At 38.0% G+C, this 288358-nt stretch overlaps 5 protein-coding genes and 1 long non-coding RNA gene across 6 annotated transcripts in view; all 6 read right to left on the reverse strand.

The window, feature by feature from the left end:
• Positions 1 to 1811: 1811 nt before the first annotated feature.
• Positions 1812 to 27103, reverse strand: LOC118812735 (intestinal mucin-like protein). Its single transcript, XM_036577842.1, has 19 exons — positions 26873 to 27103; positions 23163 to 23353; positions 20248 to 20392; positions 19828 to 20069; positions 18069 to 18252; positions 17554 to 17758; positions 12635 to 12810; positions 12478 to 12547; positions 12252 to 12373; positions 12020 to 12051; positions 10662 to 10821; positions 9672 to 9776; positions 9495 to 9535; positions 9035 to 9157; positions 7799 to 7897; positions 7562 to 7690; positions 7389 to 7428; positions 3878 to 3995; positions 1812 to 1983 (listed from the first exon to the last, which is right to left on the reverse strand). The coding sequence occupies exons 1-19, from the start codon at positions 26898 to 26900 to the stop codon at positions 1812 to 1814; spliced, it is 2382 nt and encodes a 793-aa protein (XP_036433735.1). The 5' UTR covers positions 26901 to 27103.
• A 7728-nt stretch (positions 27104 to 34831) lies between these two features.
• LOC118812736 (mucin-2-like) lies at positions 34832 to 139682 on the reverse strand. The gene is made up of 32 exons (XM_036577843.1): positions 139538 to 139682; positions 139068 to 139121; positions 138870 to 138923; positions 138516 to 138777; positions 137479 to 137596; positions 136034 to 136121; positions 135822 to 135925; positions 134515 to 134728; positions 133919 to 134044; positions 131659 to 131776; positions 131089 to 131227; positions 130872 to 130976; positions 130608 to 130674; positions 130340 to 130474; positions 130089 to 130253; positions 129849 to 129943; positions 128284 to 128410; positions 56447 to 56702; positions 55129 to 55178; positions 54929 to 55032; positions 50773 to 50924; positions 50485 to 50623; positions 50101 to 50208; positions 49787 to 49966; positions 49375 to 49614; positions 47478 to 47634; positions 43613 to 43735; positions 35993 to 36137; positions 35848 to 35888; positions 35566 to 35730; positions 35202 to 35311; positions 34832 to 34849 (listed from the first exon to the last, which is right to left on the reverse strand). Exons 1-32 carry the CDS (start codon positions 139614 to 139616, stop codon positions 34832 to 34834), a joined length of 4038 nt encoding a protein of 1345 aa, XP_036433736.1. The 5' UTR covers positions 139617 to 139682.
• On the reverse strand, positions 83992 to 103469 carry LOC118811863 (intestinal mucin-like protein). The gene is made up of 18 exons (XM_036576407.1): positions 103335 to 103469; positions 101369 to 101525; positions 100944 to 101185; positions 97497 to 97680; positions 96969 to 97197; positions 95714 to 95889; positions 95557 to 95626; positions 95341 to 95462; positions 95121 to 95152; positions 93132 to 93291; positions 91930 to 92034; positions 91753 to 91793; positions 91293 to 91415; positions 90419 to 90517; positions 90182 to 90310; positions 89971 to 90010; positions 88161 to 88278; positions 83992 to 84340 (listed from the first exon to the last, which is right to left on the reverse strand). The coding sequence occupies exons 2-18, from the start codon at positions 101415 to 101417 to the stop codon at positions 84157 to 84159; spliced, it is 2103 nt and encodes a 700-aa protein (XP_036432300.1). The 5' UTR covers positions 101418 to 101525; positions 103335 to 103469; the 3' UTR covers positions 83992 to 84156.
• A 26482-nt stretch (positions 139683 to 166164) lies between the features above and the next one.
• Positions 166165 to 235580, reverse strand: LOC118812737 (mucin-5B-like). Its single transcript, XM_036577845.1, has 46 exons — positions 235512 to 235580; positions 233851 to 234061; positions 233111 to 233236; positions 232392 to 232509; positions 232167 to 232305; positions 231882 to 231980; positions 228198 to 228264; positions 227158 to 227292; positions 226905 to 227069; positions 226668 to 226762; positions 226416 to 226542; positions 223941 to 224196; positions 223708 to 223754; positions 223513 to 223616; positions 222840 to 222991; positions 222488 to 222626; positions 221824 to 221931; positions 221505 to 221684; positions 220442 to 220681; positions 219784 to 219940; positions 217739 to 217861; positions 198369 to 198454; positions 197625 to 197781; positions 193347 to 193544; positions 192868 to 193142; positions 192203 to 192297; positions 189387 to 191926; positions 183878 to 184092; positions 180679 to 180847; positions 180317 to 180558; positions 177823 to 178006; positions 176866 to 177067; positions 176497 to 176672; positions 176340 to 176409; positions 176097 to 176218; positions 175870 to 175901; positions 173962 to 174112; positions 172365 to 172405; positions 171564 to 171714; positions 170209 to 170249; positions 169748 to 169873; positions 168310 to 168408; positions 168070 to 168201; positions 167905 to 167944; positions 166830 to 166947; positions 166165 to 166640 (listed from the first exon to the last, which is right to left on the reverse strand). Exons 1-46 carry the CDS (start codon positions 235572 to 235574, stop codon positions 166469 to 166471), a joined length of 8685 nt encoding a protein of 2894 aa, XP_036433738.1. The 5' UTR covers positions 235575 to 235580; the 3' UTR covers positions 166165 to 166468.
• A 14344-nt stretch (positions 235581 to 249924) lies between these two features.
• LOC118811878 lies at positions 249925 to 252070 on the reverse strand. Its single transcript, XR_005007506.1, has 4 exons — positions 251940 to 252070; positions 251728 to 251767; positions 251019 to 251142; positions 249925 to 250345 (listed from the first exon to the last, which is right to left on the reverse strand). It is a non-coding gene; the product is annotated as an uncharacterized LOC118811878 (long non-coding RNA).
• Positions 252071 to 285494: 33424 nt separating this feature from the next.
• LOC118811865 (intestinal mucin-like protein) overlaps positions 285495 to 288358 on the reverse strand; it is a 21268-nt gene continuing 18404 nt past the window's right edge. The window contains exons 18-19 of the mRNA XM_036576409.1: positions 285861 to 285978; positions 285495 to 285730 (exon numbers count right to left, since the gene is read on the reverse strand). Of these exons, the coding sequence (XP_036432302.1) occupies positions 285559 to 285730; positions 285861 to 285978 (290 nt within the window). The 3' untranslated portion in view covers positions 285495 to 285558. The remainder of the gene's footprint in view (positions 285731 to 285860; positions 285979 to 288358) is intronic.

Genomic DNA, 288358 nt, shown 5'->3' on the forward strand with positions numbered 1-288358 from the left:
GGCCTGGAGACGTCTTCTCATTCGCCAGCTTCCTGTTCTGATTTTCCCGTTCCACCTTAAATAGTGTCTGAGGCTCCAGAATGTAACTGCTGCACCATTTAAGGTGGAACGGGAAAATTTGAACAAGAAGCTGGTGAATGAGAAACTGACTTCAGCTTCACGACTTTGTAGGGTTTCACAGTTTTTTCGTTGTAGATTAAACGTATCAGGACACCAGCTGGAGTGATTATAAAGGCAAATAAATCCATTAGGCTCCAAATCATCAAAGTTCATCTGAAATCTCTCTCTTTGCCTTTTTGTTAGCTACTATCTAGATGAGATGTTCGCTGATGTTCAGGGTTAAAGGTTGCATTAGCAATTATATATTAACTCAAGTGTTTAAGACCATTTATTGTTAAAACTGTGTTAGAATTATGAGCAAGAGCTTTATTTTACTGCAAAGGATGATTATTTTAAATTAAAAATCTAATTCTGCTGTGGAACCGCAACAGGGCAGTAAAAGAGCCGCATGCAGCTGACCCCTGGTGTAGATGATGGCTGATGAGGGCCTAGTATGCATGTGGGTTTTCTCTGGGAGATAAAGTTGGGGGTGTGAGTTTATATTTAATTAATTATGTGGGTTTTATTGTATTTTGTTTTTCATAAACTCTTCAGATGTCTGGTTCCTATCACCACCACTATGAACAGTGAGTTTGCCTTTAAAGTATGGAAACAATAAAAAAATGTACAGAGCATGCATTCCCAAGGAATGGCTTTGGAAAACCTTAGTTTGCAGTCTCCGAAGCAGTGACATAGATAATCTTACAGATGGTAAAATTAGAAAAGAATAGTACAGCCATAAATTCTCACTTTGAAAAGAGGGAGAAAACAGGCTCCACTCCCTAACTTAACTGGCTTAGAAGCGCAACATACTGAGACATGAAACATAAAAGCAAGACACACCATGAAGAATAAAGAATATAGCCAGGCTGCAGTCCAGCAAAAATCGTGGGTCTCTGTTCGCTTCCTAACAAACCTTGCCTCAGTTCACTTATATAATAAGCTATAATGTCATACAACATGTTATACTATGTTAGACATGCATTATGGCTTCACCAGGTTTTTCACTCTACTGTATGTCTACATAATGTCCCCTTTCCAGGTGTGCTGTGTGATAGCTGCAGCAAAGTGTTGTTCCTGTACATTTTTCAGATTTTTCTTTCCCAGATTCATTTTTTCATTACAATGAATGCTGCCAACATTAAGAGCATGATGCTGTCCTGGGATTCAGAAATTCATAGATAACGAAGTGAGGATAATCTGCCCACTGAGGAAATCACATGGATATGTAAGTGGATTAAGAAAGTCTGCATGTAGGCCTTCTTTGACATTTTATGTAGCGATAACATGTTGAATAAAGCTAAAATGTACAAATATACTACTAATTTAATCAGCGCATGATAGAATTTTGAATTTATATAATTCTGTAGTTGTGTAGAAACATTGTAGAAGATCCTTCACACCTAACAAACTGCACTGCACACCATCACTGATGCTGTTTGATTTTATTTTGCTCATTGATCAGAAAAAAGTAATTACGTATTTCATAAGAAGACAATATTGAAAGAAATGGAATATATGACCATCACGACCAATAGAGTAAACAAAAAAAAAACAGGACCCTGTTGCCTAAGAATAGAAGAAATGAATTAATTACATCATTTGATGCGTTACTTGGATTCAATTCAACAAAGTTTCAGTTGTAATTTTGTAAGTTAGTGGGAAGTCTATAGAAATTAGTTGGTGAAAAATTGGAGAACTGAAATTTTTAATCACTGCATTTTTTGGCACTCTGTCACATGGCAGCCACACTCTTCAACATAAGTGTAGGTGTGATTGAACTGGCGCTGGTCAGGACAGTTCATCTTCACCTGCTTGCTGCTGGTATGCAGCTCCTGACAGCAGGAGCACCGGTGCACCATGCTGTTAGCTGCCATCGAGTATCTGCACAAACAAGACAGACACAGCCATCAGAACAGGAACAGAAATGCTGTATTGTACAGAAGCACAATAGACCATTGAAGTTGTGTTGTCATGCTCTTATGCCCATATAAGGAAGTCTGGGTCTAAAAGGAATATCTCTGAGAAAAACAGAGTTTTTGAAAATTGTCTCTGTCACATCCTGTGATAATCAAAAACGTTCCAAAGCCAATATGTTTTGTCTTATGAACCAAAAAGGGTTCTTCTATTGTAACAAGCCTGACATTCTTCAGATTGATGGAGAAACCAGGGGTTCCTCTACCGCTTCGATGTCAAGCTTGTAACAATAGAAGAACCATTTTTGGTGCTATATTGAACCCTTTTCAAAAAAGTATGTTCAGCATGTACAGCATGTTCTCCATCAATCTGAGGAACCATTTTACAATGCAAAGAACCCTTTAATCATGGGAAGGGTTCTTTGAGTGTTCATTGTTCTATACTATTTTCTTTACTAAAGAACACAAAGAGGTAAAAAAGAAAGGTAACAATTCGTCAGAACATCACCACAGCCCACCTTTCATGTAGCTTAGTGACACTGATTGCGCAGTAGCTTTAGCTTCCATGTAGCAATATTAATATGAAGACTCTTTCACAACCTCATAATTCAGAGGATCCAGTGATATTCGGGGAAAAAAAGTGTACACAGGGCAAAACATATCGGGTTCTGAATGTTTTTATTTAACATGGTGCGATAGACGCAATTTTCTAAAAGCCCATTCTTTCTGGCCATAGAGAAATTGAGCTTGGACCCAGACTTTCTAACATAGCATAACATGGACTACAGAATGACGTACGACTACCATGGTCTATCTTGAACTACCTAGCAGGCATTAAAGGGCTCATATCATGGACAAATGAATTTTCCTCACCTATTTTAAATAAAACCGTTTATGTTAGTATGTAAACATATAGTTTTAAATCATACCATTCTCTACCCAGTCCGTACAGTCTATGTATGACAACTTCCAAACCTGTTTGGAATTCAGTGTTTTGATGTCAGTCAGCACATTTTTAGCTGAATTTTAGCCCCACCCATTCACACTTTAGTTATAAAGAGTATTTCAATCAGGACTGCTTTTTGAATAAGACAAATTACAGGGCAGCCAATCAGAACTCAGACCATATACATAATCAGTCTTAAAGGCACAGTAACACAAACAGCCTGTTTAATTCTAAGGGATGGAGAGAGGTTGGAAAATGGTCATGTAAAAATGAGTGATGACTGTTTTTGATACTGTTTTGGTTGTAAGTGGACCTCAATGGAAAAAAACCAAAACCACAAGAATATATACAATAATACAAGAATAAATAAAATGGGTTCTTTAAAGAACAGCAATTCAGCAAAAAATAAAATGTACACAATTTCCCACTTACCCCATATATAGTCAATCAGGTAAGGTATGTTTGGAGTCCAAATTTCTTTAGAACTGGAGCTATGAGGCTATTGTTACTAACAAACACTAGAACTGAATAGTCACCCAAATAGCCCAACATGTTTCTGCAAAAACACATCCCCAAAACTTCCCTCAACCTGCTCAAACTGCATGCATGTATTGATTAAGATCCTCACAGAGTGGTCAATGTGTTTGAGAGCACAGTATGACTTCGTGTGTCATTTCAGACACTAAGGCTGGTATTCACAAAGCAGGAATGATATTGGATCAGATTGACAGTTATTGTCACAAATACTGTTTGTAGATCAGCACTCCTGAGGTGGCTTGTGAATTCAGGCATGTCTCAGCCAATAGTCTCCCTTTCCTGCTTTACAGTTTTACCTGTTCCTATACCTCCATTTCAAGTGTGTGTGTGTGTGTGTGTGTGTGTGTGTATGTATATATTTCCAAGTGAACACACTCACATTGAGCTGGTGTCACAGGCGCCGGAGCAGGAGGTTATCTCCACAGAACCTACAGATGTGCAGTTATTGACCACCAGGTAGGTGTTGTTCTTCTGAACACGGCAGCTCTGAATCTCACCTGAGAGAAGAAACGCAGGTGTATTATAGTCAAAAGTACTTAAAGGTGCCAGCATAAAATAATACAACATAATAAAAGCAAGACACTTTCACACATACTTAATGCTTCCAAAGTAGTTTAATAAAGCAATAAACCACAAGAAGCCATGAATTTACAGTTAAGGGGTGTTGTTAGGTGTTGTGTGCATCACAAAAAAAAAAAAAAATCTGCAAGACCTCAAGTGCTTTACTGCTTTATGGCAACAAACTACAATATGGTAAAATACACCAAAATAAATAATTACATTTTTAATTTGGCAATAATTTAATTTTAATAATAAATTTAATAATAAATTTAACCTTCTATCAAGCAATGGAGTGTTTTAACATAAGACAATAGTTGTCAAGCAACAAAACAGCCAAAGATTACCCTGAATTTTATTAACATAATAATAATAATAATAGCAATGTTTTTATTAATTTGGCACATTGATACATTGTTTCACAATGGCTTCAGAACTATCTGTTTCATAAATTCAATGTTTAGACCACACAGTCTTTGTCAGGAGTATCCCTGATGAAGCCTTATGAAGACTGTCTGGGCACAAATGAACTCGTACTTTACTAAAGGGTAACCAAATGCACTGCAGAATACTTCAGTTTAGTTGTTTGGACACCCCTGGTCAAATTATGTTTTGTTTATTGTTGAAGTCCCATATGTCAAACACAAGGCCTGTGGGCCAGATCAGATCTAGCCTGCAAAATTATTCAGATTTTCTATTAATATTAGCCCATTTCACAATGTGTTACACTACAATTCCCAGCATGCCCTGCAAAGTAATATGCACTCACACACTCCCCCAACAACAGTCTATGGGAGAGCGGTTACACCCCAGTTCTACCACACCAGTCATATTACCAAATGCACTAGCTGCAGTTCAGCTGCAGTTCAACCAATATCAACACTTGACTCAACAACTCAGAAACTGATCCCAGAAATTAAATGAACTGGCAGCAAAGAAAAGATGCCAGGTGTGTAGATCAAGCACACAGTTACCTTTAAAAGACCTACCTCCTGGGGACATTAAATGTATTTTATATATAAAAATCTGCAGGCCAGAGAATGTGTATGTTTCTATTCATTTTAAGTAGCGTTTTGTTATAGCCTTTCAAGGTTCACAAAAAGTGTCTATATTTTGCTGTTAACATTTTAGTGTATGCTAAATAAACAATGGTCATTTCAGGTTATAGCAAAACATTGTTTAAAGATGAAAAAAAACAGCCTTTTCTGGCCCACAGATTTTTTGAGAATTTTTAATATGGCAGTCCAGTTCTAAATGAGAATAAGTCAACACATCCTCTGCAGCAGGGTTTCTCAACCTGTGGGCTGTGAAGCATCCTCTTGTGTTTTCAGCAGGAGGCAGTACTTTGTACTGGGCCAATAACATCACTTTAAGTAATAAAAAAAATTAACTTTATTTAAAAATCTAAAAGTCAGACGTTTTCAAATTATAACCAATTACAGAGATGTACAAATAAAAATGTTTCAGTAGCAGGCTTAACTAAACTTAATTAAACGTCTTCAGTTTGGGACAATGTAGACGCAGGCGTGCGCCAGAGAAGTTCCTCAGGTTGCTTTCATTTACCTTGTTTGGTGAGGACCTTCAGTTCACTGCTGGAAGCGCGTTTCGTGATCAAACGAGGGAATTCATTAATAGAGCTGGCTTTCCTTCTTTTCTAGATGCACTTTCTTGGAGTCGTACAGTCAGTATAATCTACCTGTTTTAACTTCAGACTCTTTACAGACTCTTATTTGATGAGTGTTAAACTCAAATGAATCAGCCAGTGGCAAAGAAGCAGATATCAAGTAAGATTTATTATTATTGTTGATTGTAACGACACTAATCCAAAGGCCCACTGAGTGGACTGTGGTGTGGCTATTCAAACTGTGGTTTGGCTAGACCAAACAATTACTCTTGTGGCAGTCGTGGGCTGGAGGTTAGGGAACCAGCCTTGTGACTGGAAGGTCACCGGTTTGATCCCCTGAGCCAACAGGACATGACTGAAGTGCCCTTGAGCAAGGCACCTAACGCTCAACTGCTCCCTGGGCAGCATGGATAGGGCTGCCCACCACTCCGGGCAGGTGTGCTCAATGCCCCCAAGTGTGTCTGCGTTCACCGGCATGTTTGTGGGTGTTTCACTGCACAGATGGGTTAAATGCAGAGGTGAATTTCCCCGTTGTGGGATTAATAAAGGGTAACTTTTTTTATTATTATTTTTTTTTATTTTGGCAGACTCTGCCATGATGTTCATGCTGGGAAAACCGAGCTACTTCTTAAAGCAAGCTAAAGAGTCATAGTTGTTGATGTGTGATGTGGGTGTTTTACTGCACAGATGGGTTAAATGCAGAGGTCTAATTCCCCTGTGTGCAAACACAGTTGGTCAGTGGTTCTAAATTCTGAGCCAGTGGAGTATTTTCAGTGAAAACACAATGAACTACAGCTCCAAATCACACTGCAAATTTTCCTTGTACATTTCTGTTCCCTCACTCTTTTTTATATCACTGCAACCACAAGTATTTATTTATTTATTTATTTATGTTTACATGTTATAGTTTTTAACATTAACTGTAATTTTGGTTTCTGCGATTGAACCGGTCTGATCCTTTTCATGCCCTTATTCTCAGGTTTTCAGTTTCAGCATTTAAAAAAAGAAAAAGAAAATTGCATTGAAAAAAGTTGATTTTAGTTTTCCGGTGGGCCACTATGCTTTGAATGTACGAACAGGTGGGCTTTGGGTGGAAAATTTTGAGAACCCCTGCTCTACGGAGAACACACTTCTGCAAATTCTAATGCATAATTACTGTTTACATGCTGAATTTTACTTATTGGGAAAAAATAAAACAAAATGTGGCCTGTGCAAAAGTTATGAAACATTTAATATTTAAAGTTTTATTTTTTTTCAACATGTTAGATGCAAATACATTTATACTGTGCACTATAATACACAGGAAAACGTCATATTTATCTGTAGAGGATATGAACTTATTTTCACTCAGAAAACAAAACATGTAATTTGACCAGGGGTGTGAAACTTTTGCATATAACTGCATATTCAGATACACACAAACATTAAAGAAAGAAAATTGTATATGTTCTGTTCTAATACTACAAAATGTCTGTATTCCCAACAGAAGGAGAAATGTGATTATGTATTATTCTGACATTATACTGTGTTAATAACATTCAGGAAATGACTGATTAGGGTTAGGATTATATATACTATGGACAGTTGGATATTGATATTAGTTAACACCATTATTTGCACCTTTTTGATAAACAATTTTGTTTAAAAAACCTGGTTAGTAATCAGTGAAAGATAGAGAAATGGAGACAAAGAAAGTTTATCATCTTACAAGTTTTGCAACATCCGTCTGGTGTGGTTGTCACGGTGCCCTTGAGAAAAACAGTGCAAACATTGTAATTATTGACTGCTATGCATTTCTATTAGTATTCCTTATAATTGTGGAAAATCAGATTACCCCTGAGTAAATGGCTTCTGAATAACAAATTAGATGGATAAACTCACGTTTATGCATTTTTCTGGGTTAAATGCTGGGCACGAAGAGATGATCACCACCAACTCAAATGCGTCATTGACTTTAGTGCAATTATATTTCACACACTTCTCATTTGGAGGGGTAAAGGTCTTTCCAACCTGAAACAGTATGAGAGACAGAAAGACAGGAATGATGATGCTGCAATAATGAATGGGCCATAAATGACTTATTGAATTTAATGTAAAATCTCATTCTGCTGACCGTACCTCAATCGTGTGTACTGTGCTGTTTGGATCTGTATAAACACAACGCTGCTGTTTACATTGTCCACAGCATTTTTTTGGGTCACGTTCATAGATAAAGCCCTACATAAAACAAAAATGCAACAATTTAAATAAAACACATTTAGTAGAATGTTAGTGTAATTATTTTCTGCACACCAGAAGCTGTTTAGGACACTATACATAAATATTTGAATTTCATGAAAGCTGAATCTAAAGCAAAATAATAAATGCATTTTTCCTGTGGTGAGTTTGTAGAAAAATGGTCCATTCTAGAGAAACGGGCAAGTTTGATTTCTAAATTATTAGTGATTGAAACCAGGGGTCATTGCACAGCAAAGATAGCTGTTTTTGTTTATGTTAAAAAATATACTATGTAATGTTGATATTCCTAAAATGGGAATACATTTTCTTTAGGTACTGTTTTCTGTTTGTACTATCACCCTGTGTGTATTTCATGGAAGTAACCAGAAAATACTAGTTTACAAAACAAATACTGGTCTGGATCTTAGCATAAACCCGTTGTAAAATAGTAAACTTGTAACAATAGTCTTTCGGTGTTTTTCAACTGTTTAATGCTTTAAAGTGCTTTTGTTACTGCCATTGTGCACAGTTCTGATTAGCAGGCTTAGTGCTTGAATCTTGAATCTTGTAACGTCCAGGTTTGATCCTCAGGGTTCAACACGTCACCTTACTAAATGGTAATGGAACCCTTAGTCACAGTTACCACCAGCGATAACAACACCATAATCTGAACATAAACTTAAGTCGATATTTATTATTCCTCAAATGTTACTCATTGAAGCAGAAATTCTGGAAAAAAGTTCAGATTCTTTCAACTGATACTACATTTGTTAATTTTATTATGATTTGAGTTTGACGGAATGTTACTGTACTTACATTCTTGTTTTGTGGAAAGAAAAAACACAGTTTACGTTTTATATTGTGTTTGTCTTTTGTTAATAAGTAGTCAGAAGTACAAATTAAAACCTGTTGATACAGAATGTAAATCAAATGTAAATGTAATCCCTTTTTCCCCATTTGAATGTAAAAATACTATTAACAATCACATCAGCAGTCATTCCTGGCTATACTGCTGTATCAATATTACTGTTATTCAGTAAGTTCTATTGCCTCGGTTAAAGCTTCACTTATAAAACAGATACAGTAAACCAAATGTTCTGGTGACTCTGAACTGACTACACAGGTTAGACCCGTTACCTGAGAACAGGTCGTGTTACAGATCACAGGAGAGCAGTTTGGAGTTAGCAGTCCAGTCTTGGGGTCCACGGTGGAACCACAGCTGCAGTCCTTACAGATGTCTACTGGGATTTTAACTCCAGGCTATAAATGGATATGACACAGTCAGCTATCAGTGATACAGTTTTGTAAGTCTCTTTACTGCATGACTGCACCGCCAATCTGGAGAGATGAAGATTCTCTGCAAAGCACACAATTTTGCTTAACTGCTCATCACATGTCAATGAGGAATCCAATCCATATGTTACTGAATTCATAAAGGAAAGACGATGACCCTTACCACACAGTTTGCACAGTCCAAGAGAAGACAAGAGGACACAGAGGACTACATTACCCAAGAAGCTTATCTCATGCTTATTCTGTACAAATGTTACCATGTCAGTATGCAAAGTTAGAACAACAGACAAAACATAAATCTTACCCAATATTCTGTGCCATTAAATACACAGACTGGCTTGGGTCCTGATAAAACAAACAGGCAGGTTGAAAATAATTGCAAATATACTTTAGCAAATGTCTTTAAAGATTAAATGTCCTAATTAAGTGCTCAGCTAAGGCTGTAGGTGATTAAAGCAGAACCTGTGAGACTGTGACTTACTACAAGAGAAAGTGGGGCAACAATCATCCACAGTCTTGTTTTGTACCAACTCAAATCCAGTTTCACATTTTACTGGGGCACTGGGGCACCGAGCAGGATCACACTCTGTTAGTGAGAGAGGGAGAGGGAGAGAGAGCATGCATAATCTTTATTAGTATAAGTAACACTTTACTTGGATAGCACCCTGTAAGTGCTTAAAATGCATTTAACTTATATTCAACAAATTATCCGTTATCTATTATCTATACATCTATTATTATCTATTCAAGTCACCCTTAATTTTCTCTAACCCTAACCCCAACTGAAAATTTAAACCTAACCCTAATCCTAATACTATTCACTTACACTTAGTCTGAGTTTATATGTAATGTTGATGATGGTTGAATAATTTAAACATCTATAGATCATCTGTTGGAGGCTATGCAAAAAAAGTGGGACCATATTTATAATTTATTTCAAAATATGAATATTGAACTTCCTTGGTAACAGCATATAGGCCAATATGTATCCTTCTCCATGTATTTATGAATTCTGCGTTTTGCCTGATAATTTACAGATGGAGTCAAATGTTTAAAACTCAAATAAACACCAGATGTTATTACTACTCATCATTTTGATGTAGATCTAATACAGGAATACTAGTTACTAACTACACAAATGTAAAAACATTAAAGTATAGTGAAATTATGTATTATTTTAGAGAAAGACTAATTTCTAAACATTTGTTTAGATATTAGAAGAAGAAAAAATCAAGTAATATTTTTTTCCTGTTTTGATAGATTTTCCCTATATTACGACAGCAGGTTCACAGCTTGATGCTGGTGACATGGCTAATCCTGACAATGGGAAAGGTACACACCATAAACTTTTTAAGGGCAATCATGTATGCATATTAAGGTATATAGTGTGTTCTTAGTATTTTTATTTTAATTTATTTAACATCAAAACTAGTTTTCACTCTTTTTAATTAAAAAATAAGTCATCACTCACCACAAGTTGGACAGCAATGGTTGCTGGTTGCTGCCTTCATTGCATAGCCAGTTTTGTTACATGGTCCTACGGCTGGACACTGGACACGTTTACACAATGGACCCATGGTCTCTGCACTGCATTCACAATCTTCACAGTTCATACTCCATTTGTCTCCCGGCTGCAGGAGAAACATGCGATGAGCGTATACAAAACATTCTGTTTAATTACTGTGTTTCTAATTTACAAGGCGTGAATTCAAGCAAAATGTGATGTAACTTGAAATGAGTTTGCAATTCTGTTCATGTAGTGAAACACTGAAGCTAGGAACAGGTTATTTTCCCTGTATTGTTTACCTTAAACAAAGTAAAATGAAAATTATTCTCCCACATCTCTGTGTCCCTGAGTATTATTTGTATATCCAGTACAGAACAGATGTGTCGTTGATATAACAGAAAGCAAGTCACCATTTCATCAACGTTTCTAAAATAGTGAATGCGTTTACATGCACTTAACAATCTGATCATAATCGCATTTCTGCAGTTCTCTGATTAGTCAAATGGTCATGTAAACAGCATACTCCAATGTCTTAGATCTGAGTAAGGTCTAGAAATCCAATTAGGAAAATCCAAAAAAGAGAGCTGGATATTAGCTCAGTAATCAGATTTCTCAGTGCATGTATACTCTGACTCTGAAAACAGACCGCGGTAGCGAATATAAGCAAGGAACATTCAATACAGCACCCACAAGATGGCAACAAAACACTTTTGGAGTGAAGCTGAAACCAACTACATGCCTGACAAAATGAAGGATTTACATATTCTTCATCTTCTAGATTATGTATGTTTATATTTTCAGGAACAGTGTCTCGCTGTTTTAAAACAAGCCATGGCATGAAGCATGAAGTACATTTATGTCCTGCCTTCTTCTGTGAGTTTGTTGGCCAGGTGCAAGGCAGAAATCCGATTACTGTCTGACTCATGTAGACCCAGGGGTTGGGCTGGGGGGGTGATTACCCATTTCATGTAAATATATTGATGGGATTACTGACAAAATCTGATTTTCTGCTCCTACACGGCAAAAATCTTATATATAAAACGTTCTAAAACATCCCACCAATATGCCAGTGAGGCCTATGCCACAGGCCAGCTCAGATTTCTTTACAGTGGTGGTAATAGGAACCAAGGATTGTGATGTCTATGAATTTGCAGCACATTTTATTATTTTGCAGAGCATTTGTAAACTGCATTACTTATGTCATTTTCATGAAAGTGTTGTCTACGTTTGCAGCTCCTTTTTTTATTTGCAGTTCATTGGGTCTTCTCAGCCACCATATTGAGCTTCACCAAAGAAAAATCCAAACTGTGTAGTTAACTCACCTTCCTAGGCAGTCCATCAGGACCTACACAACCTAAGACACAGAAGAAATACATTTATAGATACATTTATAGATAGTTATACAGGAAAATCTTGTTAAAAGCCCAGGATGAAGAGTTTATGTTCAGAGATCAGTCTAGAAACATAAAAGAGAAGAAGCTGCTTTTGTATTACAGCTTAAAGAACTGCATTGGTTATATTATGGATCAATTATGAGTCACAGTATTAACTTACCACAGAAGGGTGTACAAACGCCTGTAGCAGCGTTAAACAGAGTGGTGCCGTTAGGACAGAAGCATCCTTCCTTGAATCCTTGACACACCTGAGACTTACAATCTACAAACTTGTCATTGTACCTGGATTATGGGAAAAAAGAGAGTATGATGAACCATCAGCATCAAAATATGAACATTAAAATAATACTGTAGTGATTAACTGATTATTATAACTGCTCTATTACTTTGAATTGCAGGTTTCTTCCACAACGGGCCCACATGCCTGGTAGACTTTAGGACTGGGACACTTGTATTCTATAAAAAGAAATGAACACTAATGAACACAAGCATCTGTATTTTGTAAGCCAGTATTTAATGACAATTATATTTACTGCTCCTCACCACAAAGTCCATTAGTGGAATTCCTCCAGTCCACACATACAGACATCTGAGCACACAAGGCAGCATAGCTCTGCAGGCTGTAGCAGCCAGTGGCATTCTGCATGTTGCACACATCATATTTACATGCCTTATAGAAGTTTTCAGGAGGATAGAATGGGTGGCACTGTTCAAACACCCTAGAAGAGAAAAAAAAATCATGATACAGAACAAAAACAAATCTAGTTTGACTGTAGGAATTATAAAGGCTTTTAACCATTTCACAAATACTTTATAGACATATTATAATCAAGATTGGGAGGGTTGCTTTTACCCCTTAAATGGCCAGGGCTCACTAGTTGGCCAAAAGATTTATTACACACTTTTATAACCTAAGAACAACTTAGCCAGTTTGCACTTAAGTTCCTTTAGTAACTTAATAATAAGCCTTAGTATGTTATAAGCCTGGGATTTTTTTCGGGTAAAAAGTGTTAACGTGCTGCATTAAAGTAATGTAATCTGATTACTTTCTGTTACTTTTGGATCACTTATCTTTTTAAAAGTCACTAATCTTTATAATTAAATACAGAAAAGAGAAAAGTAAGACAACTGTAACTTAACACGATGAAAAAGGAAAACTATTTTTATGAAGCAAATGATAAAAAAGTAAAGTGACTTAATTGTCTTGTCCTTTGATTTGGCAAATACAGCTCAGGCAGGATTTGAACCAAGCATCTTCTGATTGGAAGGGGGATGTCTTCATGGTCAGCCACAAAAGGTCTGTGGCAGGACTGGTTTCTTTGAGACATTTTTACAGGAGCAAAAAGGAACCAAACACCATTTTAGGAACTAGTTCCCAACTTTCAGTAATTGTTTTTATTGAGTAATATAATTGAAAATGAATTCATAACACACTATTAGTTTGTAATTTTTGCACGTATGAGCTCCTGTTGTCTCTTATAATTAGACAATCATTGATGTATTTGTAGATTAGGAAAGAATAAGCCAGGTGGAAGCCTGGTGGAAAGCATGGCTTTCAGAAATGCTCTTGTGATGTGCCTCCCCCTCTGGTGGACAGAAAAAATATATATCACCTGATACCATGATCAAGATATGCTCAAATGAAATTAAAGGATTTCCTGTAAAATTAAGCAAAACACATATATCTGCAACACGTTAAGGCTCGTTAAGATGTATGATTTGAAACAATTGTCATGTCTTAATTTTAATCTTAGAGAGGAATAATTGCATTTTAGATTATTGGCAGTACGTTTAGTATTGTAAGAGCTTTTCTTTCAGAGTTTCCTCAGCTGATTATTGTCAATGTAAGTATTAATTTTGGTCACAATCAGGGCATAACTGACAGGATGTTGGTCCCTTGTGTCAGAATAGGCCAGGTCAAACTGATTGATTCATAACTTGCAATAATACTGTGCTTAAAAGGCAAGATTTTTAAAATAGTAATTGACCATGAAACTTCGTCAGTTGTTTTGAGACCAAGTTTGAGACAATGCAAATAACTTTTTAGGAATAAGTATGAAAAAATCAGTTTTCAAACTCTGATGATTGACAGATAAACAATAGAGGTTTTTAAAAAACTTGTATTTGCAAAATTGTCAGGCTCGGCGGAATACATAAAATTCAGAAACTTTCTTTGCCACAAGATAGATATTGCAAAGTCTATGACTGTATGTATGTATGAACTCATAATTTGCATTTAATGCTGAAGCTCTCTGGTGGCCGGAGTTTATCCTGCAATTCCTGATTCTGTGGCTATGGTAGGTTTGAATCAAATTTAAATATTTCCTGTGCAATTTTGGAACATACATATAATTGCAGATTTTTTGATGTTAATAAGATGTGTAGTTTGAAACCATAAATTTCTCTTTATTTCAATCACAGAAAGATATAATGACATTTTAATAAATAAGCACTATATGTACTGTATGTACTGTAGGGGCCTAAAGGGATCAATTTAAGTGAAACTTTGCATGCTTCCTCAGAACATGGTAATGTATAATTTTTTCCCAAGTTTTGTGACATTCAGATGAAGATGTATGAATTTATAGCCCCTTAAGTCACCAAAACCAGGCCGAACAGACTGACTGATGTCTCGTAGCCGAAGTAAAGATTTTTAAAATAATTATTTACCTACAGACTTCACAGATTGTTTTAAAACCAAATTTAAAACAATTTGATTAAAATTCGTAGACAAGTTGTGGCATGCGCCCGCCCCACGGGCAACGACGATGACGGCTGCGAGAGCCGGCAGGAAGGTGGGGCCGAACATCCAGCGGCGACGAGCCTCGGCGAGGACGCCAGGGAGAGAGCCGCGAGTGGGGAGGGGGCGGAGCGCAAAGCCCAGGCTCCCCCGAGTGACGCGAGTGATGGCGGGAGGAGGAAGACGATGACGGTGCCGGCAACGAGAGGCACCAGGGCAAAGAGCGAGTCCGTGTTATGCAGCGAGGCCGCTTCACTACATCTCACGTTCGACCTGGGCAGCTGAGCTGCAAGCTGGGTGCGGTGACGGGGAGGCGGAGCGGCGAGCTCTCGTTCCCTCTCAGCTCTGAGTGCCTTTTAAAAGAGCTGAGAGGGAACAGAGAGGGAGAGAGGGGTCCAGCTGGAGGCAGGGTTCAGGGCTGCAGCAGCCATTTCTTTAATTCAAACCAAACAAACAATACAAAACACCAAAACCTAGGCTGGCCACTTTTCAGTGGCTTCAGTCCGCTAGACTTTTCAGTCTTCTTCAAAATAAGCTTTTCAGCTCCTCAGTCTCTTGCTGCTGCTGCTCGTCCCTCTCTCCCTCTCTGTTCCCTTTCAGCTCTTTTAAAAGGCCCTCACGCATCCCCTGAGCCGAGAGGGAACGAGAACTCGCCGCTCCGCCTCCCCGTCACCGCCCCCAGCTGGCAGCTCAGCCGCCCGGGTCGAACGTGAGATGTAGTGAAGCGGCCTCGCTGCGTAACAGGGGGCGGGGTCCAGGCGGCGGAGCTCGGGACTCGCTCCTTGCCCTGGTGCCTCTCGTTGCCGGCACCGTCGTCGTCTTCCTCCTCCCGCCGTCACTCGCGTCACTCGGGGGAGCCTGGGCTTTGCGCTCCGCCCCCTCCCCACTCGCGGCTCTCTCCCTGGCGTCCTGGCCGAGGTTCGTCGCCGCTGGGTTTTGGGGGGGGGCGGGCGCATGCCACTCTAGTTCAAACAGCTCATTTTGCAGAGAAAATAAAAAGAATGTTAATAAAATTGTATATGATAAAATGCCAGTCTCAGTAAGGCATGATATGAAGTAATTTATTTTTATGTAAGATAAAATTTAAAGGACATTGTAATTTATATTGAATAGCGCCACCTCATGGCCAATTGAGGTCAAGATTTCAAGATTTAGGTTTAATGAGAATTGATCAAAGTAAGCCCGATCCGTAGCCACTTGTGTGAAATAAGCTAAACCTGTGGGGGGGTTGTTTCGACATGTGATCGACATGTGGCAGCCATACTGTTTACAAATGTCATGTTTTTAGATAAGTGTTTAGGGTTAGGATCTTGTACATAATTTGATATCAGTTTCATGGGGATAAGGTGAAAAAAGTAGGACAAGTGCACAAACATAAGGTTTTTCAAAAAATGTAAAATATCTCAAATTTTTCCGGGGGCCGTTTTTGATGAGTCAGGAAAGCAGCACCAAGAATTATGTCTGTAACCCTCTCAGTTTAAGAAGTACAGTCGAAATTTTAAAACTCTATGCTGTAGCAGCCCCTTTAGGCCAGTTGGTGTCATCTTGTGTGCTTGAGTAGCAGGAGGGTGTTGTACATAATACATAATGTTTTGTCCAAATTTTGTCACAACAAAAATTTAAGGAGGTATAGGAACATGCCAGGACAAACAGCTTGATTGAGGTCTTGTGGCCATTCTGTGCATTAAGGTCAAGATTTTGATAATTATACAGCAATTCAGCATACAAAGTTTCAGCTCAATTGACCAAGTGGTTACTGAGAAACAGTTTTTTGGATGGCCAAAGCAATTCTGATCTGTAGCAATTTCTGTGAATTGAACTAAATTCCATTTAATTGGCACATGGTCATACTGGTTACAGATATCAGTATTTAAAAATAATTCTTGACCTTCAGACTTCTGACTCCTAAATAATTTGAGACCAATATTGCGTAGATATTTTGAAAAACCTCAGACTAGTAGAAAAATGTAGATGACACATATTTTGCCAGTTCCAATGGAAAATGTGTGGGTGGAGCTAAATATAACAAGAGTAGCATTGATGTGGAATAAACCAAGAATTAAGTAGAAGCAAGAATTTTGAATGTAGGCCTCACAATTCAGGAGATATGGGCCAACATGTAAAATGTTGCTCTATAGCACCAGCATAAGGCCAATCGTGTTCATTTCACTTGCCTGAGTAGAGGGCAGGATTGTACACCTACCCTCCAAGCTTGGTGTTTGGATGACTTATGGTGTCTCCTCCCAAATCAATTTTAGGGCAGAAAAAGAATTAGAAGAAAGACCTAAGCAAAAACTGGCTGAATAAATGACGTGAACTGCTGCTTGTTTTTCAGATTTCTCTGCTGGCCGCAGCCCCACCTATTCCCAAAATAAATAACTTCCAATGTACACAGTTCATGTGACATGTTCATCATTCAAATGGGCAAAATTCAATAAACGACGAATGTTTGTGTTTATGTGATTTAAACGTAATCCTGCCAGTAATCATCCTATTTTTTATGTTTTCTGATTACTGTCTTTTTTTTACTGTGTACTTTTTAGTGAATAGATTTACCTTTTTTGTACTCTGATTACATAACACCATTACATGTATTTTGTTACCACCCAACCCTGATTGTAATCATAGTAGAAAACTGTCAGATTATTCATTAAATACATTCATCTGGACCTTTCACAATCTTGATCTGTATATGTGAATCATATAAAGCTGAATATCTTACTTGCTGAGGATGATTTTGCAGATAAGAGGGTCACATATTCCAGGTGTGGTTGTAATTGGGGTTGGGGTTGGGGTTGTGGGTGTGGGTGGAAGACAGGGTTGTGTGTAATTGTTTGTCACAGTCCAATTCTGTGCTGTCGTTTCACATGCCTGAATTTTACCACTACGTAGTCTGCAGTCATTATTTGTGATGTTGTCACAAACACCTTTCAAGACAATTCATTAAAAACAGTTAAGGAAAACTGCAATTCTGCTATCGAAATATATATGTGTAACAAAATTTTAATAGGAAGATACAAAAGAATGAAAAATAACCACAACCACATAAAATACCACAAGTACAAATAGCTGTAGATTAATAATGAAGTGTCACATCAAATCCCACCCAGCCCCCATAATAGTGTCACATCATGTCACATAAAATATCATTATTAATTACCGTTATATCACATAATCCAAATATGTGAAAAAGCACATACTGTACATAGCATGTTGCAGACCTGTAGCTACACTTACCACACTGTCCCTCAGTGTTGTTGTAGAATAAAGAAGATGGCAGGTTGATTACAAAATTCAGGCCTGCAAAGTCAATCTGAGCTTTTATAGCAGGGATGTCCACAGTCATCTGGATCCCAGTAGTGGTTATTCTGAAGTCTGAATTAGAGTAAGCTGGGATTGTCTGTACACCATTGACAAATACCTGGTACAAAAAAGAAGAATTTCAGGTTACATGGTTTTATTTTCTTACACACTGCAACCAAAGATTATTTGATTGAGGACCATAATGACTAACGAATTTTTCTCAAATTTGCAAATACATACAGCTAATTCAGAAATATATCATTACTGTCATGCAAAAACTTTCCATCTCCACTTTTATCACTTTTTGTGCCATTTGAAAACTCCAGTTATCCTTTGAATTGTGCCAAAATTTTGTGAACAAATCTACAGAAAGTCCAAAATTACTTGAAAAAAAAAATGTCATTTTCTACCAACATTTTCTAGCCTCCTCTTCCTTATTTGTTGCATGCTAGTTTTCATAGCTGTGCCTCTATTTTTGTGCCTGTTTTGACAATGACTCCTAGAAATGTCCACATATATAACTCTGTACATGCATATATACATATATAACTCTGCAAACTTCAGGTTGAACACATGCACAAAATTGAGGTTGTTCATTTCAAGTGTTTCTTTTTTTTTAAAGTTACAGCTATTTAGTGTTCCTCATAGTTACTATTGTGTGTGATGTTGATGCAGTTCAGATGCAAAGTATCAGATGTAGTCTTATATCCTTATTACCGTACAGAAGTAGGAACAAGTAAGAAATTTGTATGTAATGTAATTTTTCTGGGCAGTAAAGATTTATTTACTATTTCTTTCACAGTAGCATTAGAATAAACACAAATAAAGAAATATACAGTTAATTGTGATTTGATGTGTATGAGTGTTTTAATTTAACCATTCCAAACCTTTCTTAGAGGAAGGTTGGTATTTACGGTTAGCATCCAATACTTGTTTCAGCTTATAAATCCTTCATCAGGAAACATGAGATTAATTTTCATAGCTATGGTTATGAAGTGCAGTTTTACATTTCCATTCCCTCTGAAAATCAAAACTCTTCAAAAAAGTAAATCAATAAAAAAACTTGCTTTGTCTGAAGTAAGAAACTTGGGTGTAATTTTAGAGTCTGATCTTTGTTTTATCTTGCATGCAAATGCAGTCACTAAAATTGGCTGATCATAACAAAAACAAGAAGGAGAGTGCACATCATTCCTGTTTTACTTCTTTTTAAATCTGTAAATGGCCTAGCAACCACAGAATGTCTCTCTGTTTAAGATCAAGATGTGCCACCTGAAAAGTGCTCTATCAATACAGCTTATTATTATTATTGTTGTTGATATTATTATTAAATGGTACACATACAGTATAAATCCATTAATGTCTTGTCAACTTACACAAAATGTCTGGCTAATGTTTGTCCTGTGGTCAGATTCAGGTTGTTTATGAACTGGTTGTAGATGGTATGATGGCCTATTTGATGGCCTGTTACACCAACAAGGTTGATGTCCCTTAGGAGTGGTTACTCATTGTATGGTATAGTATATAAAGCAGTTCTCAAACCGGAACACCCAGGCAGTCCAAATTTTTCCTCCCTATATTTTGCAAGTAGGGTTGGAGCAAAAATGTGGCCTATAAGGGGGGCTTGAGGTCCAGTTTTAGAAACACTGAAAAGAACTCTCAGTAAGGTTGTCATCAGTTTGAGTGAGAAACTTACTTTGTTCACAGTTGGGTTTCTTGTCTGTATCAAGTCGATTTTATATGATTTATAGTATATGGTCAAACTCTCAGGACAAGCCAAGTTATGGACAGTATTGCAGAAATAGTTCTTGATGTGGACACTGAAGTTGTACTTCTTGATGATCTCCTGGACCAACACATATGTGCAGTTTCCTTGGAAAGCATAATACTGTCCATCAAAAGTCACATAATGTGGGTCTCCCCAACCCATGCATCTACCTGTAGTTTCAGAAAAAGAACAAAGTTACAATGCATTCAAAGTGCAACTTGCTTTTCCTTACACAGTCTATATTCAGTATTTTTACTTACTTTATATTTGTAAAGTATTCATATTTTTGAGATTTCACAATATCTACTTAATGTTCAGTATTTTAGTGAAAGATGAGAAGAGACTCACATGGACATTCATAACACCCATTCTCAAGCTTCACAGGAAGCATTTTATTTGCACAAACTGGGGGAGTTGGACTATTGGGGATTTCTGTGATTAAACCATTTACACACTTCCTAATCAAACAGTTCTCAGTCCAGGTTTCTCCATTCTGTTATGGAGGATAAAAAAAAAACAAAGTAAACAAATACAGTTGTCTTATCAATTATAATTCTATGACTAAAAATTACAATTACTGTCCTGATTATTGAATGCTATTTTTTGTCAGGCACATCTCAGTGCATTGACTGTTTGACTACAACCCCATTTCAAAGAAGGTGGGATGCTGTGCAAAATGTAAATAAAAACTGAATGCAATGATGTGCAAATCAATAAACCCTATATTTAATTGAAAATGTTACAACATGTCAAAATATACAACATATACAAATAAAATATACAAATAGACAACGTATCAAATGTTGAAACTGAGAACTTTATTGTTTTTTGAAAAATGTATGCCCATTTTGAATTTGTTGCTGGCAACACATTTCAAAAAAGGTGGGACAGGAGCATGTTTACCACTGTGTTTCATCACCTCTTCTTTTAACAACACTCTGTAAGCATTTGAGAACTGAGGAGACCAACTGCTGTTTTGATAGTGAAATGTTTTCCCATTCTTGCTTAATATTGGATTTCAGCCGCTCAACAGTTCGGGGCCTTATTTGTCATATTTTTTGTTTCATAATGCACCAAATGTTTTGCATGGGTGACAGATCTGGATTGCAGGTAGGCTAGTTTAGCACCTGGACTTTTTACAGAGCCATGCTGTTGTAATATGTGCAGAATGTGGTTTGCATTGTCTTGCTGAAATAAGCAAGGCTTTCCCTGAAAGAGATGTCATCTGGATGGCAGCATATGTTGCTCCAAATCATGTATGTCACTCAGCATTAATGGTGCCTTCACAGATGTGTAAGTCACCATGCCCACCATGCACTAATGCACCCCATACCATGAAGAATACTGGCTTTCTGTACGCTGATAACAATCTGGATGGTCCCTCTCCTTTTAAGCCCGAATGACATGGCGTCCATGATTTCCAAAGGTATTTAAAAGTTTGATTCGTCAACAGGACAAAAAACAGGACACTTTTCCACTTCATCTCAGTCCATGTTAAATAAGCTCTGGTCAGGGGAGACAGTGGCACTTCTGGATCCTGCTTATACCTGAAGATCATGGCCAGCCAATATTGGTTTTTGGCCTTGTACCTTGCACACAGAGATTTCTCAGAATTCTCTGAATCTTTGAATGATATTATGTAGTATAGACGATAAAATCCCCAAGTTATTCGCTGTTTTACATTGAGAAACACTATTCTTGAATTGTTGCAGTATATGCCCACAAAGTCTTACAGAGTGTGGTGAACCCCTCCCCATCTTCTGAAAGACTCAGCCTCTCAGGGATGCTCTTTTTTATGCCTAATCATGTTACTGACCTGTTTCCAATTAACCTAATTAGTTGTACGATGTTCTACCTGGTGTTTTTTTAGCACTGCCAGTCTTTTGTTGTCGCTGTTTCAACTTTTCTGAAATGTGTTGCTGGCATCAAATTCAAAATGGGCATTTAATTAAAAAAAAAAAAGTGCAATCTCTCAGTTTCAACATTTGATATATTATCGTTGTACTACTTTCAATTAAATATAGGGTTTAAATGATTTGCAAATCATTGCATTTTCTTTGTATTTACATTTTGCACTGCGTCCGAACTTTTGTGGAAATAAGGTTGTACTATTTTAAATGAAAATATATAAAAAAAACTAGATAGCTTATCTTTGCAATTTCATTTATTTCACATGATGTAACCTAAAGATATCTAATCAAAATGTGATTGGACAGATTATCAACTACCACATGTTTGACTTGTCCAGGAGTTGTATATTTTTAATGCACAAACCCACAACTGATTGGCGAACTGGGATACACAGGAGACATCTTGGATCTCGTTTCATACTGCACGCTGTCTGACTGAAAGAATGTCTAAATTTAAATACAGTTGTACAGATTTTCTAAGTGAAAATAAGTTCCTCTACACATCCTCTACAGGAAACAAAATTATAATTATTTGTTTGCTAAATTTAAAAGTGCCACAATCTATGCACAGGCCAAATTTTAAAGACCCCTGTCCTCAAAATGTTTTTTTTTAAGGTTAACTCCTCTGGGTGGTTTGTTATGGTTATACAGACTCATTTTTGTGTGAAATGTGTTAGCATAGCTTAGAGTTCAGATTTTTCTATTGACAAAATCTGAACAAAAGCTATTTATCTACCTAATAAACTGTCAAATGTGCCATCTAGTAGCAGGTAGCATTCTACTGCAGTAGCTTAGCATGATACAGCTTCACATTTAGATAGAAATAGCTAAGGGATCTCTCCTATTGCTTAGGACTGAAGAGAAGCTGATGCGAAGACCTAATGTGTTTGATTAACTTTCAGGATAACTACAAAGTGACAGAAGAATCAACCAATCATGTTTTCGTTTAAAATGAGTGGGACCAATTTTGAGAGAAAAAACTTCACTCTAGGCCTTTTTGAAGTCCCAGATACGTCTCTGACTGTGAAGCAGCATCCTAATCAATAAGTTGTTAGAAACTGAAAACAGCAGCGGCAGCTAAATACCAGAGCTCACTACTGAGTCACTGTGAAATTGTTTCAAGATAAACTACATGCTAATATTTATGTCACAACCTTAAAGTAAAATATTGAATGTCTTTTAGAGGCTTCAGATGTCTGTGTTTAATCTACAACAGTCAAAATGTTCATGAAAACTATTGTTAGCTTAACTCTAACAAAGCACTACAATTCCATAGAGCTATTAGAAATTATCATTATTATAGAAGAGTTTTGACATTTATGGTCCAAATTCTCTAATGAATTCCTGAATTACCTTTCTTGGTGGATTGAGGTCTGTGCAATCATGAGCAGTTGTTGAAGGCCTTGTAGTAGTAGTAGGTTTTGTTGTAGAAGGGGGAGCAGTAGAAGGGCAAGGTTGTGCATCCTTGTGAATTTTGCACACGGCATCACAATAAGCAGTGAAACACCACCCTGTTCCATCTGTTTCATTATAGATAAAAGACTCTAGATATAGAATTGGATAAAAATTAAATAATTAATCACTCATATGTGCTAGAGCTATGTGAGCAGATCATGACAAAAATAAAAAGATTTCCATTTTCTTGTCTCTCATATAATTATAGATACAATACTTAATATATGATGTAAGTGTACAAGTCTGTGTCCTTCTAGCACCTAAAATCTTAAGAACTTTGAAATGGACCTTTTTATTTATTTATTTTAGTTAATTCATCATCCATCCATCATCTAAACCGCTTATCCTTCTGGGTCACGGTGGGGTGCTGGAGCCTATCCCAGCTGTCATTGGGCGGAAGGCAGGATACACCCTGGACAGGTCGCCAGTCCATCGCAGGGCAGACAGACAGACATACACATTCACACACTCACTCACACCTAGGGGCAATTCAGCATGTCCAATCAGCCTAACTGCATGTCTTTGGACTGTGGGAGGAAACCGGAGTACCCGGAGGAAACCCACGCAGACACGGGGAGAACAGGCAAACTCCACACAGAAATGACCCTGGTCACCCAGCCGGGAATCGAACCCAGGTCATTTTTGCTGTGAGGCGACAGCGCTACCCACTGCGCCACCGTGCCGCCTTAATTCATCATGTGATTTAAAATGTAAAATTCTTGTTTTTAAATAATTTTCCATCAAAATCAAAGACTTTTGCCTACCTCTAAAACATTTTCTATTTTTTAGCGAAATAGATGAGATAAAATAATATTAACCAATAATTTAATGTTGTGTTTTATATTCCTCCTCCTAGCCTAGCAACAGCAACATGGTTAAGAAGTGCTTAAGAAGATCTGGTGGCTCAAAACTTTACATTTTGTAGAGGGTGAGATATTTGATAACTCAAGGTTGTGTTTGAGGCATTTCATCCTGGGCTGTTTGAAATTTTGTGTAGCGGAAATGGGATTCACAGTTACTACTTCGGCTAATACATTTTTGCAATTCATTTTTTTTAAACAAACAGTATTTGAATATGCCAGTAAGAAGATACTTTGTATTAGTGCCAAGCTAATGGTACACTTTCCCACACTGGGTTTAATAGTACTTAGAGCAGCTCAAGTGTAAACACATTTTGTACTTGTCAATTTTTCAGTGAATCTCTATTAATATTAACATTAAAAATTCATTAATTCCTAACTTTCAATATTATTGCATGAATCTCTTAATTATCTGCCAACTCCATGCACGTTTTGCATGCAAATTTTCATTATAAAATCAAATACTAACAGATATAATCAAGTAATTTTCACTCAGAAACATGTCCTGGATACACACCTGCAAAACCTCGATTTTTGTTAGAATATTAAGACCTGATTTAATAAAGGTTTGAGACCAGTGCTGCATGAGTTGCTAAGATTATCAAAGACAGAAGCTTGTTGATTGGGTGAAGCAGCTAAACGATGAGCTTTCACTGAATTTGTATTTTAACATACTACAGGGAGTTTCACTCGAAAGAGGCCCCGAATATTCTGTTGTAACTCCCGAAGCAAAAAAATACGCTACATACCTTGACGCGCCGCTCAATACTGTACACCACCATCCTGATGAGAAGTCGAGAAGTCGAGTGACCGAGTGAAGGGGTACCGGGCTATGCACCCGGAAGTTGCAAACGGAGGTTAAACTTTGCAACGGCTGTCCGGCGCCTACCTCACCGCTCCGACGCAGGGGCACCCGGCTTGTTCGAAGCTCCATACATTGAGGAGCACATATTCGGAATATTCGGGGCGTCTTTCGAGTGAATCTCTCTGTACCACATAGCCTGTTTATTTTTAGGGACCCAATAGAATTTTGATTTTAAGACATTCAGGGGGTCAAAGATCTTAAGGGGTCCTGGGCTGTCCGTTTTGGGGGTTTGCCTAACGAATATGCAATCTTTGAGAGTGAAAAATATATGAAGGTGCTGATGCAAAGAGCTGAATTTAGCACGCAAAGTTTCAAAGTAATTTTGAGGAAAGCATGTGTGTGAATTAATAGCAGTGAGGGTACCAAACGCATGTGTTTCGCACCATGGCTGTCTCTGTATTTTTAATGCCTAGTCTAATACGTTTAGCGTTTTAATTTAAAATGATCATTTATATACATAGTTGCTAAGCTTCAGATCAGTGATTATACTAGCTTGCTCACTGATAAAACGTGATTAAAAAAGTCAGGCTTGTGAAACAGGTAAATGGAAACTCCTAAGAAATTAGAACCATTGTAAGCTTTTTAAACAGAAACAAATATTGTCCCTTTTCATAAATGAGATGTGTCATAGGCTATTCATGTACTGTAAGTAAATTTCATCAAATCATTTATTTGATCAGCACACTAACAAATAATTTCCAAAGTTTTATTACATTCAGTTTTTTGTTATTTTTGACTTTCTTTTTTGTCCATCAGTTGTTCTTTAGTTTTACCCACTCTGCTGACTTAAAAACTTCAATAAACACTTCTTTGAAATCCAAACTCGTTATCACTACTGAGAACAGCCCATGTAAAAGCCTCTTTTAAATACTGTTTTCACCTGTTCTTCCACCTGTCATCCAGAAGAAGAAAGGTGATAGAAGATGAGCAATAGTGTTTTTAAAACTCTTCTTTTATGTATTAAATCTTTAGAGGAAGACAGTGAGTGATATAATTCTCACTGTTCATACAATTTCATGTGAGTTATAACCGTTTTTGAGCACCAAGCAGGCCAGAACTAACTAACTGTCTGGTGCTAGTCTTTATGTGCTTGTGGACTGCGTGCTTACAAACTGTAGCTCACGTGCGTGGACTGGCTTTTTTCTGCAGAAGCAAGGTCAGACAGTCCCCACAGCGGCCGTGTGGGTCTTCTGCTGAAGATTTTCTTGTTCACCATTGCGCTGCTCAGCCAAGAAAAAGAAAGGGCCTCGAGTGCTCCTCTCCTCCGGCGCCACTAAACTGTAAGTTGTTTCTTTCTGAACTTAAAGAAGGGCCTAGTTGTTTAGCCACACCACCCTCGAGCATTGCACAGGCCTGCAAAATTTTGTTGTTTTTGGTGTGCGTAAAAGAGAGAGAGTGTGTGTGTGTGTAGGCCCATGCTGGGCTTTGCTGTTACTCAGTTTGGTTATGTATAATGCAAATAGCTTATGAGCTTTGACTGCTTTTATTCTTCACTTCTGGAATAGAGCAACTTTCGGTCATTTCAAGTTATAGACAGCACTAAGAAGGCTTTAGACCACAGCTTGTATTTGTTATTTGGGGTGTTTTTCTTGTCTTTGTAATAATTTTATTGTTTTTCTCAAACACCTGCTTGTTCTTTTTTATTTTTTAATTCACTGCACTTTCTCTAATTGACCTCAGCCTGAAGCAAGGGGGGGGGGTAAAGCCACAATAATTTCACTTTATTAATGTATCTGGTTTAGTCATTTATTTATGACAATTTCTAGTTTCATTTTGATGTTAAATAAACCTTATACCTTTGTTCTAATATTACAAACCTGTACCTCATTCTCTAAATTTTAAACCTCTTTTTGGAGCTTAGAGGGTAGGAGTGCTACACTTGCCTGGGAGAAAACTGTTGTGTCTAAACATGCAGACACATTGTGTAGTAGTGTTGAATTCACTGGATCCTGAAGAAGGTGATGTGGTTACTACAGGCTTTGTCCGTACAAATAATGTTTCTCCGGTTGTAGTTGATGTGCTCGCTGAAACAGGGGTAGTTGAGGGGGTTAATGTAGTGTTTATCTTTGTTGTTTTTGGCGTTGAGGGGGTTAAAGGGGTGGTGATCTTTGTTGTTTTGGGTGTTGAGGGAGTTAATGGAGTGGTTGTTTTTGTTGTTTTTGGCGTTGAGGGGGTTAATGGGGTAGTTATCTTTGTTGTTTTTGGTGTTGAGGGGGTTAATGGGGTGGTTAACTTTGTCGTTTTCAGCGTTGAGGGGGTTAATGGGGTAGTTATCTTTGTTGTTTTCGGGGTTGAGGGGGTTAATAGGGTGGTTAGTTTTGTTTTCGGGGTTGAGGGGGTGAATAGAGTGGTTATTTTTGTTGTTTTCAGTGTTGAGGGGGTTAATGGGGTGGTGATCTTTGTTGTTTTGGGTGTTGAGGGGGTTAATGGGGTGGTGATCTTCGTGGTTTTGGGTGTTGAGGGGGTTAATGGGGTGGTTATTTTTGTTGTTTTCGGCGTTGAGGGGGTTAATGGGGTGGTTATTTTTGTAGATTTTGGTGATGAGGGGGTTAATGGGGTGGTTATTTTTGTTGTTTTTGGTGTTGAGGGGGTTAATGGGGTGGTTAGTTTGGTTGTTTTGGGTGTTGAGGGGGTTAATGGGGTGGTTAGTTTTGTTGTTTTTGGTGTTGAGGGGGTTACTAGGGTGGTTAACTTTGTTGTTTTCGGCGTTGAGGGGGTTAAAGGGGTAGTTATCTTTGTTGTTTTTGGTGTTGAGGGGGTTAAAGGGGTGGTTATCTTTGTTGTTTTCGGCGTTGAGGGGGTTAATGGAGTGGTTATTTTTGTTGTTTTTGGCGTTGAGGGGGTTAATGGGGTGGTTATCTTTGTGGTTTTGGGTGTTGAGGGGGTTAATGGAGTGGTTATCTTTGTTGTTTTTGGCGTTGAGGGGGTTAATGGGGTGGTGAGTTTTGTTGTTTTTGGTGTTGAGGGGGTTAATGGAGTGGTGAGTTTTGTTGTTTTTGGTGTTGAGGGGGTTAATGGAGTGGTGAGTTTTGTTGTTTTTGGTGTTGAGGGGGTTAATGGAGTGGTGAGTTTTGTTGTTTTTGGCGTTGAGGGGGTTAATGGGGTAGTTATTTTTGTTGTTTTTGGTGTTGAGGGGGTTAATGGGGTAGTTAACTTTGTCGTTTTCGGCGTTGAGGGGGTTAAAGGGGTAGTTATCTTTGTTGTTTTTGGTGTTGAGGGGGTTAAAGGGGTGGTCATCTTTGTTGTTTTTGGCGTTGAGGGGGTTAACGGGGTGGTTATTTTGGTTGTTTTCGGTGTTGAGGGGGTAAATGGAGTGGTTATCTTTGTTGTTTTTGGTGTTGAGGGGGTTAATGGAGTGGTTAGTTTGGTTGTTTTTGGTGTTGAGGGGGTAAATGGAGTGGTTATTTTGGTTGTTTTTGGTGTTGAGGGGGTAAAAGGAGTGGTTATTTTTGTTGTTTTTGGCGTTGAGGGGGTTAATGGAGTGGTTATCTTTGTTGTTTTTGGCGTTGAGGGGGTTAATGGGGTGGTGAGTTTTGTTGTTTTTGGTGTTGAGGGGGTTAATGGAGTGGTCAGTTTTGTTGTTTTTGGCGTTGAGGGGGTTAATGGGGTGGTTATTTTTGTTGTTTTTGGTGTTGAGGGGGTTAATGGGGTAGTTAACTTTGTCGTTTTGGGCGTTGAGGGGGTTAAAGGGGTAGTTATCTTTGTTGTTTTTGGCGTTGAGGGGGTTAAAGGGGTGGTTATCTTTGTTGTTTTCAGCGTTGAGGGGGTTAATGGGGTAGTTAACTTTGTCGTTTTGGGCGTTGAGGGGGTTAAAGGGGTAGTTATCTTTGTTGTTTTTGGCGTTGAGGGGGTTAAAGGGGTGGTTATCTTTGTTGTTTTCAGCGTTGAGGGGGTTAATGGAGTGGTTATCTTTGTTGTTTTTGGCGTTGAGGGGGTTAATGAGGTGGTGAGTTTTGTTGTTTTTGGTGTTGAGGGGGTTAATGGAGTGGTGAGTTTTGTTGTTTTTGGTGTTGAGGGGGTTAATGGGGTGGTTATTTTTGTTGTTTTTGGTGTTGAGGGGGTTAATGGGGTAGTTAACTTTGTTGTTTTGGGCGTTGAGGGGGTTAAAGGGGTAGTTATCTTTGTTGTTTTTGGTGTTGAGGGGGTTAAAGGGGTGGTCATCTTTGTTGTTTTCGGCGTTGAGGGGGTTAACGGGGTGGTTATTTTGGTTGTTTTCGGTGTGGAGGGGGTAAATGGAGTGGTTATCTTTGTTGTTTTTGGTGTTGAGGGGGTTAATGGAGTGGTTATTTTGGTTGTTTTTGGTGTTGAGGGGGTAAATGGAGTGGTTATTTTGGTTGTTTTCGGCGTTGAGGGGGTTAATGGAGTGGTTATCTTTGTTGTTTTTGGCGTTGAGGGGGTTAATGGGGTGGTGAGTTTTGTTGTTTTTGGTGTTGAGGGGGTTAATGGAGTGGTTATTTTTGTTGTTTTTGGCGTTGAGGGGGGTAATGGGGTGGTTATCTTTGTTGTTTTTGGTGTTGAGGGGGTTAATGGGGTAGTTAACTTTGTCGTTTTGGGCGTTGAGGGGGTTAAAGGGGTAGTTATCTTTGTTGTTTTTGGTGTTGAGGGGGTTAAAGGGGTGGTCATCTTTGTTGTTTTCGGCGTTGAGGGGGTTAACGGGGTGGTTATTTTGGTTGTTTTCGGCGTTGAGGGGGTAAATGGAGTGGTTATCTTTGTTGTTTTTGGTGTTGAGGGGGTTAATGGAGTGGTTATTTTGGTTGTTTTTGGTGTTGAGGGGGTAAATGGAGTGGTTATTTTTGTTGTTTTTGGCGTTGAGGGGGTTAATGGGGTGGTTAGTTTGGTTGTTTTGGGTGTTGAGGGGGTTAATGGGGTAGTCATCTTTGTGGTTTTGGGTGTTGAGGGGGTTAATGGGGTGGTGATCTTTGTGGTTTTGGGTGTTGAGGGGGTTGATGGAGTGGTTGTTTTTGTTGTTTTCGGCGTTGAGGGGGTTAATGGGCTGGTTAGTTTTGTTTTTGGCGTTGAGGGGGTTAATGCAGTGGTTATTGTCGTTTTCAGCGTTGATGGGGTTAATGGGGTGGTGAGTTTTGTTGTTTTTGGTGTTGAGGGGGTTAATGGGGTAGTTATCTTTGTTGTTTTTGTGGTTGAGGGGATTAATGGAGTGGTTATTTTTGTTGTTTTTGGCGTTGAGGGGGTTAATGGGGTGGTGATCTTTGTGGTTTTGGTTGTTGAGGGGGTTAATGGAGTGGTTATTTTTGTTGTTTTTGGCGTTGAGGGGGTTAATGGGGTGGTTAGTTTTGTTGTTTTTGGCGTTGAGGGGGTTAATGGAGTGGTTATTTTGGTTGTTTTCGGTGTTGAGGGGGTTAATGGAGTGGTTATTTTGGTTGTTTTTGGTGTTGAGGGGGTTAATGGAGTGGTTATTTTTGTTGTTTTTGGCGTTGAGGGGGTTAATGGGGTAGTCATCTTTGTTGTTTTTGGTGTTGAGGGGGTTAATGGGGTGGTTATGTTTGTTTTTGGGGTTGAAGGGGTTAATAGAGTGGTTATTTTGGTTATTTTTGGTGTTGAGGGGGTTAATGGAGTGGTTATTTTTGTTGTTTTTGGTGTTGAGGGGGTAAATGGAGTGGTTATTTTTGTTGTTTTTGGCGTTGATGGGGTTAATGGGGTGGTGAGTTTTGTTGTTTTTGGTGTTGAGGGGGTTAATGGGGTGGTTAGTTTTGTTGTTTTTGGTGTTGAGGGGGTTAATGGGGTAGTTATCTTTGTTGTTTTCGTGGTTGAGGGGGTTAAAGGGGTAGTTATCTTTGTTGTTTTTGGTGTTGAGGGGGTTAAAGGGGTGGTTATCTTTGTTGTTTTCAGCGTTGAGGGGGTAAATGGAGTGGTTATTTTGGTCGTTTTTGGTGTTGAGGGGGTTAATGGAGTGGTTATCTTTGTTGTTTTTGGCGTTGAGGGGGTTAATGGGGTGGTGAGTTTTGTTGTTTTTGGTGTTGAGGGGGTTAATGGGGTGGTGAGTTTTGTTGTTTTTGGTGTTGAGGGGGTTAATGGAGTGGTGAGTTTTGTTGTTTTTGGTGTTGAGGGGGTTAATGGGGTGGTTATTTTTGTTGTTTTTGGTGTTGAGGGGGTTAATGGGGTAGTTAACTTTGTCGTTTTTGGCGTTGAGGGGGTTAAAGGGGTAGTAATCTTTGTTGTTTTTGGTGTTGAGGGGGTTAAAGGGGTGGTCATCTTTGTTGTTTTCGGCGTTGAGGGGGTTAATGGGGTGGTTATTTTGGTTGTTTTCGGTGTTGAGGGGGTAAATGGAGTGGTTATCTTTGTTGTTTTTGGTGTTGAGGGGGTTAATGGAGTGGTTAGTTTGGTTGTTTTTGGTGTTGAGGGGGTAAATGGAGTGGTTATTTTTGTTGTTTTTGGCGTTGAGGGGGTTAATGGAGTGGTTATCTTTGTTGTTTTTGGCGTTGAGGGGGTTAATGGGGTGGTGAGTTTTGTTGTTTTTGGTGTTGAGGGGGTTAATGGAGTGGTGAGTTTTGTTGTTTTTGGCGTTGAGGGGGTTAATGCGGGTGGTTATTTTTGTTGTTTTTGGTGTTGAGGGGGTTAATGGGGTAGTTAACTTTGTCATTTTGGGCGTTGAGGGGGTTAAAGGGGTAGTTATCTTTGTTGTTTTTGGTGTTGAGGGGGTTAAAGGGGTGGTTAACTTTGTTGTTTTCGTGGTTGAGGGGGTTAATGGAGTGGTTATGTTGGTTGTTTTTGGTGTTGAGGGGATTAATGGAGTGGTTATTTTTGTTGTTTTTGGCGTTGAGGGGGTTAATGGGGTGGTTAGTTTTGTTGTTTTTGGCGTTGAGGGGGTTAATGGAGTGGTTATTTTGGTTGTTTTCGGTGTTGAGGGGGTTAATGGAGTGGTTATTTTGGTTGTTTTTGGTGTTGAGGGGGTTAATGGAGTGGTTATTTTGGTTGTTTTTGGTGTTGAGGGGGTTAATGGAGTGGTTATTTTTGTCGTTTTCGGCGTGGAAGGGGTTGATGTGGTCGTTGTTTTTGTTGTTTTTGGCGTTGAGGGGGTTAATGGGGTAGTTATCTTTGTTGTTTTTGGTGTTGAGGGGGTTAATGGGGTGGTTATGTTTGTTTTTGGGGTTGAAGGGGTTAATAGAGTGGTTATTTTGGTTATTTTTGGTGTTGAGGGGGTTAATGGAGTGGTTATTTTGGTTGTTTTCGGGGTTGAGGGGATTAATGGAGTGGTTAGTTTTGTTGTTTTCGGGGTTGAGGGGATTAATGGAGTGGTTATTTTTGTTGTTTTCGGCGTTGAGGGGGTTAATGGAGTGGTTATTTTGGTTGTTTTCGGTGTTGAGGGGGTTAATGGAGTGGTTATTTTGGTTGTTTTTGGCGTTGAGGGGGTTAATGGGGTAGTCATCTTTGTTGTTTTTGGTGTTGAGGGGGTTAATGGAGTGGTTATGTTTGTTTTTGGGGTTGAAGGGGTTAATGGAGTGGTTATTTTGGTTATTTTTGGTGTTGAGGGGGTTAATGGAGTGGTTATTTTGGTTGTTTTTGGTGTTGAGGGGGTTAATGGAGTGGTTATTTTTGTTGTTTTTGGCGTTGAGGGGGTTAATGGGGTGGTGAGTTTTGTTGTTTTTGGTGTTGAGGGGCTTAATGGAGTGGTGAGTTTTGTTGTTTTTGGCGTTGAGGGGGTTAACAGGGTGGTTATTTTTGTTGTTTTTGGTGTTGAGGGGGTTAAAGGGGTAGTTATCTTTGTTGTTTTTGGCGTTGAGGGGGTTAATGGGGTAGTTATCTTTGTTGTTTTTGGTGTTGAGGGGGTTAATAGAGTGGTTATTTTGGTTATTTTTGGTGTTGAGGGGGTTAATGGAGTGGTTATTTTGGTTGTTTTTGGTGTTGAGGGGGTTAATGGAGTGGTTATTTTTGTTGTTTTTGGCGTTGATGGGGTTAATGGGGTGGTGAGTTTTGTTGTTTTTGGTGTTGAGGGGGTTAATGGGGTAGTTATCTTTGTTGTTTTTGGTGTTGAGGGGGTTAATGGGGTAGTTATCTTTGTTGTTTTCGTGGTTGAGGGGGTTAATGGAGTGGTTAGTTTTGTTGTTTTCGGGGTTGAGGGGATTAATGGAGTGGTTATTTTTGTTGTTTTTGGCGTTGAGGGGGTTAATGGAGTGGTTATTTTGGTTGTTTTCGGTGTTGAGGGGGTTAATGGAGTGGTTATTTTGGTTGTTTTTGGCGTTGAGGGGGTTAATGGGGTAGTCATCTTTGTTGTTTTTGGTGTTGAGGGGGTTAATGGAGTGGTTATTTTGGTTGGTTTTTTGGTGTTGAGGGGGTTAATGGAGTGGTTATTTTGGTTGTTTTTGGTGTTGAGGGGGTTAATGGGAGTGGTTATTTTTGTTGTTTTTGGCGTTGAGGGGGTTAATGGGGTGGTGAGTTTTGTTGTTTTTGGTGTTGAGGGGCTTAATGGAGTGGTGAGTTTTGTTGTTTTTGGCGTTGAGGGGGTTAAAGGGGTAGTTAACTTTGTCGTTTTGGGCGTTGAGGGGGTTAAAGGGGTAGTTATCTTTGTTGTTTTTGGTGTTGAGGGGGTTAAAGGGGTGGTCATCTTTGTTGTTTTTGGCGTTGAGGGGGTTAACGGGGTGGTTATTTGGTTGTTTTCGGTGTTGAGGGGGTAAATGGAGTGGTTATCTTTGTTGTTTTTGGTGTTGAGGGGGTTAATGGGGTAGTTATCTTTGTTGTTTTCGGCGTTGAGGGGGTTAACGGAGTGGTTAGTTTTGTTGTTTTCGGGGTTGAGGGGATTAATGGAGTGGTTATTTTTGTTGTTTTTGGCGTTGAGGGGGTTAATGGGCTGGTTAGTTTTGTTCTTGGCGTTGAGGGGGTTAATGGGGTGGTTAGTTTTGTTTTTGGCGTTGAGGGGGTTAATGGAGTGCTTATTTTGGTTGTTTTTGGTGTTGAGGGGGTTAATGGGGTGGTGAGTTTTGTTGTTTTTGGTGTTGAGGGGGTTAATGGGGTAGTCATCTTTGTTGTTTTTGGTGTTGAGGGGGTTAATGGGGTGGTTATGTTTGTTTTTGGGGTTGAAGGGGTTAATGGAGTGGTTATTTTGGTTATTTTTGGTGTTGAGGGGGTTAATGGGGTGGTTATTTTGGTTGTTTTTGGTGTTGAGGGGGTTAACGGGGTGGTGAGTTTTGTTGTTTTTGGTGTTGAGGGAGTTAATGGGGTGGTGGGTTTTGTTGGTTTTGGTGTTGAGGGGGTTAATGGGGTAGTTATCTTTGTAGTTTTTGGTGATGAGGGGGTTAATGGGGTGGTTAGTTTTGTTGCTTTTGGTGTTGAGGGGGTTAATGGGGTAGTTATCTTTGTTGTTTTTGGGGTTGAGGGGGTTAAAGGGGTGGTTAGCTTTGTTGTTTTTGGCGTTGAGGGGGTTAATGGAGTGGTTATTTTGGTTGTTTTGGGTGTTGAGGGGGTTAACGGGGTGGTGAGTTTTGTTTTCGGTGTTGAGGGGGTTAATGGAGTGGTTATTTTGGTTGTTTTTGGTGTTGAGGGGGTTAATTGCGTGGTTAACTTTGTAGTTTTTGGTGTTAATGGGGTTAATGGAGTGGTTATTTTTGTCGTTTTTGGCGTTGAAGGGGTTAATGGGGTCGTTGTTTTTGTAGTTTTTGGTGATGAGGGGGTTAATAGGGTGGTTAGCTTTGTTATTTTTGGTGTTGAGGGGGTTAATGGAGTGGTTATCTTTGTTGTTTTTGGTGTTGAGGGGGTTAATGGGGTGGTTATGTTTGTTTTTGGGGTTGAAGGGGTTAATGGAGTGGTTATTTTGGTTGTTTTCGGGGTTGAGGTGCGTAATTGGGTAGTTATCCTTGTTGTTTTCGGTGTTGAGGGGGTTAATGGAGTGGTCAGTTTTGTTGTTTTTGCTGTTGAGGGGGTTAACGGGGTAGTTATCTTTGTTGTTTTCGGTGTTGAGGGGGTTAATGGGGTGGTTAGTTTTGTTGTTGGCGTTGAGAGGGTTAATGGGGTGGTTATCCTTGTTGTTTTCGGCGTTGAGGGGGTTAATGGAGTGGTCAGTTTTGTTGTTTTTGCCGTTGAGGGGGTTAACGGGGTAGTTATCTTTGTTGTTTTCGGTGTTGAGGGGGTTAATGGGGTGGTTAGTTTTGTTGTTTTTGGTGTTGAGGGGGTTAATGGGGTGGTTAGTTTTGTTGTTTTTGGTGTTGAGGGTGTTATTGGGGTGGTTAATTTTGTCGTTTTCGGCGTTGAAGGAGTTTCCACTGTCCTTGTTGGAGTAGTTTTCTTTGTAGGTGATGTGCTCCCTTTAACAGTTGTTGTTGACGGCCTTAATGTGGTGGTTAATTTTGTTGTTTTCCATGTTGTTGTTCTTGCTGTAACAGGTGTGGTTGAAGAGGTTAATGTAGTAGTTGCTGTTGTTTAAATTAATTTTGTTTGTCATTGTGGCATGCGCCCGCCCTCCAGGCCCCGACGATGACGGCTGCGAGAGCCGGCAGGAAGGCGGGGCCTGAACATCGAGCGGCGACGAACCCCGGCGAGGACGGCGGGGAGAGAGCCGCGAGTGGGTGGGGAACGGGCGCATGCCACAGTCATGTATTTAGCTATTTTTCTGAAGTGCACTACTTACCAGGTGTTGAGAAATCAAATATTGTGGTTGAAACTGTAGTACTGATAATAGGGATGGGGGTAGGTGTGGGGCATGTAAACATCTTCCTGTTAATTTTTCCATTGAGTCCACATTCAGCAGAGATACATGTTCCATTCCCATCTGTTGTGTTGTATAGTACTTTTCCTAAATCATCAGAATGTTGACAGTGACCAAGCACAACTGAGTCAGTTCAAAGCAGAACTTGCAATGTGTCTGGTAATTGCAAAGTCATAAAAACTGTTCTTTGTATAGTTTACTGACCTGTTTCACTGTAACATGAAGTACCCTGTAAGGAGCAGGTGCTTTACAAAGAATGATTATTTATTGTTAAAAAATATAAAAAGTGACACTGCACATCACAAACACTTTACGTGTGAACAGAAAATTGTTTGAGTTTGTGCAATACCATTTTTTGCAGACTTCTGTAGATATTTCTTCTCCAATATTGTAGTGCTGATCATTCATATAGCAACCACAGTAAGGTTTTGAAACACATTTCATGGTTTTCTCATCCAGGTATGGCCTTTCTGAGGGGCACTTGGGAAAGCATCCTAAGGAAAAAAAAAATGATGATCAAGATGATTAAGAGATGATCATAATACATCCTCCATTTACACTTGCAACACTCCACCTTAAAGGAAGCAGCCAAACTGGGATAAAATCAATAGTGAAATGCTGCTACAGAAGTTTGACATTTGACATTTTCAAGAAACTAACAAGTTTTCTTCATGGTGTATATTACTGTAGATCAGCTGCTCCTCTGTATATGAATTATAGTGTGTATACAGTTTTGAGTGAATTCTTGTGTGACCACCTTGCTTTTGTTTAAACTTATATGCATTTTGTATTCACTTACATTAGTTCCACCTCTCAGAGACCAAAAGAATTATGTTACAAATTTTGACTCAACTGTGGTAAAGTCACATGTCTGTATTTTTTTTACACTGCTTTCATTTTTGGGTTTCTGATAGATACATTGTCTGATATCCAAACAAAAATTCAAGATCTGTTTACTTTTCCACCTACCAAGTTGTCACCATAGTACAAATACAAGCTCAATTCCAAAAAAGTTTGGCACTGTATATCAAATGCTACAGAAAAAAACAGTGACTAGTAAATTCTGTTTGGCCTGTATTAAATTGAAAACGGTACAAAAACACCAAATTTGATGTTGTATTCTCATGAAATTTATTAAGTTGGCTTGAAATTTTTCATTCTTTGTAATCTTCTTCTTCTTCTACTTCTTAATTTATGCTCATATTTTGTAAACTTTTCTTGGTCCACAATTTTTGATGTACAACCACCACATCTTGCACAAATGTTCCTCATATACGGGAATAGTGTGCTTGTGCTTTTTGGGCCGATCTGTTTTCCGTAAAACTATCGTTCAAAGATGAAATTTTTCCCATAGGAAATGAAAGGTGTATTGTTTAGAACATTAGCTGTAACTGCCACAAGTGATATCACAATGCACATCTCTCACACAGACACTTATACACAGTACACACAGACTTACACGCTTACAGCCTAATGCCGAGCAATAACAGTAGTAATGACCGTAATAATGGCAGTAATAAAAAACTAAAATGGTAATGACACAAATAAAACAGTAATAAAACAGTTCTAAAAAATAAAACAGTGAGAACAGTAACAATACACACTCAACACACCCAACACAGGTGTGTTGAGACCATACAGAACACACACACTACACACTCAACACAACACAAACACCACACCGTATCAACCGTTGGACACTGTATCAACTGCCTAGCAACATCTAAGCAACACTTTAATAACCATTAACAATCTTCCACCAATTTATCATAATTAGCTGGCTCTTGACAAAGTCAACTTACAGTTCTTCGTAATCTTCTTCTTTTTATTATTATTATTCTATGTTCAAAAAATAAAATGTTTCTCGTCCTGCAGTTTTCGAGCTAGAACCACAAAACTTTGCTGGATTGTAGGGCCCATACCCAAATAGTGTTCTTGTGTATTTCTAAGCAATCTGACGTAAGGTTTTCGATCAGTAAATTTAAGGTGGCAGTGAATTTAAGACACCAAATTTAAGGTAGCTGTAAATTTAAGGTGGCAGTATATTTAAGGTACCACTGAATTTAAGGTGGCAATGGATTTAAGATATTGGAAAATTTAAGGTTGCATTGAATTTAAGGTGAACAAATTTAAGGTGGCAATAAATTTAAGGCAGCAATAGATTTAAGGTGGCACTGAACTTAAGGTGGAACTGCATTTAAAGTAGCACTGAACTTGAAGTGACAGTGAATTTAAGATATTCTTAAGATAAGAATAAATGTAAGGTGACAGTAGATTTAAGGTAGCACTGAATTTAAGGTGGTGCTGAGTTTAGGGTGGCAGTGAAGTTAAGATATTGGTAAATTGAAGGTAGCAATAAAATTCAGGTAGCACTGAATTTAAAGTGGCAGTAAATTTAAGATAGCACTGCATTTAATGTAGCACTGGATTAAAGGTGGCAGTAGATTTAAGGTTGCACTGACTTTATGAAGGCAGTAAATTTAAAGTGGAAATTAATTTAAGGTGGCAGTAGATTTAAGGTAGCACTAAATTTAAAGTGGAAGTGAATTTAAGGTGGCAGTAGATTTAAGGTAGCACTGAATTTAAAGTGGCAGTGAATTTAAAGTATCAGTAAATTCATGATGGCACTAAATTTAAGGTGGCAGTGAATTTAAGGTATCAGTAAGTTTGAGGTGGCAGTAAATTTAAGGTGAAAAGTAGACTTGAACGTCCCAAACATTCCACCAGCCATTTCCTATGGGAAAAAATATCTTTGAATGATACTTCAAGCACAAGCAACCTAATAGTGCCAGTAATTTAAGGTGTTAAGAAATTTAAGGTGGCAGTGCATTTAAGCTAGAATTGAATTTAAAGTGGCAGTGAATTTATGGTATTAGTAAATTTAAGGTGGCAGTAGATTTAAGGCAGAACTGAAATTGAAGTGGCAGTAAATTTAAGATATCAGTAAATTTAAAGTGGAAGTAAATTTAGGGATGCAGTAGATTTAAGGTAGCACTGAATATAAGGTGGCAGTGAATTTAAAGTATCAGTAGATTTATGATGGCAGTGAATTAAAGGTATCAATAAGTTTAAGGTGGTAGTAAATTTAAGGTAGTAGGATATTTAAGGTGGCAGTGAATTTTAATGTGGACGTGTATTTAAGGTATCAGTAAATAAAAAATGGCAATGAATTTAGGGTGTCAGTCAATTTAAGGTAGCAGTGAATTTAAGGCATCAATAAATTTATGGTGGCAACGGATTTAGGGTATCAATAAATTTAAGGTAGCCGTGAATTTAAGGAATCAGTGGATTTAAGATTCCTGTGTATTAAATAGCATAGGAACCACCTGAAATGCAGTGCCACCTTAAATTTACTGCCACCTCATATGTACTTCCACCTTAAATTCAGTGCTACCTTAAATCTACTGCCACCTTGAACTCCCTGCACTTTAAATGTGCTGTCCCCTTAAATACAGTGCCACCTTAAATGAAGTGCCACCTTAATTTCACTGCCACCTTAAATGCAGTTCAACCTTAAATACAGTGCCACCTTAAATGCAGTGCCAGCCTAAATACACTGCCACCTTAAATTTATTGATATGTTTAATTCAGTGCCACTTAAATGCAATTCCACCTTTAATGCAGTGCCACCTTAAATTCACTGCTAACTTAAATGCAATTTCACCTTCACGTCAGTGCCACCTTAAATTCAGTGCTAATTTAAAGGCAGTTCCACCGTATTGTATGAAAACTATACATCGGATCAGTCCAAAAAGCACAAGCGCACTATTCCCGTATATGAGTGATGTTTTTGCAAAATTTGGTGGTTGTTTGTCAAAAACTGCGGACCGTGAAAAGCAGATTTGAATGTCCTGAACATTCCACCATTCATTTCCTATGGGGAAAAATATTGTCTTTGAATGATACTTCAAGCACAAGCAACCTAATTGGGCATAGGTCCTAAGAGCCTGCAAAATATTTTTCAATCCAACTTGACGCAGGAAGAAGAGGTCGTTTTAAGTACAGTTCCAGTTAAATCTGCTGATCTTCTGATTTTCTCCTCTGTTCTTCTACAACAGCAGTCAGAAGGTTTGTCACGTGGCCAAAAACTATCCGGTAAGCCTTGTTTATGAATGAGCAAGCGTATTACTGTCATGCTATTTACTCATCACAGTACATCTGGCAGTGCTGTTTATGAATCTGGCCCATTGTGTTTAAATTGTTTAAGTTTTTTTGCTGATGCATTTTTTGGTAAAGTGCTGAGCCTCAATCCATCCTCGCTTGTAAAGGACTCTGCCCTCCTGGATGCTTCTTTTATACACAAGCATAATCCCAACTGTTTTGGATGTTTTTTGAATATTTGACAATATTTCTAGTCTTAAACTTCCCCCTCACAACTTTTTTGGAACATGTTGCAGACATCAATATTAGAATGAGTGTATACTTACAAAAAACAATAATGTCATTGCTTTCCTGTTTCTATTTGCTTTTCATATACTGTCCTAACCTTTTTGAAAGTTAGGTTTGTATGTTGTTCTTGTAGTTTTACCCTTCTCATTATTAAAACCGATCAATTACAACAAAATTCCTGTCCCTTGGAGAACTTGATGATGAGACTTTAGCTGACTATTTAAATCAATAACACTCTGAGTACATTGAGAAAGAACAGCATATTTTCTAAGCACAGACAATGGCATTTCACTGTGCATTAGGAGCTATTTGAGCACAAGTCACACTGCTCTGAGAAAATTTACCTTTTCATTTTTTTTTATAGACACAGAAATGTATGTATTTTTGTGGCTTCATGAGGAGATCATAAGTTCAAATTCTGGCAATGTCACAGTCATCTGTGGTTGGGGCTGCAAGAGAAGGGAGCACAGCCCCACATTGAGTCCATGCAACAGAAACTGTGTTATTTACCAACTGAGAGGCAGTACTAAAAATGTTTTGTAGCATTCAGACAAAGGCTTTTCAATTGTGGGGTGCACTGCATCTCAGGCTTAAAAGGTAGCAGGATGTGGTTCCTAGGGGTGGAATAACACTAGGCATGCACCAATCATGAATTTTTAGGGCTGATTTTGATTCTGATTCCTTTTTGAGTCTTTTATTCATCTGAAGCTCACATATGGGGTAAATGAACAAATGAAACACACTAGCACATTTCCAGTATTTTCTATCATCCAATCTTTTAATATATACAACAGTATTTGCTCTTAAATGGGCAAATTGACATTTAAATATTTTTTTTTTACATTTTAAATAAGTTGCCTAAATAAATAACATGAATCCAATAAAGCACTAAATTGAAAGTAAGAGTGCTTATCTCTGAGCATGCAGGATGAGACAGGTACTGAAAAACAGCATCGCAAGTTTATTTTGCAGCCTGTTAGGTGTAGTAAATAGTTAGGTGTAACTATTTACAAAATCAATGCTGATTGTTTGTTCTGTACTGCAGTGCAAAAGTTATGGCGAAAGCTAGAGATGCTGAGTCACCAAGTCCGTATGTGTGACGTTAATACATAAAGTCGTATGATTGGGCCAGAAAAACTCCTTCTATATTGGTCTTACTGAATCTTAGTCCAGCTTTCGATACTGGTGATCATGAGGTTTAAATGAACTGTTTTGAATATTGGGTTGGCCTCTCAGGCACGGTTTTACAATCATAGTTGATGAATAGCCAGTTTTTGGTTTCACTGGAAAATCCTTCACCATAAAATGTTAACATTTGTTGTTGAGAGCCACAAGGTTCAGTTTTAGGGCTTTGCTTCTTTTCTTTGCACGTTACCTCTAGGTGATGTCATCAGGAAATATGATATCAATTTTCATAGATAAATGATAACACGCAATTATACATTTCCATTTCTTCTAAGAAAATCAAGACTGTTCTAAATCAAGAGAAAACTGACCTGAACTGAAATACTGATCCTTGGTACTAAAATTCAGAGAAGGCTGCTTTTTGAGAAGCTAGGTTCTTTCACTTCATATAATAGTGTTGGGTCGTATCCCCTATTTTACCTTCAAACCATCTCCCAATATTACCACGGTATGCAATATATAGTATTACTGGGGCATGGGCGGGAGGGAGATTGAAAGTGGTATAAGTGACATGAAATCACTTACGATGCTTTTTTGCCATCTCATCTTGCATTGCTTCGAAACTGGAAAAACAAAAAAAGGATTTGCTTTACCTGCTGCTGCGAATTTAAGTGATCAGATTGTCTTTTTCTGGCTCACCTAATGTGAAGCCTGACTCGGCAGTATCAGAGTGCTGGACGTCAGGCTGAAGGGAAAAAAGCTGAAAATGGAGTTCTGGCTCAGTTTGACAGGTTTAGATACATATTTACTATGTTTAGTCTCCAAGTGACGCTGTAAATTGTTGGGTTTCATTTGAAAAGGCCCCTGAGAAAACAGCACAGAGCTGTAGGTACTCATTTTCAGCTCTTGTGCACATGAAGCCCAGCGCTAAGTATTCACTGCTGTATTTTCTCTTTGTTCTGGTTTTGCTTTCACTGCAAATACATCAATAGCTAAAACATTAATAGCTTATATTTTGACAGAACAATAATGGGCTCAATATAAATATAACACTATTTTTGCAAATAACAAACAATATGTGTTATATATTTAAAATGATTTTGATCAAATGTTTGTATTGTGACAACTTTTTGTGTTTAAAAAAACTGCAGTATCACCATGGTCCACTGGGATTGAAAACCATATGTTTGTATATATTTAAACAAAATCTGTTGGTTGATCCTTTCTTAACTGAATATTATTTGTTTGTTGATGTTCATAGGTTTGAATGATTTGATTATTACTACTACTACTACTACCACCAGCTGCATTGCCTGCATCGTTACAGAATGCAAGTCCAGTGTAGCTGTCGTTATCATTGCTAGTTGGCAGGTTAGCAAGATAGGCAGTGACACACCTGTTATGTGTGTTTGATACAGAACTACTACTGAACTTCTGTGTATGTAGTAGTGTTACGATATTGATATGGAATTCAATTCAGTTTGTTCAACAGTATTAAACACTCTACACATCAAAAGTGGCTTGTGCATGCAGAGGTGAGCCTCGATTCTTACAGAAAGTAAGAATTTTGCGCTAGGAGTAATAAGAAACAATGCAATCCAAATGCATTCACAAGAAATATACAAAACAGATCCCAGAGCAATATAATTCCCAGATACACTGTCTTAAGAAAAATCTAAAAAGCCTTTATTAACACATGGCAACATATATAAAAATGTGCTGATGCATTGCGGCCTACTCAGGCCTTCATCAGGACACAAAAAATGGCATGTCCACTTTGTTGCACCCATGCTCTAGGAACACCTGTTCTTTTGCTTCATCGTTGTGACCCCTGCAGCGCTTCTTCATTTTTGTTTCTTAATGACAGATTTAGTTTTTTGTCCATTTTAAAAGTTTTGGGAGTACAGACACATTTTGCTAAACCCAATTTTGCATCATACTTTAGGGGCTGCAGAACTGAGGTGGCAAGTGGGGTTCAGCTCAGATTGAGCTAACTTTTTTTTTTTTTTGTCTCTGTGCCCTGCATATGACCCTTAAGAAAGGCAGGGTTATTCTTGTCCTGGATAGCGACCCAGCACAGTTTGATGATTTTACTGTTTTAATATACCAACTACACCAGACAACTAACAGATGAGTTGAAACCAGAGTTTTTGTACAGGGAAACTATCAGGCCCTCCATGACTGCCACTGGGAAGTCTCTGGCTTTGAGCTAAATATGGACTATGAGCTAAAACGTATAGCTTTTTTTATTACAAATATAATTAAATACATTGAAATGTTGTGTTGTAGAGGCCAGTTTTATATAGTATAGTTATTCACATGCTGATATGTTCAGACCTACTAAAACGACTGTTGTCTGTCCTATTGCTGGTGCTGAGACTGAAATCAAGTAATGAGAAAGAAATTTGAAAAAGTGTGCAGGACATTTAAAAAGGAACAGCTAGCAAAGCCTTACCTTCTACTAGAGTTTGATTGAAGCAGTCTCCTGAAGGATTACTGCAGGTTTTCACACACTGCCCACAGGGTTTATAGTGCCATTCACAGCCATCAGGTGAGTTATAGTAGTCACAAAACAAAGCTGCAAGAAGGATTCACACCAGTTAGTTGCTTGCCAAGGCAAGACAACAAGACCCTGCACCAGCGTCGTATAACATGATTTTAGTACAGATTTAGCACATCTCATTACACACTTCATTCCATTTTTATGCCATATAAAACTAGATTTGCATTTCCTGAAGAAACAGTTACGTTTTGGATAATAACGTCAAATGGTTGCACTGGAATTAACCCTTCACTGTTGACCATTGTGCAAGTGTTATTTAGCTGAATAAATCTGCCCTTCAGCCTTTGCAGATTGAGCCAGAACGGAACATAAATCAAGAAGAAAATACTGATGATGGCAACATTGTGTATCATCAAATAGATTTAATCAAATAAATAAGCATGATAAAGCCGAGAGTGGGGCAAAATGTATGGTCTCTGTGCAGCAGCTGAACAGATGAACATGCCTTAAAGAGCTCCACTATCATTTTTACTGAAACTGACTCTTGTACATCAGTGTTTCTCCATTAACTGAGAGGAAGAAGCGTGATAGCTCATAGATTACTTTTGTTTACCTGTTCAAACATGGACCACTTATCCCTTCCAAAAGACTACGAAAAGGTTCAGAACTAAACAGTGAAGGTGAGGAGAGTGATGCCTACTGGCTCAAACTGCTGCCACTTTGAGCCAGTAGGTTTCCTCATCAGTTACAGTACTGCTAAAGTGTCTACCAGTGTGTTTATATCGCCATAGTTTGTGGTCATCTTTATGGCTGCATAGACCACCACTACACTGCAGTGGTACCATGACAACCACCTTGGGGGCAAATCACCACCACAATTGTATTTCTGGAAAAAAAATATAATGCAAGACTTTTATTTTGTATAGATGGATATTGAAAACACATTCCATTTACACTGGTGTTAAATGTGGTCAGTTTTCTCTGACCACCTCTGAACATGGTTTGAGTGACCTGATCATATACCACTCATAATCAGTCCTGAGGTTGTTTACACTTCGCTTTTCATGCGGTCAAGTGAAATCCGAATGTGATCTTATCACCAAACACACATAGTGATGCAAGGTGTAAACAAGCCCTAAATGTATTATTACACAAAACAAACTCTATTGTAGTAAAGGTACCTGAGAGCACAGAGTGGATTAACTCTTCATTTTCATTACTTCAAAACAAATCATTTCCTTTATGAAAGTGTGACCACATTCAGTTTTAAAGAGCAAAAATGCATGCAGAGTTCTCGGCTTGTCTAAGTCTAGATGAAGCACACATGACATCAATCCTCAGGTGTTCCCTCAAAAACTGAAACCTCATACTGAACCTCCACACTGATTTCAGCATGTAGCTTCACTGTAGGTCAGTGACTGTAAACTGTATTGTCTTTCATTTTTTCCCTATTTTGATAACTGTGTTTACTTACAGGCCAACCATATCAGTCATGTCTAATAAAGGTGTGGCTTCTTATAGTAAATATAATATTGGTGTCATTTTAAGAACATATTTTAATAGTTTAGGATATTCAGGATACACTACAATTAGGTCTACAGGGCTTACTAGATGGGGTTCCTTTTAAACAAGGAAATGTTTTAAAATATCTAAAAATAATACAACCCCATTTCCAAAAAAGTTGGGATGCTGTGCAAAATGTAAATAAAAACAAAATGCAATGATGGGCAAATCATTTAAACCCTGTATGAAATTGAAAATAGTACAAAGACAACAAATCAAATGTTTAAACTGAGAAATTTTATTGTTTTTTTGAAAAAATATGCCCTTTTTGAATTTGATGCCAACTACACGTTCCAAAAAAGTTGGGACGAGGGCAACAAAAGGCTGGTAAAAAACACAAACACCTGGTGGTCGATTGGCAACAGGTCAGTAACATGACTGTGTGTAAAAAGAGCGTCCCAGAGAGGCTTAATCTTTCAGAAGTAAAGATGAGGAGGGGTTCACCACTCTGTGAAAGACTGCTCAGGCAACAATTCAAGAATAATGTTTCTCAGCATAAAATAGCAAAGAACTTTTGCTTCTCATCATCTACCGTACATAATATCATTAAGAGATTCAGAGAATCTGGAGAAATCTCTGTATGTAAGGGACAAGGCCGAAAACCAATACTGGCTGGCCGTGATCTTTGGGCCCTCAGGTGGCACTGCATTAAAAACAGACATGATTCTGTAGTGGAAATCACTGCATGGGCTCAGGAACACTTCTGAAAACCACTGTCTGTGAACACAGTTCATCGCTGCATCCATAAATGCAAGTAAAGACTCTAAAACGCAAAGAAGAAACTGTACATAAACAGGATCCAGAAACAATGCCATCCAGACGACGTCTTTTTCAGGGAAGACCTTGCTTATTTTAGCAAGACAATGCCAAACCACATTCTACATGCATTACAACAGCATTGCTCCGTATTAAAAGTGTCCTGATGCTAAACTGGCCTGCCTGCAGTCCAGACCTGTTACCCACTGATAACATTTGGCACATTACAAACTGAAAAATACGACAAAGAAGACCCCTAACTGTTGAGCAGCTGAAATCCTATGTTATGCAAGAATGGGAAAATATTTCACTTTCGAAACTACAGTAATTGGTCTCCTCAGTTCCCAAACACTTACAGAGTATTTTTGAAAGAGGAGGTGATGAAACACAGTGGTAAACAGGCCCCTGTCCCAACTTTTTTGGAATGTGTTGTTGGCATCAAATTCAAAATGGGCATATATTTTCCAAAAAACAATAAAATTTCTCAGTTTCAACATTTGATATGTTGTCTATGTAGCCTTTTCATTTAAATATAGTGTTTACATGATTTGCACATCATTGCATTCTGTTTTTATTTACATTCTGCACAGCATCCCAACTTTTTTGGAAATGGAGTTGTAGAAAGCATGTCTATAAAACAGTGTATGATAAGCAATTTGATTGTAGCAAAGAATTGCGTTAGTAGAAGAAAAAGAAAAAGATCTAGCTTTGCATTTCCTGAAGGAAATACAGGGCTTGCAAGGCAAGAAAACATCGTGAAATAATATTTGTAAGGAATGAGTCATGGATCCAAATGTAATAAAATTAGAAAGAAAGAAAGGGAGAAAGAAAGCAAGGAAGGAGGGAAGAAAAAAGAAAGAAATGAAGAAAAAGAAATGAATCAAGGAACAAACAGAAAGAAATTAATGAAGGGATGAAGTAAAAAAAAAAAGAAATCAAGAAAAGAAATAAAGAATGAATGAAAGAAAGTAAATGAAAAAAAAGCAACGAGTCTAGCATGAGGTTTAGAAAATTAGTTAATTAGTTAAAGTTAATAAACACTGAAAAAAACTGAAATCAGATGCTCTAAAGGATGGAGGAATAAAAAAGAGGATGAACAAAGAGCTGAGGAGGTTAAAAAAAAACATAAAAAGGCTGAAAGGGAGAACAGCAGAAGCGCTTTAATTAAGCCCAGCCAATCAGCCTCAGGCATTATGACATCTGTGGTGGCACCTGTAATTTAAACTGTCCCAAGATTCCACCGTACTAGTCTATGGGAAAATGATCAATTAAAATATATCAACTACAGTATAAAGGCTATGAATAACTTTAAGATATGTCTAAGATATGTATTAATTGCATTAGAAAAATAAAAATAAAAATAAGAATAACAATACAGTGGTTGCTCTACAAGCGCTGTAATAATAGGGATGATATTTTTATTTTAATAACTGTGAATTACAAGTAAAATGTACTCTTTAAAAGAGAGGCTATTACTGAATTCTTTATTGAGACTCACGGCAGATGGTTGGGGTCCTCCACGATATGCAGGCTCCCTTCTCGTTGCATGCTGCAGCATATGCGGCTACGGCAGTGCAGAAACACTCACAGTCTCCACCGCTGTCACATGCACATGTGTCTTGCACACATATATCGTAATATTGAGCTGGATCCACCTGAGAGGAGAAATTAAAAGTAGAATAACTCACAAAACAAGATAATCAGCATCTATAAAATTGTATACATTTTTATTTGTAAAATGTGACATTTTCACATGTGTCTTCTCCATTTTACGAAATGTTTAGGAACATGATCTGCTCTATATGGCATTTGTGAAATGCCAGGATACTCTTGTCCATGCCATACAGAGTAGTGGATAATGAGGGGAAACAATGTCCATTAAGAACAGTGTCAATTTATATAAACCTTCACACAGTAATACAAGTAACCTTGTATCTCCAAAATGGTAACTTTACAGGAGAAGGAAAAAACCTACTTTACTTTTAATGTAAGTCAATGAAACCAGACATTTTTCCAAGTCGTTTCGGGCAGTTTCTTTTAGTCAATCCATCATGAAATTTACATACAATGTAAAGGGTATCGGGTATTTTTAAATTATGTCAAAAACTGAAAAATCGGAGATACAATCAAAAATGGAGATACAAGGTTTTCTTCTGACAACAGTGACATAAAAATAAACAGGACTTACTGGAGCAGCAGTTAATTTTGTTTTTGTAGCATAAATTAGAAAATCTTTAAAAGCGGCCTCTTGCTCCACTATAAAGGCAAGAAGCCCCCCAACATGAGTAAGCACCATCGTGAATCAAGCATCAGTTTTACATCTAAGTTTTACAAAATAATTTGTCAAGTCATTTTTAGTCTTTGCACCTTTCAAGACCTTTTATTAATAAAAGTGTAACACAAATATATTTTTAAATGAAGTTAAAATTGCCTTAATGCTATATGTCAAAAGACAAATTAAGGAAAATTTAAACACTGAAATGTCCGTTCTGATAATTAAATATTTATTGTGTGCATCATTACATAATTAATCATTATTATTATTATTAATTATTATTATTACAACTACGATTACTGACAACAATAATAATAACAATTTAAACAGAGCACTTTCATTCAACATTGTGTGTTTTTAGCATTCAATGTTTCATTTGAGCAAATAGTTATTAGACATAACAAATCAGAAGTGGATATAACTCTGCTGAGCTGCAAAACTCAAATACAAACTCATCACCAGTAGGACGCCTAAAAATGTTGCCTTATTCTAGCTAATGATCACCAAAGCTGTATGAATGCTACATAGTCAGTGAAACAAATTTGTACCTTTATGATGAAAATATAAGTAAATAATATTTCTGAGGCAATACTGTAAAAGGGGGCCTTATAACCCATGTCTGGGTGGTCTTCTTCCCCTAAAGGTCTAACTTTACATTTTCACTTTGAAAGAAAACTATTTTTTTTTTTCTGAAAACGAAATGATACCCCTCCCCCGATCATATATATTTTTTAAACATTCTGTATATCTGCATATATAAAAGTGCACTCTTTGTTCTAAAGTAAGCAAAATTGTATCTGGGTTACTGTATTTGCTTAAAAATCATTGTAAGTTGATGTCTAACGCTAAAGATTTTTAGCTTTCCGTTGCTTTTGGCTTTTCTTAATGTTTTTTTCTATTTCCTGTTGTATTTTCAAATGTATTGTGTCTCCCTGATTCCTTGGTATTATTCAACTTATCATTCAACTTATCACCTATTTATCTCTCTCTCTCCTCTCTCTCTCTCTCTCAGCATCAACATTAAAAGGTTTAATATATTTAATTATTATTATTATTATTATTATTATTATTATTATTAAGAATAATAATAATATTAATAATTAATATTAAAAGTACTCACTATGGAGTGACAGGGACTGAAGACATCACTCTTGATAATACTGCAGTGCTTGACGGCCCAGGTTTGACGGTGTGGTCTCATATCGCAGGGGCTGCTGACACTGCTGGCTTTGGGGCATGAAGGAGAAACTCTCCAGCTGTTTCCAAATTCAAGTGGCTCCACCACTTCCTCCCCACCACGAGTCACAAAGTCATTTTTACCGTTACCATCATAGTTACCACACAGTCCGCATAATTTTCTCTGTTATGGGGAAAAGAGTGGGATGGATAAAACAAATGAGTATGAATGACAGAATGAAGCAGAGTACTTATGAAGAAATAATGAAAAAGATAAACTGATGAACAAAACATGTTTAAATCCATAAATGAATGAATGAGAATAGGCATACATTGGTGATGTTTTTCTTACTTACCTTAAATGAAGGCTTGAGTTTGATCATCAGGCTTGTCTTCTTGTCCCAGAACAGAACCAGACCATGACTGGTCTCAATTACAAAGTAAATCCCCACAGTGTAGAATTTATATGGAATCTCTGTGCTGTTATCATGAATAACATCTTTAAGATTCTCTTCCGACAGCAGCAACTCTTTGTTCTATAAAGATAAAAAAAAAAGTTTAACAATATTTCAAGGTTACTGATTTACAGTTCAGAAGGCTTTCAATTAATAATGTTAATAATAACACTAAAATGCAATGATGCTAAAAGGAAGCTGTGTGATAACCTCACCCCTAGAAAGATTTTAATAGATTTGGAACAGGTGGTCCCGGTTGTGCCACAGGGGATATTTTCTGTGATGACACGGAATGAACCATTGAGGGTGTTGCTGCAGTAATCCTGCAAGGTATAATGTCTGATTTGTTATTTTGTACGGCATACTGTATGAAATGAATGAGTCAAAGTACAGTACACTGCATCATTTTCAAATTATCAAGCAAAGATTCAAAACTGAGTTTGACAGTTTACTCTCCACAGCTGTCCTGCTTTGTTGCAGGATAACTGCAGATTATGATGAAGAGATTAATCAAATCTATTTTTAACAAACTGAGTGACACAGAACTTGAAATATCATGAAAATGGAGAGTTGCAGGAGCAAAATCATGGAGGACACACCTGGGCCAGAGTGTATTCACAGTCTCCACTGAAAGAGTATCTTCTACCATCAAAGGTTATGTAGTGACCATCGCCATAGATGGTACAAGTGCCAGGACACTCCTTACGTGTGCAGCTCCATGTTCCACCCTTACAAGAGCTGAAATAACATAACACAAACAGCATGTTACAGAGAGGTTGTAACACAACATGTAACATGACTGACATTATTTATAATATGATTCTCGTAAGATTTGTAAGGTCAGCAGTAAAATAACGCATCAAGGGCACCACATTAGCTTTGCTCACCAAGTGTTGCAGACTTCTTTAACAGTCTGTCCAGGTTGGTAGAAGACTCCATTGTGAACACATGTACAGTTCTCTTCTTTTACACATCCTCCTTGTCCATCAGCCAGTAGACCATTTGGACACACACACCCTGATGTACACTGTGTGCTCACCTGTGACCCACAAAACACAAAGAAAGATTCAGAAGGTTTATAACTTACAATTTACACTCACTATAGACTCTGACAGTTCTCTTCTTCCCTCTGTTTGAAAACAATAACTAAAGAAAAGCAAAACTGAGAACAATCTTTAACCTCTGAAACACATTTCTAGCAGGAAATGGATTCATTCTGGAACTTTAACTCAATTAATGCTATAGTTAAAAACATGTCAGTTGTGCTGGGGGTATTTTGCTATCCTTTAACTCTATCTGACTGTGATCTAATTACTTATTGCAGAGAAGAAGAAAAAAAGAAAGAAAGACAAGAAATGTAATGTCAGTGCACAATTATAAAATATAAACAAATTCATAATCCAGAAATCCTGTAATTGCTGTAAGTGCATTCCGACCTAAAACTAGCATTTAATATGTTGTTTGTCTTGGATTTTATAGCACAGCATTGTATCTCTTAGCCTTATCAGTGTCACACAATGTTTTTATTTATTTATGGTTCCTCTGTAAAATACTGAGCATGCATTACAACAGGCATTCCCAATCACAGTCCTGACAGCCCCACACTATGCACTGTCCCTCCCGCACTTCCACAACAATAACGTCTCTGTTCATGATGGTAAAAATGGTGGGTATCAGGAAGCTGAAGGTTCATTGTTACTATGAATTGATGATGCAGAGATGATGACATGGCTCAGTGTAGGGTAGTAGGGCAGTCCAGCTCAAATGTAGCTCAATAATAATGAAAAAAATACCAGCCTGGACACAAATGTTTCACTCAAATGTCCAGTTCAATCACTCGTTCAGCACTTATATATAACTATTAAATAATACTAAGAAGTCCCATTGTAGGGAAGCGATTTTAAATCATAACATTTTTGTAAGTTATATTGTCTCTACACTTACAGCAGCAAAGTGCCTCAAAATATAACTAATTTTCACAGCTCTGAAATAAATACATACAGACACATTAAATAATGGGACACTTTGTATAAAAGATCCTAAATGTTTTTAGTTTGCTTAAAAAAACATTTATATCTATATGCAATGCTATGCTAACTCATCCTACTCACCAGAAGCATTAGTGCATCACGCTCAGCATAGCAGTGAGCCTTAGCTGGCGGAAAATTAAAAGTGGGGCTGCCCAATGAGGGTCAGACAGCCCCATGCAAGAGTAACCCTCAGTGTCATCACTGCCGCCAGGAAGGGCAATCAAGGGTAAGTGTATCTGGCAGTTGCTGGTGCTATGCTGCCTGCGCAAAAAAGTGCTGGGTGTGGTGCATAGAATGGCTTTTGTGGAGCACTTTGGGGTGGGCAAGACTTCGAAATGACTGCGGCAGAGATTCTACTGCCCAGGCTGCCGCTTGGATGTGAAGCTTTACGTGCACTGCTGTGAAAAGGGGCCACCACAGCTGTCACACGTTCCGTTGAAACCCCTCTGCTCTAGTGCCCTGACGGAGAGAGTAGCCATTGACGTCCTGGGCCCCTTTCCCATCACTAAGCCCAGGAACCACTTTGTGCTTGTGGCCCTGGATTATTTCACTGGTGGACTGTTGTTATTCAAAAGGACAGACTTACCCTGTACCAGCCCAGTCAACGTAAGACCATGCTGGGCCATGTGCCATAGAATCAGGGGCCTAGCCCTGAGGAGGAGATGGAAGCCAGGGGGGCCAGGGGGCGTGGCACCCTCAGTGCTTGTGCTGACCAGGACAGTATACATGCCTTCCAGCTCACCTAAAGGACTTTGTTCAAGCAATATGGGTCATCAGAAAAGCTGACCTCTAAGGGGGGAGCTTCGTGGCATTCTGCCACTGGCTGTGCATTTGGCATTTTGGGGCTATGCAAATAAAGTTCAGGGAAATTGGGTGTATAGCCCATAAAGAAAGGCCTAATTGTGTTTTTATGTTGTTGTTCCTTAGTTTGAGTATGTGGTCTTATTTCTTATCTGGGTGTGTGGGTTGGTAGCTTTTTTGTGTCCTGGGAGGGAGGGTCACCAGTGCCATGAAGCCTTTGGTTTGGCTTTGTAACCTCCCAAAGAGATCCATGCATGTATGTTCCATTTTCCACTCATTCTCAAAAAACAAAGAAAAAAGCTCTTCTTCAGAGCGTCACTACGTTATGTTTGTCCTATTTTTAATTATATCAATAAATTATATGGTTTAAACAATTTGTACATAATTGCATTCTGTTTTTATTTACATTTTGCACAGTGTCCTAACTTTATTAGAAACAGAGTTGTAAATCAGATGATCACTGTGAATCCCTGTGGTGCTCAGTTGATCCTGACTGCTAGCAGTCAGTAGTAGCTCCTACCTCAGTTGTTAGTCTATTGGGGATGTGCAGCACTTCAAATTTAAAGCAGAGGACCACTAGTTTCAGTTACTGTGTTACTGGCATGTTCAAGAAAGCAGATTGTAAAGATAACAGCAATTCTGTCTTTATTTAACAGAAAATAGATGTCAGAGACACATTTTAACCCTTTCAACCAGAAAAAGGAGCCAAATTGAGGTAAGCTACCTTGCTAACTTTATTAGCTTTATTAGCTTTAGCTTGTTGTCCTCATCTGACAAATTATTTCTTCACTTGAGAAATTCATTCTCTCCACTGTTATGATGATTGTAAAGCAGTCATGGTTAGTATGGTTACAATAACATATTCAACTTCCTAGCAGCAACAATAGCTGGTTTCCTTCGCCAGCTCGTAAAAAAAAAAACAGTCCAACCGTTTTAGTTCCTCTGAAATTGCAGATATGTCAGTATAAATGTAGTGAATAATGGGACACTGCTAAAGCAGGCAAGTAGGCATGTTTACAACAGATGAAGTGATGGTTAAATTTTTCATTTTGACTGGAGTGTCCCTGTATGGACACAGAACGGAAGCTCCAAGTGCAAAACACATGACTTAATGTTGCTATGTTACGTTTTTTTCTGTGTATTTATTATTTATATTTTATTTTTATATTCTTATTCTAATTACTATTAATTGTTTGCTGTTGTGTTTGTGATTCACAGTTGGGTTTTTTGTTTTGGTCATGTCAGGCCAATTAATCTGAGTCCTGTCCAGTCTATTCATGGATTTCAATGAAATAATTCAAGCAAAAGCTTCAATTTAAATCAAGCCACCATGCACAATTCTAAAGCTGTCCCCAGTTGCTTGTTTTGTTATAAATTAGTATTGCTACATTTCCAGAATTCAGAATAATTAATGTCTGAATACAGTATAAACATTTATTACAGTTATACTCACTGTTATACACATTACCCCCAAAACCTCAGAGAAAACTCACTTTTTACTCAACATACACACACAGCAGATATGAATACACATCAACCATGAAAATAGAAACTGTGTGGCAAATCGCAGAGCACTCTCTGTCCAAATACAATATACAGCAACCACTGAATAAACAAAATTTGATTACCCATAAATTTTAATTATGTACAAGAAAGAGAAATTTCCTCAAATTTCTGTACTGTTACACGATGTACAGTACTGTAAAAACCAAGACAAATATAAAATGTTCATGTATGTAAAGTGTACATAAAAACCAATACCTTCACCAAACAGCCATGAAGTAGCACCCAGAGTGACAGACTCATCACTGCCATGACTACTGAATGAGATCTTAATTAGGGTGTTTGACAAGACCTAAAAAACTCATTGGATAATACCTCTGAAATTTTGTATGGATGTACAAACTAATTTAAAGCTCTTGCTTGGTTTTTCTTTTCATGGAAATCCATGATTTGACTGGACAGGGCCCAGGTGAGTTGCCACTGAATATAAATATTTAATGGTGGATGGTCACAAACACAAAGCACTGTTACAGATGGTGCGTGACATGAGACTATTTCAGGTAGTTTTAGAGTTGTGTGGGATGGACACAACGCTACAAAAAATAAAAACATAAATGATCTACCTATTCATCCATCTGTTCACACACCTATTTATCCACTTGGCAGTATATTCATGCATTCATCCCCTACTGTCTGTGGATTTACTTACACACTGGTCTGAGTCCAGCCTCTGGCAGCTTTTCTGGCATTCGATCCCTCTGGCTTCAGGTCCAGCATTCGAGCAGTTGAAGAAGTACGTAGGAGCTTCGCAGGCTGAAAGAGAAAATAAACATAAAACTCAAAACATCCTGTCAATTCCAGGAAACACAGTCCATGAATCAACTTCTACATTAGGAAATTAGTGCTCACTTGGAACTTGCGGCTGCCCGATGCAGTGTAGCTTGCCATGAGTGCATGTGCTGTGGAAAGACAGAATAACATCTAATTAGAAATAACACATTCTAACAGTTAAGCTGATCTGTGTTTATTTACAGGTATATTACACCAAGAATTACATGTATTTTGCATCTAGAATGTATATATTCTGCATTGTGTGCTCTAGTATGCAGTATGTTACTGAATTTGAAAGTTTGATGCATGTTAAACATACTTTTGACAGGGATGCCTCAACAGAGAATTATTATTATGTGAGATTTGGGGATTTGGAAACTTCTCTGTTGGAAATGTGTTATTGCAGACAATGCTCAGAACATTTTGTAATGTCGGCTGTGCTGCAGAATAGGGTTGGGTGGTGTAACGGGTAAGGTATACTGCGTTGTTTTAAAATGATGCAAATATTTCAGAATGATGTGTAAAATTGTTATTCCATGTCTGAACAGCCAAATGAACACATTCTGCCCATTTTTATTGGTGTAGAAGCTCACAGATAGGTAGTGCTGATAGAAAGAGGGAAAACATCAGAACTACGAAAAATATTTAAGCATGGTAGCAGCTCAGCGACAACGAAGAGCTTCACACACTAAAGAACAAAACTGATTTCTGCTTCCAATCTAATGCCAGTCACTCAACTTTACATTCTCAGATATCCTCTAAATGGGTAGCAGTGCCCAAGGTTTAGTGCCCAACGCTTCTTCTGACCCCTTCCCCAAGCCAATGAATCTGGTGATTGTGTGTTGAAAAAGTATTTTAAGAGAACTTGGTGAAGGATGCCTCTTCTGAGGATATAAGTGAATTATCCACTATTGTCATTATACACTGATCAGGCATAACATTATGACCACCTCCTTGTATCTATGCTAATTGTCCATTTTATCAGCTCCACTTACTGTATAGGTGCACTTTGTAGTTCTACAATTACAGACTGTAGTCCATCTGTTTCTCTGCGTACTTTGAAAGAAGGAGGTGGTCATAATGTTATGCCTGATCAGTGTATCTTTATCAATATAATGTTGATTTGCAATAGAGATCTAAACATCAAGACAGATCTTCTTTTTGAGCCTGTGTGCCTAACGTTAATATGTAAAGATCTATAATGTGGTCACAAAATCTGACCAAACACCTCTGATTTTGAATGATTATTTCAGGCTTTACAGGGTGACTCACAGCAGCGCGCACACACACACACACCATATTTTAGCATGTTTACCTCCTGACTCAGTAATGCTACTTCTTTCAACTTTACCCAAAAAACCTCTAAAAAAGTGCAGCTTTAAATTCATATTTTTACCATGTAGTCCCGTCCTTGGTGATGACCTGAGAGGCGGCAACAATCTGATTGTTGTGGTAACAGGGGCAGCTGGAGGCAGGCACACACTCGCCTTTGTCATTGAGGTAGGTACCCTTGGCACAGCCACAGCCATCCACAGGTGTGTAAGACACCTGACAGGTGTAGTCATATCCACTGAGGGAGCGGCAGGTGGTCCCACAACTGCTTAGGCTGTAGTAGTACTCCATATTGCCTGGACAATCTGCGGAGAACCTACCTGCACAAGACAAACATGAGAAAAACTTGTTTATAGTTAAAAAATTCAAAGGAAAAAATTCTTCAACATTTCAATTACTGCTTTAAGTGATGATAAAATACTGATGAAAATGCAACAAAATTTGCAATAAATTTGCTTTATCAACAAGTATTTTGAACCTGGTTAGGATGACACTTAACGCTAGAAGTGTTCATTTATTTTTACAAGAAAATAAATAAATAAATAAATAAATAAATAAATGTAACTGAAATTTGTAATCATGGTGTCCACGTCTGGTTCTGGTCTACGACCCTAGAGAGTTTAATGTTAACACACATGGCTCTAATATTCTAATATGTCGATATTTTCAGCAGATTTGTTTGACAGTAATGAGTATAGATGTTTTCTGCGTTTGATTTTGCTCATTATTGTTGTGTTTCTCAGTTATTGTGTTTCGATGGTCCTTGTTCTTCATCTTATTCCTTACCTAGAATCTTTGTTAATTCATACCATTTGCCTTTCTGTTCTTTCTAACTTAGTGTTTCTTGTTAGTTATCTGTATCTGTTTTCATGGATACCCCATGTTCGTTCCATTTCTGTCTACTCATGAGCTCCTGCTCCTACTCATGAAAGAGTTTATACATGCATCTTACCTCCATGCCTTATTACCAATTTAAAGCTGTATATCCACAATTCAAAATGTAAAACAGCAAACTTATGGCCTTAATGATAAACACATGAAAAGTATGCTATTAGATTTGAAGTTACTCTTAATAGCAAGATGTGCTGTACTCAGTTTAACGGGGGCTTTGATTCTTTTTAAACTGTTTGGAATCTCACCACAGGTGGCGTTTCTCCAGCCGTGGAGCCGAACACCTTTGGCAGCACACGCATATACGTAGGAGGACACAGCTGCACACATGCACTCTTCACTTTTGGCACAGTTGCATGTATCATAAATACACCTCTGCAAAAAATAAAGCAACACAGTTTAGTTCATTAATAAAATTACTCTAATATCATCTATGCATATATTGTATTATTATGCAGGGGCGTGGGAGCATTAGGGCCTGAACCCATGGCCCGTTTTGCATGGTTTTGCAAACATAGCAGCCACAAAAATGGTTAGTATTTCCTCTTAAAAATGAATACCAGATAATTGATCCCAGAAAAAGATTTGAGGCTACTGAAAACATGTTTAAGGCTATAGCTCAATATTCCCCCTGTGCATATCATCTTACATCTTTGTAGTCCTTTGGGTTGACTTCAGCATGACAGGGTGAAAAGACTCCCTTTGGTTTAGTAAGCATGTTACACCATTCCCTGGCATATTTCTCTGAAAGGGCACAGAATTTGAAACTTTTGAATGAAATCGTTTCATGTAAATTTCATACAGAAGCTGCTTTTACATTAATTTTGGATACATGTACATTAAAATGTTGAAAAGGTTTAATCGTGTACCTTTTTCCACACTCATACTACATGGATTTTGTTGACTGATACTCATGTCAAGACAGTTGGACATAGCCTTCCATGTGTTGGCAAACGTTGCACCTGTGCCCTCTGTTAGTCCTAATTTTGTTTTGAAGTCGTCTGTCTGGACATCGTTAAAGTTCCCACACAGACCTAAAGGCAAAGATATGCATTATCACCAGAGGTTTCACCTTCTGAGAAAGATGAAAGATTTTCATAGTGCTTCAGGAAACACACACCGCTCAATGTTCCTTTCTTTTTAGAGCTGGCTACTATGTACACCTGCATGACTGGAACCATTTGGATCACCAGCCGAAGGCCTGAAGCATGAGCGATGATGTAGAATGTAGAAGGCTTAAAGACTGTGACATCATCTGAGACAAAAATAAGAGAATAATACTTCAAACACCACAGCTTTTGCACAATCAATGGTCTTTCCCGTCTAGTGTTTCTTCTTAATCTAGAAATATGCATTGCATTATGCTTTAACACGCATTATGAATTTATCGTGATGTAAAAATGGAAGGCATTTTTAAGAAAACTCACCATTTAAAATGGGAAGCTTGGTTGCAATCTCATTCACAAGTACAGAGCCACTGGATGAGACAGTAACCTGTTTATTTAAGAGAAATAATTAAGAAGTATTTGTTATTTATACTTTGTCTGATGTTAAATATTTTTTAATAGATAAATTCTCATAGACAATAAACATTGTATTTATTGTTGCAATAACTACCCAAAAACCACAATAATTTCATTACTTTGGCACAATAATAACTTCTTTTAAAAATACACTGAATACAAATGAGTTATTCAGACAGTAGTGCAATACACAATACACCAAGCAATTTTAAAACAATTTTTTTCTGTTATACCTAAAGTTTCACATGTAAAACTAAGTAGATACTTTGAAATACTTACAGAAGTTTCTGAAATGATGAACTTCACATCAGTCAGACATGTTTCAGTTTCTGTCTGCCCACACTGCACCAGATGCCCCAGTACTGTCACATCATTTATTTCATCCTGAAAAGAAAAGTATGTTTCAAACATCTGCTATCACTAGTATTTGTTTTACAGTTTAGCCACATATCTTTAAGCTGTATTAGTCTTAAGGCTATATTTGTGACAACACCACAGAGGTCATTTAGGCATCAAAAGCAGTTTTACGCAAATTTAGTTAAAGTAACCTTGGAAAGAATGTAGTAGCAGTTTCCATGAAAGGTGTAAGCTTTGCCGTCATATGTGGTGATATGAGACCCTCCTTGTATAGAGCAAGTGCCAGGGCAGTCCAGGTTCACACAACTCCACCGCCCATCAGAACACACACTGACGTACAAGGGGGGTGGGGGGGGGGCGTGGGGTTGGGGGAGAAAAAATAAAGACTTAAGCCTTTAAAGTCAACTTCTCCTGTTTAATCTCTGATCATAACGTGATTTCTCAATGCTTCTGTTTCATTTATTGAATATAAATGTAATCCAATAAAATGTAATGTAACAATCTAATGTACTCCGCACACACATATATATATATATATATATATATATATATATACTTACCATTTTTGACAAGTCGTGTTGTATGACTGCCCAGGCTGGTATACTTTTCCACTGTGGATGCAGGGACACTGAACAACTGGGATGCAGCCATTTTCCTCAATATCATTAAACACAGTTCCTATACAGTGAGATACATAATCAAGAATTTATATAATTTACTGGACAGTATTTACAGTTGCTTGCTGTGGCAGGTAAACTACATAAAAGAAAAGCAAGTGTTTACTGAACAACTTTATATTCTGTAAACTTAAGTAATAAAGGTAAAGCAAATCTTTGTTGATTCCATCACTTAGGAATATAGTTGTACCCTTGTGTCTCTGTGAGGCTTGTGGCACGAGATAAGGACTTGTTTGTGCCCATCCCCAGTCTGTCCTACCAGACATGGCAACGGTCTAAGTTACAGTAATCAGAAATGAGTATTTCCATCATTGTATACCTGGGTAAAGGGTGATCATTCAGGAACCTTTACAGCTTTGGGCCTGACTGAGAGCGACTCTTGCTGACGTCATTAAGATATGCATGAGCGACGCTATCTTTGTTGACTGAATCTCACCAGTGACACTGTGTTCAGTTTTGTTTCTGAATCATTTCAAGTCTGGATTATAATAGTTTGATTTGTAATGATGAAGCAGCAATTGTATATGTAGATTGTCTAATTTACATATAATTTGCATACAAATATAACTGCTTTGACCAAGTGTATGTTAGATGGGAAAGGCACCTGTGGATGCTCCCACTCTGCCTCTGCAGCTGAGTCTATTGAGCAAAACCATATCTTTCACACGATACAATTTTCCATTTTATTTGTGTGTTACTGCTGTTTGTGAGTGGACGTTACCTGGTGGGCAGAAGCAGCCATCACTACAGTGTGTACTGCAGATTAGGCTCCCCTCTTGGTTAGAACAGGTGTCTTTACATGGATTCCCACATTCCTTGTGCTCCAGGTTAAATGGACACTCTTTACCTATAAAGAAGAAACACAGGAGATAATATTAACACTAAAAAATTGTCTTGTCAGTAAGAGGCACTTTATTGAACTTTAATTTGTCACTTGTTTAAACGTTCTTAGGCATTGATGTTGAATTTTTGTATAGGAAAATTCTTTATTTAATGAAATATGTTGATAATGATTTTATTCTGGTTGTACCCTTCATGCTAAAGGTGTTTAATCTTAAACTTAACCTAAAACTGTTCTCTACTTTAGACCTTAATGCTGCTTTTAGCACAGTAAATCTATGACTTACTGCTCTACTATCTGTAGCACCAAACCTTGAGACTACTTTGTATGACAGAGGCAAAGCAAGATATTATTCGAATCATGAAAGAGGTCTTAGTTAAAATATTAACTATGTATATTAACACAAATAAGTAAGATGTTAAATAAGCTTCAGTGGTGATCAGCAGTCTGTGCTCCACCCTTTAACCTGCAGCTTGTTTCCCCTTTTATTATTGAACTGCTCATAAGCCACTTCATCTGTGACTCCAGTTGCACAGCCTGATGCATTCCTATGTGTCTGTTGCATTTTTCAGGCTCCTTGTAGAATTGTATGTCTTGTTTTAGTTTGCTCTTGCCTTTGCTTACTGTCTTGTCTAGTCCTAGCTTATTGTTTCTGCCTAGCCTAGGCCCTTTGTCCTGCTTTACAATCCCTTTGCCCATCTTTCAGCTCAGCGAAACACCTTCCTTTGTGTCTGCTCTAGGCTGCTTTCCTTGTTAGATATCTTTGTGTTTGTTTTATATTTTGTCTTGTCTTACCACTAGACTAGTCCTTAGCATGAGCTTCCTGTCAATCTCACTAGTATTACCTGTTTAATGTGTTTACCTTGTTAGCATTTGTATTAGCTCAGCCAGTCCTAGCCAGCCTTACATTTCTAGGCCACAGTCTCTTGGCTCTTATTATGTCTTGTGATTTCCACTTGTATGTTGATCATTAACTCTACTGCAGTAGTGTCCATTTCCCTATCCAGTCTTGATTGTTACTGTTCTTGGTCCCCTTGGATAAATCATTTCCTGCCTTGAAACCAGATTTACGTTAATTACTGTAATACATACCACACAGCTTGTGGGTCCTCCAACTCTCCGGCTTGCCCCCAGCATGCGCACACTGGCGTGAGAACTCAGATATTGTGTCACACACACACGCCTGGCTGCTGTTACACAGACACATGTCTCTAACACACGCTTTTACAAACGCCTCAATGGGCAGCAGTCCGTCACAGCTACTGAAGGCTGGATGAGAGAGCAGCTGTTTACATGAGGTTGTCTGAGAAGCATGGAAAAATTTGGTAAGATCAAAACTGCTGGAAATCAAATTTAAGGTTAATTAAAGACTTTCTTTACAGGCAGTGCACAAGGCCTAACTCCTTAAACCCATGACTTAATATTAATGAATCTCAAGGCTTCAGTTATTGCAAAGGTCTCCTATTTTGCACTTTTAGTATTGTACAGAAGCCCATGACAAAAAAAAAGTGCAGTTACATGCAAAATTTTGAACACCCCAAGTAATTTTATGTTTTATTCAATAGGTTGAGCTCAGCTCAGCTCATAAACAGTAATTGTGCATTAAAAAGTTCAGAAGTGTGTTCTCCGTAGAGGATGTGTTCACTTGTTTTCACTTTAAATGAAAATCAAATGTCATTTGACCGGGAGCACTCAAACCTTTGCATGTGACTGTATAACAACCATTAAAATTTCATGACAGTCATACCTGGGACTGACATTTACTTGTCTGGAGATCAATCTCCTCACATGTCTCTGTGGGGGCATCCATCTTCCATTTATGTTCTGTTAGTTGCGCACCTTTTATAGTGGACATGAAAATGTTTTTATTTTTTATTCTTTTTCTGTTTTTTTTTTCTTATTTACAATTGGATTTGACTCACCATTTTCAATTAAATCACTGTCCTTCAATCCATTGAAGTCCCCACACAGTCCACAGGTCTGATTCCTGTACTTTATGGGGATCTCAACCTGAGCAGACATATTATAGTACACATATGATTCATAAAGCTTGTTATTCATTAATGTCTAAATACAAAAAAGCATAGAACAAGTAATATTAACCCCTTAGTTACATTCACAAGATTGTGATGATAACATAATATTGGTTTACACACTATAATAATCTAAAATGTATGCTAAGTACTATTACTAAGTACAAAGTACTATTTCAAGACTTTATTTTACTATTAAATCTTGGACTGTCTATTTCACAGAATGTGATCAGAGCACACCTTTTCTCTTCAACACAAAAGCAGATAATTGAAAAATGGGATCATTGTGTATACCACGATGAAAAAAATGTAATACCATATTTAAAACAGACAATAAATATATGACCCAGTGCCTTGTATGTCCCCCTAAAGTTTCCCCAGTTAGAGGGCCAAAAAGTAATCTTTGATGTATTATTAGTGCATTTTAAGGGGACCTGCTTCGTGGCCCTTAGATCTGTAGGATCAAAAAGTTCTGCAAGTTAGAAGCAATGAATGTACAGACAGACACAAACTCACTTGAGAAAACAAACCAAGCTTATATTTGTTCAAAAGATCATATTTTTAAATAATTATGTGATTCACCCAGTGGTACCAGAGAAAAAAGAAAGTAAGGAGGCACTTATATTCTATTTGATTGATTACAGATATTTAAGGGTCAGAGCAATAAACTACAGGGTCACAACAAGTAGGGTCCTGGATACAATGATTTAAGTGTGATTAGAGCTGCAATTCTTTTTTCATTGCCAAACTTTAGATTTGACTTTCTTTACAGGAATACAAGAGATGCAAAGTGGCTCTACCTGGGGCTGGATACTGTAAATACAAAAAAGAAAAAAAAGGATGCAGGCTTGCGGAGAAGCTGTCAAAGACATTCCAAACTTCCCTGTTAAATTCCTCTGCGTTTACCTTACAGAACCAAACAGTTCAGCTTTTGCAATGTTTATTACCCGTTTGGAATGTTTCCCTATTTGAATAGATTGTGACATGTAAGTTTAATATCCTGTTCAGCGTTTATCTTTGCTTCTCACTGTTTGTATGTAAACACTCTTTCCTTGAAGATGCGCTGTTTGCGTTTTATCTCTGAGACTCTTAGCAAACTTTCCGTCATGCTAGAAAGTTCTGACACTGAGTGAGAGATCAAACACCCAGAGTATGTGAGCGGTGTGGAATGGGAGTGGAGTGGCATGATTTTGCTTGGAGCGTTTTTTCAGAAAGTCAGAGCATCAGTATTCTTTCTTGCTCTGAAAATGCTCCAGTATCACTCCACCCCGCGCCCCAGACAGTCCTTTTTCTCCACAATGACTAACTCTGTATGACAGTGGCAGTGACTGCTACAGTTTGCACACCACAGCCATTCATACACAGCGTCTGCACTGCGGAGCTGTTCAGCAGACCTGCACTGGAAATTCTCACTGACTGGAACAAAGTTCTACATTCTACAGATATTACATAAAGTCAGTCTCGTGTTGTCCGTTTTCCTGCACGAATGAAACAGAAGATGGTGTTAAAAGTATGTACATTTGTTTACCCTCTGCAGTTTTCTAGTTTGTGACTATACCGTTATTTCAAACTTGGACCTGTCGAAAAAAGCCTATGTGTCACAGAATGTTTACCTAGTTTTTCATTCATTAATAGTTTTATATACATATATAAATAAATAAAGTGTGTAGTGTTTTGTCTATACATTCAAGACATAAACATCACAAGAATTAATCATATGAGTGGACATGAAGCGGGCTTTCTCTGACATGTGAGCGAGGAGCAAATGAGGAGCGGTGAATAAATCATGTGGAGTGGTGCTGGAGCTGAGCGAGTACAGAAATGCTTTGAGCAAGGAGCGGAAACGCCTGCCACTCCACTCCATTCACATGCTCTGCAAAAAACTACTAAAGCTTCTCTACAGCTGTTATCGATCTCTTACTTTTAGAGCATCAAATATACTTGCAGACAAAACAATTGTATGTCTATACATTGGCTTTGCAAGGAAATTTTATGCATGACTGAACATGGTTAAGATCACAAAATATGATTTTCCTAGATCAGATCGGAATTAGGTGCTAAAATTAGAAGCGTTAGACTAAATTGCTGTGTCTACTGGACTTTTAATCTTATTGTGCACTATGTATATGGCATGTACTGAAATGGAAATAAAAACATCAACTGTACCGAGAGAAAGTTGTGTTGATCCCAAAGGACTGTAATTTCCAGTTTACTGGAGCTTATCTTAACGTAACTTGTCGTTTTCTCAATCCGAACTCCATACTGATAATTTGGGATGGCCACTCTAATAGGACAAGAGGAAAATATTAGAAGCATCACACACTCAAAGGATAAGTAGCTCAGTTAGAGAAAGTCATTTCAACTCTTAACTGAAGGCTTTATATTAAGCAATAAATGCATTAGACAGAGATTGTGATGAAATTCATACAAATCAGAGCAACCATTAAAACACCATTATGTCACTAATAGCCTTAATTATAGAAAACATGCATTCATTTTCAGGACAGACACTTACAAAAGACAGTGCTTATTCTTTTTCACTTTTCTATTTTCTTTTATGTATACTGTAAAAAATGTAAATTTACAGTGTATTATTGGCGACTAGTTAGATTACTTTCATAGTAATTTGCTGCACCATAGAAATAACTTTAAAAATACAATGGCATTGTTCACAGTCAGCTGTATTCAATAGCCAGTAATTTACTGTACATTTACAAATAAAAAAGATGACTGATTAATTCAACCAGATCAATAGATGTTATTTTTTCTTGAAAATCTTAAAAAAGTACAAGATAAACTAAACTAAAAGACAGTATCACTTAGCACACTTATGCAATTTGCTGTGTTATAACAAACAATATCTCAAGATGAGCTGATTTCAACACTTTTTTCTTTAAATTTAAATTAGGGTTAAATACTGTGAATTTCTGGCAATAATGAACAGTGTAAGTTTGAAAGACACTCACGTCTGGTCATTCATAGTAATGTTGCCCTGAAGAAGCTTGACTACAACCCCGTCTATCTTTATGGTGAAGGAGCTGATGGTGGGGAGATTTTTGATATACTGCCTCCTCATTTGGATGTTAAAGTCAGTCTTGGTGCTGTCACACAGGGTGGTCAGTATGTAGTTGCAGGTGTAGGGCAGTTGGAAGAACTGTCCATCAAATGTACTGAAGTGGAAGTTTCCCCATGTGCTGCATACCTGCAGGTTGTGATTCACGTTGATTCCTGATGAAACAGTAACATATTCTCTTAAATGCTGCCTTCAATAACCATTAATGTAATGGAGATTTGGGTTAATATTGTAGGAATATGTTTACCATAAAGACTCTCATAGTTATCAGCTGCGATCTTCATTGTTGGCAGTACAGACACCTGGGGCACTTGGTGGGAGACAAAACAAACCAATATACTGATAAAATAATACTTCACATTGTAACCTACTTTAACACGATCTTATCTTTTTTACTAAGTTGTAGTATGGAAGCATTATTTGATTAGTTCAGTTAATTAATAACACATACACTGTAATACATACCTGTGATTGGGATCATCTCTGTTGTAGAGGCGTCCGGAAAATAAGTCAAAATTTGGTCAAAATAACAACAATAGCAACAGTGATAAAATTCATTTAAAATGTAGCTCAACATGCTTTGCCAAAGGGAAAAGACAAGCATAAGAGAAAACCAGGGTATTAACAAACACTATCTCATGACATAATTTAGAACTTTTTCTGATGTGCTTACATTGAGATAAAATCACTATGACTGACAAACATTAAAAATTTTACAAAAATCTGCTGTGTGGTTTTCTATTATTACATATTAAGCAATTATGTAATTCACTTAATGCTTAACAACAGAAAAGTGATAAACTGCCACACCAATAAGTAAATACTTATGTAAATACATAAAACAACACTTAAAAGTTATTTTATATTTTAGAGTTCTGGTGCAAATTATAGTCAACAGTTCTACCATGTATTTCTAACCTGTTTTTTGTGCTGAAAGTCCATTTAGTAATGCAGCCACACTCAGCACCCACACTCGCAGCATGGTTAGGGTACCCATGGGTGCCAGGCTGTATGTGAGAGGCTGCTGTTCCCTCTCTCTGCACTTTATATGATTTTGGTGAACAGTGATAATGATCTCAGGGCAGTGTTGACTTTAGACACACATTGTTATCTGATGATCTGTGACAGCTCTGAATCAAATAAATATTGAATGTATAGAAAGTTGTGTTTAAGATTAAACATGAACTAGGTAAACTCAGTGTTTGACAAATGTTCCGTTTATCCATGATCATCATGGTGTTTGAGACCATCATAGGTACAGAGTGTGTTGGTCTAAGACACCAAGTCACCAGTTTCAGAAAAGCTAGGAACCAGGTGTTCCATCATTGTCAACTGATCTTAGCTAATAAAGAGAACTAATCAAGAAACTGTATTTATATTTTCAATCTGAAAAAAATTATTCAAGGCAAGTATGGCTTTGTACAAATAATGTTTTGCACCGATAAATAAATGAATAAATAAACAAAAAAACCTCACTACATACTGCACATCTAGTTTAATTTTTGAGTAAGCTTATTTAAGCTAATTTAAATATAAAATAAATAGGTAACATGCTAATTAATCTCATCGTTTAAAAACATTTTAAAACTGTGTAATAACTGGAAAAGAGCATAAACAAGGATTATTTTTGTGACATTTTTTATTAATCATCTCACTCCCTTTTATGCAGTTGATGACTTAACTGAGCTTTTATTTTTATACACTGGCTCAGAAATGTCCCATGTTGATCCTAGGCTATTTTAATCTTAACTGGTTGACTAATGCATCTGAAATATGTGGTACCCTCACTCTCTCACAACTCATTACTGAACCAACTCAACCAAACATAAGTGACTCCACTAACTCTACATATTAAATTTTTTCCAACAAAATGACAAAATTACTTCTGTAGGTGCATTTGACCTCAGTTTTGGTGATCACCACCCTATCAGATGCATTAGAAACACGTGCATGAAAAAGTCATGCGCTCAGATGGTGGTTATAAAAATAAATTTTTAAAACAAGTTTTTCTAAATTATCTAGCACTCAGTGGTATTAATGAGATGTCAGAAATCCCAGATAACTTGCCACTACATAATTTTGGTAAAACTTATGGTCGCCAATATGCATGCCCCTTTTTACATTTTCAGAATTCAGGATAGATCTAATCCCTGGTTCACTTCTGAAATTTCATCTTTGCTTAAAACAAGAAACAAAACTTGGGCCCTCACCAGACAAACTGGGAACAGAGACAATTGGCAGCTGCAGATAAATGTACCTCCTCTGTCAGAAAAGCACCTATTATCTTAACTTATTTACAAATCTTTCAGTTAATTCCTTTGAGTTCTGGCAGGCAGTTGTTTCATACATGAACAAATCAGTGACCCTTTGGTGAACGATGAACTCAAGTCATTTCTCCATGTGAACTCTGTTTTGCATACCTACCAATTTGGCTTGAGAAAAAACATATCACCATATCTGCTACACTTGTTCTAAATGACATTCCTACTGCCATAGACATAAAGAAACAGTGTGCAGCCATTTTTACTGATCTTTTCAAAACCTTTTTGACTTTTTTGCTGACAAGAGCGGACAAATACAGCTTATGAGCTCTTATAATTTGTTATGAACAGTACTTATAATGCATTATGTTAGCAATTCATAATGCATAATAAGCATGGCTATAACGTGCAATGCATTTTTATAAATATTTATAGCCATGTTTGTGGTGCCTTATGAATGCATTAGAATGTTATAAATGTGTTTATAGAAGCTTACAAACGTGACATTCATAGAAAGTGTTACCAAAAATTCATTGTGCTTTCAAGAGATTCCAACACTTATTTTAGCACTTTGAAAATCAGCACCCTGAGTGTATCCAACACTGAAAGAGTCACTGAATATAAGTACCTTAGGTACCAGGGGTAGATGAAAGATGTACTTTTAGACGTGATATTAATAACTTTGCAGGCAAATTGAGAGAACTTGAGTTCCTGTGTAAACACAAAATGTGTTTCTGATGGTTGGTCCTCTCTAGCTGTATGTCAGGAAACACACTGGCTTCTGTATATTTACAAAGCGCTCACTGGCCATACACAATCACACATCACATCAATGCTCGCTGTGAATAACAGAAATTGTCAAACTCTCTTCAGTGATTGATTCACCCTTCAGGTGCCGGGAGTTTTTACTGAACTGGGAAGATCTGATTTTAGCTACAGTGCACTAGTGAGCTGGAATTTACAACAGACAACAGAACTCTCACACTTTCTCTGCAAAGTACTGCTCCAGTTATCTGAGCATACCAAATGTCTCTTTCTCCTCTGTTTTTCCTGTGTTGACCTGGTTTGTGTTTTTTGACTCAGATTTTTGCCTTTGTCCTTTTTTGTTCTGTTTGCACTTTGTGATCTCTTTTCTGTGATGGTTTTTCTACTTGACTTTTGTTTCAACTGCTCTCTGGATGTTTCTACTAACTTTGAATTATTTGTTTTTGGTTGTGAGCTTGGCTTGTTTTGTGAGTTTGGATTGTCCTTTTTACATAAAAGCCTCAAAGCTTCTTTTTAACAGTGTCTCATGGTATCACTCGACCATTTTTCACTTTTAATATCTAACCCCTAAAATTCAGCCTGCACCTGTTCTATTTGATCTAGGTTAGTCCTTATTTAATTTTGGTATGTTTTATCATTTTGATTTTATTTATTGTTATTATTCTTACAAAAAAGACAGGATGCTGTACAAAATGTAAATAAATACAGAATGCATTAATGGGCAAATATTTTAAACCCTATATGTCATTGAAATGAGTACAAATACAACACATCTAATGTTGAAACAGAGTCTTATGCCCATTTGGAATTTGATGCCAGCACTACCTTCCAAAAAAGTTGGGACAGGGGCAACAAAAACTGGTAAATTTGTATAATGCTAAACTCCTTCTTTGTTCAAGAATAAGGTTTTTAATAAATCAAAAAAATATCAAATAAAAAAATCAAATAGTGGATTTCATCATCTATGGTACATTATATCACTGAAAGACTCAGAGAATCTCTGTATGCAAGGGACAAGGCCAAAAACCAATGCTGGATGTCTGTGATCTTCAGACCCTCATGGGACACTGCATTAAAAAAAAAAAACACAATTTCTTTAGTGGAAATTACTACATGGGCTCAGAAACACTTTTAAAAATCACTGCCTATGAACACAGTTCATTGCTGCATCCACATGTAAATTAAAACTCCTCCATGCAAAACCAAACCATATATAAAGAGGATCCAGAAACACCAGCGCCTTCTCTGGGCCTGAGCTCATTTAAGATGGAGTGAGACAAAATGGAAAAGTGTCACGTGGTCCAATTAATCAAAATTTTAAATTCTTTTTGGAAATCATGGGTGTTGCGTCCACCGGGTTAAAGGAAAGGGACTATCCAGCTTGTTATCAGCACACACTTGGCATTGATCACTTACACATCTCTGAAGGTCCCATTAATGATGAACAGTATATATAGGCTTTGGAGCAACATCTATTTCAGGGAAGGCCTTTCTTAATTCAGCAAGACCACAACCACATTCTGCACATATTATAATAGCATGACCCTGCAAGAAAGGGGAAAAGAGTGATGTTAATCATCATTCATGTGCACATGTTAACCTTAACACCACTAATAAATATTGGAGTAGGTTTTTTCACATTAACACACAGAATTTTGATTTTCAGCGGACACTAGGCAGTCGCCTGCCTTTGCCTAGTGCTGTTGTTTAACTTACATGTAAACAACTGAAGTTTAGTTCCCTACTCTTCCTGGAATCCAGAAAACAAATTGAAACAAATTAAAAATTAAATGACAACGAAATTACCGAATATTGCTTCTTTTTGTTTGTAAACACAAATGTTCTCATTAAATGTTTGGAACACAGAAAGTGCTCCAAACATCCAAAGTACATAAGTCAACAAGTCACACAGTCCTTCAAGTATCTTGATTAAACCACTGTGCAACCCGATTTGGTGGTAAGTGGTTTTGGAGTGTCACCAGTGTCTGTTTCTATCTGGGACACAATGATGTGGGTCAAATCTGGGAGTTTGCCTGTGACTGGGGACCACTGACTCTGTTTGGGATTGTATCTGTTTGGGGTGTTTGCCTCAGGTGTTTGCAGCTTCTCTAAATGACACCAGCAGAGTCTAACTCAAATAACTCTTGGACCTTGAGTTAATGGGCTTCACCACCTTGCCATTTCTCCAGATGATGTGAGGTTTAACTGGTTGTGTTCTCACACAGTCACCCTGCTGTAGCATATCCAGATCCCTGGGTGATCTCTTGTTTTAGGCTCTTTGGCATTGGTGATTTTGTTTCAGTTCCTGCAGTGAATGCATGCTTGACTTGTGGTTGTAGCCGGCTGATTTTTGTTGGTAAAAGTGTTCTTATGCAATGACTGAGCAGCCTTTGAGCTAGGCTTATATGCAGCCCTTGTGTTGAGGTATTTAAATGGTCCAACAATGCCAGGTAGGAGTCCTGTCTTACAGCTTTGGCAGCTTTAATAGCCGATTCTGCCTTGCTGTTGCTCTTTGAATAACCCAACGATGAGCTATGATCTTGATGGGTCAGCTGTCTCAGGATTGGACAGTTGTCAGCCACAGAACTTCCCCAATGGCCTTTGAACAGCTTTAACATTGGCCATCCTGGGCATGTCTGTTATGGCACTGTCCTTTTCTGCGTCAATTTTCAGACCATGAGCTGTCAGCAGGAACCCCATGTATGGAGCTGGCTTTTGTCAACATTTAAATTGATGGATTTTTCTCTGTATCAATTTAGAAACAGCTTCAGTTTTTCATCAGAGGTCTGGGAGAGGTCTGAGAGTATGTCCTCATTAGTTGGTAGAGGAAAATGACTACACTTCAAGGCCTTGTTCAGTGGTCTTAGATCAATGCACAATCTTGGTCGACTGTTGGTATTCTGTACAATTACCATACTACTAATCCATTTTATACTTTTCTCTACAGGCATGCTTATTCTCCTCCTCTGAAGGTCCTTTAGCTCCTCTTTCAATGGTTTCATAATGGAGACTGGGACTCTTCTCTTTGGGGCTTTCACAGGTTTTACAATGTGGTCAATCTCATGCATTCCGCCTCCAGGCAGCCATCACCAGCAAAGGCATTCCTGAATGAAGAGTTGGTCCAGTGACCACTGACGTTTTGCATCATAAAGATAAATTCCTTGTGTGTAACATATATCATGGAATAAAATAATTCTGTTTCTGTTATAAAATAATTCTGATTGTTCTCATAATGCATCTTTATTTCATGGCTTTGCTGGGTCTTTTGTACAATGACTAACTACCACCTGAAATTCCAGGCGGTACAATTTCTGATTTCTTGGATTTCTTAATTTCACTTTGAATTTTCTCAGTGGGCTCAGTTTGCTTTTGTACATCAGGAGCACAGTCTGAGTTTTCTCAGTTTTCATGTCAGGATTCTGCAGACTTACAGGGATGGCATTGCAACTTGCACCACAATCAGTCTGTAACTTAATGAGATCTTTGCTTAAAAGCATACCAGCAAATAGCTTACATTTTCTTTTTCAGTCTCTATTTGCAGTATTAGTGTCTGCTCCATTAATGCTATGTCCTCATAATCATCACTGTTCTGTTCTTCAATGTTGTGCACAGATTTCTTATGCCTTTGTTCAAACGTGGACTTACACTTACCTGCAAAGTGTTTTGCTTTCCTGCACTTATCGAAAACCAAACACGTGTTTGCTTTTCTCATGTGATTTTCCACAGAACCTGCATGAGACCGTATCTTTAGGCTGGTTTTGGCACACTGCCCTTTTTACTGCATGTATCTTCCACAACTGTTCCTGAAATAGTTTTGTTGTTTTCACAACAATTCTGCAGCTCTGCAAATATGTATGCAGTTATCCTGCATCAGATTTTTCACATCTGCCTTTCTCTCAAACCTGAGTTGTTTTTGCCACACACAATCCTATCACACATGAGTGAATCTCTAATTTCTCCAATACTCTGAGGTCTGTCATGTCGCCATGAGGTCTGTCATGTCACCAGCTGCCTGATTCCTCAACAGTCAATCAACAATTTCATTCATGCTTGGGTTGCAGTGTTTGTCAAACTTTTCAATGAGCACACACACCGTTGCTGGCTTAAATATCCAACAACTCCTTCCTGCTCTCACCGATGAGGTAGCAGAACAATTTTACTTTATTCGACTCCTCTGTGTCTCCCATGGTAAGATCCAAGTATGGGATAGATTCAACCCACCATAACTCCGACAAATTATCAGAGTCCAAAAACGACACTGACTAAGGTTTTGGTCTTTGCCTTGAGCTGCAAGCTTCCCTGTGCAACATGATACTAAATGACAATGTCTTCATTCTTTGCGCTCCAGTCAGCTGAATTCTTCTTCCCTTTTTCTCTTTCTCATGTGAGGTCTCTTACTGGCAGAAAGTAGCACTCTTCATGGCATACAGCAACAATGTGGCAGTAAACTGCACCAATGTGGTGTCTTTTTGATAGGGTGACTGGCTATAAACACATCTGAACTGTTGTTTTAATACTGGTAGCATTTTCTGACACTGTGATTTAGACAAGTCAGATTCTAATTCACCAGTTTCCACCTTAAATGGTGCAGAAGTTACATTCTGGTGCTTCCAGCCAATGACCACTCAGGCACCATTTTAAGGTGGAACTGGAAAATTTGAACACGAAGTTGGTGAATAAGAAGCTGACTTCAGCTTCATGTAATTTAGGCTAACATTAGCTAGTTAGGTAATGTTAGCACTGTGTGTAATTAATTTAAATTACAGCTAAATTAAATAACATACTAACTAACTGGCCAACTAAATTGTCTGTTTACTTAGCTTAGCGACACTAACGTTACCATCATGCTCCTGATATAGTCAAATAAGGAAACAGTCTCAACAAACAACTAAACCAGGTAAGCTGGGTGAAATTCATAGGACATGACATGGTTTTTGTGATTTGGATAGTTGCTTTCAGCTAAACATTTAGTGAAAAGCAATTTAGTGGTGTGTTCTTAGAGACCTGTTGTCTAGCTAGTACTGGTAGGAAACTCTTGTTAGCTAAATATTTACATGGTGCTATATTAACATACAAATGAAAGACTCAGAAATGTCATTTTATTACTGAGCCCACAAGAATTTACAAACAATGTGAAATCTACATTGATTACAACAGTTGACTAATGCTACAATCTTGTGACCGGCTATGTTACTAAAGCGGTTTTGCCCCCTGGCTGCACATGCACCCAGCAATGCTTGTAAACAGGAAACCTGTCTATAGCTCCACTTAGATCTGGCATTTTTGCTAAACATGAGGTCAGTGACCATTTGTGAGAGACATAATAGGCTATTAGCTACATATGTCCCTTTCTACTCTGTGATTCTACATAACACAGCAAAAAAACCCCAACAAAACAATGCATTTATTTTTTATCCCAAACTACCCTATGAATTTGAATGCTCAATTAAGTACACCAAACTATTTCAAGCCATTTTCAAATGGATGTACGCATAGCACATATAAAGTGCAGACAATTAGGTAATTTTTGTCATTTTTCCCGTTTGCCTTCTGTTTGAGGAACATCATCTTGTAGACTTTGTAGTTCTGTCCAGAATACATATTCAAAAGAACCCTGACGGCTCTTTAAACATCACTCACCGCTGCCCTGTAATGATGGTATTACAGTCATGATTAGGCAGAACTTACTGTAGTGCCTCTACTCCCTAACTGAAGCAGTAAAGAGACACTAACATTTTCTAGGTTCGAGAAGCGGTATTGAATAACTCACAGAAGAAGTTAAGGTGAAGTTGAACAGTTAACACCTTAATTGCCTCACAGCAATGAGACAATCCATACAGTGCTGAATTTGAATATACAAAAAAAAATAGAGTTCTTTAGATAAATAAACAAATAATAAACAGGAAAGTGGAATAAATCTCCCTTGAGAACCCTCAACAATGTTCTCTTAATTTGAGGTGTTCAGGATCCAAAGAGTTCAGTTCTTGTCCTGCTGTGTGTGTCTTAAATGTATCACTACCACGACTACTTCTGCCCAGGTTGGGCGAGTAATGTGCACAGGTTCTTATCTGGTGTTAGATAAACAGTTTGAGCTATCCAGACGTATTTTGTGAACAAGTCCTATGGTAGCCCACACCATTTCCACGACCATCCACACTCTCACTGGGCTGAGCTCACTATCACACAATTCTTCAAATTCTATCTGTAGCTCAAAACAAACCAACCTGCACAAATGGTGCAAAGTCATCATTTTCTGGTATGTTTATAACATGAGATCTCGTTAACTTCTTTTCCTAATTTAAGAACATCTTGTAATGTATAAACCACAATAAGGATATACTTTGATTACAATGAACTGAATTCTCTCTTATCAAGGCATTGATTTTTTTTTTTTTAAATGGAAGAATAACCATGTATTACCATACATGACAACAACATTGGAATTTTAACACTGACAAATGAGTTACTTATAGATTTTTCCACTTTTTATCAGTAAAATGTCCCCTTTTATCACATTTTATGCATTGGTTTTAATATATTACTGTGGAGAAGGGGGCGTGGCCGAGCGTCGAATGCGGGACGGAGAAGCCGGTCGGGCTGAACCAGCGGGCTAACTAGCTGATTATGCTCACCTGTGCCTTGTTTCTGCCAGCCTACTTATAGGTAATCTCTTCCTTCAGTAGGCGGCAGAGCCCAGAGAGAGAAGGAGACTACCGGAGGTGTGAGAGCTGAGCTAAGGGTGCTGAATTGACCTGACCTGAGCGGTCAGGAAAAGGTGGACAGAAAGGACTGAGAAGTCCCAGCGAGCGTCTTGTCTGTGTGGGCTGAAGAAGCCGAGTATTTTGTGTTTTTTTGTATTGTGAATAAAAAGCTCTCCATCTCCACACCTGCCCCACAATTACATTTCAAAATGAATTGGAATTAAATTACTACTAAAAACATTTATTAATATGAAAATTCTAATAACCAAAATCAGTTCAATTGCAATGTAGCTGTACTACAGCCATTAAGTATGTTAATCCCACTAAAACTGTGTGATTTTAATGTAAAGAAAGTAAGTGTAGTGTATGTTTAATGCTTCGCCATGTTATCAGTGGTTCTACTAACCAAATTAGCCATTAGCTTAGCGATTACCGCTAGCTAGCGATTAGCATCAGCGAACTTTTTAGAGCACTGTTACAGTGATAGAAGATGCACCAAAGTACATTAGAAGCGTTAGACAACACTCATAACTCAGATTGATTTTTATATCACCTTTTCTTTAAAAAACATCTGAATTTAACAATATGGTGTATTCTTCCTTTACAGTGCCTAGCTAAGTTTAGCAAAACAGAACTTGTGCTTCAACTCACTGGAGTTTCAGACACTTAAAACTCGACAGAAAACTGGCTGCCTCACATTTACAGCTGGAATTCTGATAAAAGAACAGCTTATTAGCCTTTATACTGGAAATACACTAAAATCTAGGACTATTTTGTGGTATTTTGTTAGTCTGCAGCACGTTCTAGGAAGAGCACTCCAGCCGAACACAAAAAAAATAACCGATGTAGCTCTACCGCTGTAGATGCACAGTGTGTGGCGCCTTCATTTGGTGACAACATGAAACTACACCTCTAAATGACATGGGGTTTTAGTAGCTCCATATTTCATATGGGTTACATTATGTTGCTTTTATAAGACCCATGTCTCTCAATGAACGCGTTTTCTGCTTTATTTCACTATTTTAGTCCTATATTTGAGGAGGCTATGGGGAAGATGACATTGCTTCCTTAGAGAGACGTCCATCCCTCAATATACATGTAGTTGTAAAAAAGAAAGAACAAAATGCAGTAGATCAACACTAAACCTGGAGAACTCAGCTAAAGACCTGAGCCCTAAGACTTGTGGGAGAGACATGCTAGATTTTACAGGGTGCCCAAAATCTTTGTCTTACTGGACCAAAGGGCAATATTAATGTTAGTAATGTGATATTCGTGATTATGGCCTGACAGCTGAGGGAGCTTTTAAAAATGTGTAACTGTTTATATGGATAACTGTTTAAACGCTCAATGGCTCTCCATATGTTGAGGAGCCATTGAGCATTTAAACAGTTTTGACCATTGCAAAACCTCTAGATCGGTCGTAATATAAACTGGGGGCTCGTCCTCTTTTTGGTGATGTGCTGGTGTATGTAGGGTCGAGACGTTCTCATTAAATACATTTGTTAGTTTATCATCTTTATATAGCTGATTTATTGCAACTCGCAGAGTATTGTGATATTTTGGTGAACCGTACTGAGCTTAAGTCTTAATTTTGTCTTAATAAGTCTTCTATCTATGGACTGCTGGTGGAGAGGGGCATACTTCTTGAGAGGCCTTGTCCTGTTTCAGAATGTGTGGGTGTTGTAGAGGAGGTCAGCTTAGCGGCCAGGGTGGAGGCTGGGCTGTACCTCTACGCATAGATCCCGTAAGCCTGCCAGTAGTAAGCATTAATCCAGCTTTGATCTTTTGGTTGAAGGAGCTAGAACTGGAGCTACAGTGACAGTTAAACCGTGCCTTGGGGATGGAGGCCGAGAAGGCTGTGAAGCTGCGACAGCTAGAGTTGGAGGCAGGAAACGCTGGGCAACCTGTTCCTTTCCCACGCACCTCTGTTTCGCACCTCTGCTCAGCTGTGGAGCGTCCAGTGCCTTCACCATGCTGACTTTGATGTGAGTAAACATATTAAGTTGGTCCCAAAATTTAATGAATCCCAAGTTTTGTTGCTTTTGAGCGAGTTGCTATGGCGCTACGTTGGCCGCGTGGAGTTTTGCCAATTCTGCTCCAATGAGTATTTGTAGGAAAAGCTCAAGAAGTGTATTCTGCTCTACCTGTTGAACAGTTTGGATTATAAAGTGGTTAAATCTGCTGTGCTACGTGCGTATGAACTTGTTCCTGAAGCATATAGACAAAAGCCCAATCAAAAACAGCCAACCACATATATGTAGAATTTGCTAGAGAGAAGAGACATCTGTTTAATAAGTGGTGCTATCTTCTTTTTTTTGGGGGGGTGGGGGGGGGATTCATTCTTTTAGAAGATTTTAAGAGCTGTTTGCCTGAAAAGCTTGTTGTGCATTTAAGTACAGCAGAGGTTTTCTAGTCTTGCTGACGCTGCTGTTGCTGCTGATGAGTTTGTGACTCATATAAGTGTTTTTCCTGTACTGGCTCACAATGAGATGACCAAGTCTAAAACTTTTCGTAACTTTAAGTCTGATCCAGCCTTGAAAAATCAGCATTATCGTAAAAGTACACCTCCACATTCTAGGGAAAACGCTACTGATAAGCAGCCTGTTACCATTCTTAAAGATATGGGAGCAGCTCAGTCTTTTATTTTAGATTCTTAGTCGGTCAGACGACACATGCTGTGGTTATGATGTACTAATTCAGGGAATCAAACTTAGTCATGCCTCTGTTCTAACTCCATATATTTGTCTGATTTCATTTCTGGTGAAGTTAAGGTTGGAGTTTGGTCTCAGCTGCCTGTTGTTGGTGTGACATTTATACTAGGTAACGATTTAACTGGTGGAAAGGTAACTCCTGTCCCTGAAGTGATTAGCGGGCCTAGTGTAACAGCTGGAGAGGATGTTTTGCATCAGAAGTTTCCTACTGTTTTTCCTGCATGTGCAGTAATGCGTGCTCAGGCATGTAAAGGTAGTGAGTTGAACTGGTGACATGTTTATAGCTGCTGAAACTTTGCCCTCAAAGTCAATCCAAGTCAGAACTTGTATGCTGTGATTTTCCTGTAGCTGAATCTACTCGCAATTTGGATGCAAATGATTTGGATGTAGACTGTATAGCTTCTCGAGATTTTCTTGTTGAGGCTCAAAAAGCAGATCCTTCTTTGGTTAATTGTAGGCAAACGAGTGTAGAAAAGTCTTCTACTGGTGATGAGCCAGTGGCTTATTTTTTTATAAAGTTTACTGCTGTGTAAATGGACATCTTCACCTCCTGCTGATTTAGAGTGTAATGCTGTCTGTCAAACTGTTGTTCCTAAAGTGTCGACAGGAAGTTTAGCTCATGGTCATTGTCTAGCTGGACATCTTGGTGTCACAGAAACTTATCAGCATATACTACAACATTTCAATTGGCCTGGATTGAAAACTGCCATAGTTAAGTACTGTAAATTTTGTCATATGTGTCAGGTGGTGGGAAAGCCCAACTGAACCATGCCTCCTGCACCTTTGTACCCAGTCCCATGTAAAATCCTTTTGAGAGAATTCTTTTTGGATTGTGTGGGTCCTTTACCCCGAACTAAGTCAGGGAACCGATTTTTATTAACCATCATGTAAGCTGCTACTCGCTTTCATGAAGCCGTTCTTCTTTGCACTATACGAGCAAAAGCCATTACTAAAGCTTTACTTAAGTTTTGCTCTACCTTTGGGCTTCCAAAATATATCCAAACTGATCAGGGGTCAAACTTCATGTCCAAAATATTTGCCCAGGTTTTGCAATGTTAAACATAAAGTTTCAAGTGCTTACCATCCCGAGAGTCAAGGAGCTTTGGAGCGCTTCCATCAAAGTCCATGTGCTGAGTTAGGAAATGAGTGGGATGCAATGTTGGTGCAGAACAACAGGGCCTTAATAGCATCAAAAACTCGCTGGCAGTCAGGAGTCCAAATAAAAGATCAGGCGATAAAAGCAAAATTATGACAAAAACCCCTAAAATATCCAACCATTTCTAGGAAACCATGTAATTCATGTTTTTAAACAGTGTAATTCAGCATCAGCTTAAGTATTCACCAATAGAAAAAGAAATTTAGACTTTGTTGCTTGCGTTGTAGGCTCAAGCTCACAGCCTGTTCAGGTGTTCACAGATCACTATTCACTTGTGATTCTGTCTCGCATGTATAACACTGATCAAAGGCTGATGCGGTGGGCTTTGCTTGCTTAAGGTTACTCGTTGGAGATTCGGCACAAGAAGGGCACGAATAATAAAATGGCTGATGCTCTTTCTTTCTCTTTCTCTTTCTTTTGTGTGTGTGTGTGTGGGGGGGTGTTACATCCCTAGGATGTATGTTTTTGTTTTGCTTGTTTCTCTCCCACTCGCTCTTTCTCTTTCTCTCTTGCTTATTAGGAAACTGTCCACTGGTGCGTGTGATTGGCTGGAGTCCCGTGACAATACGTGCATCTGATTGGCTGGCTGCGAGTGCATGGGGGTATTTCTTCCATGGCTGACTTCCTTGAGGCTCACCTCCATGGCGGCTTGGTGCGAACATTTTTGTTCAGAACTGCAGCTCAGGTAGGTTTGTTTTATGGCTGGTGTATCGTTTGTTTTCTCAATGTATTAGTTTAGCTCTCACCATGTCTTCTGCCCAGTTTACTTCTACTGTTTAAATTGTCAGGAGAAAACATTGGGTCAGGGACTAGTCAGGGTGTTAGGGAAGACAATGTATTTTTGTTTCTTTATTTTCGTGTACATAACCTTATTCTCTAAATTAGCCGGACTGATGATCTTTGTTGTTTTCGTCACTCTGACGTTCGTCCTGTGTTTGCGTACAAAACAGCAGCAAAAGAAAAGAACACAGCTTGATCTGTTCAAACTCTCAGTGGCCATCTTTTGTATTCTTTATGTTTTGACAGTTGCAAAACCCCTAGACAGGTCATAACAATAACATTACAATATATACAGTGCCCTCCACAAATATTGGTGCCCCACTAAACATGAGCAAAGCAGGCAGTACAAAACATTCTTTATTGCTGATCCTTTTGATGGAGTCTGTGATACCATGGCAAACTGTAGGAGCTTGTGTAAGTTAGTCCTTGACAGCAGAGGCTTGCTTCTGGTAACCCAAACAACATGTGGTAATATGGATATTGTTTGTGGTCTGTGAGATATTCTGACCCCATGACCTAACTAATGTCTGCAATTCCCCATCTGTGATCCTTGCAGATCCTTTGTCCACTCGAACCATCTGTCTCAATGTGTGGGGTCAGTATAGCAATACATCCTCTTCCTGGTAGATTCTTAACATCTCTCATGGTTTTACACTTCTTAATTATAGCCCTGGTAGTGGAAATTGCCTTTTTAAATATTTAACTCTTTTCTTGTAGTCATTTCTTGATTTGTGCAGCTCAACATCCTTTTATTGTTATTTTCTCTGGTCTTTGTCATAGGGTGGCATGACTGAGGGAATTTGGCCTCTCATATATATTCCCCAGTGAAATAGGATGACATTGCTGACCATTTAAGTGTTCAGGTGAACTTAAAAGCATAAAATATAAATGAGAATATACTTCAATTAGATTTCACTCTTAAGAATTTCTAAGGGGTGCCAATAATTGTGATTTAAAAAAGTAATTATTTCAAGACTTTTTTTTTTTCTTTCAATCAATATACCTTAAATAAAGGTTACATTTTTGCTAATATTTTGAATGGAAGATCAATAAAGAATAAGTAATTAAGAATATTTTTTGCATCTCATTTTGCTGATGATTAGCAGAGGTTCCAATATTTGTGGAGGGCAGTGTACAGTGCTGTGAAAAAGTATATGCCCCTTCCCAATTTTTTGTATTTTTGCATATTTATCATCAAATTACTTTTAATATTAGGCAAAGATAATCGAGGTAAACAAAAATGGTGTTTTTAAATGATGATTTCATTTATTGAAGTAAAAATGCTGTTCAGGCCTATCTCGCCCCTTGTACAAACTACTGACGACCAAAAAGAACACAAAGTCATCTAAATGACCCCCCAAGACTTTTGGGATAATATTCTGTGGACTGATGAGTCAAAGGTGGAACTTTTTGGAAGATATGGGTCCCATTATGTCAGGTGTAACGCAAGCACCGCATTCCACCATGAGAACATCATACCAACCGTCAAACATGGTGGTGGTAGTGTGATGGTCTGCTTTGCTTCTGCAGGACCTGGACGACTTGTCATAATTAATGGAACTATGCATTCTACTTTCTATCAGAAAACTCCTGAAAGAGAATGTGCACCCATCAGTTTGTGACCTAAAGACAATGATCCAAAGCACACAGGCAAGTCCACCTCCGAATGTCTCTAAAGTAACAAAATTAAGGTTTTGGAGTGGCCAAGTCAAAGTCCTGACTTAAGTCCCTTCCAGATGCTGTGGCAAGACCTTAAATGGGAAGTTGATGCTCAAAACCCCCCAGTGTAGCTGATTTAAAACAACTCTGTAAAGAAGAGTAGGCCAACATTCCTCCACAGTGATGTAAAAGACTCATCACAAGTTATGACTAACATTTGATTGCAACTGTTACTGCCAAGTGTGGCACAACTAGTTATTGGGTTTAGGAGCGCCATTAGCAGGGGTGAGTTTCTGATGGGACACACTCTCTTTATGAGGTGGATATGAATAGCAGTAATAATAAATCTAGAATAGGTATGAGTGACTGATTGAGTTAGTGGGTGGTGGTAGAAGCTGAAGCAGAACAGCACAAGTCCATGTGGAGTTTTTGAAAGCAGACTTTGTGAAAGTAGAACCTCATATTTTTCCTCATAGTCAGAGACTTACAATTAAGTGTTTTAATCTGTTCAAAAATGTACTCTGTGTACTTAGTTAATGCGTCTTTTGGTCATGCACTACTGATATCAAAGTTCTTATAGAAAAGTCTGTCTATTTAACAGCCACCATGACAATGCTCATACGAGACTGAAGTCTGCTTAGTCACCATAACAACTTTAAATTGTTAAACTTTAAATTGAATTTAGGACAGATGCTATTACCGAACAACAATTCTGAAGTTCATAATCTTATCCATTAACTTCAGATGAGAAAACAGTATTTCAGAAACATCCTAACCAGACAAAACGGCCTAAATTAAGATTATCCATCATAGTGCACCCCCGTGTTTGAAGAACTTTGTTCAGCTGTGCTCTGAGAATCAGTGTAGGGCTACTAGCTCTACTTCCATATATATATTATATATTATATATAGTATAGTATACTACATATAGTATAGTATACTATATGTAGTATAGTATATTATAGCTTATATATAGTATTCTTATATAAGCTGCCTCTTTTGCACAATCTCACTTTTCATTCAGAGCTATTGAACAATGAAATGCACTACCTGCTGATTTGAAAACGTGTTTTTAATTTAAGACTTACAGTAAAACAGAGCAAAAAAAGATTACAAGAAGTTTTGCATTAATATATTCAGACTCTGTTATGTGTGCTTTTTTTATTAGGATGGCGAATATTGTATAGATGATGGTTGATTAGGGCCTAGTATGCATTTGGGATTTCTGGGGGAGATAAAGTTGGGAGTGTGAGTTGGCTATATATTTAATTAATATTACTGGTTTTTCATAATTTTGTATAGTGTATTGTGTTTTTCTATTAGTCATATGTTTGCGTGCCCAGGGACTGCAAATGGAAATTAGCTTATTAGCTAACTCTGGGGCAAAACATCTGTTCTGTTTTGGGATTCATGTTTTTTGTGCAAGGTCTCTGACAAAATTAACATAATAAACTAAATAAACTAAACATACAGCCCAACTAAGTTATTCTTCTAGATATTATGGGTTATAGAAGTGTGTGGAAAAATATATATTAAAAAATTATATATTATATATTTTTATATAGAATTATATATATTATATATGTATAATACTTAATTTCATGTTATAACGCAGCATGACACAGTATCTTGCTATGGAAGCCCAATCTCAACTCCTCAGAAAATACGTGTTTAGGCTCAAGATACTCATAAGACCCTAACAATCACAAAAAGAACCACAACTTCAATGTAATCTAAAAGGGGGGAAATATAATCGCTAAAGTTTGGTAAAATGTGCGAAGAGGTATGAAGAGGGGTTGAGTCTCTTTGTCTGCTTATGGGCGGAAGAGCTCACCAAATCCACATGACCACGTTCCTGGAAGTAAAATTTCTTTTCGTGGAATACACAGAGGAAAGCTCATTAATAGTCATTAAGCTTCACACACAATGGCGTCTGATTGGCCGAGCAAAATGCAGCTCTGCTACACGTCCTTTGTAGCATCTTCAGTAACAGTGGTCTACAGAGAAGCCTCCCCTGTGTAGAAACATTGTAGAAGATCCTTCACACCTAACAAACTGCACCGGACACCATCACTGATGCTGTTTGATTTTATTTTGCTCATTGATCATAAAAAAAGTAATTACAATTTTCATAAGAAAACAATACTAAAAGAAATGGAATGTGTGACTGTCATGATTGAGTAAGCAAAAAAAAAAAGACCCTGTTCCCTAAAAATGAAAGAAATTAATTCATCACATCATTTGATGTGTTACTTGGATTCAGTTTAACAAAGTTTCATTAACAGAGGTAATCACAGTTAGTGGGAAATTTCTAGAATTAGTTGGTGAGAAGTCAGAGAGCTGAATCTAATAATCACTGCTTTTTTTGTCTTTGCACTCTGTCACATGGCAGCCACACTCTTCAACATAAGTGTAGGTGTGAGTGAACTGGCGCTGGTCAGGACAGTTCATCTCCACCTTCTTGCTGCTGGTACGCAGCTCCTGACAGCAGGAGCACCGGTGCATCATGCTGTTAGCTGCCATTGAGTATCTGCACAGACAGGAGAGACACAGCCATCAGAGGAATGGAGAGAGAGGAACAGAAGTGCTGAAAAAAGCTACAAATGTTTTCTTTGTGTGTGTGTGTGTGTGTGTGTGTGTGTGTGTGTGTGAGTGAAATTCAACATTCACTACAACAGACCACTATAGTCGTGTCGTCATTCTGTGGTTGGTGCCATGCTCTTATGCCCATATAAGGAAGTCCAGGTCTAAAAGGAATTTCTCTATGAGAAAAATGGATTAAGCTTTTGAAAAATTGCCTCTTTTGCATCCTTTGATAATCAATAATGTTCCAAAGCTGATACATTTTGTCCTATGAACATTTTTCTCTCAAAAATCACCAGATCCTCTGAATCATGAGGTCGTTAAAGAGTTGAAATATGAATATTGCTACATGTAAGCTAATGCTACTGCGCACCAAATTAACGTCATTAGACTGGCAACCTCCTTAAAAAACGTGCAAACCAGAACACTTTGCCAGTTTGGTAGTGTATTTCCATGCTGGTGAAAAAGAAACTAAATTAACTAAAGAAGCCTTGTAGTTTTAACCCTGGTAGTATTTTGTTATTAGTATTATTAGTTTTAGCCTATTAATATATCCTACCAAGAAGTTTTATTAATGGGTAGACCTATAAATATGCCCTACGGTAGAACATTTTGAGAAGCACAAGTGACCAGAACACCACCATAGCCCACCTTACTTTCTTGTAGTTTAGTCATCTCAAATTGATGCGCAGTAACTTTAGCTTCAATGTAGCAATATTAGTGTTAAGATTCTTTAACAACCTCATAATTCGGAGGATCCAGTAATATTCAGGAGAAAAATGTACACAAGACAAAATGTATCGCGCTCTGAACGTATTTATTTACCACAGGGTACAACAGAGGAGATTTTTCGAAAACTCCATTAATTTTTAATGAATGAGTTCCTAATACAGGCATACCATGGACTACAGAATGATGCACGACTACAGTGGTCTATCTTGAACTGCGTAGCAGCCATAAAGTCTATATATGAAAACTTTGAAACCCATTTGGAATTCACTGTTTTGATGTCAGTCAGCACACTTTTAGCTGAATTTTAGCCCCACCTATTCACACTTTAGTTATAATAAAAAGTATATAATAAAAAGTATTTCAATAAGGACCACTTTTTGAATAAGACAAATTACAGGGCAGCCAATCAGAACTGAGACCATGTACATAATAAGTCTTAAAGGCACAGTAACACAAACAGCCTGTTTAAGGGTTCTAAGGGATGGAGAGAGGTTGGAAAATGGCCAAGTAAATATGAGTGAGGACTGTTTTTGGTACTGTTTTGGTTGTAAGCAGACCTCAGTAGAGACAAACAAAACTACAAGAAAAACAATGCAAGAATAAATAATATGGGTCCTTTGATTTGGCAAAAAATAAAATGGACACAATTTTCCATTTACCCCATATATAGTCGATCAGCCAAGGTATGTTTGGAGTCCAAATTTCTTTAGTTTAGACCTGGAGTGATGAGGCCAACGTTGCTAACAAACACTAGAACAGATAGTCACCCAAATAGCCCATGTTTCTGTAAAAAGACATCTCCAAAACTTCTCTCAACCTGCTCAATACGCATACAGGTATTGATCACACCTCACTGATTGTCAACGTGTTTAAGAGCACTGTATGACTTAGTGTGTCATTTCAGACAGCACTAAGGCTGGTATTCACAAAGCAGGAATCATCTTGGATCAGATTGACGGTTATTGTCACAAAGACTGATTCTAGATCAGCACTCCAGGGGTGGCTTGTGAATTGAGGCATGTCTTAGCTGATTGACTACATCTAAGGTAAGTGGAAATTTGTGTACATTTTATTCTTCACCTATTCATTACTTTAAGTCTCCCTTTCATCAACATAATTGCTTAATCAAAATAGAGTCGAGCGGTAGAAGTTGGGAGTTGAGAGCAGAGAATTCCAGATGACCCTGTCCCCCGCAACTTCCTCCAGCTCATTCCAGGGGACTCTGAGCTGCTCCCAGTCCAACTTGTAGATATAATCCCTCCAGCGGACCCTAGGACAATCCCAGGGTCTGATCTCCCACCAGGAGGCGTCCAGGTGGCATCCTGATCAGATGCCTGAACCACCTCAACTGGTTTCTCTTAATGTGGAGGAGTAGTGGCTCTACTCTGAGCTCCTTCTGGATGACCGAGTTCCTCACCCTGTCAAGTAGAGTCTAGCCTGTCACCCTGCAAAGAAAGCAAATTTCCACCACCTGTATTCACAATCTCATTCTTTTGGTCATTACCCACAGCTCATGACCTTAGGTCAGGATTGGGATGTAGACCAACTGGTAAACAGAGAGCTTTGCCTTATAGCGCAGCTCCCTCTTCACCACTACAGTCCGGTACAGTGACTGCATAACTGCTACAGCCTGTCCCAGTCTGCGACCCATCTCTCGATCCCTCTTCCCGTCACTCATGAACAAGACCCCGAGATACTTAAACCCCTCCACCTAGAGCAGGTCCTTTTACCCTTACCTGAAGTGCGCATGCCATCCTTTTCTGGGCTAGGACCATGGATTCAGACTTGGAGGTGCTGATCTGCATACCAACCGCTTCACGCACAGCTGCAAACCACTCCAGTGAGTGCTGGGGGCATCCATGTGAACCAGCCAAAGGACAACATCATCTGCAAATAGCAGAGACGCCACTCTCCGGCCTCCACACATAATGCCCTCCTACCCTCAGCTATGCCTTGACACCCTGTCCATGAATATCACAAACAGCAGTGGAGACAAGGCACAACCTTGGCGGAGTGCAACACTCATACTGAACGAGCTTGACTTAATACCCAGTATACCAACACAACTCTCAGTCTGCAAATACAGAGATTTAATGGCACTGGGTAATGACCCTGGCTCCCCATACTCCTGGAGGACCTCCCACAGGATATCTCAGGGTATGCGGCTGTAAGCCTTCTCCAAGTCAACAAAACACATGTAGACTGGGTTGGCAAACTCCCATGCCCGCTCAACAGTCTGTGTGAGGATGAAAAGCTGGTTTATTGTTCCACCGGAGGTGGGAGACACCTAAACAGGAGCCTCTACTCATTGTTCCCAGTGCACCCTCACAATTCGTTTGAGCCTACCGGGTCTGATAATCAGTCCTCCCTACCGTCTGATCCAACTTACCACCAGATGGTGATTGGTTGACAGCTCAGCACCTCTCTTCACCTGAGTGTCCAGAACATGTGGTCCCAAATCAGATGAAAAGACAACATAGTCGATCATTGACCTTTGATCTAAGGAGCTCTGGTACCACATACACTTATGACCATCCTTGTGCTCGAACTTGGTGTTCGTTATGGACAATCCATGCCAAGCACATACGTCCAATAACAATTCACCATTCGAGTTTAGATTGGATAGGCTGTTCTTCCCTATCACCCCTCTCCAGGTCTCCCAGTCATTGCAAACATGAGCGCTGAAGTCTCCCAGCAAGACTATGGAGTCCAGGCACTTGCCGAGGAACACTACTCCCGGTAATCCTCTCCGGGGAGGGTACACAATCTCTTGTGTCCCTTTGTCATGGAGGATTTTGGATCGAGGTCTAGTCTATAGTCTGTGTTTTCACTTCAGACCTGTTCGCCTTGGGAGACACTACCAGGAGCATGCTACTCCAGACGACTTAGCTCTGAAGATCCCTAGACCACTCAAGCCCTTCCGCCACGTCAAGGATCCAGGAAGGCCACTTTCCTGCTTTACAATTTTTATCTGTTCCTATACCTCTGTTTAAGTGTTTGTGTGTGCTTATGTGTTTCCAATTGAACACACTCACATTGAGCTTGTGTCACAGGAGCCGGAGCAGGAGGTTATTTCCACAGGATGTACAGATGTACAGTTACTGGTCATTAGGTAGGTGTTGTTCTTTTGAACACGGCAGTTCTGAATCTCACCTGAAAGAAGAAACACAAGTGTATTATAGTCAAAAGTACTTTCAGGTGTTAGCATAAAATAATACAACATAAGAAAAGCAAGACACTTTCACACATACTTAATGCTTCCAAAGCAGTTTAATAAAGCAATAAACCACAAGAAGCCATGAGTTTAGAGTTAAGAAGTGTTGTTCAGTGTTGTGTGCATCACTGAAAATCATATTACTGCAAGACCTCAAGTGCTTTACTGCTTTATGGCAACAAACTACAATATGGTGAAATACACCAAAATAAATAATTACATTTTTAATTTATAATAATCATAACTATCATTAACCTTCTACCAAGCAATGGAGTGTTTTAACATAAGACAATAGTTGTCAAGCAGCTAAAGATTACTCTAAATTTTAATAACATAATTATAATAATGATGTTTTATTAACTTTGCACATTGATATAAAACTAAACTGATTTGCATTGAATGTTTGAGTGTCACATTTTAGGACCAGAAGTATCTGTTTTCTGAATTTAACTTAGACCATACAGTTTCTGTGAGGAGTATCCCTGATGAAGCCTGATGAAGGCTGTCTGGACAAAAACTAATACTTGATATACTGGGTAACAAAATGCACTGTAAAATACATTAGATCAGTAGTTTGGCCACCCCTGGTCAAACACAATGCCTGTGGGTCAGATCAGGCCCACAGCACAATCCTATCTGGCCCGCAAAAAAGTATTTAGATTTTTTTATAAATATTAGCCCATTTCACAATGTGCTGCACTACGATTCCCAGCATACATTGCAATGTAATGAGCACTCCTACACTGTCCCCCAAAAAACAGTGTATGGGAGAGCAGTTACACCATAGTTCTACCACGCCAGTCATTTCTTCAAACGCACTAGCTGCATTTCAGCTGCAGTTCACCCAATATCAACACTTCACTTAGCAGCAAACTGGCAGAACTGACAGCAAAAGGTGCTAAGTGTATCAATCAAGCACACAGGCAGGTTTAAAAGACACTTTACACTTCTGTTCTAAGTGAGAATAATGACAGAGAACATCCTCGACAGAGAACAAACTTCTGCGCATTTTAATGCACAATTACTGTTTATATGCCGAATATCGCATATTGGGAAAAAATAAAACATAAAAGGTGGTCTGTGCAAAAGTTATGAAACGTGATATTTGAAGTTTTATTTTTTTCAATATGTTAAACTCAAATGCAAACACATTTATATTGTGCACTGTATTTTGCTGGAAAAAAGTATTTAAGTTTGTCTGTAGAGGATATGAACTTATTTTCATTCAGAAAACAAAACATATCCTTTGACCTGTTGTGTGAAACTTTTGCAAACAACTGCATATTCAGATACACACAAAGATTAAAGACAGAATACTGTATATGTTCTGTTCTAACACTACAAAATGCCTGTATTCCCAACAGAAGGAGAAACGTGATTATGTATTATTCCATTTCTGAACTATAGGTAAAACCTATCTGATATAGTCTCAAGGAGCAGTCTGGACATTGTACTGTGTTGTTAATAACATTAATGATTGATAAGAGTTAGTATTATGTATACTATGGACAGTTGTATATGGAAATTAGTTAATACCATTATTTGCACCTTTTTGATGAGACATTAATGTTTATAAAAAAAACTTGATTAGTAATCAGTGAGAGAGAAATGGAGACGAAGAATCATCTTACAAGTTTTGCAACATCCGTCTGGTGTGGTTGTCACGGTGCCCTTGAGAAAAACAGAACAAACATTTTTATTATGGATTATTATGCATTACCTTTACATTCCTTATAATTCTGGAGCATCTTGCTATTACACTCTTCAGAATTCTGGAAAATCTAATGCAGATTACCCCTGAGTAAATGGCTTTCGTATAACAAATTAGTTGGATAAACTTACAGGTACGCAGTTTTCTGGGTTAAATGCTGGGCATGAAGAGATGATCACCACCAACTCAAATGCATTATTGACTTTAGTGCAATTATATTTCACACACTTCTCATTTGGAGGGGTAAAGGTCTTTCCAACCTGAAACAGTATGAGAGACAGAAAGACAGGAATGATGATGCTGCAATAATGAATGGGCCATAAATGACTTATTGAATTTAATGTAAAATCTCATTCTGCTGACCGTACCTCAATCGTGTGTTCTGTGCTGTTTGGATCTGTATAAACACAACGCTGCTGTTTACATTGTCCACAGCATTTTTTTGGGTCACGTTCATAGATAAAGCCCTACATAAAACAAAAATGCAACAATTTTAATACAATATTAGCACAATAAATTTAGTAGAATGTTAGTTTAATTATTTATTGCATAACAGGAGACGCTTATATAAATACACCAATCAGGCATAACATTATGACAGCCTCCTTGTTTCTACACTCATTGTCCATTTTATCAGCTCCACTTACTATATAGGTGCACTTTGTAGTTCTACAATTACAGATGGTATTTCATCTGTTTCTCTGCACACTTTGTTAGCCCCCTTTTACCCTGTTGGTAAAGGCTGGTGTATGTAGATTGTATCCTTCCCTGCCTGAATATTTGTTGTCTAAATCAACTTTTCTAAATTTCAGGATTAGTTCACTTGTTTAAGTCCTTTTCAGTCCTGCTCTTAATGTTACTGATCGAAATCAGAGGTCACTGCAAACCGAAGATGTTTTTGTTTATGTTAAAAAACACTGTAGCTACATGTCTTCTTTGTCTTTACATGTAATGCTGATATCTCTAAATTGGTAACAAATTTGTAAAAATACATTTTCTTTAGGTACTGTTTTCTCTTTGTACCATCACCCTGCGTGTATTTCATGGAAGTAACCAGAAAATACTAGTTTACACAAAAAATATTGGCCTGAATCTTAGCATAAACCTGGCTATACTGCTGTATCAATATTACTGTTATTCAGTAAGTTCTATTGCCTCAGTTAAAGCTTCACTCATAAAACAGATACAGTAAACCAAATGTTCTGGTGACTCTGAACTGACTACACAGATTAAGCCCATTACCTGAGAACAGGTGGTGTTACAGATCACAGGAGAGCAGTTTGGAGTTAGCAGTCCAGTCTTGGGGTCCACGGTGGAACCACAGCTGCAGTCCTTACAGATGTCTACTGGGATTTTAACTCCAGGCTATAAATGGATATGACACAGTCAGCTATCAGTGATACAGTTTTGTAAGTCTCTTTACTGCATGACTGCACCGCCAATCTGGAGAGATGAAGATTCTCTGCAAACCACACAATTTTGCTTAACCGCTCATCACATGTGAATGAGGAATCCAATCCATATGTTACTGAATTCATAAAGGAAAGACGATGACCCTTACCACACAGTTTGCACAGTCCAAGAGAAGACAAGAGGACACAGAGGACTACATTACCCAAGAAGCTTATCTCATGCTTATTCTGTACAAATGTTACCATGTCAGTATGCAAAGTTAGAACAACAGACAAAACATAAATCTTACCCAATATTCTGTGCCATTAAATACACAGACTGGCTTGGGTCCTGATAAAACAAACAGGCAGGTTTGAAATAATTGCAAATATACTTTAGCAAATGTCTTTAAAGATTAAATGTCCTAATTAAGTGCTCAGCTAAGGCTGTAGGTGATTAAAGCAGAACCTGTGAGACTGTGACTTACTACAAGAGAAAGTGGGGCAACAATCATCCACAGTCTTGTTTTGTACCAACTCAAATCCAGTTTCACATTTTACTGGGGCACTGGGGCACCGAGCAGGATCACACTCTGTTAGTGAGAGAGGGAGAGGGAGAGGGAGAGAGAGCATGCATAATCTTTATTAGTATAAGTAACACTTTACTTGGATAGCACCCTGTAGATTATTGCAAGATGCTTAACCCACATTTAACTTACATTCAATAAAATTATTAATTATCTATTAATATTTTATATTCAATTCACCTTAAATTTCTAACCCTAACCCCAACTGAAAACTTAAACCTAAACCTAAACCTAACCCTAATCCTAATACTGTTTACTTTTTCTTAGTTTATAAGTAATGTTGATAATGGTTGAATAATTGGAATAGTAACATTATACTGTAGGGTACTGTACATAAGGCTGTGTGACACCTACACAAGCATGTCTTGACAACTGACATGCAAAGTTAGCAACCTTTGATCAAAATTGAATTGAATGATGTCTATTGGAAAAAGCATTTATAAACATTTATGTAGGATTATGTCAGTTGTCTAGACAAGCTTGTGTAGGTGTCATGTAGCCTTGTGAACAGTACCCTACAGTAAAGTGTTACCATTTGAACATCTATAGATAACTTATTGGAGGCCATGCAAACAAAGGGGGACCTTATTTATAACTTATTTCTATGTATGTTTGAATTTCCTTGTAAACAACAGATAAATCTATATGTATCCTTTAAGAAACTATTTTACCTAAACCATTTATTTATGAATTCTGCATTTTGCCTGGTAATTTACAAATGGAGTTTACAATGCAAATAAAACACCAGATGTTATCACCACTCATCATTTTGATGAGGATCTAATTTTACTTACTAACAACACAAACAGAATAAAATGAAAGTATTGCAAAATTATGTGAATTGTTTTGGATAAAGACTAATATAAGTCACAAAATGTGTTGTGTAAAAAAAAAAAGTAATAATTTTTCCTGTTTTGATCGACTTTTCCTATATTATGATAGCAGGTACACAGCTTGATGCTGGTAACATGGTTAATCCTGACAATGGGAAAGGTACACACCGTAAACTTTCAGGCCAATCACTTATGCATATTAAGGCATATAGTGTCATATACCTTAACGTTAACATCTAGTTCTCAATTTAAAAATAACTGATAACTCACCACACGTTGGACAACAATGGTCGCTGGTCGCTGCCTTGATCGTATAGCCAGTTTTGTTACATGGTCCTACGGCTGGACACTGGACAGGTTTACACAATGGACCCATGGTCTCTGCACTGCATTCACAATCTTTACAGTTCATGCTCCATTTGTCTCCCGGCTATAGGAGAAAAATGCGTTAAGAGTATATAAAACGCTCTGTTTAATTACTGTGTTTCTAGTTTTTTGTGAATTTAAGGAAAATGTGACTTGAAATGAGTTTACATTCTGTTCATGCAGTGAAACACTGAAGCTAGGGACAGATTATTTTCCCTTTATTGTTTACCTTAAACAAATATAAACAAAATAAAAACAATCCAGTGTATTCTCCCACATCTCTGTGTCCCTGAATATTATCTGTACATCCAGTATAGATATACAGAAAGAAAGTCATAATTTCATCAACATTTCTGAAATACTGTCTGAGGCACTCCTACACTGCAAAAATCTTACTTCTTATGGCAAATATAAAAAGTCTTAAAACATCCCACCAATATGACAGGGAGATAAACTGCAATGTTAAAGGGGAATTCCATTGATTTTTCACAATTTATATAAATTATATATAAATTAAATTTATATAAACTGATATGCTGATAAATCTGTTGCTGAGATGTAAACAAAGCAATTCAGTGCAGTTTGATGTAGAAAAGCGATTTGTACAGCTAAATATAGTCATTTTATATACTATTCAAAACCACCAGTGAACCTACACGTCTTCTGAGCTTTTATATATACAGCTGTTGATTCTAAAATGGTGATAAATCAGAAAAGTTTGCTTTGGGGACTATTTTGCCTTACAATGCCCTGCATGTACTTCTCTGCCATGAATAGAAAAAAAATATATGCGTATTCTAGGCGAAACCCTTATCTGAAATGAGTCACACATCAGGTAGCGTATTTATAACCATTTCACGTGATACAGAGACTACAATGCAAACCAGCTCAGCTAGTCTTAGGTTATAGAAGTGTGTAATAAAGCTTTGGGCCTGCTGTGGGCCCTGGCCATTTAAGGGGTTAATTATGTTAAAATTGATTGAAAAAATTAAAAATTGGTGGAATTCCCCTTTAACTGAAGAAAATATGTGGTCACTGGTTTTACATGATTATGGCCACCGTGCCTGACAAGACCCTTTGACTCACGGTACAATGAAAAACACACTGCAAACTCATAAACATGATGCAATTCAGAAAAGTCAAAATGACTACACCTGAGCTTCATTTCACAAACACGCGCAACATCAGAAACGCTGCAAAGCCAGTCACAACACAGCAGAAGTGAGCCACAACACAACAGAAATGTTTCTGGAAGACTCTGGAAGGGGATGAAATATCTATGATGGAAAATCACTGACAGAAGTTGATATGTTAATAAGACCACAGAGACTTGTATTCAGTTCATGGTTCACTTGGCTGGCTAGTTGTCTATATATAGCTATATATAGTGTCTCAGCTGTACTACAGTAGTTATCAGTCACATCTGGTACTGGTATTTGAACATTACAATACAGCTAACTCCCATCACGATACAGCGATGTTAGTTATCTGCTCATATAAAAGTTAGCTTACTTTCACTAGTGAATCTTTGTGCTGCATAGATTTTAAAAGTCTGAATGGCTCCATCCTCTTTGAGTGTCCTCCAGAAACATTTCTGTTGTGTTGTATGTGTTGTAACTGACTCTGCGGTTCTGTAGTTGCAGTGCGTTTGTGAAATGTAGCTGTAGTATTGTCATTTTGACGCAAGAGTCTTCTGAGATTGCAGAGCATCTATGAATTTGCAGCACATTTTATTATTGTAGAGCATTTGCAAATTGTATCACTTATGTTATCATTTTGATGAAAGTGTTTTTTTGCATTTGTAGCTGTTTTTTTATTCGCAGTTCATTGGGTCTTCTCAGCCACCGTACTGAGCTTCACAAAACAAAAATCCAAGCTGTGTAGTTAACTCACCTTCCTAGGCAGTCCATCAGGACCTACACAACCTAAGACACAGAAAAATACATTTATAGATACATTTATAGATAGTTATACAGGAAAAGCCCAGGATGAAGAGTTTATGTTCAGAGATTAGTCTAGAAACATAAAAGAGAAGAAGCTGCTTTTGTATTACAGCTTAAAGAACTGCATTGGTTATATTATGGATCAATTATGAGTCACAGTATTAACTTACCACAGAAGGGTGTACAAACGCCTGTAGCAGTGTTAAACAGAGTGGTGCCGTTAGGACAGAAGCATCCTTCCTTGAATCCTTGACACACCTGAGACTTACAATCTACAAACTTGTCATTGTACCTGGATTAATGGCAAAGAAAAGAGAACCATCAACATCAGAAAGCATTAAAATAATACTGTAGTGATTAACTGATTATTATAACTGCTCTATTACTTTGAATTGCAGGTTTCTTCCACAACGGGCCCACATGCCTGGTAGACTTTAGGACCAGAACACTTGTATTCTATAAAAAGAAATGAACACTAATGAACACAAGTATCTGCATTTTGTGAGCCAGTATTTAATGAGAATTATATTTACTGCTCCTCACCACAAAGTCCATTAGTGAAATTCCTCCAGTCCACACATACAGACATCTGAGCACACAAGGCAGCATAGCTCTCCAGGCTGTAGCAGCCAGTGGCATTCTGCATGTTGCACACATCATATTTACATGCCTTATAGAAGTTTTCAGGAGGATAAATTGGGTGGCACTGTTCAAACACCCTAGAAGAGAAAACAAAAATCATGATACAGAACAAAACAAATCTAGTCTGACTGAAGAAATAAGGACAGTTAACCATTAAAGACTCTAAACAAATAAAGACTGTTAACTATTTGAAAATATATTTTACAGACACATTGTAATCAGGGTTAGGAGGGTTACTTTAACCCCTTAAATGGCCAGGGCCCACCAGCAAGCCCAAAGTAATTAAAGTTATGTAATCTGATTGCTTTCCATTACTTTTGGATCACTTGCCTTTTAAAGTCACTGGTCTTTATAATTAAATAATGAAAAGAGAAAAATAAGACAACTGTAACTTAACACAATGCAAAAGGAAAACTGTTTTATGAAGCAAATGATAAATTATAGGTGACTTAATTATCTGTGTCACAGTCATAAGGTCAATCTGGTATAAATCTTTTTTTTTTTAGACCTGTCATTAACGATAATTAGAAATAAAGGTCATTTGAGGGACCATCATTTGTTCTGTCTGCTAAAAGGTCTATACTGGCTCCTAAGGCTTCATTCTGGAGTGTCATGCTCAGACTTGATTGCCGTTTGCTAATTTGTTTCAGCAGTCCACACAAATTAACGTGTCCTTTTAAGTTTTAATGGCATTCATTTTACACAAAAACTAAGTAGTAGCTGATTTTTTTTGCTAGTAATCGTAAACATTTAGATATATTAACATTTTGCACATAAAGAAATCATATATGCGAAAATGAAACCGACTTTACTGACTCTAGGCTCTACTAGGCTCTTTTCCTGTTTCGTTATTCTTCTACTCAACACTGTTCTTCTAAATTAACATTAATGTTATGCAAATTTTAATGAAAGGCGAAAATCCAACCAGTAATCACCCCCATTTTACAGTTTGCTCTTTTTTAGTGAATAGATTTACCTTTTTTGTACTCTGATTACATAACATCATTACATGTATTTCGTTACTTCCCAACCCTGATTGTAATCATAGCAGAAAACTGTCAGATTATTAATTAAATACATTTATCTGGACCTTTCACAATCTTGATCTCTGCATGTACATCATACAAAGCTGTCTTTTTTTTACTACATGTCTTACTTGCTGAGGAGGATTTTGCAAATATCAGGGTCACATATTACAGTTGTGGTTTTTGTTAGAGTTGGTGTTGGGGTTTTGGTTGTGGTTGAGGTTGGGGTTGTGGGTGTGGGTGGAAGACAGGGTTGTGTGTAGTTGTTCGTCACAGTCCAATTCTGTGCTGTCGTTTCACATGCCTGAATTTCACCACTACGTAGTCTGCAGTCATTTTCCGTGATGTTGTCACAAACACCTTTCAAGACAATTCATTAAAAACAGTTAAGGAAAACTGCAGTTATACCACCTGACACTTTTATATATGTATAAATATTTTAACAGGAAGATATTAAAGGACAAAAAATGACAAATACCACAAGTACAAATGATTAAGTGTCACATCATATCCGACTCAGCCCTTGTATAATTTGTCACATCATACCACATAAAGTACCATTGACTACTATTATATCACATAATCCAGTACACTTGCCATAATTATGTGAAAAAGCACATACTGTACATAGCATGTTGCAGACCTGTAGCTACACTTACCACACTGTCCCTCAGTGTTGTTGTAGAATAAAGAAAATGGCAGGTTGATTACAAAATTCAGGCCTGCGAAGTTAATCTGAGCTTTTATAGCGGGGATGTTCACAGTCATCTGGATCCCAGTAGTGGTTATTCTGAAGTCTGAATTAGAGTAAGCTGGGATTGTCTGTACACCATTGACAAATACCTGGTACAACAAAGAAGAGTTTCAGGTTACTTGTTTTATTTTCTTACACACTGCAACCAAAGATTTGATTGAGGACCATAATGACTAACGAATGTTTCTCAAATTTGCAAATACATACAAGGTAATTCAGAAATGTATCATTGCTGTCATGCAAAAACCACTTTTGTCACTTTAACTGTTTTTTGTGTCATTTGAAAAAAAAAATTTGGGATGAACAGAGCTACAAAAATAATCCGAAAAAATCTTGTAATTTTGTAATGCATGTTGAACACATACAAAAACGAGGTTGTTCGATTTAGTTTTTTTTTAATAGTTACAGCTACTTGTGTTCCTCATAGTTATTATTTTGTATGACGTTGATGTAGTTTGGATGCATTGCATCATATGTTATATGTTAGCTTATATCTCTAGTACTGTGCAAAAGTCTTAGGCCATCTAAGAAAGTTATGTGTAATGTAATTTTTCTAGGCAGGTAAGGATTTAGATCAGCCAAACTGTCATCTGTCCTGATTCTTCTTGACCGTTCAGCAGCTTTTGACATGGTCAACCATACAATCCTTCTGGATGTCCTCACCAACCTTGGAATCACTGGCTCTGCGTGGAAGTGGTTCAAGTCCTATCTGGAAGGTCGCTCTTATCAGGTAACATGGAGAGGGTCCACATCCTCTCCATGCAGGCTCTCCACTGGTGTCCCACAAGGCTCGGTGTTGGGTCCTCTTCTCTTTTCACTTTACACTAGTTCTCTTTGTGATGCAATATCCTCTCATGGCTTCTCTTATCACTGCTATGCTGATGACACTCAACTAATGCTTTCTTTCCCACCTTCTTACACACAGGTTTCCAGTCGCATCTTGGCATGTCTGACTGACATCTCTTCATGGACAGCTCACGTCGCGAACCTAACTCAGTCATGCAGTTTTCGAGGATCTGACCCTTTCTCACTCGAGAGGCCACCCAGGTGCTAGTTCAGTCTCTTGTCATCTCAAGGCTTGACTACTGCAACTTGCTCTTGGCTGGTCTTCCTATGCAGGCTATCAAGCCTCTGCAACTCATCCAGAATGCAGCAGCATGGCTTGACTTCAATTTTCCTAAGTTCAGTCACGTCACCCCACTGCTGCGGTCCCTTCACAGGCTTCCTGTAGCTGCACACATCAGATTCAAAACTCTGATGAACTCCCATTGGCTGTCCGAACAGCAGAGTCTCTCACGGTCTTCAATCGCAGACTGAAGACACATCTCTTTTTACAGCACTTAAGTGAGCACTGAGTTAAGCATTTATTGTAATGTATTGTACTGCACTTATTGAAATGCATTGCAGTGTGCTGTGTTTAATTCTGTTCCTTTTTCTCTTGGTATTAACATGGGCTTTTGTCTAGCAGTATCTGAATTTTGGACTAGTTTTCTCTCCAACCTATTTGTAACTAGCAAAGATACTTTATCTAGATAGGTCTAGATAGATCTAGAAAGTACTTTTTGTAAGTCACTCTGGATAAGAGCATCTGCTAAAAGCTGTAAATGTAAAATGTAAATGTAAATGTGCTATTTTATTTGCAGTGACATTAGAATAAACACAAACGAAAAAATACAATAAATTGTGATTTGATGTGTGTGTGTTTTAGCCTAACCATTCCAAATCTTTCTTAGAGGAGGTTCAAAATTTACAGTTAGCATCCAATAACCGCGGGGCGGCATGATGGCGCAGTGGGTAGCGCTGTCGCCTCACAGCAAGAATGGTCTGGGTTCGATTCCCGGCCGGGTGACCAGGGTCATTTCTGTGTGGAGTTTGCATGTTCTCCCCGTGTCTGCGTGGGTTTCCTCCGGGTACTCCGGTTTCCTCCCACAGTCCAAAAACATGCAGTCAGGCTTATCGGACATGCTGAATTGCCCCTAGGTGTGAATGTGTGTGTGATTGTATATGCATGCATGTCTGTCTGTCTGCCCTGCGATGGACTGGCGACCTGTCCAGGGTGTATCCTGCCTTCCGCCCAATGACAGCTGGGATAGGCTCCAGCACCCCACCGCGACCCAGAAGGCTAAGCGGTTTAGATGATGTATGTATGTATCCAATAACTGCTTCAGCTAGTCAGTCCTCCATTAAATTAAATCAGGTGTGCTACTGATGAAGTGTAACAAACCCATGCAAAAGAGTGCACTGACAACTCAGTAACCAAACCTGTGTTTTTCTAAGATATTAATAACCTTTAAAAACAAGAACTTCATGTTACTTGTTACTGTATTTATTCTAATGTTACATAATATTAGCACACGCAAAATACATTTCCTGCTTCTGCCTCATTGCTGAAGACCTTTGCACAGTAAATATGACAAATTTGGAGTCACACAGGGTTCAGGTTTAGGGCCTTTTTTCTCTTTGCCTTTCTTATCCTAGAGTGAAGCAGAGACACTTATCCATGCATTTGTTACAAGTAGAATCCATTATTGCAATGTTCTTGTTACTGGGCTTCTCTGGGCATCTCTACAACTAGCACAAAATACAGCAGCATAGATCCAAACAAAAACAAGAAGGAGAGTGCACATCATCTCTATTTTGAAAGGACTGCACTAGCTGCCTGTATCTTTTACCTGTTTTTAAATCTGTAAATGGCCTAGCAACCGCATATCTCACAGAATGTCTCTCTGTCTATAAGAGCAAAATGTAATCTTAGAACTGCAGATATTAATTCAAGCTATTACTAGACACTTAAGCTCATATATTATTTCATACTCAATGTTCATTTTGATTTATTTTACGTTATTTTCTTTTTATTAATTTTACTGAATTGTATTAATGCATCAATTTTCATGTTAGTGAAGCGCTTTGAACTGCTACCTAAAAGGTGCTCCATCAATACAATTTATCATTATTGACATGATTAGTATATCTTTTGTAATTATTATTATTATGTATTATATAAATCCTTTTATGTCTTGTCAACGTACATAAAATATCTGGCTAATGTTTGTCCTGTGGTCAGATTCAGGTTGTTTATGAACTGGTTGTAGATGGTATGATGGCCTATTTGATGGCCTGTTACACCAACAAGGTTGATGTCCCTTAGGAGTGGTTACTCATTGTATGGTATAGTATATAAAGCAGTAGTTCTCAAACCGGAACACCCAGGCAGTCCAAATTTTTCCTCCCTATGTCTAACAAGTTGGGTTGGAGTAAAAATGTGGCCTATAAGGGGGGCTTGAGGTCCAGTTTTAGAAACACTGAAAAGAACTCTCAGTAAGGTTGTCATCAGTTTGAGTGAGAAACTTACTTTGTTCACAGTTGGGTTTCTTGTCTGTATCAAGTCGATTTTATATGATTTATAGTATATGGTCAAACTCTCAGGACAAGCCAAGTTATGGACAGTATCGCAGAAATAGTTCTTGATGTGGACACTGAAGTTGTACTTCTTGATGATTTCCTGGACCAACACATATGTGCAGTTTCCTTGGAAAGCATAATACTGTCCATCAAATGTCACGTAATGTGGGTCTCCCCAGCCCCTGCAACTACCTGTAGTTTCAGAAAAAGAACAAAGTTACACTGTATTCAAAGTGCAACTTGCTTTTCCTTACACAGTCTATGTTCAGTATTTTTACTTACTTTATATTTGTAAAGTATTCATATTTTTGAGATTTCACAATATCTACTTAACGTTCAGTGTTTTAATAAAAGATGAGAACAGATTAAACTCACATGGGCATTCATAACGGTAACAGTCATTCGGAAGTTTCACAGGAAGCATTTTATTTGCACACACTGGAGGAGGTGGAATTATGAGAGGTTCTATAGTGGTTAAACCATTTAGGCAGTTCTTAACAATCGCACAGTCCTCAGTCCAGGTTTCTCCATTCTGTTATGGACGATAAAGAATATAAGTATATAAGAAATATATAAAGAACAAAGTAAACGAACATGAAGGGATATGAAGGTCAAGGCCAGGAATAAAAAAAGAAACAGACACAGATGTGAACAGATTGGATCAAAGTCTGTGGATCATTCAGAAAAATGTGGATATGCAGATACCTAATCACAGATCCACATACTGCAAGCTGTCTGACCGAGAGAACGTTTGTCTAAATTTAAATACAGTTGTACAGATTTTCTAAGTGAAAATAAGCTAACATATCCTCTACAGAAAACAAAATGAAATATGCAATTTTCTGCTAATTTTAGAGCAAAAATTTAATGTTTGCTAAATTTAAAAGACTGAAAAAAAAAACCATGATGTGCCATAATCTACGCACAGGCGAAGTTTTAAAGACCCCCTGCATTTAAAATTTTTATTATTTCTTTTAAAGGTCAACTCCTCTCGGGTGGTATGTTATGGTTATATAGACTGATTTTTGTCTAAAATGTGTTAGCATAGTGCAGAGTTTAGATTTTTCCATTGACCAAAATCTGAACAAAAGCTTTATTAAAATGTGTCTACTTAATAAACTGTCAAATGTGGCGTCTAGTAGCAGTTGGCATTCTACTGCGGTAGCTTAGCATGGTACAGCTTCACACTACAGTACAGGTGTGCCAAATCTATGACCATATGACTGTATTTTGATAATATTTCTAGTAAGTGAAATTGGGGCTGTTTACAGAGTTGTCTAATGCCTCTTTTGTGACTTATCAGAAGCACCTACTGAGGCTGAATATCAATAAATAACAATAATAACTTAATAAGTGAGGCACTATCAGTTGAATATTTTAGCTTTTGCACATACCACATACACATTGTTCTGTACACACTGTTTCGTATATAGTTTTTGAAATTCTACTTTATTATTTAGAAAATATAGAAAATGTCTAAATAAATCATATTCTGTATCAGGCAGAGAGGAACCCTCAGGGGTTTCATGTCTGCAATTTAGTTCACAAAATCATGTTTGTATGTAAGCTCTGCAAATATTACAGTACTACTCTTGTTTCACTGTTAAGTTTTGAATAGAAACAAAAGGATTAAATTCTTGAAACGTGAGCTGAAAATTGGCCAGTTAAGAGTTGTTTTTCTCTGTGGTATCTAGATAGAAAAAGCCAAGGGATCTCTCCTACTGTTTAGGACTGAAGAGAAGCTGATGTGAAGACCTAATGTGTTTGATTAACTTTCAGGATAACTACAAGTGACAGAAGAATCAACCAATCATGTTTTCATTTAAAATGGGTGGGACCAATTTTCTGAGAAAAAACTTCACTCTAGGCCTTTTTGAAGTCCCAGATACGTCTCTGACTGTGAAGCAGCATCCTAATTAATAGGTTGTTAGAAACTGAAAACACTAGAGCTCAATACTGAAAGAGCCACTGCGAAACTGCTTCAAGGCAAACTACATGCTAATATGTCTGTCACAACCTTGAAGTAAAATATTGAATGTCTTGTAGAGGCTTCAGATGTCTGTGTTTAATCTACAACAGTCAAAAAATGTTCACGCAAACTATTGTTAGCTTAACGCTAACAAAATACTAGAATACAAAGAGCTATCAGAAACTAGCATTAACATAAAAGTGTTTTCCCCTCACGTTTTGACATTTATGGTCCAAACTAAAGGCTTAGCTCTAATAGTCTCAGTTCACCACTTGTGTCAGAACACATTCAATTTACATAAAAAAATGAAATATATAATTGACAACAAATATACACCAAACTGTAAATAAAGTTCATGAATTCCTGAATTACCTTTCTTGGTGGATTGAGGTATGTGCAGTCACGAGTAGTAGTAGTATTTTTAATGGTAGTTGTTGTAGTGATAGGAGTACTTTCAGTGGTAGTTGTATTAATATGAGTACTTGTAGTAGTAGTAGTGTTTTGTTGTAGAAGGGGGAGCAGTAGAAGGGCAAGGTTGTGCATCCTTGTGAATATTGCACATGGCGTCACAATAAGCAGTGATACACCACCCTGTTCCATCTGTTACATTATAAATGAAAGACCCTAGATATAGGAGATAAAAATGAAATGCTTAATAACTCATATGTGCCAGAAAAAAACCCTAAGTAAGCAGATCATGACAACAATAAAAAGATTACTGCTTCTACCTCTCATGTATAATTATAGATGCAATACTTCATCTACAATGAAAGTGTACAATAAAGGCATGTCTGTGTCCTTCTATCAGAAAACCTTAAAAACTTCAAATCATGTAAAAGTCTTGGAAATCCTGGTACAAAAATAACAGAAAACTGTTTTGAAGACAACCTGAAATCAAAAAGAACATTTTTTACCTTCTTCTTATTTAATTCATCATATCATTTAAAAGATACAATTCTTGTTTTTCAGTAATTTTCCATCAAAATGAAAGACTTTTGCCCACCTCTAAAACATCTATTTTTTGGGCAAAATAGACAAAATAAAATAAAATTTGCCAATAATTTAATGCTGTGTTTTATATTCCTCCTCCTAGCCTAGCAACAGCAACATGGTTAAGAAATGCATTTTTGGTTATTCACTACCAAATCTCTTGTTGTCTTTCCCTAAAATAGCCTGCTTACAGATCTTGCAGCTCATAACTTTACATTTTGTAGAGGGTGAGATATTTGATCATTTGAAGTTGTGTTTGAAGCATTGCATCCTGGACTATTTAAATTTTTGCTCAGCATGAAATGGGATTCACTGTTGCTACTTTGGTAACAAACAGTATTTGAATATGCCAGTAAGAAGATATTTTGTATTAGCGCCAAGTTAACGGTACACTTTCCCACACTAAGTTTAAAATCTCTTCAACTTCTTGAGACAATCGGCGGTTCCAAAATGCACTACGTCATATTCTTCATAACTATCATATTTTATAAGTTACATTCAGAAAGTGGGTGTCATATGAGAGCTGTAACTGTCTTCTTTATAGTCAAATAGATGGGTAATGTCATTTTAAATGCTTATAATAAAAGAAGCTGAACTCACAATTTTTTGTCTACTGAAAGTCGATCCATTTTTCCACAAATCTGGGCTATAAACTATAAACAGATGGTGTCTCTTCAGTGATCTGCTCTGCAAAAATTATTTTTATAAAATAATGCAAGAGCGTCTAAGATTTTTGGCTTTCAGCAATAAATTGTAAGCACATAGCAATATGTCTATGATCATAAAACACATTTTCTGTTAATTTGAGTGGAGCTTTTGCAAAAAAAATAAAATAAATATAATAATAATTACAGTTACTGAATATTTGTCTTAAGATTTGGTCATGTAAATTCGGATGGAAAAACCAAAAAATACCCTGGAGAATAAGAGGTTAATAGTACTTACAGCAGTTTGAGTGTAAATGCACTTTGTATGTGGCAGTTTTTCAGTGAATCTCTATTAATATTAATCTTAAAATTAAATAATTCCTAACTTTGAATATTATTGCATGAGCCTGTTAGTTATCTGCCAACTCCATGCTCGTTTTGAAACACTAACTTTTTTATTAGAAAATCAAATACTGTTAGATAAATTCAAGTGCCCACCTATACAATATTTCTCACCTGAAATTTTCACTTGGAAACATGTCATGTTATGAGAAAAACTACTCGGATGAACACCTGCAAAATCTCGATTTTTGTTAGAATATTAAGACCCTGATGATCAAACAGATCTACTAGCAGGGTTTATATAGGATTACATCTTTCAAATGAACAAAATAGCAGGTGTCTGTTTTAGGGGTTTGCCTTTACGAATATGCGTTCTTTCCTAAGGAGGTGCCAATGCAAATAGGTAAGTTTAGCACCCACAGTTTGATTTACCAAGCAATAAAGTAATGTTGAATACGGTGTTTGCATGTGCAAATTAACACCACTGAGGGGCAGGTACCAACTGGATGAATGTTTCACACCACAGACACTGCCTTTGTATTTTAAGTGTTTTAGATTAAAATGATCATTTATATATATATATATATATATATATATATATATATATATATATATATATATATATATATATATATAGTTGCTACACCTCAGGTCAATCATTATACTCACTTGCTCACTGATAAAACAGAACTAAAACAGGAAACATGACATTGGTGATATAATATTAAAAATATTACTTGCCTGGGAGGAAATTCATGTTTCTATGTGTGCAGACACATTGTGTAGTTGATGTGCTTGGTGTAGTTGAGGGGGTTAATGTAGTGGTTGTTTTTATTGTTGTCGGTGTTGAAGGAATTTCCTCTGTTGTTGGTGGTGTAGTTTCTGTTGTCGTTGATGTGCTTACTGTAACAGGTGTTGTAGAGGGGTTCAACGTAGTGGTTGCCTCTGTTGGTGTTGAAGGAATTTCCACTGTTATTGTTGGTGTAGTTTCTGTTGTAGTTGATGTGCTTACTGTAACATGTGTAGTTGAAGGGGTTAGTGTAGTGGTTGTTTCTGTTGTTAGGAGTGTTGAAGGAACTTCCACTGTTGATGTTCTAGTAGTTTCTGCTGTAGTTGATGTGCTTGCTGTAACAGGTGTGGTTGAAGGATTTAATGTAGTGGTTGTTTCTGTTGTTGTTGAAAGAATTTCCACTGTTGTTGTTGGAGTAGTCTCTGTTGTAGTTGATGTGCTTACTATAAGAGGTGTAGTTGAAGGCGTTACTGTAGCATTTGTTTCTGTTGTTGATGGTGGTGAAGGAATTTCCACTGTTGTTGTTGAAATAGTTTCTGTTGTAGTTGTTGTGCTTGTTGGAATTGGTATAGATGACAGTGTTATTTCAGTGGTTGTTTCCATTGTTATGGGTGTTGAAGGAACTTCCTCTGTTGATGTTGAAATAGTTACTGTTGTAGTTGAAATATTTGCTGGAACTGGTGTAGTTGAAGGTGTTATTGTAGTGGTTGTTTCTGTTGTCAGGGGTGTTGAAGGAACTTGCATTGTTGTTGGAGTAGTTTCTGCTGTGTTGATGTGCTTACTGTAACAGGTGTAGTTGAGGGGGTTAATGCAGTGGTTGTTTCTGTTGTTGTCAGTGTTGAAGGAATTTCCACTGTTGTTGTTGGAGTAGTTTCTGTTGTAGTTGTGTTGACTACATTAGGTGCCGTTAAAAGTGTTGTGGTCACTACAGGCTTTGTCCTAACAGTAACTGTTCCTTCTGTTGAAGTTGATGTGCTTGGTGTAGTTGAGGGAGTTACTGCAGTGGTTGTTTCTATTGTTGTCAGTGTTGAAGGAATTTTCACTGTTGTTGTTGGAGGACTTTCTGTTATAACTGATGTGCTTGCTGTAACAGTTGTGCTTGAGGGGGGTAATGTAGTGGTTGTTTCTGTTGTTATGGGTGTTGACAGACTTTCCACTGTTGTTGTTAGAGTAGTTTCTGTTGGAGTTGTTGTGCTTGCTGGAACTGGTGTAGTTGAAGGTGTTATTGTAGTGGTTGTTTCTCTTGTTAGGGGTGTTGAAGGAACTTGCATTGTTGTTGAAGTAGCCTCTGTTGTAGTTGACGTGCTTGTTGTAAAAGGTGTTGTAGAGGAGGATAATGTGGTGGTTGTTTCTGTTGTTGTTGAAAGAATTTCCACTGTTGTTGTTAGAGTAGTTTCTGATGTAGTTGATGTGCCTACTGTAATTTGTGTTGTAGAGGGGGATAATATAGTGGTTGTTTCTGTTGTTGTTGAAGGAATTTCCACTGTTGTTGTAGGAGTAGTAGATGTGCCTGCTGTAAAAGGTGTTGTAGAGGGGGTTAATATAATAGTTGCAGTTGTTGAACTTGGTGTTGCTGTTGGTGTAGATGGACTATGGCATGCTACATTACAGCATTTGACCCTTATTTCAAAATTATAACATTGTTCTGAGTCTATCTGGTCCTTGTTATTACAAATTAGACCGACAGTAGGATTACATGTTACGTTTTGAGCCAACTGAGACAAAGGCACATCCTTAAAATACACCGCCCTGCATTCAATGTCCTCTGGTTTCTGACAGGTAATACTGCCTGCATTCCATAGGGCATCTATAGATTCAATTTCTCCTCCTACTCCAGTTGATGTAAAATTAGGATAGTTGCTGTCAAACCACTCAGACCACCTGCACAAGCAATGGATAGGTAGTGTTGTAACAGATGTGGTTGAGGGGGTGAATGAAGTGGTTGTTTCTGTTGTTGTAGGTGTTGAAGGACTTTCCACTGTTGTTGTTGGAGTAGTCTCTGTTGTAGTCGATGTGCTTACTATAAGAGGTGTAGTTGAAGGCGTTACTGTAGCATTTGTTTCTGTTGTTGATGGTGGTGAAGGAATTTCCACTGTTGTTGTTGAAATAGTTTCTGTTGTAGTTGTTGTGCTTGTTGGAATTGGTATAGATGACGGTGTTATTTCAGTGGTTGTTTCCATTGTTATGGGTGTTGAAGGAACTTCCTCTGTTGATGTTGAAATAGTTACTGTTGTAGTTGAAATATTTGCTGGAACTGGTGTAGTTGAAGGTGTTATTGTAGTGGTTGTTTCTCTTGTTAGGGGTGTTGAAGGAACTTGCATTGTTGTTGAAGTAGCCTCTGTTGTAGTTGACGTGCTTGTTGTAAAAGGTGTTGTAGAGGAGGATAATGTGGTGGTTGTTTCTGTTGTTGTTGAAAGAATTTCCACTGTTGTTGTTAGAGTAGTTTCTGATGTAGTTGATGTGCCTACTGTAATTTGTGTTGTAGAGGGGGATAATATAGTGGTTGTTTCTGTTGTTGTTGAAGGAATTTCCACTGTTGTTGTAGGAGTAGTAGATGTGCCTGCTGTAAAAGGTGTTGTAGAGGGGGTTAATATAATAGTTGCAGTTGTTGAACTTGGTGTTGCTGTTGGTGTAGATGGACTATGGCATGCTACATTACAGCATTTGACCCTTATTTCAAAATTATAACATTGTTCTGAGTCTATCTGGTCCTTGTTATTACAAATTAGACCGACAGTAGGATTACATGTTACGTTTTGAGCCAACTGAGACAAAGGCACATCCTTAAAATACACCGCCCTGCATTCAATGTCCTCTGGTTTCTGACAGGTAATACTGCCTGCATTCCATAGGGCATCTATAGATTCAATTTCTCCTCCTACTCCAGTTGATGTAAAATTAGGATAGTTGCTGTCAAACCACTCAGACCACCTGCACAAGCAATGGATAGGTAGTGTTGTAACAGATGTGGTTGAGGGGGTGAATGAAGTGGTTGTTTCTGTTGTTGTAGGTGTTGAAGGACTTTCCACTGTTGTTGTTGGAGTAGTCTCTGTTGTAGTCGATGTGCTTACTATAAGAGGTGTAGTTGAAGGCGTTACTGTAGCATTGTTTCTGTTGTTGATGGTGGTGAAGGAATTTCCACTGTTGTTGTTGAAATAGTTTCTGTTGTAGTTGTTGTGCTTGTTGGAATTGGTATAGATGACGGTGTTATTTCAGTGGTTGTTTCCATTGTTATGGGTGTTGAAGGAACTTCCTCTGTTGATGTTGAAATAGTTACTGTTGTAGTTGAAATATTTGCTGGAACTGGTGTAGTTGAAGGTGTTATTGTAGTGGTTGTTTCTGTTGTCAGGGGTGTTGAAGGAACTTTCATTGTTGTTGGAGTAGTTTCTGTTGTAGTTGATGTGCTTACTGTAACAGGTGTAGTTGAGAGAGTTAATGCAGTGGTTGTTTCTGTTGTTGCCGGTGTTGAAGGAATTTCCACTGTTGTTGTTGGAGTAGTTTCTGTTGTAGTTGTGTTGACTACATTAGGTGCCATTAAAAGTGTTGTGGTCACTACAGGCTTTGTCCTAACAGTAACTGTTCCTTCTGTTGAAGTTGATGTGCTTGGTGTAGTTGAGGGAGTTACTGCAGTGGTTGTTTCTATTGTTGTCAGTGTTGAAGGACTTTCCACTGTTGTTGTTGGAGTAGTTTCTGTTGGAGTTGTTGTGCTTGCTGGAACTGGTGTAGTTGAAGGTGTTATTGTAGTGGTTGTTTCTCTTGTTAGGGGTGTTGAAGGAACTTGCATTGTTGTTGAAGTAGCCTCTGTTGTAGTTGACGTGCTTGTTGTAAAAGGTGTTGTAGAGGAGGATAATGTGGTGGTTGTTTCTGTTGTTGTTGAAAGAATTTCCACTGTTGTTGTTAGAGTAGTTTCTGATGTAGTTGATGTGCCTACTGTAATTTGTGTTGTAGAGGGGGATAATATAGTGGTTGTTTCTGTTGTTGTTGAAGGAATTTCCACTGTTGTTGTAGGAGTAGTAGATGTGCCTGCTGTAAAAGGTGTTGTAGAGGGGGTTAATATAATAGTTGCAGTTGTTGAACTTGGTGTTGCTGTTGGTGTAGATGGACTATGGCATGCTACATTACAGCATTTGACCCTTATTTCAAAATTATAACATTGTTCTGAGTCTATCTGGTCCTTGTTATTACAAATTAGACCGACAGTAGGATTACATGTTACGTTTTGAGCCAACTGAGACAAAGGCACATCCTTAAAATACACCGCCCTGCATTCAATGTCCTCTGGTTTCTGACAGGTAATACTGCCTGCATTCCATAGGGCATCTATAGATTCAATTTCTCCTCCTACTCCAGTTGATGTAAAATTAGGATAGTTGCTGTCAAACCACTCAGACCACCTGCACAAGCAATGGATAGGTAGTGTTGTAACAGATGTGGTTGAGGGGGTGAATGAAGTGGTTGTTTCTGTTGTTGTAGGTGTTGAAGGACTTTCCACTGTTGTTGTTGGAGTACTCTCTGTTGTAGTTGATGTGCTTACTATAAGAGGTGTAGTTGAAGGCGTTACTGTAGCATTTGTTTCTGTTGTTGATGGTGGTGAAGGAATTTCCACTGTTGTTGTTGAAATAGTTTCTGTTGTAGTTGTTGTGCTTGTTGGAATTGGTATAGATGACGGTGTTATTTCAGTGGTTGTTTCCATTGTTATGGGTGTTGAAGGAACTTCCTCTGTTGATGTTGAAATAGTTACTGTTGTAGTTGAAATATTTGCTGGAACTGGTGTAGTTGAAGGTGTTATTGTAGTGGTTGTTTCTGTTGTCAGGGGTGTTGAAGGAACTTTCATTGTTGTTGGAGTAGTTTCTGTTGTAGTTGATGTGCTTACTGTAACAGGTGTAGTTGAGAGAGTTAATGCAGTGGTTGTTTCTGTTGTTGCCGGTGTTGAAGGAATTTCCACTGTTGTTGTTGGAGTAGTTTCTGTTGTAGTTGTGTTGACTACATTAGGTGCCGTTAAAAGTGTTGTGGTCACTACAGGCTTTGTCCTAACAGTAACTGTTCCTTCTGTTGAAGTTGATGTGCTTGGTGTAGTTGAGGGAGTTACTGCAGTGGTTGTTTCTATTGTTGTCAGTGTTGAAGGACTTTCCACTGTTGTTGTTGGAGTAGTTTCTGTTGGAGTTGTTGTGCTTGCTGGAACTGGTGTAGTTGAAGGTGTTATTGTAGTGGTTGTTTCTCTTGTTAGGGGTGTTGAAGGAACTTGCATTGTTGTTGAAGTAGCCTCTGTTGTAGTTGACGTGCTTGTTGTAAAAGGTGTTGTAGAGGAGGATAATGTGGTGGTTGTTTCTGTTGTTGTTGAAAGAATTTCCACTGTTGTTGTTAGAGTAGTTTCTGATGTAGTTGATGTGCCTACTGTAATTTGTGTTGTAGAGGGGGATAATATAGTGGTTGTTTCTGTTGTTGTTGAAGGAATTTCCACTGTTGTTGTAGGAGTAGTAGATGTGCCTGCTGTAAAAGGTGTTGTAGAGGGGGTTAATATAATAGTTGCAGTTGTTGAACTTGGTGTTGCTGTTGGTGTAGATGGACTATGGCATGCTACATTACAGCATTTGACCCTTATTTCAAAATTATAACATTGTTCTGAGTCTATCTGGTCCTTGTTATTACAAATTAGACCGACAGTAGGATTACATGTTACGTTTTGAGCCAACTGAGACAAAGGCACATCCTTAAAATACACCGCCCTGCATTCAATGTCCTCTGGTTTCTGACAGGTAATCGTGCCTGCATTCCATAGGGCATCTATAGATTCAATTTCTCCTCCTACTCCAGTTGATGTAAAATTAGGATAGTTGCTGTCAAACCACTCAGACCACCTGCACAAGCAATGGATAGGTAGTGTTGTAACAGATGTGGTTGAGGGGGTGAATGAAGTGGTTGTTTCTGTTGTTGTAGGTGTTGAAGGACTTTCCACTGTTGTTGTTGGAGTAGTCTCTGTTGTAGTCGATGTGCTTACTATAAGAGGTGTAGTTGAAGGCGTTACTGTAGCATTTGTTTCTGTTGTTGTTGTTATTGAAGGATTTTCCGCTGTTGTTGTTAGAGTATTTTTTGTTGTACCTGTTGTGCTTGCTGGAACTGGTGTAGTTAAAGGTGTTATTGTCATGGTCGTTTCTGTTGTTGAAGGAATTTCCACTGTCGTTGTTGGAACAGTTTCTGGTGTAGTTGATGTGCTTGCTGTAACAGGTGTTGTAGAGGAGTTTAATGTATTGGTTGTTTCTGTTGTTGTCAGTGTTGAAGGAATTTCAACTGTTGTTGTTGGATTAGTTTTTGTTGTAGTTGATGTGCTTACTGTAAAGGGTATTTTTGAAGGGGTTAATATAGTGGTTGTTGTTGTTGAACTTTGTAATATTGTTAGTGTAGCTTTTGTTTTAAACTGCACTACTTACCAGGTGTTGAGAAATCAAATATTGTGGTTGAAACTGTAGTACTGATAATAGGGATGGGGGTAGGTGTGGGGCATGTAAACATCTTCCTGTTAATTGTTCCATTGAGTCCACATTCAGCAGAGATACATGCTCCATCCCCATCTGTCGTGTTGTATAGTACTTTTCCTAAATCAACAGTGTGTTGACAGTGATAAAGCACAATTGAGTCAGTTCATTTGTAAGGTCTCTGGTAATTGCAAAGTCATAAAGATTAAGTTACTGATATAGCTTACTGACCTGTTTCACTGTAACATGAAATACCCTGTAAGGAGCAGGTGCTGTGCAAAAATAGTTGATTATTGTTAAATAAATATCAAAAATGACACTGCACATCACAAACACTATACATGTTAACATTTGTGCTAACACATCACTAAAGGTTTGGGCACATGTTGGTTAATACTTGCAACTGATTCATGATCTCATTAATTTATACCGGATGCAAATTCACACGATTTCAGTATTGACAGTCTCAGAATTAATACATTTTATATAAAGAAGGATCAGAAAATGTTTTTGATGATGAGTTTGTGCAATACCATTTTTTGCAGATTTCTTCTGTAGGAATCTCTTCTCCAATTTTGTAGCGCTGACCATTCATATAGCAACCACAGTGAGGTTTTGAAACACACTTCATTTCTTTCTCTTCCAGGTATGGTCGCTCTGAGGGGCACTTGGGAAAGCATCCTAAGAAAAAAATCACATATTACAGATGATGATAATACATTCTCTATTTACACCTGCAACTCTCTACTACCTAAAAATGTTATATTGACTAGTAAAAAAAACACTTTTTACTTGTAAGAAACATTTTTAAAAAATGTATGTAGTTAGAGTCTGAGCATATGATATGATGCTTATTATATTATGATATTACTCTTCACTTATTTGGACTACAAGCTAAACTACACAGACAGGAGGGGGACTTGGAAAACATGGAATTTGAAGCAGGAAGAAGAGATAATTTTAAGTGCAATTCCAGTTAAATCTGCCTATCAGAAATACTGCTCTAGCAAGTCTTTTTTCTTTTTTTTAGCAGTTAGAAGGTTTGTCACGTGGCCGAAACTATCCGATAATCCTTGTTTATAAATGAGCAAACATGTTACTGCCATGCTATTTACTCTCAACTTCACAGTAAATCTGGTGTGTTTTATGCATCTGGCCCTTTGTTTTCAAACTGTTCAACCTTTTAGTAAAGTGCTGAGCCTCAACCCATCCTCACTCATAAAAGGACTCTGTCTTTCCTGGATGCTCCTTTTATACCCAACCAATTGTTTAGGATGTTTTCTTAACATTTCACGATGATTTTAGTCTGACACTACCCCGTCACAACTTTTTGAAACTGTTTCAGTCATCAATGTCAGAATAAGCATATATTTACCAAGTTACGATCATTGCCTCTGTTTGTATTTGAATTTCACAAACTGTCCTAACTTTTTTGGAAGTAATATTTGTATGTTGTTCTTGTAGTTTTACACTTTTCATTATTAAAATTTGCCGCTTACAACAAAATGCTTGTCCCTTTAAGGACTTGATGATGAGGCTTTAGCTGACTATTTAAATCAATAACACTCTGAGTACATTGAGAAAGAACAGTATATTTTCTAAGCACAGACAATGCCCTTTGACTGTGCATTAGGAGCTATTTGAACACAAGTCACACTGCTCTGAGAAAGTTACCTTTTCAGTTTTACGTGGACACAGAAATGTATGTAATTTTGTAGCTTCAGAGTGGTGCAACTGTCTTTACTGCCTGATCATGAGGAGATCATGAGTCATAGGACGTGTGCCAAAAATCTTTGACTTTTACATTATTATTTCAAGCTTTACAGAGTGACTTGCAGCAGCACACCATATTTCAGTGCGTTTTTCTTTTCCTTCTCTAATGCTACTTCTTTCAGTTTTATCAAAAAATCTGCTTTAAATCTGATAACAAAAAAAAAAAACAAAAAAAACATGCACAGCGCTGGTCCATGTCATCAAAGACCTCCGGCTTTGTTCTGATGCACAAAATCCTTCTATTTTGGTCTCACTGAATCTTAGTCCAACTTTTAATATTGGTGATCACAAAATTCTAATTCACCATTTTGAATATTGAGTATGACTCTCAGGCACAGTTTTAGACTGGTTTAAATCATGTTTGATAAATAGCCAGTTCTTGGTTTCACTGGAACATCACTTATTATAAAATGTTAACATTTTTGTCCCACAAGGTTCAGTTTTAGGGCCTTCTTTTTTGTCTTTGTTACCTCTAGGTATTGTCACCAGGAAATATAATTTTCATAGCTATGAAAGTGATGTAAGTGACATAAATTCACTTATGATGTTTTTTGCCATCTCATCTTATGTTATTTCAAAGCCAGAAAAGTATAATAAAAAAGAGTTTGCTTTACATGGTCCCAAAAAAGTCAACCAGTGCGCAATTTTCAAGGCATGATGTAATAAATGTTAAATCATCATTCTAACAGTTGCTGACTGTGTGCGGAGCAGCTGTGTGGAATCCTTCAGCACACCTTTAATCGGCTCTTGACCGTCTGCAGTTTGCATATCAGGATGGCATTGGAGTGGATGATGCGGTTATCTACCTGCTGGACAGAACATATTCTCACTTGGATACATCAGGCAGCACTGTGAGGATCATTTCCCTCGATTTCTCCTGTGCATTCAATACCATGTAGCCTGTGCGGTTATGGGAGAAACTTCATTTGATGCAGGTGGATGAATCTGTCGTCTCATGGATAATGGACTGTCTAACTGGATGACCTCAGTATGTGTGACTGCAGGGCTGTGTCTCAGACAAGGCTGTGTGCAGCGTTGGGGCACCCCAGGGGACTGCATTAACCCCATTCCTATTCAACATGTACACCTCTGACTTCAGGTATAACACAGAGTCATGTCATCTGCAGAAATTCTCGGAGGACACGGCCATTGTGGGATGTATCAGGAATGGACAGGGGGAGGAACACAGAAAGCTGGTGAAGGACTTTGTTGACTGGTGTAAGCTGAACCAGCTGCAGTTAAACATCAGTAAGACAAAAGAGATGGTGCTGGACTTTAGGAAGTCCAAATCTGCCTCGTCACCAGTCACCAGAGATGGAGTAGATGTGGAGGTGGTAGGGACGTACAAGTACCTGGGTGTGTACTTGGATAACAAACTGGATTGGAACTCATCCACGCTGTGTACACGAAAGGCCAAAGCCACCTGTACTTCCTGAGGAGGCTGAGGTCCTTTGGTGTGTGTACAAAGCTCCTATGGACATTCTACCAGTCTGGTGTATTATTTTATGCTGTTGTGTACTGGGGCAGCTGACAAAACTGCTTGGAACGAATTGAACAAACTTATGGTTTTAATTTAAAAGTATTATTTTTTACTTGATTTATGTCTGATTTATGTCTATTTTTATTTATTGTTTAATATATCATTGCTGTCCAAAGAAAACCACGAATCTCCATTTTTGTTGATTTTTATTTTTGTACATCATTCAAAACACCAGCTGAAAATTTCATGATGAATTGACCAACAGTTCGAATCTGTTGCCGGATCAGCTAAATTAACATCAGCTTAGCAAGCAGGCTACACACCCAAACAGTGGCGCACACCACAGTACAGAATTGATTCTGGAAAGTGGTGCTCTGTTGGCACAAATTTAGATGATAAAAACTAATGTTTGAGAAAGAAAAAGTTGACTGACTGATGTTCGGCCTTTAGAGCGACACTGGTTCATGCATTTGTTACAAGCAGCGTTGATTTCTGTAATACTCTTTTTTACTGGGCTTCCTAAGAAAATAAATACAAAATGCAGCAGCATGGGTCCTACCCAAAGTTTAGAAAAGAGATCTCATGTCACTTCATTTTGAAAGAACTTCACTGGCTGCCTCTATCTTTTAGAATAGATTTTAAAAGTCTGCTACTAGATTAAGCCTGTAAATGCCTCCAACTTGTGATCTTAGGTCTGCAGATGCTGACATTCTGCAAATACCTTCTGTAAAACTCAGAAAACACAGAGAGGTCTCTTTCTGTTCTTATGATTCTAAACTGTGAAACTTAATGAAAATGTATCTCTTTAATTTAGCTTTTAATTAAAATTCTACCCCTCATTTGATGTTTATCTTTTTAATTGATCTATGTTGTTGCTTTATATGAATGTAATTTAATAGTCTTAAGTTTTATATATTTATTTATCCCCTAAACAGTAACTATAATAGAAGAAAATTAAACTCAACTTTAATTTCTTCTTTTACTAGTGTTGCAGTACTCGAGTCAGTCTTAAGAACAAATCTGATTGGCCCCTTAAGTGCCCCCCTCCAGACACTCGCCACCTCCAGTAACATCATTGACAAACTCGTCGCACTTCAGTGAAATTCCTGGATTTGAATGGTGAATATGCTACTCACGTGAATTGCGTAGATAGAAAAAGCTTCAGGAGTGCTGCTGGATAATATTAACTTAGGTAAAGTTGCTAGAAATCAGTGCTTTAATGGCACTGCTAAATGAAACCTTCTGTGCAATAGTTTTTTGAACAGTTTCACAAATGATATCTCTCTTCAATAGCTTTAGAATGGCAAAAAGACTAGTGTGAGCAAATTATCATTCAACCAAGACAGTCTGGTACCACTTCGTTTTTATCTGAAAATTGTTGTAGAACACTTTGCTTTCTGTAAACTGTACTCCCTTATGCAATCATTTGCAAATTACATCACAAGGGGTGATCATAGGGGTCCAAGCACGTCACGCCTTATGGCGCAGGAATAGGACACAAATGACAGTGAGTTTTTAAAATGGCCTCTATTTATAACTCTTGAATGGGGATCTTAAAAGGAGATATTTGCCAAATTACATACACACTGACATTGGTATGGTAAACAATAGGCCATTTAAAACAAATATTTAAAAATACCTGGAAAGCAGTACAGTTTTTGACATGACTTGAAATGCTATAGTTGTTAAACTCAATTAACTGAATCTTTGTACAATCTTTCTACAAAAAAGAAATCAAATGCTGCTTCAGCTCAGAGTGAACTAATTTGTTTAATTCTGCCTCTAAGCCCTGGTTATGATCCTTAAGAAACTCCCTATTGACTATGAGCTACATATGGACTATGGGCTAATTGCAAATGTATTACAAATTTAATTAAATACATTGAAATGTGTTTTAGAGGCCAGTTTTATATTGTATAGTTGTTTATATACTGATATGTGCAGACCTACTAAAATTTCACAATTATCTGTCCTATTACTGGTGGTGAGACTGAAATCAAGTAATCAAGTAATAAGAGAGGAATTATAAACAGTGTTCAGAATGTTTAAAGTGCAATAGCTAGCAATCTTACCTTCTACTAGAGTTTGATTGAAGCAGTCTCCTGAAGGATTACTGCAGGTTTTCACACACTGCCCACAGGGTTTATAATGCCATTCACAGCCATCAGGTGAGTTATAGTAGTCACAAAACAAAGCTGCAAGAAGGAATCACACCAGTTGGTTGCTTGTCAAGTCAAAACAATGACACCCTGCACCAGCGTTGTATAATGCAGTTTCAGCTGTTAGCTTATCTCATTACACACTTTATTCCATTTCTGTGCTACATGAAACTAGATTTGCTTTTCCTAAAGGAAATTCAGTGCCTGAAAGGCAAAAAACTATTATAATACAGTAACATTCCGGGCAATAAGTCAAAGAATTCAAATTGTATTAAAATAGAGAGAAAGAAAAATAAGAAGGAAGAAAAATTACAAAAGAAAAAGAGCATGAGAAAGAAAAAGAAAGAATGAGAGAAAAGTTAAAGAAAGAAAGAAAATAGAGTGACAAATGTAAATAATTAATATTATTTGGTATATAGATTATATGGGTATATCAATTATGCATAGCACACGTTTAGAAGAAACAGAAAGGTGTTTAAACATAAAAGATCAGTGAAGAGGTTTAACAGCCTTTAAAAGACTGAAAGGGAGAGCAGTGTGCAATAAGGATCACCTTAAAATGAACTCCGGCTGGTGAGACATTTTGACCTTTATATGCCGTATATACCTTCAACTACTAAAATATTTTGTAAAATATTTATTAAAAAAAATCCTGGTACTCATCACCATTTTTGTTACGCTTTGGATAATGATGTCAAATAGTTGCACTGGAATTGACCCTTTGCTGTTGACCATTGAGCAAGTGCTGTTTAGCTGAATAAATCTGCTGTTCAGTCTTTGCAGATTGAGCCAGAACAGAACATAAATCAAGAAGAAAATACTGATGACAATATTGATTAAATCTATTTGACAAAAGACAAATAAATAAGCATGATTAAGCCAAGAGTGGGGCAAAATGAATGGTCTCTGTGCAGCAGCTGGTTGATTGTGAATACAGATGAACATGCCTTAAAGAGCTCCACTATCATTTTTACTGAAACCGACTCTTGTACATCAGTGTTTCTCTTTAAAAGAGAGGCTATTACTGAATTCTTTATTGAGACTCACGGCAGATGGTTGGGGTCCTCCACAATATGCAGGCTCCCTTCTCGTTGCACACTGCAGCATACGCGGCTACGGCAGTGCAGAAACACTCACAGTCTCCACCGCTGTCACATGCACATGTGTCTTGCACACATATATCGTAATATTGAGCTGGATCCACCTGAGAGGAGAAATTAAAAGTAGAATAACTCACAAAACAAGATAATCAGCATCTATAAAATTGTATACATTTTTATTTGTAAAATGTGACATTTTCACATGTGTCTTCTCCATTTTATGAAATGTTTAGGAACATGATCTGCTCTATATGGCATTTGTGAAATGCCAGGATACTCTTGTCCACGCCATACAGAGTAGTGGATAATGAGGGGAAACAATGTCCATTAAGAACAGTGCCCATGTATTGTAAAGCTAAACTGTATCTGAGCATGAGTTTAACATGTAAAGGATGACGACACATAAACCTTCAAGCAGTTTTATATAAAATTAAACAGGAATAAACTGGAGTGGCATTAATTTTGTTTTTATAGCACAGATAAGAAAATCTTTAAAAGAGGCCTCTTGCTCCACAATGAGGATAGGAAACCCCCCTACCTGAGTAAGCAGACTTGTGAATCTTGCATCAATTTTACATCTAAATTTTGCACAATAATCGATACATCATAAGTCATTTGTCTGTGCACTTTTTGTCATTTGTCTGTGTACTTTTCAAGAACTGTTATTAATGAACATGCAGCATAGAATAGTATATCTCAAACTCAAATTGAGGCCTCTATCAATGTATGTCTTAATGATTCCATATTTTAATATCCTATATGTTACAAGACAAATGAAAGTAAAACAGAAACACTTGTCAATGTGAAATGTCAATTTGTTAATTAAACAGATATTGTGATTACTATAATTACGTAATGATATGCAAGTTCATTTAGAGATTTCATCATCATCATTATTAGTAGTAGTAGTAGTTGTAGTACTACTACTACTACTACTACTATGATTACTGAAACAAAAATAACAATTTAAACAGAGCAGTGGCACAACATTGTGTTTTTAGCAGGCAACATTTAACTTGAGGAAATACAGACATGCCAAATGTCACAATGACAAAACATTTTTTCCCTCTCAAAATCAAATGTGCCCCTCCCCCAATTCATATGTTTTAAAAATGTTTTGTACATCTTAATATAAAGGTGCATCCTTTGCTCTAAAGTAAGCTAAACTTTATCTGGTTTACTGTATTTGCTTAAAATCATTTTAATATGATGTCTAAACTACTTAGTTATTTAATGCTAAAGAACTTTACAGATGGCTAGCTTTTTTTTTAATAGTTAGCTTTCCATTACTTTTTGCATTTCCACATTTCTTAATGGTTCTTTCTATTTCCTGTTGTGTTTTCAAATGTATTGTGTCTCCCTGATACCTTGGTATTATTCAACTTATCATTCAACTTATCACCTATTTATCTCTCTCTCTCTCTCTCTCTCTCTCTCTCTTTCTCTCTCTCTTTCTCTCTCTCTCTCTCTCTCTCAGCATCAACATTAAAAGGTTTAATATTAATTATTATTATTATTACTATTATTATTATTATTATTATTATTATTATTAATAAGAATAATAATAATAATATTAATAATTAATATTAAAAGTACTCACTATGGAGTGACAGGGACTGAAGACATCACTCTTGATAATGCTGCAGTGCTTGACGGCCCAGGTTTGACGGTGTGGTCTCAAATCACAGGGGCTGCTGACACTGCTGGCTTTGGGGCATGAAGGAAAAACTCTCCAGCTGTTTCCAAATTCAAGTGGCTCCACCACTTCCTCCCCACCACGAGTCACAAAGTCATTTTTACCGTTACCATCATAGTTACCACACAGTCCGCATACTGTGCCCTGTTATGGGGGAGAGGGTGGGATGGATAAAAAAAATGAGTATGAATGACAGAATAAAGCAGAGTACTTATGAAGAAATAATGAATAAGATAAACTGATGAACAAAACATGTTTAAATCCATAAATGAATGAATGAGAATAGGCATACATTGGTGATGTTTTTCTTACTTACCTTAAATGAAGGCTTGAGTTTGATCATCAGGCTTGTCTTCTTGTCCCAGAACAGAACCAGACCATGACTGGTCTCAATTACAAAGTAAATCCCCACAGTGTAGAATTTATATGGAATCTCTGTGCTGTTATCATGAATAACATCTTTAAGATTCTCTTCCGACAGCAGCAACTCTTTGTTCTATAAAGATAAAAAAAAAGTTTAACAATATTTCAAGGTTACTGATTTACAGTTCAGAAGGCTTTCAATGAATACTGTTAATAATAATACTGAAATGCAATGATGCTAAGAGGAAGCTGTGTGATAACCTCACCCCTAGAAAGATTTTAATAGATTTGGAACAGGTGGTCCCGGTTGTGCCACAGGGGATATTTTCTGTGATGACACGGAATGAACCACTGAGGGTGTTGCTGCAGTAATCCTGCAAGGAGTAGATCATGTCAGATTTGTTATTTTGTATGGCATACTGTATGAAATGAATGAGACACTGCATCATTTTCAAATTAAGATTCATTCAGCAGTTTTCAAGACAAGGGAATTTGACAGCTTACTCTCCGTAGCTGTCCTGCTTTGTTGCAGGATAACAGCAAATTATAATGAAGAGATTAATCAAATCTATTTTAACAAACCGAGTGGCACAGAACTGTAGCTAGACTTAGTTATCTGGATCCAAGGTTTTATTTTGCTGTGTCTTTGATCATGTAAAAACAACCCCATTTCCAATGAAAGTTGGAATGCTGCACAATATGTAAATAAAAACAAATCATTTAAACCCTATATTTAATTGAAAAGGGTACCAAGACAACATATCAAACGTTTAAACTGAGAAATTTTTATTGTTTTTTGAAAAATATTATGCCCATTTCAAATTTGATGCCAACAACACGTTCCAAAAAAGTTGGGACAGGGGCAACAAAAGGCTGGTAAAGTTGTGTAATGCTAAAAAAATCACCTGGTGGTTGATTGGCAACAGGTCAGTAGCATAACTGGGTCTAAAAAAGCATCCCAGAGAGGCTGAGTCTTTCAGAAGTAGAGATGGGGAGGGGTTCATCACTCTGTGAAAGACTGCACAATCAAATAGTGCAATAATTCAAGAATGACGTTTCTCAACATAAAATAGCAAAGAACTTTTGCTTTTCATCATCTACGGTACATAATAACATTAATAGATTCAGAGAATCCGGAGAAAACTCTGTATGCAAGGGACAAGGCCAAAAACCAGTATTCGCTGGCCGTGATCTTTGGGCCAACTGGTGGCTCTGCATTAAAAACAGGCATGATTCTGTAATGGAGATCACTGCATGGGCTCAGGAGCACTTCTGAAAACCACTGTCTGTCAAAACAGTTTGTTGCTGCATCTACAAATGCTAATTAAACTCTAAAACGCAAAGAAGAAACCGTATATAAACAGGATCCAGAAACACTGCCACCTTCTCTGGGCCAAATGCTCATGTAAAATGGACTGAGGTGAAGTGGAAAAGTGGTTTGATGAATTAACATTTAAAATTCTTTCTGGAAATCATGGACACTGTGTCCTCTGGGCTATAGACCACTCAGCTTGTTATCGGTGCACAGTTCAAAAACCAGTATCTGTGATATATATATAGGGGGGCATTTATGCACATGGCATGGGTGACTTGCACATCTGGGAAGGCACCATTAATGCTGAATGATATATACATGTTTTGGCAACATATGCTGCCATTAAGACAACATATTTTTCAGGGAAGACCTTGAAGACAATGCTAAACCACATACTGCATGTATTACAACATCATTGCTCCATTTTAAAAGAGTCCAGGCGCTAAACTGGCCTGCCTGCAGTCCAGACTGTCACCCACTGATAACATTTGGCACATTATGAAATGAAAAAACACAACAAATGAGCCCCCCGAACTGTTGAGCAGCTGAAATCCTGTATCAAACAAAAATAGGAAAATATTTAACTTTGAAAACTATAGCTAAATTGATCTGAACGCTTACAGAGTGTTGTTAAAAGTGGTGCTGAAACACAGTGGTAAACATGCTCCCATCCCAACTTTTTTGGAACATGTTGCTGGCATCAAATTCAATATGGGCATATATTTTTCAAAAAACAATATAATTTTTCAGTTTCAACATTTGATATGTTGTCTTTGTAGTATCCTTTAAAAATATGGTTTACATGATTTGTTTATCAATGCATTCTATTTGTATTTACATTCTGCACAGTGTCCCAAATGGGGAAATGGGGTTGTATTTTGTTGATATTCCGCATCAAAGAATGTTTTTTTTATGATATTCTGGTTTTAAAAATCATCAATTTGGAGAGTTGCAGGAGCAAAATCATGGAGGACACACCTGGGCCAGAGTGTATTCACAGTCTCCACTGAAAGAGTATCTTCTACCATCAAAGGTTATGTAGTGGCCATCGCCATAGATGGTACAAGTGCCAGGACACTCCTTACGTGTGCAGCTCCATGTTCCACCCTTACAAGAGCTGAAATAACATAACACAAACAGCATGTTACAGAGAGGTTGTAACACAACATGTAACATGACTGACATTCTTTTATAATATGATTCTCGTAAGATTTGTAAGGTCAGCAGTAAAATAATGCATCAAGGGCACCACATTAGCTTTGCTCACCAAGTGTTGCAGACTTCTTTAACAGTCTGTCCAGGTTGGTAGAAGACTCCATTGTGAACACATGTACAGTTCTCTTCTTTTACACATCCTCCTTGTCCATCAGCCAGTAGACCATTTGGACACACACACCCTGATGTACACTGTGTGCTCACCTGTGACACAAAGAAAGATTCAGAAGGTTTATAACTTACAATTTACACTCACTATAGACTCTGACAGTTCTCTTCTTCCCTCTGTTTGAAAACAATAACTAAAGAAAAGCAAAATGGAAACACGTGAATTGTACTGGGAGTGTTTTGCTTTCCTTTAAATGTATCTGATTGTGCTCTAATTACTTATTATAAAGAAGAAAAAGAAAAAGAAGAAATGCCGTATAAGTGTACAGACTATGCACATTTCTGTGATTTGTCTCATCTAGCACACCTGATTCAAACTAATTAAAAGCTCCTTGTGGGCAGGTGGAGTCACCGGCCTGGCATTGCATTACACAACTAAATCAGATGACCACAGTGAATCACTGTGGTGCTCAACTGATCCTGACTGCTAGCCTAGTCACTGATCTATAGGCTACTAAATACAACCGTGGTGCTAGCTAGCATTTGGGTAGTAGCTCCTACCTCAGTTTTCAATCTATTAGGTATGTGCAGCACTTCTGATTTAAACCAAAGGACCACTAGTTTGGGTTACTGTGTCACTGGTATGTCCAAGAAAGCAGATTGTAAGAAAAAAAAGCAATTTTGTCTTTATTTAACAAAAAAATAGATGTCAGAGACACATTCTTAACCCTTTCAGCCAGAGACAAGAGCCAAACTGAGGTAAGCTACCTTGCTAACTTTAGCTTTTAGCTTGTTACCTTGCTTAGCTACTCATCTGACAAATTCTTTCTGTCACTTGAGAAATCCATTTTCTTCCATTGTTATGATGATTTGAAGACAGTAAATACGTTTATGGTTACAATAAGATATTCAGCTTCCTAGAAGTAACTATAGTTAGTTTCCTTCACCAGCTAGTGAAAAGAAAAAGCCCACCAGTCTCCAAAACAGTTGGACTTCCTCTCATATTGAAGATATGTCATTATAAATCAAATTGACAAATCATGCTCTGGAGAATAATGGGACACTGCTGAAGAATGCAAGTAGGCATGTTTCTGACAGATGTAGCGATGGTTAAATTTTTCATTTTGGCTGGGATGTCCCTGTAAAGACACTGAATGAAAGCCCCAAGCGCAAAACACAAGACTTAATGTTGCTTTGTTTCTGAAATTGCTATACTTATGTTTTTTTTCTGTTTTTATATTTGTTGTTGTGTTTTTAAGTTGGCTTGGATAAGCAAAGTTACTGTTCTTCGTCATCTTCTTCTTATTAATATTCAATGCTCAAAAAATAAAATATTTTGTCTTGCAGTTTTTTGAGCTAGAACAATGAAAATTTGCAGGATCGTAGGACCTATACCCGATTAGGTTGCTTGAGCTTTTCTAAGAGATCCAACATACAGTTTTCGCAAAACAATCGTTCAAAGACGATCATTTTTCCCCTAGGAAATGAATGGCCAGAATGTTTGGGACATTCAAGTCTAAGTGCCACAAGTGATGTCACAGTGCACATCTCTCACACAGACACCCATACACAGTACACACAGTCTCACACGCTTACAGCCTAATGAACAGCAATATCAGCACAAATAATGGATTTAGGGTATCAGTAAATTTAAGGTGTATACAGTATTAATTATTATAGACGTTACTCCCAAAACAAAAAACAGAGAAAAACTCATTTTTTAAATACACACACACACACACACACACACACAGCAAATATGCACACACATCAGAATTAGTTGTATCTGTTGAGTTCAAAACATTTTGTACATGTTTGATTATGGATGGCCAGAAATGCACAGAGCACATGCCTTAAAGCACAGTTAAAGAAGGTGCATAATATGAGACTATTTCAGGTAGTTTTAGAATTGTGTGGGTTGGACACAAAGCTATAAAATAAAAGCATAAGAGAACAAGTACATTTGTCATAAATGATCTACCTCTTCATCCATTTGTTCGCACTCTTACTTATCCACTTGTCCGTATTTAATGCATTTATCCACCACAGTCTGCAGATTTACTTACACACTGATCAGAGTCCAGCGTCTGGCAGCTTTTCTGGCATTCTGTCCCTCTGGCTTCAGGTCCAGCATTCGAGCAGTTGAAGAAGTACATAGGAGCTTTGCAGGCTAAAAGAGAAAAAAAAAATAAAACTCAAAACATCAACACAGTCCATTAATCAACTTCTACATTAGGAAATTAGTGCTCACTTGGAACTTCCTGCTGCCCGATGCAGTGTAGCTTGCCATGAGTGCATGTGCTGTGGAAAGATAGAATAACGTCTCATTAGAAATAACACATTCTAACAGTTAAGCTGATCTGTGTTTATTTATATTATACACTGTATCTATGTTCATTACACCGGGAATTGTATATTACATGTACATCTAGCATTTATATGTTGTGCTTCACATGCTCTGAATTCAAAAGTTTGATGCATGTTAAACACACATTTGACAGGGATGCCTCAACAGAGAATTATTATTATGTGAGATTTGGGGATTTGAAGACTTGGTGGAAAATGTGTTATTGCAGACAATGTACAGAAGAACATTTTGTCATGTTGCTTGTGCTGCAGAATAAGGTTGGGTGGTATGATGGTAATAATGTATACTGCAGTGTTTTAAAATAATGTGTAAAATTTCTATTTCAAGTCTGAACAGCCCAATAAACACATTCTGCCCATTTAAATTTTAGAGAAGCTCACTGATAGGTGGATAAATAGTGCTTCCAGTACAACTGAAACCCTGCCTAGTACAACAAAACCACTCCCAGTACAACTGAAACCCCTCCCAGTACAATCGAAACTCCTCCCCATGCAGTACATCACTGAGCATGTGATCCTGGTCTGTGAAGAAGATAATCAATGAGGACGCACATGGTTGGGGACCAGACAAAATGACATGCTTAATAGCAATAAGGACAAAACTGCAGATGACTTAATAAACAATAACTGGTTAACTGGTTGCCATGTAATGAGCAGAACCGGAGACACATTTGGCTGCCAAGTGTAAATGCATGTAGCTAAAATCTTGTCAGGATACAATCCAGATACTAATCACATGAAGTGACCAGACAAAAACAAGCTATCAGATATCCTCTAAATGGGTATCATTTTAGCATCAGTTAGGAGGAACCAAACCAGTACATCACAGTAATATCCGCAGCAGGTTTAGTGCCCAATGCTACTTCTGACCCCTTGAATTTGGAGATTGTGTGTTGAAAAAGTATTTTAAGCGAACTTAGAAAACTTAGTGAAGGATGTGTCTTCTGATGATGTGAGGGAATGATCTACTGTTGTCATCATATCATCAGCAATTTAATGCTGATATACATTTGAGGCCTAAAAGGACAGATCTTTCTGAGCCTTAGCATGTAATGTTAATACATAAAGACATGTGCCGTGGTCACTAAATCCGACCTGACACCTCTGACTTGATTATAAAATTATTTTTTCAGGCTTTACAGGGTGACTCATAGCAGCACGCACACACACACATACACAATATTTTAGCATGTTTTTACCTTCTGCCTTAGCAATGCTACTTCTTAACCTCTAAAAAAGTGCAGCTTTAAGTGCATATTATTACCATGTAGTTCCGTCCTTGCTGATGACCTGAGAGGGGGCAACAACCTGATTGTTGTAGTAACAGGGGCAGCTGGAGGCAGGCACACACTCGCCCTTGTCATTGAGGTAGGTACCCTTGGCACAGCCACAGCCGTCCAAAGGTGTGTGAATCACCTGACAGGTGTGATCATATCCACTGAGGGAGCGGCAGGTGGTCCCACAACCACTCAGGCTGTAGTAGTACTCCATATTGCCTGGACAATCTGCTGAGAACCTACCTGCACAAGACAAACAGGAGAAAATTGGAGGTAGAAATTCTTCAACACTTCAGTTACTGCTCTAAGTGATGATAAAATACTGATGAATATGTAACAAAATTTGTTTCATCAGCAAGTAGTTAAACCTGGTTAAAGAGGCACTTAAAAACAAACGCTTTCAGTACTGTTCAGTTAAACAGGTGACTGTGTTCTCTACTGTTTTCATCCAATTGTTATGGGGTGGGAAAGAGTGCTAAAGAAAGAAAGAAGGAGAATTGTTACTTAATTTCTATTGTGAAATAAATAAATAAATAAATAAATAAATGTAACTGAAGTGCGTGATCAGAGTGTCTAAGTCTGGTTCTGGTCTAGTTTCAACACCTGGCTCAAATATTCTAATATTTCTTGTCATTTCAACTGATTTGTCACTGACAGTTTTTTCTGCTTTTGATAGTTAGGTGGATGATCTAAGATTGTTGGCAAAGTTTCCAAACAAGGGTTCTGTCATTTTCTCTCTGCCCCAGCCTGCTCCCTGTAGCTCCACCCCCTCAAGATGTGTATGTTGTGTAATTCCACCTTGTAATAATTGTTGTGTTTCCTTATTATTATGTTTTCTTAATCTTATTCTTTGCCAAGAATCGTTGGTTATTTGTACCATTTCTTTCCTGTTCTTTATTACTTAATTTGTTACTCTCTGCCTGCTCATGAAGTCCCACTTAAGTTGGATCTTACCTCCATGCCTTATTACCAATTTTAAAACGGTATATCTGCAATTCAAAACTTAAAAAAGCAAACCTATGGCGTTAATAATATGAAAAACAAATGACACATATGAAAAGTAATGAAAGTCACTGAGTTGACTTTACTTTCCAGCCTCCTCTCTCAGTTTAGTAGCCATTTATTCTCAATTCTGCTATTAGATTTGAAGTTACTCTTAATAGCAATATGTGCTGTACTCAGTTTTAAGGGGGCTTTGATTCTTTTTAAACTGTTTGAAATCTCACCACAGGTGGCGTTTCTCCAGCCGTGGAGTCGAACACCTTTGGCAGCACACGCATATACATAGGAGGACACAGCTGCACACATGCACTCTTCACTTTTGGCACAGTTGCATGTATCATAAATACACCTCTGCAAAAAATAAAGCAACACAGTTTAGTTCATTAATAAAATTCCTCTAATATCATCTATGCATGTAATGTATTCATAGGCAGGGGCGTGGCAGCATTAGGGCCTGAACTCATGGCCCATTTTGGATAGTTATGCAAACATAACATAACATAAATGGCTTGTTTTTCCCCTAAAAAATCTGAATGAATATATTATTTGGTAATACATTTATTCGAATAACTGCACGGAGTGAAGCTGCACTCTTCTTTGGAAAAGGAAATGGATTTGTACACATTGGTTAAGCTAACTAACTAACACACCAGACTGAAGATTCTTAACAAGGGAGCATTAGTGGTTAAAACAGTTTTGTGTGCATTGCTGAACTTCTAACCAAGTCTATGCTGACCAGCTTGGCAACAGGCTCCTCCTTCAGAGTTAGACTGAAATATTTACTAAATGATTTACTGTTACAAATCAAACAGTACTGTACTGTACACCGATCAGGCGTAACATTATGACCACCTCCATGTTTCTACACTCATTGTCCATTTTATCAGCTTCACTTACTATATAGGTGCACTTTGTAGTTCTACAATTACAGACTGTAGTCCATTTGTCTTCTGCACACTTTGTTAGCCCCCTTTTACCCTGTTCTTCAGTGATCAGGACCCCCATGGACCCTCACAGAGCAGGTACTATTTGGGTGGTGGATGATGTTCAACACTGCAGTAACACTGACGTGGTGGTGGTGTGTTAGTCTGTGTTGTGCTGGTGCGAGTGGATCAGACACAGCAGTGCTGCTGGAGTTTTTAAACACCTCACTGTCACTGCTGGACTGAGAATAGTCCACCAACCAAAAATATCCAGCCAACAGCGTCCTGTGGGCAGTGTCCTGTGACCACTGATGAAGGACTAGAGGATGACCAACACAAACTGTTCAGCAGCAGATGAGCTATCGTCTCTGACTTTACATCTACAAGGTGGACTGACAAGGTAGGAGTGTCTAATAGAGTGGACAGTGAGTGGACAGTGTTTAAAAACTCCAGCAGCACTGCTGTGTCTGATCGAGTCATACCGGCAAAACACACACTAACACACCACCACCACATCAGTGTCACTGCAGTGCTGAGAATGAACCACCACCCAAATAGTACCTGCTCTGTGAGGGTCCCTGGGGGTCCTGACCACTGAAGAACAGGGTAAAAGGGGGCTAACAAAGTATGCAGAGAAACAGATGGACTATAGTCTGTAACTGTAGAACTACAAAGTGCACCTATATAGTAAGTGGGGCTGATAAAATGGACAATGAGCATAGAAACATGGAGGTGGTCACAATGTTATGCCTGATCGGTGTACATTTGATCCCAGAAAAAGAATTGAGGCTACTGGAAACATCTTCGAGGCTATAGCTCAATTTTGCCCCTGCACATTTGATGTGAAAAAAAAAAAATACTCTTACATCTTTGTAGTCCTTTGGGTTGACTTCAGCATGACAGGGTGAAAAGACTCCCTTAGAGTCAGTAAGCATGTTACACCATTCCCTGGCATATTTCTCTGAAAGGGCACAGAATTAAAAAACTTTAGAATTAAACTGCTTCATGCAGATTTAATACAGAAGCTACTTCTTCAAAAGTGTTGTCTTGTACATTAATTTTGGATTCATGTACATTAAAATGTTCTGAAACGTTAAAGTGTGTACCTTTTTCCACACTCATACTACAGGGATTTTGTTGACTCATACTCATGTCAGGACAGTTGGACATAGCCTTCCATGTGTTGGCAAACGTTGCACCTGTGCCCTCTGTTAGTCCTAATTTTGTTTTGAAGTCGTCTGCCTGGACATCGTTAAAGTTCCCACACAGACCTAAAGGCAAAGATACGCATTATCACCAGAGGTTTCACCTTCTGAGAAAGATGAAAGATTTTCATAGTGCTTCAGGAAACACACACCACTCAATGTTCCTTTCTTTTGAGAGCTGGCTACTATGAACACCTGCATGACTGGAACCATTTGGATCACGAGCCGAAGGCCTGAAGCATGAGCGATGATGTAGAATGTAGAAGGCTTAAAGACTGTGACTTGATCTGAGACAAAAATAAGAGAATAATACTTCAAACACCACAGCTTTTTTTCAATGGTCTTTCCTGACTAGCGTTGAATGAATGAATTTATGAATTTATCGTGAGGTAAAAATGGAGGACATTTATGAAAACTCACCATTTAAAATGGGAAGCTTGGTTGCAATCTCATTCACAAGCACAGAGCCACTGGATGAGAAAGTAACCTGTTTAATTAGGATAAATAATTAAGAAACATTTGTTTTATACTTTGTCAAGAGTGTGTGAAGGTATTAACAAGTATTCTTTTTGGATAAATTGTCATAGACAATAACCACAGAATGTATTACTGTATTAAATAGCAGAACATAGGCCCAAAGTTTCACATGTGACCTTAAACCATTAGGTACTTTGAAATACTTACAGTAGTTTCAGAAATGATGAACTTTACATCAGTCAGACATGTTTCAGTTTCTGTCTGCCCACACTGCACCAGATGCCCCAGTACTGTCACGTCATTTACGCTGTCCTGAAAAGAACAGTATATGTCAAGCATTTGCTATGACTACTACTGGTTTTATAACTTAGCCACATATCTTCATATCTTTGGCATATCATTTTGCAAATTTAGTTAAAGTAACCTTGGAAAGAATGTAGTAGCAGTTTCCATGGAAGGTGTAAGCTTTGCCATCATATGTGTTGATATGAGACCCTCCTTGTATAGAGCAAGTGCCAGGGCAGTCCAGGTTCACACAACTCCACCGCCCATCAGAACACACACTGACCACAACAGAGAAGGTGAATTAAACAAAACCCTTAACCCCTTAAGGCCAATTTAAAAATGTCCATTTCTCCTGTTTAATCTCTGATTATAACATGATTTCTCAATGCTTTTGTTTCATTTATTTGACATGTTTGCAATCCAGTAAATCCACTGTAATCTAATATAATCTAACTAAACTGAAAAATAATAGATTCTACATAGTTTGTGCCAAAAATGACATTTTCAGTCATATAAAAACTCCCTTTTAATTCATTAAAATTTACCTACAGAGTAGTAGAGATGTGTGAATATTCACCATCTTACAGCAAAGGGTCACTATAAAGTATATTCCTATGAATATGTTTCCTTGGCTTGCAGTACAAGCAAAAGTTAACAAAAGTTAAAGGGAACTCAAAAGCTCATAGTGTAGTGCTGTTTTTTAACTCACCATTTTTGACAGGTTCTATTGTATGACTCTCCAGGCTGGTAAATATTTCCATTGTGGATGCAGGGACACCGATCAACTGGGATGCAGCCATTTCCCTTAATGTCATTAAACACAGTTCCTAGACAGTGAGATACATAATTGAGCATTTATACAATTTACTGGACTGTATTTGCAGATGATTCCTCTGGCATGTAAACTATAGCAAGGGAAACATTAAAAAAACTGTATGAAAAGAAACAAAGAGTTCAACTTTAACCAGACAATCAAGCCTTGAATAAAACTGATCTGGGGTGGGTTTCCTGCAAATTATCAATCTTAAGAAATAATCATCAACCTAATGAAGGAATGACTTAAGGAATGAATGCAAAGCACATCCATGATAATTATTTTCCTTTACCATAACTGGAAAAAGCATCACCAGCTGAAAACTGAATCACCAACTGAACCAACAGAACCTATTTTCATTTTGTCAGTTCACGGTTACACCCAAAAAATTAAACATTTTAAACATAGCAAGGGAAACAGGGAAATGTCCATTTACTGATAATGTAAAACCATAACCAACTATTATTATTATTATTATTATTATTATTACACGAACTATGAGACACAAAATAATATATTGTTTTATTTCGGACATCAATTGTTAGTTTGTATATACATGTATTATATTATTATATTTTAATATGAATGTCTGCATTATTATTATTATTATATCTGTATATTCTTAAAGACTCTAGAATCCAAAGGTTTTTGGTACAGAAGTGCAGGAAAAACTGAAATAAAAAAAGAACTTTTAGAAAAGAAATAAAAGTAGATGCAGATGTGGACTGTGCTTTGGAGCTGCAGTCCATTGGGTTTTCACTGAAAATATGAATGACTGATGACATTTAATTAGCCCACGACTGCAATGATTTTATTTATATGTCTCTGTTTGTAACTTAAAGTGCCGTTACTGGCCCAATACAAACTACTGCCAGAGAACTTGTAGTGAGGAGAATAACCACTTTGGTTTCTCAAATGCTAGAGGGCGCTCCCGAGTGAGTCCAAAATGAATGGGTTAATGTGGAGCAGCAACACTAGCATCCTGCTGCCATAAACCAGTTTCAATAAGGAAACATACAGGTAAGTTTTCATTGCTTTTCAGTGAAATACATCCTTCTACTTTCTGAAATTAAAGGTAGCTCTGGGCAACTGATTTGAAACTATTTTAACTTTTTGTTTTTAGCTGTAGAGCTCAATTCTTCCCCATTCATTGAGGACTTGCTTGCAGGTGCCCTCTGCTGTTTTGTAGTCCTGTTTTTGATATAACGGGGGAAATAGGAAGTGGCCAGGCTCCTCATAAACCGGCTCTGCTACTGCCTCTAGAAAACCACTAGAGGGTGCTTCACAACCCACTGGTGGTCCATGGCCCACAGGTGGAAAAACCCTGTATTACAGCAATAAGCCACAAGAGGCTGTTTGATACTGTGATTTTATCATGGGACGGGTCTTCTTAGGCATGATGTGAAGCAGATTGAAGAGAAGAACGTTCGGTCACCCATCTCTGTATATTGCAGTTATTTCATGAATTCTTTTAACTTTTTGTGGTATAACAATGAACAGATGATACCACAGCACTGTTTAATACAAAGACTTTCGCTCTATAAGCACTTTTTGGTCACCAAATTACCACCGCAAGTCTTATTTAGCACCAATCCAACAGCGCCCCTCTTCTCATGCTGGGACTGAATCTCAAATGCTCCCTGCTCCCTACATAGTGCACTGCATAGGAATTTAAATACTCAATCCTGCACCCTAAAAGTGCATAACATACCTAAAAAAAAGGTCATTTGGGACTCATCCATAAATACCACACTATTTGGCTGTAAAGGCTAGAATTTTTTACTTTCATAGCTAGCACACTATTTAGGAAGTACAAAGTCATTTGAGATTCACCCTGTAGTTTGACACTACTTTTGATTGAAACACAGACATTTTAAGTGTGTAATCCATTCAAGTGACTTTTTTTAGACTTTTATACTGCCGTTTTACAGTTAATCACACCGTAAGTACTTTACTTTAAGCCTATGAGATCTCTCTCTGTCTCTCTCTCTCTCTCTCTCTCTCTCTCTCTATATATATATATATATATATATATATATATAGTCAAAATCTTGTAAGGCAAGATCTCTGCAGCTGGGTCTATTGAGCAAAACCATGTCAAAACACAATTTCCCATTTTATTTGTGTGTTACTGCTGTTTGTGAGTGAAGGTTACCTGTTGGGCAGAAGCAGCCATCGCTACAGTGTTCGCTGCAGACAAGACCCCCCTCTTGGTTAGAACAGGTGTCTTTGCATGGATTCCCACATTCCCTGTGCTCCAGGTTAAATGGACACTCTTTACCTATACAGGAGAAACGCATGAGGGAACATTAACACTCCAAAAGAAATTAAAATTGTCTTGTCCGTAAGAGGCACTTTATTGACCTTTAATTTGTCATTTGCTTAAACGTCTTGGCTGGACATAGCCTACTCATTCTCTTGCCTAGTCTACATGCCTTTGTGTTTATATTTTATATTTTGCCTTGTCTTGCCATTAGACTAGTCCTTAGCATTAGCTTTCTGTTGATCTCATTCAGCCTATTGTAGCCAGCCTTACATTTCTAGGCCACAGTCTCTTGGCTCTTATTATGTCTTGTGATTTCCACTTGTATGTTGATCATTAAACTCTACTGCAGTAGTGTCCATTTCCCTATCCAGTCTTGATTGTTACAGTTCTTGGTCCCCTTGGATAAATCATTTCCTACTATGATCTCAGATTTCAATGCTTTGCAGACGACACTAGATTTATGTTTATTACAATAACTAACATACCACACAAATTGTTGGTCCTCCAATTCTGCGGCTTGCCCCCAGCATGTGCACACTGGCGTGAGAACTCGGATATTGTGTCACACACACACACAGCCTCGCTGCTGTTACACTGACACATGTCTCTAACACAGGCTTCCACAAATGCCTTAATGGGCAGCAGTCTTTGGCAGCTACTGAAGGCTGGATTAGAAAGCAGCTGTTCACATAAATAGCTCTGAGAAGGATGGAAAAAATGAAAAAAATCAGAAACGTTAGAATATTATCTACAATGGTTAACAAAATCAAATTAGAGGTTTTTTAGAGGCAAATTAGAGGCTTTTTATGCAGGTCTTTCAAAAGGCTCAAAAGCTTATCTCAAGGCTTATTAGAAGGTCTCCTGTTTGGTCTCTAATATAAATTAATTGATAGAGTGCAGCAAAGACAAAACTCAGCCATCAGAGTAACCTTCAAAATACTTCATCTAACTTACAGGCCCTAAACGGATCACCACCCAATTTTCATTCTGATCTGTCCTTTCCCTCTGCTCTTCAGACTCTCCTCTCTTTACTTTTTCTCACAGTTGCATTCCACCGGTGACCAGAATTTCAGCAGTGCTGCCTCAAGGCTGTGGAATGCCTTTCCACAAACCATCAGAGTTTAGATACTGTTAATGTTTTTAAATCTAAACTTGTTATGTTTAACTTTAAACCTGGTATGGTTAATCAATACTTATCTCTCTGATCAACTTCACCTACACAGGCCTGCCCATGCCCTCTGTCCTGCCCATGCGCTCTGTCTTTCAAACTCTGCTGTCCTCACTGTTCCTCTCTCTAAGTTGTGTTTGTACCATTAGTGACCGGGATTTCAGCAGTGCTGCTCCACGGCTGTGAAATGCCCTTTCTCAAACCATCAGAGACTCAGACACTGTTAATGTTTTTAAATCTAAATGTCGTGTAGTAAATCAATACTGGCACTGTTTTGGACTCTTCTCTGATTCTCAGTTTCTCAAAAGTCTTATTATGCAGTAACTACTCTCATTACTTGGCAACAGCTTTAAAAGTAATTTGTGTAGCTATGAGAAAACCTTTTAGCTAGCCTTTATTCTTGCAACAGCACAAATTAAAAATGTTAATAGAAAATGGTTTACTGGTAATTTTATGTTCTGTTTTTTTTAATATGTTGAACTCAGTAATTTTGCATTTACCTAACGTCCGTTTTCACTTAGAAAATCAACAAAACATATCATTTGACTGTACCCAAACTTTTGCATTTAATTGTACAGCAAGCAAACAAACTCATCAACCTTAGACATTTCATGACGATTATACCTGAGACTGGCATTTCTTAGTGCGGAGCTCAATCTCCTCACATGTCTGTGTGGGTGCATCCATCTTCCATTTATGCCCATATTCTTGTGCTGACAGTTGCGCACCTTTCATAGTGGATATGAAAATTGAGTGAATGTGTAACTAAAGCTGCAAGTATACATTTTGTAATGTAATGTACAAAAAATAATTTATAACTATCAGAGTTGACTCACTGTTTTCATTGAACTCATTGTCCTTAACTCCATTGAAGTCCCCACACAGTCCACAGGTCTGATTCCTGTACTTTGTTGGGATCTCAACCTGAGCAGGCATAACACAGTACATATATGATTCATAAAGCTTGCATACAGTACAGAAATGTCTGAATAATAACCAATGTATAGCACTCACTGGATTTCTCTGTGTTCTCACAATGTTTGATTAAAAAGGTTGATTACTTATATAGGCTTGAGTACTGACAGTACAATGAATGCAAGTTAGTTGTTCCTACAACGTACAATATAATATTGGTTTAAGAAGATTCTTACCAACAACTATGTTTATGTTTACTTGCTATGATAATCTAAAATGTTTGGTATTTCACAAAACACTATTTCAAGACTGGGGTTTTATTACTTAAACATGGAGACTGCCTATAATATTTCACATAATGTGATCAGTGCACACTTTTTCTATTCAACGAAAAAAACATCTCTAGTACCTGAGGTAATAGAACAATAAGATCACTAATTATATTGCACTAAAAATTAATTTCATATTTAACACAAACAACAAATGTATAATACTGTGTCTTTTTGGCCCTCCAAGTTTCCTTAGCCAAAGAGATAAAGTGTAAAGTTTAAATAATTATTTAAGGTCCAGTGCAATAAACTACAGGGTGTACAACTGTAAGCACAAGTGGGATTTTGGATACAATGACTTAAGTGTGATTACAGGGCTCATGTATTAAAACAGCAGTTATAATGTTAGTAACAGCTGCTATAGAAGCATTGATAGAATCATTACTTTATGGTTCTTTGCCAAACATCTGACTTGACTTTCTCAACAGGAATTAACTGAAGAGATGCAAATTCGTTCTACCTGGGGCTGGATACTGGAATAAAAAAAAGGGGAAAAGGAAGTGCACACTTATGGAGAAGTTGTCAGAGACATTTCAAAACTCCCTGTTGCACTTCCCTGCATTTATCTCACTATGACATGTAAGTTCCATATCCTGTTCAATATTTATCTTTCTCGCTTTTTTTAAGTAAACATTCTTTACGTGAAAATGTGCTGTTTGCTTTTTATCTCTGAGACTCTTAGTAAACCACAGTACAGCTTTCTGTCACACTTAACAAGGAAGTTCTGACACTGAGCAATCAAATGTTTCCTACAGCTTCTCTACAGTTGTTATTCATCTCTTAACCTCATTTCATCAAATACACTTGTAGACAAACAATTATCTGTCCGTGCTTTACCTTTACAGGAAAAGTTTATGCATAATCAATGATTGGTTAAGATTACAAAATGTCACTTTCTTAGGTCTAGGTAAACATTATGGATTATCAGATTAGGTGCTAAATTTAAAAGCATTATGCTAATTTGCTGGAGTTTTAATCTTACTGTGCACCAAGCAACAGTATGTACTGAATAGAATGAAAACATAGTTCAACTGTACCGAGAGAAAGTTGTGTTGATCCCAAAGGATTTCAATTTCCAGTTTACTGGAGCTTATCTTAATGTAACTTGTTGTTTTTGCAATCCTAACTCCAAACTGATAATCTGGGATGGCCACTCTAATAAGAAAGCAGGAAAATATTAGAAGCACGACACACTCAAATGACAAGAAGCTCAGTTAGAGAAAGTATTTCTAAATCTTAGAATAAGGCTTTAAACTAAGTAATAATGACATAATGGCAGCATGAAATATGATTGAGATTTTTGTGATGAAATTTATACAAATCAAAGCAACTTTCTACTGTCTATTTTATATTACATACACTGTAAAATCTTCATTGTGAAATTACAGTATATTAATCGCTACTAGCTGCATTACTTTCATAGTAATTTGCTTTAACATATTAACAGTAAATAGCAGCAAAATAGCAACATAGCAATAATATAGCAACAATAGCAGAGTCATCTGGAGCACAAGATTACTGTGATGCAGCTGCATCTTCCTGTATTTTCACATAACAACTGTAAAAGTCATGTAACTCAGTAGCCAGTAACTTACTATAAATTTGCATATCGCTGCTGTCGGAACAAAACCTTGTATCTTCAAAATGATAACTTGACAGCAGAAGGAAAAATATACTTTACTTTTAGTGTAAGTCAATGGAACCAGACTTTTTTCCAAATAAATTGAATGTAAATGCAAGATTATGTCAAAAATTGAAAAACGGCAAAAATGGAGATTAAGGTTTTGTTCTGACAGCAGTGATATGAAAAAATGGCAGATGAATTTTACCAAATACATAACTATTACTTCCTTTCTTGAGAAATTAAAAACTAAAAGCTAAACTAAACTACAGCATTAATGAACATACTTATTCACCATGTTTTGCAGTGTATCTCAAATCTCAAAAGTTGGCATTTTAAATGTAATTTACTGTTTTATTACAAAAAATAACTTGAGTTCATTTCTAAATAAAATGATGAAAAGTTTTTTTAGTGAAAAATGAGTGTTAAATATAATGGAATCTTGACACTCACGCCTGGTCATTCATAGTAATGTTGCCATCAAGAAGCTTGACTACAACCCCGTCTATCTTTATGGTGAAGGAGCTGATGGTGGGGAGATTGTTGATATACCGCCTCCTCATTTGGATGTTAAAGTCAGTCTTGGTGCTGTCACACAGGGTGGTCAGTACGTAGTTGCAGGTGTAGGGCAGTTGGAAGAACTGTCCATCAAATGTACTGAAGTGGAAGTTTCCCCATGTGCTGCACACCTGCATGTTGTGATTCACGTTGATTCCTGATGAAACAGTAACATATTCTCTTAAATGCTGCCTTCAATAACCATTAATGTAATAGAGACTTGGATTAATATTGTAGGAACATGTTTACCGTAAAGACTCTCATAGCTATCAGCTATGATTCGTGTTGTTGGTAGAATAGACACTTGGTGGGAGACAAAATAAAGAGACCAATATACTGATAAAATAATACTTCACAGTGTAACCTACATAAACACGATCTTATCTTTGTTAAAAGCATTATTTGATTAGTTCAGTTAATTAATAACACACACACTGTTAAACATACCTGTTGTTGGTGTTATCATCTCTGTTGTAGTTGCGTCCAGAAAAAAGCCATAATCTGGTTAAAATCATAACAATAGCAACAATAATAAACTTAATTTAAAACATGCTTTGCCAAAGAATAAAATTAGCATAAGAGAAAATGAGGATATCAACAAACACCATCTCACAGAATTATGAATAATCTATTCTGATGTTCCTAATTTGAGTTAAAACCACTATAACCAACAAATTCCTTTCCAAAAATCAACTGTGTTTTTCTATTATTACATGTTAAATAATAAAATAATTATCTTGTAATAACAGAAGTGATAGCTGCCTCAAGAGTCCACACCATCCACACCACTTAAGTCTGTATACAATATGAGTAAATGAATGTAAAAACATAGATCAGCTAAAAGTTCTGAAAAGTTCTTTAACATTTCACAGTTCTAATGCAAATAATAACCAACATTCCTACCACGACTTTCTAACCTGTACGTTTTGCTGAGAGTCCATTTAGTAATGCAGCCACACTCAGCACCCACACTCGCAGCATGGTTAGGGTACCCATAGGTGCCAGGCTGTATGTGAGAGGCTGCTGTTCCCTCTCTCTGTGCTTTCGTCCTCCAGACACATGGAGTTTATATGATTGAGGTGAACAGTGATTATGATCTCATGGCAGAACTTAAACTCATGAAGAACAATGTTATCTGATCTTTGTCGTTTCTGACTCAAATAAATATTGAATGTTGAGGAATGTGATTTTTAAGATTAAACATGGTCTGGGTAAAGTTTCCTCCTCAGTGTGTGACAAAAGTTCCATTTATCCATGATCTTCCTGGTGTTTGAGGCCATCACAGATATGGGATGTTGGTCTAAGACACGAAGTCACCAGATTCACAAAGTTTCCTAAGAATAGAAGCACCATTCCAAAATCAGGCGTCCCACTGTTGACCTAACTAACAGAACTATTAAGAATTTCTATTTTCAGTGTGAATATAAGCTATCTAGCCAAAATAATAAAAAATAAATAAAAACACTACATATCTGAACATCTTGTTTCATTTTAGAGTGGGTTTATTTAAGCTAATTTTAGATTATATAAATAGGCAATAGGCAAATTATTATGATCATTTAAAAACATTTCAAACTATAATGTGATAAACTGAAAAGGATGTAACCAATCATTCTTTTTGTAGCACTGATTTTTTACTTTCTTTTTTCTTCTCTTGATTTGTATTTAATATTTTGTGAACAAACTAGACACTACATAGTATCTCTATCAAGATTCTACCAAGTCTACCTTGATTAATTTAACTTTATCCAACAGAAGTGACAGAATTACTTCTGTAGGTGTACTTGACCTTGGTTTTAGTGACCATTGCCCTTTTGGATGCATTAGGAACACATGCATTAAAATGTCAGGCTCTCAGTTGGTGGTTAGAGTAAAAAAAAAAATCAACAAGCCTTTTTAAATGATCTATCACTCAGAGATATTTGTTACACGTCAGAAATCCCAGATATCAACTTGGCGCTAGATCGTTTTAGTAAAACATGGTCGTCAATAAGCATGGCCCTTCTTTGCTTCAGGCAAGAAATAAAATGTGGGCCTTCGTCAGACAAACTGGAGACAGAAGCCACTGGCTTACATTTCGGCAAGCCCAAACACTGAATATAAGTACATTGGCAGATGAATAGATGACAAATGTACTTTTAGATGCAAAAACTTTGTTGACTGTATTGACACAAAATGTGTTTTTTGATATACTCTAGGAAAAAGATGCAACACTGTATTCTACTCTTGATGCTGCTCATTTGATTTACAGATTTTTTTTCTGCTAATATTCTTAAACCTTTAGATTTAGTCTATCACTCAACTCTGAGATTCATCACTGGTGACCCTCACAACTTCATGAAGGAGTTAGTCCTCTCTAGCTGTACTTCATTCTGGATAGCCAGTTAGACCTAAGATTTACTGTTTTAATTCTTGTTAATCAGCTAATCCAGTTCTATCCTGGATAGTTTGATAATCTTATTACTGAATGCATTGATCCTGGATAGCCAGTTAGTTATATTATTGACTTTATTGATCCTGGGCAGCCTGTTAATCTAATTCATGACTGTTTTGTTCCTGGATAGCCATTTAATCCTGTTACTGAGGGTATTCATCCTGGATAGCCAGTTATATTATTGACTGTATTGATCCTGGATAGCCTGTTAGCCCTATTATTAACTATACTGATGCCGGATAGTAAATTAGCCTGCTTCCTGATTGTATTGATGAACGATAGTCTGTTAGAACTACTACTGACTGCATTGATCCTGGACAGTCAGTTAATACAGTTCATGACTGTTTTGATTCTGGATAGTCAGTCAATACAGCTATTGACTGTACTGATCCTGAATAGTCTGTTAGACCTATTACTGAATGTATTGATGTTAGATAGTTGGTTAATCTTGTTTCTGACTGAATTGATCCTGGATAGCCTGTTAATGCAGTTCATGACTGTAATGATTCTGGATAGCCTGTTGATTTTATTACTGAATGCATTGATCCTGGATAGTTAGTAATCATATTCATGAGTGCATTGGTCTTGGATAGCCACTTAATCCAGTTTCTGGCTGTACTAATCCTGGAAAGTTGGTTAATACAGTTCATGATTTTATTGATCTTGGAAAGCCAGTTCTTTTATTGACTTTTGATCCTTATTGACTTTTATAATAATAAAATACAACATGCAGCAAGTTTCTTCCCAGTTAGCAAAATTTATCAATGTTTACAAAATTTTGGATTTTTTTCTGGATATTTTGGATATTTCTAGATTTTTTCTAAAGTAAAAACATAGCACTTATGAACATTCCTAAACGTCTACATCAATCAAAACCAATCCACTTCCAGTACCACAACACTGTTTTTTGAACTGTTTTCTAGTTTTACTGACTTACACAGAAGGGTGATGTGTGTGCAGATCAGAGGACATGCTACTGACTCCCTAGGCTGGAACTAACGCACTAGTTCCAAGCTAACATGCTAACTGCTAACCATTATGGCATAACACTTGAAAAGCACAGGCTATTCCTTTTAAATACTCAGAATAGTTAGCTAACATTAGCTTGTGGTTAACACTTTAGCTCTGAGCTAATGCACCAACTATGAGTTAATGTTAGCTAGCTACTTTAAACATTTAAAAGGGAATAAGTTTACATTAGCCATTATGAATTAGCAATTTAGTGTAATAAAACTAAACCTTGATCTGATAGCCATTTCATTAACCTAGGTAGTCTGTGCTTTTCAAGTGTTATGCCACAAAGGTATTGTTAGCTATAGCTAAGGCTTTTGTTTTCCATACTGGAACCTTATAATTTGAAGTACTGAATCTCACTGAACTAAACTTTCACATCACAAATCCAGAAGTACAGAAAAAGGTACATACTTGCTGTCCAGATGGCCCACCCCCGGGGTCCGGTTCAGCCCGAAGCGCTTCCTGGATGAAGTTTTCCAGTCCCCAGCATAACGGGGCAAGGTTTCAGGCTTCTGAAATGATATGAATTAGAGATTAATTAGCAGGTGGTGTGTCCCACTGTCTGGAGAGTGCGTTGGGCTTGACATTAAAGCCGAACCATTAGGAAAAGACAAAATCGAATCGACTGAAGTACTCACAGTAGCTCACAATCCCTGACATCATAGTTCAGCAGGGGTGAGATGATAGGAATAGAAAGAGCAGAGGTGGAGCTTACGGTTGTCCACAGAGCGTTGGGACAGAACCCCCCTCCATGCCAATAGCAGAGGCGTCATCCTCTAGTATAAATGGTAAGGTGGGATCAGGGAGCCGCAGCACTGAGGTAGAGGTCAACTGACGCTCAAGTTCTTTAAAAGCTTTCTGGGCTTCCAGCATCTACTAAAAGCATCCATGCCCTTCTTAGTAAGGGTTAACAAGGTGGCTACCATACTGAAATTTGTATGAATCTATGGTAAAAACTGGCAAAGCCCAGAGAGCTTTGAACTAAGCGGAGAAACGTGGGACATGGCCACTTAGTAATGGACTGCATTGGCCAGGATGCTCAGACATTTCTTGGAAATCAAACCCGAAAAGCTGACCAACTGAGTAGGAAAAGATGGATTTCTCCAGTTTTAAGTAAAGGTCGTTTTCTAGTAAAAGCTGGAGTGCCTGGCGAACATGAACTATGTGCTCATCTACAGAGCGGCTGTAGATGAGGATGTCATCTAGGTAGACAAACATGTAGTGGTCCTCATTAATTAAGTGTTGGAAGACAGTGGAAGCATTCATTAATCTGAAAGGCATCACCAGGTATTTGTAATGACCAGACGGGGTAATGAATGCTGTCTTCCATTCATCTTCCTGGCATATCCAAATAAGGTTGTAGGCACTGTGCAGGGCCAACTTAGTAAAAATTTAGGCCTGCTGCAGTGCCTCGAATGCTGAGATCATCAGCAGCAACGGGTAATGGGCCTTAACCGCAATTTTGTTTAGTCCCCTATGGTCAATGCAAGACCCTTTACGTAGAGATCCCCAGCCCACCACGGACCGGGTCAGCCAATCCAGGCGTGGATTACTCTGTTGCAGCCAGGGGAACCCTAACTTAGCTGAAACTCACCTGGATGAGCAGCAATTAAATCTGTTCCTTGTGCTGACCTGTCCACAGGGTGACGAGCCAGGTCTGCTAGCTCACCCGCCCAGACCCGAGAGGGCGAGCATCAATGGCTAAAACTAATGGAGGTCTCCAGGTTAACCAGGGGCAGGTTAGGGTTTTAACTAAGAGTAACATTGCTAAAATTACTGGCAAAAACCTAGAGCTTCTTTTCAAAGTTTTGCCCCTATGAGAGAGTGGCAATAAATAAAAGCCCAGAGGTACTGGGGGACTGGCCTGAGTCTATTGTAGATCCCTCTTCCTGCAATGAACCCCGGCCTTTTCCCTCAAGTTTGGGACAACTAGATAGGAAGTGACTGGGCTGCCCACAGTAAAGACATCTGCACTCTACATACGTGCATCAAGTTTCTGAAGAAAAAGGCTGCTCAACTTCTACTTGGTACACTCGAGAGATACAGATGGTTGAATGTACGCCGCATAGAGGCCATAAAAAACTCTGAGGAGGAACACATGGTAATCTTGTTCTCCTAAACAGGTGTGGCCCAGATGAGGGCTCAACCAGCGAGATGATAAACGCCACTTTACAGCACTCAGTGGGGAACTTTGAGGGCTGCTGCCTGAAGGCTGGAGGAGGAGCCACAGCAGGTGTGGCTGGAGGGTCCACCTGTTGGACTTGAGTGAGAGTCCCAGCCAGGCCCTGCAGCTGGGTTAGTACCTGCTGTAGAGCCTGTTTTTGATGGCCAATCGCTGCACCCTGGCTAGCTAGTGCATTACATAGACTGCTCTGCTAAGTCCATGATCTGGCTCACTCTTGCTGTAACATGGTGGCTGTCTTATCCCACATGAGGATGGAACCAGCAATCCCCACATTAGAAACCCAGCAAACTATGGGATAAGCCACCGGCCAGGCACAGAGATGGACTCAAGTGCACAGCAGTAGAGACTCTAGATTGGGGGAAACAAGAGAAAAAGAAGGTTGCGCTGAGCAAGACTCAAACACACAACCTTGCAATGCTGGAGTGAGTACGTTACCGTTAAGCTATCACGGCAATGCTGAGGAAAGCCTTGTGGAAGAGTTGATAAACAAAAAGGAGAGGGCTTAGGCCAAACAAAAGAAACGCCAGAGCTTCTGAAAACTGTAGGGAAGGCAGTCAACAGAAAAGAACACTCACAGTTCTCTTTTTTTAATATTTACACAAGGAAAACAACTGCGAGAGAACCCAAAGTTGAACAAAAACAGAGAGGATTCATATAGTCTTTGATTTAAGTCTACATGTACATGCTAATAACTTAGTGCTACCTGCCCAGCAAGATAACAAACACCTTAATAAATCACTAAATTGTGTCTGCTGCTGATTTCTATTGATGCAGGCACAGCTCAAGCTCAAATAAACAAACAGACTTGGGTTATTTATTTTTTAACCCAAACTACACCTATACAACAAACTATCAAATAACCCAATTAGGGCCACCAAAATATTACATGAAATGTTAAATATTTCATTTTCAGATGGATGTATGCACAGCTCACATGAAGTCCAGACAATTATGTAATCTACAGTGGTGTGAAAAAGTAACTGCCCCCTTCCCAATTCCTTCTATCTTTGCAAATTTTTCACATTTAAATGTTTCAGATTGTTAAACTACTTTTAATATTAGATAACCTAAATACACACAAAAACACATGCAAAACAAAGTCATTGAAATCTACCAGCCTGGAAAAGGTTAGAAAGCCATTGCTAAGGCTCTGGGACTCCAATGAACCACAGTTAGAGCCATTATACACAAATGGAGAAAACTTGGAACAGTGGTAAACCTTCCCAGGAATGGCCGGCAAACCAAAATTTCATGAAGAGCACATCAACGACTCATCCAGGAAGTCTCAATAGAACCTAGATGAACATCTAAAGAACTTCTGGCTTCACTTGCCTCAATTAAGGTCAATGTACACGATTCTGCAATAAGACAGACAGTGGGCAAAAATGGCACCCATGGGAGAGTTGCAAAGTGCAAACCACTGCTAACCATAAAGAACACAAAGACTCATCTCACATTTGCCAAAAAACATCTAGATGACCCCAAAGACTTCTGGGATGATATTATGTGGACTGATGAGTCAAAGGTGGAATTTTTAGAAAGATATGGGTCCCGTTACAACTGGTGTGAAGCTAACACCGCATTCCACCGTAAGAACATCATATCAACAGTCAAACATGGTGGTGGTAGTGTAATGGTCTTCTGCATGACCTGGACAACTTGTCATAATTGATGGGGCCATGATTTCTGCTCTCTATCAGAAAATCCTGAAAAAGAATGTCCACCCATCAGCTCTTAACCCAAAGCTCAAGCTCAATTGAGTTATGCAGCGGGACAATGATCTGAAGCACACAAGCAAGTTCACCTCTGAATGGCTCAAAGGAAACAAAAGTCTAAGTTCTGAATTAAATTCCATTGAGATGGCAAGACCTTAAACTGGCAGTTCATGTTCAAAAACACTCCAGTGTAGCTGAATTAAAACAATTCTGCAAAGAAGATTCCAATTCCTCCACAGTGATGTAAAAGACTCATTGCAAGTGGTCACAAATGTTGACCACTTGCGATGGTCAAAATATTAGTGTAATATCTCAAATTATAATGCTGTAAAATGTATAGTATAATGACTTAGTATCTCCTAATAGTTTTTTTTGATTGCTCACGCACACATTCTCAAAACACTAGACACATTTTGCAAATTCGCCCATATTGAGATCAAAATTAACCCGACTACAAAACCATGAACATTGTCCCAAAAATGAAATATTCACATCAAAATACCAAACACATCTATCATATGAATTTCTATAGCAAATCATGTTATTTCACACTGCAGAGAGAAACTGAGAACACAGTTGTCAGACAGCAGACAAAAGAAGGCTTATTTGAAACTTTGCATAACTAAATAAATAAATTAATAAATAAATGGTGCAGGATTCTGTTTCTCATCTCCATTTGGGCACAAAAAAGTGATGTGCATCTCCATTCCTGACAGTTCCTGACTCTCATGTTCCTAAATACCTCCTCTGTAGCTTCAAGCAGGTGACCTGCTGATGAGGACTGTGCTCACAGACCTTCCACAATCACGAGAGGAAAACTTCTTCCTTTGGGTTTAGAAGTTTAGAAGTGAATATGGTGGGAGGTCTAAAATAGAACCTTAGTCAGTTCTGGAATGAAGCTTAAACGACATCATCAAGGTCTCACAGTCCCAACACAGACCAGAGACTGCTCCTCTACTGTTCTTACAGTAACAGCCCTTAACAACAGCTAGAAAATTTTTTCGGGAACTAAACAGAACCAGATGTGCTTTGACACCATATTAATATGCTACTAATAATAATGTAAACTAATAATAATACTAATAGTTTTGTGAAGCTGAATCTTAGTCAGTAACCGTGACCAGTTGAACATATTTCGTGAGGCAGGCTTCAGGTGTCTGATGTGTCTCCTAATACAAAAGGTGATGAACATGTGTAGCCCAGGGTTAAATCCTAACCCTTGTCATTCAGTGTTTTGTTTTTTGTTTTTTTTTGTATGTGTATAGTTTGTGAGAGACATGCATTTTCACACATGCGTAGATGAGTAACTGTCTGAGTTTGTCTGGAACATACTGAAGTTCAACGTGGTCCTGACACCTAGTTTTATTGCATCCATCCAGTGTTCGGAAGTGCTATTGGTTAGAGAGACTGGCTATCTTTCCTTTCCTCCTATCAGAGTGGTCCAGAGGCGGGATCAGGTGTGGGAGGGGGCAGCACGTTAGAAGTAGAGGGAGAGAGCCTGTGCTGCTCGCGCTGCTCTGCATTTATCCATGCTCAGTTTTTTCGGTTATTTATTGTTTAGAGAACTTCCAATGCCTACTGATAAGTGTGCATGAGCTGTAAAACTACCCGGTTACTGTACAGAACGGTTAGGGTGAGTTTCAGTGAGTTTTCCCTGTTCAGAAGCTTGAGCAGAAGTATAAGCAGCGGCATTAGCCTTAGCCGCTAACGAAGGCTGTAGCGGCCAGTATCCATAGCTAAGCCCCTAGCTTCATTATAACCCCTTTCAGTTTGCCTGTTTTGTATGGGGTTTTTATGGACAGTAGACTGTGAGTTTGCCGTTTTAAACCACCTCTTTGGACCTGGAGCTGGCTACCGGAACGTTCGGGGCACCTCAGCTCAGCCTACGAGGGAGGTTCATGTTGCCTGAAAGCGTTTTGAGGTCCCGGGAAACGTGCGATAGTTCCTCGGGTTAGCCCACCCTCAGCTCTTCTGCCAGTATCCAGAGGGGACACTGGTGAGCTGTGGACTGTTCGTGAGTGCGCATTATAGACTGTCAGTGCGAGCCAGACACACAAAGCTGAAACAGCGACTGCGAGTACCCCTTGCCCAATACACACGGATCCCCTTCCTGCTGCAACAGGCCAACGTTTGTTATTTTGTTCATTTTGATTTGCCGGCTTTAAACAGGGTAAAAATATTGCTGTAGTGAGTGACCGGTCATCTCAATAATATTGTACAGTTAAGTTTGGTAAGAAATAAGGGAGTAAAACGTTTGTGATTTAAAGTTCTTATTGCATGTAGTTTAAGAAAGAAGGGTTTCTCAATATTGTCATTCAGACAGTGCTTCATATAAAAGGGACTTTTAAGTTATAAGCTGAGCATGGAGTCTATCTCCGTAAGATCCCTTAAGTGATTGGTTTACTAAGTTGCAGTCTTACTAAGTTAAACCTTTAATTTCTTTATTTCTGTTGCATTTCATGTAATTGAGAGTTAAAAGATGATTTAGAACAGTGTTTTAAAAAAAGTTTTATTCTTTTGACAAAGAGTCTTTCATTTTTTTATCTGCTCTGTTTATTTTTCTAGTCCATTTGGACTGAAAGGTTTTTACTTTATCTGAACTTTTTGTTTTTATTATTTAAAAGCAGTTGTACCATCTCAACCATTCCATTTTATAATACATTTTCTACTTTTCTAAAACCTGCGTCCGACTCTACTCACTGGGTATACTGTTGTTACGTGTAGCACCAAGTTAGAAACGGGTGTTAATATTGGTGATACAGTAAATTTAACTGGTGAGAACCATACCCACGAGCTCAGGTTAAATATACATCTACCCCCTCTCTGGTAAAAGAGGGCTACACATGTTTTTAAAAAATATCATAACAAAAGTGAAGACACACTACATGGTCATCTGCATTGTCTACTGAATAATGTTACATTTGCTGCATAAATAAGTTAGAATTCCCAGCACTCTTTCCTTTCCAGTTCACTACAGCAAAAACTGAATTAGGCCATCAAAGCCCATCAGAGGAAGCAGTACTAAGCATGGATTGGCACTAAACATGGGTTGGTGTCTGTCAGTAACTAGTTTGAAAATGGTGAATTGAGCTTACTTGAGTGATGGGAATTTCTGACATCATGCAAAAGCATTTGAAGCGAATTCACCTGCATTCTGGGGTGGAGACAGAGACTATTAATCAGTCCAGATTAAATTGCTTAAATACTTCCAAAAAATTCTCTGGATAACAGAGGGAGTAAAGCTGTTGTAAATCTTTTTCTGTGCCAACGAAGGGAATCAGGAGACCAGATACAGTGAAGACGTTCTTTATTGAACAGCACGTTGTGACACTGCAGTGGCTCAGTCTGTCATGCCCTTTACATCACATTATTAAGTATGTTGCCACATTAGCTGGCACACCTGTGTCTGTGAATTTTGGTGACAGGATCTGAAAATAACAGGAGCTGAGCCTTTAAAAGCTTTGAAATCTATGGACCTAAGCAGTGTGGCACCATATACATCTGTTTAAAAATATTCAGACTACTAATACAGGAAACTCAGAAATATATAATAAAAACAGAATAAAAGAAACAAACAAAAAAATCCTGAAAGCTTATGGGCATGAGGTTGCTTGAGACCATGATAGACCTGAATGCTTGTGATATGCCACTTCACTGACGTGTGTTTTTGTATTGTTGGTGAAATAATAAATATAATAATTTTCTTTTTAAATGACACAGTTGGCATTTTTCTATCGATCAAAATACAGCATTATAAGGACAATAGGGTTCACTCTGCTTGGTCAAAGAGCTGGCTGTTCAGTCTGGTGGTAAGTGTACATGTCTGTCATTCAGGAAATCCTGGGTTCTAGATCTGGTGTAGACATATGGAGTCATCTCACTACGTTGGTGTTGTAAGTATAATGGTGTTAAGGGGTGATCAGGTGCATGTTAAGGTACATAAGCAGTGCAGGTGGAGAGGTTAATGGGGTGTGAATTGTGCTGTGAATGTGAAAATGTGCAGCTGCAACAGACTGTGAAAGATGCACTTACACAGTCTTACTGAAATAAAGCAGCACATGCACAAGTCACACTGAAGGTCTACCTTGACTTTAGTCGATGTCTCATGATAATTACTGGTTTATTTACTTTTACCATATTTTAGTTCGGATAAATTACCATCAGTGCACAATAATTTTTTCTCACTTGATTAACAGTAATGTTAATCAAGTTATACTGTATTCTAGCAATCAGTAATAAATTGTATTCTGAGTAACAATAACTTACAGCCTACAAGTTACCATAAATTACATAATAATGTTTTACAGTGAGTGTAAACAGTCAAAAAAAATCAATATTTCAAGAAAATAAGTCATTATTTCGAGACACTTAGTCAATACTTTGACATACTGCTGCCTGAAACATGAGTGATGTTTTTTCTCTGTCTCTGTATCTCTCTCACAGCCCTTTCAGCTGTTTTTAAATGGTTTTGATCTGCGTGTGAAGGATTCTGAGTGTTTGAAGGTCTGAAAGGATTCATCAGTTTAGTATTTTAAGTTTTTCAGAAATGAAGGCTGCATTTCTCGGCTGCATTCTTAACTTTGTCTAGCTCACTTGTGCCCTCCTGGTGATCACTGCCCCCAGGTGGTCCTTGTCTGTGTTCTGTGTAAATAATAGTCTTTGGCTCATCTTTATTCCTTGCTTAGCCCTGTTATGTTGTATGTGTTGATTCAGTGCTGGTGTTTGTTCTCCTTTGTTTGTCTCCTGGTTTTGTCTTTGTTTGTTTGTGGAGCTGCTGTACTTCATCCGCCTGCTCAGTCACCGTCTACGTTAACTGGGACTTGAATAACGACACAAGCATCCTGCTTCCTCACCAGCGTACATACATACTGTTAATCTGATCATTCACAGTGACATTTCTACACCAGTTTGTATTGACTTACTTGACTACATTTCTTTAGACTTACATAAAGGATCTGAGGTGTTTTAGAACATGAAGGCAAAATGTATTGATTTGCAGAATTAGAAATGTTTTTGGGACTCAGTTTTTTCTGTACTGCTGAGACACATTCAAATTTGTCAGCAGAGAGATGTGTAATAGGTCAGTCTGCTATTGTCTAAAGACGTTTTATACAATGGCAGACTTACCTACTGAGAGCTTTTTTATGCACAATGGATGCTGCAGTGTCAACTTGATATGGTATGTATGCCAAGGCTAATGTTTGCTGACTCTCTGCCACAGCCTATCCCTCTAAATACACAGGCCTGAGGTTTGGCCTCATCTTTTGGTAGAATGTGACCTTAAAGAATATGTAAAAAAAGTAAAAAGCAGAAATATTGTTTCTGAGTGTTTTAGGTGAAGTCTTTTTTGGTTGGTTAAGGTTGTGAAGTACATTGGGCTGAAATATATCTTTGGTAAAGCTAGCTGGGAGATGAGAGTAGATTTCACTCTGTATTAATCTTAAATATTGTTTTACTTTCTAAATCTGTTTACAGTGAAGTATTAGCAGATAGTAAAGGACATACAGCACTAATGAAGGCTGAATAAGTTCAAACTGAATCCTGTAGTCTGTTTTTGGTGGCTGTTTAATGGTTGAAGAATTTACTCATCTGTTTGTAAATTGTAGTGTTTGATGGAAAAGTTTCCTTTATTCTGATGGCAAAATGGTGCACATTCATTAGCAAACTGGAACTACCAGACTTTACACATTTATGTTTGGATTAATGAACTAGATCCCATAATCCTTTGCACAATCCTGTAATACACTGTAAACATGTGAAATGATTAAACATGACTGTTCCCATTTCACAGTTTTATTATGTATTCACTATGTGTTTCTGAAGATTGATAAAGGCCATGCGTAATATGGCTGGACGCTACATACATTTTTACAGAATTCTACAGTGTACAGTGACCCCAAAATTATTAGGACATTTATTTTGAGTTTGTTGTGTTCAAACAAAATGTCAAACCAAGTTGCATTTATTTTAAACAGGCCACCGTTTTTTTCTTTTTGGCAAAATATTCTTTCAAAAGGCAGCAAGTGTATTTCAAGTTGTTATTGTTTGAGCAGTTTCTTTATAGATTTCTGCATCCAAAATGCCTTTGTGCACTTCTAAGTTCAAGATCTAATCAATGAACACAAGCTCACCAACATCATTGTAAGAAAAACAGACCCAGACTTTGATGTTTCCAGCTCTGTGCTTTACAGCACTCTAAATGCAGTCTGGTTGGAATTTTTTCTCCAGACTTTTTCCACACAAAGAGGGTACCATCAGTTTAAAAGCAAGAAGATTACAAAAGTGTTTCTCTCTGAAAGAAATATCACTTTGTTAAACATTTCATGAGGCAACCTAAAGTTTACCAGTGGTTAAATGGTTAACTTGTCCAAATACTTTTTGGGGACCTTTTCTGTTACAAAATGGTCTCTGTACACACCACAAACAAGTAAACAGATGAAGAATACTTTTCATATTGCTTTTTGTTTAAACAGTTTCAATTATAAGCATAAAGGAATAAAAGCAAGTCATTCTACTCCATCAAAGACACCTATGAAAATAATCAAAATAAATCAGATGGATTTTTGGAGAGAGAAATTCAAAGCATTGTGATCATAGCTAGGGGCTTTTGTTAGGGTTAGAATTGTTTCTATGATGAACAGTGGATTCTGTGTAGTTTGTAGCTGTGTCTCTGGTGGATGTATCTTACACAACCCCATTTCCAAAAAAAAGTTGGTACACTATGCAAAATGTAAATAAAAACAAAATTCAATGATGTGCAAGTCATTTAAACCCTATATTTAATTGAAAATAGCACAAAGACAACATATCAACAAAAAACAACATTGTTTTTTGAATAATATATGCCCATTTTGAATTTGATGCCAACAACACATTCCAAAAACATGAGATTGGGACAGGGGCCTGTTACCACTGTGTTTCATCACCTCTTCTTTTAACAACACTCTGTAAGCATTTGGGAACTGAGGAGACACTGCTGTAGTTTTGAAAGTGAAATGTTTTCCCATTCTTTTTTGATATAGGATTTCAGCTGATCAACAGTTCAGGGTCTCCTTTGTCATATATTTCATTTTATTATGTGCCAAATGTTTTCAGTGGCGACAGGTCTGGACTGCAGGCAGGTCAGTTTAGTGCCTAGACTCTTTTACTATGGAGCAATGCTGTTGTAACACACGCAGAATGTGGTTTGACATTGTCTTTCTGAAATAAGCAAGGTCTTCTCTAAAAAAGATGTTGTCTGGATGGCAGCACATGTTGCCAAAACATGTATCGAATGACAATCTGATTATTACAGCACAACACTTTTTTCATAAGTCTGGCGAGTGAGGTTCTGATATCTTCTCATCCGAGCCCTTATCTGTTTTGTCCACGTACAGTGTGGGTTTCTTATAAATCCCAATAGAGTCTGGCTGCAGACATGCACTTTCGGACAGATGCACTCTCAGCCCCAGTGATGTCACGTGCACATGCACTCTCTGCCACAAAGCTTCTGCTTAGCGCTATCATTACTTAACCCATTTTTCCTCCATAACACAGTGAGAGAATTACATTTAATGCACTTCCCTGTTGAAAAAAGTCATAGAACCCATTAAAAGTGTCTGTTGGTTCCTGGCGGTTTTCAGTAGTCGCTAAAGGTACTCTGTGTTTTCCTGATAGGTTGATATCACAGAGTAAAGGATTCTGATCATTTACTCAGGTCTTCTAGACCTGATTCCAGATATATTTGTTTGTTTCCTAATGGTCTCTAACGGCATCAAGCCATCAGGTTTTATTCCTAACAGCCCTGCAAACACAGTTACGTTGTGACAATGTACTGTTTTGGTGCCCATAACATTGTCCGCTTGGTGCTTTTCTGTGTTGTCACAACGTTGAAATAATTCCTCAGAAAGTTAAGACAACGTTGTCTGACAACTTTCTATGAGGTTGTGACGACGTTGACAAGACAGCAAAAGTAATTTGTACCACGTTAACTGTATGTTGTCACAACCTCATAGAATCCTTAATAAGTTCAATTTTAATCAATATTACAGCTTTTGATAACCGGTTCTAATCGTCTTCAGCTTGGCTTTCATTAGTTTCAACAGTAGCCTTTTTGTTTTTTCTGCAAATAAACCTGACATTATGTTTTATTATCGTGGTGGGTTTTATTGTGAAAGTTTTCATATTAATTACCTTATTATCAGTATGGCAATGTTAATATGTGTTCAGTGTAACTCCTGTTTCCCAACAGTATGTGGTTCACTGTTTTTCCTCATAAAACCGACAAAACAGAGCGTGCACTGACGTCATCAATAGGCTGGCGGTGCATGTCAGGCTGAGAATGCATGTCTGCAGCCAGACCCTTCCCTGCTCATACTCCGTCACACGTCTGATCAGATTACTTTTCAGGAAGTGAAAAACAAACTTGAACGCAACAGAATTATTGGCCAGAGTTTATGGGGATCCTGTTTTAGACTAGAATTTCCACATCACAGCCTTATACAGTCATTCAGCTCCGAAACAGTGACAAAACCATATTTTATATGGGTGAACCATAAAGGTTGACACCTATGTGTATATATACTCACTTGCTGTAGCTGTTGCAATCTCCCACACAGTGTGTCTGTCCTACTCTGTTCTCTGACTGACAGCTGTCGTGAATGATGTAATCAGAAACAGTCTCTACTTTACATCCATTCTCCTTCTATATACCTGAAAATGCACACACACACACAAATGCTGGGGGCCAGAGCTTTGAAGTTCATTAAACAAAAAGACAGACTATGATTTATTAACAGGGGCATTTCCTGAAAATAATACATACGGTATAGTACTCATGTAATAGAATCAGTTGGGAAAACTGTTATACTGATATTACATGCATGTACACAGAGACATATGCAAATGTTTGAACTCTCCCAGTCAAGTTATGTTTTGTTGATTTTCTAAGTGGATAGGTTACCCCATATTCTACAAAGAACTAACTTTAATGTGGATTTTTTCTTTAAATCGTAGTGCACAATTTCTGTTTATTTGCTGAGTTCAAAATATTGGAAGATGTTACAAAAAGTGTCATAAAATTTTGCACAGGCCACATTTCATGTTTTGTTTTGTGTATTTCTGTTTTAAATTGTGCAGAGATGTGTTCTCTGTGGTGGACGTGTTAACTTATTTACACTTAGAAAATCAGCAAAATGTAATTCGATCAGGGCCGCCGAAACTGTTGCTTGTAAGTGTATATATAATAACATATTACTATTACTGTAAAGTAATACTCACAAACTTGGCAGCAGCCATCAGCAGAAAGCTTCACTGTACCATGCAGATAAGAGATGAGACCAGAACGTCACATCTAAAACACTCTTTTTACATCTCGGTTTAACAATAAAGGACTGATCTCACACTAGCATATTCTAGAATTTATTTGAAGCGTTCCAAATATTCATATACCAGGTGATGATAATGTAACAGATGTTTAATAAAGGAACATTTTTATTTCCAGTATGTGACCTGATATTTATTTGTTATAAATGTGTCATTGACTTGCATTTTTTATGTCCAAGTCCATTATTTTCCAAAACATTAATTAAAAAACAAAACATGACATATATCAAGTTATTCAACAGTGCTTACTTTATGTGAAACACTGCATCCAAATAAAATCAATTTTAATTTCTTTTTGCCTTCAAAAGTCTAAATGTGTCAGGTTGTGCAACCGTCCAACCATATCAACCATCAACATCAACCATGTTGATTATGTAAATGATCAAAAAGGTAATTGTTATATAAAATTCTAAATAAAATAATTTGGCATGATTTTGTGTTTGAAAACCATGTTGCAAAGTAAGGCAACTTTAAAGGTACGCAACTCGCTGAAAAACCTTTGTCCACAAGTTCTTACTTTACTTGCAGATATAAAAATACGCATTATGTCCTTTGTAATAAAATATTTAAAATCTGTCATTTTGAAAAATTTATTTGTCACTGACCATTGTTTGCTATCTGATATTGAGTGTTCGCATGTGTATATGTAGCTATGTGCTTGTGTGCATGTGTGTAATATTTACAGGCTGGCAGTTGTCGATGTTGAATGGAGGACACTGGATCTTAGTTAGTTAGTAGTAACATATTCTCCACCAATGTATGTGCAGGTGAACCTGTCACAGCTGTACTTGCTCAGGGCCCATTCTTTTCCACTCTAGCCAAAAACACAGAGAAATGCAGTTAAGGTCTTCAGCACTAGATCACCACACTGTAAAAAAAGGTAAAGAACTCTCAGCAGGGTTGCCAGGAACTTACCGTTAAATTAATGGTATCTTACTGTTGTAAGTACTGTTGTAAGGTTTAATACCATTTTTACAAAAACAGGATATAACCATAATTAACTACATTGACAGTAGAATACTGCAAGAGGTTAACAGTTCATTATCTTTTTTGATGGGGGATGCACTAACTTTCCTGACAGGTATGGCTACAGATTTTTTCTATACTGATAAAAAACATTGTATTTTGTACTGCTTGTTAATCTTGCCAGAAACGTAATATGCATGAAAGGGTTCATTATTTCAGTGAACAGTTGACATGCCAATTTAAATCATGTGACTTAAGTATTTCTTTTAAAATGTATTGCTTTATTGTAAATAAAGTCTTGATGAGTCTTGAAGAGGCATGGAAATTAACAGCAAATTAACTCACCCATTACCCACTTGAAAGAGGCCCCGAATATTCTGTAATAACTCTCACAATAACTCTCACCAAACAACATGCAATGTGCTCCTCAGTATATGGAGATTCAAACAAGCCAGGACGCCCCTGTGTCCGAGCGATGAGATAGGCGCTGGGCAGCTGTCGCCACGTGTAACCTCCATTTGCAACTTCCGGGTGCATACCCCCGTATTCCTTCATGTGTCTGGCAGAAAATGGAGATCACTTCCAGCGTTGCATGTAATGCAATCGATTACACTTACGTTGAGGTATGCAGCGTATTTTTTGGGTTCAGATTGCTTCATCCTAACGGGAGTTACAACAGAATATTCAGGGCCTCTTTTGAGTGAATCTCCCTGTATATATACATACATATATATATATATATATATATATATATATATATATATATATAATATATATATGTTAAAGCTTGTTCTCTTTGGATGTCATGTCAGCATAAACATGAACTTTGACAATAATCTTTGTACAACAGTCTACAGCTGTATTATCCTGTCTTGTCCTGCATTGTCTTTCCTTGTTTCTGTCTGTGTCTGCCTTTCCCGTCTGCGCCATGTGCTTTTGTTGTTTTGGTCTGTCTCCTCCCCAGTCATCTGTCCTGCCTGTACCTAGTCTGTAGCCCTGCCCTCTCGTTAGCCCCAGGCGTTTTTCATGTGTTCTTTTGTCAATTTCCCGTGGTTTGGTCTGTCCCTTGCTTGGTGTTGTTTGTAATATGTTTGTAGTGTGTTTTGCTGATTCTTAGTTTGAGTAGTTATTCCTGTGTATTTTGTTCTCTGTTCTTTGCATTTTGTGGTTCTTTTTATTTAATTACTGCTTGCCTCATTTTGCTTTTCTTTTGTTTCTGGTTCTTTCTTTGCTACTTTCACTATGGGCCACAATAAAACTGCTAGCTCACACACATATTCTGCCTTCTCATCTCCCAACAGGTTACAAGAGCTATGGCTCCTTTCACTTTTTAAACATCTCCAGCTGGCTTTGTTAAGTCAACACAAAATTTGACCACACATTTCCCTCTTCTAGTTTTACTTATTATTAAAAGTAGACTAATACTATTACCAATAGGCTGCCAGTTGGAGTGCACTTTGGGAGAGTGATGTCACATGGTTGCACTGATCTTTAAGCACTTGGCTTAAATCATTGATTAAGAAAAGGCAAGTTAAACACCTGAAAACAACAAAGAATTGATTGGAAGAGATGTTTAGCTTGCTGTTTCTCCTTCAATAGACAAGAACCAAGTGCAAGGTCCAGTGCAACCACATGAATCACACTGCAACAATGGTGACCCACTATTAGAGGCATTTTGAATAAATGCTCTAGTTAATTTGAAATAAGGATAACATGAGAGTACTGAAAAAATGGCTGTAAATTCACAGCCACAGAGTGCACAAAAGCTACTAATGTCCCCTTGCAAAACTGTTTAAAGACTGGTTTAGGACTTGGCAAGCACTTTCTTAATTCAAAGAAGTCCCACTCCTCTACAACACCATTTACAACCAGCACATCAACTAAAACAGAAGCTATTTCAACAACAACAATAAAAGTTCCTTCAATACCCCTAACAACAGAAACAACCACTACAATAACACCTTCAACTACACCAGTTACTCTAAAATGTTTATTATTATGTACTATGTATACTACTACTACTACAAAAAAAAGCAAAACAAAAAAAAAAACAGGAATGGTGAGACCAAGACAAGATTAAGACTGAGACAAGATTTTTCAGAATTTAAAAATAAAAAGAAAGAAGAGAAAAAACACTGAAACCACTAAAAATGTTCCTTACCACTCATTATACATTATATAGATGAATATTTTATTTATAACATTTTGTAAAACTAAACATTAAGTAATATATAGACTGAAAATATTGTGAAATATTATTATATTATAATATTAGTCCACTTCTGCATTATCTTCCAATATATTTGGAATCACTAAATATAAACAACATACATCTGTTTTATTAATAAATGAAAACATTCTGATCTGCCCAGTTACGCCATCATGGGAAGATCAATTAGAGTTTATTTGAAATGAAATATAAAACAAAAGCGTCCTAAAATCAAACTGTCTGTGGGCCAAGTGTCAGGTGGTCCTCTCTAAAAAGGCCTGCTACATAAAATGTAGGTAAAAAATGTTCTGTATTTTTCATCCAAGTACTTCAAATATGCACTCATTTAAGTGCATCTTGGTCAGTGCTTATTAGCACTGTCTTCTATGTATGATCAGCAGAATTCACTACTTTTACTTCTACAATAATAATAGTAATAATAATAGTAATACTACTGCTACTACTACTACTACTACTAATAAAATAATTATTATTACTATTATTATTATTGTTGTCGATGTTGTTGTTGTTATTATTATTATTATTATTATTATTATTATTATTATTATTATTATTGCTGTTCTATTAAATTAAATCAACTTAAATAAATTTAATAGTAGAGTTGCAGACTCTTATTATGATATCTTTGGTGTTTTTGTTGAGCGCCCGTGAGGTTTCTGTGAGTGCTGGTAAAGGAGAGCAGTTAATCCTGCATTCTCAGTGGATTAGTTTGATAATTCTGTTCATATTTTAAATCTGACTGGCTGTATCTCTTGATGTATGATGAATGAATCAGACTAATGGCAGACCCCCGGGCCACTAATGTGACACTTTTGATTCAGATTCAAGGGTTTGAGCTAAGCTAATAGGCAGTTAAACTTTGTGCCTCAGATATGAAACAGAAAGATGTGTAATTAATGTACTAGCAGAATATACTGTGATCAGTCCCATCACTCAGACTTTCTCCTTCAGTAGTAGATTTTGATTTTATTTTGTTTGGATGTATTGTTTTCAATGATATAGCTAAAATGTATATTTTATGTAAATGTAGTTTATTACATTACTATGTTGTTCATTATATAATTAAATAATTGTATTTAAATAATATAGCAAAACAACAGTAATATCTCTTAGACCTCATAGGGTTAAAGATTATATAAAATGTATTTATCTCTTATAATGTGTTCTGAGTAATCCTACCACACATTGTGTCTCTCCAGCCTTTCAAGCAGATTCCAATAATGAGAAGTTGACCAGCAAGGATAGTGTTACATATCGTTGCTGTCGGAACAAAAACTTGCATCTCCATTTTCAGTTTTTGACATGATTTACAATGCCTGTTGCTCTTTACATTGTGTGTAAAATTCCATGGAAAATGAACCAAAAGAAATAGCCCAAAAGCACTTGGAAAAAACTCTTGCTCCATTGACTTACTTTAGACATAATTTCTTTCTCCTGTAATGTTATCATTTTGGAGATATAAGATTTTGTTTAAACAGCAGCGATATATAACTTCAAATGTCTAAGTGATCCCAGTTTAATAATCTAAGCCATTGTTTCAGGAGAAACTTGTCTAAGTTACCTTGTAGTAGCCTTCTGGGTTAACAGCTGAGTGACATGTAGCAAAGGGGCCATCCTTCTCCTTCAGCTTGGAGCACCAATGCTCTGCATAGCTCTCTAAAAACATTATTAAATATCAATAAACATTTTTTCTTTCACCCTGCAACTGCAGAGAACTTGAACTCTCAAAGTGTCAAGTCTGGTGATCAGAAAGCGAAGAAACACGTTTCATTTCTCACTGCTGTCTGTGCTGTAGCTGCAGGGGTCATCCAACCTTTCACTGCGGTCAGACCCTGTGGAGTCTTCAGCTCATCAGACAGCACACAGTGATAAGAGCACAAGCACATAAGAGTGGACATTGTGATGTAGAGCTGCATGAGTGGAACCAGTTGCACCTGCATCTGCAGCCCGAAAGACGTCTGCAGCATGATGTGGAATGACAATGGTCTGAACACTGTGAGGTTAGCTGTCAAACAGATGACCAAAGGATTTATAAAAGTGTGCAATGGAGTTGAGGTTTAGCTGCTGTCTGACCTCTTTGTAACTTGTAATACAATTATATAATAGATAATACAAAACACTTGACTAAGAAAGCTCCTCTGGTGTCAGAACCTCAGGGTTGTGACACCTTGACAAATGTGCTCAGTGTCTTTAAATGTCTTTGTCGCGGTCCTCATGCTGTGCTGGGCAGTCGTGTTGTAGTCCATGTTTTGCGAGGTCTCTTTTTCTACAAAGGACAGTGCTGCAAAGTTTGCTTGACTGCTAGGCCACTAGAAGGAGAGGAAAAAAAAGAAAGAATTACCATCTGTATTCAGGTATGCAAATAAGTAATCAACTCAGAAACACAGGGTAGAAAACATTAGTAAAAAGAGAATATACTGCAAAAATGTTCACACTACAGGTTGTCTCCAATATTGCACACATGAGCCAAGTATTGAGGGAACTATATAAAACTGCTAAATACTTAACTTGTGCATAAAACTGAAACATACGTTTTCAAAAGTGAAAAAGTTGCAAAATTAGCTAATGTCATGCCAAATTAAACATAACATAGTTAAGCAAAACATAGCATAGTGAAGGACGAGTTTTTGATCATTTTGATGCTTGTGTTACGTAGAAATTAATGAACGGATGAGGGAGTTAGAGGGGTGGACAGAGTGCTTCTGACCACCCCTGATATATAACTGGCCACCATGGCAGCCAACCCAAATACTTCTACTCACCTGTCTGGGAGTAACCGGCATGCTCAGTGCACATTTTCTCTTTTTCATGAGCTTTTTGGATATTTTGTGCACTAATAATAACAGTGTAAAAAATAATAATAATGATGTGGCTTTTGAACCACACATTTGTGCAGTCATTCTTGTCTTGTTTTGGTGAAACATTTCTAGTAAGTTAATGAGGTCGGAGCTAACTAGCAGCTAGTAGTGTTAAATAAATTACATTGAATCCATGAACAATCAGTTTTCATCTTTCGGTCAGAAAGTGTCACTCAGTATAAGAACTTCCAGAAGCTCACATATTTGAATAGCCTATTTTAGCTTACTCTCCACTGATTTAGCAAAATTACTTAATGATTCAATGGTTTAGATGTAAACAAAATCATTCAGAGTGGTTCGGTGTGAAATGCACCTTTGTAGAGAAGTTGATCAAGTCAGAATTATAGACATTATATTACTAGGATTATACATTATAATACTAGGAACCAGACATCCGAAGCATTTAATGGCTCTAAAAGCTACATCCCATTAAGTTATTATGCAAAATGGTTATAAATGCGTTGCTTGATACTTGTGACATTGTTTTGTGATAGTTTTGTAATAAAATTTTGGTCTAAAACTTTTTAAAATTAAGCTCTCACTCCAGGGTTACTTCAGTGTTTTCTGTCAAAACTGCATTCTCAACTGAGATCAATGTGTGCAAGCTAATGTGCTTTTATAGTTACTAGCTTGTAGCTACAGCCATTTAACACGGCTAACACCAGTGTTGCATCCAATTCAGTTCCCCCTAAAATTCATGTTCCCTTTGGCAAATCAGGTCCTCGGGCATGTGCATTCACTGAACAGATAACAACGCCAAGCAACACTGAACTACAGAAAGTGAAATGGTTCAAAAAAGGTTTGTACGGCAACTGTATTCACCCAATCGGCGACAAACAGTACAAAAAGTTTTATCACTATGATTGTTTACTGTTTACTCAAACTGAAAATAACATTTATCATGAAATCTCAGTTATGCTATGTTATCTGGGTTGAATTTATATTGGGAATAGGGTGAAAAAACGTGAGCGTTTAATCTTTTTTTAAGCCTTTCGCTTTCCATAGTTCTAGTGTTGCTTGCTGTTGTTTTCTTTTCAGCGAAGACCTCATTTGTCGAAGGGAACGTGAATTTGAGGGGGAGCTAAATGGGATACTTTAAGTTACTTAACTTAAATGTAACATCAAAGGTTCTTTAACTGTGCGTTATTTTTTGATAATTCAACATATTTTTTTTTTAACCCCTAAAGTAGTCTTAGCCTTAGTCTGCTGAGGATTTTACTCCATTAAGTTAACTGGTGGGAACGAATAAAAAGAAAAAACAATAAAACACAACCATCATCCTTACTAGTAGGAAATGTACAGAAAATTGAACAGAATCACCATAAAAGCAAAAAAGTTTTACGCTTTCTAGAGGTGGATAATTTTTTTTTGTTTGCTGATGAAAAAAGAAAAGTTAGAAATTACAATGGAACACATACATAATTTATTTGGCAAATAAGAACAGCACATCATAATCTGGTTTTTGTACACAATTGCACCAAAACATGACAGAAGGCACCAACTACCAGCTACTTAAGCCAGAGTGATACATGGATAGACAGATGTTCAAATCTTGCTGATAAATTTCTACTTGAGTAACTGTCACTTGCATATACTTCATACACTTTTTAGACACATGCAGCTGAGTAAATGGAACTAACACTCTTACTGTAGCTACAGGTTGTTTCAAACAGCTCACCTAGCAAAGCTAGCAGCATAAGTTAGATAGAGTGGGAAAGTTCAAATTCAGGTGACTGACCTTCATAAATTATTCTCAAAAAGAGGTTTTTCAGCGTGAGCAAACCAGTGTTGTTATTATTGTTAAACTTCATACTTTAAGAAAGCCAAGTCTGAGCCTGTTAGCTTGGTTAGGCAGACACAAGCATACTGGCAATACTTCACAAAGAGTGAGTGCAACTGAGAGGTTTAAGTAGCAGGGTTGCTTAAGTGGGAATGAGGATCAGGTGGTATAATTGGTTGTCATGGTGACAGAGTTAGTACTGCATGGTGACAGAGTTAGTTTGCTGACACAAACCTAGCTTACACTGAGAGGCTTTGAAGCAGCGCCAGTAACACAAATCACAGTACAGCAAGTTTATCGACACAAAAAACAGCTGGATAGACAATTAGTACTGAGTTACATTACATGTACATCATTTTAAGAGCCATTATTAGGACTACTATTAAGGTCATCTTCAGCAGTCTGTGCCGCAATGTCAGAGCAGAAAACATTAACTCCCTCACAGCATTGTCTGACCGGCTACCATCTCTTCACGTCAGGGTGGGTAAAGGATCCCATGGTGTTGCATAATAAGGAAAAAAACTCTGTCATCATAGGAAGGGTAAGGCAATATCAGCTATTTAACACAGATGTGAGCAATGCTAGCCTATAGATAACTTTTGCTAATATTAACAGCCGAGAGCTAGACAGTTGTCCCCCAAATGGAGCTAGCAAACTGCCAGGTATAGCTTTACTTCTATATTTCTGGAGATTTAGATCACATTTGAATGGAGAAACATAAACATTAAATATAAGACTGAATGTTGTTTGGGTCGGGAAACTACATCGTGTTTCGACAGACATGATTTTGTATGTTTGATAGTGCAGAGTTCCCCAACTCCAGTCCTGCAACCCCTACACTGCATAATTGTGGTTTCCCTGGTTAAAATACCTATATTATTCTCTAATTAATCCCTTCTTGAGCTGAACGAGATGTGGACAGCAGAGAAAAACACTAAACTATACAATGCAGGGGGTGCTCCAAGCCTCCAAGCTCAATAACGGCTGCGTTTTCTGTGCAGAGGCAACGTAATGGACCTCATAATTTCTCCAATGTGTTCTCATTTCCATGCTTAGGGGCATAAGATCTTATGGCAAAGTTGTGCTGTTTTCCTGTTGTTGGACTAGTCAGCTGGAATAAACATTCCAAGCCTGGAGTTTGAAAACACTGAATTAAAGGTCTGTGTAGATTCTCGTCATTCATAGAATCATATTGTGCACTGTCATTTGTCTGTCTGTAGACCTGTATTGTACACTGTCATCGGTCTGTCTATAGAACTGTATTGTACACTGTCATTGGTCTGTCTATAGAACTGTATTGTACACTTTCATTAGTCTGTCTATGGAGTTGTATTGTACAGTTATTTGTCTGTCTATAGAACTGTATTGTACACTGTCATTGGTCTGTCTATAAAGCTGTATTGTACACTTATAGAACTGTATTGTACATTGTCATTGGTCTGTCTATAGAGCTGTATTGTACACTGTCATTGGTCTGTCTATAGAACTGTATTGTACACTGTTATTTGTCTGTCTATAGAACTGTATTGTACACTTTCATTGGACTGTCTATAGAACTGTATTGTACACTGTTATTTGTCTGTCTATAGAACTGTATTGTACACTGTCATTGGTCTGTCTATAGAACTGTATTGTACACTGTTATTTGTCTGTCTATAGAACTGTATTGTACACTTTCATTGGACTGTCTATAGAATTGTATTGTACACTGTTATTGGTCTGTTCATAGAATCGTATTGTACACTGTCACTGGTCTGTCTATAGGACTATATTGAACACTATCATTGGTCTGTCTATAGGACTGTAATATACACTGTCATTGGTTTGTCTATAGAACAGTATTGTACAGTCATTTTTCTGCCTACAGAACTGTATTGTTCAAGCTCATTGGTCTATCTATAAAACTTTAATGTACAGTGTATATGGTGTTTCTGCAGACCTATTTTGTATGCTGCCATTGATTTGTCCATAGAGCTGTATTGCTGGATCAATAACTTGTACTTTTCATTGATTTGTGACTATTTGGCTGTCTGTATTGGTTAAATTGGGAGATTGACCTGCTGAAATTCTTGTCATAAGCAGACTTCATTGTTGTTTATAAGTAGGCAATGCAAAGGAAACGCTCAAGGGCATTTAAGTTAAGGTTCTATGACACTGTTTGAGTCTTAGGTGCAAGGTTGGTACAGCAAAGTACCTGAATAACATTACCACTAAGGACAACGATTATCATTTAAATAATCCCAGAGACATCTGACAAAATCACATCCTGTAAATCATTAAATACTCAATATATGGAGTCTTATGTTGAGTCTTACAGCTTTAAATATTGAACATTTCAGCAATGTTACAATGATCTTCATATGCTGTACTTCATATTGCTAGAAAAACTGTTGTAAATAAGACAGTAAATGGAGTAATCAGACAAACATTATGGTTTCACATGGTTCTTCACACTGCTGATTATCATTACATCATCATGCCTTTCCAGGTGTCCTCTGGGCTAGCTGTAGCAAATGGTTGTTCCTGCACATTTTTTAGATTTTTTTTTTTTCAGATAAGTGCAGATTATGCACAACAGTGTATGCTGCCAACACTAAAGAGCATGATCCTCTCCTCAGATTCAGAGATAGATTTCTTAATGCATTAACCACCTGAGGATTATCTGCCCACTGAGGAAATCATATGGATATGTGAGTGAACTGAGAAAGACTTTTTTGCGCAGCAATAATGTTTTGATGTTGACTAAAGCTCAGATAAATTAGAAATCTATTACTAGTTTAATTAGTGTTAAATTAAATAAATTAATGTTGGACTTTGTGGAATTTAAATAATTCTGTTGATGTGTAGAAACATTGTAAAAGACTTTTCACAACTAACAGATTACAACACACACCATGATTGATGCTGCTTGATTTTATTGTCATTTATTTACAAAAAGAAATCACATATTTCATAAGAAGATAATATTTAAAGAAATGGAATATTAGGCCATCATGATAAATTGAGTAAGTTAAGACAAAGCATGCAGGAGATTACAGTGCTTATACCTTTTGCCATTTTTAGATAGCAAAACATAGTACCCTGTAGCCCAAAAATCAAAGAAATTACGCACCGATCATATAACATACTAATCATTAATAAAAGTACTTCTGGCATTACAGCGCAGAAAGAAATACATTTATCTCATCCTTTGATGCGTTACTTGGACTCAAATCAACAGAGTTTCATTAACAGATGCAATCACAGTTGATGGGAAGTCTATTGAAATTAGTTGGTGAGAAATCAGAGAACTGAAATTTTTAATCACTGCATTTTTTGGCACTCTGTCACATGGCAGCCACACTCTTCAACATAAGTGTAGGTGTGATTGAGCTGGCGCTGGTCAGGACACTTCATCTCCACCTCCTTGCTGCTGATACGCAGTTCCTGACAGCAGGAGCACCGGTGCATCATGCTGTTAGCTGCCATTGAGTATCTGCACAGACACAAGAGACATGGTTAAATATTTCCTGTTTGGCTTGCCATGATATGTATCAATGTTTGCCTTACCTTGTGTAAATTTGATTTATTATTTTTATTTTTTTATTTATTTAGTTTCCTTTTCCTACCTGCTTCTATGCCTCTATTTCATATGTGCGTGTGTGTGTTTGCAAGTCACACTCACATTGAGCTGGTGTCACAGGAGCCGGAGCAGGAGGTTAACTCCACAGGATGAACAGATGTACAGCTGTCTGCTAACAGGTAGGTGTTGTTCCTCTGAACACGGCAGTTCTGAATCTCACCTGAGAAAAGAAACGCAGGTGTATTATAGTCAAAGTACTTTACGGTGCCAGAAGAAAAATAATATCACATAAAGAAAAGCAAGAGTAGTTCAAACATTGATTTTATGCACCAGCATTACAGTAAAATCACTTCAAGGTCTTAAGTGGCTTACTGCTTTACAGCAACTAAATACAATATACTAAAATACACCAATGTAAAATAAATTATTCATAACAATCACATTTAACATTCACGAAGCTAAGATTAAGATTATATTTTAGAATACAATCTATTATATATAATTTATTAGATCACAGTTGCCTAGTAAATTAACAGCTAAACATTACTATGAAGAGTAAATGTTTTATGTTTCACTATTACTTGGCACATTGATACACAATTCAATTGATGTGTGTACAGTGAGTATTTTACAATGGCTTCAGAATTCAGCCAATCACACTTTAGGACCAGAATTATGTTTTTTTTTTCTTTTTAAATGCAACATTTAGACCATTCAGTCTTTGTCAGAAGTGTCCCATGCCTGATGAAGACATTCCAGGCACAAAGATGCTCATACTTGATATAATAAGTGATCAAATGCTCTAAAGAACACGTCGTATTCATATACACACCACATTAAAGACAGAAACATTGATACATTTTGTTCTAATGCTATGAAGTTCTGCATTCCCAAACGAAGGAGCAGCATGATAATGTATTATTCAGTTTCGAAACTATAGGTCCATGTAAAATAGCCTCAGAGGGCGGTTTGTACATTGTACTGTTCTGTTAGTAAGATTCAGGACATAATTAAGATTATGGGTAGGTGTAGGGTAGGACTGTGTGTACTATGGACAGCTCTTTGTGGTTAAATCAGTTAAAAGCATTATTTGGACCATTTTGATTAAACATTTTGAATGAAACTGATTAGTAATTAGTGAGAGAGAAATGGAGACAAAGAAAATTTATCATCTTACAAGTTTTGCAACATCCATCTGGTGTGGTTGTCACGGTGCCCTTAAGGAAACAGTGTAAAATTGTAATTATTGATTACTATGCATTACTATTACATTCCTTACAATTCTGAAAAATCGAATGCAAGTTAAATGGCTTTGCATAGCAAATTAGATTGATCAACTTACATTTACGCAGTTTTCTGGGTTAAATGCTGGACATGTAGATTTGTTTGCCACCAACGTAAATGCATCATTGACTTTAGTGCAATTATAGCTATATGCACACTTTTCATTTGGAGGGTTAAAGCTCTCTCCAACCTGAAATGGTATGAGAGACACAAAGACAGGAATGACCACGGTGCAGTAAAGCAGGGGTCATAGGTAACTTTTTGAATCTAATTTAAAATCACACTCTGTTGCCCATACCTCAATAGTGTATACTTTTTTGTTTGGTCCTGTATAAATACATTGTTGTTGTTCACATCTTCCACAGCATTTCCCTGGGTGGAGTACATAGCTGAAGCCCTACATAAAACAACAGCGTTAGTTAGTCCAATTAATCCTTTATTTATTGCATACATGAAGTCTCCTAGGGCACAATACATACAGTTTATTTTGCACACAAGCTGCTTCTAAAACAAAATAATAAATGCATTTTTGCTGCATTAGCTGACACAAACTATGTTTCTTTGCCTCATTATTTGAGTATTACTTTCACCTTTAAGAAAGTAAAGTTTTCCTTACAATGTTAGTAATACACTCTTAAAAACGATGGTTCTTCAATTGTTCTTAAGAGAAGACAAATAGTTCTATATACAACCATAAACACTCAGAGAACCACTTGCATGCTTAAAGTGAAATAGCTCTTCAGATTGATGGAGAATTTACTGTAATGTACTATATGGAGCCTTTTATAAAACGGCTCTATATAGAGCCATATACAACACATTTTCAGTCAATCTACAGAATAATTTAAGCATGCAAAGAACCTGCCCTTGGAACCTAAACTCCTATCACTGCCATTGTGCACTGTGAATTAGCAAGCTTCTCTAAAATGGTTCATTTCTTATTAAAACAATCTAAATTGTTTTTTTACTTCTCAGCAAGCAAATTATGCTAAATTTTTAAATAATCTATTAATTCCCCTTCAAGTATCACATCCTGAATTGTTTCCTGAATTTATACCTGAGCCTTCAGTAAAGTTTGTTATTACTTACTCTCACTAGCTGTCCTATTTGGTTCTACACTTAAATTCAAGCTGACTTTGCAGTAAACTATTGGACAGTGCTTAGAGCTTGTATTTCAATTCCCAGGGTTTGATCTCAATCAAACCTTTTTAAAAAACAATCAAACAATACCACATTTGTGTTTACTGTGTTAAGTAGAAGAGATATTTCAATATTAATTGAATGTCAAAAATGTTATAGTGTGTACATTTTCATTTTGCTGGAAGAAAAAACATCTTTTTTGTTTTCCCTGTTTTAATAATTTGTTGTAACTGTAGATCTTCAAGCGTTAAACAATGAATGACTAACCAAATATCCTTGAATATACCAGGCTCTCATGAATGATGCCTGCAAATACTGAGACCTATACTATGTTCTCATTGAAAATAACCTGCAAATCGCTAGCTACTATGGCACTATTACTTAATAACAGTATTATATTAGCATATACAACAATATAACAATCATATCAGCAGTCATTCCTAGCTATCCTTCCAAAGAAATATGACCACTATTAAATAAGTTTTACATTTAAATTTCACTTAAAATACAGACAGTTCTAGTGACTAGAATAGATAAAAAGCTAGAACTATTTAGTTCATTATTTAAACATTATTAATGTAGATTAAGCCCATTACCTGAGAGCAGGTAGTGTTGCAGGTCACTGGAGAGCATTCTATAGCTTGTAGTCCAGTCTCGGGGTCCACGGTGGAACCACAGCTGCAGTCCTTACAGATGTCTGGAACTGGAACTTTAACTCCAGGCTATAAAAGGACATGACACAGTCAGCTGTCAGTGATGTATTTTTTGTCTCCAACTGTAAACTGTTCAGCATGCTATATCACATCTTTGCAAACCTCCACCCACACAATTTTGCTGAACTGCTCATTACAAGTAAAATCACTTCACCACAGAAATGTCGCATGTAAAAGTGTTACTGAATTCACAAAGATGATCCTTACTATACAGTCTGTTCCACATGAGAACACAGATGAACGTATTACCCAAGTCATGACGTATGACATCATGCTTAAAATACACATAAATTATACCTCGTTGGTGGGCAAAGTGAAATCCAGAGATGAAACATAAAACTTACCAAGTATTCTGTGTTGTTGAAGACACAGACTGGCTTGCGTACTGATGAAACAAAAAGGCAGGTTGAGAAGAATTACAAAAATACTTCATCAGATATCTTTAAAAGATCAGACGACTTAATTAAGTGCTCAGCTGAACTCTAGATGTAGTGTAGAGACATAGTGTGTACTGTGGTGTAGGTCATATGAAGTAAAGCTTGTAAGACTGAGACTTACTGCTGAGAGAGAGGGAGAATATCTGCATAAACAGTGTTACTAGTGTGTAACTGATCATTTCCAAATAAAGCATGCTAAGCTTTTTAAATACATGTTCCAATTCCTTGGAAGTTCCTTGGAAACACACACACACATTTTCTAAACCGCTTATCCTTCTGGGCCGCAGGGGGAGCTGGAGCCTATCCCAGTGGTCATTGGGAAGAAGGCCAATACAACCTGGACAGGTCGCCAGTCCATTGCAGGGCAGACAGACAAACATCCACACACACACTCACACCGAGGGGCAATTTAGGGTGTCCAATCGGCCTGACTGCATGTCTTTGGACTGTGGGAGGAAACCGGAGCACACGGAGGAAACCCACACGTGTGAGGCGACTGCGCCACTGTACCACCCCTTATAAACAACAGAAAAGCCCAAATGTATCCTTTAAAAACTCTCCCTTAATTTATGAATGAATTGTTCATTTTGAAACTATAAAGTGATTGTCAAGCCTGTGGATCAAATGACAGAAAGTCTAGAAGAGGAGTCTACAATGGCTTTTAAGCTTTTATATCATCACCTAAAACAGCCTGAAATTAATTGAAGAGAATGGAGAGCTTCTCTCAAATGGTCCTTTGGTGCCTAAGCAGCATCCAACTGCAGTGACATGCTTTGGAAGGCAGGAGGGAACTGGATCTACCGTGCACATTCAGGATTGACAGCACAATACAATGACAGCATTTCATTGTCTTAAAAAATGTGGCTTAAAACGACCAATAAAAGCTCAATGTTTTGCCATTTTGGGCTTGGCCCTTTTTTTGCACAAGAGTATACATATATGCTATTTAGCAAATTGCTGTGACTGCTTGTCAGCAAAACCCACAAATTTTTCTTGATTAGGTATATTTTATATTTTAAGGCCGCAGGGTGTTCTCCAAAGTTGCTCTGAAGGTAGTTTTTTATTTCTACTAAATAAATAATTTGTTTCTTCTAAATATGACAAATTAGCAAAAATAGCAGAAATTGGTTGAGGTGCAAATTCTTTTTCACGGCACTGTATTTTTAGTATATTTAGTATAATTCACATATTTTGGCAGATTTTAGTCTTAAAATTCGTCTTTTAAAAGGAAAAAATCCTAAAACAATGTACTGATCACTCACCACATTCGGGACAGCATCCATCTATTTTGATCTCATAGCCTGCTTGGTTGCAGGGTTCAAGGATTGGACACTGGACAGGTTTACATACTGGACCCATGTTCTCAGCACTGCATTTACAATCTTCACAGTTCATTTTCCATTTGTCTCCTGGCTGCAGGAAAAACACATGATGAGAGTAAACAAAACAGTACGATTTCTTCCTGAAGCTCACTAATCCCATTCTGTGTATCTACAGTATTCCATGAACTATAAGTTTATGTGCTGGATTTTAAAATAATTGTAGATTATTTTATGCTGCATTTGAAGTACAGTCCAATCTTCATCTTCCTGAGTACTATTTGAATATTCAGGACAGGCAGAAATGTTATAAAAGATATAAAGTCATCTATTGGCATTTCCATAACACTATACTAGGTGCTCATACACTGCAGAAACTTTCTATGGCAAATCATAAAACATTCCACCAATATGCCAGGGAGATAAACTGCAGTGCTAACTGAGGAAGGTATGTGGTCAGTAGTTTCAGATGAGAATGGGTCCTGTGGGACTTTAATACCCTGGAATCAATGTAATCAATATTCTTTTAATACAACCCCATTTCCAAAAAATCACTTCACCACAGAAATGTCGCATGTAAAAGTGTTACTGAATTCACAAAGATGATCCTTACTATACAGTCTGTTCCACATGAGAACACAGATGAACGTATTACCCAAGAAACTGACATCATGCTTAAAATACACATAAATTATACCTCGTTGGTGGGCAAAGTGAAATCCAGAGATGAAACATAAAACTTACCAAGTATTCTGTGTTGTTGAAGACACAGACTGGCTTGCGTACTGATGAAACAAAAAGGCAGGTTGAGAAGAATTACAAAAATACTTCATCAGATATCTTTAAAAGATCAGACGACTTAATTAAGTGCTCAGCTGAACTCTAGATGTAGTGTAGAGACATAGTGTGTACTGTGGTGTAGGTCATATGAAGTAAAGCTTGTGAGACTGAGACTTACTGCTGAGAGAGAGGGAGAATATCTGCATAAACAGTGTTACTAGTGTGTAACTGATCATTTCCAAATAAAGCATGCTAAGCTTTTTAAATACATGTTCCAATTCCTTGGAAGTTCCTTGGAAACACACACACACACATTTTCTAAACCGCTTATCCTTCTGGGCCGCAGGGGGAGCTGGAGCCTATCCCAGTGGTCATTGGGCAGAAGGCCAATGCAACCTGGACAGGTCGCCAGTCCATCGCAGGGCGGACAGACAGACAAACATCCACATCCACACACACACTCACACCGAGGGGCAATTTAGGGTGTCCAATCGGCCTGACTGCATGTCTTTGGACTGTGGGAGGAAACCGGAGCACACGGAGGAAACCCACACGTGTGAGGCGACTGCGCCACTGTACCACCCCTTATAAACAACAGAAAAGCCCAAATGTATCCTTTAAAAAAACTCTCCCTTAATTTATGAATGAATTATTTTGCCTGATCATTTACAAAAGGAAATGTTTACAATGCAAATTAAAGACCAGATGTTAACACTAGCCATCATTTTAATTTTAAGCTCTAATGAAAGAAAACTAAAGACCAGATTTGTTGAACATTTGTGGTCACACTAAAGCATTTTACGCATGCAGAATGACTCTCAGCTATAAATAATTGTTATTAAAAGGTATGTGGTTTGTTCATTTTGAAACTATAAAGTGATTGTCAAGCCTGTGGATCAAATGACAGACAGTCTAGAAGAGGAGTCTACAATGGCCTTTAAGCTTTTATATCATCACCTAAAACAGCCTGAAATTAATTGAAGAGAATGGAGAGCTTCTCTCAAATGGTCCTTTGGTGCCTAAGCAGCATCCAACTGCAGTGACATGCTTTGGAAGGCTGGAGGGAACTGGGTCTACCTTGCACATTCAGGATTGACAGCACAATACAATGACAGCAAAAAAAAACAACAAAAAAACAAATTTCATTGTCTTAAAAAATGTGGCTTAAAACGACCAATAAAAGCTCAATGTTTTGCCATTTTGGGCTTGGCCCTTTTTTTGCACAAGAGTATACATATATGCTGTTTAGCAAATTGCTGTGACTGCTTGTCAGCAAAACCCACAATTTTTTCTTGATTAGGTATATTTTATATTTTAAGGCCGCAGGGTGTTCTCCAAAGTTGCTCTGAAGGTAGTTTTTTATTTCTACTAAATAAATAATTTGTTTCTTCTAAATATGACAAATTAGCAAAAATAGCAGAAATTGGTTGAGGTGCAAATTCTTTTTCACGGCACTGTATTTTTAGTATATTTAGTATAATTCACATATTTTGGCAGATTTTAGTCTTAAAATTCGTCTTTTAAAAGGAAAAAATCCTAAAACAATGTACTGATCACTCACCACATTCGGGACAGCATCCATCTATTTTGATCTCATAGCCTGCTTGGTTGCAGGGTTCAAGGATTGGACACTGGACAGGTTTACATACTGGACCCATGTTCTCAGCACTGCATTTACAATCTTCACAGTTCATTTTCCATTTGTCTCCTGGCTGCAGGAAAAACACATGATGAGAGTAAACAAAACAGTACGATTTCTTCCTGAAGCTCACTAATCCCATTCTGTGTATCTACAGTATTCCATGAACTATAAGTTTATGTGCTGGATTTTAAAATAATTGTAGATTATTTTATGCTGCATTTGAAGTACAGTCCAATCTTCATCTTCCTGAGTACTATTTGAATATTCAGGACAGGCAGAAATGTTATAAAAGATATAAAGTCATCTATTGGCATTTCCATAACACTATACTAGGTGCTCATACACTGCAGAAATTTTCTATGGCAAATCATAAAACATTCCACCAATATGCCAGGGAGATAAACTGCAGTGCTAACTGAGGAAGGTATGTGGTCAGTAGTTTCAGATGAGAATGGGTCCTGTGGGACTTTAATACACTGGAATCAATGTAATCAATATTCCTTTAATACAAGCCCATTTCCAAAAAAGTTGGGATGCAATATGTTATAAAAATAGAATGTAGTGATATGCAAATCATGTGAACCATATTTTTAAAGGAAAATACTACAAAGACAAAATATCAAACGTTGAAACTAAGAAATTTGATTGTTTTTTGAAAAATATTTGCCCATTTTGAATTTCATGCCAACAACATGTTCCAAAAAAGTTGGGACAAGGACATGTTTACCACTGTGTTTTAATCACCTCTTCTTTTAACAACACTCTGTAAGCATTTGGGAACTGAGGAGACACTGCTGTAGTTTTGAAAGTGAAATGTTTTCCCATTCTTTTTTGATATAGGATTTCAGCTGCTCAACAGTTCAGAGTCTCCTTTCTCGTATATATATTTCATTTTATAATGCGGCAAATGTTTTTAGTGGTGACAGGTCTGAACTGCAGGCAGGTCAGTTTAGCACCCAGACTCTTTTAATACGACGGAATGCTGTTGTAATACATGTGGAATGTGGTTTGATATTGTCTTGCTGAATTAAGCAAGGCCTTCCCTGAAAAAGACATTGTCGTGTTGTGCGTCGACGTGTTGCCAAAACATGTATATATTGTTCAGCATTAATGGTGCCTTTACAGATGTGCACGTCACCCATGCCATGCGCACTAATGCTCCCCTATACCATCAATGAATACTGGCTTTTGAACTGTGCACTGATAACAAGCTGAGTGATCTTTAGCCTGGAGGACACAGTGTCCATGATGTCCAAAAAAAATTTGTCGGACCACAGGGCACTTTTCCACTTTCCCTCAGTCCATTTTAAATGAGTTCAGGCCCAGAGAAGGTGGCGGCATTGCTGGATCATATTTATATATGGTTTCTTCTTTGCATTTTAGAGTTTTAACTTGCATTTGAGGATGCAGCGACATTGATTGAATTTATGTATTTGATTGTACAAAAAAACTGCATTGTGTGATTTTGAGAAATATACCTCTCTTACTGTTAACTGTCTGACACTTGATAAAGTACGTCTCCTTTCAGTTCCTCTTTTATGTAATTGCTTTTCTCGCTGAACTGTTAGAGAGAGGTGACGACCTCAGGGTCACATTCTGTTGCTGAACCTATCTTTGCTACGGAGAACACCTTGTGATATTAAGTTATGAGTAATGTTTCACCTCTTCCAAGGTAGTGAAGCTCTGTTAGACTTTAAAAAGCCCTATTTATAATAATAATAATAATAATAATAATAATAATAAATTACTTTTCTTCTTCATCCTTTGATTGATTGATTAGATTTCTACAACAGAAAAAGAAAATTCCAACCTGTGTAGTTAACTCACCTTCCTAGGCAGTCCATCAGGACCTACACAACCTAAGACACAGAAGAAATACATTTACAGTTACATTTATAGACTGCTTTACTGAAGAAGTTTAAAAAAAGCCCAGCCTGACAACTTCCTGTTCAGAGATCAGACTAGAAATACACAATACACAGTATAATCTGCCTTTGTATTATGGCTTATAGAATTATATTATGGATCAATTATGAGTCACAGTATTAACTTACCACAGAAGGATGTACAAACGTCTGTAGCAGCGCTAAACAGAGTGGTGCCGTTAGGACAGAAGCATCCTTCCTTGAATTCTTGACACATCTGAGACTTACAATCTACAAACTTCTCATTGTACCTGGATTGATGGTAAAAAAAAAAAAGATTGCACTTCCTATTAACAGATAACGTTCAAAGAATGAGGAACTGAAATAATACAGTACTGTATTAGTAACTGATTTTTGTAACTGCTCTATTACTTTGAATTGCAGGTTTCTTCCACCTTGGGCCCACATGCCTTGTAGACTTTATGGCTGGGACACTTGTATGCTATAAAAAGAAATGAACACTAATGAAAATGATCATCTACATTTTCCAATCCTGCTTTTAATGATAATTTTGTTTTCTGCTCCTCACCACAAAGTCCATTGGTTGAATTCCTCCAGTCCACACATTCAGACACATCAGCACATGTGCTGGCATATGCCTCCAGACTATAGCAGCCAGAGGAGTTCCCCATGCGGCATACATCATATTTACAAGCCGTATAGAAAGGATCGGGGGAAGATAAGTTGTGGCACTTTTCAAACACCCTATAAAAGAACATAAAAAATTGCCGTACAGCAAAGAAATTATGAAGGACATCATTCACTTAACATAAATTTTATAGATATATTGTAATCTTAGTATTAACTGGTGACAGTATTAATCTATCTAGGCCATCCACAATCACTCTGAATGTACTGCATTTATAACCATATCTCTTCATTATTACATCTGCCTTACTTGCTGAGGATGACTTTGCAGATGTCTGGGTCACATGGTGCATTTGTGGTTTTGGTAGCTGTTGTTGAGGTTGGGGATATGGTGGGAGGTATGAAGGGGCAGTGTGTGTCGTTTACTTTCCAAGCACCTGCCATTGTCTCACATGACCCAATTTGTCCATTAGGTAGTCTGCAGTCATTTGTCCTGTTGTTGTCACAAACACCTTCCAAGACAATTCAGTTAAAACTTAACAGTTCAGAAGAAAAATTGCACATATACCTTCTGACATGTTTGCATATTGTTGCTGTTGGAATGAAACCTCTTTTCCTTCTCCTGTGAAGTAACTATGTTGGAGATTAAAGTTTTGGACCAGCTGCTGTTGGAACAAAACCTTGTATCTCCAAAATGATAACTTTACAGGAGAAGAAAAAAACTTTACTTTTAATGTAAGTAAACAGGGTTGAAAATTGTGGTGAAAACTGTGATGCTTGTGCATTAATTGTCCTTAGTAAGAAGAGTAACTGCAAATCAATACAAAGTTATTATAATTGATAAACTTTATTCTATGATGAAACATCTCTATCCTGATGGCAGTGGTCTCTTCCAGGATGACAATGCCCCCACATCCACAGGGGTCACTGAATGGTTTGATGAGCATTAAAAAAGGAAGAAAATCATTTGGTCTTTGTAGTTATCCAATTGCAACCCAACTGGATAAGAGATCTTGGACAGATATGTTAGAAAGTGCTTTCTACTATCATCACCTAAACACTAACTGAGGGAAAATCTTTTGTAATAATGGTGTTCCATTCCCCCAGTACCGTTCCAGAGACTTGTACAATCTATGCCAAAGAACACTGAAGCTCTTCTTGTGGCTCATGGTAACCCAGTACCCTACTAAGACACTTTGTGTTGGTTTTTCCTTTAATTTGTCGCCCATATGCACATAGCCTGTTGTGGACCTGTAGTTGCACTTACCACACTGTCCCTCAGTGTTGTTGTGGAATAAAGAAGATGGTAGGGTCACTAAAAAGTTCATGCCTGCGAAATTAATCTCAGCACTGATAGCAGGAATGGTCACAATCATCTTAATCCCAGTACTGGTGATGGTAAAGTCTGCATTAGAGAAAGTTGTGTTCTTCTTTTCATTATTGACCAATACCTGGTAAAAAAAAAGGGTTTTAAGCTTGCATGACTTGCATGAAAATACAATCTCTTCAATATTGTATAAAAAGGCTAAACAAAAGGTTTAATCCTGAACCTTCCTTAGTGCAAAAAGCTGTTTTTACAACAAAGCAGGACTCATAATATGATCCATTAGCCTAAACTTTCATATAAATGCTTAACTAAACTTTGAGCAACATGTGTCACATCTAGGGCTGCCAAGGAACATTCTAAATTAGATTACATAATTAAATAAAATTCGATAGTCAAAATTTATATTCTGTTGTGAAAAGAGCAGCAACATTGTGTGGGCCTGAAAGTGATGTTTTGAATGCACTGAATGCACTGCATGATGGATGTTTTGAATGCACTGAATGCACTGCATGATGGACAGGATTCACAAAACATCACTTTCATGTTTTAAAATTAAATGTAAGTCCAACTGAACCAAGCAAATAATCCAACAACATTCATGTGGTAATGACGGCAGAGAGTTCACAACCCAATTCGGCCACAGAGAGAGTGAGTTGCACTCTAAGCAATCTAAAAAGCCCCGTTTGGAAATACTTTGGTGTAGAGCTTGTCAGCAGACAAATTGTGGAACCTCAAGTTGAAGTTGTATGCAAGCTATGTAAGCTACAGGTAGACTACCATGCCAGCACTAGCAACCTGAGGGCACATCTTAAAGGAATGCATCCGATTCAGCTCCTCCTCAAATTCATGTTCCCCCGATAAATCATGTGGGCATCTGTATTCACACAGCCCTGAAACAATGGAAAGCAAAATGGGTGAAAAAGTGTTATGCCTCAATTTAATAATCCATCCATAATCTGCGGCAAAGTGAAGATTCACACCTTCATTGAACCTTTTTTACTTTTCGTAGGCATTGTTGCTTGGTGCTGATTTCTTCTCATAGTGCTCCTGTGGACGTGATTCCTAAAGGGGAATGTGAATTTGAGGGGGAACTGAATCCGATGCAACACTTGTTGTATTGGTTTGCCCTCTTAATGACATAATGCGCAAGAAAAGACAGTTGAATGATTCAAACCTATATGTTTGTCATTTTTGGCCAATTTTGACAGCCCTAGTAACAAGACAGATGAGCAGCATGTGTCATGTGAACAGTAGCTTGAACATGATTGAGACCAGCCAGCAGCCCTGTCATTATGTCAACTGTGTGGTGTTAACAATGCAGCTAACTTGATATCAGGTATAATAGCCTAGGCAGCTGTGTGTGCTTTAAAATGCCAGACCTACTGTAATGTGTTCCACTGCACATTTTTTTACTGGAAATGCTATTATTTCTGTGTTATGGTCTACATTGCACCTTGTTTTTTGCTATAACATCGAGGTGTAGCCTATATTGAGTGTTGAAACATATGCGCACTGAATTGTGCTGACCAATCAAACATGCTGCTAAAAGTTCTGTGTGTGAAAACAGCTTAAATAAAAAGAAACAGCAGTTTAAAATAAGAGTCTTGTTGCAGGCTATGTATTTCATCCATCAGGGGAGTAAAATATTTGTTTCACAGTTTGTACATGATGGTATTTAGATGGCTTTGTTAAGCAAAGTGCATCCAGATAAATGTATTATTAATAGCTTATTTGTTTAAGAGAGGGGACGGTATTGGATGGGTATCAGTATCAGCAGATACTCAAGGTTGCGGTATCAGTATTAGACATGAAAAAGTGGTACAAAGCCATCTCTAGTGAAAATAATACTTTCAGTAATAATTTATCCCCCCCTCCCCTTTTTCAAATTTTTCAATATTTCAAACTTATGTTGAAAAAGTTAAATTTATCATTAGTTCATTAATTAATAAACACTTTAAAAAAAAACAAAACTTTTTTTTATTAAAAAAATGCTGTACCATGTTCTCATGTCACTACTAAAACACTAAGAGTTTTAGTCCATAGACGGGATCTTATATCAGCCACACCCCTGCATTGTAGTGCATGAAGTGAGACTGAATCCCTGTCCCTCATGGCCATATAGTGAGCAGTTATATCTCATTGTTTTGAAGTGTGTCCCAAAGTCTGAAAATTGGTGTGTAACATTAAGAACTGCCATTATCGAAACTAACGTATTTTCTGCAACTAAGTAAACGTTTTGTGTTTTAATTAAGGTATAGGGTCTCTCAAAACAAAATGATTTTAGTCTTAAGTTCAAGTCAGCTAAAAGTCTGAAATGTGCTTTCAACTCTGACTTTGAACCAGTTCAGCAGAATGATCCATATAAAGTATACTCAGAATGTCTATTATCAGTTATCAGTTGAGTTTGTATCAATTTCACTCTTAAAACACTTACTGTGTTCACAGTTGGGTTTCTTGTCTGTATCAAGCTGATTTTATATGATTTATAGTATATGGTCAAACTCTCAGGACAAGCCAAGCTCTGATCATCATTACAATAATAGTTCTTGATGTGGACACTGAAGTTGTGCTTCTTGATGATTTCCTGGACCAACACATATGTGCAGTTTCCTTGGAAAGCATAATACTGTCCATCAAAAGTTTCGTAATGTGGATCTCCCCAGCCCATGCATTTACCTTTTGGAAAAAAAGAAGAAAATTACCACGCAAAAAGGCACTTGTTTTGCCTTACTTTGTTTTTGTGATTTCAGGCACTATGAAGTCACAGTACTTGCTTAATGTTCAGACTAAACTTACATGGACATTCATAATGGAAACAACACCCATCTTTAATCTTCTCTGCTTGAGAGTTTGGATTTACACACACGGGTATAGCAGGAGCTAAATCCTTGCACACAGGCAGGATGATGAGTGAACCATTTATGCATGTTTTCACAGAACAATCCTCAGTCCAGGTTTCTCCATTCTGTCATTATGAGGAACATAAAGAAGAAAGCAAACATACAGTCAAGTAGTTTTTGGATAACATACTATGTGAAATTAAAATAAATCATGTACCTTATTTGTGCTTTCAAACCATTGCTTTCACCTAAAGATACAGTATATCCGCATCACAGTTATATATTTTTGGGGGCAGATTTATCAAGAGAGGTCATAATAACTGACAAACTACTGTCTCCAGTGGGGGTGGCAAGATATCTAATAAGATCTTCCTTGTCAATGAACACGGGTGCAACTTCTTAATTAATTTATGACCAGCACAATTCAACCACATGTTTGGCTCACATGCTTTTGTATGAAAACCTGTTTCCTAGTGTAGTCCTACTGCTCTTAGTACTCAAATCTGGTTTTGGTCTCAAGGGTGTAAACAAATTATAATGCTGAATTTCAGTTTTTTTTTCCTCCTATAAGGAACAGGGTAAAATATATCAGAATATTGACTAACTTGATAAAAATGAATCGTTATTAGTCAAGAAAGTATGTGATTATTTCAATTATATGAGTAATTGAGTAAATAAGACATTAATATTACATAATATGTCAAAACTAGGAAATTAAGCATTTATTTTTTTACTTTTAATTCAGTTTCGGCTGGTGGAATCAACTCAACTTGGGTTCTGTACTGAGAGCGTTTGGAAACCATGTGGTATTGTAAAATCCGTGTAATACCCCAAATACACCAACCAGCCACTTCTTTAAAAGCACCTCCTTGTTTCCACACTCACTGTCCATTTAATCAGTTACACATACCATAAAGGCTCACTTTATAGTTCTACAATTACAGACTGTAGTCCAACTGTTTCTCTGCATACTTTGTAGCAGCCTTTTACTTTGTTCTTCAATGGTCAGGACCATGGGTTGTGGATCACTCTCAGCACTGCAGTAACACTGACGTGGTGGTAGTGTGTTAGTGTGTGTTGCACTGGTATGAGTGGATCAGACACAGCAGTGCTGCTGGAGTTTTGCTGCCGGAGTGTCCACTCACTGTTCACTCAATCAGACACTCTGACCTTGTCAGTCCACCTTGTAGATGTAAAGTCAGCAACGATAGCTTCTATGCTGCTGCAGTTTGTGTTGGTCATCCTCTAGTCCTTCATTAGTGGTCACAGAACACTGTTGGCTATATATTATTGGTTGCAGTGCTTCAGACTGTGATGGTCACATTTGCAACTCTGAATAATTTTTTTTTATGGGTATGTATTTATTTATTGCTATTTTTTTGTTAATTATTAATTTTGTTAACTATTAATTTTGTTATTAATTTTTTTGTTCTTTACATATTTTTAAAATCATTTTTCATTTTAAAATGTAACTAATTACTGTAACTGGTTGTAGCATCAAATGGATGCCTGTGTGTAACATCTTCTTGCAGTGAAAGTCAGCGTGTAGAAAATGGCGAAGCGAAAAATATCAGATTTTTCCTCAGGAATTGCATGGCTCTGGTATGATAATGCAGACTATAGAGATATAGCTGGGAAAACAGACTTCTCAACAGGAACGAATCAATTAAAAAAGAGACTGTGAATAAACATGGTGAGAATCGTAGGCATAAAAATGCATGTGATTTCATTAGGGGATTGTGAAAGGCAGAGATACTTAAATCACAGAGCTGATTTTTTTTTCATTTAAGAGCCAGTGGCTCTTTAAGCTAATTTTTTGTCTAGAGCCCTGGGTTGGCGGACTATTCTCAGTCCAGCAGTGACACTGAGGTGTTTAAAAACTCCAGCAGCACTGCTGTGTCTGATCCACTCAGACCAGCACAACACACACTAACACACCACCACCACGTCAGTGTCACTGCCAAAAGGGGACTAATGAAGTATGCAGAGAGACAGAAGAACTACAGTCCGTAATTGTAGAACTACAAAGTGAACCTCTGTGGTAAGTTGAGATGCAAGGAGGTGGTTTTAATGAAGTGGCTGGTTGGTGTATAATGAGTCAAAAGACCAGTGACCACTCCTGTCTTTTTATGGGTGCTAAAGAGACGTTGTGCCTAGAATTTAATGCCAAATTGGAGTATGCAATGGTGCAAAACGTTAATCTATCCCTTAACGTGCAAACCTCCAACTGAATGGCCAACCAGTATGTGAAATATCAATAAAAACAGAATCAGTGATCAGTGAATTCTGTTTCAACTGTATTAAATTGAAAACAGTATTGTTTTGTTGTGAATATATTCTCATTCCAAATATGATACTCCCAACACTCTCTACAAAAATAGAGACAGAAGCATGTTTAACATTGTGTTACATGACCTTCACCTGTACAGAAGTGCTTCTCTGACAAAGCCCACTCTTCCCCACTGCAGCACTACTCAATCCAAGGTAACTAATGTAACACAGATAGCTGATTCACATCATTTAATATCAACTAGATTTTTAAGATTTAACTGTTACAGCACATTGCACTCATTTACACTAACAACTGCTTCATTCTAAGTAGGTTACTCAGTATGGTATCGGTGAGTACTAAAAAAAATTACTCACACTCAGCCTGAAAAAAGGTGACAATCCATCCCTACTTTAAATACAACTCAAAGTAGATTTATAGAACACTGCTTTCTGTTTTTATTTGCCTTATCTACTGTCCTTTTTTGGAATTGGGTTTATAGTTTTCTACATGAATACACTGTCATTTGATGAAAAAAAAATTGTGTAAATTTAAATATCTTGAGAACTATTTAAAGATTTGTTTACTGTATCTTTTGTATCTCCTCAGAAGCACCCATTGTAGTTGAAATAGCAACTAAATTACTGAACTTTGACATTTTGTGGCTCAGGCACATGCCATCTACATATTATTCTGTAAATAAATTTACAAGATTCTATACATAGTTTAATTATTTCAAAACAACAGAAAAAGCTATTTTTTAGTCAGTGTTATAATGGTCTGTGGCCGAGACGAGGTCAGTTGGCTTTTAACTAAAACATACAGGTTGAACATTTCCAAACTCTAATGAAAGTTTAATGAAGTTGGTTGTGTTTATCCACATTACCTTTCTTGGTGGATTAACGTACTGGCAGTCCACATGTTGCACAGGTGCAGAAGTAATAGTAGTAGTGTTAGTAGTAGTAGTAGTAGTAGTAGTAGTAGGAGTAGTAGGAGTAGTGGAAGGGCAAGGTTGGGGAATTGTAACAATTTCACACGCTTGACCACAATAAACACTGGAACACTGCCCGGCCTCACCAGTTGTATTATACATAAAAGACCCTAGAGGTAGAATTGAGTAAAAATAAAATGATTAACAACTCATTTGTGTTAGAGAAAAAAAGGAAAGCAAATTTCTATAAGATTAATATTTCATTTGCAATTACTCATAAGCTAATAAGCAGGGGCACCACTACACCCAACTTGCAACTGTGCATCGGCATGCCTTACTACAAGGAAAAGTCAATACATTTGCTATAAACTTATATTTGGAAGCTATATAGTTGGAGGAAATTACTAAAAAAAACAACAACAACATTATGACCATAAGAATTCACTACAGACATCATATTTTCCATCAGAGTTAAAATTGAGGGTGGACTAGGGGAGGTTTTGTGCCTCCCATAAGACTAAAGGAACACCATGAACATTGGGGTCCTGTGTTATTTCCGTAAAAAAAAAGGTCTGAGTTGACGGTCTTCTTTTCTATGTTTTCATTGTATTTGACATTAGATTTCAGTCTCCTGGATAAACTGTTATCATTTGTGTGACCAGGGCAAGCAAAATGTTAAGTATCACAATGTTCAAAATATGTTACAAATACAAATAATAAGGGTTAAATCAAACTTTTTTCAAAAAGATTCCTGCTTATTTTCTTTCATTCTAATATAAATTTATTATATTTTGCCAGTTTTTGCTAAATATTTTCTCAGTAAAGCTTTTCACCTTCCCAAAGAGAGAAAAGCTAGGTAAGGAGAGAGTGTACCTCCTGTTAGGATTTAGGTACTGAGCCACTGAAGGCTCTACAGTAGAAGGGCTGGAGAGTTCAAGCTTTAGTTTGGCATCAGCTCTTTTGCAAACCTCCACTTTCCCAGTTAGAGAGAGGCTTGCTGAAGAGTGAGTGGCCCTCCTGTTCTATGGTAGGCTCTACTGTATGTGGGCTGGAGAGCTCAAGCTCCTCCATGATACTCACTTCCAGTAACCGTTGATGGGCATGCGGTGAGAGAAAGATTTATACCAGTCCTACTTCATCTCAGGTTGCCCTGAGATGCTGACCATTCAATTTTGAGTTCAGCCACAGCTCTTTTGCAAAGTTTAATCAGGTCATGATAGAAGGTGCGTGAGCACCTCTTTGTTCTACTCTGCATCCTTTACTTCCCTGTCATCAGCTTTGAGTAGTTCTTGATTAAAAATTGGGCTATTCCACCTCCATGATGTCAGCCCAGCTGGCGGAAGGCTGTGATTTAGCCAGCATAGTAGCCTTCTCTGTAGCAAGCTTGGAGGTCAGAATTCATGGGCTGTCTTGATGAGGCAGCAACTTGAAGTCGTCTCTCTAAAATCTTCACCACCAAAACACTGCAGTGAGCTGATTAGTGAGTGATGTCTGGGCATGTGAAATGCCCATGCACACGGTGCACATGGGATAAGGGTCCTTATCTGAGATGATAAATCCACAGGCTACTGGGTAAGAGCTGAATGTGATATGCTTAGCTCTGTCAGAATCCTCTTCTTGAAAGGAAGAAGCCATACTAAGTGCAACAAAGGCCCAGTGTAGCAGCGAGTGACAAGAATCCTTAACAGTTGGTCTATAAACAATTAAGTGGAAAGCAGTTTAATCTGACTGCGTTGAGGAAAACATGTGCTCGATATTGCCCTGCAAATAAAACATATGTGCTCGAACAATTTCATGATCGCCTCATTACTTGGGCTCAGGCATTCCTGCCATTGACTGGATGCGACAGAGTAAGGAGGTTTGGGAACAAACACACTGCCTTATGGAAACAGCTATTCAACGTTATAAAGAGCAAGCCAATCGCCATCTTGGAGAGACCCTCTCCTATCAACCTGGAGACAGAGTTTGGCTATCGACCAGGGATTTCAGGTTTGTGGAAGGTAGCAAGAAATTGGAACCAAAGTATATTCGTCCATTCAAGGTAATTAAGAGAGTTAATGATGTTACTTGTACACTTGAGTTGCCTCAAGTTTCTAACTTCTTCCATGTTTCTCCACTCAAGCCTGTTGGAGGCACCCCTGTCTATGCTGTTTAGCAGGTGCTGGATTCCAGGCGATGAGGTGGTGTCTTGCAATATTTGATTGATTGGGAGGGTTTTGGTCTTGAGGAGAGGAGCTGGGTGCCTGCATCTGATGTCCTGGACCCAGGTGTGCTGGTCCTGTTCCACAGCCAGCACCCAGAAAAGTCTGCTCCTCTTCCCAGGGGATGTCCCAAGAAACAGCAATTATCCAGTTTCTGTCCTGCCAGTGTTGGGGTCCCCTCTAGGGATCCTACCTGTGAATCCATTTCTGTTCATCTGTCCTGCTCCATGGGACGTTCCTCCAGTGCCTCCAGTCACACGCGTGGTGGTCGTTGTGGACGGCCCTGTTTGTCGGCTGTCCTGGGCTCCTTGGGTTGGGGGGGTACTGCTACCTCCCTCCCTGGATTCGCTGAAACCACTGCTCCTTACTCTGTTGCAAATTCCAACTCCTAGAATCCTCTGGGAGGTCACCTGACTCTGTACCATCCACCTATCCACGTTCTGCCTCGCATTTCCACCACCTGTGTTTCACCACATATAACCTGTCTTTGTTCACACTCACATTGTGAATTATTGTTTCAGTCTGCTGCACATTACCGAGCCATTTGTTGTCCTTGGTTTTTCTGGTTTGTGAGTTTGCCTGACCCCTCTATACTCTGTTTTGCCTTGTTCAAGTTCTGACCTTTTTGCCTGCTTTTTTGATTCTGTTTTCATCCTGTCTGTGCATACCCGTTTGACCTTAGCCTGTTTTTGGATTTCGTTACTGGTTTGCCCCCTTACTAAATGTTTAAACCAACTCTGCCAACACTGCCTGCGTCTCATCCTCCCAGACACTTTTTACCACAACCTTTCATTTAATAGGTTTTTGGACATGTGTCTATCAGATGAGGAACAGGTAATAGGTAAGGCTGTCATTATATAAAACACAATGACAGAGATGTTTACCAAGATTGTGAAACATTTAGAGAATGGATTCTATCGGATATACTATAGCCATGTGTTTCAAGGCAATTAACTGCACACCTCCTTTAACAACAAAAAAAGATTGCCAGTGATATTCAGAAACACACATTTCTGCTTTTGCCTTTTTTATCCTTGTTAAAATGATGACAAACAGGAGGCTAAAGACTGTATTTGTCAGTAGAGGGATGTGTAATAGATTTATGCAGACTTGATTATTCTTTCACTTTCTGTCATGCACGTCATAATTGCTGCCATGGTCTATAATTGCTTGTTATGCATTTGTATAATTGTTTGTTCTGATTTCGGTTCAATATAGTATGAATGGCAAGGCTTTCTGTTTGGGCTCCTCTGACACTATCTATCCTTCTACTAACACTCAGGCTTAGGGTATGGCATTTTTGACAATGCTGCCCTTCACCACTCTCACTCTAGAATAGGTTCCACATTGTTATATACTTACACTTTGGCACATTCTACAACTGTCGGGGCTGATACTGTATAACTGTTACTAAATACACTACAATTGCAAAATTGTATAATAACAAAAATTAAATAAATTATTAATAATTTACATATATTCACCCATGATTTCTGCTGTTATGTCTACATCCCCAAATTCAATGTCTGCCATCAGATTAGCATGTAAATTCATTTTTTTTGTCCACCCAATGTTTAACCCAAATTGGCCATAGTAGTGCATCTGAATGTTCTGAAGGTAGATATAAATACAAGAGTACATGTTTTCCTTTTGTTTTTCAGAGTTTAATAAATATACTTCTGTGTTTTTCTGTGAGATCTCTGTTAACTGTTTTGAAAACGTATGTGAAAAATAAGTGAAAGCAATCAGAATGTGTTGTAAAAGGACACTTCTGCTTTGCTAAGAAAGTGACGGTCAGGACTAAGCTGATTGCAGTTTCATTAAACATAAATAAATATAAATAAAAAAGACCATAAATATTTATTGATCATTGGTGTATTTCATTGTATTGTATTATTGTATTGTTTTCACCATTTTTTCTAAAGCAATAAGCCAATAGAGTCCATGTGTTATTAGTTGGTTATTGCTATAAAACACTTGCCAAATTTGGAAAGGAATGTGTCAATTTGTGTGAAGCATTATGAAAATATCAAAGTGCTGCTGCACTAGTTAGAAGCTGATTTGATAGAATAATGTTGTAGCATGTCTAAACATGTCTGTTGACAATGTATTCAGTTTAACTCTAACTGCACCACTCTATCTTAAGTTAGCACTGGCCACAAACAAAAATATATCTGCTACATCGACAGGCACCAGTTTTATTTTGTGATTGCACCATAACCACAAAAATGGCACTCAGTGTGATAGGACCTCACAACGCCTAATCATCAAAATAAAATTTAAAAAGGAAAAGTACTGCTTTTCATGGCATTTTTCTGTGAGTCAGCACAGTTCATTGCTGTGTAAAGGACCAGGGGCCATATTACAGAAAATTCTTATCTTTTTGTCTTAACTTAAGATCTGACAGGTCAAGATAAGATTTTTCACAAATTTGTATTACAGAAGCAAATCTTGTCTTAATTTAAGAATCTTATCTTATCTTACAGCATCTTTTCTTATCTCAAGTTAGAAAATCTTAACTTACTCAATCAAAGTCGACAATCAACTGTCGTGTCTGTTACCTAGCAACCGACCATAAGCTCACAGCTGAATCTAGTAAACATGTAATCAAGTTAGCTAGTCAGACAGCTAATGATAGTGTAAAGAAAGTTAAATAAAACTACAGCGCGATAAACTGAAAGTTAAGAATATTGTGTCAGCGCTTCATGCTGTTCATGCTGCTCCAGTTTCAGTTTCATTTCCCAAACGCTTTAGCTGAGCGCGCTAACGTTATTCCTCCTAATAAACAGACACTCGTTCAGCTCTGTCTCTTCATTATTTACCACCATCTCTGTAATAGTGTATCTTTTTATCAACATAACACATGAAGGTAATAAGAGGGGACAGTGGAGATCATGTCTGCAGCGTCTTTTAAAACGCTGTCAAAGCACCGTTTTCAGTGTAGATAAATGTAGCGTCATTATGCTAGTTATAGTGAACTGTGCAGCCTGTCAATGCATAAAACGATTAAAGCAGATGGTTAAAACAGATGTTAAGACAGCTCTGGGGTTGAAAATATTTAGGATATTTTGGCAACTTAGGATGTTTCTGTAATACTGTTTTCTTATCTGGAAATAAGATTAGATTATAGACTTCCACCTGTCAGTTTCATGGCTGTAAGCAATAATTATTGATAAGTTTTCCCAGCCCTACAACCCCAACTTTTAATAGAAAACTGAAAGTACTATCAAGAACAAATAATTAGTTATTCAAGCAGCACTTACCTGGCTGGAATGTCTTGGTGTCATATCCGCAGGCACATTTTTGGGGTCCTGGGGATCTGACTGTGGTTTTCTTTGTGAACACAAAAAACGTGCCTACTGTGACAGATGTAGTTGTGGGGACAGTTGTGGTTTGGTTTACTGTTGTTATTTGTGTAGAGGCTGATACAGATGTTGTTGAAGTTGGTGCAGTTGTGCTTATTGTGGTTCCTGGTGTTGAAGCTACTTCAGTTGTTGTCGAAATAACCTCTGTTGTAGTTGATGGAGTTACAGTGATAGTTGTAGAGGTCATTGCTGTAGTTGATGGAGGTGCAGTTGAAGTTCCTGATGTTGTTGAGCTAACTGTTGTAGTGCTGGCTGTTGTTGGGGACACTGTGACACTTGTTGTTGAACTTTCTGGGGTAGGACCTGTTGTGGTTGGCGTTGTTGTTACCAACGTTGTTGTTGGTGGTGGTGTTGAGCTGGTAGTGGTCCCGCAGGTATCATCACAGCATTCTACCCGTATTTCATAGTTCAAACATGGTAGTCCATTCTGATACATGTTATAACAAATAAGACCCACAGATGCATCACATGTCACATTTTGACCCAAATCTGCTAAAGTCTTATCCTTGTAGTCTTTGGCTCTGCATTCAATCTTCACTGGTTTCTCACAGGGAATCTTTCCTGTTTTCCTAATGGCAGCTATAGATTCAAATTCGCCTCCTTCTCTCCTTGGTGGATTATCAGGGTAACTGGTGTCAAACCACTCAGACCATTGGCAGCGCCAAGGCAAACAAGCAGGTGTCGTAGTAGTTGTTGCAGTTGTGCTTATTGTTGTTGTTGTTGAAGCTACTTCAGTTGTTCTCGAAATAATCTCTGTTGTAGTTGATGGAGTTACAGTGATAGTTGTGGAGGTCACTGCTGTAGTTGATGGAGGTGCGGTTGAAGTTGCTGATGTTGTTGAGCTAATTGTTATAGCGCTGGCTGTTGTTGGGGACACTGTGACATTTGTTGTTGAACTTTCTGGGGTAGGACCTGTTGTCGGTGGCGTTGTTGTTACCTGTGTTGTTGTTGGTGGAGATGGTGGTGAGCTGGTAGTGTCCCTGCAAGTACCATCACAGCATTCTACCCGTATTTCATAGTTCAAACATGGTGGTCCATCCTGATACATGTTATAACAAATAAGACCCACAGATGCATCACATGTCACATTTTGACCCAAATCTGCTAAAGTCTTATCCTTGTAGTCTTTGGCTCTGCATTCAATCTTTGCTGGTGTCTCACAGGGAATCTTTCCTGTTTTCCTAATGGCAGCTATAGATTCAAATTCGCCTCCTTCTCTCCTTGGTGGATTATCAGGGTAACTGGTGTCAAACCACTCAGACCATTGGCAGCGCCAAGGCAAACAAGCAGGTGTCGTAGTAGTTGTTGCAGTTGTGCTTATTGTTGTTGAAGCTACTTCAGTTGTTCTCGAAATAATCTCTGGTGTAGTTGATGGAGTTACAGTGATAGTTGTGGAGGTCACTGCTGTAGTTGATGGAGGTGCGGTTGAAGTTGCTGATGTTGTTGAGCTAATTGTTATAGTGCTGGCTGTTGTTGGGGACACTGTGACACTTGTTGTTGAACTTTCTGGGGTAGGACCTGTTGTCGTTGGCGTTGTTGTTACCTGTGTTGTTGTTGGTGGAGATGGTGGTGAGCTGGTAGTGGTCCTGCAAGTACCATCACAGCATTCTACCCGTATTTCATAGTTCAAACATGGTGGTCCATCCTGATACATGTTATAACAAATAAGACCCACAGACGCATCACATGTCACATTTTGACCCAAATCTGCTAAAGTCTTATCCTTGTAGTCTTTGGCTCTGCATTCAATCTTTGCTGGTGTCTCACAGGGAATCTTTCCTGTTTTCCTAATGGCAGCTATAGATTCAAATTCGCCTCCTTCTCTCCTTGGTGGATTATCAGGGTAACTGGTGTCAAACCACTCAGACCATTGGCAGCGCCAAGGCAAACAAGCAGATGTCGTAGTAGTTGTTGCAGTTGTGCTTATTGTTGTTGTTGTTGAAGCTACTTCAGTTGTTCTCGAAATAATCTCTGGTGTAGTTGATGGAGTTACAGTGCTAGTTGTGGAGGTCACTGCTGTAGTTGATGGAGGTGCGGTTGAAGTTGCTGATGTTGTTGAGCTAATTGTTATAGTGCTGGCTGTTGTTGGGGACACTGTGACACTTGTTGTTGAACTTTCTGGGGTAGGACCTGTTGTCGTTGGCGTTGTTGTTACCTGTGTTGTTGTTGGTGGAGATGGTGGTGAGCTGGTAGTGGTCCTGCAAGTACCATCACAGCATTCTACCCGTATTTCATAGTTCAAACATGGTGGTCCATCCTGATACATGTTATAACAAATAAGACCCACAGACGCATCACATGTCACATTTTGACCCAAATCTGCTAAAGTCTTATCCTTGTAGTCTTTGGCTCTGCATTCAATCTTTGCTGGTGTCTCACAGGGAATCTTTCCTGTTTTCCTAATGGCAGCTATAGATTCAAATTCGCCTCCTTCTCTCCTTGGTGGATTATCAGGGTAACTGGTGTCAAACCACTCAGACCATTGGCAGCGCCAAGGCAAACAAGCAGGTGTCGTAGTAGTTGTTGCAGTTGTGCTTATTGTTGTTGTTGTTGTTGAAGCTACTTCAGTTGTTCTCGAAATAATCTCTGGTGTAGTGATGAGTTACAGTGATAGTTGGGAGGTCACTGCTGTAGTTGAGGAGGTGCGGTTGAAGTTGCTGATGTTGTTGAGCTAATTGTTATAGTGCTGGCTGTTGTTGGGGACACTGTGACACTTGTTGTTGAACTTTCTGGGGTAGGACCTGTTGTCGTTGGCGTTGTTGTTACCTGTGTTGTTGTTGGTGGAGATGGTGGTGAGCTGGTAGTGGTCCTGCAAGTACCATCACAGCATTCTACCCGTATTTCATAGTTCAAACATGGTGGTCCATCCTGATACATGTTATAACAAATAAGACCCACAGACGCATCACATGTCACATTTTGACCCAAATCTGCTAAAGTCTTATCCTTGTAGTCTTTGGCTCTGCATTCAATCTTTGCTGGTGTCTCACAGGGAATCTTTCCTGTTTTCCTAATGGCAGCTATAGATTCAAATTCGCCTCCTTCTCTCCTTGGTGGATTATCAGGGTAACTGGTGTCAAACCACTCAGACCATTGGCAGCGCCAAGGCAAACAAGCAGGTGTCGTAGTAGTTGTTGCAGTTGTGCTTATTGTTGTTGTTGTTGAAGCTACTTCAGTTGTTCTCGAAATAATCTCTGTTGTAGTTGATGGAGTTACAGTGATAGTTGTGGAGGTCACTGCTGTAGTTGATGGAGGTGCGGTTGAAGTTGCTGATGTTGTTGAGCTAATTGTTATAGTGCTGGCTGTTGTTGGGGACACTGTGACACTTGTTGTTGAACTTTTCTGGGTTAGGACCTGTTGTCGTTGGCGTTGTTGTTACCTGTGTTGTTGTTGGTGGAGATGGTGGTGAGCTGGTAGTGGTCCCGCAAGTACCATCACAGCATTCTACCCGTATTTCATAGTTCAAACATGGTGGTCCATCCTGATACATGTTATAACAAATAAGACCCACAGACGCATCACATGTCACATTTTGACCCAAATCTGCTAAAGTCTTATCCTTGTAGTCTTTGGCTCTGCATTCAATCTTTGCTGGTGTCTCACAGGGAATCTTTCCTGTTTTCCTAATGGCAGCTATAGATTCAAATTCGCCTCCTTCTCCCGTTGGTGGATATCAGGGTAACTGGTGTCAAACCACTCAGACCATTGGCAGCGCCAAGGCAAACAAGCAGGTGTCGTAGTAGTTGTTGCAGTTGTGCTTATTATTGTTGTTGTCGAAGCAACTTCAGTTGTTGTCGAAATAATCTCTGTTGTAGTTGATGGAGGTGCGGTTGAAGTTCCTGATGTTGTTGAGCTAACTGTTGTAGTGCTGGCTGTTGTTGGGGACACTGTGACACTTGTTGTTGAATTTTCTGGGGTAGGACCTGTTGTCGTTGGCGTTGTTGTTACACGTGTGTTGTTCCGTTGTTGTGAAGATGGTGGTGAGCTGGTAGTGGTCCCTGCAAGTACCATCACAGCATTCTACCCGTATTTCATAGTTCAAACATGGTGGTCCATCTGATACATGTTATAACAAATAAGACCCACAGACGCATCACATGTCACATTTTGACCCAAATCTGCTAAAGTCTGATCCTTGTAGTCTTTGGCTCTGCATTCAATCTTTGCTGGTGTCTCACAGGGAATCTTTCCTGTTTTCCTAATGGCAGCTATAGATTCAAATTCGCCTCCTTCTCCGTTTGGTGGATTATCAGGGTAACTGGTGTCAAACCACTCAGACCATTGGCAGCGCCAAGGCAAACAAGCAGGTGTCGTAGTAGTTGTTGCAGTTGTGCTTATTGTTGTTGTTGTTGAAGCTACTTCAGTTGTTCTCGAAATAATCTCTGGTGTAGTTGATGGAGTTACAGTGCTAGTTGTGGAGGTCACTGCTGTAGTTGATGGAGGTGCGGTTGAAGTTGCTGATGTTGTTGAGCTAATTGTTATAGTGCTGGCTGTTGTTGGGGACACTGTGACACTTGTTGTTGAACTTTCTGGGGTAGGACCTGTTGTCGTTGGCGTTGTTGTTACCTGTGTTGTTGTTGGTGGAGATGGTGGTGAGCTGGTAGTGGTCCTGCAAGTACCATCACAGCATTCTACCCGTATTTCATAGTTCAAACATGGTGGTCCATCCTGATACATGTTATAACAAATAAGACCCACAGACGCATCACATGTCACATTTTGACCCAAATCTGCTAAAGTCTTATCCTTGTAGTCTTTGGCTCTGCATTCAATCTTTGCTGGTGTCTCACAGGGTAATCTTTCCTGTTTTCCTAATGGCAGCTATAGATTCAAATTCGCCTCCTTCTCTCCTTGGTGGATTATCAGGGTAGCTGGTGTCAAACCACTCAGACCATTGGCAGTGCCAAGGCAAACAAGCAGGTGTTGTAGTAGTTGTTGCAGTTGTGCTTATTATTGTTGTTGTCGAAGCAACTTCAGTTGTTGTCGAAATAATCTCTGGTGTAGTTGATGGAGTTACAGTGATAGTTGTAGAGGTCACTGCTGTAGTTGACGGAGGTGCAGTTGAAGTTCCTGATGTTGTTGAGCTAACTGCTGTAGTGCTGGCTGTTGTTGGGGACACTGTGACACTTGTTGTTGAACTTTCTGGGGTAGGACCTGTTGTGGTTGGCGTTGTTGTTACCAGTGTTGTTGTTGGTGGAGATGGTGGTGAGCTGGTAGTGTCCCGCAAGTATCATTACAGCATTCTACCCGTATTTCATAGTTCAAACATGGTGGTCCATTCTGATACATGTTATAACAAATAAGACCCACAGACACATCACATGTCACATTTTGACCCAAATCTGCTAAAGTCTTATCCTTGTAGTCTTTGGCTCTGCATTCAATCTTTGCTGGTTTCTCACAGGTAATCTTTCCTGTTTTCCTAATGGCAGCTATAGATTCAAATTCGCCTCCTTCTCCGTTTGGTGCAATATTAGGGTAACTGGTGTCAAACCACTCAGACCATTCGCAGCTCCAACGCAAACAAGCAGGTGTCGTTGTAGTTGTTGCAGTTGTGCTTATTATTGTTGTTGTCGAAGCAACTTCAGTTGTTGTCGAAATAATCTCTGTTGTAGTTGATGGAGTTACAGTGATAGTTGTAGAGGTCATTGCTGTAGTTGACGGAGGTGCGGTTGAAGTTCCTGATGTTGTTGAGCTAACTGTTGTAGTGCTGGCTGTTGTTGGGGACACTGTGACACTTGTTGTTGAATTTTCTGGGGTAGGACCTGTTGTGGTTGGCGTTGTTGTTACCAACGTTGTTGTTGGTGGTGGTGTTGAGCTGGTAGTTTCCCCGCAAGTATCATTACAGCATTCTACCCGTATTTCATAGTTCAAACATGGTGGTCCATTCTGATACATGTTATAACAAATAAGACCCACAGACACATCACATGTCACATTTTGACCCAAATCTGCTAAAGTCTGATCCTCATATTCTTTGGCTCTGCATTCAATCTTTGCTGGTTTCTCACAGGTAATCTTTCCTGTTTTCCTAATGGCAGCTATAGATTCAAATTCACCTCCTTCTCCGTTTGGTGCAATATTAGGGTAACTGGTGTCAAACCACTCAGACCATTTGCAGCTCCAACGCAAACAAGCAGGTGTCGTTGTAGTTGTTGCAGTTGTGCTTATTATTGTTGTTGTCGAAGCAACTTCAGTTGTTGTCGAAATAATCTCTGTTGTAGTTGAAGGAGTTACAGTGATAGTTGTAGAGGTCATTGCTGTAGTTGATGGAGGTGCGGTTGAAGTTCCTGATGTTGTTGAGCTAACTGTTGTAGTGCTGGCTGTTGTTGGGGACACTGTGACACTTGTTGTTGAATTTTCTGGGGTAGGACCTGTTGTGGTTGGCGTTGTTGTTACCAACGCTGTTGTTGGTGGTGGTGTTGAGCTGGTAGTTTCCCCGCAAGTATCATTACAGCATTCTACCCGTATTTCATAGTTCAAACATGGTGGTCCATTCTGATACATGTTATAACAAATAAGACCCACAGACACATCACATGTCACATTTTGACCCAAATCTGCTAAAGTCTTATCCTTGTAGTCTTTGGCTCTGCATTCAATCTTTGCTGGTTTCTCACAGGTAATCTTTCCTGTTTTCCTAATGGCAGCTATAGATTCAAATTCGCCTCCTTCTCTGTTTGGTGCAATATTAGGGTAACTGGTGTCAAACCACTCAGACCATTCGCAGCTCCAACGCAAACAAGCAGGTGTCGTTGTAGTTGTTGCAGTTGTGCTTATTATTGTTGTTGTCGAAGCAACTTCAGTTGTTGTCGAAATAATCTCTGTTGTAGTTGAAGGAGTTACAGTGATAGTTGTAGAGGTCATTGCTGTAGTTGATGGAGGTGCGGTTGAAGTTCCTGATGTTGTTGAGCTAACTGTTGTAGTGCTGGCTGTTGTTGGGGACACTGTGACACTTGTTGTTGAATTTTCTGGGATAGGACCTGTTGTGGTTGGCGTTGTTGTTACCAACGTTGTTGTTGGTGGTGGTGTTGAGCTGGTAGTTTCCCCGCAAGTATCATTACAGCATTCTACCCGTATTTCATAGTTCAAACATGGTGGTCCATTCTGATACATGTTATAACAAATAAGACCCACAGACACATCACATGTCACATTTTGACCCAAATCTGCTAAAGTCTGATCCTCATATTCTTTGGCTCTGCATTCAATCTTTGCTGGTTTCTCACAGGTAATCTTTCCTGTTTTCCTAATGGCAGCTATAGATTCAAATTCACCTCCTTCTCCGTTTGGTGCAATATTAGGGTAACTGGTGTCAAACCACTCAGACCATTCGCAGCTCCAACGCAAACAAGCAGGTGTCGTTGTAGTTGTTGCAGTTGTGCTTATTATTGTTGTTGTCGAAGCAACTTCAGTTGTTGTCGAAATAATCTCTGTTGTAGTTGAAGGAGTTACAGTGATAGTTGTAGAGGTCATTGCTGTAGTCGATGGAGGTGCAGTTGAAGTTCCTGATGTTGTTGAGCTAACTGTTGTAGTGCTGGCTGTTGTTGGGGACACTGTGACACTTGTTGTTGAATTTTCTGGGGTAGGACCTGTTGTGGTTGGCGTTGTTGTTACCAACGTTGTTGTTGGTGGTGGTGTTGAGCTGGTAGTTTCCCCGCAAGTATCATTACAGCATTCTACCCGTATTTCATAGTTCAAACATGGTGGTCCATTCTGATACATGTTATAACAAATAAGACCCACAGACACATCACATGTCACATTTTGACCCAAATCTGCTAAAGTCTGATCCTCATATTCTTTGGCTCTGCATTCAATCTTTGCTGGTTTCTCACAGGTAATCTTTCCTGTTTTCCTAATGGCAGCTATAGATTCAAATTCACCTCCTTCTCCGTTTGGTGCAATATTAGGGTAACTGGTGTCAAACCACTCAGACCATTCGCAGCTCCAACGCAAACAAGCAGGTGTCGTTGTAGTTGTTGCAGTTGTGCTTATTATTGTTGTTGTCGAAGCAACTTCAGTTGTTGTCGAAATAATCTCTGTTGTAGTTGAAGGAGTTACAGTGATAGTTGTAGAGGTCATTGCTGTAGTCGATGGAGGTGCAGTTGAAGTTCCTGATGTTGTTGAGCTAACTGTTGTAGTGCTGGCTGTTGTTGGGGACACTGTGACACTTGTTGTTGAATTTTCTGGGGTAGGACCTGTTGTGGTTGGCGTTGTTGTTACCAACGTTGTTGTTGGTACCAACGTTGTTGTTGTTGGTACCAACGTTGTTGTTGGTGGTGGTGTTGAGCTGGTAGTTTCCCCGCAAGTATCATTACAGCATTCCACCCGTATTTCATAGTTCAAACATGGTGGTCCATTCTGATACATATTATAACAAATAAGACCCACAGACACATCACATGTCACATTTTGACCCAAATCTGCTAAAGTCTGATCCTCATATTCTTTGGCTCTGCATTCAATCTTTGCTGGTTTCTCACAGGTAATCTTTCCTGTTTTCCTAATGGCAGCTATAGATTCAAATTCACCTCCTTCTCCGTTTGGTGCAATATTAGGGTAACTGGTGTCAAACCACTCAGACCATTCGCAGCTCCAACGCAAACAAGCAGGTGTCGTAGTAGTTGTTGCAGTTGTGCTTATTGTTATTGTTGTTGGTGTTGAAGCAACTTCAGTTGTTGTCGAAATAATCTCTGTTGTAGTTGAAGGAGTTACAGTGATAGTTGTAGAGGTCATTGCTGTAGTTGATGGAGGTGCGGTTGAAGTTCCTGATGTTGTTGAGCTAACTGTTGTAGTGCTGGCTGTTGTTGGGGACACTGTGACACTTGTTGTTGAACTTTCTGGGGTAGGACCTGTTGTGGTTGTTGTTGTTGTTACCTGCGTTGTTGTTGATGGGCATTCGTCACACTTCATGGTGATCTCGTTCAGGCATGACTTCTCTTCGGGGCACACTGGAAAACATCCTAGGACAAACAATGTCGCAATCAATAAGGAATTATAATTAATGTGCAGTGTACACCTACTAGAATTGAAAGCTCTTCAGATTTTTAAGAATATGTTGGTTAAATATCTCTACTACACCAGTAGTTCTTAATATTCAATTATAGTATGAATTTTAAAAAATTGATTTTTATAAAAATCAATCATCAAAACATGAGCACAAGTGGAATCAGATGCTTCTGCTTGACTAGAATGAAAACATGTAGTCACACAGACCCAATTGCAGATAAGACTGGACTGCATTTTCATTTTTCATGATATCAGGCTGTATGGCAGGCTTTAGCATTACAGAGCTAGCAGTAAGTAAGCATGGACATACACACTTTTTAACAGTACAAATATACAAAAGTTTGTATATCTGTGTTTAACAGCAAGTCAGCTATGGAGCAGTCATGCTAACACCCATATTAAGGTGAACCACATGTAGCCTATAAAAAACGTATATTAGACTGGATTAGTTTAGTTAGCTACTGTTATTCTGTAGTCTAATTAAATTTAATACATCGTGAGCAGCTTAGCCGCTTCAATATTGTCAACTTTGGGGTCAGACTGACTAAGAGAGGCACTAAGTACCAACAGTCTACCTGCACTATAGGGCTGGCAAGTTTAGCGGATCATACACTAAGAACTTCAGTACAAATGAACATATGAACAACACTGTTTTTAAAATATGACCAGTGCAATATAACCATGTGTTCACATGCTTTTTGTATGAAAGCTTTCCACCAGATAAAAGTGTGCTGAGAGCATTTGAAAACTGTGCAGTTTACATTATACGCTTTTAACAATTGTTTGGAAAAGAAAAGTATAAGATCATCATTTAGGCAAAATCTGTTCTTTGATAGTGTTGTAAAGTATATCCAAAGCTTTTTAAGAAAAAAGTAGTTTAAAACATAATTTTCTAAAACTAGATATAGGTTACATTTTGATAGTCTGCCCAAATCTCAAGTCCAAAAAAGGAACGGTATGTAAAGGGCTAATAAAAACAGAAAGTAGTAATTCTAATTTACCAATGCCATGGCCACTAATTCACCCCCAGGCCACAACAAGGATTATCCTTTTCTTCTTTGATACAGAGAACATAATGTCTGTTATTTCCATAAATACTTGATTTATCAGACCACAGTTTCCGCTGTTTATCATTCCATTTCAAATGAGCTTGAGCCCAAAGAAGCCAACATCTTTTCTGGACATTGTTGACATATGGCTTTCACTGTACATACTACATTTGGGGATGCAGCAATGGTGCAGCAAACTATAAACGCAATGGGTTGTCAAAGTATTCCCGAGCTCATGTGGTAATATCACAGTAGCATACAATTTTTTAATGTGCTTCTGTCAGAGGGATCAAAGGTAGCAGTTGTGGTTTTTGGCTTTTCCCTTTATGCATAGAGATTTTCCCAAGATTCCTTGAATCTTTTAATGATATTATGCATTGTAGATGGTGAAATACCTAAAATCATGGCCATTCTTGCTCATAAAGGACTTAACCTTAGATGCTCCTTTCCTACCCAAGGATGATTGCATCACCTTCTTAAAATGTTTTCTGAACATTTCGGGGCAGATTTACTACAATTTTTCTTTTTACACATTTATTTATTTTGGATAGAAAGACAACATTTGTAAACACTTGCCATGTCACATTATTTCTTTTATCAAACTGAGGATGAAGACTTAATGAAATAGTTATAGAAACAATGTTATAAATTGCTTTTTCCTAACACTTTAGGTACAACACTGACAAAGAGCCTAACTAATGATCTTATAGTTTTCTTTTCCAAATGACAGCTAAAAGCACCTATTGAAACTTTTCTCCTGCAATCTCTGCTTTACCAAAGGTTTATGTGTACTGTGGTTTATGTATGAGCAATGGCAGAAATGTCACAGCTATTCTTTGATGCGTTGCATGTAGTTAAGAGGTTGCACTAAAAGTTATGTAATTCCCAAATTACCTAGAATTTAAGCTCAGCTCAGCTCATCTCACCAGCTGTGAACTGAAAGTAAAAAATAACTACATATTTACTTAGCTTCCTCATATTTTTGACTAATTAATATATTATTTCTTCCAAATAATTACTTATTATGTTGAAGGAATCATATACTTTCGTGGCTATTGTTAAATATTATTTTACTTTATTTTATTTTATTTTATTCTTTATTGTAACTTCTCTTAAACCTTTTTCATGTTTTTTCCTTGCCTTTTTGTGTTAATCTTGTTTGCATTTTTGTATGTCTCTCGTGGTTGATATGTGGGGGCTGTGGAGAGGATCTTACATCTGGTTATCTATAGCTCGGATGCCTTCAATGGTTTTATGGTTTTATGATCATTTTATTGGTTCAGCTCATGCAGATGTAATTACTGCCAAAGAAGTGACAATTGGCTTTGCTCTCACAGTTTCTAAAAGTTTTGTAAGTTTTAGAATTTGCCTTCAAAAGAGTTTTGATGCCTCATTGTTAATGATGACAGTAATGTCTGATTCTCAAAATGGGGTAGTTCAATAATGCCAGGTAGTTTAAATGTTACAATTTGGTCAAGTGAATCTGCTGTTTCCCTTAGCTGTAAACGCCTGTGGTAGAATCATATGAGCAGCTATCCTTAACTGTTGAGATTATGTTGAGACATAGCTAAAATCTGTTATAGATATTTGGTCATGTTTGAAACATAGGCTGAAAGGATAGCATTAGCAAACTGCTAACTGACCCTACAGTGGAGGATTAGGACATGCTCATCACAGTCTGCCATGTTTATGTTAATGAGTGAGGTTCTGATAAGCTTAACATTAGCTCATAGTTTAAGTCTGACAATATTACTAGCCTCAGCTTAGCTAGTCTGGTTCAGATCTTTTAAAACAGATGAAGATTTGTAAGGAGCACGGCTGATCTCAGATCAGAACAAAAAGGGAAAATTTAACATCTAACAACAGCCGGGAGAAATTTGTCTTTGTAATAATTAAAGAATGATGTGTGCATAAACAAGAGCACTGTCTCTATTCCTAAATTGGTTTGAGTTTTGAAGTTATGAAAAAATACAAATAACACAGGAGCTGAGGTGAATAATAAAGACTAACTGGGGTAATTGGTATTTTAGGTTATAGTACAATTGAAAATTAATTCAACAGGTTTGGAAATCTCCAAGAAGGCAGAATTTTGATTGATTCTGGTAAAACAGAAATTTACATATAATTATGCATCAGGCCAGTCAAGAAGTACAAATAAAATTTATTTTCATATGTAGATTTTGACTCAGTCCTGCAAGGGTCTCAGCACACAGTCTCAAAGAATGTAAAACGCAGAAAAGTTTTTTCACCACATGCAGTGACCAGGTTTCAGCTAAGCTTCCAAGATTAGGATTTTGTCCATGATCTGGCTGCATTTAGCATGATCTGATGGTTCTTTACAGCTGTTGCGGGTGATGCATTTTTATATAATGTTAGAGTGTGAACTTCCATTATGTTTTGAGCCTGTTAGGAAAAAGCATGCAATTTTTTTTACAAGGCTTCAAGGAAGTTCCACTTGAGTTCTGGCAGAACCCCCAAAGAAGGTGAGGTGTGACTGAACCTTCAAGGGGGTGGATGCAATTTGGTCAGGACTGTCATAATAAGAATCACACATCTCTTTCATCAGAGGCTAAAAGGTAAAGGCTGCTCTAAGATCTCTTGGTTAAGGTTGCAGCAGTTCTATGTCAAGGTTGTAAAGCATGGACACATGCTTCATACTGTAAAATTGTACCACCTCCTTAATTAGGGATAGATGGGTGGCCTAACTGGAAGGGCTTTGGGGCAGAACTGTTGGCTTGTAGGTCGGCAGGGGTGATCCCCAAAGTGAAGATTTGCCATACTCCTAAATGACGACTAGCGTCTCAACACTTACAGTTAGGACCTTAGGACCTAAAAGGTGAGGTAAGGTCAGACTGGTGGCACAGAATACAATGTTTAGAGCAAACATCCACAAGTATATTTCATGTTGTGTGTACTATGACAACAAGATACTGCTGATGGTATTTGTGTTTTACAGCTACCAGAAGTGGAAAAACTTCCAAAAACCACACAACCTGAACCAGCCAAGAATACTTCCGGTTCGGCTAACAGATGACCATCTGAGTGTTCTACAAAGACAATATCATCAGTCATCAAGACATCAAAGCCAGAAATCTCACCAACTCACAGATGACCAAGATGATCAGAATAAATCTGAACTTTGTTTTCAGAACTGTCATTTGGTGTATGACACCATTCCTGGGTAGTCCTGTCTCTAATGTAGACAGTGACAACACATTTCAATTGATATTCAATCTAACAAGACAAACGTTGTTTCCAAGACAAAATGTTTGTATCCCGCACCCAGTAAGTCTATCCACAGGACTAGCATGGTCTGGACATGCTATTTCTGACTGCGATACATGTGCTGTGTTACATACCAATGTTCAAATTTGCAATGTCAGTTCATGCCACAACGTAACCCGGCCAAAAACCACTCAGTGTTGTACACCTGGTATGCCGTTTTATGACCAAACATATGCTCCTAAAGCATTATGTGGTTTTGTGATACAGCTTAATCAGTTAAGTCATAGTCATACCTCCCAAAATCGACCACATTTTACGGCAAAAACAATACAAGATTGCATTTATGAGAATGGTCCATGGATTAATTTGGCTGTCAGTAAATGAATTTTGCCATATCCCTGCACCATCAGGGACATATTGGTTATGTGGAAGTACTGCTTTCAGTGAATTACCTGCTAGATTTAACGGTCCATGTTCATTAATTTATTTATTACCAGCTATGAGACCACAAAATTTCACACATTCTTCCTCAGATCATAGTGCTGATCGAGGAAATCATGTCATTTTAATATATCGTCCTGAAAATACATCTGAGGCTGATATGCCTGAAATATCTCTAGACATTCCTAGTACTTGTGGGCCAGTGAATTGCGATGACCAAATATGTACATGGTACAAAGACAACGAAGCGTTTGCCAATACTAAACATTTGGTACCAGACAATGTCCGGCTACATAAAATGGTACTCTAGATCTTTTGCCTCCTCGTTTGCATTTTTGTATGTCTCTCATGGATGATATGTGGGGGCTGTGGAGAGCAGTCCTTTGTCATTTAATGACCTCCAATGGTTAGCCTATCTCACGTCTGGTTAACTATAGCTCCCCAATCTAGCAATGCCATTTGCTGAAGGGATATCTCAGGGACATCCTGGTTCCTAGGGTGGGCCTCAACACCTCTATTTTAATTAAAAAGGTAGAGGCAGTTGTCCGTCCTCTGGGGGGTTCCAGGGTCGTTGAGACAAAGAGACAACTAAGGGCGTGGTTTACATTTCGTGACTATAAGTTCATCAGTGTGTAAGCTTATATAGACTTGTTTGGGAAGATGCGCGTATTAAACGTCTTTTCCTCAAGTCTCCACTCCTGTTTGCTTCAAAAAACCAACACCTGCCAGCAAAAGTCAACGCTACTAATAATTCATTTTTAAAAATTTTTACTAAGTCAAAATATTGAGAAAATAGGTCATTATTTTGACCTAATGAAACAAAGTTTGATCTTGAAACAAGAAACCTGGTGGTTTTTACCTGATGGTAGAAAGCATGTGAGCCAAACACAGTTATATTGTGCTGGTCATATGTTAACCAGCTTAAGTTCTTAAAAGGTAATCTGCTGAACTGGCCACCCCCAGGTGCAAAGTGTAGGTAGACTGTCAGTAATTAATGCCTCTCATAGTAAATGTGTCCCTGTCCAAAGTTTTTTGGAATGTGTGTCAAATTCAGAATTTGTGTATATCTACAAAAAACAGATTACTGCTTTCTTTTTTATTTGCATTTCATACACTGTTCCAAAGTTTTTAAATTGAGGTTTCAAAGACTTGTTTATCAAACAAAATGTGTATCTCTAAATATTCCCAGTTTCACAAAGTAGATGCTTCTGAGGTTGATATTAACAAACCTGCACACTACTAATCTGTGCATTGTACACTAGCTGCTATGGTCTGAGTTAAATTCTGTTTTTAATCTGTTCTTCCCACATCAGTACCTTTATCAACTGATTAGATTAACAGGACTGACCTACGTTTGCACTGACCTATTGATATTGACTTAAATTTAAAAAAAAGTATTAACTTCTTGTGTCATTATCTTGTAGAATAACGGTAGCTGTCTTCATGACCTTTTTATTATTTTTTATCATATACAGGGATGGACAATGCTTGACTAATCTATTTGCTACACTGGTAGATTTATTATCATCCAGTTCTGTGCCAAATTTTGACTCCCTGGGACAATCTGACTCCCCTGCACATCACACAGGCATAAACTATAATAATAATAATAATAATAATAATAATAATACATTTTATTTAGAAGCATCTTTCTAAACACCAAAGGACACTGCACAGTAAGATCAACAACATACAGACAGAGACAAAGCAGACAGGGATATGCAAGCACCAACACCTGGGAGAGGCCATTCCAGAGCGTAGGACCTGCAACATTCAAAGCCTGATAACACAGTCTGGAGCCGGGACCACGATGCCTGATGACATCACCAAGGGGTAGTAAGTATATAATAAAATACAACAGGCCAAGTACTGACCCTTGAGGTACACAGTGGGACAGAGAAGATGAGACATACCTATATCTCCCAACAGAGATAAACTGCATCTATCAACAAAAAATGATCTAAACCAGGAAAGTGCAGAACCAGTAATGCCAAACAAATTTTCCAAGCTATAAAATTTTCTTCCACAATGGCGCAGAGTATGGCTGCTGCGAGCTCCCCTCACTTCCTTTAGAGTTGTGTTAATTGTGTGTTTGTCTGTTACTACATTTGCACTAAATGTTGCCAGCACGTTCGTTTACAACAGACAAACACTTTTGGAAATTAGATTGACAGTCAGTCCCTGAAAACCAGATTTTGAGTTTCTGAACACAGATTTATTGTTTGGGAACATCAAAGAGGCCACATTCATCTGGTCCGACTGGCCAAGGACATGCCGCAGATGCTGGAAAAGGAGCAGGAGCGCCAGCATTCTGGTCAGGCTGAGAGAGCGTGCTAACCGCCCCCCACTCCCCATATTACTAGCAAATGTACAGTCCTTGGACAACAAAATCAGCAAACTTAGGTCACAGAGTCTTTATGTTCCCTGTATCTGGAATATCTATTAATTTCGTGCAGACCCCTGTGGATGCCAATAGAGATTTCTTGGGTCATTGTCACCACTGTGTATACACCACTACACACTGATACAGACCTGGCAACTTTAACAAAGCAAACTTTAGGGAAGTTGCTTCCAACATATCTCATGCAGCACACAAAAATCACGCATGCTGGTTCACCACTACTCCCCCTTCCATGAGGTTTACAAAGCCCTCCCCTGACCTCCGTTTGGCAAATCAGATCACTTCTCCATCTTGCTCCTGCCCACCTATAGGCAGAAAATGAAAAGGGTACCACCCACCTCTGATTGCACGTACCACTGCTTTTAAATCAGGAAACACAGATGAGTATATAAAAGCTAGCTATGCTCTGCGTAAGACCATAAGAGCAGCCAAATGTGAGTACAAGGCTAAAGTGGAATCACAGTTTAACACCGCCAACTTGAGAAGCCTGTAGGAGGAGTTAAACGCAATAACAGGAAACTCTTTCTGTGAATAACATCAGCGCTGCGTTGCCAGACGAGCTGACTACTTTCTACTCATGTTTTGAAGTAAATCACGCCACGCTCCCGGAAAGACCCCCGACCCCACTACCGCCAAGCCAAACCCCCCCTCTGTCTCTTTCACTAACGTGTGCAGAGCCTTCAAGTGTGTTAACATCCACAAAGCAGGCGGACCAAACGACATTCCTGGACGCGTCCTTAAAGCATGTGCACATCAGCTGGCAGGAGTGTTCACAGACATCTTTAACCTCTCTCTCTCACTCTCAGTTGTTCCTGCGTGCTATAAACTAGCCACGATTGTGCCAGTTCTAAAGTCAGCCAGGGTTAATACTCTAAATGACTGGCGCCCGGTTGCTCAGATCTTAAGCAAGTGCTTTGAAAAGCTGGTCAGAGACATTATCTGCTCCTCACTGCCTACCACTCTGGACCCACTGCAGTTTGCCTACAGACAGAACAGATCCACTGATGACACAAAAGCCCTGACTCTACACACTGCCCTCTCCCATCTGGACAAAAAGAACACGTATATGAGAATGCTGTTTGTGGACTACAGCTCAGCATTCAACACCATTGTGCTGTCAAGGCTCAACATTAAGCTTCGGGATCTGGGTCTGAATTGGGTTCTCTGTGCAGCTGGATCCTGAACTTCCTGATGGACCGAGGCCAGGGTCTTAAGCCTCCTCCTTACTGACCCTTAACACTGGAGCTCCTGGGGGCTGTGTACTCAGCCCTCTCTTGTACTCTCTGTACACCCACTGTTCAGTCAGACACAGCTCGAATGTCATCATCAAATGACACCGTGATTGTGGGCCTGATCTCCAACGACAACGAGGAGGCCTACAGAGAGGAGGTCAGCTTTCTGACACACTGGTGCCAGAAGAACAACCTCTCTCTCAATGTCGACAAGACCAAAGAGCTCATAGTGGACTTCCGGAAGCGAGCAAAAGTGCAAACCCCCATCACAATCAATGGAGCCACAGTACAGAGAGTCAGCAGCTACAAGTTCCTCGGTGTTCACATCTCAGAGGACCTGATTTGGAGCGAACACACCACACGGGTAGTGAAGAAGGCACAACAGCGCCTCTTCTACCTCAGGCGGCTGAGGAGGTTTGGCATGAACCCCCACATCCTCAGAAAATTTTACACATGTAGGCTGCTGATCATCTCCATTGACAATTCACACTGCATCCACACCTCAAACAGACTCTGATCTCACTGTAACTTCTATCTAGCCAACCTACACCTGCACATATAGATCGGCAGCTTGTACATCTTCTATCCATATCTTGTAATCTGGAATATCTATATATAAATATTCTGTCTCATGTGTATCGTGCATCCCATTTATCTACCTCAGACTCACATATTGCACATATCAAGAAGTGTACAACTGTACATATTATAGCTTTTATTTCATAACTTATTACTGTACAAAAACTGTATATTGGCATGGTGCAACACTGGTGTATATTAATGTGTATATTGTGTATGTGTGTATATACATCGATCAGGCATAACATTATGACTACCTCCATGTTTCTACGCTCATTATCCATTTTATCAGCTCCACTTACTGTATAGGTGCACTTTGTAGTTCTACAAATACAGACTGTAGTCCATCTGTTTCTCAATACTTTGTTAGCCCCCTTTTACCCTGTTCTTCAGTGGTCAGGACCCCATGGACCCTCAAAGAGCAGGTACAATGTGGGTGGTGGATCATTCTCAGCACTGCAGTAACACTTGCATGGTGATGGTGTGTTAGTGTGTGTTATGCTGGTACGAGTTGATCAGACACAGCAGTGCTACTATGTATGATATTGTTACAGTATGCTCTAAACCCTTAGTGAGAGAGGGGATGTTGGAAAAGGGTCTTTAATTTTCAAGATCATTAAGTTCATAGCAAGATTTTTAAGCACAGGGGTAATATCAGCTAATTTCAGACTAACAGGTACCAGGCCTGAGCTAAGTGAAATATTAATAATTTCAATCATCAGAGAACAGACAGATGGAAGACTTTAAGGCTTTAACCAGTGATGTAGGCACAGGATCAAGCTGACAGGTAATAGCTCTAGCAGACATAATAAGCTGTGAGACAAAACTTTCAATGACAGATGTAAAAGCAGAGAAAGAGTGACCATCAAATTTTGAAGATGAGGCACAAATACTCAGAGCAGCAGCTGAAAACTGAGCATGACTCAATCTTGACTCTGAGATTGACTCAATCTTTTGGCTGAAAATTTCCAAAAATTGAGAGCAGAGTTCAAGTGAAGGATCAAGAGGGATATCATAGCAACTTGGTAACCACCTGGCATAACATAACAACCAACTACAAACACATTAACAACCACCTATCAGCACATCAGCAACCTTCTTGCAACACCATAGCATCCACCCGGAATACCATAGTAGCCAGCTATCAACACCCTGGAAACCATGCAATGTGATACCATAATGAATGCCAGGCAACACTGTTCTCGAAATACTTGCACAATCACTCTGCACTTTCTTCATGAAATGCACTAGTTAGTAATATGATGACACTATTGCTATCCCATTTATATTCTTTTTCTTCTTCTTCTTCTTCTCCCACAGCTTTTGAGGTATCAATACCATTCCAACTCTGGAATGTTTGGTTTGATCAGGAAGGTTGTACTTATATACAGGTTTTTAATCCAATGTACAGTTTTTGCACAGTCTTCATTAAATTCTGATTTTTTTCCCATAAGAATGAATGGGGTGCGAAAGTGGCATGCCCATCTACTGTAAATCTGCTTGACCACTGTTTAGCATATACCATCTCAGGGCAGGTCCCCGGACACAAATTCTACGTTGTTCTGACCCACACTCATCTGTTTGTAATTTTTTTTTATAATAATAATAAGTTACATTTATATAGCGCCTTTCACAAACCCAAGGTCGCTTCACATAGCATGGGCAAACAAACAAACCATCCTAAGCTGTGAAGTAGGAAGAAATGCTGATTAAAGAGAAAAGTCTTTAAGTCAGATTTGAAGGAGGAGAAAGAAGAGCAGTCCCTGAGGGATTGAGGAAGAGAATTCCAGAGTTTGGGGGCCATGGCACTGAAGGACCTCCCTCCCAAAGTGGAAAGTCTGGTGCGTGGGACAGCAAGTAAGTTATTACAAGAAGACCCGAGAGAGCGAGAGGGAGTGTAAGAGGTCAGCAGTTCTCTGAGGTAGGGGGGAGCAAGGTTATGCAGGGCTTTGAAAGTGAGTAGTAAAATTTTAAACTTTATACATGATGGGACCGGTAGCCAGTGTAGCTGAAAGAGAATGGGGGTGATGTGAGCTGAACGCTTAGTATGAGTGAGAACTCTAGCTGCAGAGTTCTGAACGTACTGTAGCTTTTGTATAGACTTCACGGGGAGACCAACAAAGAGGGAGTTACAGTAGTCAATACAGGACATAATGAAGGCATGAACCAAAGTTTTGGCATCATTATCGGTCAGGAACAGGCGAAGACGAGCAATGTTACATAAATGAAAGAATGCAGTCTTAGTGAGGAACTTGATATGCAGATCAAATGTAAGTGATGGGTCGAGTAAAACACCAAGATTTCTAACAACAGGTGCAGGCTTAACGAGCAGGCCATCAATACTAACTGAAAAATTGGATGATTTTGATAGTAAAGGTTTAGAGCCAACCAGTAAGACTTCAGTTTTATCAGTGTTTAGCATGAGAAAGTTGTTGTGCATCCAGAGCTTTAAATCAGAAATACAATCAATTAGTGTATTGGGAGGGGAATCTGAGGGTGTGTGTGTACTGAGATATAACTGAATATCATCAGCATAACAGTGAACGTTAAGGCCATGGCTATGAATGATCTGGCCAAGGGGTGAGATGTAGATTAAGAAAAGTAGGGGTCCAAGAACTGAGCCCTTAGGGACACCACATGTAACAGGAGAGGTGGAGGACTTGTATGGGCCTAGTGTGATAAACTGCTGTCTGTCTGTAAGAAACGACCTGAACCACTGTAAGGCTGTGTCAGTGATACCAATATGGGAAAAGAGGAGAAATGAGAACATCATGATTAACAGTATCGAATGCTGCACTTAAGTCGAGGAGAAGAAGAATACTGAGAGAACCACTATCAGCAGACCGGAGAAGATCATTAACTACTCGCAGAAGAGCTGTCTTAGTGCTGTGGTGAGTACGGAAACCAGATTGAAATGGCTCATAGAGGGCATTATCACTGAGAAATGCCTGGAGTTGGGAAGCAACCACTCTTTCCATTACTTTAGCTAAAAATGGAAGGTGTGAGATGGGTCTGTAATCAGAAAGAGAAGTCGGTTCCAATTCAGGTATCTTAAGTATAGGAGTAACTGCAGCAGTTTTAAGGGCAGTAGGAACCAAACCAGAAGAGACACATGAGTTTATCACTGTAGCAATTGGAGTGCTGATTACAGATGAACAGGCCTTGAGTAAAGGGGTGGGGGCAGGGTCAAGCTGACAGGAGGAAGCATTAGACTTAGTGATGAGTTCAGAGACAGAAAAGGAGTCAACAGGTGAGAAACAAGTTAGCTTTGTGTCCAAAGTGGGAAAATCAGTAAAGGCGAATGACTGAGAAGTAGAAGGAAAGAAACTATAGATCTGATTAATTTTCTTTTCAAAGGAATGTAGAATTGCTCAGCTGAATGGGGGCACGCTGACACAGGAGGATGGAGGAGTTTGTTAACAGTTCGAAAGAGTGTTTTCGGCCAAGACTTAGCATTATTTATGATGGAGGAGTAGTAGTTGGAGCAGGCAGTATTAAGGGCATCCCTGTACTTGTGGATGTGTTGACTGTAAAGTAGAGAGTGGACACTAAGGCCAGTTTTTTTATAAATGCGCTCAAGACGTCACCCAATGGCCTTCAGTACCCTTAGTTCAGGGGTGAACCAAGGACACGAGCGGGTGGCAGGGACAAGTCTATTCTTAAAAGGGGCTAAATCATTAAGCAATCCAGAGACAGTGTCATTATAAAGGGAAACCATACTTTCAGGAGATGATAGGTTATGTAGGTCAGACAGGGCTGAAGACTGAAGAGAAGCAGCAAACAGATTGAGACTGACAGACCTAATATCACGATAGACAACAGAGATTTTCTCGGAGGGGGGAGGAGTAGAAATATGAAAACTACATTCAATAAGCTTATGGTCAGAGATACCAGAGACTGAACCAGAGACAGAGATATCATTCAAACCAGTAGAACAGAGCAGATCAAGAATATGACCATGAGTGTGAGTTGGAAAATCAACATGCTGCATGAAGTTAAAACACTCTAAAACTGAAATGAACTCAGATGTGAAAGAGCATTCAGTATCAACATTGATATTGAAGTCACCAAGCACAATTATGGCAGAGCAAAGAGTTGAGATGATTGTGAGGAGTTCATTAAGTTCAGACAAGAAGCTTGCAGCAGGTTTGGGAGGGCGATAAACTAACAGCAATAGTAGAGGTGAGGAGGAAACAACCTTCAAAGCAATATATTCAAAGGATGTAATATTGAATAGTGAAAGTTCTTTGACCGTTAAACCAGAATGATAAACCACAGCCAGATCACCTCCTCTCCCTTTCAGTCGGGGTTTTGATAGATAACTGTAGCCTGTGGGTGTCAGCATGTTTAAATGTAAGTAGTCACCAGGTTGTTGCCAAGTTTCCGAGAGAAAAAAACATATCCACTTTTTTCTCGGTGATGAGGTCATTGATTAACGAGGCTTTAGTTAGTTTAGGTTATGGATCGTGCGTTAAGATGGGCGAGGTTAAAGCAGTGACGGTGGGGAAGGGAAGTTTCAACCAGTTTTGAAAGTGGACGAAGATGGCCATGATTTACTCCACGGTTCGCTTTAGTGTCACGCCGGCGAGCACGATTATATGTCTATATTGTCGGGATCCGCGTATCAGAGCCATCACAGCCATAACTAAACGAGGGTCCTCTTTTGAACAGTGAACGTAACGTGGACGTCGAGCAATTCCAAGTGTCCGGCAGAGATTATATGACGCAGATTTCAAGCGGGCATGACAGTCGAGGTGTTTAAGTTCAGTCCGTGAGTATTTAAACATTGCCAGAGCGTAAAAAACAAAAATGCACAGCACGACTCTAGGCCAAAAACAAAAACTCTGGGCACCGGCCAAGGGAAAGAAAAAAACGAACCACAGGAAAAACAAAAACCCCGGCGAGTAGCGGCAGCCAAACGCGCACAGCGTACACTCAAACCGGAAATGTCCAGCATGTCTCAACGTACACTCAAACCGGAGTTTTTAATCCAACATTTCCAATCCATAGAGTTCCGTTCATTTTCTCTTCCACACAAACTCTATTACTTTCTTTGTCCGACAGCCACCAAACTGTATTTACTCCCTCAGGGCAGGTCCCTGAGTTGTAATCCACAGCTAATCTACACGTACTCCTCTATGTGTCATTTTTTCATCCTTCATTCATCCCATACCCCTCCACTCAGTTTTGCCCCCACAAAAGCCCTGATCTTTCTTTTGCCAGACAGCCAGCAAACTGCATGTACTTACTCAGGGCAGGTCCCCAAGCTCTAATCCACAGCCATACTGACCCGCACTCCTATGTGTCGTTTTTTCGTCACTCGTTCCTTCCTTTTATATCTGTTCATTTTTGCTCACAAACCTCCTAGCAATACCTTAGCAACTAACTTGGATACCAAAGCAGCCACCTAGCAACACCTTAGCAGCCACCTGGGATACCATAGCAACAGCCTAGCAATACCCTAGCAACCACCTTGGATACCATAGCAACTGCCTTGCAACACCTTAGCAACCACTTGGGATATCATAGCTATCAGCTAACAACACAGCAACCACCTAGCAGCACCCTAGCAACCCTGCCTGGATACCATTACAACCTCCTAGCAAAATCCTACCTGTCAACACCCTATTAACCACATAAAATACCACAGCAACTGCTTGGTAAATTTCAATCTGGCTTTAGACCAAATCATAGTACAGAGACAGCACTAGTAAAAATTGTAAATGATCTATTATTATTTTCTGACCAAGAAAATGTGTCCTTGTTAGTCCTCCTCGATCTTAGTGCGGCATTTGACACAACAGACCACGTTATCTTACTAGTTAGACTAGAAAACCTTGTAGGGGTAACAAGAATAGCTCTTTCCTGGTTCACGTCCTACCTCACTGATTGCTATCAGTTTGTTAATATAAATGGTGAATCATCTGCCCTCGCAAAAGTAAAGTATGGTGTTCCACAAGGCTCTGTTTTAGGACCTGTATTATTCACATTATATATGCTACCACTGGGCACCATTATCAGTAAACACGGCATAAATTTCCACTGCTATGCCGATGACACTCAGTTATATTTAGCAAGCGACCCAGATGATAAAATGAAACTGTATAAAAGACATAAAGGACTGGATGTCGAGTAACTTTCTCCTTCTTAACTCCGATAAAACAGAGGTTCTACTTCTTGGTCCAAAAGCAGCTAGAAACTGTCTACTTTAACACTTAAACTTAACAATTTCTCAGTTGCATCAAGCTCATCTGTAAAAAGCCTTGGTGTCATTATAGACCCTGATCTGTCTTTCGACGCACATATAACTAATATTACTAGAACAGCCTTCCTGCATCTCCGCAATATTGCTAAATTGAGAAATGCATTGTCTCTACAGGATGCAGAAAAGTTAGTTCATGCATTTATTACCTCAAGGCTAGATTACTGTAATGCCCTGCTGGCTGGATGTCCCAGCAAAAGCCTTAACAAGCTTCAGCTAGTCCAGAACGCTGCAGCTAGAGTTCTTACTAGAACCAGAAAGTTTGACCATATCAGCCCAGTTTTATCAACCTTACACTAGTTACCAGTTAAATTTCGCATCGATTATAAAATTCTCTTACTGACTTACAAAGCACTAAACAGACTCGCCCCTCAGTACCTGAGTGAACTTCTCTCTCACTATGAACCATCATGCCTACTTAGATCACAAGGTGATCAAAGCCCCTCAGCTTTGGAATAATCTTCCTGTTAATGTTCGGGACTCAGACACAGCCTCAGTGTTTAAGTCTAAGCTAAAAACTTACTTGTATAGTCAAGCCTTTGGTAATTAGTTTTCCCTGTCAGTTCTATACCTGCCAGAGTCTCTGCTGCTCTGCTAACACTGTAATTTATGATCGGTCACCCATTACAGAACTGACTCTCTGTTTGTTTTTCCTTTCTTTTCTTTGCCGAGTTGAACAGCTGCCCATCCTTTGCGCCTGATGCTGCTGCCTCTTCTGCCTTGATCGGGTGCCACTGCTCGCTGTGCAAACCTCACCCTCACAACCTGACCCCACTGATGCTGCTGCTGCTGCTGCTGCAGCTGCAGCTGCATGAACTAAACGAATCAAATTAATCATTTGCTCCACCTGTTTTCCCTGTTTTTGTACTATAATACTTTATACTAACAATGTTTTACTATCCGGTGTCGACCAGAGGAGGATGGGTTCCCCTTCTGAGTCTTGGTTCTTCTCAAGGTTTCTTCCTGTTTCTCTTAGGGAGTTTTTCCTTGCCACTGTTGCCTCTGGCTTGCTCATGGGGGCTTGGACCCAGATTTCTTTCTGTAATGCTGATTTCCTTGTAAAGCTGCTTTGTGACAACACCTGTTGTAAAAAGCGCTATATAAATAAACTTTGCTTGCTTGCTTGGTAACCCCTTAGCAACAATTCATAAATGGCTTAAGCTGTGCAGTCGCTCTGCTTTTTATTCAGAAAATGCACTATTCTAGTGTTATTAATGAAAGCTTTTTCTTATTTTTCTTAGTCTGCTAACTATCCCTGCAGTTTTTAAGATATCAACACTGTTCCAACACAGGAAAGTTCAGTCTGATCAAGAATGGTGTGCTTGTGTACAGGTTTTTTATTCGATGTTCTGGTTTTGTACAATCTTGGTTGAATTAAATTTTGTTCCCATTTGAAAGAATGGGGTGAAAAATTGTATGACAATCCACTGTACTTCTGCTCAACCGAAAGACATGGTTTCGCATAGACTACCTCAACGCAGGTGTGTACAAATTTAATGTTGTACTGACCCTTACTTATCTCTGTCATTTTTTTTGCTCGTTTCTCCTATAGATTCCCATTGATTTTTGCCCCCAAAAAGCTCAAATATTTCTGTGCCCAACAGCCAGCAAACTGCATGTACTCACTCAGGGCACGTCATCTCCAAGCTCTATTCCACAGCGATCCTGACCTGCACACCTCTGTGGGTCATTTTTTCATCCCTGGTTCCTCCCATAGACTGCCATTCACTTTAAACAGTGAATACTTTTAATACCTAGCAACCACTTGCCAGCTCCCTAACGACCTTTCAGTACACACCCTCTACACCATGGCAACTTTCCATCAACATCTTAGTAATCAACCTTTATACTATAGCAACCGCCTATCAACACCTTAGCAACTGCGCAATCACTCTTCTAGCTCTTCTTCTTTTTCCTACTCTTCTTCTTCTTCTTCTTCATTAATTTTCGCCCCAATAAAGCCTAAACTTTTTTTCCCGACAGCCACCAAAGTACAAGTAGTCACTCAGGGCAGGTCCCCAAGCTCTATTCCACAGCCATTCTGACCCACACTGTGTGTCATTTTTTCATCTCACGTTCCTCTCTTAGACAGCAACCACCTAGGATACCATAGCAACCACCTTGCAACACCTTAGCAACCACATTGCATACCACAGCAACCTCATAGCAACAGCTTAGCAACCACCTGGAATTTCACAGCTACTACCTATCAACACCCTAGCAACCACATAAAATACCATAGCAACTGCCTTGCAACAGCTTAACATCTATTCTCAAATCACTTCACCTGCGCAATCATTCTGCAATTTCTTCAATTATTATTATTATTATTAGTGACAACACTATTGATAACCGATTTATATTCTTCTTTTTCTTTTCCTGTTTTTCTTATTTTTCTGCCCAATTATTGTCCACTAACTTGTCCCGCAATCTTTAAGATATTGACACTTTTTTCAAGTTCGGTTGTCTGATTGGGAATGGTGTGCTTGTATACATCTTTTTGATGCACTGTAAAATTCGTAAAATCTTCATTAAGTTATTAATTTTTTCCCATAGGAATGAATGGGTAAAAAATTGTATGTTTGACCAAAATACTCCTTTTTCGCATATACTATCTCAGGACAGACCCCCTTAGCATTCTCCTGGGATGCCATACCAAACACCTAGCAACACCATAACCACCACCTGGGATACCATAGCAACTGCCTGGAAACACCCTAGCAATCGTTCTCAAATTGCTTAAGCTGCACAAACACTTTGCAATGTTTTTTTTTTTTTTAGAGTAGAAATGCACTACTCTAGTATTACTTTTGTTTTTTTTTTTTATCTTATTTATCTGCCGGATTTTTATTTGCTAACTTGTCCCATAGTTTTGTCAGATATTAACACCGTTCCAACTTTGGAATTTTGGGTCTGATTGGAAATGGTGTGCTTCTATACAGCTTGAACTGTTCTCCTACAGTCTGGAGTGTAAAAATGGCATGCCTGTTTACCGTACTTCTGCTCAGCCAAAAGACACCCTTTTGCATACACCATCTTAGGGCAATTCAATGTTACTCCGACCCACACTCATCCTTTTGTCCTTTTTTACTCTTCCCTTGTTCCTCCCATAGAGTCCCATTCATTTTTGCCCCTACACAAGCTCTATTAATTCATTGCCTGACAGCTACCAAACTGCATGTACTCACTCAGGGCAGGTCCCCAAGCTCTAATTCACAGCCATACAGACTCAGACTTCACTATGTGTCCTTTTTTATCCTTTTTTCCTCCCATAGTCTACCATTTATTTTAAACAACACTTAGCAACCACTTTGCTACCCCCTAACAACCACTGAGTATACACCCCTCGTGCCATATCAACTGCCTAGAAACACAGCCAAGTAACAATCTTTAGTTGTGCAATCATCTGCATTTTCTTCAGGAAATGCACTGTTCTAGTTGTATTATGTTCTATTTATTGTTGGGCCTTGAGCCAAGTTATTAATGTTGTGTAGGACTGTTTTGTAGTTGGTATGGTACAAACATCTTGTCTAATTACACTATATGTAGTCTATGATTTGAAACAAATATTCTATTATGGCAGAGCTTTGTATTTTTCTCTTGCCCTAAATTAAAGTATCATGTTCATGCTTATAAGATTTTTATGAAGGATTATGGCACTGTCGTGACATTGTGATGACTAGCTGATGTATGTTTTCTCTGGACCTAAGTAAGGTGAAAATTACATTTTTATGCTGTGAATGTCATTTCACTCCAGAAAGTGCTGTGACACAAATGAAGTGTTACTAAACATTTTCCATATTTTGTGATTATTTGGTAATTATGACCTAAAAATAGATACATTTGCAGCCTCATCTGTGATTATTTCAGAATTATCTGCCCTATTATTATTTATAAGTAATTAGATACTAAAATTGAATAACAGACAGGCCCATTTGTGCTTCTAACTACATGTACATGCACAATCAGCATTTGCGCATTCAGAGAGTGAAAAGGTAATCTACAGAACATAGTTAAATATGGCCAAGTATTAGCCAGGAAAGTCTTACCTTCTACTAGAGTTTCATTGAAGCAGTCTCCTGAGGGATTGCTCCAGGTTTTCACACAATGCCCGCAGGGTTTGTAGTGCCACTCACAGCTTCCAGGTACATTGTAGTAGTCGCAGAACAAAGCTGCAGAAACAGTTTAAGTGAGTTAGTGGCTTGTCAAGTCAAGGGCAATGACAAGGTGTTATACTTGCATGACAGGGGTTAGTACAGCTACACTATCTCATATCCCCAATACTCTCTTTATTCCATTTAGAGTCAATGTAAAAATACATTAATATATACAACCCCATTTCCCAAAAATTTTGGGATGCTGTGCAGAATGTAAATAAAAATAGAATGCAATGATGTGCAAACCATATTTTTAAAGGAAAACACTACGAAGACAACACATCAAATGTGGAAACTGGGAAATTGTATTGTTTTTTGAAAAATATATGCACATTTTGAATTTAATGCCAACAACACGTTCCAAAAAAGGGACAGGGGTGTGTTTACCACTGTGCGTCATCACCCCTTCTTTTAATAACACTCTGTAAGCATTTGGGAACTGAGGAGACACTGCTGTAGGTTTGAAAGTGAAATGTTTTCTCATTCTTGTTTGATACAGGATTTCAGCTGCTCAACAGTTCAAGGTCTCCTGTCATATTTTTCATTTCATAATGCACCAAATGTTTTCAGTGGTGACAGGTCTGGACTGCAGGCAGGCCAGTTATCACCCAGACTCTTTTAATATGGAACAATGCTGCTATAATACATGGAGAATGTGGTTTGCCATTGTCTAAGGCCTACCCTGAAAAAGACGTCATCTGGATGGCAGCATATGTTGCCAAAACATGTATATATTGTTCGGCATTAATGGTGCCTTCACAGATGTGCACATCACCCATGCCATGTGCACTAACGCACCCCTATACCATCATGAATACTGGCTTTTGAATGGTGCACTGATAACAAGCTGAGTGGTCTTAAGCCTGGAGGAGTTAGCGTCCATAATTTCTAAAAAGAATTTCAAATGTTGATTCATCGGACCACAGGATACTTTTCCACTTCCCCTCAGTCCATTTTAAATGAATTCAGGCCCAGAGATGGTGGCAGTATTTCTGGAACTTGTTTATATATATGGTTTTTTCTTTGCATTTTAGAGTTTTAACTTGCATCTGTAGATGCAGCGTCAAACTGTGTTTTTCAGACAGTGGTTTTCAGAAGTGTTCCTGGGCCCATGCAGTGATTTCCACTACAGAATCATGTCTGTTTTTAATGCAGTGCCGTCTGAGGGCCCAAAGATCATGGCAAGCAAATACTGGTTTTTGGCCTTGTACATTACATACAGAGATTTCTCCAGATTCTCTGAATCCTTTAATGATATTATGTACAGTGGATGAAGAAAAGCAAAAGTTGTTTGCTATTTTACATTGAGAAACTTTGTTCTTGAATTATTGCACTATTTAATCGTGCAGTCTTTCACAGAGTGGTGAACCCCTCCTCATCTTCTGAAAGACTCTCTGGTATGCTTTTTTATACACAATCATGTTACTGACCTGTTGCCAATTAACCACCAGGTGTTTTTTTTAGCATTACACAACTTTAACCAAACTTTTGTTGCCCCCGTCCCAACTTTTTTGGAATGTGTTGTTGGCATCAAATTCAAAATGGGCATATATTTTTCAAAATACAATAAAATTTCCCAGTTTTAACATTTTATATGTTGTCTTTGTACTATTCTCAATGTAATATAGGATTTAAATGATTTGCACATCATTGCATTTTTTTATTTACATTTTACACAGCGTCCCAACTTTTTTGGAAATTAGGTTGTACTTTTTGTAAAACAGCTAACTTAAGCTAAATCACTTAAATACATTTGTGGGGATTACTGTTTTCAGCTGATCCAGATGATTAATTAAAGATTAATTACTGATTAAACTGTACTATACTCGTAGTTAATAATGGTTAATAACAACTGTGCTTGTGAATTACATCAATAAAAGCATTTCCCTTGACCCTTAAGAAGAGATGCTTCTATTGATTTCTTTATTGAGACTCACGGCAGATGGTTGGGGTCCTCCACGATATGCAGGCTCCCTTCTCGTTGCATGCTGCAGCATACACTGCTACAGCCGTGCAGAAACACTCACAGTCTCCACCAGTGTCACATGCACACGTGTCTTGCACACATATATCGTAATATTGATCTGGATCCACCTGAGAGGAGAAACAGAATAAAACAGAATCATAGTAGAACAGCTCACAGGATATGAGCAATTTGTGTTCATGGAAATTCACTGAGACAAATCGCATCTATAAAAGTGTATGATTTTCAAGGGTAAAAACCCTGAGAAATACAAAATTTGCAGCCTATACAAATGTTTTCTAACATAATAGGCCCTATATCGCACTGCAAATGCAAACTCAGGCCAATGCGATACAGATTTCATTGCATTATGATGTGATTGCCTGAGTTATGTGGGAGCTTTTCGACACAACTGGAAGGACAGAAGAGTTAAAGTAGCAGTACACAAAAGTAAAATCAAATACTGTTATTGTTGGAGGCTTTTTTTTTGTAATTTGCTGTTAAACATGTTTTCTCCTTTGTTTTATCACTGAAAAATCAATAACTCATGTTTAATCACCGTTTTTAACTAGAAATAAAATAAACAACTACTTTTGTACATTTTTTCAGCATCTCCCTGAAAGGATACTCACTAAGGAGTGACATGACTTAAAGACATCACTCTTGATAATGCTGCATTGTTTGATGGCCCAGGCCTGGCGGTGTGGTCTCATATTACAGGGGCTGCTGATAATGCTGGCTTTGGGGCATGTATAAGAAACTCTCCAGCTGTTTCCAAATTCAAGTGGCTCCACCACTTCCTCCCCACCACGAGTCACAAAGTCATTTTTCCCATTGTCATCATAGTTACCACACAGGCCGCATACTTTTCTCTGTTATGGGGAAGAGTGGGATGGGTCAATAATACAAATAAATGACCAAAAAATGTACAAATTCATAAATTCCAGAAAAATTATATCCTGGCATGTGAAATCATTTTAAACCTAGACAGTGTTGGGGAGTATACTTTCAAAAAGTAGTGATGGCTGAATACTGAATATACTGTTCTGGATGTATTCAGTAATGTCTTCCATTACGATCTATAAAAAGTAACTTATTCAGAATACATTTAGAATGCAGTTAGAATGCATATTGACTAGTTAATAAACTATTTTAAAAGAAGGCACATGTTAATTTAATTTAGTGGGTAAGTTATCTAAAAGTGTTCTAAAAATGTAAAAGGAGGCTGTATTATGATTACTGCCTTTACAAAATGTAACTTGGATTGAATACAGATACTTAATTTCTGTCTCCTGAAAATGTATTCCCATTGCATCCCAACCATGAATCTAGACAATATATCTTTCTCATATTTAATATTATATTTCAGCTAATATATTTGAAAAAAATGGGTCAGTATGTGAAATGCAAATAAAAACAAAGAGCAAGGGCTCCCGAGTGGCGCAACCGTCTAAGCGTTGGCCCTATCATCAGGAGATCGCGAGTTCGATCCCTGGTGATGCTACAGCCATCCGTAGCCGGGAGTCCGAGAGAGCACAATTCATTTTATTCTTCAGCTTTTTTTTAATTACTTTAATGTTATTGAAGCCTTTGCTATTTTAATCTTTAAGCTGTGTTTAAGATCATTCCATTGCTATCATTTTCAGCAGTGTAATGCAGGAAAAAAGTCATGGATTTGGAATGTTTTTTACTTACCTTAAACAAAGGATCGAGTGTAATCTTTAGACTTGTCTTCTTGTCCCAGTGCAGAACCAGACCATTACTGGCCTCAATGACAATGTAAATCCCCACAGTGTAGATTTTGTGAGCGATTTCTGTGCCATTATTATCACTGAAAACTTTAATTTTCTCCTCTGACAGTATGAACTCTTTGTTCTACAAACATTGAAAAAGGAAGAAACGAAAATATTTATCAACTTTTCATGGTCAACAATTCAAAAGTCTTAAATTGACTAGTGTTAATGATAATACTGAAGTGCAATGATACGAAGAGGAAGCTGTGTGATAACCTCACCCCTAGAATGAGTTTGACAGATCTGGAGCAGGTGGTCCCAGTTGTGCCACAGAGGATATTTTCTGTGATGATACGAAATGAACCACTAAGACTGTTGCCACAGTAATCCTGCAAAGAGCAGATGCTGTTAGATTTCATATATTAGTATGGTAACTGTTAAGAAATTAATCAGTCAAAGTGAAGTTTTCTGCATTTATCATTTTTCAGGTTATCATACAAAGTGATATCATACATATTATTTAGGCAAGGCAGTGGCTCAACATAACAAGTTAACCTGCTATGACAGATTGAGTTGAAGGGAGTAAGAAAAACAAAATCAAGAAACAGCCACATGACTATGTTTTATTGGAGGATCTTTTTGTTATCATACATGATTTTCTGCATTGCTTCATCGAGCAGTAATGTACCTTCAAAGCCATTTCCTGTCTGTCAGTACAAAAGGTGCCGGACGCTCTTCCAAAATAGTCTATACAAACTTATTTTTGAGAAATTGTTTTTGTGAAAAATCCAAAGATGCTGAAATTGCCTTGTGACTATTTCAATTTTAGTTTTTTTTAATTATATAAAGAGTCTGTTTATGTATTTTGCTACAAGGTAGGGTTTGAAAAATATGAAAATGGAGAGATGCAAGAGCATATCATGACATTATCATTGTATAACATACCTGGGCCACCATGTATTCACAGACTCCACTGAAAGAATATCTCATACTATCAAAGGTCATGTAATGACCTTCACCATAGATGGTACAAGTGCTGGGACACTTTTTGCTTGTGCAGTGAAACTTTCTGTTTCTGCAAGTGCTGAAAAATCCATAACATTTTCTGGTTAAAGCAGTGCAAGACTTCATAATATAAGCATAAATAGTTTGAGAGTTAATAATCAGCTGACAAATGCATTGGTAAAAAGCCTGTGTGCTTATAATGCATGTTACAGTATACATACAACATACAACATACATGCATACAACATCAGCACCAACAGCACATAAATGGCACCACGTTAGCTTTGCTCACCATGTGTTGCAGTCTCCTTTAACAGTTTGTCCAGGCTGGTAGAAGACTCCATTGTGAAAACATGTACAGTTCTCTTCTTTTACACATCCTCCTTGTCCATCAGCCAGTAGACCATTTGGACACACACACCCTGATGTACACTGTGTGCTCATCTGAGACCCACAACATACAAGGAAAGATTCAGAAAATGTATCATTTACTGTAACTATAGATACTCATTATTGTTCTCTGTATGGAAATGAAGTAAAAAAAATTAAATCTAAATATATAATTAAGGAATCCTCTATTTTGCACCATATGAATACAAAAATATCATTTTACATCAACTCCTGGATGGGAGTTTCTCTGAACAAAAAATTGAAGTTTTGTTTTATGTCTTATTACATTAGTTGTGTCTCTTAGGCTTGGTTTCTAATCTCTTCTGTACAGTTGCTGACAGGCACAAATACACAGAGAGGAAATGGTAAATATATTGACACAGAAGCTATTTAAGGACTGTCTTCTTCATGTGCTGCAGATGTGTATGGGACAGACACACAGAGATAAATTAAGACTGGCACCTAGTTGTATAACATTAAATGATCTACTTCTCCATTCACCCTCTCTGACAGACATTCTTATTCACTGATCCATCTGTCTGTCCATTTAACCACCCATCTGTTACTGTACTTACACACTGGTCTGCGTCCAGCGTCTGGCAGCTTTTCTGGCATTCTACACCTTTTGCTCCAGGTCCCGCTTTGGAGCAGTTGAAGTAGTACATGGGAGCTGGGCAGTCTAAACCAGAAAAATAAACATGCAATTCAAATATGTCAATTCCAAGAGACACAATTCCATTAATCAAATTGTACAATTAATTAATGCTCACCAATTTTCAGTTCCCCAAGGCACTCTAACTTGCCGTGAGTGCAAGTGCTGTGAAAAGTTTAAAAATAAAACATTAATCTGATATGTGTGTATTACATATAATTTTACTGCAGTAAAAGGTTTGTACACAATCACAGTCCTAGAGTCTCCCTTGATTCTGTTTTATCCTCTAGGACTATTTTTTTTGCTTTGCCTGCTCCAACACACCTGATTGAACTCATAAAGGTTTCTTACCATGTAGTCCCGTCCTTGTTGATGACCTGAGAGGGGGCCACAACCTGATTGTTGTGGTAACAGGGGCAGCTGGAGGCAGGCACACAGTCACCCTTATCATCGAGGTAGGTACCCTCGGCACAGGCACAGCCATCCACAGGTGTGTGAGACACCTGACAGGTGTAGTCATATCCACTGAGGGAGCGGCAGGTGGTCTCACAACTGCTCAGGCTGTAGTAGTACTCCATATTGCCTGAACAATCTTGGGAGAACTTGGCTGCACAACATGAGACAAAAATGCTGATGCTTAAGTCAGTAATTGGTAGAGTGAAATTCTAAAGTTATGAATGTAACAACAACATAGCCAGATGCCTCCCCACTGTAAGATTTATTTTGTCAATTTGAAATAGGAATAAGATAATACATATATACAAAATCATCATTTATATGGTACTTTCTGTTGGGAAGTATCTGTCCCAAACTCTACACTTCCACTTGTGAAAAATTTATTTACATTATGTTTTGAATTTTTTACAATGTTGTTTTTACAAAAGATTGTTTTGATTTCTTTTAAAATTAAAGAGATTTATCATGAGTTAAATTTTTAAATTAAAAAAAAAAAAATAAAAATGCTGTTATGTCGTTATTTTTGAGTTTTAGTCCATAGGCAGAGTATTTTAACCACACCCCTGTATTTTAGAGCAGGAAATGAGACTACCTCTTTGTCCATTATGGCCACATTGTGAGCAGTTAGTGTCACAAAGTCTGAAAATCAGTGTGTAACCTTCAGAACTATAACAAGTAGTAGTGCTACCCAAACACAGTTTCTGCAATTAAGTACACTTTTTTGTGTTTTTGTGAAAAATATTATGATTTATGTTTGTACAGGTGTTCACACCTGTGCAGTCATGTGCTGGCTAGTTTTTGAGTTCAGCTCAAAATTAGATAAAATTGTCACAACAGAAACAGTAAGTATCACTGTTACTATTGTAAGTAATGTAATGTTTAATCTTTTTTTCTGTTCACATGACCATGAAATGCTTTTAGTAACATTCATTGTACATTTTGGATATATATTATCTGTGCAAGATTCATGGATGTAACAACACAGCCATATTTAAGAACGGACAAATTCCTGCCAGTTGGTCTATCATAAAACATATCTCCTGTGTAACTTCATTCCGTTGACTCAAGCAGGGAATGGTTTTAGAAATGTATTTTGCATCGGTTTTGTGGATGTAAGAATTTCTGCAGACATGCAGGTGCTTTTAAAGGAGTGTATACTGTTGCCAGTACTTGTCAATATTTGGTAATGAAGCCCAAACCTTTAAACTTTCTGTTGATATTAAAAAAAGATACATTATATTGTCCATATATTAGCCAATCAAGATTTTTCAGCTGTATGATTGAATAGTCTGTACACAAAAACAACACCTGGGGTCATACTACAGAAACTTCCTATGCCTGAAATCTTAGCTGCTTAGTCACCATGACAACTTTAGTTAGGACTGAATTTAGGACAGAAGCTATTACAGAACAACAGTTCTTAAGTTCATAATATTATCCTAACTCCAGATAAAAAAAAACAGAATCACAGAAACATCCTAACTAGACTAAATTTCCTTTCTGTAGGAAAGAAAGTTTCTGTAATAGTTTCTGTAATACGGCCTCTTATTCCTACACATTTTCATAGTCAAAGAATAACTCCCTTCAAGTTTTAAATCAGCCACTCTCCCTCAAGTGGTACAGCCCTGGTTGCCAATTGGTCAGTTAATAAGTCTTGTAGAGCAGGCAGAGATTACACACTCACTCAGATCCTGCTGTATGAAGCAGGTGCTAGTGGACAGCTGGTGTTCTAAAGAGTGTATTTTGTATTGCTGAACAATGCAACCATTTTATGTGTGAATCATAACAAGATAGACAACAGCAGCAAAAAAAAAGTGGCGCAGAGAAAGCAAGAATAAAACAGCAACAAAAATATGTAGGGAGGATGAAGGAAGATGAGATATGAGAAATGAAATGCTCCAAAATACAGTTAAAATATATAATTAACAGGCTAATATTAGTCGTTTGTAACATATTAAATGTCATGATTATGTCATATTTTATTTTTGTTAGCTAATCTAATTTCAGCACAGGTTAGCTATCTAAACAGTTTTATTCTAAAAGCCATTCATTTTCTGTTTGTATTTTTATTTCAGGTATTTAGTGCAGCCTCAGTGCAAAGTCAGAATGATGCTCATTACACTGTCTAACTATTGTTCTACCTATCTGAGCTCTGACTAGTTTATTTGAGTGACTACTGTACATTTTAACTGATAGGTCACTGACAGTAACAGGTGCATTTTTTTGCATGGACAAGAATAACCTATAATGGTAAAGTGGTAAACTCACAATTTTATACTTAGTATGGTATAAACGTCTACTGCTAAATTTGGAACTACTGCTGTTCTACTCCCATAAAACTTATCTCAATTGTTCAAAGTAGAATCTCACCACAGGTGGTGTTTCTCCAGCCCTGAAGCAGAACACCTTCAGCAGCACACGTATGGGCGTAGGAAGACACAGCTGCACACATGCATTCTTCGCTTCTGGCACACTTGCATGCATCATAAATGCACCTCTACAGAAAAATGATTTACACTGTTAAAAGCTTTAAAAGAATTTTTGAACTGTAACGTGATAGCTGCTGTTAATTCATACTCACATGATGTAAAACAGCTACTGTAATGAATGATTTAAACTTACATCTTTGTAAGGCACTGGATTGACCTCAACATGACAGGGAGAAAAGACTCCTTCTGGGTCAGTAAGTAGGGAGCACCACTCTTTGGCATACCTCTCTGAAAGTACATAGAATTTCAAACTATACAATTAAAACTTTTCATGTACATTTCATGCTTAAGTTGCTACTTTAAATGTATTGTTCTGCATATTAAGTTTTGATAATTATGGGGTGTACATCTATCTGAAGGTTAAAGTTACCTTTTTCAACACTCATACTACAGGGGTCTTGATGGCAGTTACTAACATCAGGACAGGTGGTCATAACTTTCCATGTGTTGGCAAAAGTCGCGGCTGTGCCCTCTTTCAGTCCTGATTCGGTTTTGAAATCATCTGCCTTGACATCATTAAAATTCCCACACAGACCTAATTGAAAGATTTACATTAGTCATGTGGAGTTCATTATATAAGAAAAGATTTTCATAGTGCTATAGCAGCAGGTGGAAACACACACCGCTCAATGTTCCTTTCTTTTTAGAGCTGGCTACAATGTACACTTGCATGACTGGAACCATTTGGATCACCAGCTGAAGGCTTGCAGTGTGGGCGATGATGTAGAACGTAGAAGGCTTGAAGATTGTCACTTGATCTGATTCAAATATAAGAAAGCAGCACTTCAAACACCATGGCTTTGATTTCCACTAATTAGCAATACAAGTCTAGAAATAGGGTGAATACTTCAGCTTTATCCTCCATACTTTCATGTATAATTTTAATTGTTTATATTAATAATATAATAATTTATATTGCAATAAAATTTATAATAATTTTTATTGCTTTTATTGTCAGCCATTTTTTTCTGTCCCACATTAGCAATAACTTACTATTACTGGTAAACCGAAACAACCACTCAACTCACTTTAAGGGGGCTTATGAGTGAACAATTTTTGTTGTGATCATTATTTATTTATAAGTTTTCAATGATGATAACAACTATCTATAGTGACTACTGGCTAATAGAGTCCCATCGAAAAGAGAGCCAGAAGCTTATTTTTATTTTTTTCTAAAGTATATAATCTCTTGGCTTTTCAGAAACCACAAATCAATTTTGGTTTGATTTTTTTCTCTCACATATTAATCATAAACATAATTTTCTTCCATATTACAAGAAAAATAAATCATTAAAATGTATTAAGTAAAGTAACATCAGCCAGTTTGTATTTGTTGTTTTTCTTTTATGAACAAAGAAATTAAGTGTTCCACTTAATTTGTCAAATCTAGGACTTTATTTTTTTATAAAGGCATCCTGTTAGATCTAGATCAAATCTAGGACTTTGCTTTTTAGCATAAGGGAAATGAGCTTTCTTATATAAAGGCATCTTGTTAGACTAAATTACATGAGGATCATGGTTGAAAGTGCAGGAGAAAGTAATTCATTTTTAAATTACCCACTTTGTCATTATTCACCCATTGCATTGACAGACATCATAACTTCAAAACAATAATTTTTTGTCACAAGATAAAAATAGAAGGTATTTATAATTGAAAACTCACCCATAAAAACTGGAAGATTAGTTGTAATATCATTCACATGTACAGTGCCAGTGGACAAGAAAGTAACCTGTTTACGGAGATGAATATTTAAGAAGTTGTATAATTTGATATGAGTAGTTTATGCGATGATGCAATATATTAAGTCAAAGAGTGTGTGTAGTGTGTGGTCAGACACTAACAAGAAGGCCTAGCTCACAACTGACATTGTAATTCATCCCAAACGTGTTCAGGTGAGTTAAGGTAAGGGCTGTGTGCAGGCCAGTGGATTTCCTCCACATCAAACTCATCAAACCATGTCCTTATGGAGCTCAGGGGCACAGTCATGCTGGAACAGTAACGAGCTGTCCTCAAATTGTTGCCACAAAGTTGGAAGCATACAATTGACAACTGTTGTTGCTCCTAGATGCTTCCATTTAACAATAAAAGCACTTACACTACACAGATCTAGCTGGGCAGAAGTTTCACAAATTCACTTGTGGCAAAGATAGCATCCTATGACAGTATCACATTCAAAGTCACTGAGCTGTTCAGTATGGCCCATTCTACTGCCAATGTTTATCTACGGAGACTGCAAGGCTATGTGCTTGATTTTATACACCTGTAAGCAATGGGTGTGGCTAAAACAACCGAACTCAGTAATTAGGAAGGCTGTCCACATACTTTTGGCCATATAGAATATTTTGTATATTTTGTGCTGATGTCAAATATTTTAATTTATAAACTTTGTGTAAACAGTCCCAAGATGGCTGCCAGTCCAGTCCTTTGTTTGTGTGCCTGCATGTGAGCTTTGTGTTTTACTCATCTTTATTTGTATTTTAAACTGACAATCCTGCCACAGAAAGTGACTTTTATACACAATTGAAGAGGTGCATGTTGGAATTTTTCGGCTTTTTAACAACTTAAAATGGAAACAATAAATATCACTGTTGGACTGCCGACAGCTTGCATTTGAACTAAACAGACTCCATTCTAAGATGAAATAAGTTTCTCTGCCCACCTGTGTGAGCTGACTGGAGGCCTGATTCTGTTACCTGGCCTACCTGTGGGATTATTTCTTATTTACTGGTGCCCTCACAGGGTTGGGTAAGCAAATGTATCGGCTTCTCTGGATACCCTACGGGACTGTGCGTCCCTGTCCAGGCCTGTGTATCGAATACGGTAGACACTACATTGCTGCTCTGTGTGCTTCTCAACAATGCATGATTCTGATGCCAACTACAATTGACTTCTTGGTGCCACACACTGTCGGGTAAGCGATTGAAGTGGCTTCTCTGGATACTCTGAAGTGTATTCCTGCTCAGATCTGTGCAGGTGATATAGTGGATCCTGCATCATTGTTTTGTGTTCTCTTTTAACAACGTACTATCCCAAAGCCAACTTCTTGTTACAACAAAGCCATCTGAGCATCTGTTATTTCATGTTCTGTGGATTCCCTTACAAGTATCATGTTTCTTTTTTTTTTCTATTTATTCCTTAATTTGATCCTTTTTGACCTTCGGAACTTGAATGCGAATGATTATTCATTGCCTAAAGTCCTATTCGGATGGGATTAGTTTTACATAGGGAGATGGGGTAATGTAATGTAACGTTTTTACATGTAATTTTAGTCCCGTCCGAATGCACCATGTCAGTTACAGTCACTGTGCACTCCCACATCAGTAAAGATTGCCATTCCTTTTTAGTTTTTATAAAGTGAGCTGTAGAAATAACTTCAGGTGATATTAATCCCATGCGAATTGACATGTCGGTGAAAACGCTATTATTTCCTGTGGAAAGGGCATTTTTTAAGTATGGAGACACTCGAAGAAGCGAAGTCAGCTTCTTATTTGCCTATTGCTTGTTCGAATTTTCAGTGCAACAGCTACTTTTATGACGCCGGTGGTGCCAAAATGTAACTGCTGCACCTTTTAAGGTGGTACAGGAAAATTCTAACAAGAAACTGGAGAATATGAAGCTGACTTCAGGCTCATTGTTCTTTGTGGCTAAAATCAAGCCGATATGTATATGCATAAGTTACTGTCCTTATGTGTACAAATCAGAAGATGTAAAAATTACAGAAAAAAAGTTTAATTTTGTGCGTGAAGTTGACAGTTTGCTGTGAATTTCGAAGCTTCTTGGAAAGGAGCGACAAAACCCCTCCTGGGCCAAGGCAAGATCCACTAACTCCAATGCTGACTGCACTGACTTAGAGTTTGAAAAATAAATGCAAAATTCAGACTAGGAAATCCAAATCAAAATATTACATACAATCTATTTATTTATTAATTTATTTATTTATCTATCTATTATACATTATTTAAAATCTAAAATTTCAATAATTCCACTAAATTCTGAAAACAGATAAAATCATTGTCATGCTCCAATTCTATTTCAGGCCTCTCTGAATGCATTTTAGTTAACTCAACTGAAATAACAAGTAAAAATGATGGCAATGAGCATTTTATATCAGCGGGGTCCATTTTTAATACTTGTGCAATAGGGTCTCAGAGCTCCAACCCCAAGTGTTGTCAAAAATGATGATTTAATTTATTGAAGGTAAAATGCTGTTCAGCCATTCCTGGCCCTCAAAAAAGAACTGCCCTCTTAGCTACTAAATCAACCAGTTAACCAAATTTAATTAACTATTGGGTTCAGTTTCACTGGCCACACCCAGGCATGATTACTACTAGTCCTGTTGAATCTAAACATCCTGTCTGCAAATGTGAAGCACATGATGTCACATTCTGAAGAGATTTGAATACAGATGCAAAACAAAGTCATTGAAATCTACCACTCTGGAAAGGGTTACAAAGTCATTGCTAAAGCTCTGGGACTCCAGTGAACCACAGTGAGAGCCATAATCCACAAATGGAGAAAAACAGTGGTGAACCTTCCCAGGAGTGGCGGGCAGACCAAAATTTCAGACCAAAAGCGCATCGACGACTCATTCAGGAGGTCACAAAAGAGCCCAGATGAACATCTAAAGAACTGCAGGCCTGACTTGCCTTAGAAAAAGAACACAGAGGTTCATCTCACATTTGCCAGAAAACATCTAGATGACCCCCCTTTTCACATGTGTAATATAGGTTTTGAATAAATAAATTTTCAATAAATAGAATGGTAATTTAAAAGCTGCAATTTGTGTTTACTTGTGTTGTCTTTATCTTGTATCAAAATTAGTTGAATGACCTAAAATATTTATATGTGAGAAATTAGCAAAAATAGAATCAATCGGGTGAGGGGCAAATACTTTTTCACATTTTCACAGTTTCAAAATTAGTTCAGAAATGAACAGAACAGCTTTCTCATTTTTTGTGTACTGGTCATGGAATAACCTTGAGAAAATACTACAGCTTGTACCCCTGAGTGACTGTAAAGCTTTTACTTGCAGTTGCTATTACTGAACTGGGTTTTGTGTTATGTATTACGTACCTGTTGTTCTTTATCTGTTTTGGATATGTTCTGTTGAAATTGTTTCATTTCTGTTCTGTTATGCTAAGTTCCAATAGTTAATTTATATCACTGGTTTCACCCTATTCCCTTAAATAAAACTGCAGACTTATTATTCAGTTAGTACTCTTAAGGCTTATTACACCAGCAGACACTCTGAAACTAATATGAAAAGTACATGGTTATGAGAGTAAGGCAGGGCAAGGACCAGTCAACAGAATTTTTGAAAACCGTTATATTCTTGGAAATGCTTACAGTAGCTGTTGGGATGATGAACTTGACCTCAGTTAGGCATGTTTCAGTTTTCGTCTGACCACACTGCACCAGATTCGCCAATACAGTCACATTATTATCCTGAGGAAAAAAAGAGTATATTTTCAAACATTTTGATACACGAACAACTGCTACTCGTATTACAACTTGCCCACAGGTCATAAAAAGAGCATTTATGTTGCACTAGTGATAACATTACAGAACGTATTTTGAACAGTCACTGGTTTGAAACTTCCTTATATAATAAATGTGTATGAGTTTTGTGACCTTAGAAAGAACGTAGTGGCAGTTTCCATGGAAGGTGTAAGCTTTGCCGTCATATGTGGTGATATGTGACCCTCCCTGCAAAGAGCAAGCGCCAGGGCAGTCCAGGTTCTTACAGCTCCACTGGCCTTTAGAACACACACTGACCACAACAGAGTGAAAGATGAAAACAATGCTTTTTCTTTTCAATCAGTGTGTGTATCTGTGAACATTTATCTATTTATTTACCATGTTTGACAGGTCCTATTGTATGACTGTCCAGACTGGTAAATTTCTCCATTGTGGATGCAGGGACACTGATCAACTGGGATGCAGCCATTTTCCTCAATGTCGTTATACACAGTTCCTATACAGTGAGACATGTAATTGAGCACTATTTTGCAGAATACTAGTTATAGGGGAACAAGATACAGATTAGTTTTCATTTGTTTTTGTTAAAAACAAATCCTAATTAGACTTGCTGATCAGAAGCCTATTCTTTCTTCTTATTGCTGTGTTTCTGTTGATCATAATTTTCTGACATAGCTAATTTACTCTGAATAGCATTTACTATATGTTTGGTTATTTGAAAAATTCTTTTTAAATATATTTCCTATTTTTCTCATTTACTGATCTTTTTCTAAGGGAAAAAATATTAATTTTGATATTGATTTTTGTTTTTGGTTATTTTCTAAGAATAATTCTGGGAATGAGCTTGACAAATGCACTCTTAGCAAAAAGGGTCCTATATAGAACCATCTACAGCACATTCTCCATCAATCTGAAGAATGCTTTCATGATTCAAAGAACCCTTTAAACATGCAAAGGGTTCTTTGAGTGTTCATGGTTCTATATGAGCACCTTCTCTCTAGAACTTTGTAGATGATGAAACTATGTCTAGCATATAGTACAATGTCCTGGTATATTTGTTTGGTTTATTTTACTTTGGTTTGTGAGTGGAGGGTTACCTGATGGACAGAAACAGCCCTCTACACAGTGCTCAGCACAGACCTGGCTCTCCTCTTGGTTAGAACAGGAGTCTTTGCATGGGCTCCCACATTCCTTGTGCTGCATGTTAAATGGACAGTCTTTATCTATACAGGAGAAACACAGGAGATGACAGTAACACTCAAAAAGAAATGAACATTGCAGAAGGTGACATTTATTGAGCTCTGCGTTTTCATCTGCTTTCATTCTCATGATAGATTTCAGTAAAGAATCACCTCACCCCTTACAAAATGTTTTAGTAACAACTGAATAATAGTTTCACAAGTTGAAAATCTTTACTATTTCATTAAGTTTTAGAATAACTCTGAGAATGAGCTGAGAGCTCCAGGTTTGCACATACCAGCAATAACACTTTGAGAATACATTTTAAAGTTTTCCCAAAAAATACAGCCAAAACTGTCCTGTAATGTACATCAGCACTGCTGTCAGCACAGTAAAACTGCAAACGTCCGCATTCTCAACTCCCACCTCACCAGAACTGGGGGCATGTAATCCTGAAGAATACACTGCACCAAGGACACAAGAAGATTTGTCTTTTTAAAAAAGTGCCCATAACATGCTGATGTTTTAGTGAGACCTTTTTAAGTGCACTTTAGTAGTAGTGTATTTCAGATGCACTACTTTACAAAAACAAATCCTTCCCTCGTCACACAAGGTGCAGATGACACTTTCATTTATGTTGATTTTGTTAATTACATACCACACAACTTGTGGGTCCTCCAATTCTGCGGCTTGCCCCCAGCATGCGCACACTGGCGTGAGAACTCAGATAGTGTGTCGCACACACACACAGCCCGGCTGGTACACTGACACATGTCTTTAACACAGGCTTCCACAAACGCATCAGTGGACAGCAGTGTTTGGCAGCTACTGAAGGCTGGATCAGAAAGCAGCTGTTCACATTTGGTTCTCTGTAATGATGATAGGAAACTGATGAAACTGTTGGCTACAAATTTGACCAAATTCAAATGTTTAGGAAAGAAATATTGATAATGAATTTATTGACTTTCTTTGCGAGAGGTTCAAGGTTCATAAGTAGTGGTTGAAAGCACAAGTAATGTAGTTTAAAGAAAATCAACAGAAATGTAAAAGTTGCAAGAGAAAATACACAAGAAAGACTACCTCTGCTGTAGACTTTTGCTGACTGCTTGTGTCTTTGCAGTTACTTATTTAAGATATTTACCTAATGGAATAGTCTAAGTGTATTTAAATTGTAAACAAGGAAAAGCAGGCCCACCATCAACAGAATGAATCCACACACACCAAGGCCTGACAGAAAGTGTGTGGGGAGACTGTAAATTATTTATTGGTACTTAATTTTCAAATTTCAGTACAAACTCAGATTTTTTAAAGACATAAATGTTTGACTTATTTTTTTTATTTTTATCATATTGTGGCTAAAAAAGCATGATGTTCGAACTTTCAGGGCAGTCCAACACAAGCCCACATTATTTTCTTGGCCATCCAATCACTGCTTCACAACCACTGCTATCTGTCATGTAGAGCATTCAGTTCTTTAGCAGTGCACTTATGTCCCATAAATATATTTTGAATGCAAAACACCAGAAGTGATCATAAGATGTCACTGGAAAATTGTAAAAGCAAGATTTGATTCCATGACTAGGCTATGTCAAAATGTTAAATGTCTACTTTCATGCATCGAGTCATCAAAGATAAAATATAAACTAAAATTAAAAACAACAATGAAGAAGCGCTGCAGAGGTCACAATAATGAAGCAAAAAACAGGTTCTCCTGGACCATGGGTACAGCAAGCTCAAAATAACAGTTCCATGCTGGGAGCTGCAAAAACCAAAAAATTCATCTGCATCCATAAAGCTTATGCAAAATAAATCCCAGAACAAAGAAATTCCTCAGCACAGCATCTTAAGAAAAGTATAAAGTATGTTCTGGAATTTATTTTGCACAAGCTTTATGGATGCAGATGGATTTAGATTTTGGCACATCCAGCATGGAATTGTTATTTTGAGTATAAATTAACAAGGTTGCCATGGAAGCATGCTTTAGCTTAGGAGTTTTGACGAATTAGGTTTTTAAGTAAAGAAAATGTTTTATTTGTATTTGTAAGAAAATGTTCATTTATTCATTTTCGTTTTTACTGTTGCTGGTATAAAGACTTTAACCAAGCACAATTTTTTTAGGAGACCAGAATAAAAGAATAAAAGCATTCTTATTTAAAATTTTCAGAAAGGCTGGGTATAAGTTTGAATTATGGTTGGCAACACTCATGTAATGTTTGGCCAGTATTGTATAGGAGGTCCTACGCTTAAAAAAACAAAACTGCTTGTCAATAAAAAGAAAAATAAAATTTTCAGTCGTTGAAATTTCAGGAAAATTCACACCTGAGTCCGACATTCCTTAGTATGGAACGCTGTCTCCTCACATATCTCGTTGGGGGCATCCATCTTCCATTTAAGGCCGTACTGTTGTGATGTCATTCGCTCACCTTTTACAATGGATATGAAATGTGCTTAAAATGTAACTGAGCTGCAATGTAAGACTGAAGATAATGATCTGGAGTACATGATAGTCTTCAAAATTTAGTGATACTAGACTGATATTGTGATTATTTGTAGAAGTAAACATTTTATTGATAGTTACTGAAATGTATACGTGTAGTAGTCTGTTTAAGAGGCAGATGTTACTTTAAAATTATTTTGAATAATAATAGTAACAACCAGGACACAAATATATATTTTACACTTAGTATACCTTTTTAAACAATTATTTAACAGATTTGACTCACCATTTTTAATGAACTCATTGTTCTTGATGCCATTGAAGTCCCCACAAAGTCCACAGGTCTGATTCCTGTACTTTGTGGATATCTCAACCTGATGAGTAGATACAGAATATATTGTGATTATCTGAATAGTAATGAATGGAGAATACTCACTGGATTTCTCAGCACTTAAACAACAATAAAAACATTTGAGTACGTATACTGTACAAGATTGAGTCCTTACAAATGTATGTATTTATGTATGCATGTATGACCATATATTTCATCAGCAGCACATATACGATAGTGAATGAAAGCACTTTTGTTGTTGCCATAATGTCATAATTACATAATATCAGTTAAAAACAATTCATACAAGAAAAAAAAATCAACAAAGTTATACTTACTGACCACAATAGTGTAAAATTTATGTCATTTTCAGACACAGGATTTATTATTCTATTAAATGGACTGTCTATGTCTTTCACAGAATACATGTTTTCTGTTTAACAACAAAAGTATCTCTACTATGTAGTTCACAGAAACAGCAGTGGATCACTTAGCAATGAAAAGTTCCAAAAAGTCTCTAATATCATATTCAAGTAAAGTGAATTAATACAGTGCCTTGTGTGGAAAGATGAGCTCCAGTCTTTCTAAATACAAATGAGCTAAAATGTAGGTGTATTTTCAATGTATTTCAATATAAACTATACAAGAATGATACCTGTAGGCTCAGAGGCTTCTGAATGTAAGAAAATTTAATTCTTCTCTAATAACAAATTGTTTGAAAGATCAAATCAAGCTTCTGTGTCTTGAAAAGACATTCTAATTATAATGTGATATTTTCTTCTTTTTACCCAGTGGTGCTTAAAAATGAAATTTGTCAGAAAAAAGTATTTGTTTTCTATTTGATTGAAATTAATATTTAGAGGCCAGAACAATAAACTACACCATCTGCAACTGATTCTTGAAATAAAGATTTTGATGTGATTCCAGCTACAATTAAAACAAAAAACAGTTTTATCTCTGAGACTCTTGCTGTCACGCTTAACAAGCAAGTTCTGACACTTAGTCAGTAATAAAATAGCTAATCAATAGAGCTTTACTGCTGTTATTCATGTCTCACCTTCAGTGCATCAAATAAAGTGAGAACTGAGCTACCTTAAAAGGGAACCCTGACTGTTGAGACATGTAAGCCTCAATGTGGTGTACATGTCCAGTACTGTTATAATATGTTGTATAAACCAAATAAAATATTTTATTAAAAAAAAATAGACAAAATTAAAATCCTTTTTATTAGTTGTTGTTTTTCTTGCGGCATCAAATTGCTGCTCTCGCTCTCTTGTCCACCAAACAAGGAACAGTGAGCTAAAGATCAAATTCAACAAATATATAATTCAGCCTTGGCTATACCATGATATTGTCCAAAAGAAACGTGTTTCTGAGTTTAGTGTAACCATGTGACATTATCACAGTGCAACTATAGTGACCTACTAGTATGCCTGTTTGTCATGTCTTTATAACAAATAAAACATTTCCATTTGGTTCATACATCACATTTTAATAGTATTGCACATGTACACAATTTTAATGCATGCAAATATTAACAGTTGGAGATCCCTTTAAATTTTTGAGTTCATCGATCTATGATCAATATGTAAACAGAATGTAAGACACAAATTAGTGTCCTGTTAACTAACTATTATAAGTTCAGTAAACACAAAATTTACCACCAGGTTACCTGCTGAAAGATAAAGCAGTGTATGTATAATTGATTTCAGTTAAGATTAAAATTATGATTTTCTTAAGTGTAGGATAAGCATAAGATTTAAATTTAAATAAGTGCTAAACTCTGGAGTTAAGATCAAGTTAAATTCTAATGTAACTTGCAGTTTTAATCTTAATGTGCAGTAAATTGTCATTGTTGGAGTAAAACCTTGTGTCTCCAAAGTGGTAGCTTTACAGGAGAAGGCAAAAACATACTTTACTTTTAATGTAAGTCAAGGTAACCAGACTTCCAAGTAATTTGGACCATTTCTTTTGGTACATTCAAGTTTACACACAATGTAAAAGGCAACTGGCAAGCTTAAATTATATAAAAAAAAGATACGAGGTACAAGGTTTTGTTCAAACAGCAGCGAAATGCAGTATGAAATGAAAAGCTTAGTTCGACCATACCGACAGAGAGTTGCGTTCATCCCAAAAGACAGTCAATCCCAGCATGGAGCTGATCTTAATGAAACTTGTACTTCTCTCAATTGAAATTCCATTCTGATTGCTTGGTATGTTCACACTGTTTGGATACACATTAAGAAAATCTTAGAAACATCACACAATCAAATAAAAAATAAATTTATGAAAATTAGTAGGCAAAATGCAGATAAAAACAGAAATCAATATAAATTCACATTAACCTTTTTGTAAATAAAAACAGTATAAATACAAATTTAATATTTGACTTTCAAACGTTATCATTTTTTATACATATATGCAATACGCTCATTCTGGAACCTGCAACATGTTATGTTGCAGAATTTCATCAAAAGATTCATATTATCTGGAGAAGTAAAGCAGAAGTAAAGGTCAAAACGTTATTATTACATTAGATGATTTTTTTTAAGTTTTAAAACTGTATTAGGCTGCTTTGGGGCTCAGAACTGGTCTCTATCTCTGCATACACTTTCTCTCTTTAAATTTCAACCTGTGTGTGTTTTAACAACTTGCCAACAAAGCAGCCAGCAGTTGTGGAGAGAAGTGATTCAGCTACACTGTATACAAAATACAGTGCATCCCTATTGCAGATTTTAAAATATATAAATAAAAATAGAAAAATGCAAACTTCTCTCTGAATCAAGCACACAAGTTTTTGCAACGCTCAAATTGTTAAAACGTCCAGATCTCTGTATTATTATTATTTTTAGGAATTGCAGCTCTGAAATCAAGGGGTGCTGTAGTCCCCTCAGTACCCCTACTTCCCGTGTCTCTGCTGTCAGTTAATGATCCACAAATACAAGCAAAGACTCTACTAAGCAAATTGGAAGTATCAACAACATCCAGAAACGCTGCCAGCATCTCTGGGCTCAAGCTGATCTGAAATGGACTGATGCACAGTTGAAACATCAAATTGTTTATTGAAATATTGGAGGTGTGTTCTCTGGACCAAAGAAGAAAAGGACCATCCAGACTGTTACCATCGCAGAGTTCAAAAATCAGCATATGTCATGGTATGGGGGTGCATTACTAACTTACTAACTTTTTATGAAACATGTTGGAGGCATAAAATTTAGAATAAGCATATATATTCAAAAAACAATGAAGTTAATTTGTTGTACTTGATCGAAAGGAATCAGATCATTACTGAGTGTTTTTATTTACATATGTCCTACTGTACCAGCTCTTTCGGTATTATATTTGTACTATAAGAAATTGGTATTGTTAACTTGGCGTGAGTAACCTAGTCACTTACAAATTTGAATATTAAGTGAACAGGACCATGATCTGTCTTTCAGCTTATAATGTAGTCTTCAAAGGCAGACTGAAGACACATCTCTTTTTACAGCATTTAAGTGAGCACTAAGTTAAGTACTTACTGAAATGTATTGTTCTGCACTTACTGAAATGCATTGAAATGTATTGTTTATTTAACTCTGTTTCTTTTTCTCTAGGTATCAACATGGGCTTTTGTTTCTAGCAGTATCTGAGCTCGGGACTCGCTTTCTCTCTAACCTATTTGTAACTAGCAAAGATAGTTTCTCTGAGTAGACAACAAAGCACTTTTTGTAAGTCGCTCTGGATAAGAGCATCTGCTAAATGCTGTAAATGTAATTGTAAAATTTTAAAGTAGCCAGGTTATTTTTTTAAGTTAAAAGACCAAATCACATTTTACAGTGCAGCCTAAAATTTAACATTCTACTTGCAAAGTTGCTCACTCTTACTGTCTATTTTTTATCATGCAAGTTCAAAAAAACACTTACATCTTCTGATTCATGGTTATGTTGCCATCAAGAAGCTGGACTACAGCCCCCTGTATCTTTATGGTGAAGGAGCTGATGGTGGGGAGATTGTTGATATACTGCCTCCTCATTTGGACGTTAAAGTCAGTCTTGGTGCTGTCACACAGGGTGGTCAGTATGTGGTTGCAGGTATAAGGCAGTTGGAAGAACTGTCCATCAAATGTACTGAAGTGGAAGTTTCCCCATGTGCTGCACACCTGCATGTTGTGATCCATGTTGATTCCTGATGAAACAGTAACATATTCTCTTAAATGCTGCCTTCAATAACCAATAATGTAATGGAGATTTGGGTTAATATTGTAGGAATAAGTTTACCGTAAAGACTCTCATAGCTATCAGCTATGATTCCTGTTGTCGGCAGAATAGACAGAATAGACACATGGTGAGACACAAAATAAAGAGACAGATATATTGATAAAATAATACTTCTCTATGTCACAATTCAGTAATTCACATTAACAATGTAACCTACCTTAAAATGATCTTAGCTTTGTTATCAAGTCCTAAGCATAATTTGATTAGTTTAGTTAATTGATGTGACATACACTTTAATACATACCTGTTGTTGGGCTCATCTCTGTTGTAGAGATGTACGGAAAAACATTGTAACCTAGTCAAAATAACAACAATAACAACAATAATAAACTTAATTTAAATTAGTTCAATGTGTTTTGCCAAAGAAAAAAATATGGGACCAAGAAATTCCTTTTAAAAATCTGTTAGTACATGTCAACGATTACATGTTAGAAATTCAATTAATGTATAAAAACAGAAAAGCGAAATATAACATTTTTACAGTTCTAATGCAAACTATATCCAAGAACTGACATATATATGAGTCTATCATGACTTTCTAACCTGTTTTTTGTGCTGAAAGTCCATTTAGTAACGCAGCCACACTCAGCACCCACACTCGCAGCATGGTTAGGGTACCCATGAGTGCCAGGCTGTATGTGAGAGGCTGCTGTTCCCTCTCTCTGTGCTTTCTTCCTCCAGACACATGGAGCTTATATAATTGAGGTGAACAGTGATTATGATCTTAGGGCAGAACTTTGACATTATTATTTGATGATCTGAAACAAACAAATGCTAAATGCATAGAAAATTGTGTTTGAGATTAAACATGCTCTAGGTAAACATTACCACTCAGTCTGTGAAAAATCTTCCATTTATAAATGATTGAAGACATCACAGGTACAGGATGTACTGTTTCATGAAATTTCCTAAGAACAGATAAGAGGAGCCCTTGGCGTTCCATTGTTAACAAGTGATCTCACAAAACAAGCAGATCTTAAAATAACAGTGTTAACTGTGTTTGTATTTTCAATGTGAAAAAAAGTTTTCCCAAGACCAGTATGACCACATAATGCACGGTACAAATATATATATATATATATTTTTTAAATTACTACACTAAATGCTACATAACAGGACATCTAATTTTATAATGCCAATAATATTTCTTAAAAACCTGTAGGTAATACACTTATTGTATTTATGTAATACATTTTAAGTATTTCAAAAGTTTTTTTAGGTGCTTCTTAAGTTTCCCAAAAATGAATTTTTACCCACATTTTTCAAACAAACATTGTCTTGAAATCAAATTGGTTTAAAACACAAAAAACAGCAGTCAGCAGTTTCTTGAGTAGGAAAGCTCCTCTGGTGTCAGAACCTCAGGGTTGTGATACCTTGACAAATGTTTATTGGGCTCAGTGTCTTTAAATGTCTTTGGCATAATTGGTCCTCTGCTGTACTGGGCAGTCATGTTGTAGTCAATGTTTTGTGAGGTCTCTTTTTCTACAAAGGACAGTGCTGCAAAATATGCATGATTGCTAGGCCACAAAAGGAGATAAAAAAAGACAAAAGAAATAAAACTTTATCATCTGTATTTAGGTATGTAAATAATCAAATCAGAAACACAGGGCAAAAAAGACCTACAAATGTAAGAAGTGAATATACTGCAAAAATGTTCACACCACAGCATGTTGTACACACCAGCCAAGTGTTCATGATCTTTATAAAACGGTTAGTTCCATTCCTAAAATCTGTTTGGCTAAGATGTATTCCAAGGGGTGATATTCTGAACAACTAGGCTTAAAGATAGCTAACCTAGCCTAAACAACTCCATCATTAATATCATAGGCCTGAATTAATGTACTTACAATAGGATCCACTGGGAAATTGTAGTATAAAAGTCTATGGAATGTCAGTTGAATGGATTACATGCTTCAAATGTCTGTGTTTCAGTCAGAAGCAATGTCAAACTCAGGCTGAATCCCAAACTGTTCTGTACTTCCTAAATAATGTGCTAACTATGAAAGTTAAAAAATTTCAGCCTCTACAGTCATTTATCGAGTATGGATATGGCCAAATCCCAGATGGTTATTTTTTAGCTATATTATGCACTGTTGGGGAGCAGGAACCGGTGTTTAAATTCCTATGTAGTGCATTAAGCAGTCCATGGTTGCTTGGCAAAGATATTATACCAGAGAACATGTAGAAAGGAGAATTACCACTCTGTAATGTCTTCCGGGTTTCAGGTGTTGTGCCGAATTCCGACTCCCCGGCAGAATACGACTCCCCCTCGCGTGCACGCGCTTCACGTAAACATGTGGACGTTACGGACTGCACTCAGGATTTCTTAGGTTATTTCTGTGTGTAAATAACGCTTTATCTTTAATTTACCTTCACAGCGAACAACACAGCAGGATCTAAAGCCAAACAAAGACTCTCACCGTGATGGTTTAGTTTAATATTACGAAATAAAAACGATTGTTGTTGTTGGCTTTCAGTCATGACGATAAGTGTCACGACACCTTAAACACAGCTTTAAACCTCTGTCTGGAGCACTAAAGCTCACATCTGATGACCTGACGCCGCAGTATTAGCTGACTTGTTTTACTTGTCATTATTCAGCAACCAGACTTTCATTGCTTGCATAGCTAGGACAAATTAACAAATTAGTATACAATTTCAAGCTTAGTGCACATTTTCTCCTCTTCGTGAGCTGTTTGGATATTCTGTGCACTAATAATATCAGAGTAAACAAGAAAAATAAGTAAATGGTGTGGCTTTTTTATCACACATATCACACAGGAAATCCATCAATGATCATTTTTTATCTTTCTGAAATTGTCACGCAATATAAAACTTCCAAAAGCTAAAAAAAAAAGAAATGTTAGAAATTTTGTGTGGATAGACAGATGTTCAAATCTAAATGATAAACTTTTTGAAAGGAAAAAAAAACTTTGCAAAAAATATATATTTTTACATTTTACAAGCTGCTATGCATAAGCTTTACTTCAATGAAAAAATGACTCAACCAGAAGCCTGACCAAAACACAGCTTGAATAGCCTATGGGAGGCAAATCCAGCCAAAAAAGAAATTAAAATTAAAAACATAAAATGAAAATGCAAACCTCTTTTTGCCATTTCTTTTTCCAATCATCTGCGCAAATATCCTGCCAAAATTGAAAATGAAATGAAATGCCTACATTTGCAATTTCATTTTTCACATGAGCACGAGCCATTTGTGTCAAAAATAAAAATAAATGCAAAACAGCTATTTGTCATTTCATTTTAGTCGTTATTCTGGGTTTTTCATGGCCAAATCTAAAATGAAAAAGCTAATAGAGAAAAGAAAATCCAAGCTTCACTTTGGCTTTGGCTTTTCTCCATGAAATGCAGAATACGTGTCAAAACTAAAATCAAAATGCAGTGTTTACATTGTTATTTCTTTTTCACAGCAATCGGCTGCAGATCTGACAAAATGAAAATGAAAATGCAAAACTGATAAATCAACAGCAAAGTGACGGTTTGTGATTCAGTTTTCGGCGTCGACGCGCTTTAGGTGTCAGAATGAAAAGGCAAATGCAAACGAACATCAGCGCCACCTGCTGGACATTTACTTTACATTTCCGACTTTTCGATTTCGTTTTCAAACTGACCAACATGCAAATATATGTTAATTAGCACTGGGCGGGGCTACGGGGTAGATTTGGGGACATCCTTAGACCTCCGAGTCAGAACGGCATCATTCCTCAAGCTAAACGACTTTGAGTCTCGAGAAAATCCATCGTGATGACTCAGATCTGGTGAAACTGAACGTCAGAACAAACACCGTCAGAAAAAACTGGAAATGTTATACTGGCATTTATATCGAGATACATAATAGTTTTCTAAGTTATACGATCCACTATGTGCTCGACCAGGCCTGCGTTTGGTCTGACACCTTTTCTCTGAGGCCGTTTTTTCTGACGGTGTTTGTTCTGACGTTCAGTTTCACCAGATCTGAGTCATCACGATGGATTTTCTCGAGACTCAAAGTCGTTTAGCTTGAGGAATGATGCCGTTCTGACTCGGAGGTCTAAGGATGTCCCAAAATCTACCCCGTAGCCCCGCCCAGTGCTAATTAACATATATTTGCATGTTGGTCAGTTTGAAAACGAAATCGAAAAGTCGGAAATGTAAAGTAAATGTCCAGCAGGTGGCGCTGATGTTCGTTTGCATTTGCCTTTTCATTCTGACACCTAAAGCGCGTCGACGCCGAAAACTGAATCACAAACCGTCACTTTGCTGTTGATTTATCAGTTTTGCATTTTCATTTTCATTTTGTCAGATCTGCAGCCGATTGCTGTGAAAAAGAAATAACAATGTAAACATTGCATTTTGATTTTAGTTTTGACACGTATTCTGCATTTCATGGAGAAAAGCCAAAGCCAAAGTGAAGCTTGGATTTTCTTTTCTCTATTAGCTTTTTCATTTTAGATTTGGCCATGAAAAACCCAGAATAACGACTAAAATGAAATGACAAATAGCTGTATTGCATTTATTTTTATTTTTGTCACAAATGGCTCGTGCTCATGTGAAAAATGAAATTGCAAATGTAGGCATTTCATTTCATTTTCAATTTTGGCAGGATATTTGCGCAGATGATTGGAAAAAGAAATGGCAAAAAGAGGTTTGCATTTTCATTTTATGTTTTTAATTTTAATTTCTTTTTTGGCTGGATTTGCCTCCCATAGAATAGCAGGAGTAAAAGATAGCAGTATAATTCAGTAAGAACTTGCAAAAGCCTTAAAGAGTAACTAGACCCCACTATTTTCAGCTAACTCCACCCCTGGCACAATTTGAAAAATGCTCAAAAATGGGTGGGGAACGCTGGGCTGCTGTGTTTTCAGAGGTAGGGTACATTAGCTCATTAGCTACCAGGAAATATGGAGAGTGACAGAATCAAACGGCACTTTTGTAACTGAGAGGTCTGATGAGGTTGAAGATTCCTCTCTACTACTATCCCCATCTTCGACAAGAGAAGGTGTTTCTGAAAATGCTGTGCATCTTGAACCTTAGAGTTGTTAACATAGCGCCAGAAAATGATTAGCAGCGAGCGGCAGAGGCATCAAAACGGTAGAACATTCTCTAAAACCGTGACATCCAGGTTTTAATTATCTGTTCAGCAGATCCATAGACGATATAACTCGAGTCCTGATTTCTTCGATATACTGAATTCCGAGTGAGTAAAGTGGATTTCTTTGAACACTGTCGAAGTTTGACAGCAAGGTCGCAGACTGCATCACCGGTCATCCAGGGTTTGCTGCAGTGGCCTTAAATCCTTACGTTCTGCGAGCTGTTCATGGCACTTACCGGTGTTAACGTTACATCTGATTCAGTAAATTCACGTTCCCCTGTGTAAACCAGACCCTCGGTCGCGCGCACTCACTGAACAAAAATCAACCGCAAGTTCCAGTGTTCCAGTGTTGAACATTACCAATCTTTATTACAAACTAAGCTCAGATTAATTTGGTTATTTACAGTTGGTACAGGCAGCTGGCATATCGCAGCCTTGTGAGGTTGTGCTGGGGGTATTTAGCTCAGCGCGCGAGTATGGTTACCTCCTCCTTCTAAGCTCATGTGCTATCATATTTATGAGTGCGGCACGTGAAGGGCATCATCAGAGGGTGGTAACGTTGATTGACTCATTTGCATACTTCGGTATCAAGACACTCTCGAACAGGAGTTAAACCACCAGAATTAGGATTTCAGTATGAAGTGGAGCTGAGTAAAATACAGATTGTTTTATTCACACATATAAGCTACTAGAGTAACTGTCACTTGCATTTACTCCATACACCTTTTAGATACATGCAGCTGAGTAATGTAAACACTCTTACTGTAAAAAAAATGTAAACACTCACTGTAAAAAATGTAAACACTATACTAATTCTATACTAGGACCATATAAATTGGTATACTAATTATGTGATTAAAGAGCACATAGGCAGTACTACAAAAATAATTTTAGAACACTTCTAATGTATCTTTACAGTTCAGTTTGGCAGCACAGACTAGTATATTTACTTTATATCTGAGTGATGAAAATAACACGTGAGTGTACCTAACATACATAAAGGATGACTAAAACATATATCCAGTACACATTAGTAGTGATTTAGTACAAAGTAGTGGTTCCAAAATAGCTGCAGCATATAACTATTTAAGCACTGCTTAAGTGTATATCTTTTACAAGGGGAAGTGATGTTATAATTTTTCGAGTGTAAAATCTGCAACCTTGAATTCTCTTTGATGAAATTACTCTGACATTCTATTGATGGGACATGTTTTTTTCCCCTGTTAAGCTGCATTTGATGTAAAATTTTATCATAAAATTAACAACTAATTAGTACAAGTTGTTACCTTATATATGCTACTACTAGGCACCATGATTAGAAAACATGGCATCAGTTTCGACTGCTATGCCGATAATACACAATTGTATATTTCAGCTAAACCAGAGGACAAAATTGAACTTAATAAGATAGAAGACTGTGTAAAAGACATTAAAGGCTGGATGTCAAGTAACTTCCTCCTCCTAAACTCAGACAAAACAGAAGTTCTTCTTCTTGGTCCAAAATCTGCTAGGAATAATCTGCCTACAGTTACTCTTAATCTCAATAGTTTCTCAATTGCACCAGGCACATCTGTAAAAAGCCTTGGTGTCACAATTGATCCCAGTCTGGCCTTCGATGAGCATATTACCAATATTACCAGAATAGCTTTCCTCCACCTGCGTAACATCGCTAAATTAAGAAATGCACTGTCGCTACAGGATGCAGAAACGTTAGTTCACGCCTTTATCACGTCCAGTTTAGATTACTGTAATGCTCTGCTTTCTGGTTGTTCCAGCCAAAAACTTAATAAGCTTCAGTAAGTCCAGAACACTGCAACCAGAGTTTTCACCAAAACCAGGAAATTTGACCACATTAGCCCAATTTTGTGTACCTTACATTGGTTGCCAGTTAAATTCTGCATTGAGTACAAAATTCTTCTGCTGATGTATAAAGCTTTGAATGGCCTTGCTCCTCAGTACCTCAGTGACCTTATTTCCTACTATCAACCGACTTACATCACACTAGAATTAATAAAGTTATGTCAGGGGGAAGAGCCTTTTCATACATTGTCCCCCAGCTTTGGAATAGCCTACCAGTCTGTGTTCGGGACTCAGACACAGCCTCCATCTTTAAGTCTAGGCTAAAAACTTACCTGTTTAGTTGAGCCTTTGGTTAATTAGTTTTCCTGTTAGAAAAAGGCACAGATCTGGGAAAGAGAGTCCTATGGTAATCTGGGAATGTTGGTGCTGAACTAACTATCTGTACCCCCTTATTGCGAGCATTGTTATAAGCATACTTCAGTGAAGCATAGGCTTAACACATAAATAACATGTACTGTTTAGAAATACTTTGTTAAAGTATAGTTTTAGCCTAAAAGAAGCAGTTTATTTTAAGCACATTTTCACACAAATTTAGTCTTTTTGAAGTATACTTTACTGAAGCAAAGATTTAACACAGAAATAAATACTCCTTTTTGTTAAAGTAGACTTTCAGCATAAAATAAGCACAGTTCACTGTAAGCATAATTAGTGATTGCATTTATATTCTTCTCCTTCTTCTTCTTCTGCCTGATTTTTGTCCGCTAACATGTCCTGCAGTTTTTGAGATATCAACGCCATTCCAACTTTGAAATGTTCGGTCTGATCGGGAATGGTGTGCTTGTATACAGCTTTTTGACCCAATGTTTGTATGTTTTCATACAATCGTTGTTAAATAATAGGAATGAAAGGGGTAAAAAATTGCATGTCCATCTACTGTACTTCTGCTCAACTGAAAACTCTGTTTCACATATACTATCTCATGGCAGGCCCCCAAGCACAAGTTCAAAGTCGTTCTGACCCCCACTCATCTGTTTGTCATTTTTTCCTCATCCCTTGTTTCCCTTTCATTTTTGCTCCCACCCAAGCCAAGTTATTTCTTTGCCCGAGAGCCTCCAAACTAAATTTACTCACTCAGGGCAGGTTGCCAAACTTTAATCCACAGCCATACTGACTTGCACTCCTCTTTGTGATATTTTTCATCCCTCTTTCCTCCAGTAGACCCTTACTGATTTTTACAGTATCTAGCAACCACTTGGCAACCCACTTACAACCACTTGGTACACTCCCCTTATGCCATAGCAACTGCCTATTAACACCTTAGCAACCACTCTGCATTTTCTTCAGGAAGTACACACATTGCAAAAGTATAGTTTTATCATAAAATAAGCAAATATATTTTAATGAAATATATCATCAGTCAGGAGTAGGGCCACACCTCCAAAAGTTGTGTAAAAAAAAAAAACTAGCTGAGTGACGAAATGCAGGTAGGCCACTGACCTAATTCATGAAATGACCTTTCATGCTAATAGCATGACTCCATGAAATTATTCATGTCAGTGTTTGTCTTGACTACAGCTTCAGATAGTACTCTCCTGCTAACATCTCTGAAGAACATCAGGCAATTTTCCTACCCAGTTAATTTTCTAAAAGGCTATGTGCCAATTTTGCAGGGAAGCAAGCCCTTGGTTACTCTCACATTTGCGACCATGGAAATAGAAAAATAGAAAAATTCATTGCGCCGAATGTAGTTTAATTAGTTTATGATGTGAGCGACTTGAACTTGAAAGTGGTGGTTCGTCGCCCCAGTACTTTGAAATGTTGTGGGTCAAATATTCGCTCACCCCTGTGGTTCCAGCAGCGCTGGTTTACAAAGAAGTTTCCTTTTTTTGGCATGTTTTAAGAGTTTTGTGGGGACCTGACCATTTTGCAAATAAAGTGTCAGCAAGTTTCTGTTTAGTATTGTGTGTTAACTGTTTTGAAAAAAAAACAACTTCTGAATAGACAAAGTGTTCAAGCGACTGAGAAAAACTGCAGGTGTTTTGAAAATGTAAATGTGTGAGTGAAAATGTAAAAGAGTGAAACACTGACTGGTAAGGAGAGAATTGTTGTGGATTGTTTGCTCTGCCTTGTTCTGTGGCAAATTGGTTGTGACTGTTTTGGGAATAGACATGGAATGAGAGAGAGAATTAGATGGCAAGACTCCTATTCAGTCAATAAAAAGTGCACTTGCTGATGTCCTTTAAGTTCGTTCACCTGCTCCCACAGTACAGTAAAATATGCTAATTCTGTTTCAGGAATGTTTTCTGAGCAACTGAGGAAAAGTGGATCGTCAAGAAGTCCCTTCCCATCATGCTCATCTCTTTAGGCATTCTGATTCTGGTGCACATACATTTACAAACTCAAACTACCAGACTTTACACACTTATGTTTGGGTTACTAAACTAGATCCCATAATCCTTTGCACACTCCTATAATAAAACTGGAATTATTAAACATGACTATTCCTAATTCACAGTTTTATTATGTATTCACTGTGTCTTTCTGACGATTGATAAAGGCCATGCATAATATAAAAGGATGCTACATACATTTTTACAATTCTACAGTGTACAGTGACCCCAAAAAGTATTAGGACATTTACTTTAAGTTTTTTTGTGTTAAAACAAAATGTCAAAAGGCAGCAGGTGTATTTCAGGTTGTTATTGTTTGAGCAGTTTCTTTATAGATTTCTTCAGGTTTACACCCAAAGTGCCTTTGTGCACTTCTGAGTTCATGCTCCCAATCAATGAACACATAAGCAAACAGACGATGAATATTTTTCATATTGCATTTTATTTAAAAGTTTCAGTTATAAGCATAAAGGAATAAAAGCAAGTCATTCTACTCCATCAAAGACACCTATGAAAATAATCAAATCAGATGAATTTTTGGAGAGAGAAATTCAAAGCATTGTGATCATAGCTGGGGGCTTTGGTTAGGGTTAGGATTGTTTCTATGATGAACAGCGGATTCTCAGTGTAGTTTGTAGCTGTGTCTCCGGTGGATGTATCTTATATTTATGTATGTGTGTCCTACTTGCTTATGTGACACTTAGTCTGGCTACAGCTGCATTCTTCCACATAGACGTAGGTGTGTGGTACTGTATCTCCATTTAGACATTTCAGGGTCACTGTTCTGTTACTGGTGCGAGCTGCCTGACAGCAGCTACAGGACGAAGAGCCCAGCTCAGAGTACCTGGAACATACACAGACAGTGTGTGCATTGGTGTCAAATAGCAAACTGTAGAGACAGTAAACATATTCACTGCCACAAACTCCAAACTACAAGTATAGAACATTGCTACCATTAAAATTACCAACAATTTATCCTGTTTTATATTTTTACTGTAGTATATTCCTAAAACAATCATAGTCATTACTTAATACTGATTGAGAAACTTTATTTAAACCACTAAATACAGAGTTAAATACACATACAACCACAGTTAAAGAGTGTAGGTCGTGTTCTGTGATGAACTGACATGAGTAGCAAATTTATCATTGCCAATGCATTTTTCCTTAAATTACACTCAACAATCAGATCAAATGACAATCTGATTATTACAGCACAACACTTTTTTTAAAGTCTGGCGAGTGATGCTCTGACATCTCTGATAGTTTCTCATCTGAGCCCTTATCTGTTTTGTTCATGTACAATGTGCGTTTCTCATACTCCATCACCCACAGTCTGATCAGATTACTTCTCAGGAAGTGAAAAACAAACTTGAGTGCAACAGAATTACTGGTGTTTACAGAGTTTATGAGGATCCTGCATCATAGCCTTACACAGCCGTTCACCTCCAAAACAGCGACAACCCATATTTTATATGGGTAAACCATATTTTATATAATTGAGTATATATACTCACTTGCTGTAGCTGTTGCAATCTCCTGCACAGTGTGTCTGTTCCACTTGGGTCTCTGACTGACAGCTGTCATGAATGATGTAATCAGAAATAGTCTCTACTTTACATCCCTTCTCCTTCTCCACACCTGAAAACGCACACACAAAACGCTGGGGTTCAGAGCTTTGAAGTTCATAAAAAAAAAGACCATGATTTATTAACAAGTAACACCTCCTGAAAGTAATACATACTGTATCTGTAATATGAGTATAACAGTTTACTCACCTCATACAATCAGTTGAGTAAACTACTGTACTCATTACATACACGCACACAGAGTTGTATGCAAAAGTTTGAAAACTCTTGGTCAAATGACATATTGTGCTGATTTTCTGAGTGAAAATAATTACCGCTACTCTACAGGCACCTTAAATATGGCATTTTTATGCAAATCTTACTGCAGTATTTATTTGATGAGTTTAATATTTTTGAAAAAATATAAAATGTGCTTTAACTTGCACAGGCCATATTTCATGTTTTTTTTTCAGCAAATAAACAGTAATTGTGCACTAAAATGTGCAAAAGTGTTCTCTGTGTAGAATTAGTTAACTTACTTTCACTTAAATATAATCGAAATGTAATTTGACCAGGGTGCCCAAACCTTTTGCATATGACTGTAATAACATATTACTATTACTTAGATAAAGATACATTACTGAAAAGTAATACTTACAAACTTGGCAGCAGCCATCAGCAGAAAGCTGCACTGTGCCCTGCAGATTAGAGATCAGACTCAAGAAGCTGCAAAAAGCTTCACTGAAAAACTATAAATTAAAACTGAACTAGAACTATTGATATTTACTTGTTACTTATTTGCCATTTGATATTTACTGCTTGCATGTGTATATGTAGCTATGTGCTTGTGTGCATGTGTGTAATATTTACAGGCTGGCAGTTGTCGATGTTGAATGGAGGACACTGGATCTTGTAGTTAGTAGTAATATATTCTCCACCAATGTATGTGCAGGTGAACCTGTCACAGCTGTGTGTGCTCGGGGCCCATTCTGCTCCACTCTACTCAGAAACGAAGAACAGTGCAGTTAAGGCCTTCAGCACTAGATCACCACAAAAGCTACTAACCTCGGCTCCACATACTCATATCCCTGAGAAAGAGAGAGAGAGGAAAAGAGAGAGAGAGAGAGAGAGAGAGAGAGAGAGAGAGAGAAAGAGAGAGAGAGAGAAAAGCATAGAATAAAGAGTCTGTCTAAGCAGCAAAGTTTTGTTTTTTGGTGTGTCATAGAATAATTTATGACATACACTGTATGTATTTTTTGTTCTGTATTTTATTTCACTTCAACTGACTTGAATAATAGGGAATATTTGGATCCTCGTTGTAAAAATAATAACAGTAAAGATACTTTCCTTAAAGCTGCACTGAAAGAGTATTCAAAGAGAAATCTTGGTGAAGGACATGTCTCAAAAGCATTTGAGGCCACAAACATCAAGCCGGACCTTCTTTTTGGGTCTGTGCGTTTGATGTTAATGCAATTAACATCATTAATCTTAATGTTAATGCATTACTGTGTAAGAATGTATGACGTGGTCAAAAATTCTTGCGAAATCCAACCTGACACCTCTGACTTTGAAATGATAATTTAGGCTTTACAGGGCGATTCACTGCAACACACACCATATTTTAGTGTTTTTCCTTCCTGACTCATTAATGTTAGTGCTTTCAATTTTAACAAGAAAATCTTACATAGTTTAGCTTAAAGTCTAAAATATGGTAAATTATGGTGTAGAACACAAGTATTAGTGCATGATCAGACATGTAGTTCAGTTTTTGCAGTCAAGCCAATCAATATACCTTTCTTAAGTATGTAAAAACAACTTAATCGATCATTGCTGTGCTTAGCCAGTGTTTATCCAGTATTGTGTATATTCAGTACTGGATTTGTGCTCTCAGTATTGATCTTTTAAAGTAGCCCACAGGGCTCTATTTAGTTTTGCCAACTTCTTGGCATGTAGTGTATATCTTCATCTCTGCCTGTTCTGCAGACCAGACCAGAAATAAACCACTGTTTATTTGAATTTTCAAACACAGTAGCAGGTCACATTATGGAAGTATATCTAGGAATAGACTGAACTGGACACTGTATTTTACACATTCATGTTTTATAAAATGAGCAATGGCACAGATTTTGATAGGGCTAAATGGAGTGTGGGTCCAATATAAAGAAAAGCAATACTCACTGGCTCACAGGTCTCATCACAAGTCGCAAATCCACACCGGATCTGGAACAGTTGTGACTTCGGATCCACATCCCAGGTACACTGACACTCCTGGCAGTCCACCACAGGGACTGAGGTACCAGGCTGGAAGGGAGAGTTTTACAGTTCAATGCAGTTCAGTACAGTACAATCGCTAAAACACACTTTCTGGAGTAATATCTAATTTTTTCACAACCTTAAACACAAATCCAAAAACTAAATTCACCAAAATGCATCTTTTTCTGGTAAAAGCAAACAACTGAGTCAAAAGCGTGTTAACTTTGCTCATAAAACAGCACAAATTTCAAAACAAACACAAATCCATCAAATCCACGTGTGTTGAATGGCAGTGCTTTCTGGTTGACTGCGTTAGGCTAACAGCACTTTGTAATGAAACATGTGTTTACTGTTACACAAAAAGAGTTTAGGGGATCTGTGATATGTGTTTCAGGAGATTACTGCCTAAACTCCTAGCAAAACAGTTTTCTTTTTCATAATACAAGAAAAGTTTTGGGCAATTGAGTTTAGCGTATCTGTTTTTGTGTGGTTTCCAAAAGGAAATTTTGCACTTATATTTACCTCGTACTCCATGTTTTTGTGCACACAGACTTTCTTTGGCTCTGTGAGAAGAAGATAGAAAATTCTATGAGATACACAACACAAACTATCAGGAACATAAAATATCAACAGTAATATCAATATCAGGTCAAAGGAAACTGAGTAATACTGATATTTGTCATAGATATGAATACCGCATGTGAGTTTGGGGCAGCATTGTCCTTCAGGCACTTGGAGTACAGGAGCATAACCGATGTTACACTTCCCATCTACACTGGGACAGAAGTTGCTGTCACAGCCTACAACAGACAGTAGAAGGCAATAAATGGCGCCACTGAGATTTTGGGAACATGACATAAATGAGTTAAGTGCAATTACACACTGTCTGGCAGTTTTCTATTAAGCTTTTCAGCAAATGCAAATCAGCAATACCCATTAGAGCAGTATCCTATAGTAGGATACACAGGGCTAAATTTGCAGAGCCTGTTTATATTGTTTTTATAGTTGCTGGGACAATAATACAATAATCACAATTAATCACAAAACAGCTGAAAAATAACAAAAGTATGCAATCTTACGGCAGGCGAGTATAGTGCAGCACTCATCTGAGGGGTCTGTCTCATTAACCACAATGAAGCCAGATTCACTGCAGGTTATTTGGTCATTATTTGAGCACTGCTTTGGTTTGCAGATCACAGATGTAGTTAATGCATCACAAACACAGTCCTGGCAGCCGAGCTGGAACTTCTCTCCAGGCTGATGTTGAAAATAGGAGAGCACGTTTATGATACTGGTTGGTTGCAGAGATACTAGAAATCCAGAGACCTCAGTCAGTAGCATTAAAAGTCCATGCAGTGTAAGGATTTTATCAGTAACATCAAGTTATCAATTACTCTATATTTCCCATAACACTATATTTACTCAATCGTCCGTTCTTCCAGACAGTTTGGAATGCTTATAAATGCAAATAAATCCATTCGTCTCTGAATTATCTATGTCTGTCTTAAATCTTTCTATTTGCCATTTCGTTAGCTACTAGCTAGGTGGGACTGTTGTCGTTGCTATGGTGACTAGCAGTCTGCGGGCCAATCTTCGGGGTTAAAGTTTGGTGAACTAACAAATATAGGCTACATTAACTCCAGCATTTAAGACCATTTATTGTTAGACTGTGTTAAAACGATGAGCAGAGCTTTATTTTACTGCAAAGGAGGATCATTTTATTTTTACCTAAAAATCTAATTCTGCTGTGGAGCTGCAACAGGGCAGTGAAAGAGTCGCATATTGCCGACACCTGGTGTACATGCCATGTTCATAGATTACATAAAATGTTCTTACTTACCATTTTTTACAGTCTTAAAAAAACAGTATCCATTGATAATTGCTAACTGAGAAATGTATCACCCCATGTGTATGAAAAGACAACATATCAAATGTTGAAACTGAGAAATTTTATTGTTTTTAGAAAAATATATGCCCATTTTGAATTTTATGCCAACAACAAGTCCCAAAAAAGTTGGGATCATACCTCCTAAGGTATGATTTTGTGCTCACAGGATGGCCTGAGCACAGACCATGTTGTGGTCACAAACATCCTCCATCATGCCTGCAAAAGCTATTGTCAGGATGCTTATGAAAACTACAGATTTCGTTCTTCTTTATTCCCTTTTTTGTTATAAAAGTCTTTTATTTTGCAGCTTGTCGTCGTGGCAGCCGTCTTCTCTTCCAGAATATAGAGAGAAAGTGTTGATGTGTCCAAACAGCTCACAGGGTAGCGTCAGGGGACCTAGATAGGCTTTAATGTCAGTTCGTCGACCACCATTCAGGAACCCGTCTGATGTCCTGTTCCTTCGTCACAGTGTCAGGTCTGCTCTGGGCATATCCTAAAACAAAACACATAGACATAGCAGAAGTATCATATTCTTAGGACACAACCCATGTCGTATGCCCTTGTATAAAGGTTTGGTTTAGCCCTTGTAATGGATACCTTCTTTCCCTACCTAACCTGGGTCCTGGCCTCTGCTGGGAGTAGGGGAGCGCTAGTCGCAAAGGGGAACTAGGAAGATCTTCACTCCTGAGGTTGACCCCCATGACCTAAACATCATAGTTCCTCCTCAGAGCATCTCCCAACCAGAGTCACCCATTTTATCCCTAAACTAGCCATCACCATCAGGTGGTGGCTCCACCTTGGTATGGCTCACAAGTATCCATTTTGCGTTTCCTTGGCATTTTAGAGCAGAGGGTGTAGTAAGGAGGACCTGATATGGACCTTCCCACTTTGGCTCTAATGGCTGAGTGTTATGCACCTTAACCATTACCCACATACCTGAAACGATAGGATGACCCCCCTTAGTAGGTTCTTTCCATGCATCCAAAACACTTCTGAGTAGCGGCAACAGCCTCAGATAATGTCTGGCAGTATTGCAGCGGACTATCAGACATAACATGTATGTCTGCTGCTCTTAAATCAATAGTTCCTGGAAGTGACATAGAACGACCAGTAATAATCTCATATGGTGACAGCTGGGTACTTCTGTTAGTTGAAGCTCTGATGCTGCAAAGTACAGCTGGTAAAGCTTCCACCCATGAAACCCCTTCATGATGTAACTTGGTCAGTCTGGACTTTAAAGTTCTGTTCATCCTATCAACCTGACCTGATGCTTGAGGTCGATAGGGACAGTGGAGATGCCACTTTATCTCCAACAACATTGCTACTTCTTGACAAACCTTCCCAGTAAAGTGAGTTCCTTGATCACTCTCAATAACCCTTGGGAGACCCCACCTTGGGATAAAATCTTTCACCAGACATTTAGCGGTATGCAGGCCAGTGCCTTTAGTAGTGGCATATCCCTCAATCCACCTTGAGATCTTGCAAATTATTATCAAACAGTCCTGTTTTCCCTAGCATCTTGGCAAAGTGATGTAATCTACCTGCAATTCTTGAAACAGCCCACTCGGTGGTGTTACAGTTTGGTAGGGGAGGGAGACTGCAAGTCCTGGATTTGCCTTAAGACAGGTGGTGCAAGCTAGACAATGGCTCTCCGCATACTTGCAGAATTTAGGATTCCACCATACTTGGTTGAAGCGGTGTACAAGCCAGTTACCCCGCCTTTGTGCTGTCACTGAAAGAATCTTGTCCTTTTAAGAGCAAAGAGGATACTCAGTGTGGACATTTCAATGAGAACTTGATCCAAAACAATTGGAGCAACAGCTAAAACCCCACAAATAGTTTGCCTGGGTTGCTGTCAGGCAAGGTGACATTCCAAGCATAACTGTGTCAAATTTTAGCAGAGTAATAAAACACAGACCTCTCTTTGTCACCATGAGTTTGAGTTAAACAACTAGACACAAATCCTTGTGATGCTGAAACATACAGTGTGAACAGAGGTTCCATGTTCGCTAGACCTAGGGCACCGCACAATACAGGTTTAAGTGAATGAAAACTCTTAACTGATCATAAGTTAGCCTTAAGACTCAGGTTTCTGATTTTCTGGTTAAGTTAGATCATATAGTGGTTAAACAGTTTTTGCATAAACCTCAATTCAAGGTTGTCAATAATTGCACAACCCCAGAAAAGCAGTGCTAACATATCAAGTAATAAAATAGCACACACTGTGGAACAACAGTCAGGTAAAATTCACTTCTGAGCCTGCAAAACCAGCTGTCCTAAATACTGAACAGAGGATTGATTAATCTTTTTAAAGAGGCTTTGTGTCCTACGGAATGTAGATAATCTAACAAAGCTAGCAAGTCATGTTCATGTTCCTCTGCATTTGAGGACGCTATCAAAATAATACCTGACAATGTTGCATTATTAATTTCATACTGCTTGGTATTCAGACAAGGAAAACCCAGTCAGGTTGACATGTTCAACCTTTAGTAAGCCACAATCTGCAAGAGATTTGGACCAATTCAGGCATAAAAAATAAAACTAATACCTTGCCCCATGAGCTGATTGATGACACCTAATGCCACCATGACAACACAGGACAACCATAAAAACTTGCACAGACCCCAGTACAGGGCAGCGCTACTTTGGCTTTTAAACACAGCTTCGGTTGTATCTGAAACTCAATGCTGAGCTTTCCCAGGAAGTTAGTCCCAGTCACTATATCAAACTTGATTTAAACATCAAACTGTTCTTTACGTTTATACTTCCACAGGCCTATTTTGCCTTGGAGGTTGCATGCATTAAGACATGTTCTGCGAGTTTGCTCTCTACTTGTTTGCCAGAATGACATAGTTAGCTTCTCATCTAGGGACCATATTTTATCTGAATGAACAGGCACTTTCTTTTGATAGTATTTGTCCAAACTAGATGACTCTATATGTTTACATAACTGTTCATCCGCTCTGACAATGACAACATTATCAGACCAATCAGGTGCCACCCTACCACCCCTCTGTGTGGTAGCCTTCTCTCCTGCCATGGGCTTATGGGAACACTACCGCAGTCTTCCCCTCTGCTCCATCAACGAGAGGAGGATAACCTACTGGTTTCAGGGTTTGCTTCGAAATGGGCACTCACCTACAGCATAGAGATGAGATGTCCAATCCGGGTCACGGCACCACTTGATAGAATCCAAAACCCAACGAACCAGGGGACTCGATCTGTTGTCTGGACAAATGAAGTTTATTCGTTGTGCGCACAGGTTCCAGACAGCCACCCAGCCCGTAAGACAATAGACTGTCACAGTTTTATAGCTGGACTGATGCCAAGAATAGACCCAGCTTATACATGACAAGTGACAGGTGTGACAGACATGACCATATAACGAGAAAGACAACAATAGGCAGCCTAAAATTCAACTTCTGCACATACACACACAACACAGCACATTTCACAACAATAAATTCCTTCAGTGCACATGGCATGGGTGACATGCACATCTGTGAGGGCACCATTAATGCTGAACGATATATATACATGTTTTGGCAACATATGCTGCCATCCAGATGATGTTTTTTTCAGGGAAGACCTTGCTTATATCAGCAAGACAATGTCAAACTCCATTCTGCATGTATTACAACAGCACTGCTCCATAGTAAAAGAGTCCAGGTGCTAAACTGGCCTACCTGCAGTCCACACCTGTCACCACTGATAACATCTGGGGCATTATGAAATGAAAAATACAACAAAAGAGACCCCGAACTGTTGAGCAGCTGAAATCTCTGAATGCAAGGGACATTACCCAAAACGATATATACATGCCCCCGTCCCAACTTTTTTGGAACACATTGTTGGCATAAAATTCAAAATGCAAATATTTTTCAAAAAACGATAAAAATTTCTCAGTTTCAACATTTAACATTTTGTCTTTGTAACATTTTCCTTTAAAATATGGTTTACATAATTTGCATTATTATTATTATTATATATATATTATTATTATTATTATTATTATTATTATATTATTATATAATATATTATATAATAGATATTATATAATAATATGTATTATATATTATTATTATAATATATGATTATTATTATTATTATTATTATTGTTATATATATTATATATTATTATTATTATATATTGTTATTATTATTATATAATATATTATCATCATTACATTCTATTTTTATTTACGTTCTGTACAGCGTTCCAACTTTTTGGAAATGGGGTTGTATTTACCAAACACAATTGATTTGTATACTATGACATTATTTGAAGCCTCATTCACTCACAGTCACAGACATATTTTTTACAGCAGTGGTACTCATCAAACCCCTCGACTGGATTCCTCCCATTTGAACAGGTGATATTCTGAAGAGGTGAATACTATTCTTCTCTATGAGGTTAACAAATTGAGGCAAAATTGATTCTGTTGTAAATTTGATCTTACTTTGATATGGCCAAGAATAATGGTATAAAAGACAAGAATAATAATAATATTGTCTGTTGGAATCATTCTTCACTGAATGCAATGGAGACTAAATTTGTAAAAGTGAAAGTTTATGCTTTTTAGAATTTTTTAATTTCTAAAATGCTCAACACTTCAAATGTTTAGCATATGTTATAAAACAGTGGTTACCAACCCTGGTCCTGGAGTTCTGCCTTATTGGGAGTCTAGGTCCAACCACAATCTGTCACACTTTCATCAGCTAATTAACTTCTTCAGTCCTTGATTGTAAATATCTATAGGAATTCCATAACAGTGCAACAACAATGCAACATATAGTTCAATTAATGCAGTAATAAATGTATTACTCTAAGCTCTATCTTATCAAATAAATATCTAATGTCATGTGACATAATGATCTAGTAACCTGCACAGTTTAACTCCTGCCAATATCTAACATGGTAACCAGAAGCATCTGGATATTAGTGTCAGGTACATTAAAACTAAACTCCACAGGGTGGCAGATCACCAGGACTAGGGTTGGAAAACCCTGACCAACAGTATATAATCCTCTCAAGATATCTTACATTATCAAGCTTTTGGTAAGTACAACTTTTTTTAGAAATCACTCTACATTGAATAAGCTTCTTCATAAACTATAGCTTTGGGAAAATGACCACAAACTACCAAGACTGAAATTTAAAGGATAAATAAACGTATACATTTTCTTGACTGACATAGTTTTCTTTGACTTAATTTAACACATGTTAATAAAAGAATGTATTTATTTGAGAAAAATGTATCTGCAAAATTTCAAAATTCTATTACAAGGTAGGTTTATTTTTATTGTGGAGTAAGGGCTTTAGTGTGAGATTTTAGTTGTAATTCTGGATTTAAACACCATTATTGTAAATACTGTATTCTAGATACAGCTACAGTCAGAATACATCAGAACACAAAATCTATCACACATGCAGTCTAACCAGAGTGATATGTGACAGTATGACATGTTCATGCTCAGTGGCTATGTGTTCAGAAGACCTGTCACTCCAAATCAGTTGACCAACAGAAAGTGCAGGTGAATGTCCTCTTCTAAGACTCACCCCCTGTTAAAAAGTGCCAAAAGTCAAAAGCTAAAGAAAAATTTAAGAAGCAAACGAGTGATTCCAAAAGCTAAAAATCTATCAGCAAAATCAGCAAATATAATAAATGAAAGCAAAAACTGGCAAAATGAGTAATACATTTGTACCCAAGTGAGCAGAAAAGAGTAGAAATCTTTTTCAGAAAATAAGTTTAATTTAACTCTAATTATTTGTATTTGCAACACATTTCTGACATTTTGATACTCAACTGTTTGCTTGGGGATTTTATTTTAAAATTTCAACAATTTCAATTTTAAAATTTATTTTAAAACTCCACACTAACGAAATATACACACACATTTTCTGAACCACTTAACCTTTGTCTGCTGCTCTCATATCAGGCAACATAAACTGAAATGTTTGAACTTCTCACTCAGCTAGAAAATCCACACAATTAATGTAAATGCAGTTTGATTAGGCTACCCTGAAGAATAAATAAGTGAAAGTAAAGTTTAAGTTGCAAAGTAAACAACACAAACAAAAACGTGGGGCACAGTATTCCATCTGAGGGGGCGTCATCCCTTTATGTCCTCTCGTGGTGCTAGGCTGGTCTACATGGTTAACTGTCCTGAGACATAGTATTGCATTTGTGAACAATCTGGATCTTATGAACGGCTCTTTGAAAAGAAAGAAGGGAGCTGAGTCGTACTTCTGCCCTAAATCCACTCCACTCCCCACTGAACAGTGAGAACCAGCCAGTCACAAGAGAAAGGTGGTGTCGCGATAGACTTTTTAAAGGGGCCATAGAACGGAAACTGTATTTATTTGACGTAGTTGAATAAGAAATCTAAAACATTTACAGGTCGATCTAAGCTTAATTTTTTCCTTACATTAAGGGTCTCTGACCTTTTTGTACCATAAAAGCTACTGATTTATTTCCCTTGATCTTATTGATGCCAGAGCTAATGGCACTTCATATTCAGCATCTAAAATCACACTCTCCAGCTATTCCTTCTCCTACCCTTTACTCTTCTGTCCTCAGGCTCCTCCTCTTCTCTTCTCGCACTGTTCTCTTCACACCTCTCTGTCTCTGTCTTCTCTCTGTCTCTTTTCATTAAAGCAGAATGAACAAAAACTCTTAAAATCTGAACGCTGCCAACAGTGGCACTTTTGGTTGCCATTTTCACTATAGACCTTATAATCAATAACACTCTTTAATAAACACCTGGAATTCATACATACTAACCAAAAACTTAAATCTCTTTATTTTTCTTAAATAGGGATGATACAATTTCTGTGGAGATCAGGAAAATGTATCAAGGACTATGTGGGGGGAAAAAAACAAAACAAAAAACAAACATCGAATTAGATCAAAGAGATATAAACAAGTCAAATAAACCTAACCATATAGCGTAAACACTCCCTAAATGCTACGTAATGGTAGTTTCAGTGGAAGTAGATTAATTAGCTACCTAGCATATAGAAAACCAAACAAATTCTCAACAATGAAGACTACAAGGAGGCAGAAAAAACATTAAACAACTGTCTAATCACTGCTGGTATAGAAACACAAAACTACTTTACTGATATATGAGGTGATCTACTTAATTAGAATGCCATAAACATCCTGACATACACTGTATAGCCGAAAGTATGTGGATACTCATCCTAATTATTCAGTTTAGCTTCAACCACATTCCATTGTATAAAAAATCAACCACACAGTCATGCAATCTCCATAAACAAACATTGGCAGTAGTGAAGTTAACAACCTTCACACTTCCCAAGACATGCAGCGCCCGGGACACATCTTGGAGTTTCTCATCTTGTGTTTGCAGGTCCAAACATGGACCTAAAACTGTACACAAATACTTGTACAAATCTGCACAACTGTTCTGAAACAACAATACACATATGCTTACTCTCAAATAAAAAGAAATCCTTGTACGGACTTTAGGCTACAGATTTCCATTCAGTCAAACAGGGTGAGGATATACTTGCTTATTTTGCTACATAAAATGCGGTTGCACTCAACATCAACACTGCTGCCTCTCAGGCACGGCCATGCAGACAGCCATAAGAAGAGGGTCATACAAAAGGGATTGTATTTGTTGTTTAAGTTGTTTTTCCTTGGTTGAGGATGTGTTATTTGTGTGTTATTGTGTGAGGGTTTGGGTTTGTTTAGTTTGGTTGAGTGGCTACCGTGGAGGGGAAGCTTAAGGCTAAATGTGACCTCCACGCATGAGTTCTGTGTTATGCCTACTGTGTGAACCACTTGTCTACTGTGGTTCAATGTAGAGCATTTTCTCATAGGAGAAATATGGCTTGCTCTGACTCTTCTTTTGATCAGTACTAAAACATTTTAGTTCATTTGAGTGTAATTATGTTATGTTAGAAAATAATAGATTTTTTTAAATTAATATTAATACTGTGAGAAAAAGAAAATGTATTTTCTATTTATGTAACCTTAAACTTATGACCATTATGACTACATGTGTTTCTCTCAAAATTAAATTAATTAACTGAAAATTTGGATGTGGGTTTGATATAGATAACATTTAATTATATACAGATGTATACAGAGGGAATTACGATGAATATGGATGTCACTACATTTTATACAACATGCATATGTTGAGCACTGGTGTATAAATTGCTTATTAGTAAGTTTCCGTGTTTGGATTAGGTGTACCTGTTTTACTTTGTGGATGTGGATTTGGCAAAAGTGATCGTTATAATTTCACAATTACTAATTTACAACTTATTTGATCCACGTTTTACCTATGTTGTATTCTTTCTTACATGCTCAGTTTTATTAATTCACCAGTCATATTTTACCCCAAATAGTTACTGGTTTAAATGGGCCAATCAGATAAGCGTGATTTAAACTGTGATTAAAAGCCTGCATTCTTGAGATAAGGGACAAAACATGTCCTACATTGAAAAGTTTTCTTTGAATTAAAAATCAAGAAATTGATAATAATAAAAATGTAAAAGTTAAATCAGAAGGACCTGTGTACACTCCTGTATCTATATTTTTAAATAATTCCATTAGAATTTGTTAAAATGCAGGCTCTATACTTGGAAAGAACATGTAAGTTGTCCTCAGCAAGAGGTCACAATGTCAAACTGCCAAAAAGTGTTTAAAAGTGTTGAAAATGTTACAAATGTGTAAGTATAATTATCCAATAAAATGAATGTTTAAATATCACATAATACATAAAGTAACTTGTTTCCATAAAAACAACTGAGGTGAAAACAAAGTGGCTCCAGTGTAAAAGAGACGGTTAAGATGGGAAAACATTTAATTTTGTCTGACAGTGTTAATTAACTCTGTCAGACATTATGTCCATGTATACTAGTTAGTGGAACAGTCCCCCTGGAGTACCTTAGAGTTAAGTGCCTTGCTTGAGGGTACACTAGTGGTGGTGTTCCCAGGTGGGATTTGAACTCATGACCTTTTGGTCACCAGTCAGCAGTCCAACTCATTGGCTTCTGTGCCACCCCTTTTCAAGTTTCTGTAGAGAATCACAATAAATAAAAATATTTTAAACTAGAAACTTTATTGAGACATGTTGACATATTCAGTCTGACAGTTTTCTTTGATTTTCCAGTAACACTTTACAAAACTATTTCGTAGTTAACAAGTAACTAATTAGGAACTAAGCAGGAATGAATAAGCAGTGCTGCATTAACACTTAAGTAACTACTATTAACTACCAAAGAGTACTAGTTAACTACTCAGTAGGTAATATTGAACTAATGATTTAGGATCAATTACTATTGAATCTCACAGAGAGTTACTTACTAACTACGGTTTCTTAGAATAACTACTCTACAGTAGCTGAGCTTTCTAGGAGTATTGAAATATACTTCATATTCGGTAGGAAGAATCAATCTGCACATCAGCCTACAAATGGGACAGCTGCTAAAACTCTACAGTATTCAGTAGATCAGTCTGCTTTTCTCTCATCTTTAGACTAGATTCTGCAGGAGCACGTATGCCAGTGTTTCTTCTGAACAGAAGCTAAAGTCTTCTTGAGGGCAGGGTCAGTTGAACAGAGGGCTCACAGAGATATATGGTTGTCTATGTGTCCTACCTTCAATTAATGATGATCTGGAACAGTATTTCAAAGAGAAAGACACAGTAACGCATTACTAATGAACTAGGAATTAATGATGATTACAGTGTTGTAAAGGGAAACACATGGAAATAAAAATCTAAACCTAAAATATGACATACTGTAATACAAAAAGCTGTTAAAAAAAGATATTTCGGTGAAGTAAGAGTAAATAAGTTTTTTATTAAATGGTGTATTTTACAACTGCATTTCCAATGTGTGTGACATACTTCAAATTTAAATGAAAAATGTGTATGTGCGTTTGCATTTCTGAGCATAATGGCTGTAAAAGAAATATTATGAATAAGCAAAGTATTTTTGACATTTAATTTTCATTGTTTTAAAAACAGAATACCAATTGCCTATTTGAAATTACACTTCCTCAATGTCACACTCTAGCTTTGCCAAATTAAAATATATTTGCAATCCTGTTTGCAATTGCATTCTCACTGTCAACAAAGCTTCTTGTCAATTAAACTCTGTGGCTGGGACATGAAAGACATTTTAGTGTTGGTACATTAGCAACCACCGCTAGTAACATTTTAACACTCACCCACCAGGCCGAGGATAATTCTTTCTAAAGTGATTTTCTGATGTTTCATGTGGAAATGACTCTTGACCGAGTAGGACAGGTTGTGGCTGCACAAGCACCAATGTTAGTGCCACTCCAAATCAGTTGAGCAGTAGATCTGCCCTCTGTTAACAAGTACCAAAAGTCAGAAGCAAGATTTCAGAAGCATCTTTTTTCAAAAATTAAGTTTGATGAAACAGTCATTATTTGTATTTTTCTGCAACCTATTTTGGACAGTTTCATAAAATCCACAAGCAAAATGTGAAGTATTTTATTTAAAATTTTGGCACAAAATTAACTCCACAGAGAGCATTTTAGCAGAAGGAAGAAAAGATAAAATTTTGCAGAGAAGCAAGAATTTTGTATTTTAAATAATGGCACAATGAATCGTACTTAATATGACTGAGGACTGTAAGCAACAAAAATTTCAACTTTGATTTCAGGTTTACTTTGAACTTCTACAGTAGCAACTGCCTTTCAGCCTGGGTTACTGAGTGAGATAGTTATAAGAAAGATGCAGAAGGTGCTTTGGATTTTTAAAAATGCAAGCTAGAATAGTGGGAGGACTTTCCACATCAGTAATTGTAAAAAAAAAGGTAAAAGGTAAAAAGTTAAACATGCTGCATTTGGTCCACAGTGGATCTGTTAGGTGGCAGCACATCTGCAACGGTTTAGTGGACTGTGAGAATTTTATGCTTTTCCTTGCCCAGTGGATTTACACCTTTAAATGTGTTCTGGTAAAATATTAAACCCTATGACTCTTCATTTGCAGCCACACTGCTACCACTCCAAATGTCTTCCAAGAAATGTGTAGACCAGGATAAAGATAATATGTGTTGCTTATAGCAATGAACTTGCTGCCTGACTAAATTACACTGGAAGAGTGACTTTAATGTCACTTTAATTAGAATGTACTGAGCTAAACCAGACTGGTTCGTCATATCTAAACTGATTTTCGAACACTGCATTATGTGTCTGATCTGATTTCAAACTACCAGTGTTGAATGCAGACAGATCGTCTGGTCTGATAACATCAACAGTATTCTTTCTCTCACTATCAGAATTGTCCAGTGTTGCCAGCTTCTCATTTAGTTCATGAAGTAAATGAGACTGGCTGATGTCATGTACTGTCTAAAAAATCTTTGATTATAGATTGTATGACTGATGCTGGCAATAAAGATTTTGCCTGCAATTTTAAGTAAGATAAGGCTAAGTTGTTTCTGCTTCCTCTGGTAAAACATCTGCTTGGTCTGTGTTATCAGTTATGTCCTCAGTCAAGTCCTCATCAAGCACAGAACTAATTTCATTCTGTTCATTTCATGTACTGGACATTGTTGTGCTTGTTTGTCCAGAGGAGGGGTGGTTCAGGAGGTTTAAATGATTCACACATCATTTTGTTTTGTTTTTATTTACATTTTGCACAGCGTCACAACTTTTTTAGAAATGGGTTGCAAATAAATACTACATAAAATTGAGATCCCCTGAATAGACTATTAAATGAAATAAGCTTAATATAAAACCAAAGGAAAAACAATCACATCAACAGATTTTCTGTGCTTCACCAACTACACGGCCATATCTACACATAAACAAACAAACATGAGCGTGGATTGCTGCGTTCCCTCCATTATATAATCGTATCCCGCTTCCTGAGTGCAATTTTCTTAAAATAGTAGAATTTTGGAGATTATCTTTCTTAAACTGATAGCAAAGTAACATTGATTCAACACTGAATGTTGCATTCAACGCTGAATGCTTAGTTTTGCTACATTTGGTTGAAAATGAAAAAAAACAATATTAAAACGATGTTGAATGTTGATTGAAGAAATTAACCTAATGGTTAGGTTGAAAAACAGACATTGAATCAATTATGAATTATAGTTTGTGGATCAACATGGCCATAATATGTATGAGCTAAGACAGACTGCTAATACACCTTTACACTTGTAGAAAAGGCACATTTCTGCTGTAATGTTTTTGCTGTTGTGGGATCTCAGGACTTTAATGTTCAAAGGCAAATCTAATTTCAGTTTTGGGGATAAAATAACATTAAGATGGTTTTGAGGATGGGGCTCATGAGTCTCCCTAAATTGACACATGATCCATATATTAGGATTTGTTTCACCATAGCAGCAAAACTCATCTTGGCCAATGACTGGAAAATGGCACAGTGCACAGTCTTATGTAGAAGTTTGGACACCCTTTGTCAAATAACACATTGTCGATGCTGTAAGCATGAATATGAGAACAAGTCCTTTACAGGTATAAACTTAAATATGACATTTGTCTTCACATTTAGACACATACACACATATAATGTATTTATAGTGCCAGTACTTTTGCATGTCTCTTTTTTGCAATAGGTTAAATTAAGGAAATAAACAGTAAATATGCCTTAGAATGTGCAGACATACATATGTGTCATCAACAACACATAGAGTTTTATCTGGAATGCCCAAACTACAATATAAACTGTATATAGATTGTAGTTTATGTATGTAAATTATTGTAAAACCAAACAGGGTGACTGGATATGTGGATATAAGCTCAAAACAATAGGTACAGAGTAAAGGTAATAATTAGACCTACAATAAAACGTTCTACAAAATTCTACAAAAATCTTTAATTGCTTTTGGTTTTAATCAGGGTATGGGTATCCACTCTCCTACTCATTTTATTTCCCACTTACCCAGGCATAGTTGATCAGCCAAGATATGTTTAATAATCACTATTTTATTAGTTCACTGTTTTTATGTTGTTACTCACTACTGAATATATTTAAACATATCTGAATATATGTATTACATGTTTCAGAGTGATTCTCTAATTGTAGAGGAGTGTTACTGTAATGTTTGTGAATATAACATGAATTATTCATGAAAACACAGTTACTGTGAAGTCTTACTTATTGTTATATAGATTATTATTGTTATGAAATACTATTTTCATTGTTTGATTTAAGGTGCAAGTAAAATAAAGTATTATAACTAAATTGTGTTTTGACTTTTATTTTGTAGGGGAGGGTGTATTCATATAGTGAGTTGTTTTATGCTTGAATCAATGTTGAATCACCTTAAAATTAAACTAGAAATCAATATTACTGCATTTAGCTTTTAAATGAAAAAGGGTTGATTTTGTGTCTGCCTTGGTTGCTTATTCAATGTTGTTTCAATATCAGACATAATGGGCAGTTTCAGAGCTGAATCAATATCAGAAATCAATGCTGATTCAATGATTGATTCAGTGATTGATCAGCCTTAAAAAGCTTTGTGATCTATGGACCTAAGCAGTGTGGCACGATATGCATTTGTTAGACTGCCTTAAAAATATACTTCAGCATATAATACTGGAAACTCAGAAGTACAGAATAAAACAAAAAGTCCCTCAAAGCTTATGGGCATGAGGTTGCTTGAGACCACGACAGACCGTGAGTGCTTGTGATATGCCACTTCACTGACGTGTGTTTTCGTATTGTTGGTGAAATGATAAATATAATAATTTTCGTTTTAAATGACACAGTTGGCATCTTTCTGTCTGATCGAAATATAGCTAGCCAAGAGTTGGCTCTTCGGTCTGGTGGTAAGTGTACATGTCTGTCATTCAGGAAATAGAATACATTACTGTTAATCAAGTGACAAAAAATTATTGTACACTGATGGTAATTTATCCTAACTAAAATATGGTAAAAGTAAATAAACCAGTAATTATCATGAGACATCTACTAAAGTCAAGGTAGACCTTCAGTGTGACTTGTGCATGTTCTCTTTTATATCAGGAAACCTGTGTAAGTGCATCTTGGATGCTTTGTTGCAGCTGCACATTTTCACATTCACAACACAATTCACACCCCATTGACCTCTCCACCTGCACTGCCTATGTACCTTAGCATGCACCTGATCACCCCTTAACATCATTATACTTACAACACCAACGTAGTGAGATGACTCCATATGTCTACACCAGATCTAGAATTAGTGTCGTACTGTATTCTAGCAATCAGTAATAATTTGTATTCTGAGTGACAGTAACTTACAGCCAACCTGCTGCCTGCAAGTTACCATAAGTTACAAAATAATCTTTTACAGTGAGTGTATAAGGAGTAAAAAAAAAACTGTACGTCAGTATTTCAAGAAAATAAGACATTATTTTCAGACATTCAGTCAATATTTTGTCATACTGCTGCCTGAAACAGAAGTGACCTCTGTATCTCACTCAGTTCCTTCTTCTGTTTTTAAATGGTTTTGATCTGCGTGTGAAGGATTCTGGGTGTTTGAAGGCCTGAAAGGATTCATCAGTTTAGTCTTTTAAGTTTTCAGAAATGAAGGCTGCATTTCTTGGCTGCATTCTTAACTTTGTCTAGCTCACTTGTGCCCTCCTGGTGATCACTGCCCCCAGGTGGTCCTTGTCTGTGTTCTGTGTAAATAATAGTCTTTGGCTCATCTTTATTCCTTGCTTAGCCCTGTTATGTTAGTGTTGATTCAGTGCTGGTGTTTGTTCTCTTGTTCTCCTTTGTTTGTCTCCTGGTTTTGTCTTTGTTTGTTTACGGAGGTGCTGTACTTCATCCGCCTGCTCAGTCACCGTCTACGTTAACTGGGACTTGAATAACGACACAAGCATCCTGCTTCCTCACCAGCGTACATACTTACTGTTAATCTGATCATTCACAGTGACATTAGTGACTGTTTTAGGACATGAAAGCAAAATGTGTTGATGTCAAAGCAGAGTGTCCTTTTACAAATGTGTAGCACCTTCTCACTCTGCTTTCACTCATATTTCACATATGTTTCCCTATTAGCACAGATCCCACAGAAACACACACAATTTGATTGGATAACTGTGTAAAACATAATGTAAACATGTCAATGACAGCTTATAGAACCCACTCATATAGTCAAATCTACTTTCAGCACCTGTGTAAGTGCACAATTGTTAACTCAGCAATCAGGTATCATTAGTTGCAGACTGTAAGCAGGTATAAAGAAGACTGTAGTATCAAATTCAGGAACATGTAAGAGGTAAGACATACAAAGCTGACTTACACAATGTCAGACTTGCTTAGAGAGATTATTTAAGAAAAAATCAATGGATTCTACCAGAGATACTATAATCATCTGTTTTCAAAGCAATTTACTGCAAAAATAAATAAATAAATAAATAAAAAACTTCACCTTAAACATTCATTAACATTTGTTTCTGCTTTTTGCTTTTTCCACATTAATAAAAAAGGTAGGAATAACAAATGGTGAAGACAAACTGGAGATGAGTATTTGTCAGCAGAGAGATGTGTAATAGGTCAGTCTGCTATTGTCTAAAGACGTTTTATACAATGGCAGACTTACCTACTGAGAGCTTTTTTATGCACAATGGATGCTGCAGTGTGTCAACTTGATATGGTATGTATGCCAAGGCTAATGTTTGCTGACTCTCTGCCACAGCCTATCCCTCTAAATACACAGGCCTGAGGTTTGGCCTCATGTTTTGGTAGAATGTGACCTTTAAAGACTATGTAAAAAAGTAAAAAGCAGAAATATTGTTTCTGAGTGTTTTAGGTGAAGTCTTTTTTGGTTGGTTAAGGTTGTGAAGTACATTGGGCTGAAATATATCTTTGGTAAAGCTAGCTGGGAGATGAGAGTAGATTCCACTCTGTATTAATCTTAAACATTGTTTTACTTTCTAAGTCTGTTTACAGTGAAGTATTAGCAGGTAGTAAAGGACATACAGCACTTATGAAGGCTGAATAAGTTCAAACTGAATCCTGTAGTCTGTTTTTGGTGGTTGTTTACTGGTTGAAGAATTTACTCATCTGTTTGTAAGTTGTAGTGTTTGATGGAAAAGTTTCCTTTTTTGGTGTGTTTTAAGTGTTTTGTGGGGACCTGACAATTTCACAAAGAAAGTGTCAGCAAGTTTCTGTTTAGTATTGTGTGTTAACTGTTTTAAAAGTATGAAGTCTGAATAGACAAAGTGTTCAAGCAACTGAGAAAAAAACTGCAAGTCAACTGTTTTGAAAATGTACATGTCTGAGTGAAAATGTAAAAGAGTGAAACACTGACGGGTAAAGAGAGTGATTGTTGATTGTTTGCACTACCCTATTCTATGGCAGATTGGGTTGAGACTATTTTGGGAAAAGACATGTCTCTCTGTGTTTACAAAAAGAACTTCCTGGAACTATCTGAAGTGAACTGCATCACCGTCAAGCATTCTAACCTTCCATTGATGCGACTCTATCTCTACATGGCTCTGAGATAAGCGGGGGAAAGCTCATTAATATTCATTACCTAAAAAACTTTAACTGGGTGTCTGTACTCAGGCTTACTAGTTAAGTATTACTTGGGACTGTTAGCCACATTGTTTGAGTACATTGAATCATTGCTACTCATACTTACTCATTATTAATAATTAACATTTTAAATTAGCAAAGACAAGTGCATTTCAGTGAACTTGGCAGCAAATAGCTTCATAACCTGGAAATACCAGATCCTTTCAAGCTGTCTTGAAGGCTGATGTAAATGCATCTTACCTTCAAAGTTGGTTAAAAGGTGGCAGGTAATCTGCAGGAGTCATTAATGGAGTTACTTCTGAGGATGCTACAAATGTGACCTGCCATCATCCTGCCAGGCAGGTTACGTAGCCAAATGCATTTCTTATGTTACATTTGTTTATTTGATTGTCCCAGCCAATGTTTAAACGTGCAGTGGAGTTGCTATTTCTAAGAATGGGAAAATGTGAATTACCTATTACATAGTTCTCAGGAATAGTAGCTGATAAAGCGACTAAAGAACATACTGAGGCTAGTCTCTTTAAAGCATGATAGTTAGTATCTGCTTCCTAGGCTAACAGGACATTGTTCACAGAAAGGACTGCACATCTGATTCAACTAATTAACCAAATAAGAAGCTCCTTATTTGAATTCCACTATTTTCAAGAATTTCTCAACAATTTACATGCCTTGATTTGTGTGATGCGTATTGTTTGTGTGATGTTTATGTAGATATGGCCGTGTGGTTGTTGAAGCTCAGAGAACCTGTTGATGTGATTGTTTTTCCTCTGGTTTTATATTAAGCTTATTTCATGTAGTAGTTATTTATTTACAATGATGGTTAATGCTTTGTAGCTTGGTAGGTTATAGCATTCCTTAGATATTCATAATAGATTAAAGTTAGCACCTTCTTACACCAACCTGAAGTCAGCTTCTTGTTTGAATTTTCCCGATCCACCTTAAATGGTGCAGCTTCAGGCACCAGAAAGTGACTGCTGCACCATTTAAGGTGGAATGGGGAAATTCTGCCAGAAGCTCTTTTAGTTTCATCCTATTCATGCAATTTATGATTATCTATGTCATACTGCAATGTCATACTGTTATACTGCATTTAGTTTATTTACTGAAAATAGGTGTTTGATTTAATTAAAACTGTTAATCATCCGCTATTCTGAAAAATACCACCTTTAGAAAAATAAAAACGTGTTCCCCGTTATACATCTGTTATTGTTTTAAAAAATATGTTATATCTAATTATTTTTAGTAATGGAAACACAGCATTTTGGAATGAAACTGTTCAGCTGTTTCCACAGCTGGAAATTACAGCTATTTTTCTGTGCCAGTAGGTGGCAGTAACTGCGATAATTTCTATATGTCAAGCAGCCATAGAGTCTTGAGTGAATATCTCTATGAAACTGTTTAAGAGAAGCGAATGAAAATCATTGAAATAAAAAAAATATCAGTTAATAAAAAAAATCTCCAACATGAAAGCATTTTTCTTACTTTTACAGGTGATTTATGCATACGCGTACTGGATTATATACGCAGTTTACATCCGCAGATATAATGTTTACACGTGGTACTGCCTGGTTGTCTGAGTGTTGTGAGCGCTAGAATGTATTTTCGTGCCTCACATTATTTTAGACTAACATGCAAAACAAGCAGCTGTTATCTGTGGTGAAACAGAACGGATTCGCTGTTGTTTCTGAAGTAATAAGGATATACACGCTGCCTATCAATTATGAACTCATTTCTGAGTTCAGTGGTAACTGTAGGATAAACCACTGCCTCATGAGGCGCTGTGTATCAACATAGGAGTTAAGACGTGTCATGTTATTAACAGGAACGATGAAATAAAACTATGGCAACTGTTACAAATGAGGGCTAGTTGCAAAAAGATGTCAGAGTAATCTGTTAATTTTATTAAATAAAGTCACTAGATGGGTAGAAACAGACAAGATAACGTAAGAAATCAAAAACGATAAACTCACGACCTGACAGATGAAGACCGGCAACTACAAGGGCTGCTTACACAGCAAGATGAAGCAGAAGGACGAGATGATGAGAGGATGGAGCTACAGAAAAAACACAGATGACTTTGATAGACACACTATTCCAGAGCACTGTGTCTCAGGGGGATCTGGTGGCAACACACATTAGTTAACACATGAATTCCTGATAAATTCAGATGCTGAAGAAAGCCTTTATTACCTTAATCTCATTTTATTAGTACATGTGTTAGTAATTTAGTCTTGTGGGTGTTAATATATAACTTATTGATTTGTTCCTGATTAATGACTCACTTTCTGATTAGTTATTCATTAGTAAATGTCATAAACTGGCAGATCATGGACCCTTAATGTGAAGTGGTATCGCTTTGTTTTCAGTTCCTAAGCTGAGCAGTGTTTGCAGCCAGTTAGGACTGTGATGAGAAAACGCTGACGTGGCTCGCAAGTTCGTACCGTACAGCCGTTCCGACGGCTGCGCGTGCTGGTGTTGCATCTCCTTAAATTCACGTTCCCTTCACAAACCAAGCCCTCGAGCCGCATATTCACTTAACAGAAGTCAACGCCAAGCAACACTGGAACTACGGAAAACGAATAAGTTCAGGAGATGTTAACGTTACGCGGCCGTTTGTTCTTGATTGTGTTAACCTGTAATCTATAAATGCCTGTCGGTCCAGCTTGGCTCGCGTCTGTCATGACGGCACTAGCTGAAATGACGGGCTGTGCGGCGGCGGCTCCAGCTGATGACGTGAAACGTCCATGACACGCCTTTCATCTTGGCCACACCCCTCTCCTCTTCCCACGCCCCCCAGATCAAAAAGAGGTCAAAACTGACGCGCAAAATGGGAAAGTACTGCAGAAAAAACTAGGAGCGTAAAACACAAAACGCAAAGAAAAAACAGTGTCACAAAAGATTTATCCTAAAAAAAGTGTTGCAAGAGAAAAAAGGTAGCACAACTTCTCTTCTTTGTTCGCAACATCTAATTATTTTTGTAAAACACTGAGACCTTTTTTTTTTTTTTTTGGTTTTATTTTCTCGTCACTATTAAAGACCCCAATTTGACTCCATAGCTAGCTGGCCAAAAATATAGCTGGCTAAGTTAGCTAACGTAGCAAATAACTTAAAGTTACTCTGCAGTAAGTTTACAGAAAGTGAGTGCCAAGTCATATTTTAGGGATGGGCATTTCAAGTAATTTTGTCGTCAAGTTCTCAAACAAAACCGTCTGAAACGAAGAAGAAAACAAACTAGCATAACGAGTTAGCTAACGTTAGCTATAACCTGCATTTGCACTACACCACACTGACCGTGACAGCAATGAGCGTTTCGGTGGAAGACACAGTCGCTGGACTAGAAGACATTTATGAAGTTCAAGGCACCCACAATCATCCAAGAGTTTTGCGAGCCATCATGCACCACCATGGTTCCAGCTCCAGTCCTGGAGCCCCCACTGCTCTGCATAGGTCTGTGTTATATGTTTAGCTAGCTAGCTGGCTACCTTAGCTGACACTGCAAAACACAAGAAAAACTGAGTCAGCTCAAAACGTTTGTCATTTTTTTATCAGATGGAAATAAACTATTAGATGGCATCATCTGCATATGTTCTTTATCGCATTTCACGGCCAAATCTGCATGTCTCTCTGACGATAGGAAACTTAGCTTATGAACACTTCAATCATGGACTCAGTTGTAACTTGAATATTTAGGTGAGAAGTATAAGTATTTTTTTCTGTTTTTGCCAAATTTGCAAATTTTGAGTGGTATTTTGCGAGCTTGATGGTTACATGATGTTTACTCGTGCCTGTCCCTATTATAAAAAGAAAAAACAGTAAGATAGTAATAGTATAAAAACTTTCTTTTTTAGGTAGTGGTGGACGAAGTACACAAATCATGTACTTGAGTTAAAGTAGAGACACCCAAGGTAAAATATTACTCCAGTAAAAGTAGAAGTCCTCCCTTTAGATCACTTGAGTAAAAGTACAAAAGGATTTGCCTTTAAATGTACTTAAGTATCAAAAGTACAAGTACTAAAAGATTAATTATGACTCTAATGTCCTATTATTATTTTTATAACAAGACTCTTGCTTCATTAACTCATTTTAGGAGAAAATACTCCAGTGCCACTCTGGTAAACCAATATTGTAATAGAATGTCATTAATTAGTCTGTCACTGATGTCTATTAAAATTATCATAAGAACAAAACACTGAAGGCAAACAATTTCCATTAGGTAGAATTAAGTGGCTGTGAAATAACTTTTTGCAAACAAGCAAAGTTTCAGTTTAAGATTTATTTGCAACTTAGTTACAAGTTTAGGTTTAATAAAAACTTGCTTTAAACACAGGTTCACAAATGAGTTTTCCTTTACTATATTCTATATATGTTTCTGTTCATAAACATAAACCAGCCAAAACAAATTTACTATAAAATGAAATAGTGTTTTTATGAATTCAGAAAAAAGACACATGCCAGTCACAACTGCATATGTGTACATATTTCTATATTGTGGTCTGTTTACACAAAGTTAGGTTAGTTCCATCATTTATGTTGGCATAGGCACTCCCTAAATTTTACCCTGCTGCACTGATGTAGAACTGTACGACGGCATTTTAGGGCCACTGTTAATAAAAATAAAAATAGTAGACTTCGAGAATAAAGTCGTAATATTTTGAGAAAAAAAGTCGTAGAATTACGACATTAAAGTGGCATTAATACCAGGAAAGATCGCAATATTGTCGCAAAAGGCTTTGCAAAGGGAAGGCAGCACCTCCTCTTGTTAAAATGAGGGCTGTTGAGGAGGTGGTGGAGTTTTACTTTCATATCAATTTCAGCCATAAAGAAATACAGTCTCTTTGTCTCTCCTGACACATCAGCACCAGATTGTTATTAGTTTAAGAAACGGCTGAGCAGGAAACTGTTTATTTAGATGAAAGAACCAGACGGACTCGGTGGAAACTGTCTGTTTTGTTGAAGGAGAATTGCAGGCAGGGTCGTCTGCAAGGTTATCGGTGGCTACATCTCCGCACCATTCAAAGAGGACAAGAAGTTTCACAAACAGTGAGATGATCAAAATGATCGATCCACAAGCAGACAGGAGTGAGTGGAACTCCTGTGCTAGTACAGCAACCGAAACCCCAACACATTATGGCAGACCTCCTACAGTTAGTCTACTATTTTTATTTTTATGAACAGTGGCCCTAAAACGCCATCATAGAACTGTATGTTTGCACTGGGTAGGTATGTCCAACAGGTTAAAACAAGCTCAAAACAAAGTGCGCGCTGTACCCTGATTGATGTGCTGCCTTCACACTTCTTTTGCTTTGACTTTGGAAAATGTTACGTTTTTATACACGCATAAGCCAAAAGGAACGACAGATTTTGCATAATGTAGTGGAGTAAAAAGTAAGATATTTGACTTTGAAATGTAGTGGAGTGAAAGTAAAAAGTCACCTAAAATGGAAATACTTCAGTAAAGTACCGATACAGATAAAAAACTACTTAAGTACAGTAACGAATTACATTTACTTCCTTACTGTCCACACTGTTTTTAGGTGAAAAACTACAGAGACATGACATGTCAGACTGATTCAACTGGACTGCCTGATGTCTTTGTCCAGGCACATGTGAAACCATCCAGAAAGCCTAAAAGTAGGTACAGAGATTTAGAGCTCACTTATGTCTGATTGTTTATTGTGTAGATATGAAAATCTGCATTTTTATTATTTCTATTATGAAATTGCTGCTCAGGCAAGAGTACATAACAATAGTGTATCATCTGAGCTTGAAGCTGTTCATGGAAACTTTTAGTACCTTGAACCTCCTGAGGAGACCTGGGCTTGACCTTGACCCTGATGACTTGTATACAAGTATAATCTATTAGATGCTGCTCATAAATTTATTAAACCACTGAGATAAAAACTTAATTAATTTTCAGTGATTAGAGCTTATACTATAAGTTTTCTTACAGTTAGATTCAGTTGGTAACTGGTACACTTGTGTTTAATCATCAAATGAATAATTAAATTTTAACAGCTGCAGGCTGTGTTGACAACCTCATAGATCTACTGTTTGACCTTGTGGCAAAAGGACCTCATACGTATCAGGAGCTCTAAAGCCAGGTGCGTGTTCCTAAAGACCTCTGTACTCATTATGTTTGACTCAGCAAAGTTGCAGCAAATCTTCAATCACACTTTAGGAACAACAAATGAAGCGTGAACAAGGTAAGATATAGATTTAATAGATATTTAATATCTAATGGTCCTTTAAGGTCACTGTGTGGCAGTAGGTTGTTCATTGAGATGAGAAGCATCTGTTCTAGTATTTATTATCTTTCCTCAAATTGTGTAGTAAGTGCCTCCTCCTGTTTTCCAAGCAGAGCCTCCACCTGTCCTTATGCCAGCCTGTACCAGCAAGAGCATCCACCTTTTCTTAAGCCTGTCTGCACCAGCAAGAGCCTCCACCTGTCCTCAAGCCTGCTTGCATCGGGGAGCAACAAATAAAGTATAAACCAAACTAAGAAATAAAAGTACACACTGCAAAACTATAATCATTCTCTACCCCTCAACAGCAGGCTGTCCATTCATCTTCCAGTATGTTCTTATTTTTGCAACACCTGATTACTTTGCCTAAAACTGTATAATAAGAGCCTCCGCCTGTTTGCCAGCCAGAGCATCCCCCGTTCTTATGCAGCCTGGAGGCTGTGGCCCAGCCTTTTTTCAGAAAGACAAATAAGGTAAATCTCAGTGCTACATGCTAGAATGTTGTACTGTATTCTTTGTTAATCCTGCTTTTTGGGAACCATGTTCTGTAGAAAACTGCACTCATGGTGGTGTCTTTCTTTCAGCAGCAACATGCCACCAGTAAATGTACAGGAAGATGGAACACCTGCTAGGCATTGCTGCCAGTCGCACCTCCTCCGGTGCCCACGGGTCAGCTGCAGGGTCATCAGCCAGGAACCACCCTTCATTAACGTTTCACTCCTTTAATCCTGGAACGTCTCCTAGTGGCGGAGCAGTGACAGGGACGTCTTCCTGTCACCCCCTACAGCTGATAGGTGTTACCCTCCACGGCTGTTGTTGGGGTTAGTTGTTCTTTCCCCAGCGCTTGTCTCTCCTTCTCAGCCAGAGCCAAAAGCCCCCCCCTCAGCCACCTCCGCTAGCTCTTCGGTTGCCTTCTTTAGGTTCCCTCTTGCCACTCCTGGGTCCCTCGAAAGGCATATGGTTGACAGCCCCACATACCCTCGGCATCCAACCTCCACTGGATAGATGGTAGGCTTCCAGCCAGCCTCTCGGTACTCAGCAGCCAGTTCTGAGTACTTTGCCTTCTTGCATTCGTAGGCAGCCTCCATCCCCTCCTCTGCTGGTATTGTGAGCTCAATGAGGAGCACAGACTTTGCCTTGGTGGACCATACCACTATGTCAGGGCGGAGAGATGTAGCAGTGATCTCGACCGGGAAACGGAGCTGCCTGTCGAGGTCGACTCTCATGTTCCACTCCTGATCAGGGGAAAGCGGCCTAGGTGTTTCTCTTGGCCTGATGTTTCTGCTCCCCCCACCTTCCATAACGAAGCTGATGTGCTTCTGGTTCCTTGCTGGTGGTAGCCCTTTACTGCCCTGTCGACACCCCTCTTGCACCTCGGCTAGCTTTCCTAGGACCTGGTTATGGCGCCATCTGTAGCGTCCCTGGGAGAGCGCGATCTTACAGCCAACCAAGATGTACTGGAGGCTTGCATTAGGGGTATTGCAGAGTGTGCAGCATTCCTCCCTCCCAAACCACTGGTGAAGGTTCCGAGGACAGGTTGAGCGGATGAGGAAGCTGAGCCTTGCCTGCGGGATCTTCCACAGGTCTGACCAGGTGATGTTTCAGTTGGCAACTCCCTCCCAGGATGTCCAGCTTCCCTGTCGGCCCTGCGACACGGCCTTGATCTTGTAGCGCTCTTCCTCCATTCTAGTCACCTCTGCCACCACCATCTCCTTCCTCTCTTTGCGGTTGGCCTTGGACCAGAACCGTGGCGCTTCTCCCCACCCTAGCCCTGCTCTTCCTGCCTGGACTCTGCCAACAATTTCTTGATGTTGCAGGCGACTGATGGCTTGGTCGATCTCGGTTTGGGTGTCCCACCTCCGACCTGTCAGAACCTTGGCTTTCGCGTTCCTTACAGTCTGGTCAGTGGACTCTCTCAACTCAAGAATGAGCCTGGTCTTTTCCTGCTTGTAGCCCAAGCTGATGGATTGGAGCGGCAGCTGGAGGGTGTTCCTTCCAAAGAGGCCTGTTTCAGAGAGGCACCGTGGCAGCCCCAACCACTTTCGGATGAATGAGTTGGCTTTTCCATCCATCTTACTTGTGGTGGATGAGGGGATCTCGCTCATTTTCAGTGGCCACATTACCCTCCTATAGAGCGTGAATTGGTAACACCAGACCTTGTATTTCCCTGGTAATTGGCTTTGATCGATCTTTGACAGGCCTTCTAAGAGCTGTTTCATCACGATTTTCCCCATCTGTTTGTCCGTAAGCTCTGCCGTGTACTGCCTCCCCAGGCTTTTAATGGGTTGCTCAGATAGGACTGGGATTTCCTCTCCGCCTACGACGAAGATGGTGCTGTCGTTCCTAACTCCTCTTCTGAGAGACAGGCTCCGTGATTTTGATGGCTTGATCTTCATTCGTGCCCACAACATCAACTCGTCCATCCTTTTCAGCAGTGTTGATGTGCATGCTGCTGTCTGAAGGAGGCTGGTGACGTCGTCCATGTACGCCCTCAGTGGGAGTAGTCTCTGCCCAGATGGTAGCTTAATCCCTCCAGCCATCTGTCTTGCTCCGACAAGGATTACCTCAAAGGCTGCCACAAACAAGATGGGAGAGATGGCACAACCCATAGCGATTCCTACTTCTAACTGTTGCCACTCGGTGGTGAAATCTTGGAGGGCAAAACACATCTGCAGGTCATTGAAGTAGGATACAACCATGCTCTTGATACAGGAGGGCATGTGGAAGAACTCCATGGCATAGCTGATCAGCTGATGTGGGACTGATCCCTATGCATTTGCAAGATCAAGCCAGACAACATGCAGGTCTGTCTTTTCCCGCCTGGCCTTCTGGATCTGGTCCCAGATCATTGTAGAGTGCTTTCCTGCCTTCTGGCAGTTGGTGTCGATGTAGCCATTCTCAAGCAGGTAGGTGGTCATCCTTCTGGCCAGCACTGAGAAGAAGATTTTTCCTTCTACATTCAGCAGAGCGATGTTTCTGAACTGGCTGATGTCTTTGGACCATTTCAGCTGAGCTGGAGGAAACAGTAGATGTATAAGTATTACCACAGAGAAGTGTGTGTCTATTAGTGAGACAGAGGGGCAAGTGAGAATAACTCCTCTAATTAATAAAACACTGAAGTTTGCAATTGTCTATTAAATAAACATATCCACAAAATGAATTGTCCTGTGATTTTGTACAGGCTGGACTAAATAATATACTTGATGTTTGGTTGAATAAAATTAATTGATTACTCTTTCCTGTTTTTTTTTTGTAAATGTGTTCTCAATGTATATTGGAATGTGGTATGTAAATGCCATTACAATTATTAATAAATAATTTGCTTATATAAGAGTTCCATTTAAGATAAAGCAGGGGAAGAAATTCTGTGTAAGCTCCATCATTAAAACAGCTTGTTTTCCTCAGCCACCTCCCTACAGCAAATGTTTATAAAAGTGAAACTTATGAAACTTAGACAATGTTTAAAGAAATCCACTTTATTTGTTTAAAATTCAATACATCTAAGAAATCAGGACTTGTGTTTTACTAAATGTGTATCTTGCTGAACAGATAATTGGAAGTTAGCTGTCACGGTTTTAGGGAATGTTCTACCATTCAGATGCCTCTCTCACTCAATGCTAATCATTTTCTAATGCTAACTCTTTGCCAGCTTGAGTCAGTGGCTCAAAGTAGTAAGGCTAAAGACACCCTGTCTGATCAGAAACACCTCCCTCCATCGAAGATGTGTATGGCAGCGAAGAAAAATCATCGACTTGTAAGACCTCTTAGTCACAAAAGTGCCGTTTGATTCTGTCACCCTCCATATTTTCTGGTAGCTAACGTTATCTAGCTCTAAAAACACGCCAGCCCTGCCCACCTAGTTTCCCTCCCAGCCCCACCTCCAAATCCACAGATCACTGCAGTGCTCTGCCCAAAGTGCCCCTCTGATTTTTGAGCATTTTTAAAGATGAGCCAGGCGTGGAGTTAGCTGAAAGTAGGGGGTGTAGTTACTCTTTAAGGTATCAGTAAATGGAAAGTATCAGGAAATTTAAGGTGGCAGTAAATTTATGGTGGTGGTGGATTTAAAATGACCCCCCCCCCCAATAAGTCCAGTCATGAAATTTCCTCACTACTAAATATTCCACACGCCGCCACTGGACTCCAGAGCAGTGGAGACGTGTTCTCTGGAGTCACAAATAACGCTTCTCCGTCTGGCAATCCAACAGACGAGTCTGGGTTTGGCGGTTGCCAGGAGAACGGTACTTGTCTGACTCCATTGTGCCAAGTGTAAAGTTTGGTGGAGGGGGGATTATGGTGTGGGGTTGTTTTTCAGGAGTTGGGCTCGGCCCCTTAGTTTCAGTGAAAGGAACTCTTAATGCTTCAGCAGACCAAGAGATTTTAGACAATTTCATGCTCCCAACGTTGTGGGAACAGTTTGGGGATGGCCCCTTCCTGTTCCAACATGACTGCGCACCAGTGCACAAAGCAAGGTCCATAAAGACATGGATGAGCGAGTTTGGTGTGGACGAACTTGACGAGTCCTGACCTCAACCTGATAGAACACCTTTGGGATGAATTAGAGCGGAGACTGTGAGCCAGACCTTCTCGTCCAACATCAGTGTCTGACCTCACAAATGCGCTTCTGGAAGAATGGTCAAAAATTCCCATAAACACACTCCTAAACCTTGTGGAAAGCCTTCCCAGAAGAGTTGAAGCTGTTATAGCTGCAAAGGGTGGGCCGACATCATATTAAACCCTATGGATTAAGAATGGGATGTCACTGAAGTTCATATGTGTGTGAAGGCAGACGAGCGAATACTTTTGGCAATATAGTGCATTTACTAAAGCATTTGTAGACTTAGGATTATTAGAAAAAACAGCGAGCAAAGTAAAGAAATTCAGGTGTTAGTGTTTAAGGTAGAACTGCCTAATATTACACCCATTGTGAAAAAATGAATGTGCACTGCTAACAAAACACAGAAAGGCCAAGTAGTGTTATCACAATTTTCACATAGTTGCCTCAGCAATATTGCTTAGTAGCCTATATTGTTCTTTATTTAGTTTGCCTGCATACTTTGTTGCACATTAGGGTTTAGTGTAACTTTTACAGTATAGTAGTTGGATGTGGTTATTAAGATTGTAAAATAATGTGGTATGATTAGCCCCTGCTTCAGCAGAGCTGTGTTTTGCTCAGCCAATCAGTTGGCATTCTGTGCAGAGGTTAATGAATATTAATGAGCTTCCCCCCCCGCATATCCTACAAAATTTTGAACATATACTGATGAACTGTGTACAGTACACAGTATGCTATTTCGAACACAGCCATGAACCCTTTTCACACTCCAATGCTGTTAAGAGGAAGCACGACAAAGCAGGTAAAAATACATCTGGTTTGATCATTTGAAAACATGGAAGTAGGCACTTCACAAGTTGCCTGAGATAGGACTTTACTCATAGGCAGTGATGTAGACCTATTAATAAAAGAATATATATATACACACACACACACACACACACACACACACACACACACACACACAAGATGCACTAATAATAAAGAATATAGATAGGCTATTCCAGGGAGCTAACTTGGCAAGCCTGACTGAAATTGTTGGCTTGTGTTAATATTTATACAAATTGAATAAATTAATGTTTTCATATGTACACGTAGTTTTAAATGTTGTGAATAAGGAGGTGATAGTGAGGGCCAGATCATACTTATCAATGAGGGTGAATGATGATCCCCACCAAGCACAGGCCTGAAACAGTTACGGCTAAGAACGATAAGAGAGCTGCAGCTGCAGTGTTATCTAATCAAAGTTGGCTAATCAAAGATGTCTGCAACTAGCACTGAGCAACAACGTTTAAATCTGCATTGCAGTGCTTTGTTAGGACAGGCTGCTTTTGCAATATCAGCAAATTGGTATGATCAACACTGTCAAACCCTTCTGGCTCTGATTGGTTGTTTTAATTCAGGTATGGTGGATTCTTGCAAATGGCATTAGGAGCACTGGGTGGAGCCAGACGAGCCTGATTTTCCCCCAATTATCTGTCTCATATACGACTGTAAGGACATAGTGACAATTTTAGCTAAATTGACAAACAGCTACTTTTATACGGGTTACCTACTGCAGCTTTAACTGTAGACTAGCAAAAATCATGGGTCTTGGTTCGCTTCCCAACGAACCTTGCGTCTGGGAACACATTTTTGTGATGGTCTGCACCAAACGATGAAAATCCAACATCAGAGTTTTAACATCTAACTCTTTACAGATGCTCATATCATTCCTGCAGCACGAGCTGCTAATAATGGCAAACAAGCAATAAAAATAATAATAATAATGAAGCAATGCCTTCAATCTTGACAAATGGGTCGCAGAACATCAGAATCAGCAACCTGACTGATTACATTCAAATTGACAAACCAATCATAAAAAAGTAGATATCAAGTACACGTTGTTATTATTAATGCTTTGACTGTGATACACAGTATAGACATTAAGAGTTTCATTTTCATGCAAAGTAGGACTTTTTTTGGCTTAAATGGTAATAAACATAAGAGTAACAGAGCACTTGTATCCCTGCAAACCTTCTGACCAATAAACTTGTGTAATTCGGTGCACTTTAACTGTTGCAGAGTGAAATCAACTGAACCAAATAAAAAAGATAGAAAAACCCAAACTTTGATTCAGACTTTAGGAAAAAAAAAAACTATTGTGAATTGTGAAAACAGCCTTATATTGAATCTTCTCTGCACAGAATTCCGTGTGTAGTTAGACTATGGGTCAGTGACTGTTACCATCAACACTCCCCACAACTCACTGCAACAATCATAGGTATAGCAACCCCTTCATATGTTTCAGCACCCCTATAGCACCTCCGCAAAAAAAAATGCCCCTGCATATGGCCAGAGAACTACACTAGCATACCTACCTGCTTTTTCACCCTGCTATATGTCTACATCATCTGCCAGTGTTGCAGCAAAGTGTTGTTCCTGTACATTTTTCAGATTTTTCTTTCCCAGATTAATTTTTTCATCACAATGAATGCTGCCAACATTAAGAGCATGATGCTGTCCTGGGATGCAGAAATTCATAGATAACGAAGTGAGGATAATCTGCCCACTGAGGAAATCACATGGGTATGTAAGTGGATTAAGAAAGTCTGCATGTAGGCTTTCTTTGACGTTTTACGTAGCGATAACATCTTGAATAAAGCTAAAATGTACAAATATACTACTAATTTAATCAGCACATGATAGAATTTTGAATTTATATAATTCTGTAGTTGTGTAGAAACATTGTAGGAGATCCTTCACACCTAACAAACTGCACCGCACACCATCACTGATGCTGTTTGATTTTATTTTGCTCATTGATCATAAAAAAGTAATTGCATATTTCATAAGAAGACAATATTGAAAGAAATGGAATATATGACCATTATGATGTCATGATAAAAGAGTTTCACTGTTCCCCAAGAATGAAAGAAATGAATTAATTACATCATTTGATGCGTTACTTGGATTCAATTCAACAAAGTTTCAGATGTAATTTTGTAAGTTAGTGGGAAGTCTATAGAAATTAGTTGGTGAGAAATCAGAGAACTGAAATTTTTAATCACTGCATTTTTTGGCACTCTGTCACATGGCAGCCACACTCTTCAACATAAGTGTAGGTGTGATTGAACTGGTGATGGTCAGGACAGTTCATCTCCACCTGCTTGCTGCTGGTACGCAGCTCCTGACAGCAGGAGCACCGGTGCATCATGCTGTTAGCTGCCATCGAGTATCTGCACAAACAAGACAGACACAGCCATCAGAGAAATGGAGAGAGTAACAGAAGTGCTGAAAAAAGCTATGAATGTTTTCTTTGCGTGTGTGCGTGTGTATGTGTGTGTGTTTGTGAGTGAACACACTCACATTGAGCTGGTGTCACAGGCGCCGGAGCAGGAGGTTATCTCCACAGAACCCACAGATGTGCAGTTATTGACCACCAGGTAGGTGTTGTTCTTCTGAACACGGCAGCTCTGAATCTCACCTGAGAGAAGAAACGCAGGTGTATTATAGTCAAAAGTACTTAAAGGTGCCAGCATAAAATAATACAACATAATAAAAGCAAGACACTTTCACACATACTTAATGCTTCCAAAGTAGTTTAATAAAACAATAAACCACAAGAAGCCATGAATTTACAGTTAAGGGGTGTTGTTAGGTGTTGTGTGCATCTCTGAAAAATCACGTTACTACAAGACCAAGTGCTTTACTGCTTTATGGCAACAAACTACAATAATAAATAATCACATTTTTTATTGATAATTATACAACAGTTAGTTCCGGCCACTGATTGGTTGAGAGGTGTTCCAACCGTGCTGTTATTTCGCCATAACATCACGGTTTTTCCACAAACACTGTATCACTCCGCCAAAAAGCATTTGACAGCTGTAGGAGACACTCAAGCCATTTGAATGTTTTTACTTCTTACTTTGGGCACAAACAGAAAATGGATACTTTTAAGATCACATTTAACCGACAGCCGATTTGGTCAGACTCTGAAGGTGAGACTACACTAAATTCCCAAACTGTCATCACCACTGAGCAGCTTTTCAGTTGGCAACACCTAAATAACCTGTAATTAGTCAGAAATAAACCGAATACCATTCGCCAAACGTGTAGTCTCATCTTCAGAGTCTGACTAAATTGGACTGAGCCATAAAACTGCCGCAATAAAAAACAAAAAAGCTGCTCAGTGGTAATTACCGTTTCGGAATGTAGTGTAAGGAGCTGGAGAATGAACTGCTGGCTGTGCAGCGAGTGAGCTGAGCTCATTATTCTGACGTAGCAACGAGCTTGTTAAGGAACTATAATTTGGCGGAAGGAATCGCTAACATTAAAACGTATTAAACGCCGCGTTCACGGCTCAGTTTATATATTTCTTACTTTATTTATTTAACTGTTGTGTAAAAGCAACAGAACACTCGAGGTTGTGTTATCATCGCGTATAACATCACGGCTGTGATGATCTACAGCGACCAAATCACAGCCGTGATGTTATTTCACGATAGCACACACGCTCTCATGTTCTATTGCTTAATAATCATATTTAAACTTCCACCAAGCAATGGAATGTTTTAACGTTAGATTAAAGCAACAAAACAGCCAAAGATCACTAGAATAGTGCATTTCCTGAAGAAAATGCAGCAATTGAGCAGCTTAAAGCAATTTGAGAACGTTTCTAAGGTGTTGCCAGGTTGCTATGGTATTTTTTATGGTTGCTAGGGTGTTGATAGGCAGGTGCTGTGGAATTCCAGGTGGTTGTTGAGGTGTTGCTAGGTGGTTGCTAGAGTGTTGCTAGAAGGTTGCTATGGTATCCAACGTGGTTGCTAAGGTGTTGTTAGGCAGTTGCTATGGTTTTTAGGTGGTTGATACTTTGTCAGAGGTATGCCTGATGAAGCCTGATGAAGACTGTCTGGGCGCAAATATACTTATACTTGATATATCGAGTAAGCAAATGCACTGCAGAATACACTAGTTCAGTTCAGCTGTATGTAAGTTTGAGCATTCCTTGCCGAACTATGTTTTGTTGATTTAAGTCCCATATGTCAAACACAAGATCGCAGCACAATCCTATCTGGCCCGCAAAATTATTTAGATTTTCTATTAATATTAGCCCATTTCACTATGCGCTGCACTACAGTTCCCGGAGTGCACTGTATGCACTGTAATGTATGCAATGTAATGTGCACTCACACACTCTCCCCCAACAGTCTATGGGAGAGTGGTTACACCACAGTTCTACCACACCAATCATATCACCAAACGCACTAGCTGCAGTTCAACCAATATCAACGCTTGACTTAGCAGCTTAGAAACTGATCCCAAAAATAAATGAACTGGCAGCAAAGAAAAGATGCCAGGTGTGTAGATCAAGCACACAGGCATGTTTAAAAGACCTCCTGGGGAAATTTAAGCATTTCAGGGTTTACAACGTGTGTATTCTGAATAAACAATGATAATTTCGGGTTATAGCAAAACATTATTTAAAGATGAATAAAAACACAGGCCTTTTCTGGCCCATGGATTTGTTGAGATTTTTTAATGAGGCTCTTTTAGTGGTTGAATTCGACATTAAAAATAAGTTAACACCTCCTCTACAGAGAACAAACGTCTGCACGTTTTAATGCACAATTACTGTTTTTATGCTGAAGTTCACATAAAAAGTAAAACGTAAAAGGTGGTCTGTGCAAAAGTTATGAAACATTTTATATTTTAAGTTGTATTTTTTCAGCATGTTGAACTCAAACGCAAATACATTTATACAGTGCACTTTAATGTGCAGGAAAAAGTCACATTTAAGTTTATCTGCAGAGGATATAACTTCACTTACAAAATCAATAAAACGTCCTTTGACCAGGGGTGTG

The sequence above is a fragment of the Colossoma macropomum genome, unplaced genomic scaffold, assembly GCF_904425465.1.
Source record: "Colossoma macropomum unplaced genomic scaffold, Colossoma_macropomum, whole genome shotgun sequence".
Lineage (NCBI taxonomy): Eukaryota > Metazoa > Chordata > Actinopteri > Characiformes > Serrasalmidae > Colossoma > Colossoma macropomum.

Bases quoted from the DNA above. Each gene is read 5' to 3' on its own strand.
- LOC118812735 (XM_036577842.1), bottom strand. From the start codon at position 26,900: ATGTTTAGACACAACAGTTTTCTCCCAG. The intron at 20,393-23,162 runs GTAATTCAGGAA...CCTCCATAACAG, and splicing joins ACCTCAATCCACCAAGAAAG to AATGGAGAAACCTGGACTGA. The intron at 12,374-12,477 runs GTAATAGAGCAG...CCCATAATCCAG, and splicing joins GAAGAAACCTGCAATTCAAA to GTACAATGACAAGTTTGTAG.
- LOC118811863 (XM_036576407.1), bottom strand. From the start codon at position 101,417: ATGCTTCCTGTGAAACTTCCGAATGACTGTTACCGTTATGAATGCCCA. The intron at 101,186-101,368 runs GTGAGTTTAATC...CTGAAACTACAG, and splicing joins TTACCGTTATGAATGCCCAT to GTAGTTGCAGGGGCTGGGGA. The intron at 84,341-88,160 runs GTGAGTGTGTTC...CTGTCTGTGCAG, and splicing joins TCCTGTGACACAAGCTCAAT to ATACTCAATGGCAGCTAACA.
- LOC118812736 (XM_036577843.1), bottom strand. From the start codon at position 139,616: ATGGGTACCCTAACCATGCTGCGAGTGTGGGTGCTGAGTGTGGCTGCA. The intron at 56,703-128,283 runs GTGAGATTTCAA...TGTCTTGTGCAG, and splicing joins CTGGAGAAACGCCACCTGTG to GTAGGTTCTCCGCAGATTGT. The intron at 49,615-49,786 runs GTAAGTAAGAAA...TCCCCATAACAG, and splicing joins AACTCAAGCCTTCATTTAAG to AGAAAATTATGCGGACTGTG.
- LOC118812737 (XM_036577845.1), bottom strand. From the start codon at position 235,574: ATGGATGCCCCCAACGAGATATGTGAGGAGACAGCGTTCCATACTAAG. The intron at 198,455-217,738 runs GTAAGACTTTCC...TGTTTGTCCTAG, and splicing joins CAATGAAACTCTAGTAGAAG to GATGTTTTCCAGTGTGCCCC. The intron at 174,113-175,869 runs GTGAGTTAACTA...TTTTTCCTGCAG, and splicing joins CTGATGGACTGCCTAGGAAG to CCAGGAGACAAATGGAAAAT.